This window comes from Dendrobates tinctorius, unplaced genomic scaffold (genome assembly GCF_039654945.1).
Source record: "Dendrobates tinctorius isolate UK_male_01 unplaced genomic scaffold, ASM3965494v1 ptg000292l, whole genome shotgun sequence".
Classification (NCBI taxonomy): Eukaryota; Metazoa; Chordata; class Amphibia; order Anura; family Dendrobatidae; genus Dendrobates; species Dendrobates tinctorius.
In genome coordinates this window covers 3,546,950-3,835,307 of record NW_027361959.1, presented here as the reverse complement: position 1 = coordinate 3,835,307, position 288,358 = coordinate 3,546,950, and the positions used below count along the sequence as shown (strand labels likewise).

At 44.4% G+C, this 288,358-nt stretch overlaps 1 protein-coding gene across 5 annotated transcripts; it reads left to right on the top strand.

Annotated features, from left to right (window-relative positions):
• Nucleotides 1-61,139: 61,139 nt before the first annotated feature.
• Nucleotides 61,140-237,756, top strand: USP54 (ubiquitin specific peptidase 54). 5 transcript variants are annotated; one of them, XM_073560035.1, is made up of 24 exons: nt 61,141-61,402; nt 126,654-126,758; nt 128,755-130,064; nt 173,255-173,347; nt 191,238-191,372; nt 191,839-191,952; nt 192,281-192,363; nt 192,941-193,046; nt 193,164-193,310; nt 193,643-193,792; nt 196,550-196,718; nt 196,920-197,090; nt 199,174-199,290; nt 199,424-199,804; nt 209,977-210,214; nt 211,923-212,062; nt 212,827-213,000; nt 215,576-215,695; nt 220,453-220,642; nt 222,129-223,537; nt 226,893-227,011; nt 232,030-232,170; nt 233,735-233,903; nt 235,816-237,756. In XM_073560035.1, exons 3-24 carry the CDS (start codon nt 129,915-129,917, stop codon nt 236,448-236,450), a joined length of 5,151 nt encoding a protein of 1,716 aa, XP_073416136.1. In that variant the 5' UTR covers nt 61,141-61,402; nt 126,654-126,758; nt 128,755-129,914; the 3' UTR covers nt 236,451-237,756. The 5 variants fall into 5 exon arrangements, with proteins under 5 accessions (XP_073416139.1, XP_073416136.1, XP_073416134.1 ...); XM_073560033.1 differs by having other exon boundaries at nt 61,142-61,402; nt 199,174-199,305; XM_073560038.1 differs by lacking the exon at nt 232,030-232,170 and having other exon boundaries at nt 61,140-61,402; nt 199,174-199,305.
• Nucleotides 237,757-288,358: the final 50,602 nt, after the last annotated feature.

Sequence of the window (288,358 nt, the reverse complement as noted above, 5' to 3'; positions counted from 1 at the left end):
CCCAGGAGGCCATGGACCCATATTTCAATGGATTTCATCTCTGATATGCCGGTCTCTCAAAGAATGACTGTTATTTGGGTGATTTGTGATAGGTTCTCTAAGATGGTTCATCTTGTACCACTCCCTAAGTTGCCATCTTCCTCTGAGTTGGTGCCCCTGTTTTTGCAACAGGTTGTTCGCTTGCACGGAATTCCTGAGAACATTGTATCTAACAGAGGAGTTCAGTTTGTGTCTAGATTTTGGAGGACTTTCTGTTCCAAGCTGGGAATTCAGTTGTCCTTCTCCTCTGCTTTTCACCCTCAGACCAATGGGCAGACAGAGAGAACAAACCAGACCTTGGAGTCGTATTTGAGATGTTTTATTTCCGCTGATCAGGACGATTGGGTTTCATTTTTGCCCTTGGCCGAATTTGCTTTAAATAATAGAGCTAGTTCTGCCACTTTGATGTCACCTTTATTTTGTAACTTTGGGTTTCATCCTCGATTTTCTTCAGGGCAGGTGGAGCCTTCTGCCTGCCCAGGTGTTGACACTGTGGTGGAGAGAATGCACCAGATCTGGGACCAAGTGGTGGATAAGTTATCTCTCTCCCAGGAAAAGGCCCAGCGGTTTTCCAATCGACATAGGACCATTGGTCCCCAGTTTAAGATTGGTGATATGGTGTGGTTATCTTCAAAAAATATTGCTATGAAGGTGGCTTCTCCTAAGTTTAAGTCTAGATTTATTGGACCTTACAAGATTTTGGAGATTATTAATCCGGTCTCTTTTCGTTTGGCTCTTCCTGTCACATTTAAAATCCATAATGTGTTCCATAAGTCCTTGTTGAAGAGGTTTGTTGAACCAGTTGTTCCTGGGGTGGCACCTCCAGACCCTGTATTGGTTGAAGGTAACATGGAATATGAGGTAGAGAAAATACTGGATTCCCGTCTGGCTAGACGGAGACTCCAGTATTTGGTTAAGTGGATGGGTTATGGTCAGGAGGATAATTCCTGGGTCTCTGCCTCTGATATTCATGCCAAAAGATTGGTGCGTGCCTTTCATCGGGCTCACCCTGATCGCCCTGGTGGCGTGGTTGAGGGTTCGGTGACCCCTCCTCAAGGGGGAGGTACTGTTGTGAGTTCATTTTCCCCTTCGTCACTGAGGTCTGGTGAACTCCCTATTCTGGTAAAGGAAGGTAATGAGCCTGATTATCAGGCACCTGAGTCTAATGAGGATGACTGGCTGAGTGGAGTCACTGACTGGATATAAGGCTGCCGACGCCCTTCTGCCCTGCGGGTGAATTCTCTGTGGACTTCTAGGACACCAGTCTGATTCCTGCTTCCCTAAAGCTAAGTTTCTGCTTTGCCTGTTTGCATTTATGTTTTGTGTTTGTTTTCCTTGCTTTTCTGGATTCTGCCATTCCCTGCTGGGATGAGCTGAATCTCCTTTTGCAGGTTGCTCTGTCTTCAGAATATTCCTGAGTACTGACATAGCTTTTTTGAAGCCTAGCGTCTTCAGGGCCTTTTTCACTGTCAGTCTGTTGGCTCTTATTTTCATAGGGTTTTTCACGGATTGCAGACAGCAGCCTTCCTGTCCTTTCCTATCTAGGTAGTTTGGGCCCCGTCTTTGCTCAGTCTATCTTTCTGTCTGTGTTAGTGTTTTCATCTTGCTTCTCCGCCATTATATGTTGGGGGCTGCCTATTGCTTTGGGGTCTGCTCTGGGGCAGTTTAGATTTCCCCTTTCTTTCTTTAGGCCTATTTAATTCTCCGGCTGTGATCGAGGGGTCTAGGGCATCGTAGGAACCCCCCATGGCTACTGTTAGTTGTTGTGATAGGATCAGGGGTCTGCAATCCGATAGCTGCCAACCTCTCTGGTTTTCTGGACTTAGATAGCATTTTTGTTTTTGCCTCCTACGGTGACTCAATCATAACATTCCTGTCTTTTGGTACCTTGTCTAGCATTTCCCTGTCCGCCTGCCAGGAGGCAGAATATCCTGGCCCTTGAGTCTTGTTCCCAGTGCCTTGTCTGTTCTCTGTCCGCCTGCCAGGAGGCAGAATATCCTGGTCCTTGTGTCTTTGTTCCTGTGTCTCTTTCTGAACTCAGTCTTATGTCTGTCTCTTTGTCTGTGGTTCCTTCTCTGCTGTGTCTCTCCTTGTGTCCTCCCTATCTGTGTGTCTGCACCCTAGCCGCTCTGCCTGCACGGTTCCTTAGCCGCTCTGCCTGCAGGGCTCCTTAGCCGCTCTGCCTGCACGGCTCCCTAGCCGTTCTGCCTGCACGGCTCCCTAGCCACTCTGCCTGCTCGGCTCCCTAACCGCTCTGCCTGCTCGGCTCCCTAACCGCTCTGCCTGCTCGGCTCCCTAGCCGCTGTGCCTGCTCAGCTCCCTAGCCGCTATACCTGCTCGACTCCCTAGCCGCTCTGCCTGCTCGGCTCCTTAGCCGCTCTGCTTGCTCGGCTCCTTAGCCGCCCAGCCTACTCCACACTCCTGCCTATATCCATACCTGCACCTCCTGTGTGAACAGGTCCAAATCCTGTTCCATCATGCACCACTCCCTCCTGCCTACACCTGCTGTGTGAACAGGTCCCTACCTGCCCCTTCTCATATCATGCCAGTCTGTCCTGTGTCTCCAAGCCGTGCCCGCCTGTCCTGTGTCTCCAAGCCATGCCCGCCTGTCCTGTGTCTCCAAGCCGTGCCCGCCTGTCCTGTGTCTCCAAGCCATGCCCACCTGTCCTGTGTCTCCAAGCCGTGCCCGCCTGTCCTGTGTCTCCAAGCCGTGCCCGCCTGTCCTGTGTCTCCAAGCCGTGCCAGCCTGTCCTGTGTCTCAGCCTGCTTGTTACTCGCACCTGTCCAGGTGTCCTGTTCCCGAGTGGGATCAGCAGCCACAGCTAGACACCACCCTGGAGTGGCACCCGGCAGCTACCTGCCGCACAAGCCTGACCTCACCATCAGAGGCTCCAGTGAAGACCAAGGTAGCTGCCGTAGTTACGCTCCTTCCAGGGTAGTCTGGTTTGTGGCACAGTGGAGCCACAACCCCCCGGCTCACGCCATTCAGCCAAGGCGCGAGCGTGACAGTTTGCACAGGCCATGGTCCCCGCTGAGTCCCATGTCCTTCTGCTTGCAGAGCATGAGGGACTTTCTCTCTGCCAGTATGAGCATCTGGAAGAATTTGTTCCGCCCTGTGTGGTTCCGATTGTTGAGACTTCTGAACCCATCATTGTCTCCAATGCCATCTACAACCAGCTCCTGGCTTATGAGAGGCTTGACCCTGAAGATCCTCCAAGGTTCTATGGAGATCCCAAGGAGTGCCAAGGGTTCCTGGAGCAGTGCCTGCGGTACATTGAGTGGAATTCAGCCTGTTTCCCCTCTGATTGGGTCAAATTGGGACATATAATGTCCTACTTAGCAGGAGAAGCTTTGATGTGGATCTGTCCCCTCTGGGAAGCAGGGGATCCTATCATCACGGACCTAGAGGCCTTCCTAGTGGCCTTCCGTAAAGCCTTTGAAGTACCCAGTCCAGCTACGACTGCCAAGTCTTCCCTTTCCAGATCTGAGAGGTGCGCCAGACGGGCGAAACCAGTGAAGAAACCGCCTCGTCATACCGCAACCGCCGTCCAAAACCCTCTTGTTCCTCCACCTGTTAAAGCAGCTACTCGAGTTGAACCCAAGAAGACTGTTAAGAGTGGGCTGGCAAAGCAGCAGCCTGAAACCAGTCGTAAGATGGGCATACAGTATTGCTGTGGTTGTGTGGAACACCCGGATGGCTTCTGTCCGAAGGAGCGCAAGCTCCAAAACCTTGGGTCAGTGGGAGAAGCTGCCCTTGGTAAGAGTCCCTCCTCTTCACTAAGATCGGTGACTGTTCGTGTGCCTTGTGGGAGCTTCGGCCCTGCAGATGTGTTAAAGCTGCAAGCCAGACGGAGTCTGTGTAGGGTTCCTGTTCCACAGCTCCAGAATCCGGTGACGGTGTTTGGTGATGGTCCTGCCCTACTTATGAACAGTCGAGTGTCGAAGGGACAACTACAGCGCCAAATCGGAGCATTATATTTGGAGAAGTTCATTTTACACTTGATGACCAGTTTGCCCATCGGTCCTTCCGAGCCGGATACTCTACTGCCCGTTCCGGTCCGAAGACCCAGCGTGGTGCAGCACTTGGAGCTACCTAGACACCAAAGGTATCTAGTTCCAATGTTACAAGGTCAGGCTACAGTGTTACCTTCCCCATCTGTTCTGCTGGCTATTGGGTCATGGTGTGCTGATGTCACTGAAGAAAAGGAAGCAGTGACGCCCTCTCCACACACCTCCTGTGACCAGTTCCCAGAAGCATCCCTGTCGCTTGAAAATTTTTCTTTAGGCCATGGGCAGAAGATGGATCCTGTACGGATGCCTTTAGATTCCATGTGGCAGGTGGATGAAGAAGTTGGAGCAGAAGCTCTTGTACGTCTGCTTTTTACCAACCCAGAGGAAACAGGTCCAGTTCTCTTCTGATAATGGGCGAAGGATGGATCCAGTGTGGGTACCCTCAACTTCTAGTTGGCCGGCTAATGAAGATACTAAGGAGGAGGTCCAATTTACTTGGGATATCGGGCTGAAATTGGACTTAGTGAAGGTCTCTTCTGTTTCCAGCTGGCCGGCTGATGTAGGGGTCAAGTCTGAGGCTTCCAGGTCCCTGCTTTCTGCCACCCAGGAGAAAGAAATCCAAGTCCTTATACCCTCTGTGTTGGAAGCTGACTCCATCGGGCACCAAGAAGCTTGGCACTCCGGGATTCCTGATGGCACACATATTCCACCCTACCTGAAGGATGTCGTGTCAACCTGCACTGTGTGTGGTCCCATACTCCTTCAGGTCATTCTGGCAGGCTTGAGGAAGAGGGGCCGTAAAGGGGGGGTACTGTAACAACCCTGCTGGCATCACTGCATGGCCTCCCATCCCCCGCACACCAACTTACTTTCTGCTTCAAGCCATGCTGTGAATTCTGTCTGTTGCCAGCTCTGTGCCTCTGCTCTCCATGTTTCCAGACTGTGTGTATAGGGGGGCGGCGCCTGAACTCTCTGGTTCTTATGCAGTCAGGGTGCACCTGGGTAATATGTCCCTTACCAATCACCTAGAGCCCTTGACTATTTAGTTTCGCCACTCCCACTGAAACATTGCCTGTGCAATGTCTAAACTCAGTTAGCTCCTTGCTGCTGAGCTAGCCAGGCCCTGTCCTATGTCTTGCCTTCTCTGAAGGCTCTTAATCCGTATTCCTGTCTTTAGGTACCTTGTCTAGCATTTCCCTGTCCGCCTGCCAGGAGGCAGAATATCCTGGCCCTTGAGTCTTGTTCCCAGTGCCTTGTCTGTTCTCTGTCCGCCTGCCAGGAGGCAGAATATCCTGGTCCTTGTGTGTTTGTTCCTGTGTCTCTGTCTGAACTCAGTCTTATGTCTGTCTCTTTGTCTGTGGTTCCTTCTCTGCTGTGTCTCTCCTTGTGTCCTCCCTATCTGTGCGTCTGCACCCTAGCCGCTCTGCCTGCACGGCTCCTTAACCGCTCTGCCTGCACGGCTCCCTAGCCGCTCTGCCTGCTCAGCTCCCTAGCTGCTCTGCCTGCTCGGCTCCCTAGCCGCTCTGCCTGCTCGGCTCCCTAGCCGCTCTGCCTGCTCGGCTCCCTAGCAGCTCTGCCTGCTCGGCTCCCTAGCCGCTCTGCCTGCTCGGCTCTCTAGCCGCTCTGCCTGCTCGTGTTGTGAGTTCATTTTCCCCTTCGTCACTGAGGTCTGGTGAACTCCCTATTCTGGTAAAGGAAGGTAATGAGCCTGATTATCAGGCTCCTGAGCCTAATGAGGATGACTGGCTGAGTGGAGTCACGGACTGGATATAAGACTGCCGACGCCCTTCTGCCCTGCGGGTGATTTCTCTGTGGACTTCTAGGACACCAGTCTGATTCCTGCTCCTCTAAAGCTAAGTTTTCTGCTTTGCCTGTTAGCATTTGTGTTTTGTTTTTGTTTTCCTTGCTTTTCTGGATTCTGCCATTCCCTGCTGGGGTGAGCTGAATCTCCTTTTGCCTGTTGCTCTGTCTTCAGAATATTCCTGGGTACTGACATAGCTTTTTTTGAAGCCTAGTGTCTTCAGGGCCTTTTTCACTGTCAGTCTGTTGGCTCTTATTTTCATAGGGTTTTTCACAGATTGCAGACAGCAGCCTTCCTGTCCTTTCCTATCTAGTTAGCTTGGGCCCCGTCTTTGCTCAGTCTATCTTTCTGTCTGTGTTAGTGTTTTCATCTTGCTTCACCGTCATTAAATGTTGGGGGCTGCCTATTGCTTTGGGGTCTGCTCTGGGGCAGTTTAGATTTCCCCTTTCTTTCTTTAGGCCTATTTAATTCTCCGGCTGTGATCGAGGGGTCTAGGGCATCGTAGGAACCCCCCACGGCTACTGCTAGTTGTGTTGATAGTGATAGGTTCAGGGGTCTGCAATCCGATAGCTGCCAACTTCTCTGGTTTTTTGGACTTAGCTAGCATTTCTGTTTTTGACTCCTACTCCTCCTTTAGTCTCCCTAATAGCGCTGTGTGTGTGAAGCACTCCAGTCCTTAGTTACTCTGAAGTTCCTCCTGTCAAATGTTCCTAGACTTCCACTTGCACGGCAGACAGCTGTAGCCTCTCTCTCTGGGACTCCTCTCACTCTCCGAATCCCTGGCTCTCTATCCGTTTGCTGTTGTGCCTCAAGTCTTCTAGGGGAGCAGGGCATCTACAGCCTCCTACTCCTCGGGTATCTGTGGCAGGGCCGTTAGTACCCGTACCACCATGGAGACACGACTCCAGTTCTGTGCGCTCTCAAGCTGAGGGAGCTCGCCTGCTGCAGCTCAACCTCCAGCTTCGCATTCCCCGTCTGCACACTTCACCCTCCGCAGACTAACTCACTCTTCTTCCTCCTGGCCCTAAGGGATCACTCCTCCCCTCAATCCTGGGTCAGAGCTCCCCCTGCTGGTCAGGAGGGGAACTGTGTTGTATGCATGGATTGACTGTGAGAGAGTCCCATCATTGCCTCCAAGCCTGGCTTTACCCTCCCCTGGAGGAAGGCAAAGCCAGTCTGGTGACCGTACTCCTGGGGGCACCACACAGACAAGGTCATATTTCTGTCCAGACGCTAAATCAATGCCTCCACCTTGTGCTATTGATTTAACTGGTTGCCCATCCGATACAGAATACAATACAAACTTATCTTTCTCATCCACAAGGCCCTCCACACTTCTGCACCACACTACATCTCCTCAGGCTACTAAAGCATGGATTGAAAGTAAAGCCTCAAAAGTGTAATCTCTTCCGAACTCAGATCGAGTATTTGGGGCACATTGTCTCACCCGAAGGAGTGAGATCCTCTCAAGAAAAGATTGCTGCGGTGCACGAGTGACCTACCCCAAAAACCGTGAAGGATGTACGAGCATTCCTGGGACTCACAGGATACTTCCAACGCTTCGTAAAAGACTTTACACGCATCGCAAATCACCTAGAAACAGGAACGTGCAGTGGAGTGAGCGCCAGGAAGAGGCATTCCTAGCCTTAGAGAAAGCTTTGACGTGCTAGCCTATGCTGACTTCACTCAACCATTCATCTTGCATACCGACAGGAGTCTGCATGGGCTTGGAGCAGTACTATCTCAGATATAGGATGGGAAAGAACGAGTCATAGCGTATGCGAGCCGTTCTATGCATGACTCTGAGAAGAACCCAGATAACTACAGTTCCTTCAAGCTGGAGTTGTTTGTGTTTTTAGAGAAATTTGCGGAGTACCTGGCCGGCTCTGAAGACCACGTGCGCACGGACAACAATCCGTTGGCCCATCTGGAGAAAGCAAAGCTCGGGGCACTAGAACAACACTGGGTAGCTCGAATGGCGAAATTTCAGTACAAGATCACCTATAAAAGAGGAGCAGAGAATACCTATGCTGATGCCCTTTCCTGAATAAACTACCATAGAATGAAGAGCTGGAGGCTGTGGAAGTCCCGGAGCTTGGAGGAACTGCCAGGTTGGTGGCGGCCACGCGGGAGCAAAGGCAGGAGATGTCTCATGTAAGTTTAATGGACCAACCCCGTGACGAGTGGGTCCGAGCACAGCAAGAGGATCAGAAGATAGTTCAGCTGAGGCGGTGGGTTGCAGCTGAACAAGTGCCCAGTCATCAGGAAAGGAGTGCTGTGTTACCCGAAATGCTGCAGATGTTACGGAAGTGGGAAAAACTTCAGCTATGGAACGGCATATTGTGTCGGAAGATATTCCTTCAGTCAGAACTCAGTGTTACTTGGCAGACAGTGGTTCCCTCATCCTTGTTATCTCAAATAGCTACGTAGGCTCATGAAAAAGGAGCTCCCTTCGGCCCCGAGAAGACCTGTTAACCCCTTTCTGACATCAGACGTACTATCCCGTCCATGGGACCCGGGCCCCTATGCCCATTGACGGGATAGTACGTCTAGCGCGATCAGCGTCCCTCACGTGGTGAGCGCCGCTGATAGCGGCCGGGTGTCAGCTGATTATCACAGCTGACACCCGGCACAATGTGTCAGGGGCGGTCACAGACCGTCCCCGACACGTTAACCCCTTGCACACCGCGATCAAACACGATCGCGGTGTACCGGGGGTTAAAGGGAAGCATCGGCAGGGAGGGGGCTCCCTCCGTGCTTCCCTGAGCCCCCCACAGCAGCGTAATGTGCAGCGCTGCTGCGGGGGGCTCCATCCCTGCTGGTCCCCGAATCCAAGATGATGACGGGGACCTGCAGGGAGCTGGCTTCTTCAGTGCCTGCAAAGCGGAGGCACGAGGAAGCCAAGTGCAGTGCCTGTGACAGATCGCTGATCTGTCACAGTGATCTGTGATGTGACAGATCAGCGATCTGTTACATGACAGTTATGTCCCCCCTGGGACAATGTAATAAAGTTAAAAAAAAGTGTAAAAATAATTTTAAAAAAATCGCTAAATAAATTAAAAAAAAAAAATACTCCCTAATAAATTCATTTTTTGGAAATAAAAACAAACAAACAATAAAAGTACACAAATTTGGTATCACCGCATCCGTAACGACCCGCCCTATAAAACTGTCCCATTAGCTAACCCCTTTAGCGAACCCCTTAATAAATAAAAATAAGAAACAAAGCAAAAAATAATGATTTATTATCATACCGCCGAACAAAAAGTGCAATAACGCGCGATCAAAAGACGCATATAAATATCCATGGTACCGCTGAAAACGTCATCTCGTCTCACAAAAAACGAGCTGCCATACAGCATCATCAGCAAAAAAATTAAAAAGTTATAGCTCGCAAAATAAAGCGATGCAAAAATAATTATTTTTTATATAAAATTGTTTTCATTGCATAAAAGCGCCAAAACATAAAAAAAGACCCAAATGAGGTATCTCTGTAACCGTACCGACCCGAAGAATAAAACCGTCTTATTAATTTCACCGCACGCGGAACGGTGTAAACGCATCCCCCAAAAGAAATTCATGAAATGATGATTTTCGTTCATTCTGCGTCACAAAAATCGGAATAAAAAGCGATCAAAAGATGTCACGTGCCCGAAAATGATAGCAATAAAAACCTCAACTCGTCCTGCAAAAAATAAGACCTCACATGACTCGGTGGGTCAAAATATGGAAAAATTATAGCTCTCAATATGTGGTGATGCAAAAACTATTTTTACAATAAAAAGCGTCTTTTAGCGTGCGACAGCTGCCAAACATAAAATCCGCCATAAATAGTAAATCAAACCCCCCGTTATCACCCCCTTAGTTAGGGAAAAATAATAAAATTAAAAGAAAATGTATTTATTTCCATTTTCCCATTAGGGCTAGGGTTAGGGTTAGGGCTAGGGTTAGGGCTAGGGCTAGAGTTAGGGCTGAGATTAGGGTTAGGGGTGTGTTGGGGTTAGGGTTGTAGTTATAATTGGGGGTTTCCACTGTTTGGGCACATCAGGTGCTCTCCAAATGCAACATGGCGTCTGATCTCAGTTCCAGCCAATTCTGCGTTGAAAAAGTCAAATGGTGCTCCTTCCCTTCCAAGCTCTGCCCAAACAGTGTTTTACCCCCAGGGTATCAGCCTACTCAGGACAAATTGGAAAACAACTTTTGGGGTCCAATTTCTCCTGTTACCCGTAGGAAAATAAAAAATTGGGGGCAAAAATATCATTTTTGTGGAAAAAAATGTTTTTTTTTTATTTTCACGCGTTATAAACTTCTGTGAAGCACTTGTGGGTTCAAAGTGCTCACCACACATCTAGATAAGTTCCTTGGGGGTTCTAGTTTCCAAAATGGGGTCACTTGTGGGGAGTTTCAATAGTTTAGGTATATCAGGGGCTCTCCAAACGCACATGACACCCGCAGAGCATTCCATCAAAGTCTGCATTCCAAAACATCACTACTTCCCTTCTGAGCCCCGACGTGTGCCCATACAGTAGTTTTCTCCCACATATGAGGTATCAGCATACTCAGGACAAATTGGAAAACAACTTTTGGGGGGTCCATTTTCTCCTGATACCCTTGGGAAAATAAAAAGTTAAATGTTCATTTTTTTTAAATATTCAAAAAATTCCTGTGACGCACCTGAAGGGTTAATAAACTTCTTGAATGTGGTTTTGAGCACCTTAAGGGGTGCAGTTTTTTGAATGGTGTCACTTTTGGGTATTTTCTATCATAAAAACCCCTCAAAGTGGCTTCAAATGTGATGTGGTCTGTAAAAATAAAATGGTGTTGCAAAAATGAGAAATCGTTGGTCAACTTTTAACCCTTATAACTTCCTAACAAAAAAAAATTTTAGTTCCAAAATTGTGCTGATGTAAAGTAAACATGTGGGAAATGTTACTGATTAAGTTTTTTGTGTGCCGTATCTTTGTGATTTAAGGGAATGAAAATTAAAACTTGGAAAATTGAAAAATTTTCAAAATTTTCGCCAAATTTCCATTTTTTTCACAAATAAACGCAAGTTATTTGAATTAAATTTTACCACTAACATGAAGTACAATATGTCACGAGAAAACATTGTCAGAATCAGTAGGATCCATGGAAGCGTTCCAGAGTTATTACCTCATAAAGGGACAGTGGTCAGAATTGTAAAAATTGGCCCGGTCATGAACATGCAAACCACCCTTGGGGGTGAAGGGGTTAATGGTTGCAGCGCCTGTTTTATCATCCAAATCTGAGAGGTGTGGTGGAGAAAGTCTGTCAGCAGTGCCAGAGCTATGAGCTGGCCAAACCATCCGAACAGCGGGCTCCCACACAGACGGTGAGGTCATCAGTCCCTTTAGAATTGCTAATGATAGACAATCTGATGATCGGGCCAGAGCATCAAGGCTATGAACACTGCTTGGTGATAGTGGACCACTTAACGAAGTTTGCGGTCATAACCCCAAAACGAGATCAGACTGCCGAATCCGCTGCTCACGCCATCTGCATATGCTTCATCCAGGTGTATGGATGTCCTAAGCATATCCACTCTGACCAGGGTGCCTGTTTCCTCAGCAGAGTGATGGAGGAGCTGAACCAGTTGTATAGGGTCGGGAAGTCTCGGACTACGCCTTATCATCCACAGGGGAACAGGGCTTGTGAGAGATTTAATCGTACCCTGATCCAGATGCTAAGAAGCCTGGAAGAAGAGAAAAAGGCACAATGGTCTGAATATGTCCTTGAGCTGGTATGGGTGTACAACAATCGTAAGCACAGCACCACTGGCTTCACACCCTACTCTCTTCTCTTCGGATGGCCCGGAAACGAGACTGACGGCCCAGCGGGAGGGACTCGATCCCCCGTTCCTCCTTTGCAGCCCGAGAAGAATGCTCCTTCTGATTTGCGACACTCCGAGCGTTCAACTTCCGGGGTACCCCCTGTCCGCTATTATCAAGATCAGTTTGTTTGGCAACAAATTATTCAGGGACTGGAAGACTGTCAATGGGAGCTGAAGAAGATCTCGCCCGTGGAATGGTGAGTGAAAAGAGAAGAAGAATGTAAGGGGGTGAAGAGAAGGAGGAACTTAAATGGGGCTAATTCTCCTGCTTCGTGTCTGGAACCACCTGGCCAGGCAGCAGCATTTCCAGGGGGAAGGTTATCAGACCTGGACAGACCCTTCCATGTGACGACGGGGGGCAGTGACCTGTTAGAAGGGGCTTCACACAGGAAGCAGAGCATGGTCAGGGCAGGAAAGTGCAGCACACAGGAGAGAGAGCTGTCAGCTGCACTCCATTCCTGGAGCGAGAGAGCCCTCCGGCTGTGGACTGATACAGACAGACAGTACGTGGTGAGCACCCTTTGTGTGAACGTGGACCCGCCAGCCTCCGTGACCAGAGGAGACTCCCCTGACATGTTAGAGACAGACGCTGGGGCGTGCAGGCCCGGCGTGCGCAGTGACAGACCTGAGCCCCTGAGAGAAGTAGCTGGACTGACCGAGGGGCGCGGCATCGTTCCTGCGGTGAAACGTTTTGAGAGTGAACTTGTGACTAAGAGGCGTGAGAACAGGACCTCCTCTCACCGCCCAGCATCCTGTTGTTTTCCCTAGAGGCCATTTCTTCATCATGGACAGAGACTTGAGAGTCTGCATATGCCGCTGTTGATGATGCCAACGTTGGAGATGTAGACCCTTTAATCAAGCCTTCTACAGACTGATAAGTTTATTCCTGCTTACGTTTATCTCTTTAAACACTCTATTACCATTTACTTCTTGAAATTATTCCCCCCTTGTTACCCCTCCCTGCCTGGAGTGAATATCCCTGTAAATTTACCTTTAACTCTTGGTCTGTCTCAGATCCGTGGCGACATCCTCCATACCTTCAGGTTATTACACAATCAGGATTCAAATTTGACACCACTGGCTTCACAGATATAGAATTTTTCAAAGTATTTTTCCCTGAGGACTTTGTAAACCTCATGGCGGGCCAAACAAATTTGTACGCCCAACAATTTTTGTCACAAAACAGTCCATTATCATTTTCTAACCGGACTCCTTTAGATGGAGTAGAAATGATGACATTTTGGGGTCTGGTTCTTCAAATGGGGCTACTGAAGAAGCCAGAATTTTGACAATATTGGAGTGTTGACGTTTTGTAGAACACTCCTGTGTTCCGAATAGCCATGACCTATAAATTCTTTGAGGCAATCCAAAAATTCTTGCATTATAATGCTAATGCATGGTGTCCTCCCAAAGATGACTCCAACTTTGACCGTCTTTCAAAAGTTCGGCCGGTCATTAAGCACTTCAGCAACAAGTTTGCTGATGTGTACGTGCCCCAAAGGGACATCTGCGTGGATGAGTCCCTAATCCATTTCAAGGGGAGGCTCAAATTCCGGCAATACCTGGCCTTATCAAGTGCAGAATTAAGCTTTTCAATCTGTGCAAGAGTACCTCAGGGTACACCCACAAGTTTAGGGTTTATGAAGGAAAGGGCTCCCGAATTGAACCGCCCTTGTCCTGGGAGTGAGTGGGAAAATTGTGTGGGATTTGGTGCACCCTCTACTGAATCAAGGTTTTCACGTCTATGTAGATAACTTTTATTGCAGCACTGCAGCACTGGAGCCCTGAGTTCAAATCCCACCAAGGACAACATCTGCAAGGAGTTTGTATGTTCTCCCTGTGTTTGCATGGGTTTCCTCCGGGTACTCCGATTTCTTCCCACATTCCAAAAACATACTGGCAATTTAGATTATGAGCCCCATTGGGACAGCGATGTTAATGTATGTAAAGCGCTGCAGAATATGTTAGTGCTATATAAAAATAATGATTATTATTGCTATTATTACCAGCATCCCATTGTTCAAGTCCATCTCTGTGCAAGCTACCGTAGCCAGCAGTACTGTCAGCAAAAATTAAAGAGAGATTTCAAAAACTGACCATCACATCCAAGCATAAGCATAGTGTGAACAGGTGCTGAACCTAGAGTCACCAACTCATATACATTCAAACAAAGAAGGACGCACATTGTAGCGCCATAACATGCAAACATGAAATATGAACCCTATCTATGCCAATCCTCACTTAGACTGAAGTCTTCATCTGAATGGGGACCTATGAAAATACTCTGTTTAGACTGAAGTCTATACCTCTGTGGAGGGGTAGTGGCCCTGCTTTAATTAAAAACGCCTGTGGCTAATAGGTGGAGTGCTCAGTCAGAAGGGTCAGAAGGTTGATGAATACAGATTTCAAAAACTGGCCGTCACATCCAAGCATGAGCATAGTGTGAACAGATGCTTAACCTAGAGTCACCAACTCATATACATTCAAACAAGGAATGAAGCACACTGTAGTGCCATAACATGCAAACATGCAATATGAAAAATGAATTGCATTACTGCATTGGAAGTAGGAAAAATTGAGAAAGTTTAGCGCATAAAATGGCCAATTTTATGTGTACCTGGAAGCCACGGTAAGGCATTTCTCGCTTTCCAGGACCCTATCTATGCCAATCCTCACTTAGACTGAAGTCTTCATCTGAATGGGGACCTATGCAAATCCTCTGTTTAGACTGAAGTCTATATCTCTGTGGAGGGGTAGTGGCCCTGCTTTAATTAAAAACGCCTGTGGCTAACAGGTGGAGTGCTCACTCAGAAAGTTGATGAATACAGATTTCAAAAATTGACCATCACATCCAAGCATAAGCATAGTGTGAACAGGTGCTTAACCTAGAGTCACCAACTCATATACATTCAAACAAAGAAGGAAGCACACTGTAGCGCCATAACATGCAAACATGAAATATGAAAAATGAATTGCATTACTGCATTGGAAGTATAATAATAATAAATAATAATAATAAATTTTATTTCTATAGCGCCGACATATTCCGCAGCACTTTACATTTCAGAGGGGACTTGTACAGACAATAGACATTACAGCATAACAATAATCACATAGATCATAACAGATACCAAGAGGAATGAGGACCCTGCTCGAAAGCTTACAATCTATGAGGAAAAAAGGGAGACACGAAAGGTGGGTGGTAACAGTTGCCCTGATTGTATGGACCAGCCATAATGTTAAGTGTGTAACAGTACAGATGCAGAGGGCTAATGGATGCATAAAGCATGTGGGAACATGATGCGGGGAACCTGGTTATGGTAAAAACTTTTAGCTGTGCCACATAGGGATAGATTAGGTTAATGTGTTGAGGCGGTAGGCCAGTCTGAATAAATGAGTTTTCAGGGCATGCGTAAAATTGTGGGGATTGGGGACTAATAGTATTGACCTTGGAAGTGCATTCCAAAGAATTGGCGCAGCACGTGTATAGTCTTGGAGAAGGGAGTGGGAGGTTCTGATTATTGAGGATGCTAACCTCAGGTCATCAGCAGAACGGAGGGCGCGGGTAGGATGGTATACTGAAACAAGGGAGGAGATGTATGGTGGTGCTGAACCATGAAGAGCTTTGTGGGTGAGGGTAACAAGTTTGTGCTGGATTCTGGAGTGGATGGGTAGCCAGTGTAATGACTGGCACAAGATAGAGGCATCGGTGTAACGATTGGCGAGGAATATGATCCTGGCAGCAGCATTCAAGACAGATTGGAGGGGGGAGAGTTTGGTAAGAGGGAGACCGATTAGAAGAGAGTTACAATAGTCGAGACGAGAATGAATAAGAGAAACAGTAAGAGTTTTTGCGGAGTCAAAAGTAAGAAAAGGTCGAATTCTAGAAATGTTTTTGAGGTGCAGATGACAAGAGCGAGCCAGTGATCGTATGTGGGGGACAAAGGAATGCTTGGAGTCAAGTATGACCCCAAGACACCGGGCATGTTGCTGCGGAGTAATAGTGGAACCACACACGGAAATGGCAATGTCGGGTATAGGTACATTAGTAGCGGGAGGAAACACAAGGAGTTCAGTCTTTGACAGGTTCAGTTTCAGATATAGTGAGGACATGATGTTAGACACAGTGTTTAGACAATCGCCAGTGTTTTCTAGAAAGGCTGGCGGGATGTCAGGAGAAGAAGCGTATAATTGGGTGTCGTCAGCATAGAGATGGTACTGGAAACCAAATCTACTGATTGTTTGACCAATAGGGGCAGTATACAAAGAGAAGAGGAGGGGGCCTGATCCTTGAGGAACCCCAACAGTAAGGGGAAGATGAGAGGAGGAGCCAGCAAAAGATACAGTAAAGGAGCGATCAGAGAGATAGGAGGAGAACCAGGAGAGAACGGTGTCCTTGAGGCCAATGGAATGTAGCATAGTGAGGAGGAGCTGATGATCCACAGTGTCGAATGCTGCAGAGAGATCCAAGAGAATTAGCATGGAGTAATGACCATTTGATTTAGCTGTTAGTAGATCATTAGAGACTTTAGTGAGGGCAGTTTCAGTAGAGTGTAAAGAGCGGAAACCGGATTGGAGAGGTTCAAGAAGAGAGTTATCAAAGAGATAGCGGATAAGACGGGAGTGGACCAGGCGTTCCAGGAGTTTAGAGATGAAGGGAAGATTAGAGACAGGTCTATAGTTAGGGGGACAGTTTTGGTCGAGGGATGGTTTTTTAAGTAGTGGATGTATGACAGCATGCTTAAATGAGGAGGGAAAGATACCAGAAGAGAGAGAGAGGTTAAATATTTTAGTTAGGTGAGGGATGACAGCAGGGGAAAGGGGCTGGAGTAGATGTGACGGAAATGGGTCACTGGTGCAAGTGGTTGGGCGAGAAGATGCAAGGAGCCTGCTTACTTCTTCTTCTGTGACTGGTTCAAAATCAGAGAGTGAGCTAGATGCAGTGGGGGAGGGAGGACAGTGCATGGTATGAGGTGATTGGGAGATAATTTCCTGTCGGATCTGGTAAGTTTTTTCTTTGAAGTAATTGGCCAGATCGTCAGCTAGAAGCTCCGTGGTTGGGGCCTGTACTCTTGGGTTGAGTAGAGAATGAAAAATGTCAAAGAGGCATTTAGGTTTATTGGACAGTGAGGTGATGAGGGTGTTGAAATAGGTTTGTTTTGAGAGGTGAAGGGCAGTGTTGTATGTTCGAAGCATAAACTTATAATGGATGAAATCTTCGGGTAGGTTGGATTTTCTCCACAGATGTTCGGCGCACCTGGAGCAGGGTGTGCCAGGGTTGTCGCCATCTGTGTTGTGGTGTTCTATGTATAGGAGGTGAAAATTCATCCAGGGCACTTTGAAGTGTTTCATTGTAATGCAGAATCAGGACATGAGAGGGAGGAGATAGGGGCCAATGAAGACTGCAAGTTCTTCATAAGTTTCTGGGTGTTAATGGCCTGTATGTTTCTATAAATATGGACAGTGAGGGTGACCTGAGCAGCCAGGCAGTTCTTGATAGAGAATGAAAGAAGGTTGTGGTCAGAGAGCGGGAGAGGGGAGTTTGCAAAATTATCCACTGCACAAAGCCGAGTGAAGACCAAGTCGAGTGAGCTTCAGTCTTCATGCGTTGGAGAATTAGTAAGCTGCAAAGGCCAAACAAGGAGGTTAGAGATAAGAGGTGAGTAGCAGATGGGGAGAGGGGAAGAGCAATGGGGATGTTGAAATCGCCCATGAAGAGGGTAGGGATGTCACAGGAGAGAAAATGTGGAAGCCAAGTTGCAAAATGATCCAGGAACTGATGGGAGGGGCCGGGAGGATGATATACCACCGCCAATCGCATGGAGAAGGGGGTGTGGAGTCTGACAGCATGGACCTCAAAAGAAGGGAAGACAAGTGAGGGTACTTGAGGGATAACCTGATAGGTACATTTTGGTGATAGGAGCAGACCAACGCCTCCACCTGCTCTATTGTCTAATCTTGGGGTATGGGAGAAGTGTAGTCCACCATATGAAAGAGCAGCAGCAGCGGTAGTGTCTGACTGCTGGATCCAGGTTTCAGTAAGAGCCAGAAGGTTAAGAGAATTAGAAAGGAAAAAGTCATGAATGAAGGAGAGTTTGTTACACACTGAGCGAGAATTCCAAAGGGCACAATTAAGAGAGACAGATGTCAGGCAGGGAATATTAATAAGATTAGAGGGGCTTCTGAGTGTAGCAGTTGGGGGTTTGACTTTCTATAACATGGGGGACCAGGGTTGGGAGCAATGTCTCCTGCGACTAGAAGGAGGATAGAAAGAGTGAGCAGATGGTTAAGTGATTTGTGAGAGCATCACAAGTATGAAAAATTGAGAGCGTTTTGCGTATAAAATGGCCAATTTTATGTGTACCTGGAAGCCACGGTAAGGCATTTCTCATTTTCCAGGACCCTATCTATGCCAATCCTCACTTAGACTGAAGTCTTCATCTGAATGGTGACCTATAGAAATCCTTTGTTTAGACTGAAGTCTATATCTCTGTGGAGGGGTAGTGGCCCTGCTTTAACTAAAAACGCCTGTGGCTAACAGATGGAGTGCTCACTCAGAAAGTTGATGAATACAGATTTCAAAAATTGACCATCATATCCAAGCATAAGCATAGTGTGAACAGGTGTTTAACCTAGAGTCACCAACTCATATACATTCAAACAAAGAAGGAAGCACACTGTAGTGCCATAATATGCAAACATGAAATATGGAAAATGAATTGCATTACTGCATTGGAAGTAGGAAAAATTGAGAAAGTTTAGCGCATAAAATGGCCAATTTTATGTGTACCTGGAAGCCAAGGTAAGGCATTTCTCATTTTCCAGGACCCTAGTGTGACGGACTCAGCTCCTGCTGAGTCCATTTTTTGAGTGGATCCTCTGGGTCGTGGCACCCACCCACCGAGGGCAAGCTAACCTAGTGAGAATCCACCCCCTATACAGGGAGTGTCAGGGGCAAGACCATGGGGGTGAGCCACCACCACTGCTGGGACCAGACGGCCGGCTCAGGGGACACTAGACGAGTGTCTGACGACAAGGACGAGCAGGAAGCAAGACGAGACAAGACGTAGGTGCAAGGTAACTTCATTAGAATAACTCAGGATCACATACAGTGTAAACAAGCAAAACGTGCAAGGTGCGCGCATGGGCACGCCAAGGTCCATAACATGGTACGTGCCAGGTGGCACGCCTAGGTACAGGTAATGGCATGATGGCATCGGACTCCGGACTGCTGGCAACGATCGACATCATCAAGGCATCAGGCTGCGGACATCAGCTCCGGAGGTCAGGCCGCAGTCATCCAGCTCGTGATCTCTGGCAGCGATCGACAGGTTCCGGGCATCCGGCAGGCAAACCAGGGTCCAGGCAAGGAGGCACGAAGATATCCAGGCAGGGCGCGTGTTAGGGAACACGCCAAGGTCCAAGGCTAGGTGCGTGTGTAGGGGACACACCAGGGGTCAAGGCAAGGTGCAAGGCAAGGTGCGTGCGTAGGGGACACGCCAGGGTTCAAGGCTAGGTGCAAGGCAAGGTGCGTGTGTAGGGGACACTCCAGGGTTCAAAGCGAGGTGCGTGTGTAGGGGACACGCCAAGGTTCACAAACGAGACAGGGTGCGTGTGTAGAGCCACGCCAAAGCACAGGATAAGACAGAGCGCGTGTAGAGACACGCCAAGGCACAAGACAGAGTGTGTGTAGAGACACGCCAGGGTCCAAGGTACAAGACAGAGTGCGTGTAGAGACACGCCAAGGTTCAAGGCAGGGTGCGTGCTAGGAGCGACGCCAGGGTTCAAGGCAGGGTGCGTGCTAGGAGCCACGCCAGGGCACAAGGAAGGGCTGCGTGCTAGGAGCCACGCAGGGGGCACGCCACACTGGCCAGTGCACACGGCTGTACACAAACACGTGGCACTTACAACGGCACAGGAGACGGCCAAGGGGAACCCACGCCGGGGTTCAATGCAAGGACAAGGCAGGGAACAAGGCAAGGAACAAGCAGAAACAGAGTCAGGTCAGAGCGAGGACAGAGTCTAGCAGCGCAGCATAGGCAGAAGCCCAGAACCAGGCCAAGGGAAGACCTTGGGACTAGACATAGAAACGAGCACTAAGGAGAGGAGAAATGGTGCGTGTGCCAGGGAGCACTACAGAGCACCATAGGAGAGAGCGAGGCAGAGCAAGCAAAGACTGAGACCATAGGGAGGAACACAAAGCAAGGAATAGCAAGGCAGAGAGCGCAGGGAAGACTACAAATCAAAGCATAGCAAAAGCAAGACAAGGCAAAACAGGTGAGGCAGAGAACACAGGAAGGACTGCAAGTCAAAGCATAGCTAAAGCAAGACAAGGCAAAACAGGCGAGGCAGAGAACACAGGAAGGACTACAAGTCAAAGCATGACAAAGACAAGACATGGCACTAGAGACAACACAAGACATGGCACAAGACAAGAGACGGAATACGAGCACGGAGCGTGTGCAGAGATGCACGACAGAGCAGAGTGCAAGGGCACAGAATAGAGGGAGCAACCCCACAGACCAAGCAGCCATGCAGGGAAGCCACACAATAATCAGGCCCTGAGCATAGGAAGGACCAGGGGAGCACTTCCAGGATTCTAGGCATGACGAGATGATAGCAGAACCAGACAGTGCAGGATCTTAGGAAACGTCACATGATCAGGGTTTCAGACATGACGAGATGATCAGCGAACCAGCCAGTGCAGGATCCTAGGAAGAATACATGATCCAGGACTCTAGACACGACGAGATGATTGCAGAACCAGACAGTGCAGGATCTTAAGAAACGTCACATGATCAAGGACTCCAGACATGACGAGAAGATCACAGAAGGCAGAACAGAAACGCAGGCATCCTGCAGCTCAGACATGAGGTGAGTGTGCTACACTGCTCTAGGGAACATGCAGGACAGCAGACAAAACATGCGCATGCACATCGCTCCAGGAGTTCTTGAGACAAACAGACATGGCGGACGTGACACCTAGCTATTCCAATCCTCACTTAGACTGAAGTCTTCATCTGAATGGGGACCTATGCAAATCCTCTGTTTAGACTGACGTCTATACCTCTGTGGAGGGGTAGTGGCCCTGCTTTAATTAAAACCGCCTGTGGCTAACAAGTGGAGTGCTCAGTCAGAAGGTTGATGAATTTTTCATACTTCCAATGCAGTAATGCAATTCATTTTTCATATTTTATGTTTGCATGTCATGGCGCTAGTGTGCGGTCAGTTTTTGAAATCTGTATTCATCAACCTTCTGACTGAGCACAAAATCTGTGATGCTTCAGCGATCTCGCTATGTGAGAAAGGGCCTTTAGGGTTAAAGAGAGTAATATATTCTACTCTAATCTTTTATTTATAGAGCAACATACACTCATTAGTGTTGTTCTGTTAAATTACATAATCCCTTAGATATGTCACTATCTCCAATGGGGCTCACAATCTAATCTCCCTATTGTCAGTTACAACATGCACTATGACCGACTTCTGTTGTGAACTCATTTTCTGGTTTACCTATGGCTTCTGGTGAGGGTGGTGGAGTTGGCTGTGTTGACAGAGGAGTCGTGAGATCTCCATCTGGCCTCCCTCTAGTGGTGACAGTAGGTAATGAAGCTGATCTAAATGGCAGAGACCTGCCACCTGAGGAGGAGGACTGTGAGTGGACATCAGGAGTCTCTGACTGGATTTAAGACAGCCGACTCCCTAATTTTGTGCTGGTGATTTTTCTGCTCTAAGGTTCTGGTTTCCAGTTCTGTTCCTGCCTTCTCAAGCTAAGTGTGCTCTGCTGTTTTTTCACATGAGATTTGGTCTGGTTTACTCAGTTTTTGTGGTCAGCCAGCCCCTGCTGGGGCTGTGCTGAATTTCCATTCTTATGTCTCTGTTTATGCCAGTTTGCTTTTTGTCCCTGATTAGATTGGTCTCATTTTGCTCTGTCTTCAGAATATACCAGAGTGCTGATATAGGGAATTGAAGTCTAGTGACTTCAGGGTTTTTGTTATCAGAAAGTGTTGGAAATTTTTTGGCAGGGTTTTGTGCGTGATTGCAGACAGCATCTTTCCTTTCCTGTCCTTTCTAATTAGTGTGGGCTCCATCGTTTGCTCAGCCTATTTTTCTATCTGTGTTTGTGATTTCATCTTGTCTCACCAACAATACATGTTTGGGGGCTGTCTATTGCTTTGGTATCTGCTCTGGGGCAGTTTAGATTTCCCCTTCTCTTGCTTTAGGCTTATTTAGTTCTCCGGCTGTGATGAGGCATCTAGGATCATCGTAGGTACGCTCCATGGCTACTGCTAGTTGTGTGGATAGGATCAGGGGTCTGCAATCCGCTTAGTTACCAACCTCTCTGGTTTTCTGTGGCTTAGCTTGTTTTTGTTTTTTCCTCCTCGGTGACTCATTCATAACAGACTTCATAGGAAGCCAAGCAACATATCAGTATAATGTTTTGGGTGTAGAAAGAAATTGGTGTAGCCCAGGAGAAACAAAACCCAAACATAGCTGGAATATATAAGCACTATGCAGATATTGATTCCATGATCCATATTTACACATTCATGAGACTACTTTGAGAATGGTCCAATCTTATTTTAACTAGAAAAAAATATGCACAATTTCTGTTCACTGCTGAGATACTAGCCCTTGTCCATGGGCTTGGCACTACATCTCTTGGCCATTTGAATGTTTTTTGTGCTGCCCCTCTTTTTTTGCTTACCAGCCTAATCATCAACTTTTTCTCCCGAACCATACCTGAATTATACCTCTTCTAGTCTCTGCTCTTTTATGCTGCTACTTACGAATGCAATTAAGTGGAAATGTTTGGAGTCATGAGGATGAGGAAGGTTAGCATTAGGTTTGCAGGGAGGGGTTTAGAGATAGGCTGTGGGAAAGGCCATGTTAGGATAAGGCAGTGATTATCCCATTTGTCAGTGCCAGGATACAAGAGTAATTGTTTGGACGCTAAAAAGCTAACAAGCCATCATCAAACGCTATCCATATATCTTTACCCATGAAACCTTGTGAGCATTTTGGCCAAATAGATTTTGTTTTCTGCTGTCTAAAAGCTTAAAACTAATGCTAATACTGCCACAATATAGTGTAAGTCTCTATTGTACATCTGTATGCCTCCATGCCCTGCTATGTAGGCTTGATGCACGTTGCTTGGCTGTGCACATGAGTAAAAAGTCTAGGTGGACACTAGGATGCAAAATTATTTCCTTGCAGTTAGCATTCCCTAACTTTACCAAAATACATGTTTTCCTATAGGGTTACAAAGACAGCTGTTGCTGTAAATTAATAAGCATTAATAAGCAAAACTGAAATATCACATAGTCATAAGTATTCAGACCCTTTGCTCAGACACTCATATTTAAGTCACATGCTGTCCATTTCCTTGTGATCCTCCTTGAGATGGCTCTACTCATTTATTGGAGTCCAGCTGTTTAATTAAACTGATAGAACTTGATTTGTAAAGGCACACACCTGTCTATATAAGACCTGATGTTAGGAACGGTGGAACGCATTAAATAAAAATAAATAATAATGTGCGTTCACCGATCGGGGGCCACCGTGCAGTAGGTGTTACACCGCTGCTAGGTAATGACAGACAAGCAATATGGCGGTTCAACTTCACCCGAAGTGTGCAGAGCGGGCTCTGTTCACACACAGAGGCGCCGCAACATAAACATACAAAAACGCTGAGCCTGTTAGTGTCACAGGCCTCAGGTAAATGCACACATGGTATCTGGTCACAGGAGCAGGACCTAAGACAGAGGAGCTGCGTCCGTCTAGACCTACTGTGTGTGCGGCGTCGCTACTGTGAGCGCCAAGAAGGTTTGCAACTGCAGTGCGGCATAGGACACTGCCGCTCGACGACAAAGCTAGAAAGCAAGTGCAATGTCGGACGCTAGCGTAGAGATGCGGTGTGCACAGTGGCCTAAGGTTTGCCACTGATTGGCGCTGACTGCTGAACTAATTCCCTATCCACATGCATAATATCAGAGGGAAGGGGTTTCAAATGAGTCAGTCACCAGAATCATACATCCGTCACCATTCACACATCTAGCAATTATAGCCTATACTAGCATATGGCCGATCGGTCATGCGCGCTTTTTATAGCCGTGCGGGACCTTCCAGATCTCCGAGATGGACCAATGAGATCAGAAACAGGACCTGAGCATATGACTCCCGATCTCCAATGGGAGATCGCCTCGTGAGCATGCCCAGTAGGAGCACAGAGGGACTTAGTCTCTGGAGCGGTCTGCTGCAAAGTAATCTCCTCTGCAGTAGATAGACAGGAGGAGACCACAGAATGTGAGACTCTGGATTCCTGCAGAGCAGACGCAGAAACCCGACGCCTAACACCTGACAGCTCACAGTGCATGTTAGACCACATGAGAATCATGAGGTCAAAGGAACAGGCCAAAGAGCTCAGAGACAGAATTGTGGCAAGGCGCAGATCTGGCCAAGGTTATAAAAGAATTTCTGCAATACTCAAGGTTCCTAAGAGCACAGTGGCCTCCTTAATCCTTAAATGAAAGACGCTTCAGACCACCAGAAGTCTTCCTAGACCTGGCCATGCAGCCAAACTGAGCAATCGTGGGAGAAGAGCCTTGGTAAGAGAGGTAAAGAAGAACCACAAGATCACTGTGGCTGAGCTCCACAGATGCACTAGGGAGATGGGAGAAGGTTCTACAAAGTCAACTATCCCTGCAGCCATCAGTCGGCCCTTTATGGCAGAGTGGCCAGATGGAAGCCTCTCCTCAGTGCAAGATATATGAAAGCCTACATAGAGTTTGCTAAAAAAACACATTAAGGACTCCGAGACTATGAGAAATAAGATTCTCGGGTCTGATGAGACGAAAATAGAACTTTTTGGTGATAATTCTAAGAGGTATGTGAGGAGAAAACCAGGCACTGCTCATCACCTGCCCAATACAATCCCAACAGTGAAACATGGTGGTGGCAGCATCATGCTATGGGGGTGTTTTTCAGCTGCAGGGACAGGACGACTAGTTGCAATTGAAGGAAACATGAATGCCGCCAAGTACAGAGATATCCTGGATGAAAACCTCTTCCAGAGTGCTCTGGACCTCAGACTTGGCCGAAGGTTCACCTTCCAACAAGACATTGATGACTCTAAGCACACAGCTAAAATAACAAAGGAGTGGCTTCAGAACAACTCTGTGACCATTTTTGACAGAGCCCTGACCTAAACCCAATTGGGCATCTCTGGAGAGACCTGAAAATAGCTGTCCATCAACATTCACCATCCAACCTGACTGAACTGTAGAGGATCTGCAAGGAAGAATGGCAGAAGATCCCCAAATCCAGATGTGAAAAACTTGTTGCATCATTCTCAAGAAGACTCATGGCTGTACTAGCTCAAAAGGGTGTTTCTACTCAATACTGAGCAAAGGGTCTGAATACTTATGACCATGTGATATTTCAGTTTTTCTTTTTTTAATAAATTTGCAAAAATTTCTACATTTCTGGGTTTTTTTCAGTCAAGATGGGGTGCAGAGTGCACATTATTAAAAAAAAATGTACTTTTTTGAATTTACCAAATGACTGCAATGAAACAAAGAGTGAAAAATTTAAAGGGGCCTGAAAACTTTCCATACCCCCTGTATCTACCCTATCCTTAACAGTCATCTCCGGTGCTCCTATTGAGAAAAAATAGAGAGAAGGTGCTCCATCCAGACGGGGCTCTTTAGAGCCTTGAGCTCAGGATCGGTGGTGATCTTTTTGGAATTTATAGATAGGGAATAACTTCCAAACTTGGCACAATCCCTTTAAGGGTCAAACCCTCTTTCCTGTATCCACCATAAGCATTCATGGTTTGTGTATTTTTCGAGAGGCATATTCAATATGAATGATCAGATATGACAGATCACTTTAGGTGCAGTTTATCTCCGAAGGAGAACAGAGGACCTGCATGTAAAAGCCAAAATAACCACAACAGTCTTTCTCTAACTTGCCACCTTGATAGTTTGGTGGCCCACATACGTTGGGTCTGGCCGATTTTCTCTGTGAACGACCAGCTGAACTTTACTTGGTTTCGCACTGTTCTAACACAATTGCACATATGAATGTACTGACACATATGTATAGAGGCAGGAACAATGGCAATGATTGACTTGATTTACCACTGAAGCCTTTTTGTCTAGTATCAGCATTCTTTTCCCATTGTTTCACCTAACAGTAGTAGGACGTGACTTTTTCCTGAATGCTGTGGGAATTAAGATGAAGTATTTAAAGTTCTTTGACTTTTCTTTTTAAAAGAATTCCAGCAGAAGTAATGAAACATTACACAGTCCAGATACCATCGTACAGTGGAGGCCACAAACATTGTCACCCAGCCTCCACAGAAACAATATAGCTTAGATATGTGGAGAAAAATGGAGCAATAGTTAACAAAAGCACCTAATTATATATATGACTATTTTGTATTCGCTTGCTGAACATTTCTTCTCTCCCTCAGCCCAGACAGCCCAGAAATGTCGCCAACTGTGGTTAAAGATGTATACAGCTGTATCACACACCGGAGGAGTTATCCTTATTTTCCTGGAGGGTGTGCTGGAGCGGTGATTCTAAAAACAAGAAAGTTTACAATTTTCTATTTGTTAAAATATGTGCCTAATCTCCAGATATCTTTCTTTTTCTCTTTTATTGTTTACTGCTAGTTGGCAAGGAGACCAGCCACCACTGCTGTATAGGTGCAGTAGAAAATTAGATTCATTAAAGGTATTTTCCATTATTATTACACTGATGACCTATCGTAAAAGCTACATTATAAAAGTGCAAGTGCCGGGGCCCTGAGAAAGCGGGGGGACACCGGCGCACTATTGGGGCCTGGTGCCTGTGCCAGAGCCCACGAGTGGGCTTCCCCGCCTGCACTTGCGATACTTACCTCTCCCTGCTCCCCCACCGCAACGTCATCCGCGTCCTTTGACTGTGACGTTCAGGTCAGAGGGCACAATGACGTCACGTATGTGTGTCCTCTGCCTGAGCAGTCACAGTGCAGAGAGCCGGAAGACTGCAACGCGGTGGAACAGGGAGAGCCAGGATCAGAGCAGCGGCCAGCAAGGAGAGGTATTTTTTTATGCTTGGAGCAATATGTGGGGTCCTTTATACACTGGAGCTTCATACATGGGCCCATCATACACTAGAGCATCATATATGGGGCCCATCATACACTGGAGCATCATATATGGGCCCATTATACACACTGGAGAGGGTTGAACTGGGACAAAAAAGCAACCTTGCCACACAAACTCCACCAGCCCACATACTATAACACTCCCCACCCCCGATCAGTGGATTTTGCTATACTTTGTCGTGCCCCATAACACTACACTTAAAGGCGTTATTTGAAGAGCCACATGTGAATGGCGCCGCAGTGCGCATAATTGAACACAAGTCCATTTACATGGTGATCGTTAGCGATCCGGTTCTCGCGATCATGGGGGTCCCAGTGGTCTTTCCCCCAGCTATTGGACATTTCTCGGGATAGGGGATTACTTGGGATAATCCATTTCAACAGGATTTTCATTTTTTTCCCTAGGAATACTGAAAATAATGAATGAATATTAACCCTCCCAAAGCTCAATGTCGCCTCTCCCACAACAGGACAGGAGTGGTACTGTGCGGGTTATATATACAGGACAGGAGGAGTGGTACAGTGCAGAGTATAATATACAGGACAGGAGAAGTGGTACTGTGCAGTCTATATATACAGGACAGGAGAAGTGGTACTGTGCAGTGTATATATACAGGATAGGAGGAGTGGTACTGTGCAGTGGTACTGTGCAGTGTATATACAGGACAGGAGGAGTGGTACTGTGCAGTGTATATATACAAGACAGAAGGAGTGGTGCTGTGCAGTGTATATTAGGGTGACCGCAAATAATCGATGTCGGAATTTTGTCCGTCTGGACCCCACAAAACGATTCCCCTTTCCAGATATTGAGATAGCCAAAATTTGAGCTCGAACAAACGATGTTAACCCGTGCCGCTCGTCGCTCAAAGTTTGAAAAAATCCAAATTGAGGTATTTTAAGATTTAGGTATTTTGCATAGTCTGTTAGACTATAAAGAATGTGACAACAACATTGCAGAAATAGCCCTGACCAAATTTTCGAACCATTTGTGGTATTTGAATGCAGAGTTGGTGGGATTATCATTTTTTGATCCCACCATTACATACAATGAAAAGTTGTTAATGGCTAATAAATTGCTCAGTAGCACAGATGAACCATCAGAGCACGCTAGGGTTGTAAATCCAAAAGTTAGGAAAGAAAAATTAAAAGAGGTAGGAAGTAACCGACTTTAACGACCTTCTGACAAAAGATGAAGAACAAAAGCAATATGTCCTGCAAGTTGTAAGCAAATGCCGAGCATTATATTCTGACGTTTCAAAAACTACTTTAACAAAAGCTCTAGAATAGATTAGATAACTATGTAAAATTATCAACTCATGTAGGTTAGCGTGCTCTGATGGTTCATCTGTGCTACTGAACAATTTATTAGCCATTAACAACTTTTCATTGTCTGTAATGGTGGGATCAAAAAACGATAATCCCACCAACTCTGCATTCAAATACCACAAATGGTTCGAAAATTTGGTCAGGGCTATTTCTGCAATGTTGTTGTCACATTCTTTATAGTCTAACAGACTATGCAAAATACCTAAATCTTAAAATAACTCAATTTGGATTTTTTCAAACTTTGAGCGACGAGCGGCACGGGTTAACATCGTTTGATCGAGCTCAAATTTTGGCTATCTCAATATCTGGAAAGGGGAATCGTTTTGTGGGGTCCAGACGGACAAAATTCCGACAACGATTTTTTGCGGTCACCCTAATATACACTGCACAGCACCACTCCTTCTGTCTTGTATATATACACTGCACAGTACCGCTCCTCCCGTCCTGTATATAGCGGCTGCACAGTACCACTCCTCCTGTCCTGTATATATACACTGCACAGCACCACTCCTCCTGTCTATATACACTGCACAGATATATACACTGCACAGCACCACTCCTCCTGTCTATATACACTGCACAGAACCACTCCTCCTGTATATATACACTGCACAGTACCACTCCTCCTGTCCTGTATACTGTATATACACTGCACAGTACCACTCCTCCTATCCTGTATATATAGACTGCACAGTTCCACTCCTCCTGTCCTGTATATATATACTGCACAGTACCACTCCTCCTATCCTGAATATATACACTGCACTGTACCGCTCCTCCTGTCTTGTATATACACACTGCACAGTACCACTCCTCCTGTCCTGTTTATATACCTTGCACAGTACCACTCCTCCTGTATGTATATATACAGGAGGAGTGGTACTGTGCAAGGTATATAAACAGGACAGGAGGAGTGGTACTGTGCAGTGTGTATATACAGGACAGGAGGAGCGGTACTGTGCAGTGTATATATTCAGGATAGGAGGAGTGGTACTGTGCAGTCTATATATACAGGATAGGAGGAGTGGTACTGTGCAGTGTATATACAGTATACAGGACAGGAGGAGTGGTACTGTGCAGTGTATATATACAGGAGGTGTGGTTCTGTGCAGTGTATACATACAAGACAGAAGGAGTGGTGCTGTGCAGTGTACATATACAGGAGGAGAGGTACTGTGCAAGGTATATAAACAGGACAGGAGGAGTGGTACTGTGCAGTGTGTATATACAGGACAGGAGGAGCGGTACTGTGCAGTGTATATATTCAGGATAGGAGGAGTGGTACTGTGCAGTGTATATATACAGGACAGGAGGAGTGGAACTGTGCAGTCTATATATACAGGGTAGGAGGAGTGGTACTGTGCAGTGTATATACAGTATACAGGACAGGAGGAGTGGTACTGTGCAGTGTATATATACAGGAGGAGTGGTTCTGTGCAGTGTATATAGACAGGAGGAGTGGTACTGTGCAGTCGCTATATACAGGACAGGAGGAGTGGTACTGTGCAGTGTATATATACAGGGCAGGAGGAGTGGTACTGTGCAGTCTCTATATACAGGACAGGAGGAGTGGTACTGTGCAGTCTTTATATACAGAACAGGATAAGTGGTACTGTGCTGTGTATATATACAGGATAGGAGTGGCACTGTGCAGTCTCTATATACAGCACAGGAGGAGTGGTACTGAGCTGTGTATATATACAGGACAGGAGAGGTGGTACTGTGCAGTGTATATACAACCCCTTAAATGTTCAGCCCCGATAAAATACTAAAGCCTATACTCACTTCTCGTGCCGGCGCCGTTCCCACAGTGATGGGCGGGTTGCCAGATGAGAGAGCACCACCGGCCCTCAGTACACTATGCATGGCCATATCGCAGTCCAGAAGTAAATTGCCCGGTTGAGTAGATTATCGATCTGGGCCTGCTGGAGCATCATACTATACATGGGTCTATTATACAATGGAGCATCATATATGGGCCCATAATAAACTGGAGCATCATATATGGGGCCCATTATATATGGAGCATTATATGGGCCCATCATACACTGGAGCATCATATATGGAGGTCATCATGCACTGGAGCATCATAAGGGTCCCATTATATATGGAGCATCCTATGGGACCCATTATCTCTGGAGCATCCTATGGGGCCCTTTTATATCTGGAGCATTATATGGGGCTTATTCTGTATGGAGAATTATATGGGGCCATTCTGTATGAAGCAATATATGGGGCCCATCATATACTTATGGAGCATTTTATGGGATTCATTATACTGTACGCAGCAGTATATGTGGCTCATTATACTCTATGAGCCCATCCTATACTGTATGGAGCATTATATGAGGCCCATTATATATGGAGCAATATATGGGGCCCATCATATACTGGAGCATTATATGGAGCCCATCATATACTGTAAGGAACATTATATAGGACCAATTATGTATGAAGCAATACATGGTGCTGATTCTTTATGAAGCAATATATGGGGCCCATTATACAGTTTGTAGCAATATATGGGGCTCATTATACTCTGGAGCAATATATGGTGCCTATTATATACTTTATGGAGCAATATATGGGGCACATTATACAGTAAGGAGCAATATATGGGACTCATTATACTGTATGGAACAATATATGGGGCCTATTATATACTGTATGGAACAATATATGAAGCTCATTATTCTTTATGAAGCAATATACGTGGCTCATTATTCTGTATGGAGCAATGTATGGAGCCCATTACTCTGTATGGAGAACTATACTGTCTGACCTATTGTAGAATGTACAATAGATATCACTCATGTAATGTAAGAAGTAAGTGAAATCTTTGGCATTGTGCTATTCCTGTATTTCTCTGCCATATCAGTGCATCTTGAATTATGGTATATGTTAAATAGGTGACTCTTTAACCCAGGGCCCAGGAAAACCTGGCGCCAACCCTGTATGGGGCACCTACCTCAGCCCAACAGATGATAGAAAAATCCCAAACGGCACTCCAGTGTGGATAGATGATGTGCCTGAGTAGGGTTCCAATCCACCCAAGTAGTACTAGTAAGACTCAGCACTCAACAAAATATGTTGTAAAATAGGGTGGACCACCTTATTTTGCTACATATCCTTTGAGTCTTATTCTTACTACAACCCAACACATGATGTCAGGGATGAGAATGATCCAGTCTGTTAAATTTCAATGTTTGATCCTTCCGCTTAGCACAGAGTTATTTAGCTGGAGTCGGGAGACATAGTTGTCAGACTAACAATGATCTGTTGTTACCACCTTCACCATACAATTCTGGGATGTATTAACTGATTCATACAGTCTAGATCACGTGAAGGCATTATTGCCCTCTACTCTCGTCTTTGGTCAAACCTCATCTGGAATACTGTGTCCAGTTGTGCACCACATTTTAAAAAACACATCAACAAAGTGGAGCAAGTTCAGAGAAGAGCGACCAGAATGGTGACCAGTCTGCAAACCATGTCCTATGAGGAATGGTTACGCAAAAAAGAAGACTGAGAGTTGACTTAATAGCTGTCTACAAATATCTCAAGGGCTGTCACATTGTAGAAGGATCATCTTTATTCTCATTTGTACAAGAAAAGACTGGAAGCAATGGGATGAAACTGAATGGGAGGAGACACAGATTAGATAATAGAAAAAACTTTTTGACAGAGTGATCAATGAGTGGAACAGGCTGCCATGAGAGGTAGTGATTTCTCCTTCATTGGAAGTCTTCAAACAGAGGCTGGACAGACATTTGTCTGGGATGATTTAGTGAATCCTGCTTTGATCAGGGGGTTGGACCAGATGACCCAGGAGGTCCCTTCCAACTCTACCGTTCTATGATTCTACCAGCAGCCAAATGTATACCATGTATGAAGCAGACCCAACTCAGTTCCTATTCAAATAAATTGAATCAGATCTGTAATACTGGATAGGGGCCACTAAACAGTATACGGAGCTGCAATACTCTTAATGTGTTCAATGCTTACTTTCAGCCATTGCCAATCATTACCGCCAGTCAGAGAACTGCGGTTCCCACACAGTAAAAAGGTTACAGCCGGTCACAGGCGTCGGGTGATGAGAGAATACTACTCTCATCAGCCTTCGCCTGCTGTCACTGATAACAGCGAGAGCATGTGCGGCTGGTTGGAGTATTCAATGACATGGGGTCTCTTCTATTTTTGATAACCAGAGCATGCTAAACTGACAGCTGCGGACTGCAACCCTCAGCTGTCAGCTTTACCATGGCTGGATATCAAGAATAGACCTTGAACTTTACTGTTCTGGTTCGGCCATCTTTAGTCAGCAGGTCTATTTTATATTTACCTCATATTGTGAGGCACCTTTTTAATTATTGTGTTTAGTAATTTGTATATTTTGTATTTTTCAATAAAAGATATTTTTGATATTTATAATTCTGAGTGTCCAATTTGCTTGCCTGGCTACATGAACATCGCAGTCTAGGCATCCTTATGTTTTGTAAAAAAATATGGTCTATGTTTTTTTCAGTGCTGGATCCATTTTTGGTGAGTGTGTTAATTTTTACAATCCTTGTTTCATGTTTTTTGTATGAAGGAAAAAATACTTAGCTTCTTTTACCCCCATTTGGCTAGGTTCACATTTGCATTTGAGTCCACAGCGCATCATCCACATGCGCAAACACATGCAAAAACGCATGCAAGTGCATGCATACACAGCGTTTTTTATCCGCATCATCTTGCGAATGACAGCAAAAAACGTTGAGTGTGCATGCGCTTGCTTGCGCTTTGGCATGCGTTTGCGTTATTTATGCACATGCGTTCGATATTTCCAATGTTTTGCAGTAACTTTTCCTTGACATCAGACACCTAGTTGGTGTGCCTCATGGGATTTCTATATATATAGACACACTGCACTGAGTAAATCCTTGTCTTTGGCTGCTGTATCCAGCTGCAAGATGGATCTCGACATGGAGAGCAAAAAATCGATCAATCATTTGAGCCACCCCGCCACGCCAAGGCAATCTCATATGGGGCAGTCCTACTCTACGTTTTTTATATTCGCTTGTGCCATTGCGGCCTCCTAAATGTATTAAAAGCAAGACCATATTAAATGCACACTGTACCTGAAGCGTTTCTGAATCACTCCCATGAAGCCAGAGAAGGTGAGCGCAGATAATGGCCAACCAGGTCCAGACAGACATTTCAGGTTTAACCTCCACACTCTCCTGACCAGCAATCACAGATGAAGGGCAATACGGGCCCAGATACAGGTGCACAATTAAATAGAGCCCTGGGCAGGGCTGGGCTGCTGTGTGTGCACAGCAGTCTAATCAATCACATTAAGGCTGTGTGCCCACGTAGCGATTTTTAAGCGTTTTTGCCGCGATTTTCGGCGCGAAAACACTGCGAAAACATTTAAAAATCGTGTACAGAACGCCTCCCATGTATTCCTATGGCATTCCGCACATGCTGTGCTAATGCTGCGCTTTTTTCCGCAGCGGAATCGCATCGCGGAAAAAATCTGAGCATGCTCATTCTTTTGTGCGGAATCGCAAAGAATTGCCGCGATTCCGCACCCATAGGAATGCATGAGAATCGCTTACTTCCCGCATGTGGCTGTGCCCACCATGCGGGAAGTTAAGCGTCTCATGTGCGGTTGGTACCCATGGTGTGGAGGAGAGGAGACTGTCCTCCAGGCCCTGGGTACCATACCCCTGTAAAAAAAAGAATAAAAAATCGGGGTATATTTACCTTCCGGCGTCCCGCACTGCATTCCCGGCCTCAGCGTTCCCAGTAATGCCTTGCGAGACCTGTGATGACGTAGTCTCGTGTGACTCTAGCGATCTCGTCATCTCAGGTCTCGCAAGGCATTACTGGGAACGCTGAGGCCCGGGAAGGCAGCGCGGGACGCCGGAAGGTAAATATACCCCGATTTTTTTTAATTTTTTTTAGCATTTTAACATTCTATCTTTTACTATTGAGGCCGCATAGGCGGCCTCAATAGTAAAAACCTGGTCACACTTGTCAAACACTATGTTTGACGAGTGTGACCAACCTGTCAATCACTTTCCAAGCGATGCTTCAAATCGCTTGGAAAGTGCTTGAATATCGCACGCGAAAATCGCAGCAAAATCGCGATCATAATCGCGCGGGAAAAAAAACGTGCGATTTCTGGGAAGGAGTCCGGTTCTCTGTGTGCGTTTTAACACGCAACGTGGGCACATAGCCTGAATACAGAAAAAATGGGAAACATGACCCAGCGCGCACGGCAACCGTGGTGGTCAGCCACAAACCAACATCAAGTAAAAAAAGGGGGAGAAGCCAGCGCTGCTTGTGGTCAGAACGCAATACATAAAGTGCATATGCACATATTAATTTCTAACTGTATTTCAAAATGAGACATTTAGCAAAAAATTGATCAATGAAAAATCAAAAAATTGATGTATAATGGCTACAGTATATACTTATATACATTTATCTACCAGCTAAGGCCAGATACACACAATCACACACCCACAGCATCCTATGGGTCCAAACTGCATCTCCATGTGTCCATAAAGAAAATTTAGACTAGCTATATAACGTGGCATACCATATACACTCGAGTATAAGCCGACCCAAGTATAAGCCGAGGCACCTAATTTTACCATAAAAACCGGGAAAACTTATTGACTCGAGTTTAAGCCTGGTATGCATTGCCCCCTCATCCTTATCCTGGTATGCACGGCCCCCCTCATCCCTATCCTGGTATGCATGGCCTCCTCATCCCTATCCTGGTATGCACGGCCTCAACATCCCCATCCTCGTATGCACAGGCTCCTTGTCCCTATCCTGGCATGCATGGCCCCTCATCTCTATCCTTGTATTCATGGCTCCTCTTCCCTATCCTGGTATGCATGGCTCCTCATCCCTATCCTGGTATGCATTGTCCCCTCATCCATATCCTGGTATGCATGGCTTCTCATCTCTTTCCTTGTCAGCATGGCTCCTCGTCCCTATCTGTTACCACGGCTGGTGGAGCCATGGAGAAAGCCCGTTTTAGGGTCTGAAAGGCCTCCTCCGCCTCAGTAGTCCAAGAATTGGGAGCTGTCCCCTTACGAGTGAGGGCGGAAATTGGTTTGGTTATAGCGGAAAAGTGAGAAATGAATTGCCTGTAATAATTGGCAAATTCGAGAAACCGTTGTATCGCTCTTACTCCAACGGGGCGAAGCCACTTGAGAATGGCAGTCAGTTTCTCGGGATCCTTCCTTAATCCAGTGTCTGAGATTATGTATCCCAGAAGCGGCAGAGAGGTTTGCTCAAACAGACATTTCTCAATCTTGGTGTACAGGCGATTCTCCCGAAGACGCTGTAACGCTAGGCGAACACTCTGTGGGATGCGAGATCCGGAAAGAAGACAAGAATGTCATCTAAGTACACGACCACACAGGAGTACAAGAGGTCCCGGAAGATCTCGTTGACAAACTCTTGAAACACCGCAGGAGCATTGCAGAGACCAAAGGGCATGACCAGGTACTCGTAATGGCCGTCTCGGGTGTTGAAAGCTGTCTTCCACTCGTCACCTGCGCGGATACGGACCAGATTATAAGCTCCCCTAAGGTCTAGCTTGGAGAAGACCCAAGCACCTCTGAGGCAGTCAAACAGCTCCAGAATGAGTGGAAGAGGATACCTGCTCTTGATGGTGATCTCATTCAAGCCCCTATAGTCAATGCACGGCCGTAGAGATCCGTCCTTTTTCTTGACGAAGAAAAACCCGGCTCCCGTGGGCGAAGAGGACTACCGTATAAAACCTTTGGCGAGGTTCTCCTGGACGTACTCGGACATGGCTAAGGTCTCTGCGGGAGACAGAGGCTATATTCTGCCCCTAGGAGGGGTCGAACCAGGGATTAGTTCAATTGGGCAGTCAAAAGACCGGTGTGGAGACATCGGCGTAGGAACTGTAGGCTGAAGGAAGGCCCGCAAGGTCAGGAGGTGGGCAAGGAGCGGCCGCAAGACGGACTGGAGTCAGGCAGCGAGCTTGGCACGGTGGCCCCAGCGGAGTACCTCCCCTGAAGACCAGTCTAGGACAGGCTGATGAGTCCTTAACCAAGGGAGACCGAGTAGAATCGCATGGGAGAACTTGGGCAAATAGTAAAAAGGATATCTTCTCTCGATGTAAGGCTCAGACTGGTAACTCCACTTCCTCAGTGACCAAGGTGACAGTCTCCTGTAGCGATTTGCCATCCACTGCGGCAATCAGGCGAGGATTACATAGGGTAACCACTGGAATTTGGTACTTGTCCACCTCTTCACGCCGGATTAAGTTACCTGCCGAGCCTGAATCCACGTAGGCCACCTCGGACCAACGTCTCTGCCCTGAAACCACAAGAACAGAAATGGTAAGAGGTTGAGAGGAATCATCACCTAGGGAGGCCTCTCTTACCTGACCTAGGTGGAGAAGTTTCCCGGTTTCTCAGGACAGGTGCGGACAAAATGAGACGAACCCCCCACAAGTAGAGGCATAAGCCTTGAGCCCGTCTCTCCCTCCGACGCAACTCTGGCAACTTGAGGCGATCCATCTGCATGGGTTCGACCGAGGAGGGAGAAAGGGACACGGCAGGATGGGGACTAGCGGACCGGTTGGAAACGGAAGGCGGTCTAGTAGACCTCCTGTCACTCCCTGATTCCCGGGAGCGCTCCTGGAAGCGCAGGTCGATGCGGGTGGCCAGTGAGATAAGGTCCTCTAGGGTGGTCGGGGTATCCCGACCTGCGAGTTCATCCTTTATTCTACCCGAAAGACCGCGCCAGAATGCCCCCACCAATGCCGCATTATTCCAACCCAGTTCAGAGGAGAGAGTGCGAAAGCGGATCGCATACTGCCCGACCGTGAAGGAACCCTGATGAAGGTTAAAAAGAGTTTCGGTAAGGGAGGCTAACCAACCCGGATCATCGAAAACCCTGCGAAAAGTATCCAAAAAGACCGGAAGACTCGAGACAATGGGGTCGTCCTGTTCCCAGAGGGGGTTCAGCCAGGACAGGGACTCTCCCTCCAGGTGGGACATAATGAAGGCCTCTTTGGCCCGGTCAGAGGGATATTGCTGAGGCAACCATTCAAAACGGAGGCTACGCTGATTTAAGAATCCCCTGCAGAGCTTGGGATCGCCACTAAACCGAGGCGGCTTGGCGAGGCGGGGCGTCAGGAGAGCTGTAGGCATGGAAGGCGGAGTCGGGGTCGTGGCAGCAGACGGAAGGACCAACAAACGGCTATCAAAGGAGGCTATATAACTCAAAATATGGGCTTGAGTCTCCCGTTGCTGGCCCAGCTCCTGTTGAAGATTGGCTAGTTGAGTGGCATTTCCAGGATCAGCCACCTGCAGGGCCGACAAACGGGTGTCCATAGACTTCATGACAGACATGATGCGTCCCTGATTCTCCCGTAAAAAGAGCAACTCCATTTGGGTAGCAGCAGAAGTACCGGCGGAGTCCATGGCCTGATCGTACTGTTACCACGGCTGGTCGGGTGAGGATAATCTCCAGGAGTGGACCCTCTGGATCGTGGCACCGAGGGGCCCTGAGCTAGCTGCCAAGTGGAGCTGACCCCTATACAGGGATCGTTAGGAGCAGGCCCAGGGGTTCGGGTACCACGATAGCCGGTACCGAGAGGGGTGTGTTGTGAGTTCATTTTCCGGTCCACCAGTTGTGAGTTCTCCTTCCAGGCTCCCTCTGGTGGTAACTGGAGGTAGTGAGGCTGATTTAATCAGTAGTGATCTGCCACCTGATAATGAGGATGACGATTGGACCTCAGGAATCTCAGACTGGATTTAAGACAGCCGACGCCCTAGTCTGGTGCTGGTGATTCCTTCTGGCTTGTCAGGTCTTTGTTTTCAGCTCTGTTCCAGTCATCTAAAGCTAAGTTTTTCTGCTAATGTTCACACTTGACTTTGTTGGTCTATTCTGTTTTTTGTGTGGTCAGCCAGCCCCGGCTGGGGCTGCGCTAAATTTCCACTCTTATTTATCTGTATTTGCCAATTTGCTTTTTGTCCCTTATTAGATTGGCCTCTATTTGCTCTGTCTCAGAATATTTCAGAGTGCTGATATAGTGGGAGAAGTCTAGTGACTTCAGGGTTAATTTTGCTATCAGAAGTGTTGGACTTTATTTTTGTAGGGTTTTTTGCAGATTGCAGGCAGTGTCATTCCTTTCCTATCCTTTCTAGTTAGTTTGGGCCCCATCTGTAGTGAGTTCATTTTTCCCTTCACCATTGAGGTCTGATGAACTCCCTCCTCTGGTGAAGGAAGGTAGTGAGGCTGATTACCAAACACCTGGGCAGCTAGATGATGACTGGGTGGCTGGAATTGAGGACTGGATATAAGGCTGCCGACGCCCTTCTTCCTGGCTGGTGATTTTCCTGATGGATTCTTGGAGACCAGTCTGATTCCTGCATCTCAAAGCTAAGTTTTTCTGCTCTTCTTTGTACTCTTCAGTTTTGTTTTTGTTTTGCCTTGTTTTTTGGGAGTTCTGCCATCCCCAGCCGGGGCGGTCCTTACTACCTGGAATGATGGTGCCTTGGCAGCCCTCTTTCGGAAGGGTTTGTCAGAAACTGTAAAAGATACTATGGTGGGATTTCCTGTTCCCTCTGGTCTTGACGATTCTATGTCATTAGCCATTCAGGTGGATCGGCGATTAACGGGAACGCAAAACTACACAAGAGATGTTACCACCTGTTGAACAAATGTCTGAACCTATGCAATGTGATAGAGTTTTGTCTAGGGCGGAACGTCAGGAGTTCAGAAGGCGTAATAAGCTGTGTTTTTTTTGTGGAGATGCCTCGCATATTATTTCTGTCTGCCCTAAACGAGAGAAACGTTGTGCACACACGTTTTCTGTGGGTGGTGTTCAACCTAAGTTTCTTCTGGCAATTACTCTGATCTGCTCCCTGTCCACATTTTCCGCCAAGGCTTTTGTAGATTCAGGAGCAGCTCTGAACCTGATGGACTTGGATTTTGCTAAACGTTGTGGATTTCCTATGACACCTCTGTGGACGCCTATCCCTTTGAGGGGTATTGATGCTACTCCTTTGGCGAAGAATAAACCTCAGTTTTGGACCCAGGTGGTAATGCGGGTCGCCCCAGACCATCAAGAAAATTGCAGATTTTTGGTGTTGCATAATTTGCATGATACCATTGTTCTGGGGTTTCCCTGGTTGCAAATCCATAATCCAGTTCTGGATTGGAAATCTTTGTCTGTGGTGAGTTGGGGTTGTCGGTGTGCCCTTAGTGATGCTCCTGTTTTCTCCACCTCTCCCCAGTCGCATGATGTTCCTGACTATTTGGCTGACTTTTATGATGTATTTAGTGAGAATGAGTCTGCGTCTTTGCCTCCTCATAGGAGTTATGACTGTGCAATTGAGCTGAACCCAGGGTGTAAATTCCCCAAGGGTCGGCTTTTCAATTTATGTGTACCCAAGCACGAGGCTATGCGATGCTATATTAAGGAGGCATTGGAAAAGGGTCATATTAGACCATCCTCTTCACCCTTAGATGCTGGGTTTTTTTTCGTGGCTAAAAAGGATGGTTCATTAAGGCCTTGTATTGACTATCGTGCCCTCAACAAAATTACTGTTAAATATCAGTATCCGTTACCCCTGATTTCTGATCTATTCTCCAGAGTTAAAGGTGCTTGCTGGTTTACCAAGCTTGACCTCAGGGGGGCGTCTAATATTATTCGCATTAAGCAGGGGGATGAATGGAAGACGGCGTTTAATACTCCGGAGGGACATTTTGAGTACCTGGTGATGCCTTTTGGGCTCACTAATGCCCCTTCTGTCTTCCAGTGCTTCATGAACGATATATTCCGAGACTTTGTGGATAAATTTTTGATTATCTATCTGGATGATATTTTGATCTTCTCCAAGAATTGGGACTCTCATGTGGAACATGTTCGGACTGTGTTCCGGATTTTGAGGGAGAATTCCCTGTGTGTCTAGGGATCGAAATGCCTTTTTGGGGTACAGAGGATTTCATTTTTGGGATTTATTTTGTCTCCGTCAACTATTGAAATGGACCCGGCCAAGGTACAGGCCATTTATGACTGGGTTCAGCCCACTTCTTTGAAGGCCCTTCAGAAGTTTTTGGGTTTTGCTAATTTTTATCGGAAATTTATAGCTAATTTTTCTGGTATTGCCAAGCCATTGACGGATTTGACTAGGAAGGGTGCTGATGTGCTGAATTGGTCTCCGGAGGCTGTTCCTTCCTTTCAGGAGCTGAAGCGAAGATTCACTTCTGCTCCGATTTTGCGGCAACCTGATGTCTTACTTCCGTTTCAGGTGGAGGTGGACGCTTCTGAGATTGGTGCAGGAGCGGTGTTGTCCCAAAAAGATCCTGTGACATCTAAAATGAATCCTTGTGCTTTCTTTTCTCGAAAGTTCTCCCCATCTGAACGAAACTATGACGTGGGGAATCGGGAATTGTTGGCCATGAAATAGGCATTTAAGGAGTGGAGACATTGGTTGGAGGGAGCTAGACATCAAGTTGTAGTCCTCACCGATCGCAAAAATTTGATTTATATGGAGTCGGCCAAACGCTTGAATCCTAGGCAGGCTAGATGGGCCTTGTTTTTAACGCGTTTTAATTTTGTGGTCCTGTAACGCAGGATAATCTTAATAGTTGAAAATATTAAGATTATCCCGCGTTAAAGCAGCACTCTGACCATTTGATTACTGGCGTTATCAGTGAATAACATAAAAAGCGCCCTCCTTCAAGCTACTTTCAAACATACTAGCACGTAACTGATGAAGGTCTATATTGACTGAAACGTTTTCTGGTACTACAATAAACTGCCTCACCAAGCATTAAGTTGAGGGCCAGGTTTTCATTTTATCATATATAGTTTGGGAACCTAACTTGGCACCACTACAGTAGTACACACGGTGTTTTCTACCAGACCAATGGACAGACTGAGAGAACAAACCAGACCTTGGAGTCTTATTTAAGATGTTTTATATCTGCTGATCAGGATGATTGGGTCTCATTTTTGCCCTTGGCCAAATTCGCACGGAACAATAGAGCTAGTTCTGCCACTTTGATGTCACCCTTTTTCTGTAATTTTGGGTTTCATCCTCGATTCTCTTCAGGGCAAGTGGAATCTTCGTCTTGCCCAGGTGTGGACACTGTGGTTAAGAGAATGCAGCAGATATGGGACCAAGTGGTGGATAAGTTGTCACTCTCTCAGGAAAAGGCCCAGCGATTTTCCAACCGGCATAGGACCATTGGTCCCCGGTTTAAAGTGGGTGATATGGTTTGGTTGTCGTCTAAGAATATTCCTATGAAGGTTGCATCTCCAAAATTTAAGCCAAGATTTATTGGACTTTATAAGATTTTGGAGATTCTTAATCCTGTTTCTTTTCAATTGGCTCTTCCAGTTACGTTCAAGATCCATAATGTATTTCACAAGTCTCAGTTGAAGAGGTTTGTTGAGCCAGTGGTTCCTATGGGAGCACCTCCTGACCCTGTGTTGGTTGAAGGCAATATGGAATATGAGGTAGAGAAAATTTTGGATTCTCGTTTGGTTAGACGGAGACTCCAGTATTTGGTCAAATGGAAGGGTTATGGCCAGGAGGATAATTCTTGGGTCTCTGCCTCTGATATTCATGCCAATAGATTGGTTCGTGCTTTTCACCGGGCCCATCCTGATCGGCCTGGTGGTGTGGATGAGTGTTCGGTGACCCCTCCTCAAGGCTGGGGTACTGTTGTGAGTTCATTTTCCGGTCCACCAGTTGTGAGTTTACCTTCCAGGCTCCCTCTGGTGGTAACTGGAGGTAGTGAGGCTGATTTAATCAGTAGTGATCTGCCACCTGATAATGAGAATGACGATTGGACCTCAGGAATCTCAGACTGGATTTAAGACAGCCGACGCCCTAGTCTGGTGCTGGTGATTCCGTCTGGCTTGTCAGGTCTTTGTTTTCAGCTCTGTTCCAGTCATCTAAAGCTAAGTTTTTCTGCTAATGTTCACACTTGATTTTGTTGGTCTATTCAGTTTTTTGTGTGGTCAGCCTGCCCCGGCTGGGGCTGCGCTAAATTTCCACTCTTATTTATCTGTATTTGATTTGCCAATTTGCTTTTTGTCCCTTATTAGATTGGCCTCTATTTGCTCTGTCTCAGAATATTTCAGAGTGCTGATATAGTGGGAGAAGTCTAGTGACTTCAGGGTTAATTTTGCTATCAGAAGTGTTGGACTTTATTTTTGTAGGGTTTTTTGCAGATTGCAGACAGTGTCATTCCTTTCCTATCCTTTCTAGTTAGTTTGGGCTCCTTCGTTTACTCAGCCTATTTTCCTGCCTGTGTTTGTGCTTTCATCTTGTTTCACCGTCAATACATGTGTGGGGGCTGTCTTTCCTTTGGGGTCTGCTCTGGGGCAGTTAGTTTTCCCCTTTTATTGCTTCAGGCTTAATTAGTCCTCCGGCTGTGACGAAGCGTCTAGGACCATCGTAGGTACGCTCCACGGCTGCTGTTAGTTGTGTGTTTAGGATCAGGGATCTGCAATCTGCATAGTTACCAACCTCTCTGGTTTTCTGTTACTTAGCTTGTTTTGTTTTTTTCTCCTCGGTGACCCATTCATAACAGGGGCGGCTCAAAATGGACTGGAGTAGGAGCACAAGACTGTAGGAGATAGGACCAGAGTGGGGTTGTGGGACTGGAGTATAGACAGCAGGACGGAGCAGGATAACTGGAGACAGGACCGGAATAGGACTGCGGAACTGGAGCCTAGACAGCAGGACGGAGCAGGAACATGGGAGGCAGGATCGGAGTAGGACTGCAGGGCTGGAGCTTAGATAGCAGGACGGAGCAGGAACATGGGTGGCAGGACTGGAGTAGGATTGCAGGGTTGGAGCATAGATAGCAGGACGAAGCAGGAACACGGGAGTACAGGACTATGAGACTGCGGCAGGAACCACGGAGTACAGGACTGAGACTGCGGCAGGAACACGAGGAAGCAGGACCTAGTGTGCTAGCAAACACAACAATCAGGCACCTCCCTCAAAGGAGGACGGCCTGATATGCCCCTGACTGAACTGCCATTGGTCCGGTGGTGCTTCCGGGTCAGGGCATTGCCGGAGCATAAGTGACAGGATGGAGGCACGGCCGCGGCCTATGGCGCATGCGCATTGCATGCAGAGACGCCGTCAGCCACGGACCTGTCAGAAGGGACCGCCGTGGATGTCGGACGGCAGAGGGCTGCGGCGCGGGAGCAGAGGCCGGGTGAGTATACAGTGGCGGTGTGACAGTATCCTTGTCTGCATGGCTCCTCATCCCTATCCTTGTCTGCATGGCTCCTGATCTCTATCCTGGTATGATTGCCCCCCATCCCTATCCTTGTATGCATGGCCATATCCCTATCCTTGTATTCATGGCCGCATCCCTATCCTTGAATGCATGGCTCCATCCCTATCCTTGAATGCATGGCTCCGGCCCTATCTTTGTATACATAGTTCCATCCCTATCCTTGTTTGTATGGCCCCATCCCTAATCATGTATGCATGGCTCCATGCCTATCCTTGTATGCATGGCCCCATCCTTATCTTTGAATTCACGGCTCCATCCCTATCCTTGAATGCACAGCTCCATCCCTATTCTTGTATGCATGGCTCCATCCCTATTCTTGTATGCATGGCTCCATCCATATCCTTGTATGCATGACCCCATCCTTATCCTGGCATGATTGGCCCCAATCAAAAAACATAAAAAATAAACCATTACACTTACCTTCCTGCGCTCCTTAACGTCTTGTTCCGGTGCCAGCAGCTGCTTTATACTGGTAAGAAGCGCATGGCAGGGATGTCATGTCCTGCTCACAAGCAGTGCACAGCTTCCAGAATACTCACCGGTCCCCACGCCAGAACTATGTGCATGGAGGGCAGTGAGTATTAAGTAGCACGCACAGTGTCAGCTGTCAGGTGGCCACGTGTGCCACTATTTAAGAGAAATGAATATTCACCTCTCTCCACTGCCATGGGCGTGGAGAGAGGTGAATATTCATTTCACTTACGTAGCGGCACAAGTGTCCGCCCAGCAGCTGCAGGAGCCGGCTACTGCGACTGTGCGATTTATTACAGAGAAATGAATATTCATTGCCAGTGCAGTGAAAATACATTTCTCTTTAGCAGCGGGCACAGGAATTAGCCGCAGCAGCCAGCTCCTGTGACCTGCTGCTCCGCTGGTGCCCCTCTCCCTCCATGTTCTGGACACCTCACTCGAGTATAAGCCGAGGGGGGCGTTTTTAGCACAAAAAAAGTGCTGAAAAAATTGGCTTATACTCGAATATATACGGTATTTTGAACGTTTTCTTACTTACAAATATTGTCAATAGACAAAAATACAAAAGAGGGATTCACACAGTCGTGTAACAGGAGTCCGATAAGTCCAGGTGCAAAAGTTGGACCTGGGCCCTCACCTGTATGTAGCGTTCTAGACCCTATAGACATATGTGTTCGCCTTCCCATGTAATAATGTCTCTATTCCTGCCTCCTTCTTGTAATAATCTACCCCATTCTGGGCCCCTTACAGTAATAATGACCTTCATCCTGGGTCCCAGGGCCATAGTCACCACCCGGGCACACTAAGGGGCCCGTGAAGCTGGGGGGCCCGCTGCATCCTTTATACTGTATGGAGTAATATATGGGACCCATTATACTGTATGGAGTAATACATGTGGTCCATTATACTGTGAGCAATAATATATGGGGCCCATTATAGTGTATGAAAAATATATGGAGCCCATTATACTGTATGGAGTAATATATATGGCCCATTATACTGCATGGAGCGTTAAATGGGACCCATTATACTGTATCGAGCAATATATGGGGCCCATTAAGCAGTATGAAGCATTATATTGGGGCCATTATTATGTATGGAGCACTATGTGGTGCCCATAAAACAGTATGGAGAACTATGTGGTGCCTATAATAATGTATGGAGTACTATCTGGTACCCACAATACTGTATGGAGGACTATATGGTGCCTATAATACTATATGGAGGACTATGTGGTGCCCATAATACTTTATGGAGGACTATGTGGTGGCTATAATACTGTATGGAGAACTATTGGGTGCCCATAATACTGTATGAAGGACAATACAGTATTGTCCGATTTAAAATGATGTCTGCAGTTACTCTGTCTGTCTGGTATGTCAAGCTGTGTGTCTGGTTGTTTGTCTGGTTAGTGTAAAACCCCCCCGTCACACTAAGCGAGATCGCTGCTGAGTCACAAGTTTTGTGACGCAACAGCGACCTCAGCAGCGATCTCACTGTGTGTGACACCTATCAGCGACCGGCCCTACGCCGGGTATCGCTGATCATGCAGGAGTGTACTGGGCCTTTTTTTGATCGTTGGTCTACCACTGGCCAGCACGCATCGCTGCGTGTGGCAGCAGGAGACCATCGATCAGCGAGCTCCCAGCGCTGTAAGCAGACGCTGGGAGCTGGTATCCAAGGTAAACAGCGGGTAACTAAGCGCCGTGCTCGCTTAGTTACTCGCTGTTTACCTTGGATACCAGCTCCCAGCGCGAGCACGCTGGTATCCAGGGTACACAGCGGGTAACTAAGCGACGCGCGCGTTTAGTTACCCGCGTCCTCACTGGTCCTGATCTCTGGTGAGTCTGCCTGTTTGACAGCTCTCCAGCGATCATGTAGCGACACATCAGTGATCCTGACCAGGTCATATCATTGTCGGGATCGCTGGTGCTTCGCTATGTGTAACGGGAACCTAATCCTATACACTTTGTCCTCATACCATCCTAGGTGGGGGAGGTAACAAATAAGGGTAAGTCAGGGTCATAGCAAGGCACGAGTCCCCGGTGTCTCCACCTTTTGTGGTAATCCGGGGACAGGGATAGACTAGAGCACCACTTCGTGTGAGGTATAGGGAAGGAGCCCCTTTTCCAGAGAAATTCTACAACAGTACCGTGACATTATCACTTGCCTTACCTTTTTGGATCCATAATGTACACTCCGACTACTCTGGCAGGACAACTACAACAACTCAGCCCGGAGATGGCAGACTTGCGCCCATTCACTTCAGGCTTAGGGCCCACAGCTACCAAGCAACCCCTAGTAGAGCCCAAGATCGCTCTACCGGATAGGTTCTCTGTGGATCGGGATGTTTGTTGTTTTCAGGGAGGCCTGTAAACTCTATTTTAGGTTACGTTCTCACTACTCAGGTACCGAGGAGAACAGGTGTGGATGGTAATTTCTCTCCTCCAGGGTGACCCCCAAATTTGGGCATTTTCTATCCCATCTCTCAGTCGCTTCGGACAGTTGAGGAAATTTTTCAGGCTCTGTGTCATATCCATGACGATCCGGACAGCGACTGGCCATGTCTAAATTACATCAGCTTCAGCATGGAGAACGGCCAGAGGAGGAGTATTGCTCTGAATTCCTTAGGTGTTCTAAGGATACTAAGTGGAATGACCCCACACTCCGAAGTCAGTTTTGTCAGGGGTTTTCTGTGAGATTAAACTATGCCTTTGCCCTGTATGACACCCTAGTTTGTCTGAAGGCGTCCATGTCTCTGGCTACTCGTGTGGACTGCAGTCTTTATCAGAGACATAAAGAGACGCCTCAATTTTCAGAGGGTCTGGGGTCAAGAGAACCTAGGGCAATATCAACTGAAGGACCCATGCAGTTGGGGTGGGACAACTCATTTTATTGCTCTTCCTCCAGTTCGGCCCAAAGAGGGAGTGTGCTTTTTCTGTGGTGTGAAGGGATATTTTGAGGGTGCTTGTCCATCCATATGTAGCTATAAACAGCCGCCGTAAAACTAAGCAGCATGGGTGTACATATTTCCTCTGTGGGTAGATCACAATTTTTTGTCTACCAGCCGAGATCCATTTTGACAAAAGGAAGGTGGTTATTTCAGCCTTTTTGGACAGTAGGGCATAGTTTAATCTGATTGACACTAAGATCATCCAGGACCGGGGTCTCAATTCACATAAACTTTCTAGACCAAAACTCATAATCACTATAGATTCTGCACCCTGGAGCCAGGGGTATTTTATTCAGCTTGTTCCAGAGATATATCTGCAGGTAAGGGCCATGCACTCAGACTCAATTGATTGTTATTTGATAGAGGGCTTGCCCTCTCCTGCATTTCTTGGCTTATGTTTCACAATTCTGTAGCAGACTGGCAGACGTAGGAGGAAGCAATGTGGAGCGAGTACTGTCAAGAACACTGCTTGGGCACCCGGTTAGCCAAAGTTGATGCTAAGCAGCTACCTTGGTGTTCACTGGAGCCTCTAGTGGTGAAGTCTGGCTTGTGCGACAGGTAGCTGCCAGGTACCACTCCAGGGGGGTGTCTGGCAGTAGCAGCTAACCCCACAGGGGGACAGGACACTAACGACAGGTGCAGGAGAGAGCTGTAGATAGCTGATCTTTAGACTGGCAAGTGCTGGCGGGCACGGATGACGTACAGGCAGGCATGGCTGGCACTCTGGCAGGAACGGCTGGCACTCTGGCTGGCGTGCAGGACTGGCATTCTGGCAAGCAGGCACGGCTGGCAGGCACAGTTGAGACTGGAGGAACAAGAACTGTTGCGGTAATGGCAGGAGCACTGGCAGGTACGAGTGGGATATGAGAACAGGTAGGAACCAGTGCAGACTGGAGGCAATTTCTGGAAGAACTGGGACAAAGGCAGGTACGAGTGGGATCGAGTAGAAACCAGTACAGTAATTAACAAAAAACACATGCAAAGGCTTCTTAAGTGTTCAAAAAGGTCCCTTAGTCTGTTTCAGTAGGTTCCACAATCATGGGGAAGACTGCTGACTTGACAGATGTCCAGAAAGAAGTCATTGACACACTCCATAAGCAGGGTAAGCCACCAAAGGTCAGTGCTAAAGAAGGTGGCTGTTCACAGAGTGACGTATCCAAGCATATTAATGGAAAGTTGAGTGGAAGGAAAAAGTGTGGTAGAAAAAGGTGCACAAGCTACCGGGATAACCACAGCCTTGAAAGTATTGTTAAGAAAAGACCATTCAAAAATCGGGGTGGAGATTCTCAAGAAGTGGACTGCTGCTGGAGTCATTGCTTCAAGAGTCACCACACACATCCAGGACATGGGCTACCAGTGTTGCATTCCATGTGTCAAGCAATTCATGACCAATAGACAACACCAAAAGCATCTTACCTGAGCCAAGGAGAAAATGAACTGGACTGTTGCTCAGTGGTCCAAGGTGTTGCTTTCAGATAAAAGTAAATTTTGAATTTAATTTGGAAATCAAGGTCCCAGAGTTTGGAGGAAGAGTGGAGAGGCACACAATCCAAGCTGCTTGAGATCTAGTGTGAAGTTTCCAAAATTAATGATGGGTTCGGGAGCTATGTCATCTGCTGGCGTACGTCCACTGTGTTTTATCAACCAAAGTCAGCACAGCCGTCTACCAGGAAATTTTAGAGCACTTCATGCTTCCCTCTATAGACAAGCTTTTTGGAGATGGAAATGTCATTCTCCAGCAGGACTTGGCACCTGTCAACACTGCCAAAAGTGCCAATACCTGGTTTAAAAACAACAGTATCACTGTGCTTGATTGACCAGCAAACTCGTCTGACCTTAACCCCATAGAGAATCTATGGGGTTTTGTCAAAAGGAAGATGTGACACAAGACCCAACAATGCAGATGAGCTGTAGGCCGATATCAAAGCACCATGGGCTTCCATAACACCTCAGCAGTGCTACAGGCTGATCGCCTCCATGCCACGCCGCATTGATGCAGTAATTGATACCAAAGGAGCCCCCACCAAGTATTGAGTGCATTTACTGAACATACATTTCAGTAAGGCAACGTCTCAGATTTTAAAATCATTTTTCAAGCTGGTGTTATAAAGTATTCTAATTTACTGAGATAATGACTTTTGTGTTTTCATTGGCTGTAAGTCAAAATCATCAAGATTAACAGAAATAAACACTTGAATTACATCACTTTGTTTGTAATGACTCTAACTGATATATGAGTTTTGTATTGAAGAACTGAAATAAATTAACTTTTTGATGATATTCTAATTTTGTGAGAGGCACCTGTGAATACTGAGTCTTGATGCCAAAACTGCATGATGTGCATCTCTAAGGGCCCTAAAGCACAAGAAAAGTCAGCTCCAATTCTACTCAAAAAATATTAACAAGCCACAAGTTTTGAGATTCTGTTCAGTGTTGTGATGAAACACAACTGAAACTTTTCAGGCCTATGCATCAGCAGTATGATTGGAGGAGATAGAATGAAGTATACACTAAAAATAACATTCTGCCTACAGTGAAGCATGATGGTGGCGCAGTTATCCCTATATTGAAGCATACCTGTGACTCGGTGATGCTCTAGCTTTATTTTGCATCTTCTAGCACTGAGAACCTGCAGCATGTGGAGGGCATGATTGATTCAATGAAGTGTCAAGAAATCCTAGGAGAAAAAATCATGCCTTCTGTGAGGAAGGTTATGCTTGGCATTACTGGACCATCCAAAAGAACAATTATTGGTGCTTTCTAGATGGTTAGTGCTACATGCAAACCCAAGAATATTAGTGAACTGAAGGCCATTGAGGAGTGATGGGTTAACATTCCTCAGGAACACTGACAGAAGCTGATGTGTAAATATGTATTACTTTTGCTACAGGTCATAACAGCCAAAAAGGCTGCTCTACTAAATGCAGACAAAAACTAATCATGAAGTGTTTTAATAATTCTGTGATTGCAGAACATAGCAAAAGTGTCATTTTGTGTTATGAAACAGAAAGATTGTAAGTTCTGTTAATAAACCTAGTTTGCAAAAGGGTTTGAACAATTTTGATAAAACTGCAGGTCACTTATTACCTTTGTCTGGGAGGAACATATTTCCTCTGTTCGAGAGCTAAGGTCAGTATACATTACATTACATCATTCCAAATGGATGCTTGGCATTGAGACTGACAATCTTAGGGTATGTGTCCACGTTCAGGAATTGCTGTGCTTTGGACGCAGCGGATACCTGCTCTGCCCAAAGTGCCGCCCCCTGTTGTACGCACAATGATTCCGCATGTGTTCATTGAACACATGCGGAATCACTGCATCCTATTCATAGAACAGTGCTATTTATTTTGCGGCGACCGTGTGTCTCAGCAAGATAAATAGACATGCTGCGGTCTAGGAAGACGCACCGCATGTGGGTATATGCAGAGATGCTGGAGGCATCCCTGCATGCATAGTGGAGATGGGATTTCACAAAATCCCCCCCACTATGCAGTAACATCGGGACGCTGCGGATTGGACGCTGAGGCTGTACGCAGTGTCCAATCCGCAGCAAATCCTGACCGTGGAAACATACCCTGAGTCTTGTAGGCATATCTTTAAACAGTTCATGGCTGATGACACTTCCAGATGCAGTTTTGAACTCAGCACTAAGGAATGAAAGATAGAATGGACAATGTCAAAGGTGCGACGTTTGAAGTCATCTTCAGTACGACCCATACTGTTACTCTGGAGATTACACTGATGTGTGTTGGGCTTTATACACCTGTTTCAACAGTATGGATGATAATTAAAAGTTATCTATATATATAATTGCTTTAAATTGTCCGTCATCCACTTCCGTCTGGATGTCCCCGAATCCCACAATCCACTGCGCCAACTGGAAGTACGCCGACTGCCATATTGAAATACCCCAGTGATGGGTGTTCCAATATGGCGCCCACTGGTGGTACCAGGACCACCAGCGGGACACCGACGGGACCCCCCCCCGTCGCCGGACCCCTCCGCTGCCGGACCCGCCGCCGATGGACCCCCCCGCCTCTGCCTGCCCAAACACCTCCGTGCACAGGCCGCAAGCCGCGGTCTTTCCTGCTGGCTGCCGCCAGGACCCCCCGCCAGACCTGCCGCTAACCTCCCACCCACCTCCGTCATAGCCGGCAGGAAAGCCGCTGGCTGACCGCTGCCAGGACCTGCCGCCGTTGAACCCCCCACCGCCGCCTGTACTCACATACACACACACACATATTCACATTCACACACACACACGTATTCACATACACACACACTCACATACACACACGTATTCACATACACACACTCACATACACACACGTACTCATACACACACACGTACATGTACTCACTGTTAGGAACGGCGGAACGCACTAAATAAATAAATAATAAAGTGCGTTCGCCGCTCGGGGTCCACCGTGCAGAAGGTGATATCACTGCTGCTGAGTAATGGCAGATGCGCTATATGGCGGTATAACGTGCACGGGTTAAACGCCACCCGATGTGCGCTGAGCGGACTCTGTTAGCTCACAGAGGCGCTGTAACATAAACAAAAACGCCGAGCCTGTTAGCCTCACAGGTCTCAGCTAAATTGCACGCGCGGTATATGGTCACAGGACATGGACCCAAGGCTGAGGTCGGTGTCCGTCTAGACCTACCGTGCGTGCGGCGTCGCTACCGCGGACGCCGGTAAGTGCTGCTGACTGCAGCGCAGCGGTAACCACAGCCACTATACGATAGTGCCGTGAGACGTGACACAATCGGACGCTAGTGTAGAGGTGCGGTGTGCACAGTGGCCTATGGCTTGCCACTGACTGGCGCTGACTCTCTCTACTTCCCTATCCACATGCGTAATATCAGAGGGAGGGGAATCATAACAAGTCAGTCACCAGAGTCATACATTCATCACCATTCACACATCTAGCAAGTAAAGTCTATACTAGTGCATGGCCGAACGGTCATGCACGCTTTTTATAGCCGGGACCTTCCAGAAGCTTCCAGATCTCCGAGATGGACCAATGTGATCTGGAGCAGGACCTGGGCATGACTCCCGATCTCCAATGGGAGATCGTCTTGTGAGCATGCCCAGTAGGAGAACAGAGGGACTTAGTCTCTGGAGTGATCTGCTGCAAAGCAATCTCGCCTGCGGTAGATAGACAGCAGGTGACCGCAGAATGTGAGGCTCTGGATTCCTGCAGAGCAGATGCAGAAACCTGACGCCTAACATTACCCCCCCCCTCCTAGGGCCCCCTCTCCTCTGAGCTTTCCAATCCACCACCTTGTGCCCATCAGAGGCATAGGCCTCAGACTTGTCCGAAGGCAAGTCTGATGTCCCGGCAGGTGACACGGAAAACCATTACACATGGAAGGTATCAGAGGCGGCAAGATCACCAGGTTTAAGAAGGGACAAGTGAGAGACAACGGGAGCGGATAAATTGCCAGGAGCAGAAGTAGTAGTGGAACGCCGCAGTGTGTCGGCGGGCGTCATCACTCTCGGTTTAAGGAGGGTATTCCGAGCACAAGAGGCACATGCCCGAATATATTTTTTAGTGTCCTGAGCCCTGTGCGGCCACCAATAAGACCCTGCCAGGAGTTTTGTGGTCTGCATGTAGCCACAGTGACCACCCGCCCTGGACGCGTGTGCCCACGCGAGAACCTTCGGCAGAAGGCGAGGGGGGACAAAGGTCTTGCCCGGCGGCACAGAGTTTGGCCATTGCGGGGCCCTGTTATCCTGGGGAACAGAGTGCTGACAGTGGTAACCGCGAGTGGGACTTAGTGCCGGATGCGCCTCGAGGCTGGCGCGAGACACCTCCATGGGCTCTGGGAGTGAACACTCTGGCTCAGGTAATTACAGAGGTTCAAAAAGGTTGGGAGCCGAAGCAACCTTCTGTCTGGTTTGAGCACGCTCCAGTCCGCGCTACGAAAAACGGAGATCAATGCGGGTGGCAATGGTAATCAGCTCCTCCAGACTTACCGGAACCTCTCTGGTAGACAGAGCATCCTTAACATGCTCCGCTAAACCTCTCCAAAACACAGGGATGAGGGCTTTATCAGACCACTCCAGCTCAGAAGCCAGTGTCCGAAAACGAATGGCATACTGGCTAACCGAGAGATACCTAAGTTAATGCAAGTAGCTGAAGAGAGGTATCGTGCGTGACCCGTGGTCCCAGGAAGACCTGCTTGATAGATGGTAAGAACTGAGCAGCGGTCTGAGCCTCTGGGTCACCACGCTCCCATAGTAGCGTGATCCACTCCAACGCCCTGCTCGACAGTAGGGAAACAATAAACCCCACCTTGCCACTGACTGGCGCTGACTATCTCTCTAGTTCCCTATCCACATGCGTAATATCAGAGGGAAGGGAATCATAATAAGTCAGTCACCAGAGTCATACATCCATCACCATTCACACATCTAGCAAGTAAAGTCTATACTAGCGCATGGCCGAACGGTCATGCGCGCTTTTTATAGCCGGGACCTTCGGGAAGCTTCCAGATCTCCAAGATGGACCAATGAGATCTGGAGCAGGACCTGGGCACATGACTCCCGATCTCCAATGGGAGATCGTCTTGTGAGCATGCCCAGTAGGAGAACAGAGGGACTTAGTCTCTGGAGTGATCTTCTGCAAAGCAATCTCGTCTGCGGTAGATAGACAGCAGGAGACCGCAGAATGTGAGGCTCTGGATTCCTGCAGAGCAGATGCAGAAACCTGACGCCTATCACTCACATACACACACGTATTCACATACACACACACGTACTCACATACACACACGTGTTCACATACACACATGTATTCACATACACACACACGTACACACACGTATTCACATACACACACACACACGTATTCACATACACACACACACTCACATACACGTATACACATACACACATGTACTCACACCCACATGTACTTACACACACACGTACACACACTTCCCTCCCAATGCGATAGCATCGGGCACACCTCTAGTTTATTAATAATCAATAAAAGGTTTTGTCTGGTGAAAAGAAGTTATCATCTACCCACAGGATCAGTGATAATGGATTGGTAGTGTCTGTGTCGGCCTCCACTATGCCGGGGTGTAATTGCGGCCAACGATCATGGTGGTCTCTCTGCCCTGTAGGTCGTCCTCAGTAGAATAAAAAGGGAAAAGTTGTGGAAGGGATGCTGAATCAGCTTGTCTCAATAAGCGATGTCCAGACCTCAGGTGCAACGGAAAAAAAAAATTGCTTTTACTGGAGCAGTTGATGATGATTACAGCTTTCCACAGTTAAGCATTACACTGAGCCAAAAGCCCTTCATGGTGTGATGAGCCCAGCTCTGATCTAACAATGTGTAGTAGCTCTCACTCACTGATCTCACGTTAGTAGCACTAAAACCTCTCCTCTCAGCTTGGACTTTGGCATCCATGGCACCTCAGGCTTACAGGAAAGTCCCTCAGCTCTCTTCCCACAGCTGGCAACTAAGGATCAAGACATCACTCCTCTGGTCCCTGACGTCTGGCAGTTGGGCACTTTTTGAACCGCGCATGACACTGTGTTATGCAGCTGCACAGATTTTATAGGAGTCCAGTGACCACTGCAAAGGCACTGGCTGGCCTCCTTGATCTTCAGCACCATTCAATCCTAGAGGTGCAAGATTGCTTTCCCCTGTGCTTGGTAGTTTTCCTGTGGGGAGTTGCTACCCACCAGACTTCACAATAGCGCTTACACTAATTACATTTGTGTGTGTAAAAATGGCTAAAGAGCTGGCTTCTCACACCATCAGAATTCACAAACATGTGAGATGCCTGATTTTGCAGGGCGCCACAGCTGGGGCGGACATACCGCATGTGCAGCCGGTGCGGCTGCATCGGGGAAGGGGGCCCCTTCAGGATGGCTAATGAGGGCAATCTGGCCTGTTTATCTGGCCCCGAGGGGGCCCCTGGCCAGATTGCCCTTATGTGGGGCTCCGCTGCCTGCAAGAGAAAATGGCAGTGGAGCAGAGCTGCAGTGATCCGTACTGCTCACTGCCCGCGCTTCCTGTCACTCAGTCAGCAGCGCGGCTGGATGACGTCATCATTCAGCGCCGTGGCAGAGAAGCTGCCGGCGATGGTGATACGGCGGGAGAGCGTGCAGAAAGGTGCTGTGTGTGTGTCGCTGCGGGGAACGTGCAGAGAGGTGAAAGGTGTTGTGTGTAGATGGATGAGAGGGCAGTGATAGGGGAGAGGGCAATGATGGGGGCGGTGGGGGAGAAAGCAATGATGGCGATAGTTGAAAGGACAATGATGGGGTGGTGGGGGAGAAGGCAATGATGATGGTAGTGTAAAGGACAATGTCGGGGTGGTGGAGGTGAAGGAAATGATGGTGGAAGTTGAAAGGACAATGATGGGGGTGGTGGGGGAGAAGACAATGATGGAGGTGATGGAGAAGGCAATGATGAGGGTGGTGGTGGAGAAAGCCATGATGGAGGAAGTGGGGGAGAAGGCAATGATGGTGGCAGTGGAAAAGACAATTGTGGGGGTGGTGGTGAAGGAGGTAGTGATGAAAGTTGTGGAAAGGGCAATGATGGGTGTTGCTAATTCACTTTCTGGCCTACCTCTGGTTGCTGGTGAAGGTAGTGGAGATGGTTGTATTGACAGAGGGGTCGCGAGTTCTCTTTCCGGGCTCCCTCTGATGGTTACAGGAGTTAATGGAGCTGATCTAATTGACAGAGACCTGCCACCTGATAATGAGGACGATTGGACACTGGGAGTTTCTGACTGGATTTAAGACATCCGACTCCCCCTATCCCTGCTGGTGATTTTTTCCTGCCTCCTGAGGTCTTAGTTTCCAGCTCAGTCCCTGCATGCTCAAGCTAAGTGTTCTTTTGCTATTGTTCACATTTGATTTGGTTTTGTCTATTCCAGTTTTGTGTGGTCAGCCAGCCCCGGCTGGGGCTGTGCTGAATTTCCATCCTTATGTTACAGTTTGTGCCAGTTTGTTTTTGTCCCTTATTAGATTGGCCTCTCTTTGCTCTGTTTTCAGAATATACCAGAGTGCTGATATAGTGGGCGAAGTCTATTGACTAGTTAGTTTGGGCCCCATCGTTTGCTCAGCCTATTTTCCTACCTGCGTTTGTGTTTTCATCTTGTCTCACCGACAATATATGTTTGGGGGCTATCTATTCCTTTGGGGTCTGCTCTGGGGCATTTTAGATTTCCCCTTTCTTGCAATTCCTCAGACAGTTCTTTGGTCTTCTTTCTTTTCTCCATGCTCAATGTGGTACACACAAGGACACAGGACAGAGGTTGAGTCAACTTTAATCCATGTCAGCTGGCTGCAAGTGTGATTTAGTTATTGCCAACACCTGTTAGGAGCCACAGGTAAGTTACAGGTGCTATTAACTACACAAATTAGAGAAGCATCACATGATTTTTCGAACAGTGCCAATACTTTGTCCACCCTCTTTTTCATGTTTGGTGTGGAATTATATCCAATTTGGCTTTAGGACAATTCTTTTTGTGTTTTTTCATTTAAGGCAAATTAAATGAAGATAATAATACCAAAGAATTTGTGTTTGCAATCATTTTCAGGAAGAAACTGAGTATTATCTGACAGAATTGCAGGGGTGTCAATATTTTTGGCCACAACTATATATATATATATCTTTGTCACCTTTAGGAGAGGGGCAGGGGCCCACATTTCTCGCATGGGAGCCCCAAGCTGTTAGTGTCTGCCCCTGCGCCACAGTATTAGTCTGACAGCTGGCACCACTCCGCCGATGAAGGTATTTTTATCCTCGATAGGGCACTTTTCTTCGTTAGAATGAGGTTGTGCGTCAGATGCCTGACTACTGCTAAATTCATTGTCTATGGTGCTGTCAAAAAAACAAGCAAAACGCTTGGTAGCCCCCATAGTGTGTGGAATGGCAGTTGGGAATGCACACTGCTGCGCCACATTAATCGCAGATCAGTGCAGGCCCCAGATGTCAGACCCCCCAACAATAAACTGAGTTATCATCTATCCTGAAGATAGTTCATAGCTTGTTTTCACCAGACAACCAACCCCTTTAAGGATTCAGGAGTTATGCACAAGGTGTGAGCCACAGACACTTCATGTGTCAACTCTGTATGGCTCCAATTCCTGGAAAAATTTCTTGTCCTGTGAGCGGACAGAGTCCGTCCTCCCGCAGGTCCTGTGAGGGGACAGAGCCCGTCCTCCCGCAGGTCCTGTGAGGGGACAGAGCCCGTCCTCCCGCTGGTCCTGTGAGGGGACAGAGCCCGTCCTCCCGCTGGTCCTGTGAGGGGACAGAGCCCGTCCTCCCGCTGGTCCTGTGAGGGGACAGAGCCCGTCCTCTTGCAGGTCCTGTGAGGGGACATAGCATGTCCTCCCGTTGGTCCTATGAGGGGATATAGCCCGTCCTCCCGCAGGTCCTGAGGGGACATAGGACATCCTCCTGCAGGGTTTGTGAGGGGACATAGCCCGCCCTCCCGCAGGGCCTGTGAGGGGACATAGGCCATTCTCTTGCAGGTTCTGTAAGGGGACATAGCCTGTCCCCCCGCTGGTCCTATGAGGGGATATAGCCTGTCCTCCCTCAGGGCCTGTATGGTAATATAGCCCGTCCTTTGCAGGTCCTGTGAGGGGACATAGCCCGTCCTCCCGCAGGGCCTGTGAGGGGACATAGCCCGTCCTCCCGCAGGGCCTGTGAGGGGACATAGCCCGTCCTCCCGCAGGGCCTGTGAGGGGACATAGCCCGTCCTCCCGCAGGGCCTGTGAGGGGACATAGCCCGTCCTCCCGCAGGGCCTGTAAGGTAATATAGCCCGTCCTCCCGCTGGTCCTGTGAGGGGACACAGCCCGTCCTCCCGCTGGTCCTGTGAGGGGACACAGCCCGTCCTCCCGCTGGTCCTGTGAGGGGACACAGCCCGTCCTCCCGCTGGTCCTGTGAGGGGACACAGCCCGTCCTCCCGCTGGTCCTGTGAGGAGACACAGCCCGTCCTCCCGCTGGTCCTGTGAGGGGACACAGCCCGTCCTCCCGCAGGTCCTGTGAGGGGACACAGCCCGTCCTCCCGCAGGTCCTGTGAGGGGACACAGCCCGTCCTCCCGCAGGTCCTGTGAGGGGACACAGCCCGTCCTCCCGCAGGTCCTGTGAGGGGACACAGCCCGTCCTCCCGCTGGTCCTGTGAGGGGACACAGCCCGTCCTCCCGCTGGTCCTGTGAGGGGACACAGCCCGTCCTCCCGCTGGTCCTGTGAGGGGACACAGCCCGTCCTCCCGCTGGTCCTGTGAGGGGACACAGCCCGTCCTCCCGCAGGTCCTGTGAGGGGACACAGCCCGTCCTCCCGCAGGTCCTGTGAGGGGACACAGCCCGTCCTCCCGCAGGTCCTGTGAGGGGACACAGCCCGTCCTCCCGCAGGTCCTGTGAGGGGACATAGCCCGTCCTCCCGCAGGTCCTGTGAGGGGACATAGCCCGTCCTCCCGCTGGTTCTGTGAGGGGACATAGCCCGTCCTCAGTCAGGTCCTGTGAGGGGACATAGCCCATCCTCCTGCTGATTCTGTGAGGGGACATACCCCGTCCTCCCGCTGGTCCTGTGAGGGGACACAGCCCGTCCTCCCGCTGGTCCTGTGAGGGGACACAGCCCGTCCTCCCGCTGGTCCTGTGAGGGGACACAGCCCGTCCTCCCGCTGGTCCTGTGAGGGGACATAGCCCGTCCTCCCGCTGGTCCTGTGAGGGGACACAGCCCGTCCTCCCGCTGGTCCTGTGAGGGGACACAGCCCGTCCTCCCGCTGGTCCTGTGAGGGGACACAGCCCGTCCTCCCGCTGGTCCTGTGAGGGGACACAGCCCGTCCTCCCGCAGGTCCTGTGAGGGGACACAGCCCGTCCTCCCGCTGGTCCTGTGAGGGGACACAGCCCGTCCTCCCGCTGGTCCTGTGAGGGGACATAGCCCGTCCTCCCGCAGGTCCTGTGAGGGGACATAGCCCGTCCTCCCGCTGGTTCTGTGAGGGGACATAGCCCGTCCTCCCGCTGGTCCTGTGAGGGGACATAGCCCGTCCTCCCGCTGGTCCTGTGAGGGGACATAGCCCGTCCTCCCGCTGGTCCTGTGAGGGGACATAGCCCATCCTCCTGCTGCTTCTGTGAGGGGACATACCCCGTCCTCAGGCAGGTCCTGTGAGGGGACATAGCCCGTCCTCCCGCTGGTCCTGTGAGGGGACATAGCCCGTCCTCCTGCTGGTCCTGTGAGGGACACAGCCCATCCTCCCGCTGGTCCTGTGAGGGGACATAGCCCGTCCTCCCGCTGGTCCTGTGAGGGGACATAGCCCATCTTCCTGCTGCTTCTGTGAGGGGACATACCCCGTCCTCAGGCAGGTCCTGTGAGGGGACATAGCCCGTCCTCCCGCTGGTCCTGTGAGGGGACATAGCCCGTCCTCCTGCTGGTCCTGTGAGGGACACAGCCCGTCCTCCCGCTGGTCCTGTGAGGGGACATAGCCCGTCCTCCCGCTGGTCCTGTGAGGGGACATAGCCCATCCTCCTGCTGCTTCTGTGAGGGGACATACCCCGTCCTCAGGCAGGTCCTGTGAGGGGACATAGCCCGTCCTCCCGCTGGTCCTGTGAGGGGACATAGCCCGTCCTCCTGCTGGTCCTGTGAGGGACACAGCCCATCCTCCCGCTGGTCCTGTGAGGGGACATAGCCCGTCCTCCCGCTGGTCCTGTGAGGGGACATAGCCCGTCCTCCCGCTGGTCCTGTGAGGGGACATAGCCCGTCCTCCCGCTGGTCCTGTGAGGGGACATAGCCCATCCTCCTGCTGCTTCTGTGAGGGGACATACCCCGTCCTCAGGCAGGTCCTGTGAGGGGACATAGCCCGTCCTCCCGCTGGTCCTGTGAGGGGACATAGCCCGTCCTCCTGCTGGTCCTGTGAGGGACACAGCCCATCCTCCCGCTGGTCCTGTGAGGGGACATAGCCCGTCCTCCCGCTGGTCCTGTGAGGGGACATAGCCCATCTTCCTGCTGCTTCTGTGAGGGGACATACCCCGTCCTCAGGCAGGTCCTGTGAGGGGACATAGCCCGTCCTCCCGCTGGTCCTGTGAGGGGACATAGCCCGTCCTCCTGCTGGTCCTGTGAGGGACACAGCCCGTCCTCCCGCTGGTCCTGTGAGGGGACATAGCCCGTCCTCCCGCTGGTCCTGTGAGGGGACATAGCCCATCCTCCTGCTGCTTCTGTGAGGGGACATACCCCGTCCTCAGGCAGGTCCTGTGAGGGGACATAGCCCGTCCTCCCGCTGGTCCTGTGAGGGGACATAGCCCGTCCTCCTGCTGGTCCTGTGAGGGACACAGCCCATCCTCCCGCTGGTCCTGTGAGGGGACATAGCCCGTCCTCCCGCTGGTCCTGTGAGGGGACATAGCCCGTCCTCCCGCAGGACCAGTGAGGGGACATAGCCCGTCCTCCCGCTGGTCCTGTGAGGGGACATAGCCCGTCCTCCCGCAGGACCAGTGAGGGGACATAGCCCGTCCTCCCGCTGGTCCTGTGAGGGGACATAGCCCGTCCTCCCGCAGGACCAGTTAGGGTACATAGCCCGTCCTCCCGCTGGTCCTGTGAGGGGACATAGCCCGTCCTCCCGCTGGTCCTGTGAGGGGACATAGCCCGTCCTCCCGCTGGTCCTGTGAGGGGACATAGCCCGTCCTCCCGCAGGACCAGTGAGGGGACATAGCCCGTCCTCCCGCAGGACCAGTGAGGGGACATAGCCCGTCCTCCCGCTGGTCCTGTGAGGGGACATAGCCCGTCCTCCCGCAGGACCAGTGAGGGGACATAGCCCGTCCTCCCGCTGGTCCTGTGAGGGGACATAGCCCGTCCTCCCGCTGGTCCTGTGAGGGGACACAGCCCGTCCTCCCGCTGGTCCTGTGAGGGGACATAGCCCGTCCTCCCGCTGGTCCTGTGAGGGGACATAGCCCGTCCTCCCGCAGGACCAGTGAGGGGACATAGCCCGTCCTCCCGCTGGTCCTGTGAGGGGACATAGCCCGTCCTCCCGCTGGTCCTGTGAGGGGACACAGCCCGTCCTCCCGCTGGTCCTGTGAGGGGACATAGCCCGTCCTCCCGCAGGACCAGTGAGGGGACATAGCCCGTCCTCTCGCTGGTCCTGTGAGGGGACATAGGCCGTCCTCCCGCCTGCAGCAGCAGCGCCCCCTCCCTCCTCTCGTAGAACTGCTCGCTCTGTCCTGCACGCTCAGCCTCACTGTCCCCGCCGAGCTGCGGCACAGAGGACGCTCTCCCGCTCACCCAGTGGTCGGATCTGCAGCCCCTTTAAGAAGCACAATGACCTGTGTGTGGGAGGAGGGGCCGCGTCCTGACAATCAGGTGCACGGCTGAAGAAAGGATGATGTCATCTCTGTAACGAGAGAGACCTGCCCGGGAGGAGGAGGAGGAAGGCCGGAGAAGACGGAGCAGAGCGGGAGGTCTCCCTAATTGCAGCCTCCGGATGGGAGGATGAGGAGCCGCTCCGAGTCGGTGACGGTGAGTTCCCGCCTTTGCTCGTGCCTCATGAAGGTGACACACAACTTCTTATATAAGGACTGCAGGCCGCACAGCGCAGCCCCGGAGCCGGCACTGGCACTGCCCTCCGGGCCCAGCGCTGCCTGACCCGCCGCAGCCTGTCTGCAGCCGGACACGGAGATGCCCAGCGAGTTGCCATGCTGCTGGTCACTTCTGCCATATATATAGCCATGTTACTAGGCGGCGCTGAGAGGAGGAGGAAGAGGAGGAGGGCTGCCTCCCTGCTGTACCAGGGCATGTACAGATGGAGGAGAAGGCCCTGCTGTGCCCATGTGCAACTTGTGGCTCTCCTGAATGCTGGGACTAGTAGTACTACATCAGCTGTACATATCTGGAGGGGGTATCTTGTAATGTGCTCTTGTAGAAAATGACAATTCCTGCTTTCCATCCTCAGCCCTGTCAGCTGTGATATCTGTATCTGGGAAAGCTGAGTGACACCGATATGGCCACCATTACTGTGGTAAGGACGGTGTCACTTGGCTTACCCGGCAGGACTACCTGATTACACAGCCGTATGGGATATGCCATGCATCGCTGCTGCAACACAAGGCATCCCTTCCATTCAGGACTTGAGGAAAGCTGGGTGATGTAAGGACCTTTCCAGCACTCAGGGTGCTGTCTGCCATCTGTTCCTGATCAGTGGCTGCTCCATATTTCCATTTCGCCAGCAATTTTTAAGCTGTGTTGACCCAGAGATGGGTAACATACCATAGCCTCGTGCGATGCGCCTTTGGAGCCGGGTAGTTTTCGGTCTTATCATCCCCTTCACTTTTTCTTAATTTTCCATTGATTTATCCGTATGAAGGCCATTCATGTCAGCAGTGGCGTAACTACAAAGTTATGGGCCCTGGTGCTATCTTTCATATGGGGGCCCCCCATGCCAAAATACACGCACATCTCCGTACACCTCGTACACACGCTGCTCCACTCGGTACACCCCGCGCGCACACGCGGATCTGCTCCGTCCACACTGTAAACCCCTCCTGACCCCACACAGAAACTTACCTCATCCAGCACCATGACAACCAGCACAGCAGAGTCCTGCAGACATGGAGGCTCCTGATCATGTGACCACTGACTCCTCCCCTCCTGTGACCTCATCACAGGTCTTGTGCCACAGAAGAGTACAGAGCCTAGCAACGTTATTGCAGGCTGTAAGGGGCTTTGGTGGGTGCATATGGGGGGGGCGTGGCGGCTCAGTGCAGTGCAGGAAGAATAGACTCCCTGGCGGGGGTCAAAAACGAGAATCAGGACGGTTGGGAAGGAGATATGGTCTGACCTGCCGGGCCTCTGACTTCCCCCGGTCGCAGTGGCGACTGCTGTGACCGTAGGAGTTACGCCCCTTCATGTCAGCATATAATGTGCTGAAAACAGGAAATGTGTTGGGTTTTGCTTTTATGGGGCTCATTGTGCTGTAAATAATTATAGTGGATAAAAAACAGAACATTAGTTTTTTGTTTTTTTTTTTGGTTTTTTTTATATGTCACCATTTTCTGAGATCCATAACCTTTATTATTTTTCCATCCCTGTTGCTGGATTAAGACTGGTGTTTTTTGTTTGAGAATTAGATTTTACTAGCTTGGCCCATGCAAAATTTTCGCACATTGGTCGTCGGGGGCGCAGGCAACTTCAGCAAATGCCAGCTGGACAAATGTAAATGTATTTCACAAGCTGATGAACACAGACAGGTGTGTATATATATATATATATATATATATATATATATATATATTGGTAATACAATAAATTGTTTTGATAAGTAGAGGCCAGAGAATGTTTTCCGGCAGGTTTATGGAAATGAATGTTTGAGCTGACCCTCTCTTTCTAAAATTTAGGACTATATCTAGGAACAGATATAAGTACTACATATTATATGGAACCCTGAGAGCATACCATCTATTATGTTTCCAATCTATAAATTTTCCTTATTCTATTCCAGGCTTTGTATTCTCTCTCCTCAAAAATGCACATTGTTCTTCCATCCTAATAATCCACCATACATTTGGCAGCGGTGCTACTTGGGTTTCGTGTATGTCAGTATGTATCTGTGTGTCGCTGCTTCTGTTGCAGCAGATGTCTTCAGATACTGCAGATGATCCCCGAACGTGGTGGACTGCGGTAGGGAATTGCTATTTTGTACTGCTTTTCACATTTGTGTAATAACGATAAGAGATAAATTCTCCGAAGCAGATGAACAATTTAGATTCCAAAACTGGATTCCAACCATGAAAAGTTACCATATGTTCTAATAAGGTAAATTTATCCTCCAGACTAAACACATGAAAAAGATCCAGAAGACACAGATGACTTTTCTCTTAACAGGAAGCCATTGTAGCAATTGTGTATCAAAGGAATACGATGCGTCGTCTTTTCTAAAATCAATTCCTCTTACCCAGGGAAATTGAACTGTATAAACCGATGAATGCCACCTTACTCGGTGGCTTCCAACCTGTGACTCTGGTCGCTCGGAGCATGCTGGGAGATGTAGTGTCGTCAGGCACAGGTATAAGACGATCACTTTGTGGGTTATACATAATTTAGTGCTAAAAATGCAAAATTGGTGAATATTTAAATTTTATGGACCCAAGTCGTTTTTTTTTCTTTTTTTTTTTTCTCAACCTATGCAAGTATGTAAAGCCTTTTAAAGACCCAAAGGGCTCATTATGAAGCGCTTATCCCATTGTTATTAAAGGGAATCTGTCACCTATTTTTTTTCGACTATAAGGCTATGTGCACACGCTGCGGATTTTTCCGTGCGGATCCACAGGTAAAACCGCAAGTAAAGTGACCAGCGGTTTTCCCCTGCGGTTTGACACGTGGACAATGGAATAGGTGTCAAACCGCAGCGGAATCCGCAGAAAGAATTGACATGTTAATTCTTTCTGCGGATTTAAAACCGTAGCTTTTCCGCAGTGAAAAAACCGCAGCATGTGCACTGCGGATTGTAAATCCTATAGACTTAGATGGTCTTACATGTAAAGCGCCATGGAATAAATGGTGCTATAACAATAAATAATAATACTGTACACTGTGGAACTGCTGCAGATCCGCAGAGGCCAAATCCGCTGCGGATCCGCAGCAGAATCCGCAGCGTGTCCACATACCCTAAAATGCGGCCACTGCCATCAGGGGCTTATCTACAGCATTCTGTAATGCTGTTGTTAAGCCCCTGATGTAACCTGAAAGAGAAGAAAAGCGAGTTATATTATACTCGCCCAGGGGTGGTCCGGGTCCGATGGGTGTCGCGGTCCGGCGCCTTCATCTAGCGATTGACGTCCTCTTCTTTGCTTCCTGTCGCTGCTCCGGCGCACTGCTCTGCCCTGTTGAGGGCAGAGAAAGTACTGCAGTGCACAGGCGCCGGGAAAGGTCAGAGAGATCCGGCGCCTGCGCACTGCAGTACTTTACTCTGCCCTCAACACTGATGGCAGTGTCCGCATCTTATATACAAAAAAAATAGGTGACAGATTCCCATTAAGAAACTGCTATAAGTTTCTTCAGCTTTTGCTAGACAGTGTTTGTCGCTCATCATTCAGAAGGACTTGGAAAACGCGTTAATTCAAAAGTTGTAGGTAATGGAAACCTGCACCATATTCTTCAGATAGCTGAATGCTTTTTTCGTATTTAGCTACTCTGTCTGATCCCAGTACACACAGATACTCCGCTTCAGCCTGTATCCTCAATAGGGAGAGAGGAATAAGTCTGCTCGTATATCTCGTGGTGGTGGTGGCTTTTTCCCCTTAAGAACTAAGCATCAAAATAAACATGCCCTGACGTCAACTAACATGGAACGCCATGTTTATTAATCTGCAAGATTTTCTAAATACACTTTCACCCAATCCCCCATAGATGCATGGAGTCTTCATCTCTTAGATTCTCTTACATCTTTGCTGAAATGTATAAATGGGGTAACAGTCTTGTTGGTTTCCATTGCAGCAAAAGCAGTAGATGAATTGTCTGCTGCATCAAGCAGTGCCCACCCCATAGCCAAAGGCTTGTATGTCTAAGCCCCAGCCCAAGCTATTCACCATTGCCTTACACACCATGCAGCACATGTAGTGTCTGTGTGAGCTACACTTCTAGGACACACTACTTCTGTGTTATACAGATACATATTGTGGCTCAAGTGGAAATCCAAGTTGTTCAACATCTGCTATTAATGGAGAAATAGGACACCAACATAAACATCAGGCATTTGGTTGGTCCTCCTGAAATTGGCTATCGTTCTTCTAAGATGTGTGGAGCAGTCTTTGCAGGTTGTTGTATTTTTAATGAAAATTATGATTGAAAAAGCATTATTTTCATTTCACACTATAGATGAAGAATCTCTAAACTCATAATATTTTTTTTTTCATAATCGTATTCAGCATTGATGGTTATGACACTTTCACGTGGTATGCACTGCAAAGTGGCCTCCAAACTCTGCCTGCCTTCTCTTTTTCTCTTTACCGACTCATTGTCCATGCTCCCTTTTTGTATGAATTCTGGCTGTGGCGGGTGGGCACTTTCAGTGTGTGCCGGCTCCTAGTTGGGTACTGTGGACGCATGACTTTCCCAAAGTATTGCTGTTGGGGCCCTGGCTCCTGTGTTGTGAGGTAGTGCCCTGTCCTTCTGCTGCACGCCTGCTCTCAGAGTTGTAGTGCTTGTAATGTGACCACTGTACTTCTCAAGGGAGCGGGCACACTACTAAAGTGCTGACCACTACACAGCCAGAATCTGTGCTCCAAGTGCATACAAACAGAGTAGGCAGGCAATTATTACACTGGGCAAAAGCAGCAGCTTGGCAGCTACCTAGATGTGATTTCATTAGAAAAATGAAGCCAAATCTCCTATTGAAGTGCACTGCAAAGTGTCAGAATCTTCAACACTGGACACAATAATGAAAGAATAATTAGTTTAGTTCCTCTTTCAAGGGAGTTTGTTTTTTCAGAAAATCCCTGTCCCCATGCGCATTTTGTTTTACAAAAAAACGAATATTACTTGCCCTCCTCAGATTCGGCACTGAGCCTCCGCTGCGGCTCCCGGTGTCTATTGCTGTCTCCAGTGCTGACTTCACATTGATATTGCTGCAGTCAGTAAGCTCAGCATCTCGTGCTGAGCAGTGCCCAATTGCTGTCTACTATGGTAGACAGGATTTTTTTTTTTTTGGCAAACAGTATACTAAAGATCTGATCTAAATCTCTGATGATGGGACACACAAACGTCTCAAGATTGAGCCCCTCATGCTCCCCTGTCAGTGACGGTGAAGTCCATGCACGACTTTCAACATTGATTTGTATGGAAATTCTGAAAATTATCAAGCGTGTTCCTATTGTTTGGAGTCAATTTATTATACATTTATGGTCCCAAGGTCCCCAATCTTTCTGACCTTGGAGCCACATCCAGCTCCCGCCTCCCTCACAGTTTTGGCAATCAAAGCCCCCCTATTCCTCATTACGGGTATTATGATGACCAAGGCTTTTCCACTGAAATCACCCCGAAGCAGTATACCAAGTTCCAAGGGTTCCCACAATACCCCCATTCAGTGTGCTCCCAACTCTGTCCCATCCAGTGTACCGTACTTAGTGCCTTGCGACAGTATTCGGCCCCCTGGAACTTTTCAACCTTTTCACATATCATGCTTCAAACATAAAGATACCAAATGCAAATTTTTGGTGAAGAATCAACAAGTGGGACACAATTGTGAAGTTGAATGAAATTTATTGGTTATTTTAAATTTTTGTGAAAAGTCAAAAACTGAAAAGTGGGGCGTGCGATATTATTGGGCACCTTTAACTTAATACTTTGTTGCGCCACCTTCTGCTGCGATTACAGCTGCAAGTCGCTTGAGGTATGTTTCTATCAGTTTTGTACATGGAGAAACTGAAATTCTTGCCTGTTCTTCCTTGGCAAACAGCTTGAGCTCAGTGAGGGTTGATGGAGATCGTTTGTGAACAGCAGTTTTCAGCTCTTTCCACAGATTCTCGATTGGATTCAGGTCTGGACTTTGACTTGGCCATTCTAACCCCTGGATATGTTTATTTGTGAACCATTCCATTGTAGATTTAGCTTTATGTTTGGGATCATTGTCTTGTTGGAAGACAAATCTCCGTCCCAGTCTCAGGTTTTTTGCAGACTCCAACAGGTTTTCTTCAAGAATAGTCCTGTATTTGGCTCCATCCATCTTCCCTGTCCCTGCTGAAGAAAAGCAGGCCAAAACCATGATGCTGCCACCACCATGTTTGACAGTGGGGATGGTGTGTTCAGGGTGATGAGCTGTGTTGCCTTTACACCAAACATATCGTTCGATTTTGGTTTCATCTGACCAGAGCACCTTCTTCCACATGTTTGGTGTGTCTCCCAGGTGGCTTGTTGCAAACTTTAAAAGACACTTTTTATGGATATCTTTGAGAAATGGCTTTCTTCTTGCCACTCTTCCATAAAGGCCAGATTTGTGCAGTGTACGACTGATTGTTATCCTATGGACAGACTGTCCCACCTCAGCTGTTGATCTCTGCAGTTCATCCAGGGTGATCATGGGCCTCTTGACTGCATATCTGATCAGTCTTCTCCTTGTTTGAGGTGAAAGTTTAGAACAGTGGTTCCCAAACTCCAGTCCTCGTGGACCCCAACAGGTCATGTTTTCAGGATTTCCTTAGTATTTCACAAGTGATGGAAGTATCATCAAGGCATCAGGAATTCTCTCACATGTGTAACACTATGGAAAGCCTGAAAACATGACCTGTTGGGGTCCACAAGGACTGGAGTTTGGGAATCACTGGTTCAGAAGGATGGCCGGGTCTTGGTAGATTTGCAGTGGTATGATACTCCTTCCATTTCAATATGATCGCTTGCACAGTGCTCCATGGGATGTTTAAAGTTTTGGAAATCATTTTGCATCCAAATCCAGCTTTAAACTTCTCTACAACAGTATCATGGACCTGTCTGTTGTGTTCCTTGGTCTTCATGATGCTCTCTGTGCTTCAAACAGAGCCCTGAGACTATCACAGAGCAGGTGCACTTATACGGAGACTTGATTACACACAGGTGGATTATATTTATCATCATTAGTCATCTAGGACAACATTGGATCATTCAGAGATCCACAATGAACTTCTGGAGTGAGTTTGCTGCACTGAAAGTAAAGGGGCTGAATAATATTGCATGCCCCACTTTTCAGTTTTTGAATTTCCACAAAAAATTTAAATAGCCAATAAATTTAATTAAACTTCACAATTGTCTCATTTGTTGTTGATTCTTCACCAAAAATTTACATTTGGTTTTTTTATGTTTGAAGCATGATATGTGGGAAAAGGTTGAAAAGTTCCAGGGGGCCAAATACTTTTGCAAGACACTGAAAATTAATTCTAAACCCCTAAGACCGGTATACATGCACCCAGATCTGTTTTCCTGTGCAGGGCTACTCACAAAATTCACCATCTGGATATCTGCGCTTCCTATATGTTTGCTGGACCTGGAGCAAATGCACCAAGCTGGCAGACAGCCGCGAGCCACAATTCATGGGACCGCGAGCCACATGTGGCTCCTGAGCTATAGGTTGGGGACCCCTGCTGTGGAAATACAATAACTTTATACAGTGGGGATGACTGCTTAAGTTTATATTCTTTCTCCCCTCTGTAGCCTAGTTATTAAGAGAGTAGGACACACACCACTAGTCATAGATGGCCATACACATCAGGTAATTGTTGGCTGACAGCTATCTCTCCCATACTCGGCGTAATAAAAATGTTGCTGACTCCCTCCCCCTTCATCCACATGTGATATAAATAAGATAATCTGAATTATTTTATTTTTATAGTCACATTTCTTAAGACCGCATATTTCCAAATCAGTTACATCACATGGCAGCACCTTGTGTTCCCGGAACTGAGGAAAAAAACCTCAAATCTTGTGGTTAGCATTCATTGATAAACAAGGTTTTGGAGGAGCTCAGTGAGTAGGTGTCTATCCAGATGGAAATGTGATGTGAATGTTCCCATTGGATCAGGTACAAGAGAGCTATAGGATTCATACCTAACCACATTCCCATGAGCGGCAGCCTACAGGAAGTTTTATCTGGCAGGGGTGAGTGGAAAATGTTTTGATACAGTTTTTCTATTCTCGGTCATGGTGTAAAAATAGAATATGATAACACCAATACACTGCACCAAGGAAAAATAATGCATGTTTATTAATAGGCAAGGTTCTCTTCAAACTGTTGCCCCAAACCACCCTGGGAAATGGGGGTTCTTCATCTTTGGATTCTCTTAAATCTTTGTTGAAATGGCCAAAGAGGGGCACAGACTTTTTCATTGCAGCCAAGGCTGTAGGTCAACGATCTGTTGCATCCAGGTGACTTTCAGCCAGAGGCCTGGAATCATTTACATAAGCAGATAATTGGCAAACACGCATTCGTAGGAGTGCTGGTTCCTGACTATTGTCTCACCCACATAGGCTGGAAATCGCCTGGTGAACAAGCCAAATTCTTCCTAGTCAGGTGCAATGATTTTTATGCCGGCAAAAAATCGTCACAATCAGCATCACATCGCCCCCAGTAGATGCGCTTCTGATAGCATGATATTCTATGTGCAGAGAACTGTTGGTGACCTCTCTGAACAGGTCAGTATAAGACCACCAATCAGTTTGTATATAGCTTTTGGGCAGTCGTTTAATGGCCTGGATCAACCTTTTTAAAGGGGCTGGTTTGACAGATGTGTGAATACTTGGACCGATCACCAGGTCTCTCGACCAGAGCTAAGTGCTTCATAGGCACATAAGTAGCCGTTAGCTCAGGTCAGAACATGACTTCCGATGCCCAACCTTCACTTCACTATATATGGAGGCAATATGTATAGAGCCATAGGCACTTCTGGTGGTGTCGGCGAGTATTATTACCTTGATGGATTACTTCCACATTAAAGTATGGGCACGTAACTGGCTTGTGTTGTACAGATCATAAACTGGCTTATTCAAACTGAGAGCTTCCCAACAATCAGTCATTTTTGGTTAAGCATGGGAACAGCCTTCGGTGTGTTTTTTATTTTTAGAAGGCGTCTTCTATGGTAATTGAACCAATTCTTCTTACATAATTGCTTAACAAATGAAATAATGTCAACATGACTGTAATAGGGTGAAATGTGTCATTGGATACAGCAAAGTCATGAACATCAATAAGGGATAACGCTTGAAGCCTTTGCAGGCAGTGGTGTGACTAGAGTCCGGTGGGTTCCTGGGCAAATTTAGGGCAGGCACTGCTCCTCTACTCTCAGTATGAGGACATTCATATACCCGCTTCAATTATGTATCACTTACAGTGACTCACAAATGATGTCTTCTCTGATATTTGAAATTGTATTTTTTCTCCTCCTTTTCTGTCCTTCCTAGACAGCGTTAACAACCTCCCCTGAGGGAAAATCCTTATCCCTCACCACTGCAGTGATCGGCACAGTCTGTGACAACACAGATAAATTTGGACCCCAGATTAGATCCCTTTACAAATTAAGATAATGAAAAATGTTGACCCCCCCCCCCCCCCAGACCATATGTTTTCCTCCATGACTCTCAAGCTCCTCTTCAGCTCTTGACACTACCTCATATATAATATTTTTACGCAGACACCCTGCATGTAAAGAGGTGCCTTAAAGCAAGGATAGTATGTGTTATTTGCACACTTCCCATCACTCCCTTCTTCATCCACATATCGGATGTGACCCCAATGCCTACAGGTGCATGAAGCCACAGGCTTTCTTTGCTGGTGCATGTTAGCTTTGCTTTTAGGATCGATTACTCCCTAATTATACGATGGACCCATAACTCGCCTCTGTGCTGTACAGATCCATCATACTGCGATCTCTTCCTCCCATCTGTCCTTTTTCATCAAGAACAAGAGCCAATCTCTGCACAAAGGAAATGGGAAATGTTGAGTGTTGTCTTTTTATTCCAGGCACCCTTCCTGTATTGGGTGAATGACAGACAGGATAATGCAGCCTCATAAAAACGTGTCCCGAAAAGGCTTTCCTAGAAGGCCTTTTGTGTAGTCATCAAGCCATTTCCTCCTATTTTACATGGCTTGACATTAACAGGGTAAAATATTTTTGATATGTATCATTTGGGCCTACGCACAGTTAATTTACAGAAAAAATAATGTGCAAAAAATATTGTCTTGTTTCATTGCTAATATTTCTTCCGGGAAAAAGGTAAAATCCAGAATTCTGGTGTGAAATCTTGCAGGCCTGACTGGTGGAGCCTGTTGTGCAGAAGCCTGTGCGACTCCGTCACGTGGTTCTAAGCCCTCTCCAATATTCCCATTTGGTGACCCACTTACTGCAAAGCTTTAGGCGGCACTGTGTCTCTAACTTCAGCTGCCTGCATGGGTGAAACAGCTAATCCATTGCTGTATAAAGCTGCCATGATCAGAACGACTATGGTTAATACTCCAGGAGGGAGGGAAGAAGGGGCGGCCTCCTATTGGCGGACTATTTTAGGTAATAGCGGCTATTGCTCGCTGTGATGCTGATAATACTTTGAATAGAGATTCCCGTGGAGGATGCTACACTGTGTTCTAGATCAGAGAAGGCAAGCGATGTAATCAGATATTGTGTCTCTCTGTACAATGTAATGCACAGGTAAATAGAATTCTTCACGTATGTAACGTTTGCTTGTATAATTGCAGATACATGCAGTGTGCTCTTTTTTTCATTCTCCCCCCCCCCCCCCCGAGTGTAATTCCAGCTACGTTGCTGCAGTCTGCTGTAGCAGAAAATAAAAGGAACAGGTGTAAGCATGTCCGCTCTCATTGATGTCGGTACAGAGGAGCTGGTTTGTGTGTCTGTCAGCTCGTGGGATATCAGCGTTATCATTAGCATAGCTGTCAGTCGCTTCAGCCTCGGGGACTGCAGTCCTGGGCTGGAGCGCCGCTCTCTGAAGCTCTTTATTTAGCCTGCTTTTCCCTAGCAGAATAATCTTTATGGCAAATCAGTAGGCCTCACCATCCAATCCGAGTGCAGAGATTTGGGAACGGTCGTAAGTTGTCATGAAAACACAGAATTTGCTTCAGCCTTGATATGCTAATGTACAGGCTTTGACTTGTTCTGCCAACTCATATGCAGCTGATCCTGGAAAACTTTGTATTTATTGACGTCTATGATGTGGTTTTATTTTTAGGAGATGTATCGATATATGTATATTCCATAATCCCAATCTGTGTATGGTATCTGTATACTAGTGTTGTGATGCAATATTATGTAAATGCCTGTCTTTTTCTGGTTCGCTCATGCAATGATGGTCCCGATTTTATTGATTGTTCAGTTCCGTTTCAGTTGAAACAATCAATAAAGGCAATCTGATGAGCTGAGCTTGAGATTCATCTCGTGAACTATCGCAGAACGCGAACACACAAATGCTTGCTGGCTGCTGTCCTGCATTGCCAGGTAAGGCTTGCTTCACATCAAGGGGGAAAGAAGTATCCTAAACATACTTTAAAAAAACAAACAAACAAAAAAAAACCCATAAACATTGTGGGTTTACACTTGACCTATAACTACTATACACTTTACCTATGGGTAAATGTATAGCAATTTTAGGTTACGCACACACACACAAAATTATATTGTCTTTACATGTGTAATGATGCATAGAAAAACAAAAAAGGAAATTACTTTTTATATGTGTGTAATCATACACTAAAATGTGTGTGTCTGTGTTTATAGTCTCTCTTTTTTTTTTTTTTTTTTTTTTCTTTTTTTCCTCTCCATGTATCATTAGATAAGTTCATAAGTTTTTGGGAGGGATTCCAAGACTTTGGGGACGTGTAATTGGTATCAGTAAGGAACGACTTCAGATTCTTATTCTAACTAAGAGGACCCTTCACCATTCCTGACATGTCGATTTTAAGAAATGCTTGTATACCCTATGAAATGACAATTCGGAAGCGCTTTCTGTTATTTCACATGGAAAGGTACTTGTCAGTAGTTGACAGCTGACATCAGATTGTTACTAATGTGAACAGTAACACCCAACTGTCAATTAATTTCCATTAGAGGAAGGACACATGCAGGGTTCTAATTAATAAAGAAGAAAGAAGTAAAGGAGTATTCAGAGAAGAGTACATGGGATGGCAGCTGATTCTTTTAAGTAAAACATTGTTTAAAATCAGGCAGTGAAATGCTTTATCTCACACACAAAATCGACTGTGATCCCATACTGTAATGTCTGTATACTCCTTTTCTTCATTGCCTGGCCAGGAGATGTGATACGATTATGGTAAGACACAGCCATTACACAGAGTACACAGCAGAGGCACATTTATTATCGGCACAGGAACATTTTATTTAAACCTATTCAATTGTGGAAATTATTATTCCCAGATCTATTGATTTAAAATCAAATTTTGTTCGTGGGAAAAGCCCTTTAAATTTCTTTCTGTTGTGGGAAACCCATTTCCATTTTCACATATTTTATGCCCATTAGCTTGTGTTAGGGAAAATGGTATAATCGCTTATTTACCCTGTGCAGGTCCATCTTTGGTGTCTAGCGGCAGCAGTGGTGTCATGCCTACAGCCTTCTAATTGGCTGCAGCAGTCACGTGCACTTTAGTAAGATGTCACCGCTGCCGGCTGTTAAAGGTTGAGGGGCAGTGGCAGAGACAATGGACCTGCACACGGTAACTAACTCTGATTTTAATTTATCACAAGTTAATAAGCATAAAAACAAAATTGGAAAACCCCTTTGGGCATCTGATGTTCTCGGCGTGGATGGATTTGTTGTCATGAATTGGATGATCCTAGAAACATTGAGATCCTAATATGTATTAAATTGTAAAAGGAAATGGAGTAAATAGAAGTCCTAATTTTTGGATAATTGCAGAAAAGTAATTACAAACTCTGCTTGAGTAACTGCTTCAGCAAAACACCATAGTGGCACGATATTCCAGCAGCGAGAAAACTGTGAACCCAATGGATTAAAAACACATGTGACATGCACACATATGAACAAGTCGGTAGGACAATCTTCACACCACCCACTGACTCAAACACAAACAGAGAGCACAGAATAATTGTCAATACGTTTTTTTGCAAAAAAATGTATACCAAGCTGCTCCACCGCGTCAAGGTAACCCCCATTGAAACAGTCCCTATCTAATGTATTTAAAACCTGAACATGTGAACAGTGTCTAAATGAACAGGATGAAGACAGGCACTTCCCAGTATGGGCACGTGGTGCAAGCCAGCTCTTTATGTGCATGTCACACGAGAGGGGTGGGGTCTCTCAAATCATGCATAGGCACGGAAAAAACTGGATTAAAAACACGTGACATGCACACATATGAACAAGCGTGAGGACAATGTTCACACCACCCACTGACTCAAACACAAACAGAGCACAGAAGTGCCTGTCTTCATCCTGTTCATTTAGACACTGTTCACATGTTCAGGTTTTAAATATATTAGATAGGGACTGCTTCAATGGGGGTTACCTTGACGCGGTGGAGCAGCTTGGTATACATTTATTTGCAAAAAAAGTATTGAATAAATACCCTGTATTTGTTATCTTTTTATCAACACTTGCTGACTACTGTTATATGTTTTACTGCAGGATATTTCTGCACAATTGTCATTCTGTGCTCTCTGTTTGTGTGTGAACCCAACAGAGTAGACATTTCACTGAGACCCCGTTAGCTAGACACACAATGTAAAATGTTATAAATCTGTCTCTGCAAGATCATATTTGCACATTGCAGTACATTAGTCTAGGTTTACATTTATCCTTTGCTCTACACTGAGCACTGCATCTGAGTCTCTGTCTTGATTCCAGAAAAAGTTCCTTCCAGACGGAACCCTGAATGCGCTGCATTTGGCATCTTTTCTGGCATGGTCTGTGTTGGTGTGACGGCTATTCCTGTATGCACACTGACGCAGGAATGGTGACACTCAATGACTAGGACTGCCCCCTTCATTCCTGCCCTCAGAATAAGCAGGAATCAATTGTATAAAATACAGATTTTTTTTTTTTTTGGTTTGTTCACAAACCTATATATCAATCTGTTTTTGCTGTATATCCTGCTGCCGTTAGGTTGCACATTTCCAAGCTGACTGGTTCCCTTTACCTCCTTCCCGACAGAGGGTGTAATGGTATATCGTATGTTGGGTACCTGTATATGGCGCAGGCTTAAGAGCTAAGCCTTCATCTGACCTGTGCAATGTCAGCTGTATTACAAAGCCACTGTCTGCCTGGAGCAGCTTTAATCTTTAACCCCTTCACCCCCAAGGGTGGTTTGCACGTTCATGACCGGGCCAATTTTTACAATTCTGACCACTGTACCTTTTATGAGGTCATAACTCTGGAATGCTTCCATGGATCCCAGTGATTCTGACATTGTTTTCTCTTGACATATTGTACTTCATGTTAGTGGTAAAATTTCATTCAAATAACTTGCGTTTATTTGTGAGAAAAATGGAAATTTGGCGAAAATTTTGACAATTTCGCAATTTTCCAACTTTGAATTTTTATGCCCTTAAATCACAGAGATACAGCACACAAAAAACTTGATAACTAACATTTCCCACATGTTTACTTTACATCAGCACAATTTTGGAACCAAAATTTTTTTTTTTTTGTTAGGAAGTTATAAGGGTTAAAAGTTGACTAGCGATTTCTCATTTTTACAACACCATTTTATTTTTAGGACCACATCACATTTGAGGTCACTTTGAGAGGTCTATATGATAGAAAATACCCAAAAGTGACACCATTCTAAAAACTGCACCCCTTAAGGTGCTCAAAACCACATTCAAGAAGCTTATTAACCCTTTAGGTGCGTCACAGGAATTTTTTTGAATATTTAAAAAAAAAAATGAACATCTAACTTTTTTTCACAAAAAAAATACTTCAGGTTCAATTTTTTTTTTTATTTTACCAAGGGTAACAGGAGAAATTGGACTGCAAAAGTTATTGTGCAATTTGTCCTGAGTACGCTGATAGCTGATATGTGGGGGGGGAACGACTGTTTCGGCGCATGGCAGAGCTCAGAAGGGAAGGAGCGCCGTTTGACTTTTTCAATGCAAAATTGGCTGGAATTCAGATCGGACGCCATGTCACGTTTGGAGAGTCCCTGATGTACCTAAACAGTGGAAACCCCCTACAAGTGACCCCATTTTGGAAACTAGACCCCCCAAGGAACTTATCTAGATATGTGGTGAGAACTTTGAACCCACAAGGGCTTTACAGAAGTTTATAACGTACAGCGGTACAATTAAAAAATCATATTTTTTCCACAAAAATGATCTTTTCACCCCAATTTTTATTTTCCCAAGGGTAACAGGACCCTAAAAGTTATTGTGCAATTTGTCCTGAGTACGCTGATACCCCACATGTGGGGGTAAACCACTATTTGGGCGCATGGCAGAGCTCGGAAGGGAAGCAGCGCCATTTGACGTTTTTGGCTGGAATTGAGATCGGACATCATGTCGCGATTGGAAAACCCCTGATATACCTAAACAGTGGAAACCCCCCACAAATGACACCATTTTGTAAACTAGACCCCCCAAGGAACTTATCTAGATGTGTGGTGAGCACTTTGAACCTCCCAGTGCTTCACAGAAGTTTATAATGCCAGGGCATGAAAATAAAAAAATCGTATTTTTTCCACAAACATGATCAATTAGTCCCCAATTTTTTCATTTTCCCAAGGGTAACAGGAGAAATTGGACCCCAAAAGTTGTTGTCCAATTTGTCATGAGTACGCTGACACCCCATATGTGGGAGAAAACTACTGTATGGACACACGTCAGGGCTCGGAAGGGAAGTAGTGACGTTTTGGAATGCAGACTTTGATGGAATGGTCTGCGGGTGTCATGTTGCCTTTGGAGAGCCCCTAATGTACCTAAACAGTGGAAACCCCCACAAATGACCCCATTTTGGAAACGAGACCCCCCCCAAGGAACTTATCTAGATGTGTGGTGAGCACTTTGAACCCCCAAGGGCTTCACAGAAGTTTATAATGCCCGGGCATGAAAATAAAAAAATCGTATTTTTTCCACAAACATGATCAATTAGTCCACAATTTTTTTATTTTCCCAAGGGTAACAGGAGAAATTGGACCCCAAAAGTTGTTTTCCAATTTGTCATGAGTACGCTGACACCCTATATGTGGGAGAAAACTACTGTATGGACACACGTCGGGGCTCGGAAGGGAAGCAGTGACATTTTGGAATGCAGACTTTGATGGAATGGTCTGCGGGTGTCATGTGCGTTTGGAGAGCCCCTGATGTACCTAAACTATTGAAACTCCCCACAAGTGACCCTGTTTTCGACACTAGGCCCCCCACGGAACTTATCTAGATGTGTGGTGAGCACTTTGAACCCCCAAGTTCTTCACAGAAGTTTATAACGCTCGGGCGTGAAAATAAAAAAATCATTTTTTGCCCCCAAAATATTTTTGCCCCCAATTTTTTATTTTCCTAAGGGTAACAGGAGAAATTGGACCCCAAAAATTGTTTTGCAATTTGACCTGAGTAGGCTGATACCCTACATGTGGGGGTAAATCACTGTTTGGGCGCATGGCAGAGCTTGGAAGGGAAGGAGCACCATTTGACTTTTTCAACTCAGAATTGGCTGGAATTGAGATCAGACGCCATGTTGCATTTGGAGAGCCCCTGATGTGCCCAAACAGTGGAAACCCCCAATTCTAACTCCAACCCGAACCCCAACACACCCCTAACCCTAGCCCTAACCCTAATGGAAAAATGGAAATAAATACATTTTTTTTATTATTTTTCCCTAACTAAGGGGGTGATAACGGGGGGTTTGATTTACTATTTATGGTGGTTTTTATGTTTGGCGGCTGTCGCACGCTAAAAGACGCTTTTTATTGTAAAAATAGTTTTTGCATCACCACATATTGAGAGCTCTAATTTTTCCGTATTTTGACCCACCGAGTCATGTGAGGTCTTATTTTTTGCGGGACGAGTTGACGTTTTTATTCGTACCATTTTCGGGCACGTGACATTTTTTGATCGCTTTTTATTCCGATTTTTGGGACGCAGAATGAACAAAAACCAGCGTTTCATGAATTTCTTTTGGGGGGGTGCGTTTACACCGTTCCGCGTGCGATAAAAAAGCGGTTTTATTCTTCGGGTCAGTACGGTTACAGCGATACCTCATTTAGGTCGTTTTTTTTATGTTTTGGCGCTTTTATGCAATGAAAACTATTTTATATAAAAAATAATTATTTTTGCATCGCTTTATTCTGCGAGCTATAACTTTTTTTTTATTTTTTTTGCGGATGATGCTGTGTGGCAGCTCGTTTTTTGCGGGACAAGATGACGTTTTCAGCGGTACCATGGATATTTATATGCGTCTTTTTGATCGCGCGTTATTACACTTTTTGTTTGGCGGTATGATAATAAATCATTATTTTTTGCTTCGTTTTTTGTTTTTTAAGGGGTTCGCTAAAGGGGTTAACTAATGGGACAGTTTCATAGGGCGGGTCGTTACGGACGCGGCGATACCTAATGTGTTCTTTTATTATATTTTTTTTTATTTCTAAAAAATGGATTTATTTGGGGGAATATATAATTTTTTTTTTTTCTAATTTATTTGGCTTTTTTTTTTTTTTTTTTTTTTTTTTTTTTTTTTTTTTTTTTTTTTTTTTTATTACTTTATTAAATAGTCCCAGGTGGGACATCACTGTCCTGTGACAGATCGCTGATCTGTCACATCACAGATCACTGTGACAGATCAGCAATCTGTCACAGGCACTGCAGAAGGCTTCCTCATGCCTGCGCTTTGCAGGCACTGAGGAAGCCAGCTTCCTGCAGGCCCCCGAAGACCCCCGTCGCCATATTGGATTCGGGGGCCTGCAGGAAAGGAGCCCCCGGCAGTAGCGCTGCACATTGCGCTGCCGTGGGGGGCTCAGGGAAGCACGGAGGGAGCCCCCTCCCTGCCGATGCTTCCCTATAACCCCCGGTACACCGCGATCATGTTTGATCACGGTGTGCAAGGGGCTAACGTGTCGGGGGCGGTCCGTGACCGCCCCTGACACATTGTGCCGGGTGTCAGCTGTGATAATCAGCTGATACCCGGCCGCGATCAGCGGCGCTCACCAAGTGGGCGCCGCTGATCGCGGTAGACGTACTATCCCGTCCATGGGCATAGGGGCCCGGGTCCCATGGACGGGATAGTACGTCTCATGTCAGGAATGGGTTAATCTCTTTTTAACTTTTTTTTTTATTTTTATATACCGCTAACATATTCCACAGCGCTTTACAGTTTTGCCGACATTATCACAACTGAGGTCTGATCACTGCTGTTAACCCCTTAAATGCTGCTGTTAATCACTGGCACTGATATTTAATGCACGGGGTGCCAATGGGTTGTCACTCCTTGAGAAAGCCACCAGGTGAAATGTATGTTGGAATCACAATAGCCATTGGGTATGGACGGCTGGTAAATGTAACTTCCTCTACTTTTTTTTTTTTTTTTTTTTTTTTCCTTTTGTGATTTGTGTGCCTACTTTAGCATGTGAATACTTATGTTTCTCCATACATGTGTATGCACCTCTTTACAAGTATTTTGGCCATATGCCAGATGTTTGGAAGTCCTCATGTTGTCACTATACCCACTGCTTTTTTTTTTTTTTTGCTGCAGTGGTTTCCCCTTATATAACTTGTTTTCCCATCTGTTTTATTGCCTATTATATCTTAATATGTTTTATTGATTTACTCCTTGGTTTATTCACTTTTTTGAGGAGGTATATCCATTTTTGTTTGGTCAATACTGGCATTAATGAATTGATCTATTTTATTAGTGATTCTGTTCACCTTGTTGCATAATGCTGTAATCATACTGACCTAGAGAATCCTGTTACTGGAAAAAAAAATGTCTGCGAGGGTAGGATTTAACCCCTTCCCGACATTTGAAGTATAGACACGTCATGGACGGTAAGGACTCGTGGCCACAGGGGTTGGCGCCGCCCTCCGCACCTATGATTGCTGTGATAGGCTGTTCAATTATAGACAGCCTATCAGCGATTTCAGTGTTACCGGGCAGTGAAATAGGCTGGACATCAGTGTTTCAGCCAATGATCTGCGCTGTAACAGCATCGATCATAGGCTTGAGCCTAGTTCTTACAAATAGTAACACAGTTTTGAAGGCTGAAGGAAGACCTTATGTCCATCTAGTTCAGCCTATTTTTAGTGCAGCAGTTCTGCATTGTTGATCCTGGGGAAGGCAAAAAACCCACAGAATAGAAGCCAATTTTCTCCATAGGGAAAAAGAATCATAATTCTGCAGCTTTGACGTAAAACAGTCATCAATGCAGAAAATCCTAATACAACTAACAAGAAGCTAAAACGGACATAGTTATAGTCAATGTACATATAAATATAATCAGGGCCCGCGCTGATTGGTGCGATTGGACAATGATGACGACCGCACCAATCAGAGTGCACTGTGGCGATCTAACCTCAGAATGACCGCCCTGCACATCCTCATTCTAGCTTCAAAAGTGTAGTAGAGTATGGTCATTCTTCTGTTCTGTGCTGGGCCTTGTGTTGCCACAGATATTTTTTTTTTTTTTTTTAAATGCCTGTGCCATCACTGCTGGTGGTGCTGCTGTTGAAGAAAGATGTTCCTGATCTTCCCTAATCCACCCTCCCTTCTGCCACCGAGTTCTCATCTGTACTTGATCGTTCAATTTTTGTCAGGTTTTTTTTTTTTTTTTTTTGTACGTGCATCCTGCTCCTGCTGAGTGCTTATCAGTGATTTAAGGCTGTGCGCCCACATAAGCGTTTTTTCACGTTTTTGAAGTGTTTGTCCCGGTCAAAACGCTTCAAAAATGCATACAAGAAGCATCCCATTCATTTTAAATGAATTTCGCACTTTTTTGCACATTGATGCGTTTTTTTTCCGCGAAAAAAACGCTTTGCGGTAAAAAATGCAGCATGCTCATTAATTTTGCAGCAAAGTCCGCGTTTTAGCTATTTTATATGTCAGAAGACGAGCGGAAAAAAAAAACACATCAAAACCGCGCGTTTTCTGGGAAGGAGTCAGGTTTTGAAGCAGAAATTTTCTGCATACGTGGGCACATAACCTAAAGTCACCCATGCTCGTTGTTTACCAAGACACTTTTTGTCCCTGTGTTTTTTTTTTTTTTTTTTTTTTGTTTTGTTTTTTTGTTAAAAAAAAAAATATATTTTTTTAATTTGACTAGATTAGGGACAGTAAGGCTATGTGCCCACGTTGCGTTTATGCCGCAGCGGAAACTCTTAAAAACCGCTAATAAAACGCACCCCCATGCAATCCTATGGGATCCCACAGTTGCTGTGCCCATGCTGCGGATTTTACCGGTGCGGAATCGCATAGCGGTTAAATCTGCAGCATGTTCATTATTTCTGTGGAATTGAGGCTATTCCGCCGCCATAGGATTGCATTGAAACGCTCACTTTACGCATGTGGCTATGCCTACCATGCGTAAAGTGAGCGCTTCATGTGAGTATGGTACCCAGGGTCAGGAGGAGAGGAGACTCTCCTCCGTGCCCTGGGTACCATATCTCTGAAAAAATAGAATTAAAATAAAAAAATTGGGATATACTACCTTCTATCAGCCCCCGGAGTCCTTCCCACCTATCAGCCACGCTGCCAGCATCTTCCGTTCCCAGGGATGCATTGCGCAAATAACCTCTGACGTAGCGGTCTCGCGTGATGGTACATCATCAGACGTCATTGTCGCAAGGCATCCCTGGGAACGGAAGATGCTGGCAGCGTTGCTGAGGGGCAGGACGACTCCCGTGGCCGCCAGAAGGTGAGTATATCCCTATTTTTTTTTTATTTTTTTTTTATTATTTTTAACATTCTATCAAAAGTTGGTCACACTTGTCAAGCACTATGCTTGACAAGTGTGACCAACCTGTCAATCACTTTTCCAAGCGATGCTTCAAATTGCTTAGAAAGCGCAAGCATTCTGCAAGCTAAAAAGCCTTGCAAAACGCTTGTGTTTTGCAGGAAAACGCATGCGAATTCCGCATGCGTTTTACCCGCGGCAGGGAGTTGCGGAAATGCTGCGGACATTTCTGCAACGTGGGCACTTAGGCTAAGTGCCCACGTACTTCTTTGTCCTGCGGATTTCTTCCTTTTTTATTGCGATTTTTGTGTGGTTTTTGCACTGCGGTTTTCCCCCTGCGTATTTGGAGAATAGAAGTGACATGCTGCTTTTTTTTTTTGTACCGCACGGAAAAAACCGCAGTGTCTGCACAGCGTTTTTTTTTTTTTTTTGCATTGATTTACATGCTACTGTAAATCACACTGCGGAGCCGCAGGAAATATGCATCGTGTGCACATGGCCTCAGCCTTGAAATATACCATAGTAATCTGTATTTACTACATTTTTTTTTTATTTGCTGAATTTTGTCAGGGTTGGTGTCAGTTGCAGGAGTTCAGTATTTATTTATTTTTTTTTAACTGACATCCAATTAGTACGTATGTTTAGAAATTTGGTAAAATAAAAAACAAACATTTGAGTTTGATAAAAAAAAAAAAAAAAAAAGTGATTTTTATTTTGACGGCTCAACGTTCTAAATTTCTGTGAAGCACCTGGGGTTTCTGGCTGCTGACCACATATCTAGATACATTCTTTGAGGGGTCTAGTTTTCAGTATGGGGTCACTTGTGGGCAGTTTCCACTCTTTGGGTATGTCTTTACGTGGCATATTGGCAGCGCTTTGGACGCAACTCCACCCAAAGCGCTGCCCCCTTTTGTGGTGATTTTTGTTCATTGAACACATGCGGAATCACCGCATCCTGTACATAGGACAGTGATATTTATCTTGCGGAGACTGAGCGTCTCCACAAGATAAATAGACATGCTGCGGTCTAGAAAGACGCGCTGTGTGTGCGTTAATACGGGTCTGCCACCTGTGTCTTTGAACACATAATGGAGATGAGATTTAATAAAATCCCCTCCACTATGCTGTAATATCTGGCTGCTGCGGACTGGACGCTGCGGCTGCACGATGGACGACATGGCATCTGTTCTCAATTCCAGCCAATTTTGTGTTCAAAAATATAAATTGTGATCCTTCCCTTCCGAACTCTGTCATGTGCCCAAACAGTAGTTTTCTCCCTCATATAGGATTACAGCGTACTCAGGAGAAATTGCACAACAAATTTTGGGGTCCATTTTCTCCTGTTAACCTTGTGAAAATAAAAACAAACTTAAATGCTCATTTTTTTTTTTTTTTCCATTCCATGTTTCAGTTCCTTTGAAGCACCTGAAGGGTTAAGTTCTTGAATGTGGTTTTGAGCACCTTGAGGTGTGCAGTTATTAGAATGGTGTCACTTTTGGGTATTTTCTGTCATGTACACCCCTGAAAGTGACTTTAAATGTAAAGTGGTCCCAAAAAAAAATATTTGTTAGTAAAATTAGGAAATGGCTGGTCAACTCTTAGGCCTGTTTCACACTTCAGTTTTTTTGTGTCAGTTAAAATCCGCCAAAATGGCGGAAAGCGGATCCGTTGGTAAGTGATGCGAACGGATGCCACCAGAGCGTTTTTTTGATGGATCCGATGAATTTTAAAGGAACCGCTGCCGAGAGAGAGAGAGAGAGAGAGAATTTTTTTCTTTCAGGCAGAAATGGTTTCAGGATTAAATTTCCAGCTGATTTGATTCGTCCGGGCCTGCGCACTATAAAAATGCGGATCCTGCAGCAAAAAAAAGGTTGCATGGTCCGTCCAGGCATCTCGGCGGACGCAAAAAAATTGACGGATCCGCAAAAAAACGGATCCAACAGATGGCCATCCTTCAAGATCCGCCGCTAATGCAAATCAATGGGGAAAAAAACGGATCTGCCCAAAAAAAATGGCGGATCCGTTTTTTTGCAAAAAACGGCGGATTTTGACAGATGGTCAAAAACGTAAGTGTGAAACAGGCCTTAACCCTTCTAACTTCCAAAAAAAAAAAAAAAAAAATTGTGCTGATGTAAAGTAGTCATGTGGGAAATGTTATTTATTAACTATTTTGTGTGACACGACTCTCTGGTTTAAGGGAATAAAAATTAAAAGTTTGAAAATTGTGAAAATTTTCAACATTTTTACCAAATTTACAATATTTTCACAAATAAACTCAAGTCATCTTGAGCGCAAATGTTACCACTATTATGAACTACAATATGTCATGAAAAAAAGTCTCAATTACTAGAATCCGTTGAAGCGTTCCAGAGTTATTACCTCATGTCGTGACACTGGTCAGAATTTTAAAAATTGGCCTGGTCATGAAGGTGAAAAGAGGCTCTGGGGTGAATGGGGTTAAAGACCATCAAATGTATAAGCATAATGTCCACTAAGACAAGCTATATAAAGCTCTACTGCCATCACCTAGCCGAGCGTTTCCTCGCCAACTGGCGCATGCCGTCTAGCCTGCAGTCTTCCGCCTTCAGCTCCACAAGGTTCTGCAGACATGTTTTTCTGCCTACCTAATATTTCATGACGCTGTAATGTTAACATATGCTAGGAATAGTGATAGACAAAATAGTCTTGCTTGAAGGGGGGAGGCTGTAGATGATATTCGTATCTGGATATTATGTGCTGGCGTGAGAATGCTGCGTAGGCCGAATATGTGGCATGTTTTATCATGAAAAACACCATAAAATCTCATATTTGGAATATTTTCACTGAAGAATTTCATCATAACCTTCCCTTATAGATCAATAGTAATACGGTATTTCATGCATTTCACCATCTGTTTTAAGGTGTTAGTCATTTAGGAGTACATCTAAAGTTGTTGTTTTTGTTATCAAGTACAAACTATTTACCATATTAGCTATTAGTAATTTTATAGATGCCCCGGCGTCCAGATACCAGCAGGCCTGGTCAATGTCTGCTCCACTTCTGGCTGGCAGCACATCACCAGTGGTGCCTGTGAAAGATCCTTGCTGATCTTGATGATAAAACCAGTCCCCACTGTCACTTTGCACAGGGGAGGAGGCTGGCTCAGCCACTGAAATGGCCACATGCCTGTCACAGGAATCGCTCCATTCTATAGAACCAATTGAAGACGGCTCTCGTTAGTAAGTTTCATATACAAGTTTTTTTTATTCCTCCATGTAATAACAGCAGCAATGTTTAGACCCGTGTGATCATTTCCAAGCTAACAAATATATTGTGTACAGTCAGTTTAAATAATTAACCAATCACAATTGAGACACACTCAAATTGCAAGATATACAATACATGTTACTAACAAAAATGGAGCAAAAAAAATCTACATATTGAGAAATAAATGACTTGCTTTAGTGCAATTCAAATATAGAGCATATACACACGGTCAAAATTGTTGGTACCCCTCGTTTAATGACAGAAAAACCCACAATAGTGACAGAAATGGCTTGAATCTGACAAAAGTATTTTCCGGCGTATAAGACGGCCCCCCCCCCCCAACTTTTCCAGTTAAAATATAAAATCTTAAGGCTGTGTACCCACGTAAGCGGGGTTTTTTTTCACGTTTTTTAGGCGTTTTTACCTGCAAAAATGCTTAAAATCGCTTAAAAGAAGCATCCCATTCATTTTAATGCATTTTGCACTTTTTGTGCCTATTGATGCGTTTTTTTTCTGCGGAAAAAACGCATCATGGTAAACGCAGCAGGCTCATTAATTTTGCGGAAAAGTCAGCGTTTTTAGCTATTTTCTATGTGACTGGGGACGCACGGAAAAAAACGCGTAAAAACGTGCGTTTTTTGCGCAAAAAACACGCAAAAAAGCACGTTTTCTGGGAAGGAGTCCAGTTTTCATGCAGGAATTTTCTGCATACGTGGGCACGTAGCATGAAAGTCGGGGGTCTTATACTCCGGGTGTCTTTATAGGGTAGGTGCGGACCAATCTGCATATGGTGGGGGGGAGTGGTCCCGATGACGAACGGAGGGGGTGTCTCTCAGATGATAGTACCCCTGAAAATAATGTGACAAAAGGGACATGCTAATTAACATCACAGGTGTCTACAATCTTGGAATCTGTGACTGGGCCTGTATAGAAGGCTACAGATACAGGGTGGGCATTTATATGGATAAACCTAAATGGAATGGCTGGTGATATCTACTTCCTGTTTGTGGCACATTAGTATATAGGAGGGAGGAAACTTTTCAAGATGTGTGGTGACCATGGCGGCCATTTTGAAGTCTGCCATTTTGGATCCAACTTTATTTGTTCCAATGCTAAGAGGGTCATGTGACTCATCAGACTTATTGAGAACTTCACAAGAAAAACAATGGTGTGCTTGGTTTTTACGTAACTTTATTCTTTCGTGAGTTAATTACAAGTTTACGGCCACTTATAAAATGTGTTCAAAGGGCTGCCCATTATGTTGGATTGTCAATGCAACCCTCTTTTCCCACGTTTGACACACTGATCGTGTTAGCTAGGAGGGATAGCTAACACTGAAGAAGACAAAGGATTCAGAAGGACCTGGATAAGCTTAAACAATGGGCAGTAACTAATAGAATGGTATTTAACAGAGAGAAATGCAAGATTCTAAATCTGGGCAGGAAAACTGAAAATTGCACCTACAGGATGGGAGGAATAGAACTAAGTAACAGCATGTGTGAAAAAGACTTGGGTATAGTAATAGATCAGACTCCACATGAGTAAACAGAGTGATGCAGCAGCTAAAAAAGCAAACACAGTACTAGGATGTATTAAGTGAAGTATAGATTACGTGGCGTTATCATCCCCCTCTACTTCTCCTTGGTCAGGCCACATCTGGAATACTGTGTCAAGTTCTGGACACCACATTTTAAAAAAGATATTGAAAACTGGAACAGGTTCAGATAAGAGTTACCAGAATGGGATGGTGAGCTGACTTCAAAGTATGTCCAATGGTGAATGGCTAAAGGATCTGGGAATGTTTAGCTTGCAAAATAGATGGCTAAGAGTAGACTTAATAGCTGTCTACAAATATCTGATGGGATGTCGCAGTGTAGAGGGATCATCATTATTCTCATTTGCACATGGAAACACAATAAGCAAAGGAATGAAACTGAAAGGGAGAAGATTCAGATTAGATATTACAAAAAACTTTGACAGTGAGGGTGAGCAATGAGTGAAACAGGTTGCCATGAGAGGTTGTGAGTTCTCCTTCAATAGAAGTCTTCAAATAAAGGCTGGACAGAAATCTGCCAGAGATGGCTTAGTGAATCCTGCATTGAGCTGGGGGTTGGACATGACCCTGGAGGCTGGAGGTTCCTTCCAACTCTAATATTTTATGATTCTGTGTGAAGGACGCCTTATTTGATGCAGCTATGTGAGTCCTGCGGGCACAGGGTATTCTCACCTGATATCAGTGTCCTAACCAGGGCCGGACTGGGACTAAAATTCAGCCCTGGCATTTGAAGTTACACAGGCCCACTAGTCACATGGTGACTATATAATATCTTTGTACACTTGTAGTTTACAAGAAGTGAGAGGAGATTAACACGACTATATAACATGTAGTCACAGCTGTGCCCAGTATTTCAGCTCAGTCCTATTTATTGCTTTTAGGTACAGTACTCCTCCCAAATCTCTGTCCCCTTTTGTATGCATGATTACAGAATTCCTGGCAGAACTGCTCTCTATTGGGCAACCAGACCCCCTGGTCATAGCCGCCCCTATCATACCTCCCAACTTATGAAGAAGGGAAAGATGGACAAAGACTGCGGCGCGTGCGCCGCTGCAAATTTTGGCCACGCCCAGCCACACCCATTTCACAACTAGTCACACCCATGTCCACACCTAATCGCACCCATTTAGCACTGCTGATCACACTGACTGGTACTGAGGGCACAGTGGCTGGCATTATGGGCACACTGACTGGCACTAAGGAAGAGAGAAAACAGAGAGAGAGAGAGAAAAAAGAAAACAGAGAGAGCGAGAAAGAAAGGGGAAAGAAAGAAAGAACAGTGAGAGACAAAGAAAGAACAGAGAGAGAAAGAAAGAGGGGAAAGAAAGAAAGAACAGAGAGAGAAAGAAAGAAGTAAAAGAAAGAAAGAACAGAGAGAAAGAGAGGAAAGAAAAAGAAAGAAAGAGGGGAAGAAAGAACAGAGAGAGAAAAAAGAAAGATTAGAGAGAGAATGAAAGAACAGAGAGAAAATGAGGGAAAGACAGAACAGAGAATGAAAGAACAGAGAAAGAAAGAAAAAGAGAGAAAGATTCTACAAAGATACTATAGCAGCCCGGCTCCCATTGTAGTGCCCACCTGAGCCTCCCGATGCAGGACCTATCATGATCCGCTCACATGGCCGGCATCCCCGATTCCAAGGCGATCCTGCTGTCTGCGCTGTCGGAGGAGGACACGGTGATGGATCTGAAACATTCCTGGTTCCGTCACAATCTCCTCAAGAAATTATCTCATTTCCGGTCAGCTTCCAGCACATCACTTCCGGTGGAACGTCATGTGTGTGTTTTAAAATGCTCCTCGGGGCTCTGCCGTGTACTCCTGTGTCCGTGGGAAAAGCCTGCTTTGTATGCTTCGTACACACTTGGCTCCGCTCCGTACATCCCGTACACATATGGCTCCACTCCATACACGCGCGGCTCCTCTCCGTACACCTCGTACACGCGCGGCTCCTCTCCGTACACCTCGTACACGCGTGGCTCCTCTCCGTACACCTCGTACACGCGCGGCTCCGCTCCGTACACCTCGTACACACGGCTCCGCTCCGTACACGCGTGGCTCCGCTCCGTACACCTCGTACACACGGCTCCGCTCCGTACACCTCGTACACACACGGCTCCGCTCCGTACACCTCGTACACACACGGCTCCTCTCCGTACACCTCGTACAAACGGCTCCGCTCCGTACACCTCGTACACACACGGCTCCGCTCCGTACACCTCGTACACACACGGCTCCTCTCCGTACACCTCGTACACACACGGCTCCTCTCCGTACACCTCGTACACACACGGCTCCTCTCCGTACACCTCGTACACACACGGCTCCACTCCGTACACACGGCTCCGCTCCGTACACCTCGTACACACACGGCTCCTCTCCGTACACCTCGTACACGCGCGGCTCCGCTCCGTACACCTCGTACACGCGCGGCTCCGCTCCGTACACCTCGTACACGCGCGGCTCCGCTCCGTACACCTCGTACACGCGCGGCTCCGCTCCGTACACCTCGTACACGCGCGGCTCCGCTCCGTACACCTCGTACACGCGCGGCTCCGCTCCGTACACCTCGTACACGCGCGGCTCCGCTCCGTACACCTCGTACACGCGCGGCTCCTCTCCGTACACCTCGTACACGCGCGGCTCCGCTCCGTACACCTCGTACACACGCGGCTCCGCTCCGTACACCTCGTACACACACGGCTCCGCTCCGTACACCTCGTACACACACGGCTCCGCTCCGTACACCTCGTACACACACGGCTCCGCTCCGTACACCTCGTACACACACGGCTCCGCTCCGTACACCTCGTACACACACGGCTCCGCTCCGTACACCTCGTACACACACGGCTCTGCTACATCCACACTGTAAATCCTGACCCCACACATACATACCTCAACCAGCACCATGACAACAGCAAAGCAGAGTCTTGCAGACGGTAGAGGCAAGGCTGAGCGCACAGGACCTGTGATGAGGTCACAGGAGGGGCGGAGTCAGGGGTGACATGTTGGGGGGTCTGGACAAAGGCTCCTGATCATGTGACCCCCTGACTCCTCCCCTCCTGTGACCTCATCACAGGTCCTGCGAACAGAGCGAGCAGGCAAGCAAGTGCGACGCTGTGAGTGGCTGCGGGGGAGGGGGTCTTATGCTAAGGCGAGGATGGGGTGCATGGGGGGGGGGCGTGGCGGTTTATCTCCCTGCAGTGCGGGAGGAACTTGAAACTATCACCGCCGTGCCCGCAGAGGGCCGGCGGCAGGAGCAACAGTGGCCGCAGCAGCTGGCAAGCGGCCAGATGATCGGGCGCTGCCGCCTGCGGCCCACGTGACAGCGGCCCAGCGGGAAAATGCCCGGTTGGTTATATTGCCAATCCGGGCCTGGTCCTAACGGCCCAACTCTTGCCATGGAGGATCACTACCTCCCACTATATGCTATGTATTCAGCAAAACAGATCTGGCTCCTCCCCGTGAACAGAGGTGAGAATTCTCCCATAGCAATATCTACAACTCTATCCAGTTACACCCGACCATGGAATTGGGTCATGCATTGAGTCACTGCGCACAGCAAATACAGGCTGCACATCTGACCACCTACTATGCAAAAACTGGACAGCTAGCTCTCATTAACTCCAACACTATCCAATCGTCAAAATAATTACTGGGGCAATGAGTTGCCAGCAGCACATTACAGGCAATGCCTAGATCATATTACAAGTTCTGTCCCCCAATCCATCCCTATATAAGAGACTTGACCTAGGAGATACCCCTCGATGCAATCACATGATGGTCAGTCCTAAGCTAAACAGCCATGGATGCGCTAGCTTTCTTATGGTTGCAGCGTGGCTCAGTGGCTAGCACTGTTGCTTTGCTGTGCTGGGATCCTTGGTTGAAATCCCACCAAGGTCAACATAGTTTGTATGTTCTCCTCATGTTTGCGTGGGTTTCCTCCCGCACTCCAAAGACATGCTGATTATGAATTTAGATTGTTAGCCCCAAAGGCGGGGGCAGTGATGATGATGTCTGTAAAGTGCCGTGGAATATGATGGCGTTACATAAGAAATGCATAATAATAATAATGGCCATTTTTAAAAACCTTTCTAGGTTCCCCATGAACATAGATATGGAGTAACAATCTGCATTCAAATAATGTCAATTGGTGCCTACAGTTATGCATAAAGTAGTAAAAAAAACCAAAAACTTCCCATATATTTGTGCTGCAGACATTCTTATTTGTAATGCTTCACTCCATGCTATAAACAGAGGTTTTCTAATAACCACAACATATATAACTGTGACTTCCCACAGCGTTTCATTTGACACTGGCACTACCATTGGTTGTTGTACGGTACAATCACAGGTGCTCTTATGGGCTCATTCAGATCCAGTTTATTATGTACAAGAAAGATTCATGTTTTCACAGGTAAATCTCATATCTGTTGTGGTCTATAGAGCTGTTCTCACATCTGTGTATTTTTACGGACTCAATGGTCCGCACTGTCAGTTAAGAGCCGGGGGACTCGCACAAAGATCCCATCGCTGCCCAAAGTATATCAAGAACCAGTACTCTGCTGCTTCCAATCATCAGGACAATTACGCAAATGACTGAAGATTCATGCATGAGGCGACCACTCCTTTCCTTACTAGGCAGGTTATTATGTGCTTCCCAGTGAACGTATAGTATATACTGTCCGATTGCAACACATGAGATATATATTCTCTATAATCATACACACTTCAGTACGGTCACCTCATTCTCCGCCATAACCCAAGAGAATTATCTGCTGCCGCCAGTCGTTTATACAGGCTGATTGGACACCCATTTCTGGTACCATCTGACCTCACTGGACTTCAGTGATGTGGATTAGGCTACTTTCACACTTCAGGTTTTCGGCGTCAGGCGCGATCCGGCGTCGTGCCGGAACGCCGGATCCGGCAAATGTTTAGTAAAACCGGATGTGACGGATCCGGTTTTCTGCCGGATCCGTCTTTTTCTTGACAGACAAAACCGGATCCGTCTCATCCGGTTCATCCGTTTTTCGACGGATTACGCCGGATCCGGTTTTTAAAATTGACCCTTGTGGCCTTACGAACGGGATTGGCTACTGGAAAACTATATATAGCATGTTCCTACAGCCCTTCTTTGACAGGTTGTAGAGGAGAAAGTGCAGGTTGGAGAGAAGAGCAAGTTACTGGCGAAGATGGATGTTGTCATTGGAAATATTTTGAAGAATTTGGCGGATTTTATAGCGGAGGCGAATCGTTTGAGGGTGATTGTTCTGGAGAAGGAGAGAGCGAGACAGCAGCGCATCAGGCATCGTAGACGACGTTTGTGGATGCACCCCATCACAGCCAAGAGAATGACGCGTGGGGTCTATTCTACACTCTGCATGGACCTTCGACGAAACCCGGATAAATTTTTTGGATATGTTAGGATGAAAATGGAGAATTTTGATTACTTGGTGGAGCGCATTGCACACCTCATAAGAAAAGCGGACACCTATTGCCGCTTCTCTGTTTCACCCACAGAGCGTCTGATGGTGACTTTAAGGTAAGCCACATTTATTGGATGTGATCGCATCAGAGCACACTTTCACTGCAATCTTGTTGGTGGTAGTTTGTATCTCCAAGTGTTATAGCTCAGTTTTGGTATGTAATGCTGTGATTTAAAACTAATTTATTGTTTTTTAATTCCCCACAGATTTCTTGCAACTGGAGAATCCCTTTCGTCGCTGCATTTCCAGTACAGACTCGGGATTTCCACCATATCTGGAATAGTGAAGTACACATGCCGTGCACTGTGGGACTCCTTAGCTGAAGAGTTTTTACCAGAGCCCACAACAGAGAGGTGGATTGAAATTGCTGACAAGTTTCAACAGATATGTCAGTTTCCCAACTGCTTGGGCGCTGTGGACGGGAAACATATCCGCATTGTAAAGCCAGCTGGATCGGGATCGGAATATTTCAATTACAAGAAATATTTTTCAATTGTCCTCATGGCCATCGCTGACGCGGAATACAAATTTATTGCGGTTGATATTGGGGCCTATGGCCGCTCCAATGACTCTCAAGTTTTCAAACTGTCTGCCATGGGGCGTAAACTGTATGGAAACACCTTCCAGTTCCCACCACCTAGACCGCTGCCGCAAACATCTGGTCCACCTATGCCATTTGTCTGTGTAGGGGATGAAGCCTTCCAGCTGTCAGAACACCTTTTGAAACCGTACTCTAGCAGAGGATTGACAAGACCAAAACGCACTTTTAATTACCGCCTCACAAGAGCAAGAAGAATGGTTGAATGTACCTTTGGTATTCTGACAGCCAAATGGCGGGTCCTATTGACTGCGATCAACCTCAAGACAGAAACTGTGGACGAGGTGATCAAAGCGTGCGTGGTACTCCACAATTTTGTTATATGCAAGGAACCCATTTCCATTGAGGACACCTCTGAAGAAACCACCTTGCAAGATTACCATGACATTACCACTAGAAGTTCTGTGACGGTTTCAGTAATGAGGGACAATTTTGCACTATACTTTATGTCACCTCAAGGCAGAGTACACTGGCAGGATGACAGAGTGTGAAACATTTGTGCCCAACCAAACTTGTGTACCTTCTGTACCAACAGTATATACCTTTGCCAACCAAAGTTGGCTATCTTGTCATGATCTCTATTTTTAGCTTTAGGCCACAGGTGTGTACCTGGTTGTGTTTTATGCAAAGTATTTCACCTTTTAACAAAAGTTGTGTACATTGTTATGAAATCACCAACAATAAACACAACTTTTTAGGTGAAATACTTTGCTTCAAACACAACCAGGAACACAACTGTGGCAAAAAGCTAAAATTTACCCACAGTTATATACCTAGTTTTGAATACCATTTCACCTTTTAAATACCCTGTATTTAACCTTTTTCGCCGAAGAAAGAAATGACAGACAACCAGTGTAAAATAATTTAACTTTTATTGAAAAATGTTTTTTTTAGTAAACTTTTTTAACATTTTAATAAACTTGTTTAATAAAGCTTTGAAACCATAAAACTGGTCATTTTTATTTAAATACACACATTATAAATCTGTGTAGTGTGTGGTGGAAATACTGCTGTAGGGGCTGCGGGACACTTCGACACTGGGAGTGTGGAGAGAGGACTGGGATCGTGGTGGGGAAGGAACAGTTAGAGGTGAAGGTGTGGAAAAAAACTACAGAATGGGTGGACATGTGGGAAGCAGAAGAGGTGGTGGGTAGTGGAGTGGAGGGTTGGGCAGGGACTGTAGGAGCAGATGATGTTGATGGCAAGTTGTATGGGGAAGGAGTTTGGTACGGGGCAGGTCGCTGGAAGTGGGGAGATGTCTGGTACGGGGCAGGTTGCTGGAAGTGGGGAGATGTCTGGTACGGGGCAGGTTGCTGGTACTGGGGAGGTTGCTGGTACTGGGGAGGTTGCTGGTGCTGGGGAGGTTGCTGGTGCTGGGGAGGTTGCTGGTGCTGGGGAGGTTGCTGGTGCTGGGGAGGTTGCTGGTATGTAATAGGAGGGGGAGGATGGAAAGTGGCTGGAGGGGGTGTAGATGTAATAGGAGGGGGAGGATGGAAAGTGGCTGGAGGGGGTGTAGATGTAATAGGAGGGGGAGGATGGAAAGTGGCTGGAGGGGGTGCAGGTGGAGGAACTACTGTGGTGGGAGGAGGAGGTTGGGAGGTAACTTGCTGGAGAGCAGCGTGGCATGAATGCATTACATGCATCTGCTGGGCAGGAGAGAGCGTTTCCATGCGCTCCACAACAGACCTGAAAAAGGTGTGGTTTGGCGAAGATCTTGCTTCTGAATGCATGGTTTGCAGAAGTGTCTTCACCTCCAGAATGCTGGAGTTGATCTGCTGATAGCCTGCGGAGATTTGCTCTGACAAGACTTTTAGACAGTTCTGGAAAGATGCATTCAGATGCAAGAACTCTGGCGCATAAGTCTTTTCCTGACCCCTCTGCCGCTGCCGCCCAGTACCCGCAGGTGTACTAGAGGTGGCAGGGGCAGAAGGGTGGGGTAAAGGGAAAGCGATCTCCTCACCAGCAGCTTCATGTAATGTAGTCGGCCACGATGCTCCTGTGCTGGTGGATGGGACAGATGGGTCGAATGTGTGGGAAGGCTGGGAAGGTGCAGATGTACCGGGGCGGTCGAAGTGTCCCTCGGTGCCGGTCTCCTCAGGGATCGCCTCAGAAGGGTCCAATCGTGCAGGCTCCCGAGTGCTGCTCACCGTGCTGTGGAATAAAGAGAAAAAAAAACAATTAAAATAGTGACATGGTATGGCCCTGGCTGAAAAAAAAAAGTTACATCTAAACATTTTTTTGTCACATGTGGTGTGTAATATTTACCTTCTGGTGAGCATTGTCTCCCGGAGGAACGACAGGGCTCGTGCGTACTTGTACTTGCTCCTGCGTCCTCCAGATCCACTCGGGGCCCGCATCTCTTTATTGAATTCCTTCTTGAAACGATCCCTCACAGACCGCCACCGCTTCACTATTCTCTCCCCTGAAACGAGAAAGGACAAAGTGGTTAGTATACAACATCAGTGTTTCCCAAACTCCAGTCCTCATGGTCCCCAGGGGTCATGTTTTCAGGATTTCCAAAGTAAATAGAAATCCTGAACACATGATCCGTGGGGACCACGAGGACTGGAGTTCGGGAAACACTGGTTTAAATCAAGCAACCGGTACTGTATATACTTACGCTCTTTAATCTGGGCCCGAGCTTCGAGGTCCTCCCAGCGGTCCACAAGGAGCGAACAGATTTCCTCCCAGAGTCGTCGGGTAACGATCAGGTCAGCGTGGCGTCGGTCAGCCATATTCCAGAGCGGCTCCCTTTCTCTGACGAGATCGATGAGGCGGTCCACATCAATCCCTCCATCCTCACCGTCGGAGTCAGGAGCACGCTGTGAAGGCTGTTAAAGAAAAAGACAAGAATAACCTAATTAGCCTCCACAAAAGAAATGAAATAAAAAGTGCAAAAAAAACAAAGCAAAAATATTTATACTTACACGCTGGTGACCGCCGCGTTGCTGTCGCCGACGACCCTGGGAGGCACTGCGAGGACCTCTTGGCCGAGCACCAGATTGGGAAGACTAGAGAAGAAAACAAAAAATGTTATGTCTTTGGATGTAGGCATTTGTTTGCTGTGTGTGGTCTGCAGAACTTTGTTTTCTATGTGTTGTGTGTAGTGTGATGTTGTGTTTCTGCGTTTGATGCAAAAAACTTACCAATTGTGAGCCCACTCCAAGTGTCTGTCCACCCCTTCCTTCTTCTGGGAGCTCCTCTTCATCTTGTGATTCCTGTTTTGCAATGAATACACATATATTACAGAGATGATGGATTTTGGAAATAAAAACTTACCGTCAAACGCTGACGATGCGAGGGAGGGCTCCCAGAAGATGTGCTGTCTTCCTCATGGCCAGACTCCATGGCTGTGGGTGGTGTTTCTGCTGCTGCCATTGCTGCTGCTGCTGCTGCATCTATTGGGCGGCTGTTGAATAAAGAGAAACAAAGGGCCAATGAATATCTTGATATTCCATAGCCCTAGTTTGGAGGAATGGGGGATTTGATAATTACCGTCTCTCATCTGCTGCTGGACTCCCCTCCCGTTGTTCAGCATGCTGCTCCATTTGGGGTGGTGCTGATGGTGCTGCTGCTGCAGATGTCTGCTGCCTTCTCCTGCTCCTGGTTCTTGGCTTGGGTGGCATGTTGGGTGTGGCTGAGGGTCCCATTGTCTTGCTTTTATATATGTCCTGTGGGCAGAGCTACTGAGCATGCTCAGACCAAAGAAACCGGATCCGGCGCATTGCGGCGCTCATAGGCTTTCATTGTATGAAAAAGCCGGACACGCCGGATCCGGCGTGTCCGGCTTTTTCGACGGATACAAAAAACGTTACAGTCACCGTTTTTTCCAGACGCCGGATCGCGTCACATTGCCGGATCCGGCGAAAATCGGATGAAACGCATGGCCATCCGGCTCGATCCGGCTCTAATGCAAGTCAATGGGGGGGAAACCGGATCCGGCATTGCATTTCGACGGATCCGGTTTTAGTCAAAAGCGCCGGATCGCGCCTGAAGCAGAAAACCTGATGTGTGAAAGAGGCCTTATAGAGCAAGAGGAACAAAGCTATAACATTTTATATATTCTGAAAATAAGGCAGTGTTTATAAAAATATACAAATGATATTACAAAATGGGACAAAACAATACAGTATATACAATCACTTAAAGGGATAACAAAAAAGACTAGATCTGATGTCATAGAAATTCTGCAGATCTTAGCAGAAGGGAGTGCTGCAATTGGAAAATGGGGCAGTGCAACAGCAAACTGTATCTCCTAGCACTTAACATTGACAATAATTCATAATCTAATTTCATCAAATGTCACTTCCACATACCTCCTCTTGGTGACGTCGGATGGGATTGGTCAATGGAATGTGACTTGGGTCCCCAAAAATCTAGGAGATTGCCCCCCCCCCCCCAACATTCAGGATACCTGCTTCTCTGGAGGTCCCAGGTGGGAGATATTAGCTACATATTTCTCATCATGATTTTAGCTTTCGATGGATTGGAAACATGCCATATCTAACTTTTTCCATCTGGCCGATATTAATTTGGGGCTGATGTGCAGACAGTAAGTAAATGTCTTGCATTCGCCACTTCAGCATATTAATTTGGGGCTGATGTGCAGACAGTAAGTAAATGTCTTGCATTCGCCACTTCAGCACGATGCCAAAAATATGGCTTCCATAACTATAGGACCTATGCCTGTCACAAAAAAACAAAACAATATACATAACAGGACATCGGTGCCAGAGCGTTTGACATTCTTGGCCAAATGTGGCTTGCAAGAGAGCTAGCTTATTTCCACAGGTGAGAAAAGGCACGCCTCCCAGCCTCTTGTACAGACAGATTTTGGCATGATTTGGTCTGCTCTCCATCAGATAACTGACTTCCATTACCTGTTCACAGCAGAGGGTCATAGGGCAATCAGTACCAAACTCAAACCATGGATGGGTGTGGCACTGTTTGTGGAAGAGAACAACCTTATTACCTGTAACTTCCTACTTTTATACAACCCATTACCAGAGTGGTTGATAATTCAGCAAGCGTAGGTAAACTCCGTACTGACCGCATGTGATGACATTTGATGGTGGTAGAGTAATGTATTACAACACATTACAAGTAGGTCTTATTTTAGTCATTTAAAGTGCAGATATGGCTGCTGCGGCTCCGTCATCAATTTGACATAAATAGCTTTTAATTAGCTGGAGCGTTTAGAGCATGATCAGACAATAACCCAATAATTCTGGTAGTTAATTATAGACTAACAGCATGACGCAATCAAGGCTGAGTATTCTTACATTTCGTGTCTGTATCAAAGCCAATATAAAGGTTTTCCTACTTGAGACATCTATGGTACGATCACGGATTATGTCATACATTTATGATTAACGCTGATACATTACAACATCTGGCTTTCCTCCATTAACTCTTCCATTCCATGTAACTGACTTACTGAATTGGGGTGAGGACTTTGCTTGGGTTTCCTGGTGCTCAATGTTGCATTTATTTTTGATGCCCTCTTGTATGATTTACTGTATATTTAAAAGCTACAAATATAATGTGTGAAATGTCAGTTTAAAAGAGAATCTGTCAGCAGGATTTCACCCCCATCCCCCAAACTATTTATAAGCGCATGTAGTTCTTTCAAAGAGGAGTCCATCAATACTTTTACATGGCCAAGCCGTTCCTCCGTTACTGAGAAATAAACATTTGAATTAATATATAAACGAGGCTGAAGGTCTATGGTAGATCTGAAGCCTCTGTCACTTCAGCTCTATTCCCCGCTCGGTGCCACGTCCTCCTACTTGACTCTCTGCTCATTTGCCTGAAGTCACACATCATGAAGACTGTTGGTCAAGCAGGAGGCGGCGGTTCTGGGCAGGGAATAGAGCTGGAGTGACTGAGGCATCAGATCTATACTAGCTCTTCAGCCTCCTTAGTGTTTGAATTGATGTGCTGATTTCTCAGTAACAGAGGATCGGACTGGCCATGTAAAGATATTGTTGGATTTGTCTTTGAAAAACTTACATTCTCATAAAAATAAGTAGTGGGGTTAAATTCTGCTGACAGATTCCCTTTAATGATTGGCACTTATCGCTGTTTGCACTCTTAGGCATTGGGAGGACTAAGTATAGAATGAGCAAGGATTTAAACAGAAGTACACATTATTCTGAATAATTTCCCATGAAACTATACTGCTGAGCCGCACACTTTCTGTAACTTGCTTCCTCCAGATCAGACACCATTTGCAACATGGCAAGTCCCCTTTAAGAGCTAATTGAAGAGACCCTACTGCGGCCATATTTTCTCATCTTTATTACGGCTGCAAGTCCTGGCCTGATTGTGGGTCTCTTGAGTCCTCAGATCACGGTGGAAAAATGACAGCTTCTGTAGCTTCATGCGAGTTAGCTCTAAAGGCTGTGTGCACCTTTGTATCCATTTTTCTGCATTTAGTGTTCACCTTGCAGAATAACCTTGTCCTTAAAATCCAAGCAGAAAATCTGCAGCGTTCTAGCTGTTTGTGAACCTGACCAAAGTGTTCAGATTCAGTGTAAAATATATATTGTATAGCAAACGTTAGTGCCCTTACCTCTATGTACTATCAAGTGCTAGTCCTAAGTGGCAGGACAACCCTCCTTGTTTATTACAGGGAGCTGGTTGACGGTGAGAAGCAGGGCCCGATACAGATTAGGAATAAGCTAGAACCAATGGATTCACTCTTCTAGTGTAACTATCTGTAGAAAATGTCAGTTGACTGCCTGGTCTGATATGAAATCGTAACTACTATGTGCCTGTAACCATCAGGGGTACGGCTAAGGCCCCAATACTCTGTGACATAGTGCTATGAAGTCATTCTCTTACTGCACACTATCCACTCCAATTTTTTGCCTTTACAATAGCTTTTCATGTTTATTATAAATACCATTTTTTTTTTACATATTCTATGGTTCCATTCTCCATTATTTTTAAGAACTCTGCCTGTTGTCAATGAATTGTAAACCGCTTGTTTCCTTGTAAAAGCAACTATAGCTCCAGTGCTGAGATGGCGGCAGTCGCTCTGAATCGTATACATGACACTTTCCTGAGATATTTGTGTGTGTCCCTGAGCAGATGTCTGATGGCACAGACATGGATGCTTAAAGTTGTTTGCAGTTGGTGCTTCAAGGGAAACGGAAACTCAAATGAAGTTGCAGCCATTACAACTTGGGGAGGGGAGAGGAGGTGATAGGAGACATTACTGGGGGGCCTAGAGTGAGCACGATCATTGGATGTATTAGATGTTTCTCTAGGCTTATGATATTGATGACCTGTCATTAGGATTAGGCTATATCAGACTGGGTAATAGTGATTCTGACCCTGTAGCTTGGGAGCCACATGTGGGTCGCGGTCCCATGAATTGTGGCTCGCTACTGTCTGCCAGCTTGGTGCATTAGGTCCAGATCTAGCAAACAGGTATGAAGAGTACATATCATAATGGTGAATTTTGTGAGTAGCCCTGCACAGAAGAGCAGATCTGGATGCACATACTGGTCTTAGGGGTTTAGAGATGTTTTAGGTATGGTATGCTGGAGGATGGTACTACCTGTCAGAGGAGGTGCTCAAAGCTTGATGGGAGAATACTGAATGGGGGTTATTGTGGGAACCCCTGGATCTCGGTGTACTGCTTTGGAGTGATTTCTGTGGAAAAGCTTTGGTTATGATTATACCCGTAATGGGGGCTATGGTTGACACTACTTTTAGGGGGGTGGGAGCTAGATGTGGCTTGCTCCCCTCTCTGTGCTGATTCTGGCTCACGACCCTCTCTCTAAGCTGAACGTGGCTCTCGAGGTCAGAACAGTTGGAGACCACTGTGTGTATCCTCACCGATCAGCTGTGTTTAGCTCCTGCCGCAGCGACGTAGACAGTGTTTGCAGTTGAGTCAGAACAGCCCTGTTCTGTCTCGTTGCTGCAGTGTCGCTCCTATTCACATGAACAGGACATGTGCTACCATTCTCTACCGGAGCTAGTACACCATGCTTTTCCAGAACCGTGCACTGTTTACAGTTCACTGCTAGAGCTGCAAAGTGGATCGGTAGGGGTGTTAGCCCCCCTACAATCTGAGATTAATGACGTATCCATTAGCTAACTTGGCATTATTGTATATCTAGGCAGCCCTTTAATGTGTGGTGTCTAATTAGTGTTAGGTTGAGTAAAAGCAGCACCTACAAATATATCAAATAAATCTGTACTGTAGCACCTGAATTCTATATTAAAAGAAGTTGGGTGTTTGTCCCTTCATTCTTGCATATTTTTTTATTTTATTTTTGCCTGTGAGGATAATAGGGTGGGGGACATATGTTTTGGAGCTCGTACCCTAGACCAGGGTTTCCCAACTCCAGTCCTCAAGGCACACCAACAGATCATGTTTTCAGGATTTCCTTTGTATTGCACAGGTGAAGCAATTATCACCTGAGCAATACTAAGGAAATCCTGAAAACATGATCTGTTGGTGTGCCTTGAGGACTGGAGTTGGGAAACCCTGCTCTAGACTATAGCAACGGGAGCAGGACTACGCTACCTCATCTATTTTTTTTTTTTTTTTTTTTTTATTTCTAATCCCCTTCCTGGCCTTTACGCAAGAACTTCATCTAAGGCTAGATTCACACATCCTTTGGATTTACAAACCAAGACAAACGAAATTTATTTTTCTCAGGTGTCATCCTAGTTTCTTTCGATTTTTTTTTTTTTTTTTTTTTTTTTTTTTTTTTCCCTCATTGACTTTTCACAAATTTGTTAAAAGTGGATGAAGCTCTGATGGAAAACTGAAGCACAAAGTCTGTCTTCCTACTTCCATTCAAGTCCCTTTAATGGCTGATGCTGATCCACAAAATCTGATGAGAATAGGACCTGGTCTGATTGTTGTGGATAATTTTAAAACTGAACTGTGTATTGCTCAATGACACTCTTTGGGTCAGTGTAGTGTTCGAGAGAAAAACAGCACTAGGACGTGTTACACAGGTGTAAATGTAGCCTAAGCTGCACAAATGATTCCAGCCTTTGCCTGCTCGCAGCATATTGATTACCTCTCCAGAAGTGCTGATCTGCAATACTTTGACACTACATATTGAATTGAGCAGTGCTGTAGAGCTTCCGCTGAAGCCAATGTGTAACAGTTATAGTGGAACACTCAGCAACCTCTTGGCTTGAGACAAATGAGTCAACTGAACAAGAGTACAGTACCAAGTCTATATTAATGTAGGTGACGCAAGTGACCAACAGTTCAAGATCGAACAGCAAGCAGGGAGATGCTAGAAGTAGAACATATGCAACACTGCTGCAAGTAAAGTCTCTTGGGAGATGCACACACTACAGAATGCTGATAATAAGAGACAGTTCACAACAGGGCAGGCAGTCTCTGCATGAGTCCTGAAAACAGTGAGAGCTGTGATCCTCTCAGGAAGTCCAAAACAGGCTATGTGCACACGTTGCGGTTTTTGTTAAGGATCCGCAGCGGTTTTGGACTCGTGGAATTGCATCAAATCCGCAACGCGTGCACATACCCTAAAATATACTGCCACTGCATACAAATAAAATTAGCTGAAGCAGGCCAAGCTTACGTGTCTTAAGCGGGCAGATGCAGAGAACACACATTCACAGGAAGTGGTGATGGCCAACTCACTGAATGAATTTAAGAAAGGAATGGATGCTTTTCTTGTGAGTAACAGTATAGAAGGTTACGAATAACAGAAAGTTATAGGTAGATGGTTGACCCAGCTTAGGGGATGGAATTTTTTTCCCTATGGAGAAAATTGTCTTCTACTCTGTGGGTTTTTTGCCTTCCCCAGGATCAACAATGCAGAACAGCTGCACTAAAAATAGGCTGAACTAGATGGACATAAGGTCTTCCTTCAGCCTTCAAAACTGTTACTATGTTACAGCTTTTTGCAGGTGCAACACTGAGAGCTGGAGAGGTTTTCTGGAAGAACTGCGGATCTTCTGGAGTGGAACAGTCTCTTGCAGCACAGAGCCAGGGATTCAAGCAGGATACACGGACTGGAAGGCACACCACTGATTGACAGCTTTCTGTGTACACTGTGCAGAGGCAGAAAACTGCCAGTAAGTGGTGGGGGCGGGTTATACAAAGCTCATACCGTAAATATGGAGAACTACATGGTAGTGGCTTTTCTTGATATCTTATGATGATCTGGTGGTAAATCAGGGATTTTATAAAATCTACACTTGGCAGCTCAATAAGTGGTACATCGATGGAATCTGTCTTCTGGTCACCAATTCCTATTAAAGGCGTAGTCCAGGTTTAGCAGGAGAGTCTGCAGTTACTCTTGTGAATCCTCGTTATGACACAATTCGGTGTGAGATAGATAGGTGTGTGTGTGTGTGTGTGTGTGTGTGTGTGTATATATATATATATATATATATATATATATAATTACATACTATATAATCGTCTTAGCCGGTCTGTCTGTAACCGAAATCCCGCGTCGCGGGTGGCCGCAACCAATCAGCGACAGGCGTAGCTGTTTGTATCAGTAAGCTGTGCCTGTCGCCAATTGGTCGTGGCCACAACCAATCAGGGACAGGTGCAGTCGGGCGCAGCGCTGATTGTGTGGATTGGGGGCCGTCAGAAGGTGAGAATATGTAAAAAATAGAATTAAAGTAAAAAATAGTTATATACTCACCTTCCGATGGCCCCTGATCTCCGCTCCACGCGCCCGGCACCTTCCGGTCCCAGTAATGCTTTGCGCGAAGGGCCGTAAATGACGTCACTCTTGCGAGAGCGTGACGTCATCAGCGGTGTTTCGTGCAAACCATTACTGGGACCGGAAGGTGCCGGGCGCGTGGAGCGGAGATCGGGGGCCATCGGAAGGTGAGTATATACTGTAACTATTTTTTATTTTAACAGAGACTCTAGAATACCAGATGCGATAGAATCGGGCCACCATCTAGTATGTGTGTGTGTGTGTGTGTGTGTGTATATGTATGTATATAATTTTGTGAGTATACTATATCTCAGCAAGAGATTATCACTGCCAGATAAGTTGTCTGCGTTCCTCTGTGTCCTGTCATGTCCCCAGCACTGAGTAGTAGCTTACTGTCAATATACAATGTACATAGAAAGCTGCTAATTAGTAGTGTTGGCGAATGTGCGTCCATTAGCAATTATTCTGTTTTGCCAGCATAAATGATAGTCGCTCAACAATCAAACAATCTGATCGCTGATATTTTGCACACGGCCGATAATCGAGAATAATCTTTCCTAAGATTGCTCATTGCCCTCTAAATGCCCCCTTCCTTTTTTAGCCCCTCCTGTGTGCTTAGCTCTGCAAGATTGATAGATTTACTATAAAATGTGCACTCCCCAGCTATAAGTTTCCATATTGTGAAACCCTTGATGACTAACACTTATGACTTCGGTTTGTTTTCCTTGGTTGTGAGTTTTCATTGTCATCCTCCCTGTCACTTACATCATTGCATTAGTTATTTATAACCAGGGGGATTTGTAGGGCGTTATGTAATAGAACAGGTTGATGTATTTGTGAGATTTTTTTTTTTCATTTACAGTACTGCCCTCTTTGCAGCTTGTCATGAAACGATAGATAATCACTGGGCAGTGGTCTTTGTAGAATCTCTCCCCCCCCCCCCCCTTTCTTTTCTTTCTTTGTTGTTGCAGCAATGAATCCTTTGTATTTTCCTCCATAGGACCCTTTACTTAGTGTCTTGAAACATATTGTTTAGTTTTCTTACTGGCAATGATTCTCCTGGTTTTATTGTGGTATCTTAATAAACCTAGTTGTATGACTCTGAACTTTAACCCCTTAATGACCACCAACACGTCTTTTTACTGACCTGAGATGTAAGAGACTAGCATCCCCATACAGGTGACAATCCAGCAGCTGTACACTATAGCTGACAACTTGCTTCATCAGCCACGATCAGTGTTGCCATCCACCTTGGCTGTTTAACCCATTAAATGCTGCTTTCAATAGTGACTACAGTACCTAAAAGGTTAACAGCTTCTTCTTCAACTACATTATCACCCTAAGATTATGATTGTGTGGTCTTGATGTTTACCATGGAAGTTCACGGCCAAGTAGCGGCCATGTAGTCTGCCGGCTGTAGTAACCTGTTCAGAAGTTAGCGGCATTTAGGTGGTAAAAATAAACTTTTTCATTCTTTTTATGTCACTTTGCATTAATTTCTGAAAAGAACATGAAGGGTTAATGAACTACCTGAAAGCAATTTTGAACATGTTAAGGGGTGCGGTTTTTAAAATGTTATCCCTTTTTTGGGGACTTTCCAATATATAGGACCCCCAAAGTCAATTCAAAACTGAATCGTTTCCTACTAAAATAAGTTTTGTACATTTATTTGAAAAAAATGAATATTGCCTGCTACATTTTTTAAACCTTCTAAAATGCTAACAAAATAAGACATTTTGCAAATGGTGCTGATGTAAAGCCGACATGAGGGGAATGTTACTTATTAATGTTTTTCTGTGGTTAGACTATCTAGATTAAGGCTATGTGCCCACGTTGCGTGTTAAAACGCACACTGAAAACAGGACTCCTTCCCATAAATCGTGCATTTTTACCGCGATTCTGTTCACGATTTTGCCGCGATTTTTCTCAAGCACTTTCCAAGCGATTTGAAGCATCGCTTGGAAAGTGATTGACAGGTTGGTCACACTCGTCAAACAGTGTTTGACAAGTGTGAGCAGCTTTTTACTGTTGACGCCGCCTATGCGGCCTCAATAGTAAAAGATAAAATGTTAAAAATGATAAAAAAAAATAAAAAATCGGGGTATATTTACCTTCCGACGTCTCTCGCTGCCATCCTGGGCCTCAGCGTTCCCAGTAATGCCTTACGAGACCTGTGATGACGTTGGTCTCGCGTTACTATAGCGATCTCGCAAGACCACGTCATCACAGGACCTTGCCGCAAGGCATTACTGGGAACGCTTAGGCCGGGAATGCAGCGCGGGACGTCGGAAGGTAAATATACCCCGATTTTTTTTACACTTTTTTTTTTTTTTTTTTTTTTACAGGTGTATGGTACCCAGGGCCTGGGGGACAGTCTCCTCTCCTCCACACTGTGGGTACCAACCGCACATGAGACGCTTAACTTCCCGCATGGTGGGCATAGCCACATGCGGGAAGTAAGCGATTCTCATGCATTCCTATGGGTGCGGAATCGCGGCAATTCTTTGCGATTCCGCACAAAAGAATGAGCATGCTGCAATTTTTTTTTCCGCGATGCGATTCCGCCTCGGAAAAAAGCGCAGCATTAGCACAGCATGTGCGGAATGCCATAGGAATGCATGGGGTGCGTTCTGTTCACTATTTTTAAACGTTTTCGCGCCGAAAATCGCGGCAAAAACGCTTAAAAATCGCATCGTGGGCACACAGCCTAAAGGGATAATCATTCAAAGTTTGAAAATTATTTTGTCAGAATTTTTTTTTGTCAAATTTCTGATATTTTTATAAAATAAAGCAAAACATATCAACCTAAATTGACCATTATCATAAAGTATAATGTGTCACGAAAAGCAGTCTCAAAATCAATGGGATATGTTGAAGCATTCCAGAGTTATTACCACATAAGGTGACACTGGTCAGATTTAAAAAAAAAAAAAGACCCTGTTACTAAGGGGTTAACCTTTTTAGATAATGCAGAAAATGTAATTCGTTATGTATCATCGTCTTGTGTAAAGAGCCTGGTTTCGTGTACCATGCCCTCTTTGATGTTCAGAAAGTTTCGGGTAGTGTTCCCTTTTAACAAATTATGGTGAAGGAGATTCAGTGATGATCCCCTGGATTGGGCATGTTGTGTCTCATGGAGATAAACTGTTGCCAGGGGCTGGGGCTGCTGATTTTTTTCTGTCTAGGCTAATAAATATGGATGCTCTATTGATTGGAGCATTTATGTATTTATTTATTTAGTGCCATTAATTCCACAGCGCTTTACAGACATTATCGGCACTGTCCCTGATGGGGATCACAATCTACATTTCCTATCAGTATGTCTTTGGCATGTGGGAGAAAACAGGCGTACCTGGAGGAGACCCACACAGACACGGGGAGAACATACAAACTCCTTGCAGGTGTTGTCCTTGGTGGGTTTTGAACCCAGGACTCCAGCGCTGCAAAGGACAGAGCTGACCACTGAGCCACCGTGCCGCCCTAGCATTCATGCTGTTGAGGAGTCTCGCAAATGGGCTGATGAGCAGCATCTTATAAGTAATGTACAAATTGTCTTTCATAAGGCGTTACATTCATGGGACATCCACTGGATATGCCAAAATTGGTATAGACTCTGTCCCATCTATCTCCAGAATGGGCGTTCTTTGTTCCAATTGGTGGCCAACGCCATTGACAGGTAGTCCCATGTGACCAGTGCTCCCCATCCGCTATAGTGGGGTTTACAAATTCAACAGACAAAGTGCACTTCTGGTACTCAAAACGCTGATATCAATGAATGGAGAGTGTGGTGCATGTGCAACAACCACCTCTCCTGTCACTGCTGCAGGGGATCGGGGACCACAGTTATGAAGATACAAGTGTTTAATAGGTGCGACTCTAACACATCCTGTGTGATATTACATAAATGTCTGTTGTGAGATGTGTTTAACATTAATAGATTATAATATGCAGTATTTGCATCTGTATGCAGTCAAGGTACATTGTGTCGCTTAAGCCTAAAGCAAAAAGATCCCAGCAGCTGATGGCAAGTAAGCCTTTTCAAACTTTCAACTTTTTTTTTTTTTTTTTTATATCTTCCCTGGTTTCCATTTTGAAAAATAAATCTGCCCCTTGAACTCTTTAAAATAGATCAGATAAAAAGGGCCATTAAAGGGGTTGTCCAGATAAAACCAGTTACCTATCCGCATGATGGGAAAGAACTTGCTCATCAGTGGGTATCCCACTGCTGTGACGTTTACCAAGTGGCAGATGAAGGCATTTTTATCCTTGATGGGGAGCTTTGATCTCCATTGCAAAATGAAGCAACATGTCGGATGCCACAATGCCTCTCCATTCATTCTCAATGGAGAATGCTACTAGAAAAACCTGAGTGCATTGCTTAGCAGCCCCATTGGGAATGAATGCTTTTCCGTTCTAGCGGTTATAAAAGTTCCCCCGCTCTGCCAGTCAGTGTGGGCGCCAATGGTCATACTCCCACAGATCAGCAAGTTTTCACCAAACAACCCCTTTAAGTATTCGTAACCTCTACTTGGGCAGTCCAGGCTCATTTTATGTTTTAAAAGGTCAGCCATTCATTCCTGGGGTAGTCTTGTTTGCCTGAGTGATACCTTCTGTGGAGTTCAGGAGGTACACTCATTGTAGTCGGCACATTTTTAAGCTTAAACTTAGGTGAGGCTGTATAAATCTAGTCTTGAGTTGGTTTGACCTGCTGACTTGTGGAGTTATTGCACATGCTGAAAATGCATATTGTAATATCAGGCTGGGTGCACAGGATAAAGACGTGTCAGTCTATTGAACGCAGGTAAATCATCTGTGTTCACTGAACTGTGCGGATTCACCACATCAAATACATTATTATTGATGTCATTTCTCTCGCAGAGACTAGCGTCATCGCAAGTGAAATTGGCATGCGGCGGTCTGGAAAGACGCACGTGCCGCATGTCAGCTTCTGTGGATGCATAGTGGACATGGGATTTCTGTAAATCCCATCCACCATGCTGTAACGTCTGGCCACGGAGGGTTTGACGCTGCAGAAGTACACAGCGTTCAACCTGCAGCATTTACTGATCGTGGGTACATACTCTTAAGAATAAAACAAGCAAGGCAGTGGTCAACATAATTACTACGGCAACATTGTTAATGTCCGTACAGACTTAAAATGCCAAAAGCCATGTCTGGATCCTCTGCAGCTAGTAAGGATGGCAATTAAAGCTTGGAAACAAGTGAACATGGATTTTTCACTGACAAAAGTCCTAGGTCAGTGTTGGGGCTCAGGCACTTCTGTTTTCTAGACACGGACATGTGAACAGCCCTATAGACTGAGTACGTGTTCTATTCATGGAAATTACAGCTTGAACATGTACTCTAAAGATGGACGTCTGAGTGGGGCTTAAGGGTATTTAGAAACTGAAGTATGAAGGAGTAAGTCTTTAATCTCTCATAAAACCTTGAGCAATGAGGCTCCCATTTACTAAGCAAAATGGGCGTAAACCTTTTTGTACAGTAAATGATTTCCAACAGAAATGAGCTAACATTTGATTCTTTTCTTGTTGCATTGATTACAAAAGTGCATGTGGTCACGACGGAGATTAAGCCTTCGACAATCTTTTTGAGAAGAACTTGCACATGTAGATTGATTTTTCTGACCGATCACCTTTTCTGAACGTTTTCTGAATGTTTCTAATAGCTATTCAGCAAATGAACTTGGTGCAAAAGTTCACTGTTTTTTTCACTAACTTTAAGCTGTAAGGAGGATTGTAAAATGTAACAGGCAGGTGTGATGTCATAAGTGTTTGAGAAAAAAATGATGGCTAATGGGAATAATTGTCTCTTTAATGGGCAACCTTTGACCATTTAAGAACAAAAAGGTCTACAGGTCAACAACCGCTTTTATTACAATTGTCCGTCTTTGTCGTATGTATGGTTCTCCATTCATAATTATTATTTTTTTTTAAACTCCTAACGGCTACCTTTTGTTATAAGTAATAAACAGAGCCCTACCTCTCTACCCCACCCTACCCCAGGTTTTAGTGATGCCGCTCTGCTGCTACAGCCTTAGCACTTTGTTGGGCTCAGATATGATGTATAAGGCTATGTACCCACGTATGCAGAAAATTCCTGACTGAAAGCCGGACTCCTTCCCAGGAAAACGTGCGTTTTTTTCTGCGCATTTTTTGCGCAAAAAACGCGTGTTTTTTTTCCAGAGTGTCCCCAGTCTCATAGAAAATAGCTAGACATGTGGAATTTTCAGCGAAATTAATGAGCATGCTGCGTTTTTTACCGCGATGCGTTTTTTCACAGCATTCTCATCAATATGCACAAAAAGTGCGGAATTCATTAAAATGAATGGGATGCTTCTTTTAAGCGTTTTATTTGGTAAAAACGCAAAAAAAAAAAAACGCTTACGTGTGCACATACCCTAAGTTGGTATGCATGCAAAACAGGAGCATGTTCACATTGGCCACTAAACAGACAAAACCTAAGTCAAAAACAAAATAAACAAATACCCTGCTGTAAGAAAATAAGTGAAAGCAATAGGGTACTTGGTAAACACCATTTTTGATTAAAAAAAGAGCGTAAAAGCCATCTAACAAGCGTTGGTGTACCACAATCGGGAAGGTGAATAAAGGCAGAGCAGGACATTTTGCATGCTTACCAACTTTTTTTGGTTAAGTTTCAGATTTCTGCATCTAGTGCAGGTAAGGCCTGTTTCACACTTCCGTTTTTGACCATCAGTCAAAATCCGCCGTGTTTGCAAAAAACCGGATCCGCCATTTTTTTTTGGCGGATCCATTTTTTTCCCCATTGATTTGCATTACCGGCGGATCTTGACGGATGGCCATCCGTTGGATCCGTTTTTTTGCGGATCCGTCAATTTTTTTGCGTCCGCCGAGATGCCTGGACGGACCATGTAACGTTTTTTTGTGCTGCAGGATCCGCACTTTTATAGTGCGCATGCCCGGAGGAATGAAGTCAGGCAGAAATTTAACCCTGAAATCATTTCTGGCGGACAGAAAAAATTCTCGCTCGCTCGTTCCTTTAAAATTCTTAATTCGGCGGATCCGTAAAAAAAAAAAACGGTCTGGTGGCATCCGTTCGCATCAGTTAACAACAGATCCGCTTTCCGCCGTTTTGGCGGATTTTAACTGACACAAAAAAAAATAATGTGTGAAACAGACCTAAGGATGTGGCCTCCCTTTTTTTGAGCTGGGCATAATGTTTTTATATAGCTTTCCATTTGCTGTGTGTCCATTCGGGACCCTGTCCTGCTCTGCCCTCATTCACATTGTCACTCTGATACATGGTAAGGTTTTCATACTAGAGGTTAGGACTATCCTGTATTGTCGTACACTTTGACGCTGGAGTGCTGGCTTTTACACTTCTTATCTTTTATCAAAAACAGTGTTTAAGTACCTTATGTTATTTATATGCGTTATTACTTTTAATTACAGCAGGTTATATTTTAATTGTTTGAGTTTTGTTAATTTTAAGAAAACAAATGGATCTTTAGGCTAAGTGCACACGTTGCGGAACTCCCGTGGAAGTTACCTCGGGAATTCCATTCCGTGGGAAAACTGCATTTTAAATTCCCGCGATTTTCCCTCGGAAAAACTAGCGATTTGCAAGCGTAATTAGCTTGCAGATGCTAGCGTTTTCTAAGCGATCTGTAGCATTGCTTGGAGAACTGATTGTTTGACGAGTGTGACCAACCTGTCATAGTGTTTGACTAGTGTGACCTACTTTTTACTATTGAGGCGGCCTATGCAGCATCAGTAGTAAAAAGATCTAATGCTAAAAAAAAATTAAAAATCGTGTTTTTCTCACCTTCCGACGTCCCGCGCAGCGTTCCCGATCATCGGGATGCTCACGTTCCCAGTAATGCCTTGCGAGACCTTTGATGACGTAGCGGTCTTACGAGACCACTACGTCATCACAGGTCCTTGCCGCAAGGCATTACTGGGAAATGGGAGTTGGGAGCATTGGTAAGGCTGCGCGGGAAGCCAGAAGGTGAATATAACCCGATTTTATTTATTTTTTTTTTAATTTTTTTTTTTAAATTATTTTAATTCTATTTTTTACAGGGATATGGTACCCACAGCCTGGAGGAGAGTCTCCTCTCCTCCACCCCCTGGGTACCATCCGCAAATGCTCTGCTTACTTTTCGCATGGTGGGCACAGCCACATGCGGAAAGTAAGCAGAACAATGCATGCCTATGTGGGCGGAATCGCCGCGATTCCGCAAAATAATGAGCATGCTGCGTATTTTTCCGTGATGCGATTCCGCCGCGGGAAAATCCGCAGCATTAGCACAGCATTGCGGAATCCCATAGGATTGCATGGGATGCTGTTTTTTTGCATCTTCGCGGCAAAATCGCGCGTTAAAAACTGCCACGAAAACGCGAACAAAACGCAACGTGTGAGCGCAGCCTTAGGCCTCTTTCACACATCCGGTTTTCAGCATCAGGCGCGAAAAGTGTAAAAACCGGATCCGGCGCCGGTTGCCACCGGATCCGGTTTTTCCCCCATTCAGTTTCATTATTGCCGCATCGCGCCGGATACCTATGCGGCGTATCCGGTTTTTGCCTGATCCGGCAAAAACAGCCTGTCCGGCGTCTGGAAAAAACGTTCCATGTAACGTTTTTTTGCAGCGCCGGACCGGCTTTTTCCACAGCGCATGCCCGGACTCTGTGAATGTTAACCCCACAAGTGCCCGGCGAGAGAGAGCGAGATCTCTCTCTGTCACCCGGACACTTGTGAGAGATCTCTCTCGCCGGGCACTTGTGGGGTTAACACTCACAGTGTCTGGGTGAGAGAGAGAGATCTCTCTGTGGGGTTAACCCCACAAGTGCCCAGCAAGAGAGAGAGATTCTCTTGCCTGGACACTAATGTTAACCCCCCATGTCTCTCTCTCTCCACCCCCCTCCCCTCTCCTCCCCTCCCCTCTCCTATCCTCTCCTCCCCTCACCTCCCTTTCAGCAGCTGTCTCATTGGCTGCCTCTGTCCTGCGGCTCCTTTAATAATGTCCGAGCCGTATCATCTCGCCGCACACACATCCGGTGTCACGGCTGCAGGCCGGATCCGGCGGCCCGTCTTTTCGCCGCACGCCGCCGGACCCCACACACCGGATGCGTGAAAGTAGCCTTACTCGCGTTCCCTGGTCCAACTTCGACTCTTCACCCCTGGTGTCTTACCATTGGCTGCAGTTCTACAGCACTGCAACCAACAACTCGCGAGACACAGAAGCTCTGCCCCGGTAGAAGGCACAAGCCTCTGAGCTCAGCTATTGACTGCAGCGCTGCCTAAGTGATGTAAGCACTGCAGACAATAGCTGACGCAGGGACACCGCGGTGAAAGTGGGAAGGGTCAGTAAAGCATAGTGGTTGTGTTTTTTATTTATATCAAAAAAAAAAAGCACACTGCATCCAGGAGATGGGGGGACTTCTAAAACTCCTTTTAAGAAAAAACAGCCAATTTGAAAGCGTATAAATGAAAAACTTATTTTTCATGTTAAGACGAAGTGATAATGGACACTTCTATCGTTGTTTTTGTTTTGCAGGTTATGGTCTAGACCAGTTGCCTAAACCTGTGGCTTTCCAGCAGTTGTGAGCTGTGCTGCCCTTCAACAACTGGGCAGTCCACGGGTTGGAGTACATTCATTTGCACCAAATATCCAAGTAATTTATTCATATTTAACAACTAAATGTTTAAATGCTGGATATGTTGGCTTATTTCAAAGGAGTCTTGTTGCCATCCAAAGGGAACATGTCAGGTCCCCTGACTGTTCAAGTAGCTAATATACAGTACCTCCATGCATGAGATACCTGTATTTTGGAAAGATATTTAATTGGGAATTACTAGACTTTAGATAAATATGTACCTAGGTCTTAGGGTATATTCAATCAACGTTTTTTTTTCAGGTGGGTTTTTGAGTGGAGCCATGCCAAAATTCGCCTGGAAAGGTTGCGCAAAAACTTAGAAATGATTAGAAAGATTTTCAGTTTTTATGTATAAATGACTTGAAGCTCATATGCTCAGGTTTTTGAATATTTTTTAGCTCCATCAGGTTTCCAAATGCACAAAGCTGCTCAAAAGTGAACAGACCATTTTTGGGCATTTTCAACGCTCTATACTTTACAGTCGAAGTCAAACGAAGGCTAAAACGCGCACACGCGCACACACACCACCTGAAGAAGGTGTCACATGTTCATGCTCTTACCCTGCAGCCTCGTATATGCTAATGAGGCAGGACTAGCCCAGTGAGGGTGTTTCTTCTCCGGGACAATTCCTGCCTCAGTTCTTAATTCACTAAAATCACAGGCCTCTGGGAATGACTGATCTCTGTTCTACCTTAACGAGCATTGCATACAGGCTTTCAATCACTCTACAGGTTGGAGTGATTGACAGGAAATCTGTGACAGGACTAGTTCTAGGATGAGATACCCTGTCAGAGTATTACTGCCCCATTAGGATATAAAATGCTACAGGTAAAGGTGCATTCTTTTCATAGATTTTAGTGTTAGGAAGCACCATTAAATACCTTAATATAATATCTCCTATATATCAAAGTGAATGTGTGTGTGTCACCATCCAATCAGGAAGCATCTTTCATTTCACCAGAGCTGTTTAAAAGAAGCTGAGCTGTGTTTGGTTGCTATGAGCAACAGTTTTCCTTGCAACTAATCATCTTTCATTTCACCAGAGCTCTTTAATAGAAGCTGAGCTGTGATAACACTTCAGCAGACACTGACATGGTGAGAGAAATCTAGCATCCCCGGAAACATAAGCTCCCAGCCATTGTCTGCACCCCAGAAAGGAGCACAGCGCACATGACAGAAATGAATCCCCCTCCATCCCATAGGCACATCTTCCCTCTTAAAGGGATTTGCGGTATGGAAGTTAGGTAAAATCCCTCAGTGCTCTGATACTGTCCCCAGGCCTCTCTTAAAGGGATCATTGGTATGGAAGTCAGGGCAAACCCATCCAGCGCTTTAGTTTGACCCCAGGCCTCTCTTAAAGGGATCCCCGGTATGGAAGTTATGACCGTTCCACGAAGCGCTCTGGTTCTGACCCCAGGGTCTTTTAAAGGGATCATCAGTATGGAAGTTGGGGCAATTCCTCTAAGCGATCTGGTTCTGACCCCAGGGTCTTTTAAAGGGATCATTAGTATGGAAGTTGGGGCAATTCCTCCTAAGCGATCTGGTTCTGACCCCAGGCCTCTCTTAAAGGGATCTCCGGTATGGAAGTTAGGACCATTCCACTCAGCCATTCTGGTTCTGACCCCAGGCTCTCTTAAAGGGATCAGGGCAATTGCCTTCAAATGCTCTGGTACTGACCCCAGGTCTCTATTAAAGGGATCATTGGTATGGAAGTGAGGGCAAATCCATTCTGCGCTCTGATTCTGACCCCAGGCCCCTCTTAAAGGGATCCCTGGTATGGAAGTTAGGGTAAGGCCGGGGTCACACTGGCGAGGAATACGGACGAGTGAGAGGCATTAAAAGCACGCATTACACACGGACCAATGATTCTCTATGGGGCAGCTCCCATCAGCCGTATATTTCTCGTCTGTATTCTACGGTCCGTGCCAATCGCTGCGATAGTCAGCGTACTGCGCCCGTAGTACGCCAATAAAAGTCTATGGGTGCGCTAAAAATACGCATTACACACGGACCAGATGTGTGACTTGCGAGAAATACGCACCCAGTGTCCTTTAGAAAAGCCGGCAATTCAGTGCGCGATACAGTAAAATCACACTGACAGGTTTTATAACGCAAACGAAAGAATAGATAGACACATAGATAATATAAATATATATCATTGAGAGATATAGATATATATATTTCATTCTTCATAGCAGAATAGCCGCTAATTCAATTGCCGGCTTTTGTGAAATCATTCCCCAACCCGACATGAAATGACACATGGTTTACATACAGTAAAGCATTTCATGTTTTGTTTTGTTTTGTATGTCTTTCATTAGTAATTAGATGAGGGTTGATGTGTAAAATTTGGGAGGTGTAGGTGTTAATTTAAGGGGTTAATTCGTTGTAAAAAAATGAGTGGGCTCCCGCATTGACAAATTACCGCGGGAGCCCAAACATTTTTTTTTTTTTTTATAACGAATTAACACCTACACCTCCCAAATGTTACACATCAACCCTCATCTATTACTAATGAAAGACATACAGTAAACCATTTCATTTCTTGTTTTGTATGTAAACCATGTGTCATTTCAAGTCGGGTTGAGGAATGATTTAACAAAATATATATTATGTATATGTGTCTCAATGACGTGTGTGTGTGTGTGTGTGTGTGTGTGTGTGTGTGTGTGTGTGTGTATATATATATATATATATATATATATATATATATATATATATACACTCACTGGCCACTTTATTAGGTACACCATGCTAGTAAGGGGTTGGACCCCCTTTTGCCTTCAGAACTGCCTCAATTCTTCGTGGCAGAGATTCAACAAGGTGCTGGAAGCATTCCTCAGAGATTTTGGACCATATTGACATGATGGCATCACACAGTTGGCGCAGATTTGTCGGCTGCACATCCCTGATGCGAATCTCCCGTTCCACCACATCCCAAAGATGCTCTATTGGATTGAGATCTGGTGACTGAGGAGGCCATTTGAGTACAGTAAACTCATTGTCATGTTCAAGAAACCAATCTGAGATGATTCGAGCTTTATGACATGGCGCATTATCCTGCTGAAAGTAGCCATCAGATGTTGGGTACATTGTGGTCATAAAGGGATGGACATGGTCAGCAACAATACTCAGGTAGGCTGTGGCGTTGCAACGATGCTCAATTGGTACCAAGGGGCCCAAAGAGTGCCCAGAAAAAATTCCCCACACCATGACACCACCACCACCAGCCTGAACCGTTGATACAAGGCAGGATGGATCCATGCTTTCATGTTGTTTACGCCAAATTCTGACCCTACCATCCGAATGTCGCAGCAGAAATCGAGACTCATCAGACCAGGCAACGTTTTTCCAATCTTCTACTGTCCAATTTCGATGAGCTTGTGCAAATTGTAGCCTCAGTTTCCTGTTCTTAGCTGAGAGGAGTGGTACCCAGTGTGGTCTTCTGCTGCTGTAGCCCATCTGCCTCAAAGTTCGACGCACTGTGCGTTCAGAGATGCTCTTCTGCCTACCTTGGTTGTAACGGGTGGCAATTTGAGTCACTGTTGCCTTTCTATCAGCTCGAACCAGTCTGCCCATTCTCCTCTGACCTCTGGCATCAACATGGCATTTCCGGCCACAGAACTGCCGCTCACTGGATTTTTTTTCTTTTTCGGACCATTCTCTGTAAACCCTAGAGATGGTTGTGCGTGAAAATCCCAGTAGATCAGCAGTTTCTGAAATTCTCAGACCAGCCCTTCTGGCACCAACAATCATGCCACGTTCAAAGGCACTCAAATCACCTTTCTTCCCCATACTGATGCTCGGTTTGAACTGATTGTCTTGACCATGTCTACATGCCTAAATGCACTGAGTTGCCGCCATGTGATTGGCTGATTAGAAATTAAGTCTTAACACACAGTTGGACAGGTGTACCTAATAAAGTGGCCAGTGAGTGTATATATATATATATATATATATATATATATATATATATATATATATATATATATATATATATATATATATATATAAAATTAGTGTCTATATTCTTTCGTTTGTGTTATAAAGCCTGTCATAGGGCTCCATTATATGTCCATTTTGCAAGCCGGCGAGAAAATCTCAGCATACGGATGCTTACATGCGCAAAATACGCGACCACACCTTGCTTACAGATGACATACGGAGCACTATTTAGGGGTCATTCATCCGTATTACGCATGTAAACTACGGACCGTATTTTGCGTCGGTTAGTGTGACCCCGGCCTAAATCCCTCAGCGCCCTGATTCTCATCCCAGGCTTCTATTAAAGGGATCATTGGTATGGAAGTCAGGGCAAATCCACTCAACGCTCTGGTTCTGACACCAGGCCTCTCTTAAAGGGATCCCTAGTATGGAAGTTAGGGCCATTCCACTCAGCGCTCTGGTTCTGACCCCAGGCTGACGGGATGATGTGGGATATTAGGGGTAGTAGTCCGGTGGCTCTGGCTGACGAGATGATGTGGGATATTATAGTGAATGTGGCTGTGCGGAGTGGGCGGGGCTATTCACTCAGCTTTATATATAATCATTATAATTTGTTATAACTAACCGTATTTAGTTACTATGCCCGGGCAGCGCCGGGCTCTTCAGCTAGTACAATATAATTTGTCCCTTGATAGGATGTGCAAATCTCTATTGAGGAAGGGGAATAATTTGCCAGCAGCATCTTATTTCCTGTGAGAGAAGGCATCTGATGTTAAATCCTACATGGCTGATTCATCTTTCCACTTGATATGTGCAGTGGGGGGGTTGGTAGGAGATGGGCTATAGTAGATGGTTAGGAAAGAAGGAGCTATATATGTCAATGCCATAGAAAAATAAGGCTACATTGCTCTCCTCCCATCCGTGCCTTGTCATAGAAAGATAGGGCTACATTGCTCTCCTACCGTCCATGCCTTGTCATAGAAAGATAGGGCTACATTGCTCTCCTCCGGCCTTGTCATAGAAAGATAGGGCTACATTGCTCTCCTCCCGTCCGTGCCTTGTCATAGAAAGATAGGGCTACATTGCTCTCCTCCCGCCTTGTCATAGAAAGATAGGGCTACATTACTCTCCTCCCGTCTGTGCCTTGTCATAGAAAGATAGGGCTACATTGCTCTCCTCCCATCTGTGCCTTGTCATAGAAAGATAGGGCTACGTTACTCTCCTCCCGTCCCTGCCTTGTAGATAGGGCTACATTACTCTCCTCCCGTCCCAGCCTTGTCATAGAAAGATAGGGCTACATTACTCTCCTCCCGTCTGTGGCTTGTCATAGAAAGATAGGGCTACATTACTCTCCTCCCGTCTGTGGCTTGTCATAGAAAGATAGGGCTACGTTGCTCTTCTCCAGTCTGTGCCTTGTCATAGAAAGATAGGGTTACGTTACTCTCCTCCCGTCCCTGCCTGTAGATAGGGCTACATTACTCTCCTCCCGTCCCTGCCTTGTCATAGAAAGATAAGGCTAAGTTGCTCTCCTCCCGTCTATGCCTTGTCATAGAAAGATAGGGCTACATTACTCTCCTCCCGTCCCTGCCTTGTAGATAAGGCTACATTACTCTCCTCTCGTCCGTGCCTTGTAGATAGGGCTACATTACTCTCCTCTCGTCCGTGCCTTGTAGATAGGGCTACATTACTCTCCTCCTGTCCCTGCCTTGTAGATAGGGCTACATTACTCTCCTCCTGTCTGTGCACTTGTCACCGAGAGAAAACTCGACCCTTGGCCTGTTGATTGGTTTGGGTCCCAGCTGTTACACCTACTGCAATCTAAAAGTTATCTGCTGCCCAGTAGATAGATGTTCATTTTAAGGGGTTAATATAAAATGTACTTATGATGCTAATTATTATTTTCCGTCTCATAGAAGAACATATTTTCTTAGACTATTTATGTAGATGGCAGTGTTGAGTTTTTACTTCCGTAATCTTGGGAGGAGGTTGATGGCCAGGGTGTGATTGCCCAGATCTTGTACTGTATTCTGGTTTTTCGAAGTTCTTTGCAATGACACAACTCCTCTCCATGCCGTACAGAGTGTCTTTATTACGCAAGTTCTGTTTTACAAGCCTGCCACAGCGTGAACAAGTCCTGGAGCGTGTACCATGCTCTGCACAGCTCTGCACTGAGCACACAGACTTCTTTGTATTCAGAGACTCGGGCACCTGCTGTTTGCAGTTCTCAAACTTTGTTGATGTAACAACACGGCATTCTCCTTCTCAGTGTCTCTGTTGTATCATCCGCTTCACATTCTGGATGTACAATCTGTTACATTAAGAGAAATCGGAGAAATGATAGTCCTAAGGTGCAGTAGAATTTCTAGAAATAAAACTTTAGTGAACATGGTAGCAAAAACCAAGGGGACAAAATGGTAAGGGGCAAGTGACACAAGGTGTCAGCACTGCATCCTTTGTTTGGTCTTGGCCTCCTGAACTATATTCTGTATTTCATTCATCTTTTGCTACTTCTCCGTCTTCTCCTCGCCTGTGCCACGATTCGTTATCCGAGACAAGTGGATCACACTATGGTGACACTGAGATCAAAGTCTAATCATTGGAATAATCAACTTGATTCCCTCAGAGGAGAAAATCTGCAGTCGTGTGACCTTGGCCTTAGATTGTTAGCTGATTTCAACAAAATCTGGGGATTTGGCAAAGATTTGCACTTTGCTTATAGTGAGTTTAAAAAAGCAACCCTTAAGCACATTTTTACATATGGAAGTAATGTTATTATAGGCACTTATCTAAAAATAAAAATGGCACTTTTTGTTTTGTACACATCCCATGAGCCAATCTTGAGAAATCTAACATAGTTGCCGTATGCAAATCAGGCTGGAAGTGCACTGGGGTGTGTAAGTGCTGTTTAAAGCACCACTCCAGCGTTTTTTTTGTTAATACACTGCTGGAGTGGTGCTTTAAATGTACTTACCCCATCTTATACTCACTTGCTGCCACTTTCATCCAGTGTCGCTCCAGTCGGTCTACAGCAAAAAGTGACCTGCCAGCAGTTCCAATGTTTCATGCAGCGGCGCGGAGGTCACTTTTCAATATATCTCTATGAAAGCCTCGTTCTGGCTCTCATTGACTTGCATTGAGCTCTTGTGATGTAGCTTCTGACTTGCGGCCAGTCAGATGTTGTGGGCACAAGATGGCACCGCAGGACTGGAGTAGTGTCGGTCCAAGATGAAGCCACTGGAAGGTGAGTGTAAGAACTGGGGAAGGAGGCTTACCTTTAAAGCGCCACTCCAGCTCTGAAAAAAAAAAATGCTGAAGTGGTGCTTTAAAAAAAAAAAGTGCCTATATAGCCACAAAACGACTTTCACATGTTAACTTTTGTATAGTTCCTCTGATTTGTTGGTTATGATAAACTTTGTACTTTTCTTTGCACAGGGTAATATACTTTAGATGGCAGTTGGTCAAACTCTCATTGCTGACTCTTTCCCCAAACAAGTGCCTTCTAGAGAGTATAAAATGACTGGGCAGCCGCCCTTACATTACATGGTTGGCCAATCCCAGCAAAATTCAAAGCTTCTTCTGACTTTAATTTCAATAAGGGCTTGTGTTGTATGAAAAGAGACTTTCCCACCCCTGACAATTTTTCAGTGATATTATGACACATTTGCAGAGCATTTTGGTGGAGCAGCAGTGAGATTAGAAAGGGAGTATCTAGGCCAGCTGACGAGACTTGTCATAATATTTAGGCCTTAGATTCACTGACTAGCTATCTCTAGTTGTCTGTTTAGATATTCATCCATGAGCATAGGAAATAAAGGCAGATGTATGTGTTATGGGTAAGGTTCTGCATTTCTCTGTAACTGCAGCCACTGAGATCTTATAGGATCAAATATTAACACAGAGTTCTGTGTATGCTTTGCATCGCTTTTACCTGTCATCTAAGGCTTTTCCTGCCGGATCCGATAGAAATGGACGACATTGGATGCCGCATTAACGAATCCATTGACTTAAACGTTAAGGGATCCAGCAGAGATCAGTTAGTGAAAACGGACTAAACAGTTGTTGGCACATATTTTTTTCCTAAAAGATTTCTGCTGGATCCATTTTAACTGGTAATTACTGGACATGTGAACGTAGCCTGGGTTGGCTTGCAGTATCTGACTGACGGGTGTATATTCTCCCTGTGTTTGTGCAGCCTTTCTCTGGGTAACCAGGTAAATGGATATTGACCTCTCTAAATGAGACTGAGAAATATTGATCAGTCTATCATTTCATTTTAAGTTCCCAGAGTTTGTCCCAAATTCTCACCTAGCTGGCTAGCCTGTCATGGACTATCTCCTGCTGGATCACTGTGACTGATCTGCCAGACCTTGTTGTGTAGGTTAATGGTCCTGGCTGTAGTTCCTGATGCCATCATATTAGCGATTAATAAGGTTAGGAAGGAAAAGTTACTTGTGATACTTGGAGAGCAAATATTATCTTATAGCCGGTTTACCCAAACCAGGAGTTGGATCCAATACACAGAAGACATACTTCTCTTTCCAATACACTTTTCCATTGTTTGGAATCAATTCCTGGTTTTGGTTTACAAGTACAAATGCATAATACTAACCTATAAAGCTAGTTTTAGAGTTTTGGCAGTTCTGCTTTTTTTTTTTCCTATTCTTAATATTTAACCTCTTAATGACCGGAGCTTTTTAGAATTTTCGTTTTCCGCTCCCCTTCTTTCCAGAGCCATAACTTTTTTTTTTTTTTTTTTTTTTTTCAATATGGCCATGTGAGGGCTTATTTTTTTTGCTGGACGAGTTGTACTTTTGAATGACACCATTGGTTTTACCATGTCGTGTACTCGAAAACGGGAAAAAAATTTCAAGTTCGGTGAAATTGCAAAAAAAAGTGCAATCCCACACTTGTTTTTTTGTTTAGCTTTTTTGCTAGGTTCACTAAATGCTAAAACTGACCTGCCATTATGATTCTCCAGGTCATTACAAATTCATAGACACCAAACATGTCTAGGTTCTCTTTTACCTAAGTGGTGGAAAAAAAATTCCAAAGTTTGCTTAAAAACAGAAAAAAAAAGTGCAATTTTCCGAGACCCGTAGCGTCTTTTACTTTCGTGATCTGGAGTCAGGTGAGGGCTTATTTTTTGCGGGCCGAGCTGACGCTTTTAATGATGCCACTTTTGTGCACATAAGTTCTTTTGCTCGCCCGTTATTGCATTTTAATGCAGTGACACGGCGACCAAAAAAAACGTAATTCTGTCATTTTTAATTTTTCTCGCTACGCCGTTTAGCGATCTGATTAATCCTTTTATTTATTTTTTTTTTTTATTTTTTTTTTACTGCTCGGGCGACTCTGAATGCGGCGATACCAAATATGTGTAGGTTTGATTTTTTTTTTTTTTTTTTCATTGTTTTAGTTTGAATGGGACGAAAGGGTGGTGATTTTAAACTTTTAGGTTTGATTTTTTTTTTTTTAACTTTTAAACACTTTTCCTTTTTTATTTAACTTTTGGCATGATTCAATAGCCTCCATGAGAGGCTAGAAGCATGCCATACTTGATCGGCTCTGCTACATATAGGCGATGCTCAGATCGCCTATATGTTGCAGAAATACAGCATTGCTATGAGCGCCAACCACAGGGTGGCGCTCAGCAATGTGCCTGCAACAACCATAGAGGTCTCTGACACCTCTGGTTGTCAAGGCAATGCGTCGCTGACCCCCAATCACGTGACTGGGTTCAGCGATGCGCTCCTTTCCAGCCCGGCAGCCGGAAGCGCTAGTTAAATGCCCGCTGTCGGCGTTTGACAGCGGGATTTAACTAGTTAATAGGCGCAGGTGGATCGTGATTCCGCTCTCGCCTATTGCAGGCACATGTCAGCTGTTCATAACAGCTGACATGTCGTGGCTTTGAGGTGGGCTCACCGCCGTAGCCAACCTCAAAGCAGTGTACACCGACCGCTAGCGCAATAGTACGTCAGCGGTCGTAAAGGAGTTAAACACTCACTGAGACTTAAAACCTTGTGAATTACATGTTCTATGACATTTTCAGGGAGTACAAAAATAAATTTAGTCCCAGAAATGTTTTGTTCTGAAAAAGGCAAGTGATGCCATACTGTGTGACTAAGGCCGGTTTCACATTAGCGCATTTTCAGCGCGCACGGCCGGGGGTAGCTCCGCCCCCGAGCCGGCTCTCTGCCCGGCGTGCCCGCCCCTTCCTTGTAGCGCCGCCTCCTAGCGGACAGCGGCGCCTGCGATCGGCGCACCCTATCTTTAGCATAGGGTGCGCCGATCGTGCGCAGGCCGTGCGCTAGTTGCGCTTTGACCTGCGCTGCGCACTTTTGACGGTGCGCCGTGCGCGCCAAAATCCGAAAAGTTTGATTTTGGCGCGCACGGCGCACCGTCAAAAGTGCGCAGCGCAGGTCAAAGCGCAACTAGCGCACGGCCTGCGCACGATCGGCGCACCCTATGCTAAAGATAGGGTGCGCCGATCGCAGGCGCCGCTGTCCGCTAGGAGGCGGCGCTACAAGGAAGGGGCGGGCACGCCGGGCAGAGAGCCAGATCGGGGGCGGAGCTACCCCCGGCCGTGCGCGCGCTGAAAATGCGCTAATGTGAAACCGGCCTAAGAATTCCTGATACTACATTGGTTTATAATAATGCCCCTAATTAGAAATATATGTAATACAGTTATGGCTGAAAGTGTTGGCACCCTTGAAATTGATCCAGAAAATGAAGTATCGTATTTCTCTCAGAAAATTTTTACACTTAGAAATGTTTTGTTATACACGTTTATTTCCTTTGTGTGTATTGGAACAACACAAAAAAAAAACCAAAGAAACCAAGGCAAATAATTTCCACAAATCTCCAAAAATGGGCCTGACAAAATTGTTGGCACCCTCAATGTTAATTGGTTTTACACCCTTTTGAAATAACTGCAATCAATCGCTTTCTATAACCATCAGCAAGCTTCTTACACCTCTTAACTGAAATTTTGGACCACTTTTCTTTTGCAAACTGCTCCAGGTCTCTCATATTTAAAGGCACCCTCTACCAACAGCAATTTTAAGATCTCTCCATAGGTGTTCAATAGGATTTAGATCCGTACTCACAGCTGTCCACTTCAGAACTCTCCAACGCTTTGTTTCCATCCATTTCTGGATACTTCTTGAAGTATGATTGGGGTCATTTTCCTGCTGGAAGACCCCTGACCTAGGATGCAAACCCAGCTTTCTGACGCTGGGCACTACATTGTGACCAAAATCCTTTAGAAATCTTCAGATTTCATGATGCCTTGCACACAGTCAAGGTGCCAGAGGCAGCAAAGCATCCCAAAATAACTTTGAACCTCCACCATATTTGACTGTAGGTACTGTTCTTTTGTTTGTAGGCCTCATTCCGTTTTCAGTAAACAGAATAATGTGCTTTACCAAAAAGCTCTATCTTGGTCTAATCTGTTCACAAGATGCTTCCCCAGAAGAATTTTGGCTTGTTTTGGGAAAACTGCTGTCTAGCTTTTGTTTGTCTGTGTCAGCAGTGGGTCCTCCTGGGTCTCCTGCAATAGCATTTTATTCAGAGGTCGACAGTTTGCACTGACACTGATGCACCTTGAGCCTGCAGGACAGCTTGAATTTCTTTGGAACTTGAGTGGGGCTGCTTATCTGCCATCTGAACTATAATGCATTGCAACCTTTCATCAATTTTTCTCTGCCTTCCATGTCCAGGGAGATAAGCTACAGTGCCATGGGTTGTAAACTTCATGATTATGTTGCACACCGTGGACAAAGAAACATCAAGAGCTCTGGAAATGGCCTTGTAATCTTGAGATTGTTGAAATTGTTAAACAATTTTGGTTCTCAAGTCCTCAGACAGTTCTCTTCTCTTTCTGTTTTTCCAAGCTTAATGTGGCACACACAGACACAATGAATGATTGAATGAACTGCCCCCCCCTTGTTTTTAATCTGGTTTCAGGTGTGATTTTCATATTTCCCACATCTGTTACTTGCCACAGGTGAGTTTGGAGGAGCATCCCATGCTTGAAGCAGAGTTTTTGACCCACAATTTTGGAAAGGTGCCAACAATTTTGTCTGTTCTTTTTTTTTTTTTTTTTTGTGAAATTATGTCCAAATTCCTTTTTCTTTTTAAATTTATTTTCCTTCCTCTCTTCATTTATTTATTTTATTTTTTGTGTTCCAATACACACAAAGGTAATGAACGTGTGTATAACATGTGTAATTGCAATAATTTTCTGGGAAAAATACTTAATTGTTTGGGACAATTTCAAAGGTGCCAACACTTTCGGACATGTGTACATAGACCTTAAAACTTCAGCCTTTGCACGATGTGTTATTTTCTTGAAGGACATCTCTGTCCGTATTTGTCACTGGTTATAGAACTAAAAGTTTGTAACGCTATCTCAAAGTGGTGCTGTAAAAGCCAAGCCATAGCATAGTGTGAATAGCGCATTGTTGAGGGTTTTTTTCCTGCTTGATTTGTAATGAAGTTAATAGTGTGCTATGATTTTCTGTCCTTGCATATATTGGCACTTGTTGGGGTTCTTGTCTTTTACCAATCTGATGGGTGATTTCCATGTCATGTGTATTGACTAGGTTCACAGTTGAATGCCTGAGAAACAATGGCCCCAATTCATTGATTCCAGGGATTTTGAGGTTTTCTCTTTTTCTGCTTCCCCACCTACCCCGCCAGTCTTGATGAATGGATGTGGTGGAATTGATTTGTGAAAACCTTCATGCCTTTATTAGCATCTGACAAGTGGTGTGTGCATCTGTGCACCACACCCAAAATGGAGTAATAGGTGGCATAAGTAACGCTGCAGTTCATCGTCGTGCCCCGCCGCACACACATTTCACCTCAATTCTGCCCATTTTGACAGCTGGGAGAGACTGGCATGAAAACCCCAAAGGTTGCAAAATTTTTACACAACTCTGAGATGCACAAAACTTTTGCAACGTTTCAAAGCAATTTACACGAGAAATGTGGCAAAATTGCTTTGATGAATCGGTAGCAATATTGTTCTTCTTTGGCTGCTTTGTCTTGTCCTACTATTAATAACACATTTATTGTAGAGATCATATAGAAAAACGGTTTGCTGTTTACTTGAGCTCAAAATTATACATTTATTAACGTAGGATTGTACCACAAATTGGTGTCAAAAATGTATACAAACGAGCTTGTTCAGCTAATGGGCGGTTTTTTTTTTTTTTTCTTTGTGCAGATGTATAATCACTTTCACCAAAACCAGGACTCTGCATAGTGATACTCTGTTCACTGCAGAACAACCATTGTTGCCCGGGAAGAGCAGAACATCTGAAGCAGCATGGTTGGTTGTATATCTGTTTAACTTTAGCTTCCAGAGGTGGAAGGAGATTGATTCTGTCTAGTAGAAAAGAAAAGGCAAAACACAGGGTGCTCCATAGTGCAGAACTGTAACTAAAACGATGTGTTACATGTATGTGGACAAACTGGGTGCTAGAGGCAGTATGCTCATATGTACGAGACGTGCTACTTTCAGGCACAACTCTTTTTCAATACTGTGAGATATGGAGGAATCAGCAGCAAGTCATCCTGTCTAACCTGTCAGCTGATGGATGCTGTCGTGGAATCCAGTGATAATAAAAAAAATATATAAAAGAACAGGAATAACAGTGTTGCTGAAGAATACGAAGTGAGCGGAGTATCCTTTCAAAGCATTTATTTGCGATTTCTATAAAACAGGGCTAAGTAATTTCTGCACTGAATTGGTACCTCCCTATCCTTCGGCAGTTCTGTTACTCCCGCTCTTTTTATTTTTATTTTTTCTATTTTATTCAGAGCCATTCTATATGCTGGAAAATTTACAGAGTACAATACCTTAAAGAGCTATTTAAAGGGATTTTCCAGGGACAGAAAAAAATAAATAACTAAAGGTAGTGTCATCTAAAAAAAAAAATTCCTGAATACACTTAATTATCGAATCATGCTAACTTTGTCTAGGTAGGTAATCGGTGTAGTACATTAAAATGCCCACAGTCTGGTTACACTGCCAGAAACCTCTCCTAGAATGTTAATAGGACAGGTGCCTGAGAGCATGTGCGGCAGGAAGCTCTGCTGCTGTGACCTGCAGATGGCTCCGTACATGGTGTCGGCATCTCCGGGTCACAGCAGCTGCTCAGTATTCAGAAGGACAGCAGTCTTTGTAAATGCTTCAGTACCCCAATGATCTCCAGTATCCGATCGGAGTATAACATCTTCCTATGTGTGAAGGGGAGTGGAGGCGTTTTAGTGCACATGCTCACCTGTCCTATTCTGAGCAGGTTTCTGTCATTTTAACTATTTAGAAATTACCTTCCTATACAAAATAAGTGTGATTTGCTATTTAAAGGCATTTAGGAACTTGCAAATACTGGTAATCACATTTACATGAATCTTATTTTTTTCATTCCCGGAGAACCTCCCTTTAAAGGGAACCTGTCACCAGGTTTGTCCCTTACGAGATAAGACCAGTACCTTTCAGCCCTGATATACGGGGCGCTCAGGTCCGATGGGCATGGCTGGTTTTGACTCGGCGCCTCCTCTCTTGTTACGATGCCGTCCTCCTTCAGTGCTTCATGTGGATGACGCGTCCAATGTCATCCACACAATGTCCAACATTGCACTCCTGCGCAGGCGTATGTCTCTGCCCTGACCAGGGTTTGTAAAGTGATGTAGTGCGCATGCGCCGGGGCTATTTGCCCGTTTCCTGCGCATGTGCATGCAGTACTTTGACCTGTCCTCGACAGGACAGAGAGAAATACGCCTTTGCAGGACTGCGATGCTGGACTCTGTGGATGACGTAGGGACGCTCCATCCATCCGAAGCACCGTTATGCCCCAGAAGAGGCCAGTACATCGGTGACACGACTCTGGCTGTTGTGAGCTGTATGGGTCACCACGCTGATTTTATAGAAGATGCTCAGATTTTGAATGTATATAATAAAACTTGTCAAGACTTGTGGACTCAAATATTAATTTTTTTAAATTATTTTATTATTTTATGAATCTGAATTTTAGAACACTGGACACTTTTTATTGTCACTGATTCCTGTCATTGGTTTACTGTGGGGAAAATACGGGCAGGGATTGCTTGAATGTATGCACTATATTTTATGAGGGAATTATGATTTCGAGGTGGGGTTACATTCTATTTCTTATACTTTTCAATAATTGCAGATTCTCTGAGAGAGAGAGAATTGATACGAGCACGACTTATGTAACACAGGGTGTAGTCAAAACGTAAGTTGAAAAACACGTTTCCTCATATTAAGAACGTCATCATTTTGTTTTTTTTCTGTTTACTAGGTGCCTGACGTTTGGAAGATGCTCTCTAAAACGTGGAGACTTTGCAAAATCACTTTATCTATGGAACAGCTTGCTATTTTGGACGTCAAGTCTGTGCTTTAAGGGCACGTGTTCACCAGTGGGAAGGAGCCTTGAAATTCATGGAGATCTTTCAAGAACATGTCACATTACACCAGCCATCAACTTCAGTAAAGTGATCACCGTGGTGGATTATTCGAGCTGCAAAAAGTATGATCGAGAGCTGAATGCATTGGGTGTAGTGGAATTAAAGCTGAGGATGTCCTCCTGCCCGCCGTTAACCAACCCAGATATTATTTTGTTTTTAAAGCATTTACAGTCTTCCTTGTCACTTTTTTTCCTCCTGACATCTTCTCCAAAGGCTGCTGTTTACTGTGGGAGGTGAGGTTTGCCAGACTTGGCAGTTCACCACAAAACAATGCAGCTCAGTGATTAAGTGACGCAACCCTTTACATTTTTTTTCCTTCTCTCCTATAAACCTCTCAGCTGCTTGGGATTTCCATTTATAAAAGAGCCAGGCTGGGATGAGCATCTCCTAGAGCTTGGATTTCTAAAATCTTTTATTATGAGTGTCTTGGAACTGGAAAAGAAAAGCAGAACAAACAAAAGATTCCTTTAGTATCGTGCTGCAACCTGCTGGAGTGAAGTTTTCGTCTACTCCCCCTCATACTACACAGGGGGCACCTAGTCATGGGAGGATTTGGTGCTCTGTTTCAGTAGGAGTTGCTTCCAGCTTTTTTTTTTTTTTTTTTTTTTTTTAACGTTTCTGTTCTGCTTCACCCTTTAGAGAGAATTAAGACACATCCATTTGCTGCACTGAGCACCACTGGACACTTTACCCTGGACAACTAACAGAAAATCAGCAAATTATTTCCTATTGTTTTTTCCCTGGAGAACCTTCTTTATTAAGTGATTCCCGCCTATCAAGTTTTTCCGTGATTTCAGCAAATTCTGTGTACTCCAGCATCCGTATTGCTTGTATATTTGGCTCTTTCTTATGGGTGGAACTGAAAGGAACATTTCTCTATTTATTTGTTCCTTCTGACTTGTTTCAGATTTTTAATCCCTGTGGATCTCAGGTGGTTTAGAACCCCCCCCCGTTGGCTTTTATTTATTTGCATTTATTTTTGCACTGAACCCCTATGATGTCTTGGAAGAGAAATTATTTTTCTACGGGTCGAGGCGGAGTACAAGAGATGTTCACACCACGCAATTCCATATCTATTGCCCCAAGCAAGGGCCTGATCAATGAACCAGGACAAAATAGCTGCTTCCTCAACAGTGCGCTGCAGGTAAGGAGATGCAAGGCTTCTCTTACACAAAGTGCTTTTCACAACTTCCAGGTTGTACATGAGATTGTGAACAAGCGATACCTCTAGCTATAGTGATATGTACAGTAATGTGGGTTTATTATCTCATTCCATGCTTAATGTGGAAGTGATATTTCCATAGAAACTAGTTTTTTTTTTTTTTTTTTTTTTTTCCCCTTGCTTTAATATAGATAAACATACAGCATACTGTATTAACTGTTTACTTATTTGCTTAACTGTAAAAATCTTGATCTGCAAGAAACTGTCAACATTCCCAAGGAGAAGTGGCCAAAAAGCAACAAAAGTGAATGACTATTTGAGTAGAGGAGCGTAATTTTGTTCCAGGATTGGTTGCTTTTTCTGTAGCTTTAAACTATATTCAGTTTTTATTTTACATGTAGGTAGACTGAAAAAATTAAAATTAGTAAATCCTTGCATCCAAAGATTATACCTACTGTATGCTCCCTCTTCTAACTCCCTACTTCAGAAGGACTTGTAATCGGTCAACAGCACAGGAAGTGTCTGACTATGACCGCTTGGACATGGTCACTATGACGACTCTCAACATTTTGGTAGCTGTAAAAAGGCACTGGCATTACTGTAGAGGAAAGGATAACATGGCATGCTATGAAAAGCAAAAGACTATGGCGCTCCAATAATCTTAACTTCACGAGTCCACAGGATAGATGATCAGTTTTTGAGAACTCTGGGTCTGACCTCTGGGAGCCACACCAATCACGAGTACAAAGGTCTCCAATTCCTCTGTGTGCATAGAGCGGTCGTGCACATGATTGACCACCGCTACATTAACGGTCTATTGGACTGATAGTAATAGCTGAGTACAGCCTAGTAAGTGAGGTAGTGGTCATAATAAGGGTATTTGCACACATTAAGTATTTGGTGCAGTATTTGGTAAAATATGCTCGTTTTTTCCATGATTTTAGGTACGTTTATGGTACAGATTTTTCCTTGCTCAGTGTGTGTGAAATCCGTAGCAAAAAGCTGAAAGATTTGACAGCTGTAATGCCGTGGTCTCCAGGAAAATGGCAGCCGGAGGCGATGCATGCGTAGAATGAGATCTCGGGAGACGACATCTCAATCTACACGTGCGCCGCCGGTGGCCATTTTCCTGGAGACCAACACGTTACAACAATGGAAGTGCGGGGGCACTGGGCTTTCACAAAATGTCGGCAGAGACCACACATCCATCCCAGATTTGGAGATGCTCGGTGGTGTGGGGGCTCTGCCGACATTTTGTGAAAGCCCAGTACCACCGAACATCTCCAAATCTGGGATGGATGTGTGGGGGCTCCGGGATTTCATAAAATGTCGGCGGAGCCCCTGCACCATCGAGCATCTGTGAAACTGCTGTGCATCAGCCTGGGATGAGACTCCTGGTAAGTACATCCGGACTATAAGACGTAACCCCGTTCTCCTCCAATCTTTTTTGGGAAAAAAATGTGCTCTATAGTCCAAAAGATACGGTAAGTATATTGTGCACATAGTGGGGTAAATGCGTAAAATAGAGGGACATGGTGATAAGTTATTGTTCAGATAACTACCACATTTTTGGACACACTTGATTAGACAATAGAAAAAAAATGTAGGACTAGATTTCCTTGAAATTTTAAGGTATCAGAGGGTTGAATGTTATTAGCTATGGTGGTCTTGACCTTACATGCCATATAGCTGAGTGTGCATGCGCTGTGCGTATGGTGTGCTTCTAATAGGCAGCATAGACCCTAGATTTGGAGTTACTCTGCTTTTAAACCACATCCTGACCCAAGTGTAGCTCCTAAAACATATATGTGAAAAGTTATCAATAAATGAATTGTATCGGGTCGACGGTATCACCGAGATCCCTATAAACTTGGTGTTGAAAAATACATATTCTATACATGGGTTGTACGGCTTTTCCAATGGTCTTGTATGACCAGGATCATTTATGTACCACAGTAACAGCTAGCTTATAATAAAGAAATACTTGTGCAGTCTTAAGGGATAATCACATAAGTGTTCAGTAATCTGTTCTGTGAAGCTCATAATTGCCAAAGATTGTCAGTGGTACTTACTGTACCTGATATACCAGTAATAGACGGCCCGATTTATTGAGTACAATTGTCCTTCTGTTAACTACCTTCATCAGCAGGATTGTTCTGATATGTGTAAAATGTGTGTGCTCCCGAGAGACCAGGACAGCAGATCCATAGAGGAGAGGACCAGAGCAGGTCACAACTGTGTGGGGGACTGGTCATGATTGTGGTGGGAGGGTGGATGGAGGAGGTCAGGTTCAAGCCACCAAATGATGTGACAAGGCAAGCTTTCGAGAAATCTCGGGTCTCTTCTTCAGGCATGGTATAACAAAGTATCTGAAGAAACACAAATATATACAAATATATTTCCTGTGTGCATATATTTGTGTTTCTTCAGAAACTTTATTATACCATGCCTGAGGAAGGGACCTAAGAAATTTGGAAAACTTGCTTTGTTACCTCATTTATTGTATTTTTGTTAACCATTAGAAGGTATCAGAACTACAAGATTTTTCTTGGTTTTTGCCACTGACTGAGAACCACTGGTCTACACAATGCTGCGTGTGGAGAGGTCTTTGTGCTTTTTTGACATGTTGTTTGTGGCTTTTTTTTTTTTTGTCCTCTGGTTGGTGAGCATGTATCGCTGATGTGAGAATGCTCTTTTGTCACATGGGGATAGGTCAGCAAGGCCTGTTGGGTTTTTGAGGAAACGGCATGGCTGTGATGCCATGAGCAGCTTCACCAGAGGGAGATCGTTATTTTACTAGAGGTAAAGATATTGTGATCTGGATGAGGCCAATGGTGGTGACGTGGATCCCTCCTTCACTGCCGTTTTTAAGTGGAATAGGGCATTGTTCCTCAACTTTATTCCTCATGGCCCACAAACGGAGCATGTTTTCAGGATTTTCTTATAATTGCACATTTGATCATTCCATCACCCATACCATACTAAGGAAATCAACCTTTGAAATACTAAGCTAATCTTGAAATGTGATTTGGTGGGTCTTGAGGACTGGAGTTATAGCGCACTGGGTTAGGAGGCATCCCTTGTTCCAGTTTATCGGCTTAGCAGTGACCTTGAGATGCTGCTCGCAGTTCAAAAAGGGTCAGTGATGTTTTGGGACACCATGGCACTTCAAGCATGAAGGTGCCACAAGTGTGTGAAGCCGAGCCCAAAGATCCACCACATTCGGCACTCCAGCTGTTGTGGAACTACAATTTCTAGCATTCCCTAAAAGTTTCAAGCTGTTAAACTACTGACAGGGCATGTCAGGTGTAGTTTCACAGCAGCTGGAGAGCCGAAGGTTGCTGATCCCAGGTCCATATGTGTCTTGTTTGCTCAAGCATTGAAAGGGGAGAAATGCCAGTGAAGGTCATAGTGAATGCTGTACTTCCGTAACCAGTATTTGTCTTGATCTCCATTAAATATCATTTTTCTATTGGATAGGTTGGCAGATTTGTAAGCTCTGGTGCAGAGGGCTTGTCAGGTTGTCCTGAGGAAGCTAAACTCTGCTAGGCTAGCTGAATCTTGCATACCGGCATATCCATTTGTCTGGTGTTCTGTTGGAGATGGTGCAGATATTGGTCTTTGTACAAGGAAACTAGTGTCTTTGGTTATGGTGTATATTTTATAAGTGCTGTGCATCACAGGGTAATTGTTTGTGTTGTGGTGGTCTGAAATACTCCTGCATCTTTATTAAATTGTTTATCATAATGGCTAAAATGGACATTATCTTCTGATTTGGGAAGCTGCTTTCTTTCCCCTTCTATTGCCTTTCTTGTGCTACTTGTTCCTGAGCTGTTTTAAGTTAAATGGAAGGATGACTGCAAAGCATCTGCTCAAGGTCCAGAATATTATTGCTAATTAATAGTCTCCATTCCAGTAGGACAGATTGTTTGTTGGCATGAGAAATCCCTTTGGATAGTGTGTACACATTGTATATTGGCTCAAAGCGGACTTATCGGGTCTCTAGACTGTCCTTATTTAAAGTATAACGTTGTGCTTGGGGATTTCTATATTGTGATCATGTTTCAGGTAGTGCCTCGTTTTACTGTTATGTAGACTGTCAATCACTCTTAGGCAGGCGCTGAATAGAAGATGTAAGGTAGAAGAGACTCCCCACCGGTCTAGTCCTGACATATCTGCACAAGGGACTCTGCAAGACTGTTCAATCACAGCAGCATTAGTATAATCATAAAACACCTGATCAGAATCCAGAAATTCCCATTCATAAGACTAATTTAAGGTTGGGTCAGTGACAGTCTCCCTTTAGCAGGAGAAGTGAGCAAAATTGGTAAAGGGGTCCACCATGGATATTTAGAGACCGGTCAATCTACAGTAAGTGGGGATAAAAAAAACTACTCAATGTGCTAAGTGTTCTGTGATACATTGTTAGAAGATATTTGAATGTTCTTTATAATGTTTACTAGATTATGGCCCGATGCTATCGCATTGGGAGGATGCGATAGCGTCACACCTCTTGCCATGTTAACCCTCAACACACACTCCTCAACCCACACTCCTCTCACCTTTCACCATCTCCAATCACTCTTTCACTCCACATACGACCCCTTCTCTCACTCCGTCTCTCATACTCACGCCGTCATCGCCGCTGCTCCACGATCCCCGACATCATCTTCCGCCGGCGCCATCCTGGATCCAGACGTTGTCCACGCCGGCGACATGTTCTTGCGGCGACGCCATCTTGAGTATCGTGAAATCCCGCGATAGTCAAGATAGCGTCGCCGGAAGAACATGTCGCCGGCGTGGACGACGTCGGGATCCAAAATGGCGTCGGCGAAATCTCGCGAGTTTTCGCCGACGCCATTTTGGATCCCGACGTCGTCCTCGCCGGCGACATGTTCTTGCGGCGACGCCATCTTGACTATCGCGGGATTTCGCTGATCCAAAATCTCGCGAGATTTCGCCGACGCCATCTTTTTGGATCCCGAGTCGTCCACGCCAGCGACATGTTCTTGCGGCGACGCCATCTTGAATCTCGCGGGATTTCACGAAATCCAAGATGGCGTCGCCGCAAGAACATGTCGGCGGCCTGGAGAACGTCTGGATCCAGGATCGCGGCGGCGGAGGAAGATGTCGGGGCAGCGACGATGACGGTGTGAGTATGAGAAACGGAGTGAGAGAAAGGAATGTATGTGGAGTGAAAGAGTGAGTGGAGGTGAAAGGTGAGAGGAGTGTGTGTTGAGGCGGTGTGGTGTGTTGAGGGTTAACGTGCGTGTGTGTGTGGTGACGTCACCGGTTACAACTGGACGGAAGTTGTTACAACCGGAAGCAGGTTAGGGCATTTATTATTATAGATGATGAGGAAGAAGCCGTCTGTTGTTGGCGGTGATGGCGTGTAGAGGCTTCTTCAGCCAATGTAATAGATTTAGAGTTAGGGGATTCGTGTGTGAGACGACGGCGTTTATAAGCCTTAATCTTGTCAAGTCGATGCTGTTTTTCCTCAGGAGTCTCATTAGCACGGCGTTGTTTTTGTCGTAGTGCTAAAGCTGCTTTCCTTTCACTGGCATTGGCATACTGTGCATCGGTATTGAATGGTGGTATTGATAGAGCAGAAACAGATTGCTGATTAGTTATGTCAGTGAACGGCATATGGGATGAAGTGTAGCAGTAAATTGTTCCACATGCTGATGTGGAAGCATCCTGTTGTGAGTCTAATAATAATGATGAGGAAGAGGCCGTCTGTTGTCGGCGGTGACGGCGTGCAGAGGCTTCTTCAGCCAATCTTATGGATTTAGAGTTAGGGGATTCGTGTGTGAGGCGACGGCGTTTATAAGCCTTAATCTTCTCAAGACGATGGTGTTTTTCCTCAGGAGTCTCATTAGCACGGCGTTGTTTTTGTCGTAGTGCTAAAGCTGCTTTCCTTTCACTGGCATTGGCATACTTTTTGTTATGACTCATGTTGGCACAGGTAAAGGAGTCTATTTGGCAGTTATCTGGCAGTGAAGAAGGCGTCCTGGAGTATTGTAGAGTAAACAGATACTAATTGACCCTGTAATTGCCCAGCAGTAGTTATGAAGTGGTAGTGGCAAATTGGCCCTGTAGTTAGACACCGGCAGAGGAGCAAGGCAGCAGTAGTTATGGCGGTAGAGGCAAATTGGCCCCGTAATTAGACACAGGCAGTGAACAGTCAGAGGAGCAAGGCAGCAGTAGTTATGGCGGTAGAGGCAAATTGGCCCTGTAAATTAGACACCAGCAGAGGAGCAATGCAGCAGTAGTTATGGCGGTAGAGGCAAATTGATCCTGTAATTAGACACCGGCAGAGGAGCAATGCAGCAGTAGTTATGGCGGTAGAGGCAAATTGGCCCTGTAATTAGACACCGGCAGAGGAGCAAGGCAGCAGTAGTTATGGCAGTAGAGGCAAATTGGCCTTGTAATTAGACACCGGCAGTAAACAGGCAGATGACCAAAGCAGCAGTAGTTATGGCAATAGAGGCAAATTGGCCCTGTAATTAGACACTGGCAGAGGACAAAGGCAGCAGTAGTTATGGCAGTATAGGCAAATTGGCCCTGTAATTAGACACCGGCAGAGGACAAAGGCAGTAGTTATGGCGGTATAGGCAAATTGGTCCTGTAATTAGACACCGGCAGAGGAGCAAGGCAGCAGTAGTTATGGCGGTACAGGCAAATTGGTCCAGTAATTAGACACCGGCAGTAAACAGGCATAGGACCAAGGCAGCAGTAGTTATGGTGGTACAGGCAATGCCAAGCGTCCGCACAGCAAGTCGGCGTGAGGTAAATGACGCAATTTCACGAATGCAAGATGGCGTCGGCGGACGTCGTTAACACCTCTTGCCATGTTAACCCTCAACACACCACACCGCCTCAACACACACTCCTCTCACCTTTCACCTCCACTCATGTCCACTCACTCTTTCACTCCACATACGTTCCTTTCTCTCACTCCGTTTCTCATACTCACACCGTCATCGTCGCTGCCCCGACATCTTCCTCCGCCGCCGCGATCCAGGATCCAGACGTTCTCCAGGCCGCCGACATGTTCTTGCGGGACGCCATCTTGGATTTCGTGAAATCCCGCGATATTCAAGATAGCGTCGCCGCAACAACATGTCGCTGGCGTGGACGACATCGGGATCCAAAAAGATGGCGTCGGCGAAATCTCGCGAGATTACGCCGACGCCATTTTGGATCCCGATGTCGCCCACGCCAGCGACATATTCTTGCGGGACGCCATCTTGGATGTCGTGAAGTCCCGCGATATTCAAGATGGCATCGCCGCAACAACATGTCGCTGGCATGGGCGACATCGGGATCCAAAATGGCGTCGGCGTAATCTCGCGAGATTTCGCCGACGCCATCTTTTTGGATCCCGATGTCGTCCACGCCAGCGACATATTGTTGCGGTGACGCCATCTTGAATCTCGCGGGATTTCACGACATCCAAGATGGCGTCCTGCAAGAACATGTCGGCGGCCTGGAGAACGTCTGGATCCTGGATCGCGGCGGCGGAGAAAGATGTCGGGGCAGCGACGATGACGGTGTGAGTATGAGAAACTGAGTGAGAGAAAGGAACGTATGTGGAGTGAAAGAGTGAGTGGACATGAGTGGAGGTGAAAGGTGAGAGGAGTGTGTGTTGAGGCAGTGTGGTGTGTTGAGGGTTAATATGTGCGTGTGTGTGTGTGGTGACGTCACCGGTTACAACTGGACGGAAGTTGTTACAACCGGAAGCTGGTTAGGGCATTTATTACTATAGATTTGCCTCTTTGCTTCCCCACTCAGCCTGATCACAGATGCTTTTCTTGGAAGCGAGAATAGCCGTCCACAAATCCTTCTAAAAACATAACAATGGAAAAGAATTATAAAATCAACTTGTTGGATGTGAGAGATTTAGGAAATTCTCTCGCTTGTATAATTTATTTCAGATAACCGTAGTTTATAAAGGAATGGATTGCTGTTTAAAACGGGTTTGCCAATAGGCATGGAGTTGAAAAACATAATACTTCTACCCAAAATGATAATATTTTAGGGAATAATTAATCGTTGTTCACTTAACCAATGTAATACACAGATGTTTTGTGCCTTTCCTGTTCTCATCTGGACACCACATGTTTATTTTGTGTTCTAGTGAACCATAGACATTTTATTGGACCTGAATAAGGCTTGACCACACAGACCTAGTATATGGTTGTTCATTATTTCTAACTTCTATGGAAAACTACAATTCCCTCCAAAGCCATAAGTTTCCTGCCAATAATGGCTGGTTTTCATGCTGAACCCACTTTGATCAGCTGTCAGGAGTCTTTAGTGTAAAAATAGAGGCTACGTTGATGGGACCTCTTTATTATCCACTCAGCAGAGCCCTTTTCTTTGTGAATATATAATGTGTTGCTAAGATTTGGAAGAACCCTTTATTACATTCACAGCATTACATTGACATTGATGTGCATTGGATTATAAATGATATCAGAAAAAGTAACAAGAAAAGCAGCGCTCACCCGATCCTTCTTTCAAGATGTGGTTTTAATCCATAAAATTGGTTACATAAATTTTTGCGGAAGTGCAGGTGTCAGGGGAGTTATTTCATGAACGGTGAGACCAGCCAGACTATAGCCGTTTCACGCCTTTCTGGCGCTTCTACGGATTATAAATGATTCATATTTTACAGTGGAGCCATGACACCTGAAAAACCATATTTTCAGCCATTACCTCGCCGGATCCTCTAATATATATATATATATATATATATATATATATATATATATATATATATATATATATATATATATATATAGGTTTTCAACAATTATCAGCGCCGTTCTAACAATTTAAAATGCAAAGGCTTTTTTGTTTGCATAACAGGAATCTGTAACAAGGACAGACCACAATTACCGTATGTGAGGGGGTTAGGTTTCAGAATAATAATTTATTATACATCTTGCACCTTGTTCAGAAGTCAGCGAAGCCAAGAATACACAGGTTATATACTCAACGTTGAAAATTCAACATCGGGAAGGAAAAGTTATGGAATCCACAGAATGGATAAACTTGATAATGATATGCAAATGATGCAACATTGGAAACCATATTTTCAAAACCTCTCAATTTATTGGGTATTGAGTATGAGCGCCATGTTCAGAATTCCCTGCAGTTACAGCCTTGGCTGCTATAAGGTTATTAGTGGTTGTCTGAGGAATGCACTTGGGCACGTAAGTCAACAAGATCGCTGCTGGCAGCTCCCTGTGATTTGCTCATCAATAACGTCCCAAATGTGCTCAATAAGGGACAAGTCTGGAGACTATACAGACCATGGTAGCACATTTAGGCGACGCAGGTTGCCATGTTAAAAAAAATAAAATATATAAATAAATTAAAAAAAAAAAATAAATTAAAAAAAAAAAAATAAATAAATATATATATATATATATATATATATATATATATATATATATATATATATATATATATATATATATATATATGCACATTTGAGACAAATGGCCACACCTTTGATTTCACGACTAAACCAATGTAATACTCGGCTATTAATGTACCTGGAATGAAAGTGAAGGGGATCCAGCAACTATACATTATGCTACCCCCACACCATAATTTGGAGTGATGCTCCCTCGTGGAGGCACATTCATGGCATTGCCCACAAGGCCTCCATGCCATTCTCCTATTCTCCTGCTATCATTTAATTCAAGGCAAGAGTGGAACTCATCGCTAACCATGATTTCCATTCCAACCTCCCTTTTCTCCTTTCCAGCTTTCATCCGGAGACCCTCTGGGGAATGTCATGAAGAGGCCACACCCACAGTTCTCCTACTATATCTTGTTGTGGAGTGGAATAATGCACGGTAACCATATCCCTCTAGGTTGGATTCCAGGTGCACTACCAACTCTGCATTACACTGATTTGGTGGTGGAACCAGTGGTACGTTTTTTTCTGAAGTGTCCCAAGAGCGATTTATTATTTTTTTTTTTTTTAACACCACACCAGGCCGCAGTTTGCTCATGCTGTGATCAGCTTGCTTGGCCTAAATATGCTACCTTGGATGCAGCTTCTCTGCACTTGTATTCTGTTGAGCACATCTGGGACGTCATTGGTGGGCAACTGCAGAGGGAGCTGCCAGCAGCAGATCTTGATGATTTAACCAAGTGCATTCAGCGTGGCAGCACATTCCTCAGAGAAAAATGTATAACTTCATATCCGCTTCTTACTGAATAAATCAAGTAGTTGAAAAAAATAGATTTTTTTTTAAATTATTTGCATATCATTGAGATGCCTTTCCTGTAATTTCCATAATTGCATGACTGGTGTTGCAATTTCCTTGTAGAGGAGCATCTGGATCTGAATGTACATGGAAGCAAAGTGAAAACTGTGGTTTGTCCTTTAGTTACACATTCCTTTAAAATGCCAGAACCTGTATTAGGCTAAGTGCACACGGTGCGGATCCTCCCTCGGATTTTAAGAAATCCGCAGGTCAAATGACCTGCATTTTTCCTGCGGATTTCTTCCTGTTTTTGTGCGGTTTTCCACTGCGGTTTTCCCCCTGCGGATTTGGAGAATGGAGCAGGTGGAAAACCGCACAAAAGAAGTGACATGCATTTCTTGCAAATCCGCACTGATTTTTCTGCACTATCTGCACAGCTTTTTTTTTTTTTTTCCATTGATTTACATTGTACTGTAAATCACAGTGCGGATCTGCAGCGTTTCTGCGCGGAAAAATCCGCTGCAGATCCGCAGGAAATCTGCACCGTGTGCACATAGCCTTACTGTCTCCAAAGCTCAGCATCACACTTGGATCTACCACATTCACAAAGTGCAATAAACGCTGCACATTATATGGCTTTGGCAACTTGTGACAAACCTTGGATGTTCTTTCATACCGATTTTTCTCTAATTTGTTATGATTCTCATTTTGTCAAAAGAAGAACAACTAGTAAATGTATCACATTTTCTGCTATCTGACCGTGACCTGACTCGATTTTGTATACTGATTTTAAAGGGAATCTGTCAGGAACATTTAGTCCTCCAAACCGCCGCCAACTTGTTCTCCATTACTTCTACAGGTTGGTAGTGGTGTCCTTCTGTATTCAGGCCAATGCAGCATAAGTTAGAGAAAAGGTGACTGAAAACTGTGCTATATTTTATTAACCTGTAAGGAGTCCTAGAGGAGGAGCTGTTCTTCTGAATAGTTAAGCTGCTCCAACCACATGACTCCTTTTTGAGGTAATTTACAATTTAGCCCATGATAACCCTCTCCTCGTTCTGCTTTGGAGGCCTGAAGTACTGAGCGTTTCTCTTTCAAAATACTTTTCTAGTTTCTAAGCAGACATTTTTCATATAACTACTTTGCTACTTAGCGTGTTTCTTGTATTTTTGTAGATGCTTCTCAAGCACTTGACTCACTGTCAAGGAATCTTGGATCATTGGGCTGTGCCGAGGTTACCGCGCTAATTCTTAATGTCACTGCTATTTTAATAACCTAAGATAATTTCCTTCAAGCCGTCAACTGGGGTGTTCCCTTTGTGGTTATCTGACTAACACAGTAATTATAAAGTCTGTGATGTTGTTTGCATAGCTTTAAGCTTTAGTGAGTTGGAGGGGAGGCTCAGCTGGCCACTTAAATACTTCCCTACTCGGAGGGTAACCTTGGAGAAAGGCGCGCTTCTTGGACACATGCTGTTCTCGTTACACTCCCTGCAATAAAACAATATTGTTCCAGCTCGTGGGAATCCGCTTACCTAGGAGCGCAGCGTGGTCAGCGCGAGGCTTATTCCAAGTCAAATATTTGCGGTAGTTTGGCCGTCGTAAGGTTCCTGGTCCCTTCATATCACTTCACATTAGTTGGGAAAAATGTATTGTATTTTTTGAGAAAACAGAGACCTTTCTTTCTTGCCCTTTTAACAATGGGGTGTTTTGTGTTTTGAATATTTCTGTATTATACACCTTTTTCTCTAAAAACAATTTAAGTCAATTTCTTTAAGTGGCGTCAGGTTGTTGTCAGACGACATAGGATAACATGTTCTTCAAGTTCCTTATGTCTATTCCTCTCCTGCCTTTGGTGGCTGTGGCTTCCAGGGCATGTAGCAGGGTGTCATGCCCTTTACAGAGGGAGCGCCATTGCCAACTGCTAATAATAAGGGGCGATGATATCAGTGGCAATAACAAAATAAAAGATCAGCCAGAAACACAAAGTGCTTCTCCAAGGCAATACAACATGGCTGAAATACTGTAACCGAGGAGAACAAATTCACTCCTCCTGTACGTCTTAATATGGGTAATCCAGCTGCTTAACTTTTCAGCCATCCACACTTGTGCGGTACATACTGACGTCACTGAGGCGTGTTTTTGGCTCCATCAGGCACATGCTGGTACAGCAGATCATTGCTCCTAGGACCACTGGAGTTTATGCCAGGCGACATCAGGAGTATTCATAGGAGAATATGGAGTTTTAAAATACTTGGAAAACTATTTTAAATGGGTGTGTACTAATGGGCACCCAACAGAATGTATAGCAGTTGTGGAGCATAACAAGGAGAATCTTGACCTTTACCAGATAGACGAAAGCAACTCATGGGTCTTGCCATGTGTGGTTGAATGCCAAGCCAAAATCAAACTTCTGCTTTAATGAAAGTGGTCCCCAAGTTCTTTCATGCATATCACATAACGGAGCAGAGAAGCCAGCGCAGGACCCATGGAGGGAAAGTTCCTGCTCAGTTTGCTGTTTTACATGTATGTAAGCTTTTGGGGACAACTTTTGTTAAACAAATAATCCTTTTAATGCCCCCTTACTCATTAGATGAAAATTGTCTAAACCTGTCAATTTCTGTGGAGTTAGTTGACCTCTCAACCGTCTCTGACCTCATGTGTCATCATGGAGCTTAATGCCCCCTCCATGTGGTATCAGCGGAGCTAATTCAGGACCACAGATGTCTATTGTTTCCCTGTTGAGAACGCAAAGCATCAACCACAAAGAGTGCTGAGTGCTCCTGTGTATGGGGGGGTTGGGAGAGAGAGAGACGAACTTTGGTTCTTATGTGTATGGCATCCATGGTGATCTAAGACACTGAAAAGATGTCAATATTCCTGGTGGTCTAGGACAGTCAGCTAGTTAGTTCTTTTGTAGTCTTGGACAGTAACAGTGTTAGCATAAGTTCCCTGGTGGTGTAGGACAGTCAACTGGTTATATTAAACTCCCTGGTGGAGGGCAGTGGAGCTGTTGGTATATCATACCTGGAGTCAATTGATTACTCGTCTCTCCATGTCCCTATGTTTTGCTGACTGTTACCGGATGCTGAACACTGATACTTCAGCTTTGTTTCTTCCCTGCACTGAAGAATATTTAGACTTGAGAGTCCTTAGTGGTTGATTCGTTTTAATGGCTAACTGAAAAGATGGTAACAAATTGCAAGCTTTCGAGACTACTCAGGTCTCTTCATCAGGCTAGACTAATACAACATCTGAAGAATCACATATTTATACACAAGACACCACAGAAATAACGCAATAGATAAGACAAGTGATGTGCAGTAGAATTGTCATTATGGGAGAGGGTTAAATATAAATATTGGAGCAGTTCATAGATAAGGAGCCTGAAAGTTTTATTGCCCTCTGATGGGGTCTAGTTCTGTGTTGTGATGACCCCGGAAGGTCTGAAGAGCAAATTCCTTTTTACATCAATTAAGGAATTTGCTCTTCAGACCTTCCGGGGTCATCACAACACAGAACTAGACCCCATCATAGGGCAATAAAACCTTCAGGCTCCTTATCTATGAACTGCTCCAATATTTATGTTCAACCCTCTCCCATAAGACAAGTGATGTGAAGCAGAATTGTCATTATCTATTGTGTTATTTCAGTGCTGTGTTGTGTATAAATATGTGATTCTTCAGATGTTGTATTAGTCCAGCCTGATGAAGAGACCTGCGTAGTCTCGAAAGCTTGCAATTTGTTACCATCTTTTCTTTAGCCATTAAAACGTATCAACCACTGAGGACTCTCAATTCTAAATATTCTTCTATCTACTGGCTAGCACGGTACAAAGATATATACAGTGCCTACAAGTAGTATTCAACCCCCTGCACATTTAGCAGGTTTGATAAGATGCAAATAAGTTAGAGCCTTCAAACTTCACACAAGAGCAGGATTTATTAACAGATGCATAAATCTTACAAACCAAAAAGTTATGTTGCTCAGTTAAATTTTAATAAATTTTAAACATACAAGTGTGGGTCAATTATTATTCAACCCCTAGGTTTAATATTTTTTGGAATAACCCTTGTTTGCAATTACAGCTAATAATCGTCTTTTATAAGACCTGATCAGGCCGGCACAGGTCTCTGGAGTTATCTTGGCCCACTCCTCCATGCAGATCTTCTCCAAGTTATCTAGGTTCTTTGGGTGTCTCATGTGGACTTTAATCTTGAGCTCCTTCCACAAGTTTTCAATTGGGTTAAGGTCAGGAGACTGACTAGGCCACTCCAACACCTTGATTTTTTGCCTCTTGAACCAGGCCTTGGTTTTCTTGGCTGTGTGCTTTGGGTCGTTGTCTTGTTGGAAGATGAAATGACGACCCATCTTAAGATCCTTGATGGAGGAGCGGAGGTTCTTGGTCAAAATCTCCAGGTAGGCCGTGCTATCCATCTTCCCATGGATGCGGACCAGATGGCCAGGCCCCTTGGCTGAGAAACAGCCCCACAGCATGATGCTGCCACCACCATGCTTGACTGCACGGATGGTATTCTTGGGGTCGTATGCAGTGCCATCCAGTCTCCAAACGTCACGTGTGTGGTTGGCACCAAAGATCTCGATCTTGGTCTCATCAGACCAGAGAACCTTGAACCAGTCTGTCTCAGAGTCCTCCAAGTGAGCATGAGCAAACTGTAGACGAGCCTTGACATGACGCTTTGAAAGTAAAGGTACCTTACGGGCTCGTCTGGAACGGAGACCATTGCGGTGGAGTACGTTACTTATGGTATTGACTGAAACCAATGTCCCCACTGCCATGAGATCTTCCCGGAGCTCCTTCCTTGTTGTCCTTGGGTTAGCCTTGACTCTTCGGACAAGCCTGGCCTCGGCACGGGAGGAAACTTTCAAAGGTTGTCCAGGCCGTGGAAGGCTAACAGTAGTTCCATAAGCCTTCCACTTCCGGATGATGCTCCCAACAGTGGAGACAGGTAGGCCCAACTCCTTGGAAAGGGTTTTGTACCCCTTGCCAGCCTTGTGACCCTCCACGATCTTGTCTCTGATGGCCTTGGAATGCTCCTTTGTCTTTCCCATGTTGACCATGTATGAGTGCTGTTCACAAGTTTGGGGAGGGTCTTAATTAGTCAGAAAAGGCTGGAAAAAGAGATAATTAATCCAAACATGTGAAGCTCATTGTTCTTTGTGCCTGAAATACTTCTTAATACTTTAGGGGAACCAAACAGAATTCTGGTGGTTTGAGGGGTTGAATAATAAATGACCCTCTGAATAAACTTTTCACAATTTAAAAAAAAATTAAACAAAGAAATAACATTCTTTTTTGCTGCAGTGCATTTCACACTTCCAGGCTGATCTACAGTCCAAATGTCACAATGCCAAGTTAATTCCGAATGTGTAAACCTGCTAAATCTGCAGGGGGTTGAATACTACTTGTAGGCACTGTATCTTTCCCATTCCCTGCACTGATCATTAATATGATATTAATATGATTGCAAAGAGGGGAGTACAGGACAACGAAGCTGTAATCGTCACTGCTGTTTTCTCTGTGATCAAACTGAGCGATTCAGGAGCACTCTGCCCAATTGTTAGTGGTAGGTATGCGCAGAAATTCAGACTTTCCCTGAGCCGAGATGCTTTCCAAGCTGCAATGTCTCATCGCTAAGGCGAAATGGTGCGTCCCAGAGCTCTAATTACTGGTCCTATTAGGAATATGTTAGTTCTTGAAAATCGTTTAGACACGTACCCTCTTAAAGTGGATTTTTTTTTTTTTTTTTCTTTTGCATTTGCAGTTCTGGTTTGTTTCTTTTTAAACCCCAGAATCATGAGTATCAGAATTTAATACACTCAGTCTTTCAAAACACCCTTTTTTCTGTGGTATTTGTAATGTAATCTCTGCTTTTTGGCCATGTTTCAAAACATGGGAAATGAGTATTACATTAATTTTTTTTTTTTAACCCATTTTGAGTTGTAAAAATATATCAATGGATTTCTGCTGTCTGCTTGTCAATCAAAATAAATGGAATTCTGGAGATTTCCAGTAAATTAAAGATGTAATAATGTTAGGAAAGTCTTGTATATACACTGCTCAAAAAAATAAAGGGAACGCTTAAACAACAAAATGTAACTCCAAGTAAGTCACACTTCTGTGAAATCAACCTGTCCAATTGTGAAGCAACACTAATTGTGAATCAATTTCTCCTGCTTTTGTGCAAAAGGAACAGACAACAGATAGAAATGATAGGTAATCAGCAAGACACAACCCCTATAAAAGAGAGGTTCTGCAGGGGATGACCACAGACCATTTTTCTGTTCTTGTCCTTTTCTGCTGTTTTGGTCACTTTTGCATTTTGTCATTGCGCTCACCCCTAGAGGTATAGTAGCATGAGACGTCTACAAACCACAGACACTGCTCAGATTTTGAAGCTCATCCAGGATGGCACATCAATGCGAGCTGTGGCAAGAAGGGTAGCTGTATCTGTCAGCACAGTGTTCAGAGCATGGAGCAGATACCAGGAGACAAGCTAGTACACAGGAGATGTGGAGGGGCTGTAGGAGGGCAACAACTAAGTATCGGGACCACTGCCTCCTGCAAGACAAAACAGGAGCGTTGGAGCCCCACAAAATGACCTCCAGCAGGCCACTAACATCCATGTGTCTGCTCAAACTGTCAGAAACAGACTCCATGAGGGTGCAAACGTACACAAGTGGGTGTTTTGCTTACATCCCAACATTGTGCAGGGCGAATGTCCTTTGCCAGAAAACACCAAGATTGGCAGATTCGACATTGGCGCCCTGTGCTCTTCATGCATGATGGCAGGTTCACACTGAGCACATGTGATAGTCTGGAGACGCCGTGGAGAACGTTCTGCTGCAATATCCTCTACAATGACCGCTTTGTCAATGGGTCAGTAATGATGTGGGGAGACATTTCTTTGGAAAGCTGCCTAGCCCTCCATGTGCTAACCAGAGGTACTCTGACTGCTATTGGGTGGAATGAGATCCTCAGACCCATTGTGAGATCATATGCAGTGGGCCCTGGGTTCTTTCTGATGCAGGACAATGCTAGACCTCATGTGGCTTAAGTGTGTCAGCAGTTCCTGCATGATGAAGGCATTAATGATATGGACTGGCCCGCCCGTTCCCCAGACCTTAATCCAATTGAGCATATCTGAGACATCATGTCTCGTTCCATCCACAAGCGCCACATTGCATCACAGACTGTACAAGAGTTGACTGATGCTTTAATCACTTCAACCCGGTTCTGTTATCATCTTCATGACTGGATCAAATTTCATAATTATGACCACTGTCACTTTTGAGGTAATAACTGAAACGCTTCAAGAGATCCCACTGATTCTGAGTTTTTATTTTTTCGTGACATATTGTACTTCAAAATTGTTGGTGCCCCTCGTTTAATGACAGAAAAACCCACAATGGTCACTGAAATAACTTGAATCTGACAAAAGTAATAATAAATCAATAATCTATGAAAATGAGTAAGACATTGTTTTTCATCCATGCTTCCACAGAATTTAAAAAAAAAAAAAACTCATGAAATAGGCCTGTACAGAAATGATGGTACCCCTGAAAATAATGTGACAGAAGGGACATGTTAAATTGCGGTGTGTCCACGAATTAGCATCACAGGTGTCTACAATCCTTGGAATCAGTGAGTGGGCCTGTATGGAGGGCTACAGATACTCACTGTGCTGTTTGGTGACATGGTGTGTACCACACTCAACATGGACCAGACGAAGTGAAGGAAAGAGTTGTCTCAGGAGATTAGAAAGAAAATTTATAGACAAACATGTTAAAGGTAAAAGTTATAAGACCATCTCCAAGCAGCTTGATGTTCCTGTGACTACAGTTGCACATGTTGTTCAGAAATTTAAGCTCCATGGGACTGTAGCCAACCTCCCTGGACATGGCCGCAGGAGGAAAATTGATGACAAATCAAAAAAAGATAATACAAATGGTAACAAAAGAGCCCAGAAAAACCTCTAACCAGACTAAAGGTGAACTTCAAGCTCAGATTGCACCATCTGTCGTTGTATGAGCCAAAGTGGACTTAATGGGAGACGACCAAGGAGGACACTATTGTTGAAAAAAAAAATCAGAAAAAAAGCCAGACTGAAATTTGCCAAACTACATGTTGACAAGCCACAAAGCTTCTGTGAAAATTTCCTATGGACAGATGAGGCAAACTTTTGGGCATGGCACATCAGCTCTATGTTCACAGATGGAAAAATGAAGCATATCAAGAAAAGAACACTGCCCCTACTGTGAAACATGGCAGAGGCTCTGTTATGTTTTAGGGCTGTTTTGCTGCATCTGGCACAGGGTGTCTAGAATCTGTGCAGGGTACAATGAAATCTCAAGACTATCAAGGGATTCTAGAGAGAAATGTCCAGTGTCAGAAAGCTTGGTCTCAGTCGCAGGTCAGGGGTCTTGCAACATGATAATGACCCAAAACACACAGCTAAAACACCCAAGAATGGCTAAGAGGAAAACATTGGACTATTCTGAAGTGGCCTTCTATGAGCCCTGACCTAAATCCTATTGAGCATCTTGGGAAAGAGCTGAAACATGCCCTCTGGAAAAGACAACCTTCAAACATGAGACAGCTGGAGCAGTTTTGCTCTTGAGGAGTGGGCCAAAATACCTGTCGATAGGTGCAGAAGTCTCATTGATAATTACAGGAATCGTTTGATTGCAGTGATTGCTTCAAAAGGTTGTGCAATGAAATATTAAGTTAAGGGGACCATCATTTCTGCCCAGGCGAATTTCATGAGGGTTTTTTTTTTTTTTTTTAATTCTGTGGAAGCATGGTTGAAAAGCAATGTCTGACTTTCATTTGTTAATTTTCATAAATTTATGATTTATTATTCCTTTTGTCCAATTCAAGTTTGTCACCATTGTGGGTTTTTCTGTCATTAAACGAGGGGTACCAACAATTTTGACCACGTGTGTAGTAAAGTTTCTTCAATATGACTTGCAGTCATTTGTGAACATAGCAAATTTGATGAAAATTTGGATAATTTGGCAATTTTCAAACTTTGAATTCTTATGCCCTTAAATCAGAGAGTTGCGTCACACAAATTAACACTAATTAACATTTCGCACATGTCTACTTTACATCACCACAATTTTTTAAACATAATTTTTTTTTAATAGGAAGTTGCAAGGGCTTGACTTTGACCAGCGACTTCTCATTTTTCCAACCAAAATTTACAAAACTATTTTTAGGGACCATATGACATTTGAAGTGACACCATTCTAAAAACTCCACCCGTCAAGGTGCTCAAAACCACATTCAATAAGTTTATTAACCCTTCAGGTGCTTGACACAGGAATTAATGGAACGTGAAAGGAAAAAATGAACATTTAACTTTTTTTTTCAATAAAATTTTACTTTAGACTTTTTTTTTTTTTTTATTTTAACAAGGGTAACTGTAAAAAATAGAACCCAAAAGTTGTTGTGGAATTTGTTGTGAACATGCCAATTGACCCCATATGTGGGGGGGGGGGGGGGGGGGGGTTGGGGGGGAAAACCACTTTTTGTGCGCACGGCAGAGCTCAGAAGGGAAGGGGAGCTATTTACTTTTTTAATGCAAAATTTGCTGAAATAATTAGTGTATACCATGTCGCATTTGGAGAGCCCCTGAAGTGCCTAAACAGTGGAAACCCCCCGCAAGTGACTCCATTTTTGAAACTACATCCCCAAAGGAACTTATCTAGATGTGACCTTGAAACCCCAGGTGCTGTACAGAAGTGAAATTAATTTTTTTTCCCAAAAATCATCTTTTAACCCCAATTTTTTATTTTCCCAAGGGTAACAGTTCTCCTGGACCCCCAAATCTGTGCAAGTTCTTTGAAGTATGTTGAATACCCCATATGAGGAGGAAAACCACTGTTTGGGCATATGGCAGGGCTCGGAAGGGAGGAAAGAGTGATGTTTTGGAAGGCAGACTTTGATGAAATGGTCTGCGGGCATCATGTCGTGTTTGGAGAGCCCCTGATGCACCTAAACGGTGGAACCACCCCCACTAGTGATCCTGTATTGTAATTGATCTAGTGTCTTCCTGGTATGTGAATTTTGTGGTGGCATATGTGTAGTGTACGTCAGGTTGGCGTACATGAGTAGTGTAGAGTGCATTAGGTTTCCATGAGTTGTGTAGTGTACATCATGTTGGCATATGTGAGTTGTGTAAGTGAAATACATTTATTAATCCATGGAAAGTGGTAGACTCTGAAACAGTCTTTCTTACACAGGCCAAGTTGTCGGGGCAGGTGTCACACTGATAAATGGTGTCCTTTCATATCCCCCTTCTGTAACACACTTCATGTATACTTCCTCTCTGCAGTTTGAGGGACCTCACCAGGGAAATGTTGGCCTGTTACAACACAGGCACTTTCAGTTCCGGAAGTACTGGGACCCGCTCCTTCCGGACTGCCAAACATTAGGGCCTTGATCACTACCTCCTGGAACTGAAGGAAGGTCCACGTCTGGCCTGCACATCCTGATGGCACGAAAACATTGTACATTGCCATATGTACAATGTGCATGGCCAGCTTATTGTGCCACACCTTAGCTTTTCTCATCACACTGGCTGGAGGACTTGATCAGAGTGCTCAACTCCCCCCCCCCCCCCCCCCCCCCAACACACCGCAGCTGTGGCAGTGATAAGCTGTTCAGCCGACCCAATCCAGGAAGCCGGGTTCCCGCTGTAGCTTATATGGCAAACGCTATCGCTTGCCGAATAAGTGGGGAGCCGAAGATATTCGCTCAACTTTACTAGGGAGGCCTCTCTGATGTTTGTGGACAGTAAGTACCACAGGCTGCAGTAGCTCACGCAGAGTTTGACTTGAACTGAACAGTGGGACGCTGGTATAAAAGTTATTTGCATAGAGATGATAACCTTGATCCAGCAGTGAGTTCACCAAGAGGAGGAGAAGTAGGAAAAAATAAAGGAAGGTGAGATCCTCTCCCTTGTGTCAGAGGCAAGGAAAGCGTATGCCTCCTTCACTGAATACCGGGTTTTGGACGACCAGGATGACCACTTTTTTTTTTTTTTTTTTTTGTGTATGTGCACAAAATTGTGCAATTTGTGCATGCCAAATTTTATTCAGGTGTGTTTGAGTGCTTGGTGTAAAACTTTTTCTTATTTAGAAGACCAAAAATTAATAATATAGAAAGAAAAGTATAAAAATTTGGTAAAAATAAAAAACTTACTAAATGGATGTCAAATTAAAACAAATTACTGAGTGCCGGCAACTGACACTAAACCTGATTCAATACAGTAAAAATTACTGTAGTCATCAACGATTACTACGGCATATTTTACTGTACCTAATCTAAATTGTTTTTTGGTTCTTTTTTTTCCCACACTGACACTAGAGGCCCCGTCACACTATACGATGCACCAGCGATCCCGACAATGATACGACCTTGTCAGGATCGCTGGTGCCTCGCTACATGATCGCTGGTGACCTGTCAAACAGGCAGCTTCACCAGCAATCAGGACCAGCGAGGACGCTGGTATCCAAGGTAAATATCAGGTAACTAAGCGAGCACGCCACTTAGTTACCCGCTGTGTACCTTAGATACCTGTGTGCTGGCGCTGGGAGCTGGTATCTAAGGTACACAGCGGGTAACTAAGCGTGCACGTCACTTAGTTACTCGCCGTGTACCTTGGTTACCAGCTCCCTGCACGAGCACGCAGGTATCTAAGGTACACAGCGGGTAACTAAGTGACGGAGCGCGCTTAGTTACCCGATATTTATCTTAGATACCAGCTCCCAGTGTCTGCTTACAGCGTTGGGAGCACGCTGATCGTTGCTCTCCCGCTGCCAAACGCAGCGATGCGTGCTGGGCAGCGGGAGACTAACAATCAAAAAACGGCCCAGGACATTTGTGCACGATCAGCGATACCCGGCGAGGGGGCCGGTCGCTGATGCGTGTCACACACAGAGAGATCGCTGATGCATCACAAAATCAGCGATCTCGCTGTGTGTGACGGGGCCTTAACGCAATTCAGCAAATATACCGTAGTAGACAACAATTACTACGGTATATTTTTACTGTCCCTAATCTAATCCTATCAACTAATCTAAATTTTTTGTTTCTCTTTTCTGACACTAACTCAATTCACGTAAACATACTGTAGTAGATGACGATTACTACAGTATATTTTTATTCTCCCTAACTAATTTAATCCTATCAAATAATTTTTTTACTTGATTCTTTTGCCCCCCCCCCAAAAAAAAAATAAACATTCGGAGGCCTGGCAGTGAAGTTAGTCACCAACCAGCGCTCAATGGCTGTAGAATGCACACACAGATGTGGTGCATAAAAGAGATTAAAAAAAATTAGAGGGGGTCCTTGCCAAAAACTAGTATGGATGCTAATCCGTGGTATACAATTGATCAGTGGCTGTAAGACACACACACTGAGTGGCACAAAGGGGTAAAGAGTGAAAGGCTGAGTTCACACGTAGCTTTTTTTTGCGTTTCCGCCGCAGTTTTAAACGCGCGATTTTGTCGCGAAAACGCAAAAAATAAGCATCCCATGCATTCCTATGGGATTCCGCAAAGCTGTGCTAATGCGTTCTTTTCCGCGGCGGAATCGCTTTGCGGTAAAAAACGCAGCATGCTCATTAATTTGGCGGAATCGCGGTGATCCCGCACCCATAGGAATGCATTGTTCTTCTTACTTTCCGCATGTGGCTGTGCACACCGTGTGAAAAGTAAGCAGAACATTTGCGGATGGTACCCACGGTCTGGAGGAGAGGAGACTGTCCTCCGGGCTTTGGGTACCATATCTCTGTAAATAGAATTTAAAATAAAAAATATTGCTAGTCTTACCTTCCGGCGTCCTGCGTAGCCTTCCCGCCTCTCTCCACGCTCCCGGTCCCAGTAATCCTTTGCGAGAATGACCGCGATGGCGTCCGTTCTCACGGGATCGCGACGTCTGAGCTGGCTGTTACTGATGTCCAGCATAGGATCAGTGCTGTGTTTCAGGCAATCTGCCTGAAACTCTGAAAAATGCTGCAATTGGCTGTTCAGGATTGAACATCCAATCACAGCATCATAGTTGACGATGGAACTGTGCGATTAGTTGCGTTTGTTGCATTATTGACATGACATTTATATACTGCATCAGTCGGGAAGGGGTTAATCCAGGTCTGAGAGGCGATCGCTCAAGATGACATCCACCGCCTCATCAGGAGCATGCCCAGGCATTGTAGAGAGGTCATACAGGCACGTGGAGGCCACACACTAAGCACCTTTTTCTTGTCTTAAGGCATTTCCACTGAAGTTGAATCAGCTTGTAATTTGATTATCCACTTTGTTTTTAAGCATCATTCCAAATTCAGACCTCCTTGGGATATTCATTTTGATTCACATTTATAATTTTTATGTTTTATTGTTTTTAACCCATTCCACTATGTAATGAATAAAGATTTGCAACCAACTGAAATATTTAATTCATTGATATCTAGGATATGGTATTTGAGGACTGGAGTTAAGAAACATTGCTCTACAGTGTAAACAATTAGGTGTCAAGTCCTTTATTGGCCACACATATAAATGCCTTAGCATGTCATGCAGGCATCGAACCACATAGTGGCTGTGTGTGTGTATATATATATATATATATATATATATATATATATATATATATATATATATATATATATATATATATATATATATATATATATATATATGTGTGTGTGTGTGTGTATATGTACACACATACACAGTTGTGGCCAAAAGTATTGACACCCCTGCAGTTCCGTCAGATAATACTCAGTTTCTTCCTGAAAGTGATTGCAAACACAAATTCTTTGGTATTATATTCATTTAATTTGTCTTAAATGATAAAACACAAAGGAGAATGAAGCAAAACATTGATCATTTCACACAAAACTCCAAAAATGGGCCAGACAAAAGTATTGGCACCCTCAGCCTAATACTTGGTTGCACAACCTTTAGCCAAAATAACTGCGACCAACCGCTTCCGGTAACCAGCAATGAGTTTCTTACAATGCTCTGCTGGAATTTTAGACCATTCTTCTTTGGCAAACTGCTCCAGGTCCCTGATATTTGAAGGGTGCCTTCTCCAAACTGCCATTTTTAGATCTCTCCACAGGTGTTCTATGGGATTCAGGTCTGGACTCATTGCTGGCCACCTTAGAAGTCTCCAGTGCTTTCTCTCAAACCATTTTCTAGTGCTTTTTGAAGTGTTTTGGGTCATTGTCCTGCTGGAAGACCCATGACCTCTGAGGGAGACCCAGCTTTCTCACACTGGGCCCTACATTATGCTGCAAAATTTGTTGGTAGACTTCAGACTTCATATGCCATGCACACGGTCAAACAGTCCAGTGCCAGAGGCAGCAAAGCAACCCCAAAACATCTGGGAACCTCTGCCATGTTTGACTGTAGGGACCGTGTTCTTTTCTTTGAATGCCTCTTTTTTTTTCTCCTAATAAAACTCTATGTTGATGCCTTTGCCCAAAAAGCTCTACTTTTGTCTCATCTGACCAGAGAACATTCTTCCAAAACGTTTTTGGCTTTTTCAGGTAAGTTTTGGCAAACTCCAGCCTGGCTTTTTTTATGTCTCGGGGTAAGAAGTGGGGTCTTCCTGGGTCTTCTACCATACAGTCCCTTTTCATTCAGATGCCGACGGATAGTACGGGTTGACACTGTTGTACCCTCGGACTGCAGGGCAGCTTGAACTTGTTTGGATGTTAGTCGAGGTTCTTTATCCAACATCCGCACAATCTTGCGTTGAAATCTCTTGTCAATTTTTCTTTTCCGTCCACATCTAGAGAGGTTAGCCACAGTGCCATGGGCTTTAAACTTCTTGATGACACTGCGCACGGTAGACACAGGAACATTCAGGTCTTTGGAGATGGACTTGTAGCCTTGAGATTGCTCATGCTTCCTCACAATTTGGTTTCTCAAGTCCTCAGACAGTTCTTTGGTCTTCTTTCTTTTTTCTCCATGCTCAATGTGGTGCACACAGGACAGAGGTTGAGTCAACTATAATCCATGTCAACTGGCTGCAAGTGTGATTTAGTTATTGCCAACACCTGTTAGGTGCCACAGGTAAGTTACAGGTGCTGTTAATTACACAAATTAGAGAAGCATCACATGATTTTTCGAACAGTGCCAATACTTTTGTCCACCCTCTTTTTATGTTTGGTGTGGAATGATATCCAATTTGGCTTTAGTACAATTCTTTTTGTGTTTTTTCATTTAAGACAAATTAAGTGAAGATAATAATACCAAAGAATTTGTGTTTGAAATCATTTTCAGGAAGAAACTGAGTGTTATCTGACAGAATTGCAGGGGTGTCAATACTTTTGGCCACAACGGCATATATATGTATATGTATGTGGCTTTTACTAAAAGGAGCATGGGATGCAGGAGGAGGCTGTGTAAAAAGCAGAAGCACGAGGTTCATCAATACTTGGGTAATCATTTAGTAAATCTGTAGTGTTGAATATATGATGTGAAATGTTTTTATGTGCAATATTCATTATAATTTGTTATAGCTAACCACAGTAAGTTACTATGCCCAGGCAACGTCGGGCTCTTCAGCTAGTGTAATATATTCTCGATCTTCTGCGATTAGAATACCCAGAAGTAAAGACTTATAGTTTGAATATGTTTTGGTTACAATTATTTTATATATAATGGCTATATTCACTCTTTTTATCGAGTATCTGTTAGTTGGTAACATGCAGTAGAATGGCAGGCCATTACAAAAACTGTGTAGTGACAGTCTTCTAGAAACTATCTATCTATCTATCTGAATGTATGTATGTGTGTATCACCAACCAATCACGAAGCATCTTTCATTTCACCAGAGCTTTTCAAAAGAAGCTGAGCTGCGATTGGTTGCTATGAGCAACAGTTTTTCTTGCAACCAATCACTAAGCATCTCTCATTTCACCAGAGCTGGTTAAAAGAAGATGAGTTGTGATTGGTTGCTATGAGCAAGTTTTCCCACTTAACAACACCTCAGCAGACACTGACCTGGTGGGAGAAATCTAGCATCCCTGGGAACATAAGCTCCCAGCCATTGTCTGCCCCCCAAAAAGGAGCAGAGAGCAGATGACAGAAATGAATCCCCCCTCCCGTGCCCATATACATATCACACATCCTCCATCCTATAGGCAAATCTTCCCTCTTAAAGGGATCATTGGTAGAGTTGAGCGACTTTTGGTTTTTTAGGGTCGAGTTTCGTTTCGTGAAACCCGACTTTTCCAAAAGTCGGGTCGAGCAAGATCGTCCGATTATAGGGAAAAGTCGGGGTCGTCCCGAAACACGAAACCCAATGTAAGTCAATGGGGAATAAAAGTCGGCAGTGAGAGGAGGACAGAAAACACACCTACAGTGCCCATTTGAATGCCAAAAGCATCAATTCTTCTTACTTAAGCTTGTCAACCTTAATTAACTTCATAATACAAGTTACGCACTGAAAAATGGGGGTTATTTGGCTAAAGTTGTGGGGGGGGGGGGAGGGCTGGCTCCAGGTTTTCATGTGCCCTGGGTGAAAGAGCGCCCCTTTAACACATACCACAACTCATCATGCTCCGATACGGCAGAGAAATAGCGGTATAGTACAATGAAAAATACCTCACTTTTTACATCTCATGACGAGGCCCATCTATTTCTCCATACAGAATCATTGGTCCCATATAATGTTTGAAACAGTATATGATGAGCTCCACATAATGCTACAGTATATGTTGGTCCCCATGGATGAAGCTCCACTGTGTTATGGGCCCAAATAATGCTCCAAACATAATGGGCCCCATTTCTAATGCTCTAGTGTATAATGGGCCCTGTAAATGCTGCTCCAGTGTCTGATGTCCACCTTTGGAATGTTCCAGTGTATGGTGGGCCCCATCTATCATTCTCCAGAGTATAGTGCTCCCCAAAAATTGCTGTCCCAACATTGAAAACAATCAAATAAGTCTCCTCGCTAGGGAATCCCTGTACTAGTCTGGACTCCTCGTCGTCCCCATCTTCCATCTCGCTGCACAGTATTTCAACCTTGCAAGTGCTGTGATCCTGAGCAAGCAGGGGGGGCCCACTCGTTGGCGACGGCACTGGCACAGGGCCCCTGATAGTACGGTGGTGTGTCTCTTTGTCACCGTGTAAGATGGAACTGTATATGGGAAGGGTAACCTGAGTTTCATCAGGGTCAGATTCAGACCGTGTAGCGTGCGAGGGGAATGTAGTGGTCTGGGTCAATGTACCAGCAGATTCATCGAGCAGTGGCTGGGCATCAGTGCACTTGTGTCGACCCCAGGAGTACGGTCACCACAGTGGCATTACCTTCCTCCTAGGGAGTGTGATGTCATGCTTGGGAGCAACGAAGGATCTCTCTAGCAGGTTAACTGATTGGGCGGCGTTATTCCCACGAGTCATGACCCTCCAAACAGCGTTCATGAAGGCAAAGTGTTTGTTTTACGTGGGCAGTATGGTTGCAAAGCTGAACCTTGAAGGAATGTCCAGAAGGGCACCACCAGGAGTGGAGCCTACGGTTTAATTCGACTCCACCTGGGAAACCTCAACCATGCAAGCTACAGAAAAGATGCACAGATTGCAAGCTTAATTCCGTTAACAAACGAAACTCCGTCATGCCCCGCGGTCCGAGTCCGGCTTACTAGAGGGACACGTGAGGCTCTGGCACATGAGATTGGCCAATAACTGGTGTGTCATGCCCTTACATGTCCGTGGCTGCATGTGCGCTACACTGAAAAGGCCAGCGTTTGTCGCTTACAGGTGAAGATAACCCGCTGAACAACGTTAGTGATGGGGATCTGTGATTACAATTATTACCCGCGAACGCTGATTTCCCAGTAAGTGCAGGTCAACCGCAGTTCCGGAATTAGGCCTAACCGTCATTCCTGAAAAAATGAAAAACTTACGTGTGCAAACCACAGGTGCTGTAGCTTGCTTAGCAGCTCTCCAGCCGTTCTCAGGCCCAATATGGAATACACGTGATTGCACAAAGGTGAGAAAGGGTAGCGTATCCCCGGATAACATGTATGGATAGCGTACACATTCAAAATATGTCTATACATCAGGAGGCAGGCTCAGACGGTGTTAGGCCCAGTATGGCTTGCAGGTGATTGCACAAAGATGAGAAAGGGTACCGTATCCCCGGATAACAAGTAAGGATAGCGTACACATTCAAAATATGTCTATACATCAGGAGGCAGGCTCAGACGGTGTTAGGCCCAGTATGGCTTGCAGGTGATTGCACAAAGGTGAGAAAGGGTACCGTATCCCCGGATAACATGTATGGATAGCGTACACATTTAAAATATATGTCTATACATCAGGAGGCAGGCTCAGACGGTGTTAGGCCCAGTATGGCTTGCAGGTGATTGCACAAAGGTGAGAAAGGGTACCGTATCCCCGGATAACATGTATGGATAGCGTACACATTTAAAATATATGTCTATACATCAGGAGGCAGGCTCAGACGGTGTCAGGCACAGTATGGATTTGACGGCCCAGATTACACAGCGGAGGAGCAGGGAGAGGTAAAGATTGCAAATGCTGGGGCCCTGCCCAAGCAAGGGGGGCCCACTCGTGGGCGTCGGTACTGGCACTGGGCCCCTCATAGTACGGCGGTGTGTCTGAGGGCGGGTGTGCACCACCACCGTCAGAGACACTTGATTGCACTATGAGGGACCCTGTGCCAGTGCCCGCGCCCAAGAGTCGGCCTACCCACCTGTCCAGGGCAACGGCACTCGCACGGTGTCATGCGCTAGGTGGTGACCCCGGCCATGGGGGGGGGGGGAGGCAGCACAGTTAGGGAGTTTTAGAAAGTGGCATATGTTGATGTTGGACATTCAGCTGATGCAAAAGGTGAAATAGGTCAAGTCCCAGGAAGAGGTGGACCAAAGCAAGCCATTTTTCTGTCACCCTATGTGTCATCAGGGGAAGGTGGGACAAAATCCTTGGAAACCCATGCGTGGTTCATTTTAATGAAGGTTAGATCATCCACATTTTGGGTTGACAGACGGGTCCTTTTTTCTGTCAGGATTGATCCAGCTGCACTGAAGACTCTTTCCGATAGCACACTTGCAGCTGGGTAAGCGAGCTCCTGTAAGGCATATTGGGCCAATTCAGGCCAGGTGTCCAGTTTAGCGGCCCAATAGTCAAAGGGGAATGACCTGTGTGGGAGAACATCGATATGGGAGGAAAAGTAGTTTGTAACCATAGTTGACAACTGCTGTCTCCTGTCACTTTCCATCGATGCAGTATTACCAGTTGTGTGAGCGGTATTTGAAAAATCAGTCCACAACATTGTCATGAAACCCCCCTGTCTCCAACGCCACTTCTGCTGTGTGCACCACGAACACCTCTGCCAAGCTGCCCCCGGCCCGTACGGCTCGTGTGAGAACCATCACCGCTGCTGTGTGCTGGGAATGCCTCAACCAACTGGTTAACCAGAGTTGCTTATTTATTAGCCAATATTAGGTCAAGGTTCTCGTGTGGCATGATGTTTTGTAATTTGCCTTTATAGCGTGGATCCAGGATGCTGGCCAACCAGTAGTCGTCATCGTTCATCATTTTGGCAATGCGGGGGTCCCTTTTTAGGATCTGCAAGGCATAATCTGACATGTGGGCCAATGTTCCCGGTGTCAATGATGCACTGCGAGTGCTGGTTGGAGGAGCACTTTCTGGCAAATCCACATCCCTCCAGTCACGCACAAACCCTGTACCAGACCTTGCCACGCCAACATTTTCACTTGCCCCACGAGATGCATCCTCCTCCCCTAAGTAATCATCCCCATCATCCTCCTCCTCCTCCTCTTCTTCCTCCACCTCGTCCAGGAGAGGTCCCTGAGCAGACAATGGCTGAATGTCATCAAGGATTCCCTCCTCCTCTTCCTCCTCATCAACATTGGCTGCAGACGCCTGCTCCTTAAGGTGCGTCAAAGTTTGCATGAGCAGACGCATAAGTGGGATGCTCATGCTTAGGATGGCGTCGTTTGCGCTTACCAGCCGTGTGCATTCCTCAAAACACTGAAGGACTTTACAGAGGTCTTTCAGCTTCGACCACTGCACACCTGTCAACTCCATGTCTGATCTCAAAGTGCCTGGCTGTGTATCCTCCCACAAATGCATTATGGCCTGCCTCTGCTCGCACAGCCGCTCCACCATGTGCAGGGTGGAGTTCCACCTTGTTGCAATGTCGATAATGAGGCGGTGGTTGGGAAGGTGGAGCAATCGCTGCAGCTTCTGCATACGAACGGAGTGTACAGGCGACCGGCGGATGTGCGCGCACAGTCTTCGCACCTTCTGGAGCAGGGCTGTTAACTCCGGATAATTTTTGAGGAAGCACTGCACCACCAGGTTCAAGGTGTGAGCCAAGCAAGGTATGTGGCTGAGTTTTGAAAGGGCTATGGCTGCCACAAAATTACGGCCGTTATCACTAACTACCTTGCCTGCCTCAAGATGTACACTGCCCAGCCATGACTCAGTTTGTCGCTGAAAGTACTCGGCCAGCACCTCGGCGGTGTGTCTGTCGCCCAAACACATCATCTGCAACGCAGCCTGCTGACGCTTTCCACTAGCTGCTCGATAGGGGGACACCTCGTGTGCAACAGTGGCAGCTGCAGATGGAGTGCTCGTACGACTGCGCTCTGTGGACGAGCTTTCGCTTCTGGAGGAGGGTCGAACGTCTACAGCCAACTGTTTCCTATACCATGGGCTAGGCAGCACTGTCCCACCACCGCTGTCCCCTGTGGACCCTGCATCCACCACATTAACCCAGTGCGCAGTGATGGACACGTAACGGCCCTGGCCATGCCGACTGGACCATGCATCAGTTGTGAGGTGCACCTTTCCGCTCACTGACTGCTTGAGTGCATGGACAATGCGGTCTTTCACATGATGGTGGAGGGCTGGGATGGCTTTGCGAGAGAAGAAGTGGCGACTGGGTAGGTCATAGCGTGGTACTGCATAGGCCATGAGTTCGTGGAAAGCTGTGCTTTCCACCAACCGAAAGGGCATCATCTCAAACGAGATTAGTTTGGCAATGTGGGCGTTCAAACCCAGTGTACGCAGATGAGATCCTGAGTACTTTCTTGACCTACTCATAGTGTCTGGGAGGGTGAGCTGGACTTGAGAGCTGCATATGGTGGAAGTAGCGGTGGACAGGGCGGACTGAGAGAGGGTTGATGATGGTGATGGAGTTGGTGTTCTTTCTGATGGCCTAGATTCAGTATTTTGTTGATATAACAGTGGGATTCCCTGACTGCTGTGGCCTTGCAACGACACCTCAACATTTGCTGCTGTGCTAACCGGTGGGCTTACAGTGGGGGAAACAATGTAGCGTTGCTGACTACCTTCGTTGTGATCAGTTGCACATGTGGCACTTGAGGTTTGGTGTTGTGTCCACGCTTGCAAGTGCATGGTGGTTAAATGTCTAAGCATGCAACTGGTATTCAAATTTTTCAGATTTTTCCCTCGGCTAAAGGTCTTTGCGCACTTCTTACAGATAACCTTGGCCTGATCATGAGGATTTTGTTCAAAAAAGTGCCACACTGCACTCTTCCTACTTTGGCAGACATTTTGCGGCCTAGCACGCTGTGATCTTTTGACCCTCTGGACAAGCTGTCCAGCAACTCTTTTGATGTTTGGAACCTGTCTTTGGAGTGCTTCGGGCCTGCCAGATAACAGCTGTTGCGATGTCGATGTCTGCTGTGGATGCTCCTCATCTGAGCTATTGGAAGCAGCACCCTCTTCCCCCAATGGATGCCAATCTGGGTCAACAACTGGGTCATCCATCACCTCCTCTTCTATGTCATGTGCACCTTCCTCTGTGTCACCGTGTATGGTGGTATAGTGCGCGGGAAAGGGCACCTGAGTCTCATCAGGGTCAGAATCTGGCTCTGTACACTGCGAGGACAATGTAGTGCTCTGAGTGAATGTACCAGCAGAATCATCCATCAGCGGCTGTGCATCAGTGCACTCCATGTCAGATTCATCTTGGCCTGGGTAATTCACCATTTCACAGCTCCATGGAGTAATCAGTAGTATGGCCTGCATCATCCTTCAATCTTGGTTGGGGTGAAGGACACAAGGAAAGGTGTGGTTCATGAACATGAGCCTCCATTGACAACTCAGTGCTTTTACTTTTTACAACTGAAGAAGAGGAGGCGATAGAGCTGGAGGCTGAGTCAGCAATGTAAGACAAAACTTTTTCCTGATGCTCTGGCTTTAAAAGCGGTTTGCCAACTCCTAGAAAACTAAGCGTTCGAGGCCTTATGTAGCCAGACGATGACGCAGGCTCAACACCTCCTGCATTCGGTCCTATTTTGCTCTTGCCACTACCATCAGATCCACCACCAACACCATCATTACCAGCTGCCAACCCCCGCCCAATTCCACGGCCTCTTCCACCATACATCCTCATTTTTGGTAGCAATGTAGACAAAATCCAACAAACTATATAGTAATGTAAAACAAGGTACAAGGTGTCTATAGGACAGGGGAGATTTTGAATTTCTGCAGACACTTGTGGACACTGGACACTTTTGGATTGTGTGAGGCCCACTGAATATCTGAGCGCTCTGTCACAGGCTCGATGGCAGAGCTGTGACCAAAGTCACTAGAGGATAAGGGAGATTTTTAATTTCTGCACACACTTGTGGACACTGGACACTTATGGATTGTGTGAGGCCCACTGAATATCTGAGCGCTCTGTCACAGGCTCGATGGCAGAGCTGTGACTAAAGTCACTAGAGGATAAGGGAGATTTTTAATTTCTGCACACACTTGTGGACACTGGACACTTATGGATTGTGTGAGGCCCACTGAATATCTGAGCTCCATGTCACAGGCAGAAATTGGCTAGTGTATCACAAACTACAAGTTGTATGTAGAATTGGGCAGAATAGGAATCTCCCTAGAGTGCAGGTCTGTAAGAACGGAACATGTCCTCGACTTATACTCACAGAGTGACACACTGATAGCTTCACTGTGGCTGTGATAACAGCCGTTACACGGTACTGTGTGAGGAGCGTACACCGCTGTATGGTGTGAAAAAATGCACGCTCAGTACCTCAGCAGGACAAAAAAAAAAATTGGGATTGCTTTTAAAAAAGCAGTTTGCGGAGCAGTGGGTAAACAGCAATGCAGGAATGTCAGGAAGCCTTAGAAGGCAGCCCAACAACCAACACCACTGATACACCACTATATAGCCTCCCCTTGCACTGCACAGTGACTGGTGTGTTGTACAGGCAAAATCGCTAGCAACAGAAGCAGTTTTTGGTGTCTTCTTCCCTGCCTAACGCTCTCCCTACAAAATCAGCAGCAGCAGCTCTCTATTCTGAGATCAGCATGAGTAACATGGCGGTCGGCGTGCACGCCCTTTTATACCCCCTGTGACGCCCACCAAAGCAAGCCAATCACTTGCATGCCCTTCTGAAAGATGGTGGTGACCCGTGCCCATGTCATCACGTTGCCCACAGTGTCCGTGGATCCTGATTGGCTGAAAAAGAGCGCAAAACAAACTTTTGAAACGCGACTTTGGCGCGTAAGTCGCCGACCTCGTGGCCGACCTCATCCTAGGGTCGGGTTTCGTTTCATGAAACCCGACTTTGCCAAAAGTCGGCGACTTTTGAAATTTTTCGACCCGTTTCGCTCAACTCTAATCATTGGTATGGAAGGCAAAGCAAATCCATCCAGTGCTTTGGTTTTGAACCCAGGCCTCTCTTAAAGGGATCCCTGGTATGGAAGTTAGGACCGTTCCACTCAGCTCTGTGGTTCTGACCCCAGGGTCTCTTAAATGGATCATTGGTATGGAAGTTAGGGCAAATTCACTCTGCGATTTGGTACTGACCCCAGGCTCTCTTGAAGGGATTTCCGGTATGGAAGTTAGGGCAAATCCCTCAGCACTTTGATTCTCACCCCAGGCTTCTATTAAAGGGATCATTGGTATGGAAATCAGGGCAAATCCACTCAGCGCTCTGGTTTTGACGCCAGGCCTCTCTTAAAGGGATCCCTGGTATGGAAGTTAGGACCGTTCCACTCAGCGCTCTGGTTCTGACCCCAGGCTGATGGGATGATGTGGGATATTAGGGGTAGTAGTCCGGTGGCTCTGGCTGACGGGATGATGTGGGATATTAGGGGTAGTAGTCCGGTGGCTCTGGCTGACGGGATGATGTGGGATATTAGGGGTAGTAGTTTGGTGGCTCTGGCTGACGGGATGATGTGGGATATTAGGGGTAGTAGCCCGGTGGCTCTGGCTGACGGGATGATGTGGGATATTAGGGGTAGTAGTTTGGTGGCTCTGGCTGACGGGATGATGTGGGATATTAGGGGTAGTAGCCCGGCGGCTGTGACGGGATGATGTGGGATCTTAGGGGTTGTAGTCCGGTAGCTCTGGCTGACTGGATGATGTGGGATATTATAGTGAATGTGGCTATGCGGAGTGGGCAGGGCTCTACACTAATATATTACACCTTATATTGTTAAAATCCCATATCCACCACCAATAAATGGCTGAAAGAGAGGCATAGAATAAAATTACAACAATGTTATAACATAATAATTTTCACAAAATTCATATTCAACAAGGTAAGTACACAAATTAGCGCCATGGGTACATATAAAGAAACACTGTGAGGACAAAATTGAATACAGGACTAATACCAATAATTTCTCAATGAGATTGGAAAAATTGGAACAAAAAACTTCATAGCTATTAAATTAGCACCACAAAATATCAGATGCATATTATCAAGAGATTGTTTCTGTGAATCCACACTAGATCTAAAACATTTTTTTTTTCAATTCCAATCTCCACATAATGAGAATTAATTGTATCCACAGCATTACAAGCTCTAGTACCAAAAGCAATGTTTCAGATCATGTGTATTTAATTGCTGCGATACAGAAGAAGCACATAATGCAAGTCCAGAAAGGTGAGGGGAATTTCCATTACTGCAGTACACTTGCTAGCCACCACATTAAAAAAAAAAAAAAAAAAAAAAGAAGTCCTTCACTTACATGTGCAATGCCTCTTAGATAAGCGCCCACAGCCACCCCTGACAGCGCCATTTCGCCAAATAGGCTTCCTCAATGAGGGGCATGTGTGTTCTCTGCAATGCCCGGCTTTAAATACACCTCCCTACAGCTGATCGCAATGTTAGCCTCACAGGCTTCACATTGCGCATGTGCCGGCTCCCTGACTTCCTCCATACAAGAGACTTCCTGCTCACCGCGCTGGGAACGCCGGTGTAAACACTGTACGTTACCATGGAGAGCGGGGCAGAAAGTCCTGAGGTTGTCATGACCCACACAATGGCTACAGCCCAGCGCTGAAATCGCTACAATGAGCACTAATTGCAAACAAAAAAAAAGGCTCCATAGAGTGGCCAGTGAATGATAAAATCACACATACTGTGAGCTAAAGGGATAATGTGACTACAAATAATATACATACATCTCAATGCAATATAACCCCTCAACGACCGCCGATACGCCTTTTAACGGCGGTAATTAAGGGTACTAAAACCACAGCGCCGTTAATTCACTGCGCTGTGATTTAAGTGAATAGCGCCCCCCAGTGTCGGATTTTCTCCGGGGTCTCGGCTGCCAGGGGTAGCCGAGACCACAGAGAACATGAATCGGTCGGTTTTTACCGACCCCCACTTTTGCGATCGCCGTTATTAACCCTATAACGGCGACCGCAAAAAAAAAGCCGCGATTTTACATTTAATTTCTCTCTCCTCTGATGTGATCGCACATCAGAGGAGAGAGAAATAGGGTCTCCGATCCCCCCCCGGTACCTCTCCGTGGCCCTCCGTCCCCTCCTGGTGGTCCCACGTCCCACCGGCATCCTCCGATGGGCGCCGCCTTCTTGAAAATGGCGGGCGCATGCGCAGTGTGCCCGCCGGGAATCTGCCGGCTCCGGCTGGCAGATTCCATTCAATATTTTGATCACTATGATAAACGATCATAGTGATCAAAATAAAAAAAATAGTACATAACCCCCCCCCGTTTATCACTCCCTTATATAGGCCAATATAATGAAATAAAGAAAATATTTTTTTTTCAGTTTTCAATTAGGGCTAGGGTTAGGGTTAGGGCTAGGGTTAGGGTTGGGCTAGGGTTAGGGTTGGGCTAGGGTTTGGGTTGGGTTAGGGCTAGGGTTAGGGTTGTGCTAGGGCTGGGCTAGGGTTAGGGATCGGGTCACGACTAGGGTTAGAATTAGGGTTAGGGTGAACTAGAATTAGGGTTAGGATTAGGGATTAGGGTTGGGATTAGGGTTAGGGTTGGGATTAGGGTTAGGGGTGTGTTGGGGTTAGGGTTGGAGCAAGAATTGAGGGGTTTCCACTATTTGCCAACTTTGGGGGTCTAAAAATTGGGGTCTAAAAAATCACTTTTGTGGAAATAAAAAAAGACTTTTTATTTTCACGGCTCTACGTTATAAACTTCTGTGAAGCACTTGAAGGTTCAAAGTGCTCACCACACATCTAGATAAGTTCCTTAATGGGTCTAGTTTCCAAAATGGGGTCACTTGTTGGGGGTTTCCACTGTTTAGGCCCATCAGGGGCTCTGCAAGCGCAACATGATGCCCGCAGACCATTCCATCAAAGTCTGCATTCCAAAATGGCACTCCTTCCCTTCCGAGCTCTCCCATGCGCCCAAACAGTGGTTCCCCCCCACATATGGGGTATTGGCGTACTCAGGACAAATCGCATAACAACTGTGCGGGTATGATTTCCCCTGTTACCCTTGTAAAAAATAAAAATTTGGGGGCGAAAAGTCATTTTTGTGGAAAAAAAAATAGATTTCTTATTTTCACGGCTCTACGTTATAAACTTCTGTGAAGCCCTTGGGGGTTCAAAGTGCTCACCACACATCTAGATAAGTTCATTAATGGGTCTAGTTTCCAAAATGGGGTCACTTGATGGAGGTTTCAACTGTTTAGGCACATTAAGGGCTCTCCGAACGCAACATGGCATCCGATCTCAATTCCAGCCAATTCTGCGTTGAAAAAGTCAAACGGCGCTCCATCCCTTGCGAGCTCTGCCATGTGCTGAAAAAGTGGTTTACCCCCCCCTTATAGGGTATCAGCGTATTCAGGAGAAATTGTACAACAAATTTTGTGGTTGATTTTCTCTTTTAACACTTGTGAAAATAAAAAAAATTGGTTCTGAAGTAAATTTTTTGCAAAAAAAAGTTAAATGTTAATTTTTTCCTTCCACATTGCTTTAGTTCCTGTGAAGCACTTAAAGGGTTAATAAACTTCTTGAATGTGGTTTTGAGCACCTTGAGGGGTCTAGTGTTTAGAATGGTGCCACTTTTGGGTATTTTCTGTCATGTACACCCCTCAAAATGACTTTAAATATGATGTGGTCCCTAAAAAAAAATGGTTTTGTAAATTTTGTTGTAAAAATGAGAAATCGCTGGTCAACTTTTAACCCTTATAACTTCCTAACAAAAAAAAATTTTGCTTCCAAAATTGTGCTGATGTAAAGTAGACATGTGGGAAATGTTATTTATTAAGAAATTTGTGTGACACATCTCTCTGATTTGAGGGCATAAAAATTTAAAGTTTTAAAATTGCAAAATTTTCAAAATTTTCGCCATATTTCCGTTTTTTTCATAAATAAACACAAGACTTATCGAAGAAATTTTACAACTAACATGAAGTACAATATGTCACGTAAAAACAATCTTAGAATCAGCGGGATCCATTAAAGCGTTCCAGAGTTATAACCTCATAAAGGGACAGGGGTCAGAATTGTAAAAATTGGCCTGGTCATTAAGCTGCAAACTGGCTCTGTTGCTAAGGGGATAAGAAATTAGCAATATCATATAAATATACATAATGCCATTAGCAATATCATATAACTATAAATATACATACTACCATTAAGATATGTATAGCCATATTATAGCCATAATGTATCATATGTTTTTAATTACAAGATGTCATATATAACGTGAATTTATAACACCTAAAATACCAAATTATGCACAAAATTGCATTAATATTAATCAATGTGACATACTATAACAAGAATTACATATACAAAAAATTGATACCAAAAGTGCCAAAAAACGCCAAATATACTATCCCAGCGCCCCATTATGTTAATTCAGAGACCAAGCAGTTATTCAACTATTATGCAAATGAGTCAAAATTGAGAAGTCTTGTCGAACTCCAGAAAATTCAATGATGATGGACCTATCTTCCATAGAATAATTTGCCGGAAGAATGCAGCATGCTGATGTTATTCTCTAGGCTGAATGTAATGAAATTTTTTTTTATAAAATTATTAACAAAACACACAGCTAAAAACAGGATCCATAAAAATGGATGATTCGAAAATTGGACTAATTCATCTATAAAAACGCACTGAAGCCCATAGTTTCATTGAAACCCTGCAGAGTCATGGTACCCAGTAAATAGATCCATCGGCTCTTTTTGTGCAAGGATCTTGCCGAGATTCCCTCCCTTGCTATCTAAACATACTTGGTCAATAGCTTTGATCTTAAGACCTGAGGGGTCACACTTGTGATATCGTTTGAAGTGTCTAGGGAGAGTTTTTAACCCTTCCAAGTCATCAATAGTCGCCGCCTTCTCGATATCTCTTACACGTTCCCTGGTTCTGAGTTTTAATTCCCGTGTGGTTAATCCTATGTATATTTTCCCACAAGGGCAACGAGCATGGTAGATTACCCCCTTAGTGGTGCATGTCAACATCTTGCGAATGTCAAATTCCCTGGATCCGTCTTGATTTTCAAAGGTCCTACTCCTTACATGGTTACCACACGCCTTACAAGAATTGCAAGGAAAAAAACCTTTCAACTCAGAACCCGAGGAACCACCCGAAGCACCAGAATAATGACTATGCACTAGAAAGTCCTTGAGATTTTTTGATCTTCTAGGTACCATAGAAGGGTGCTTTGGCAACAACTTTATTAACACGGGATCAGATAGCAAAACTCCCCAATGTTTACGTATAATATGCGTCAGCTCAGACCATTGTTATTATACCCAGTAATAAATCTAATTTGATGTTCCCTGGGCTTCTTATTCTTCTTTCCACTACTGTAAAGCAATTCATTCCTTGTTTTATTTTGTGCTTTTTTGAAACCTCTTTTGATCTGTTGCTTGCTATGTACACTATCAGTAAACCTGTGAACCAAATCCAAAACTTGATCTTCATAGTCCTTACTTTGTGTACAAATTCTCTTGACCCGCATAAATTGGCCTGTTGGAATACCTTTTAAAGTTGGTCTATAATGGGCAGAAGTGGCATGCAGAAAAGTATTTGTTGCTGTTGGCTTTCTGAACACATTGGTAGTTATTTTTCCATCAGATTAAACTTCAATGTTCAAATCCAGAAATTCCACTTTTCTGCCAAAATTAGAGGTCAACTTAATGTTGTAATTATTACAATTCAATCTCTCCATCTGGGATACAAGATCAGTTGTGGTGTTCTCCCAAATGAAGATCACGTCGTCAATATAACGACACCAGCCATGTATGGCTTCAATCCCAGGAATTCCATCACTCTGAAAGATAATTCTCTCCTAGTACCCCATAAATAAATTTGCATACGCAGGGGCACAAGTGGCTCCCATCGCTGTCCCCTGCCGTTGCAAATAAATGTCCTTATTGAATGTAAATTCATTGCGCTCAAGGACAAATTTTAATAGGGTCAAAATCAACTCATTCAACAATGGGTTCAAATTACTCTCATATAGGTAGTGGGAAACGGCAGCCAGACCATCCTCATGTTTAATTGAAGAATACAGAGCTTCCACGTAGGCTGTGACAAGAATTGCATCCCCCTCCAATTGTAATAAATCCAACCTCTGCAACATCATAGTTGTATCTCTGATATATGAGGGTAATGTCAAAACTAGTGGCTGTAGGTAGTAGTCAATCACCTTGCATACTATTTCACCTAAACCACCAAGCCCAGAAACTATTGGCCTCCCTGGTGGGTCCAACGGATCTTTATGCAATTTTGGTTGTAATTTACTAACCACCTCCACCATCTTTTTTTAGGCATAATCCCATCTTCGTATGCAGTTTCCAAAATGCCTATTAGTTCAAGCTGAAATTTCGTTAGGGGATTATATTGTAGTTTTTTATAGCATTTTACATTTCCCAAAATCTTTTCAGCCTGCCTCTTGTATAATGCACTGGGCCACAGGACCGTATTACCCCCTTTATCAGTCTGTCTTATTACTATACCCTCCAAGGCCTGCAACTCCTTTAATGCCTTCCTTTCCTCATGATTTAGATTGGATTTCCAATTTGGAATTGGGGGCAGATTTTCAACCTCTTCTGTCACCATTTTGGTGAAAATTTCCACCGCAGCACAGGTATTCAAACTAGGGAATTTACTGGATTTACCCATCAAGTGAATAGGGAACTTACCCTCCTTATCATCATCTCCTTCCCCCAAAAGCTCCTCCAGATCCCGTAGAGCTTCTTTTTCTACCAAGGTAGGAAACATTGCATCCATACTACTCCCATAATGTACTTTTTGCAAAATGATTTTACGTGCAAATAGATGCAAGTCCTTCACTACTTGAAATTTATCTAAAGGTGAGGAAGGGGAAAAAGTCAAACCATTTTCATGCAAGCTGATTTGTGCAGTTGTTAAGACAAAATCAGACAAATTAATTACCTTAGATTTATTGTTTTGTCGTCTATTCATTTTCCTCTGATGAAAAATGTCGGGGTATTTCCTATTTTCTCGACTGCTGTTTCTTGTATTGACACAGTAGTCACTAGTACTTTCGGCCTCACTACATGAAGTACTGCTTTCAGCTTGAGCCACCTGATCTTGTCCTGAGCTGTTAGGCTGTGTGCACACGCTGCGGATTCCGCTGCGTTTCCGCAGCGGTTTTGGCCGCTGCGGACACGCAGCAGTTTTAGCTGCGGTGTACAGTACCATTCATTTGAATAGAAAAAATACGCTGTGCCGACGCTGCGGAAAAAACCGCGCGGATTTGCTGCGGTTTTGAATCCGCAGAAAGAATTGCATGTCAATTCTTTCTGCGGAAACCGCTGCGGGTTCCTATCTCCACCATTGTGGAGATAGTGAATCCGCAGGACCAAACCGCAGGCAAAACCGCAGATAATCCGCAGGTCTTTGGACCTGCGGATTATCTGCGGTTTTTGCAAAATCCGTGCGGATTAATCCGCAGCGGATTCCGCAGCGTGTGCACGTACCCTTAGATCTACCAGCGGTAATCATGATCTTTTTTCTTAGGGAGTTGCCACCTAAAAATCTTATTAGTTTCAAAATCAGCAGAATCTCACATATTTTTTCATTTTTAATTCACTGATTTCGTTCTCCCATTTGTCAATATCTTTATCCAATATTTTGACAGTTTTCCAATTTGTCTACCGCCAATTGTTTTTTCAAATTTTTGTGTATCTCTTCAATTTCATTGTCCAGGACGTTCATACTAGCTGTATTCTTATCAATGATTATTTTAATAAATTCTAATGAACATGATATAGCTGCCTTTTTCCACCTCTGGATCAAATCAGAACCTTCTAATTCAAAGGAAGGGTACACCTGCACCCTAAGACCCCTGGGAACGATATTTTGAGCCAAATAATTCTCTAATGTAGTCTTGTTCCACCATAACTTAATGTTTCTAAGAACCGCATTTCGATATCTTAATGATAAGTCCTTATTTTCCACCGTTAATTCCTGTAATCCTGGTGTACTCCCTTGTTTAAATAAGTCAGAAGCTTTGGACCGCCAAGTGGTCTCCCTGGCTTTCAGGACCATCCTAAATAAAGCGGACAATCTGCTAGCAAACCAACCCACAATATTATACTTGTCAAGCAAATGTCCTGAATATTTTTTTTCACCACCTCCATGATTATGAAAATCCCATATCCACCACCAATAAATGGGAGAAAGAGAGGCATAGAATAAAACTACGACAATGTTTATTACATAACAATTTTCAAAAAATTCATATTCAACAAGGTAAGTGCACATAAATTAGCGCCATGGGTATTACATATAAAGAAACACTGTGAGGACAAAATTGTATACAGGAATAATACCAATAATTTCTCAATGAGATTGGAAAAATTGAACAAAAAACTTCATAGCTATTAGATTAGCACCACAAAATATCAGATGCATATTATCAAGAGATTATTTCTGTGAATCCACACATTTTTTTTTCAACTGGTCCAGTCTCCACATAATGAGAATTAATTGTATCTACAGCACTACAAGCTCTAGTACCAAAAGCAATGTTTCAGATCATGTGTATTTAATTGCTGCGATACAAAAGAAGCAATTAATGCAAGTCCAGAAAGTGCTAAGTGATTGATGAAGGCCCTGTACAATCCCCTCTGTTTATCTGTTTAAGAAAAATGGCTGAAGTAGAAAGTGCTAAAAGTAGTCCTGTTTATATAAAGGGGTTTTCCGGTTTCAGAGACGCCCTGTCGCCAGGCTCAGTTTTCTTTTTTAAAAATAAACTTTTTCTTTACGCACCCTCCCCAGGTCCAACTCTGAGTCTCCGCCATTGCTCCCGGTTATTGTCTGCAGTGCTGACATGTCGACGGTCCTAAAGCCAATCCGTGAGCTCAGTGACTCTGCCAGAATATAGAGCTGAGCTCAATGACTGGCTATGGTGCTGTCGACATGACCTCAGCGCTACAAACGCAAGAAGCGGTGACTGAGGCTCGGTGCAGAACCTGGGGAGGGTGCGTAAAACATTGTCAATATAATTTATTGTTCTTAATCTCAGCTCATCGTGAGATTAGCAGTCCATTTGGTGGTCCAGCTCAATGATTAATGGCCTTCCCTGTGTGTGTTCTGATGCCTCCATTTACAGTTGCTATGTTAGTCTTTCTTTACATTGTTACCCTAAATGTGATCTTTCTTCACAGGTTTTGTGGCACCTTGATATTTTCCGCCGGAGCTTCCGCCAGTTAACCACTCACAAATGTATGGGTGACTCCTGCATATTCTGTGCGCTCAAGGTAGGTGATAATGTGCCGTAAATGTATTTCTTAGAGAACTTTACCTTTTACGCTTATATACAATTAAAATATATTATGTGTATGCAGATGGGTTTGAGTGTAGCTAGTGTATTCATGTGAAGATTTTACACTTTATGGTATTGTCACATCAGATACCAGTAATGATATAGACTGCGTAAAATTATAAAATCCAAAACTGCTCTTGTGACATAAAGGCATTGAGCACTGATTACGGTAATCCTGCCATTCCAGTCTGTCAATATTATCTGACCGATAGTGGACACATCCACACCATGTTTATTGTCGCCTCACTGTCAGATTAGATATTCCCTGTCTTTTTGGTGTCTTTATTAACTTACTATGTCCTTATTAGGCTGGGGCTACATGTACTGTTTGGCCATGACACCTGTCGCTTGGCCAAAGCTTGCTAGGTGTCACTGCTGCATCGCAGCACAATACAAATCAGTGGGTTGTATTGTTACCCGAAGAGTGCTCTGAAAGCGACAAGCAAAATGTCCAGCCGTGTGGGATTTTTTTTTTACCACTTGCTTGTCCCGGTACCTCCAAGGTTGCAATGCGACCACATTCACTTGTATGACTATATATAGCAGAGACATCTAGCAGACTTTGAGTGCGTGACCAGTGCTGTGGCCAGCGTCGCTGTGTTGCACCAGTCTTAGTGTGTGCCCATCCAGCTGGGTTTGTGTCTAACACATTTTAGGATGGAACCTGTATACAGGCATGTGCACACAGAATTTTCTTGAGGAAGTCAAAATCAATGTGTTTTCTATTAGCAACCTCTTTAGGAAACTCTCCTTATCGGGAATATATTCCAGGGATGATATTGGGACAGGACGGGCTGGTCGGGGATGGAACAAACTCCCACTAGAGTCCACATTTGGTATCACCAATTCTGCAATATAAAACTGACTAACTTGTTTCTTATACCCCAAAAGGAGAGCTGTTGAAAAGAAGAAAAAAGTGAAAAATTATGCTAGAATTGCTGTTTCCCTTCTTCCTGCCCACAAATATATAAAAACCTTCCAAAAAGTTGTGTTCCCAATAAAAACTACTTCATTACACAGAGAAAAATGTAAAAGTTGTAGCGCTCAGAATACAGCCACTAAAATAGTGTTTTTATTTATTTTTGTAACCCTTTATTGACCTAGGTTGCTAGGGATAATATGAAGCTGGCTCAAGAGCTGAGCCAGCTTCATAATAGAGAGATGTTGGCGTTGTTACATAGCCGCCATCTGCCTGTAACTGCGGCAATCAGAGCTGGCTCTGATCGCTGCACTTCAACCCCTGTATATGCCGCTGTCCACCTCTAAAAGCAGCATTGATGTGATGTTCTTTCTGGTGCGTGTGAGCACTGACTCTCATTGGCTGCTCACAGTATGATTGTGGGGAACTGATGGTTTACCGTCACAGCCCAGGGCCTAATGAAAGCCCCCTTAACTGCCACCTTGGTTGTCTCAGGATGTTCCTCCTCTGCACTCTGGACAGCGATTTACCGCCGATCTCTTGACATCAACATGTGGCAGGAGATGGTTGGGAGGGAGCATCACATGACTGCTGCAGCTAATCGGAGGCCACTTAGGCCTCTTTTACATTTCAGTCTTTTGACGTCAGTTCCAATCCGTCAGAGTGTGAAAAAACGGATCCGTTGCATATTTGCAAAAACCTGATGCATCAGATCTGTTTTTTGGACAGATCCGTTGCAGCATCCAGTGTATGAAATGTAAAGGAATAGAACTCTGGAAAAGGAGAGAGAAAGGAAAAGAGAGAGAGAGATGTGCGCCAGAACGGCTTTTGGGGTTAAATTACATGAATGGAAATACTTCCAGGCATGCTCAGTTTAAAAAAGCGGAATCCATTGCCAGATTCCGTCATTTGACGGATTGCAACGAATCTGCCACTCATAGGCTTCCCGTCTAGCCAACGCAGACAAAAAACGTTACAAAGTCCGTCTACTCCAGACGGCGGACGCTGATATTCCGACGGATCCGTCATAAAACAGATGCAACGGACGACCATCCGTCACAATCCGCCGCTAATGCAAGTCTATGAGAAAAAGCGGATTCCGCCAAAAAATAAGAGTGTGTAGTAGCAGTGCTGGTCCTATAGCCAGGTCCTATAGGCAGATGCAGTTTAGTGTGTGTGTTTTTATTTAATTACAGACGTATTGGGTTTAAAGATTGACTGACTGACTGACTGACTGACTGACTGACTGACTGACTGAACTCTTAGCTTTGTTAATAATTTTGTCCAGGATGGTAAGTTATAAAACTTAGTAAATTCCTTTTATTAGAGGATTTGTCTTCATTCCTATACAAAAAAAATGCGTGTAAGGGGCTGCCAGGTCCCTACTATTCTCAAGTTTCTTTCCCAGGCTTTAGCTGCACTAATATCAGAACATACTCATTTGGAGTACAGATGATGGCAGTGATGGGTCAGCTCAGCACCCGTGTCTCAATAACTCTAGGAATAAGGGCTCTGTCACACATAGCGATGCACTGGCGATCCCGACAACAATATCACCTTGTCAGGATCGCTGGTGTGTCGCTACGTGATCGCTGGTGAGCTGTGAAACAGGCAGCTTCACCAGCGATTAGGACCAGCGACACGCGGGTAACAAGCGACGCACGTCGCTTATTTACCCGCAGTATCTTAGTTACCAGCGCGCTGATGCAGGCATTTAAACAGCGATCAGCGATACCCGGCAGGGGGGCCGGTCGCTGATAGCTGTCACACACAGCGATCTCGCTGGTGAGATCGCTGTTGCGTCACAAATCTTGTGACTCAGCAGTGATCTCGCTAGCGAGATCGCTGTGTGTGATGGGGGCTTAAGATGCTGCAGGAGATTGTTCTGATAAGCAGAACCCTCAGAGGAGGAGACAGGTGTTGAGCTGACCTTGCCACTGCCATCATCGGTACTCCAAATGACTACATTCTGATATGCAAACAGACTGGGGAGAAGCCATTGCTGCTCGGATCACACTAACCTATTAAATGTTTCACAGTACAGGTCCCCAATGATATTGGAATATGTGATAGAAGGCTACAGGAGCAGATGATGTCTCCACCAGTTCTCCTAATCTAAAGATAGGAGGTGGAGACCGGTCATTAGATGTGACTGATGAGGCGATTACTTGCTGAGTGCGTTCCTTTCATATAGATGGGCTCTGCTTTTAATATTAATAATACATTGTGTTGTCCTGACCTACTTCTTTCAATCTGATTGCAACAGGAATTAATAATCAAGTAACCTTAACATTACTGAGGTTTGCGGAAGGAATCTGATATTAGGTGACCTAAAAATGAAAACCTATTGTCAAATGGTGAATAGGTTTGATCAGGTGTCGGTCATGGCCTTGAATCCATGGCCTAAATGTGAATAAAAGCTGTACCTGTCTGACTAATCAAAAGTACAAAGCAGCGCGTGTATAATGATATGATAATGAAGACATTATGCTTAAAATGCGGCCAGGCTGGATGCTGGAATGTCAGACTAGTTATAAAAGAAACTTATGTAAATTAAAGATAATTGTACTGTAACTTGTTCGGCAGCTACATCATAATTACACGTCTTCAGGATGTTTTTTTTTTTCTTGTAACCTATAGATTTAAAGAGACATTCTTAAAATGCATGGTCATATTTCAGGTTATTTCTATAATGTCTAGATCGTGATTGTAGAAATATTTTTATGGAAAACTCAATTATAATGTGAAATAGTTAAGTAATCTTTGTTTCCTTCATGACTTGAAAAGAGCAAAAGAAAACTCAAACATCGCAAAAACTGTGGAATGTATCCCCTGTACTGCCCAGTGAGCTATGGAATGTATCCCCTGTACTGCCCAGTGAACTATGGAATGTATCCCCTGTACTGCCCAGTGAGCTATGGAATGTATCCTGTTATGAATGGATCACCGAGGAGAAAAATAAAACAAAACAAGCTAAGCCACAGAAAACCAGAGAAGTTGGTAACTATGCAGATTGCAGATCCCTGATCTTACCACACAACTAGCAGTAGCTGTGGAGCTACGATGTTCCTAGACGCCTTGTCACGGCCGGAGGACTACATAAGCCTAAAGCAAGAAAAGGGAAAACTAACTGCCCCAGAGCAGACCCCAAAGGAATAGATAGCCCCCCACACATGTATTGACGGTGAAACAAGATGAAGGCACAAACACAGGCAGGAAAATAGGCTGAGCAAATGATGGGTCCCAAACTAACTAGACAGGAAAGGAAAGGCAGTCACTGTCTGCAACCTGCAAAAAACCATACAAAAATAATGTCCATCACTTCTGGTAGCAAAATTAACCCTGAAGTCACTAGACTTCTCCCACTATATCAGCACTCTGGAATATTCTGAGACAGCAAAAAGAGACCGAACTAGTAAGGGACAAAAGGCCAATAGGCAAAATACTGATATATGAGTGGAAATTCAGCTCAACCCCCAGCCGGGGATGGCAGACCACACAAAAAACTGAATAGACCAACAAAATCAAGTGTGAACACTAGCCGAAAAACTTAGCTTTAGATGACTAGAACAGAGCTGAAAGCCAAGAGCTGACAAGCCAGAAGGAATCACCAGCAACTGAATAGGGCGTCGGCTGTCTTAAATCCAATCTGAGAATCCCGAGATCCAATCATCATCCTCATCCTCAGGTGGCAGATCTCCACCGATCAAACCAGCCGCACCACCTCCCGACACCACTAGAGGGAGTTCAGAAGGGGAACCCGAGAATGAACTCACAACAGTACCCCCCCCCCCCTTGAGGAGGGGTCACCGAACCCTCATCCACGCCACCAGGCCGATCAGGATGGGCCCGGTGAAAAGCACGAACCAATCTATTGGCATGAATATCGGAGGCAGAGACCCAAGAATTATCCTCCTGACCATAACCCTTCCATTTGACTAAATACTGGAGTCTCCGTCTAACCAAACGAGAATCCAATATTTTCTCTACCTCATATTCCACATTGCCTTCGACCAACACAGGGTCAGGAGGTGCCGCCATAGGAACCACTGGCTCAACAAACCTCTTCAACAGAGATTTGTGAAATACGTTATGGATCTTGAACGTAACTGGAAGAGCCAATCGAAACGAAACAGGATTAAGAATTTCCAAAATCTTATAAGGACCAATAAATCTTGGCTTAAACTTAGGAGATGCAACCTTCATAGGAATATTCTTAGACGACAACCAAACCATATCACCCACTTTAAACCGGGGACCAATGGTCCTATGCCGGTTGGAAAATCGCTGGGCCTTTTCCTGAGAGAGTGACAAGTTATCCACCACTTGGTCCCATATCTGCTGCATTCTCTCAACCACAGTGTCCACATCTGGGCAGGACGAAGATTCCACTAGCCCTGAAGAGAATCGAGGATGAAACCCAAAATTACATAAAAAGGGTGACCTCAAAGTGGCAGAGCTCGCTCTATTCAGTGCGAATTCGGCCAAGGGCAAAAATGAGACCCAATCATCCTGATCAGCAGATATAAAACATCTCAAATAAGACTCCAAGGTCTGGTTTGTTCTCTCAGTCTGTCCATTGGTCTGGGGATGAAACGCGGAGGAGAAGGATAACTGAATTCCCAGATTGGAACAAAAGGCTTTCCAGAATCTGGAAACAAACTGGACTCCTCTGTCGGACACAATGTTCTCAGGAATCCCATGTAACCGAACCACCTGTTGTAAAAACACGGGCACCAACTCAGCGGAAGATGGCAACTTTGGGAGTGGTACAAGATGGACCATCTTCGAAAATCTATCACATATCACCCAGATAACAGTCATTCTCTGAGAGACAGGAAGATCAGAAATAAAATCCAATGAGATATGGGTCCATGGCCTCTTGGGCACCGGCAAGGGCATCAGCAACCCACTTGAACAAGAACAGGGTTTAGCCCGAGAACAAGTCCACAGGACTGTGCAAAATTCCTGACGTCACGAGATAAGGCAGGCCACCAAAAGGACCGACTCGCCAACTTTCTGGTGCCAAAAATACCTGGATGACCAGCCAATGCGGAGCAATGAATTTAAGACATCACTCTTTCTCCACTGGTCAGGAACATACAATTTTGCTATAGGGCAACGCTCAGGTTTATCCTCCTGAAATTCCTCCAAGGCGCATCTCAAATCGGGCGAAATGGCAGAAAGAACTACCCCTCACCTAGGATAGTAGTAGGCTCAGTCACACTAAGAGAATCGGCAAACTCCTAGAAAGGGCGTCTGCCTTAACATTCTTAGAGCCCGGAAGAAAAGAGACCACAAAATTAAAACGCGTGAAAAACAAGGCCCATCTAGCCTGTCTAGGATTCAAGCGTTTGGCCGACTCAAGATGAATCAAATTCTTGTGATCGGTGAGGACCACAACTTGATGTCTAGCTCCCTCCAACCAATGTCTCCACTCCTCAAATGCCCACTTCATGGCCAACAATTCCCGATTCCCCATGTCATAGTTGCGTTCAGATGGGGAGAACTTTCGAGAAAAGAAGGCACAGGGATTCATCTTAGAAGTCACAGGGTCTTTTTGGGACAAAACATCTCCTGCACCAATCTCAGAAGCATATACCTCCACCTGAAATGGAAGTGAGACATCAGGTTGCCGTAAAACTGGAGCTGAAGTAAATCTCTGCTTAAGCTCCTGAAATGCTGAGATAGCCTCAGGAGACCAGTTCAGCACATCAGCGCCCTTCTGGTCAGATCAGTCAGTGGTTTGACAATACCAGAAAAATTACGTATAAATTTACGATAGAAATTAGCAAAACCCAAAAACTTCTGGAGGGCCTTCAAAGAAGTAGGCTGAACCCAATTATAAATGGCCTGTACCTTGGCCGGGTCCATTTCAATAGTCGATGGAGATAAGATAAATCCCAAAAATGAAATCCTCTGTACAACAAAGAGGCATTTCGATCCCTTAACAAACAGGAAATTCTCCCTCAATATCCGGAACACAGTCCGGACGTGTTCCACATGAGAATCCCAATCACTAGAAAAGATCAAAATAGCATCCAGATAGATGATCAAAAACTTATTCACAAAGTCACGGAAAATATCGTTCATAAAGGACTGGAAGACAGAAGGGGCATTAGTGAGCCCAAAAGGCATCACCAGGTACTCAAAATGTCCCTCCGGAGTATTAAACACCGTCTTCCATTCATCCCCGTGCTTGATGCGAATAAGATTATACGCCCCCCTGAGGTCAAGCTTAGTAAACCAGCAGGTACTCTTAACTCTGGAGAATAAATCAGACATCAGAGGTAACGGGTACTGATATTTAACCGTCATCTTGTTAAGGGAACGATAATCAATACACGGTCTTAATGAACCATCTTTCTTGGCCACAAAAAAACAACCCAGCACCAAAAGGTGACGAGGGTGGTCTAATATGACCCTTCTCCAATGACTCCTTAATATAGTTAATATAGGATCGCATAGCATCATGTTCGGGTACTGATAAGTTGAAAAGCCGACCCTTGGGAAAGGGTCACCCAGGCATCAACTCAATTGCACAGTCATAACTCCTATGAGGAGGCAAAGACGCAGACTTGCTCTCACTAAATACATCAGAAAAATCGGCTAGATAATCAGGAATGTCATGAGACTGAGGAGAGGTTGAGAAAACAAGAGCGTCCCAAAGAACACACTGACAACCCCAACTCACCACAGACCCAGATTTCCAATCCAAAACTGGATTATGAGTTTGCAACCAAGGAAAACCCAGAACAATAGTATCATGCAAATTATGCAGCACCAGAAATTTTACAATTTTCTTGGTGGTCTGGGGCAACCCGCATCGTCACCTGGGTCCAAAACTGAAGTTTATTCTCTGCCAAAGGAGTAGCATCAATACCCCTCAAAGGAATAGGCATCCGCAGAAGCGTCATGGAAAAACCACAACGTTTAGCAAAGTCCAAATCCATCAGATTCAACGCTGCTCCTGAATCCACAAAAGCCTTCGTGGAAAATGTGGATAAGGAGCAGATCAGATTAATTGCCAAAAGAAACTTAGGTTGTATACTGCCCACAGCAAATGTGTGTGCAAAACGTTTCTCTCGTTTTGGACAGACCGAAATAGTATGAGAGACGTCTCCACAGAAAAAACACAGCTTATTACGCCTTCTAAACTCCTGACGTTGCGCCCTAGACAAAACTCTATCGCATTGCATAGGTTCAGACATTTGTCCAAAAGGTGGCAGCGCCTCTCGTGTAGTTTTGCGTTCACATAAACGCCGATCAATTTGAATCGCTAATGACATAGCATCGTCAAGACCAGAGGGAACAGGAAATCCCACCATTAGTATCTTTTACGGTTTCTGACAAACCCTTCCGAAAGAGAGCTTCCAAGGCACTATCATTCCATGTAGTAAGGACTGGCCACTTTCGGAATTTTTGACAGTATAACTCTGCAAAATCCTGAACCTGTTTCAATGCCAATAGGGCTTTCTCAGCCTGATCAATAGCATCAGGTTCATCATACAACAACCCCAAGGCCTGAAAAAATGCATCCACATTAGTCAGAATAGGATCTTCAGGTGTCAAAGAAAACGCCCAATCCTGGGGATCGCCGCACAGCAAAGAGAAGACAACTTTAACCTGCTGCGCAGAGCTCCCCGATGAGTTAGGCTTCAAGACAAGAAATAATTTACAATTATTCTTAAAACTCCAAAATTATACCGATTCCCAAAAAACACATCAGGAGTAGGGATCTTTGGTTCAGCAGCATGTGAATGAGCGAGATAGGCGGAAATTCCCCGCACTTCAGCAGTGAGCTGCTCCACACGATCAGACAATTGCTTAATCTCCATTAAGGAAAAAAAAAAAAATCCTCCTACGGCCCCAGAGAAAGAGGAAAAAATATACATAAAAAAAAAAAATTCTGACTTTTTTTTTTTTTTTTGCAATTCTTTCCTGCTTTTGAGTACCCTAGAATCTGCGGTATGGCTGGCGATTCTGTTATGAATGGGTCACCGAGGAGAAAAAAAAAAACAAAACAAGCTAAGCCACAGAAAACCAGAGAAGTTGGTAACTATGCAGATTGCAGATCCCTGATCTTACCACACAACTAGCAGTAGCCATGGAGTGTGCCTGCAACGTTCCTAGACGCCTCGTCATGGCCGGAGGACTACATAAGCCTAAAGCAAGAAAAGGGAAAACTAACTGCCCCAGAGCAGACCCCAAAGGAATAGATAGCCCCCACACATGTATTGACGATGAAACCAGATGAAGGCACAAACACAGGCAGGAAAATAGGCTGAGCAAATGATAGGGCCCAAACTAACTAGACAGGAAAGGAAAGGCAAGTCACTGTCTGCAACCTGCAAAAAACCCTACAAAAATAATGTCCAACACTTCTGATAGCAAAATTAACCCTGAAATCACTAGACTTCTCCCACTATATCAGCACTCTGGAATATTCTGAGACAGAGCACAAAGAGACCGAACTAGTAAGGGACAAAAAGCCAATTGGCAAAATATTGATAAATAAGAGTGGAAATTCAGCTCAGCCCCCAGCCGGGACTGGCAGACCACACAAAAAACTGAATAGACCAACAAAATCAAGTGTGAACATTAGCAGAAAAACTTAGCTTTAGATGACTGGAACAGAGCTGAAAGCCAAGAGCTGACAAGCCAGAAGGAATCACCAGCAACTGAATAGGGCATCGGCTGTCTTAAATCCAATCTGAGAATCCCGAGATCCAATTATCATCCTCATCCTCAGGTGGCAGATCTCCACCGATCAAACCAGCCGCACCACCTCCCGACACCACTAGAAGGGAGTTCAGAAGGGGAACCCGAGAATGAAATCACAACAGTATCCCTTGTACTACCCAGTGAGCTATGGCATGTATCCCCTGTACTGCCCAGTGAGCTATGGCATGTATCCCCTGTACTGCCCAGTGAACTATGGCATGTATCCCCTGTACTGCCCAGTGAACTATGGCATGTATCCCCTGTACTGCCCAGTGAGCTATGGCATGTATCCCCTGTACTGCCCAGTGAGCTATGGCATGTATCCCCTGTACTGCCCAGTGAACTATGGCATGTATCCCCTGTACTGCCTAATGAACTATGGAATGTATCCCCTGTACTGCATATTCTGCTATTTTAAATTGCAGGAAAACGCCTTTCTGTTTATTTTTTTACGTTTTAATTTTTTTTTAGATTTTAGTTAGTGGTTCTCAGGTGATTTGGGAAAAATATTTTTTTTTTTTAGTCCTATAAAAGATGAAAGATTTTGTAATTGTGAAAATAGGGTTAAAATGTTTCCCAAATGTGAAAATCTTTTAACCCTTTCCTGCAGTAGGATCTGAATGAAGATCCTAGGAAAAGGTCCACATATACCCTGTTTCCCCGAAAATAAGACACCGTCTTATATTAATTTTTGCTCCGAAAGATGCACCATGTCTTATTTTTTTTTTGGGGGGGGTTGTGTGTCTTATTTTCATGAGAAACATTCCAGCGCGCTCTACCCTTACATAAGGAACGTTCTGTAGCGTAAATACAGTAGTCAGACATATAGACCGTTCAGCAGAAAAGCAGACAACAAATCAAAGTAACACACTGCGGTACGGTACTGTAATTGCCTGACTCCCACACAGGGCCACAAAACAACATAAGGGCTCTAAAATGGCTCCCACACACTTTCTGGACACTGTACCGCTACCGTAACAATTACCCACAGCAGTTAATTTACAGTGGCAGCCCCATCATCATTTTGCAGCCCCAAATATTCCCATCATCCCATTGCAGTCCCCAATACAGCACCCCCATCATTCTATTACAGCCCCCATCATTCTACAGTACAGCGTTGCAGCCTCCCATCATCCCGGTATCCCACTGCAGCCTCCCATTATCACAGTATCCCACTGCAGCCTCCCATGTGTGTACCATATATATATATATATATATATATATATATATATATATATATATATATATATATATATATATACACACACACACACACACACACTTTCACTTTCTTACTGGTTTCCTCCGCGGTGCTGCTTTCAGTGCTTTGGTGGTGTAGGAGCCCTGGGCCAATCACAGCCTAGGAACAGTCAGAGGCTATGGATGACGTCAGCTGGCTCATGGTTCCTGCGCTGTGATTGGCGCAGGGCTCATAGGCGGAGATCGGCACACATCTCCGAAGCTGTGATTAACTCCTGTGAGCAGCGCGGCTGCTGTGGCGGGCACCGGACAGCGGGAGCGAGACACAACTGCATGCCCCATGCACAGAACAAGGCACAACTGCATGCCCCATGCACAGAACAAGGTATGCCTTATTTTCGGGGGGGTGCCTTATATTAGCAGGCACAGTGCTCCCCCTTGCATGCCTTACTTTCGGGGGGCGCCCTATTTACAGCGAAACAGGGTATGTGGATTGGGCTAAGGATCTGAGCTCCCTCCGGATGCTGCTCGAGTCAGCTATATTACATAACTGGTATCTGCCTCTAACAGCCGCAGTGGAGCCCAGGCTGCTGCTGTTCAACCATTTAGATGTCACAGCCACTCTCTAACAGTAGCATTTCAATGGAACACTTGCTGGTGCCCTCGTGCATCAGCTCCCATTGACCCCCTGGGATGGAATTATGGGAGACCGATGAGGCTACTATGGCAGCTAAAGGTCTGCTGAAAGCCCCTGTTTCTATTGTCTAGGTACTCCTACAGGGTTAAGCTACTTGCTGAACTCTATAAGAGACCTGTATTTCCATATTCTATTGCAGTACTGTGGTATTGAAGTATATGACACAATCAAATGGTCACAGGTTAAAGTCCCTTAAAGTTGTTATCCGAAACGATTTTATTTTTTTCTTACAGGTCTAAGCACTTACAGGCAGGTAATTGATAACTATCTGCCTGACGCTGATCTGTCAGCTCAGAGCGGTCACAGAATGCTGCTACCAGTGATTCCAAGGCTTCCAGTGACGTCATGTCGACAGAGCAGCTGCTTCTCTTCCACTCTGCTCTAATGACAGGGCGTTTCTGCCAATGTCATTCTAATTGACAGCCAGCTTCCCACTTCCTAATTGCAGGTAGTCAGCTTTCAATCATCACAACCTGATCAGTCACGCCTCATTGAGCAGAACGGGAGAGGGAGAGCTGCTCTGTTGACTTGAGGTCAAATTAAGCCACAAAATCACACGCAGGAGCGGTCCATGACTGCTCTGAGTCAGCGCCATATGCAAATAAAGTCCGTGGAGCCTCATTTAAGAGTCTCAAACACGGGACTAGCCAGATCTTCCTCCAGGGCAGGACCCAGCCAAGGGGTGGCTCCTTTCGGAAACCACCATTGCCACCATATTAAGTGGCCCTTTAAGTCAATATCCAGCTCTTTACGAGTTTACAGATATGACAAGGGAAATACCAAGGCCAGGTATCCATCCACAGACAGCTGTTTCGGGCTGTTGCCCCTCATCAGTGTGGAGTAGGATTCTGGCTAGGTGGGAGCAATGCCTAGTAGACCAACATCACGAAACAATCACTGACTGAGTCGGCACCAGGCAGAACAGTAAGGTAGTCCATTTTTAGCCCCATGAAAAAAAAAAATGTCACTGTACACATGTCTGGAAGGAAAGCTCAATACCCTCCTGGACTAAGCCCATTTAGAGGTTTTGCTTTGATTTGAATACAAAGCCTTAATTTAGCTTTTTTTCCCCCCACTATTCCTATTTTAAGACGTGTGGATATCTTTGATTGACACCTATTATTCTAGAATCTTGGCTCAAGTAAAAAGAGCTGTAGGGCCAATATTTTTGGATATGGGTGGCTCTTAGACAGTTTCATTTGGACTCAAATATTGGTAAGCCGTCACCATGAATGGTGCAATTGGTTGTGGATACTGGTATCACTGTTATGCCAAATTACTTGGATTTTTTTTTTTCATTATGGGTTTCTCACTTGTTTATAGCCCAATTCCCCTCCACGCTGTTACAATAAAGTTTAGAAGCGAGTATGAGTCTTCTATGGAAATCTTCCATGGAACCTTTTTGCTGTGTGTTAATTACAACGCGGTGACAGACTAATCCGGGCGTCTTTGTTCAGATCTAAAACAATAGCTGAAAGAATGTGTGCCATGTAGCCACTCATTTTCTAAATGGGTGTTTCTCACTCGTGAAGAGGTAAAGTGTGTAGCCATTAAAAAGGATTTATTCACTTGTAAGGCACATGTATCCCATCATTTTCATTTACAGTGTGCGAGTCTCTTAGACGTGTTAGATTTTCTGAGGTCATGTACTTTAGCTACACCTGTTTACACCATCAATGGTCTATAGTGTATATACGGTATATAGCATTTCTGTACTGAAAGTGGGAATCCAGGCTGGACAATGCTCTTTGTCCATGACTGATCATATGAACGTAATGGTAAAAACAAGGAAGAAAACTTTTAACTAGTGATGATTGCAAGTGCTCGCTACTGGAGTTTGCCTAGGGTGCTCGGGTATGCACCGAGTATCGCGGGTTCTCGAGAGACCTGTTCAAGACCCGTGCCCTCATGTTTCACGGCTGTTAGGTCGGGGTCACCCGGCACTTGGACCAGAGTGTGTGGCTGCATGTATTTCTATGCAGCCACACACTCCGGTCCGAAGGCAGTGCCGGGTATTGATGCGAGAGACTTGAATCACTCTCACAAGTGTGACCCCAGGCTTAGACAGACACAACATGCAGGGATTGCCTGACATATACGGGAACAAGCATTTGAGCTAATCACCATTTGTAACACAACATACATTACATACATTAACCCCCTTAATAGGAACTTCTGAACTCTAATATTGTTAATATCTTTCCACAGTCTGCTGTGTAGTTTTTACCTCCTTTTTCCATTTTGCCATGTTGTGTAGTATTTTTCTTCATGTATACACAACTTTTTCCAAGACCGTGAATTCAAAAATAAGAGTGTCAGTTTTTGTTTGTTTTTAAAGCCATGCCGATGTCACACCGGGCCATGTGGTGATTGGTTTAGAAACGTTACTCTGGTGAATTGATTGTGATTGAGCTGACATATCGGATACAAGCTGTGGTCTAGGGTAGTTGAGTTTTTGGAAGAAAACAGACAAATGTTTGTTTTTTTCTTTAATCCTAGTCAACCCCTTCATCACCTGGCCATTTTTTGTTTTTCCTCCCCTTCTTCCAAGAGCCATATACTTTTTATACTTCCATCCATACAGCCGTACGAGGGCTTGTTTTTTGCAGGATGAGTTGTACTTTTGAATGACACCATTTTTTTTTTTTTTTTTTTTTTTTTTTTATATATATAGTGTTCTGGAAACTGGGGGAAAAAATTACAAGTGCGGCGAAATTGCAAACAAAAGTGCAATTCCACAATTGTTTTTTATTTACCATGTTCACTAAATGGTAAAACTGAACTAGAAATAGGATTCCCCCATGTAAGTATAAGAACACATACCAAGCACGTATAATTTACTTTCATGTATAATTTTATTTTTTAGTTAAGTGGTGAAAAAAATTCTGAAATTTGTATGAAAAAAAGTTTTTGGTTATGTTGCCATTTTCCCAGGACCTGTAGCATTTTCATTTTTCGGGATCTGTGGCTGGATGGGGGCTTATTATTTGCGCCCTGAGCTGACGTTTTTATTGATACCATTTTGGGGAAGATACAATATTTTGATAGGCTTTTATTGCTATGTTGCTTTGACCCAAAAAACATAATTCTGGCATTTTGATTTTTTTTCTCTCATTACTCTTTTTACCAATCGAATTAATTTACCTTTTGACAGATCAGACATTTCTGAATGCAGCGATACCAAATGTTTTTTTTTTTTTGTTCAATAGCGCAAAAGGCGGATGATTTGAACTTTTCTGGGGTCTTTTTTTTACATGTTTTTAAAATTATTATTTTTTTTTTTAAATGTATTTAATAGACTTGAAGCTGCAATCATCCAATCGCCTGTGCTACACATAGCAGCACATCAATACTGCTATGTATAGCAGAAATCACGAATGGCTGGTATTCACTGGAGGATTGTAATGGCAGGCACAGGGGTTTTTTGCAGACCTCCAACTGTCATGACAGCATATTGGGGACCCGCGATCACATGACAGGTGCACCGATGGGACGGGATTTGTGATGCACTTAAGTTCAGCTGTTGAAGATTGACAATCGGATTTAAGTGGTTAACAGCCAAGGGTGGAGCTCTGATCCACCTGTGGCTTTTAAAGGCACACGATGGCTGATTTAATCGGCCATCATGAGCAGGCGAAGATGCAGGCTCAGCGGCTGAGCCCATATCAAAGTCAGGGACACAACATGTGACGTAAATATACATCATGTGTCATGAACGGGTTAAGGCAAATGAGAATTATAATACTGCACTTGTGAGCTGAAAAAGAATTTTTCACAATCAGGCTAAGATTTTATCAGAGATGACCAGAACATTTAGGCTGTGCGGCCACAATGAGAATTTGGTGAGTTTTTCACGCTGCATATTTTCACTGTATATAAAACGCAGCATCTTACACTTCCAGCAAAGTGGATGGGATTAGTATAAACTAATTGGCATAAGTGCGTGTTTCAAATTCCCAACATCTCATTTTCTCTTGTGTGTAAGCTGAGTTTTGCATGGAAATTTTTCCCATCGACTTGCATTAGAAAAGCACAATCGTATTTAGTGAGTTTCCGCAGCATTGAATACGGACGAGTGCTCTGCGATAACACATCGCATAGCACTCGGACCGCTGTTAATCTATGGGGCAGCTCCCATCAGCGGTTTTTTTTTTCGGCTGTATTATACGTGCGAGTGAAATCGCAGCATGCTCCAATTGTCACCGACACTCGGCCGAGTCTCGGCTCACTCGCACCCATATAAGCCTAAGGATGCGAGTGATACAGCGCACACATCACTCGGATATCATCCGAGCACAGTTGCATGACACTCGGTTCCCACTCGCAGCAGAGCAGAAGCCCGAGGGTCATTGGCATATCGCATCCGATGCCATACGCTAGTGTGACCCCGGCCTAATAGTAAAAACTGCTCCAGGCACATGGACCCTACAGGCAGTCCTAGTTTTTGGTTCGGTTTCTGTTAAAATGTAGGTCTCTGACGTAATTATTCCCTAAAGAGCATCCCACCCGTACATGTGCTGTCTTCTGGGAAGCCGCACCATAATGCTCCCAGTGTGTCCACGCAATACATTTCCTCTGCCAGCAATTGATGCAGATTTTGTTGCAAACTTTGCCGCAGAAATGCTGCTGTTTTAGTGCCATTTTCACCATTGACTTTACCATGGATGAAATCCGCCCTGATAATAACCTGCAGCGTACTTTGACAAGCCGCGGATGTCTCCGCACTGCTCAATTCACGCTGCAGGCGAGATTTAGTAAAATCTCATCCGCCATACTGGAAAGCTTTTTGGTCCCCGATACGCAGCGCGTGTGAATCCACATTTAGCCATTTATAGTGTTTTATAAAATAATAGAAAATATTGTCAAGAAGGCAGAAGTAGCCATTTTTATTTTCCCTAGCCAGGCAATACGAATTTTCATGGACCTGGAATTTGCTACAAGACTCTTTTCACCAATATCACGTAATGATTCCGATAAAGCCATAGGGTTAATGCAACGGAAAGTCTTAAATACAAATATATCTTCAGACAGAATGTATGCGAATGGCAATATGTAGTAAATTTCCAAAATATGTAGCGTATTACTGTATCTGAATATTATACAACCATATACCGCAAAGATCAAAGGTGGTAAAGTACGCTCTGATAACGTTCACACTGTTCCTTCATTGTACATTTGAGGATGGGAAGCAATTATTTTGATAAATGTAAATATGAAGTTCTGCATGGAAGATTTCTTCCGTTGCCTTATAATAAAGCATCTCTTGTAGTGGCAGGGGTCATGGTTGATATTGGTTTCAGCAGTGGGATGAAGGCTTCATTTGTTCTGCGAACAGAGCTGCCTTGTCCTGTAGCATGGGCCTCATCTGTGCCAAAATACACAGCAGATCATGCATGATGACCTACGCTTATGTCTGCCTGGGTTTTTCTGTTCAATTTTTCTATTTTTATTGAAACATTTTATTGCACACAGAAAAAAAAATAAATAAATAAACTAAACCTTTCCTTGGTCTGAGTGAAAGAAGAGGGCAAAATAGGGTTGAAATCCTACAATGTAAGCATTGCTTATAGATGCAAACAAGGCTCAGGTGTCTGATTTATCCGCCACAAATGGGCCATGTGTGTTCCACCAAAAATCCCTCCAAATGTCCGCAAGGAAAGAATCTAAGGCCGGGTCACCTGAGCAATGATTCTCTTGTGCAAGAGACTCTGCTTCATTATGACAGTGATGATAATATGTGCAAACTAAAGCGCTGCAAAATATGTTAGCGCTATATAAAAATAGATTATTATTATGCAAATGACACTGTCAGAGTTTGAGCTGAGTATCAGTTTACTTCTCGCACCAGAGAATCACAGCACAGTTATGAAGAAGATGGAGAACTTTATTCATCTTCTCAATAGTCTGTGTCCGCTGTGTAAATTGGACTGCACTCGGATGTCAGAGTGCAGTCTGATGTTTTACTTTAAACCCATAGACTTGAATGGATGATAAGTGCATGATCTGATTTGTGCCGCTGCTTGCAGCATGCTGCGATTTTTCTTTTCATGCCAAATCCATGAAAAAAAAAAATCAGATCTGCACTACCCCATGGTGTAGCATTGTGCCAAGTGCTATCCGATTAAACATCACCTAGCGCTCGCTTGATAGGTGCGCTCTCGCTGACGCCAGGTTGCTTAGCGTGTTGGCCTAAGGGCATCTGTGCAGTGAATTCTATGGAGTTTGAGCACTTTGTGTTTTAAGATATGTAACTTATTCATTGGCCAAAATCTGTTCTCTACACAGGGGATATTCAACCAGTTTCAGTGTAGCAGTGAGAAGGTGTTACCGTCGGACGCCCTCCGCAGTGCCCTTGCCAAGACCTTTCAAGATGAGCAACGTTTCCAACTTGGTATCATGGATGATGCAGCAGAATGTTTTGTAAGCTATATACCGTATATATATACACACGTACATAGAATTTCTTTTTCTTTTTTTTTTTGTATGTCAGCCTGTATTTACTGTATAATAAATATATAAATTTACCCCAGTAAATTGGCTGGTTTTATTTCTGGGAACATGAACACTAGCTCCCTATTTCGGGTTATGCTCTGAAGAGTTGTGGCTGGAGTCGAGTGGAAATACTTATTCTTTTATGCTGGTTTAAAATCTGCCACTTATAATATTGTAATATTCTACTATATTAATTGGTAATAAGCTCCATTTGGCTCCTGGCGCAGTTCCTTGCTCTCCAATGTCAGGTTATGGGGGGAATTGTCCATGGTTGTATTCTGAAGGCTTACTAATGTAAGTGTTGACCAAGTCTTCCTTTGTGTACGTTTCAGTAGTAGAGTTCTTGTAATATACCAATTCTTGCTCACCAGAAGAATAATTTTTCGGTTTGCAGGAAAATCTTCTGATTCGCCTCCACATTCACATCGCAGATGAATCCAAAGAAGATATCTGCACCGCCCAGCACTGCATTTCTCATCAAAAGTTTGCAATGACCTTATTTGAGCAGGTATATTGGTAATTTCTTTACCAGTTTCAGTTCCGTTACTTTACACAAACCTTTGTGGGCTTAGTGCGCTAACGGGTTTTGTGCCAAAAAAATGATGTGATCGGCTGCTGTGGCCAGTTTTAGTTTACCGCTTTGCTCACTGTCAAGCTCCTGGCGCAGTGCAGTTAGAGCTTTTATTCTTTTCATTAAACGCTCAGACACCCCATTAAATTCAGTGGGGGTCCATTGGGGTTTGCTGGTGGGAAATGTGATCTGCCAAGGCTCTGTTATCGGCTATTATGGTGTGTGCTCTGCGTTCATTGTTCAGCAATTTAATCTGCTTTTGCAGTGTGTTTGTACCAGCTGTGGTGCCACATCAGACCCTCTGCCTTTCATTCAGATGGTGCATTATATCTCTACTACAGCTCTCTGGTAAGGTTTTTTTTTCCATTTCTACTCAATCTTCTATTATATTAGTCAGTGACCGTTGTACCTAGAGCACACTCCCAACATGGTCCCATAGGAGGCATTGAGTTCTCTCCAGATTACAGGGTCCTCCTGTATGTTATAAACCATAGTGTTGCTATAGCCATAGAATAAAATGTTTCTATATTTTTTAAGTATATGATCCAACATTAAATACATCTAACACAGAACGTTGTGGTTTAGTTCTATGCAAACCTTGTCTTTTCCTTTGTTACCCATCCTAAATTTCAGAGCTTTCTATTTAATAGGGGTGATGTAATGATAACTAATGGATACAGACCTTGCAATTACGTTTTAATAAAAGAAGAACCGCCTCTTCCCTACTGGCATCCACAGCTCTTCTTTTGATTGCCTGGCCTGGCTCGACTCGCTGCAGTGATGTCACGCCAGGCCGTCTAATCAAAATAAGAGTTATGGATGCTGAGAGGTGTTATCATTTTTATATATTTTTGTTACTGCTCCTATTCCTCTGTGGCGCATTACCGTCTTAAATGACGCTATTATTTTCCTGCTTGCACTCTAGCAACCAGGCAATATGTATGTTGGAAAGGAGAGAAAAGCCAACCCCTGACATGTTTGGAGAATTACTGCAAAAAGCGAGTACAATGGGAGACTTGAGGAACTGTCCTGTGAGTACTCAATGTAGTGCTTTTTTTTAACCCTTTAACGCTTCCAATGGAATGGAAAATATACTTTATTGTTTCTGTACTTTGTATTCCGTTATAACAGCGACATTAACTTTACAGAGCAATTGTGGTGAGAAAATCCGCATCCGTCGAGTACTCATGAACTCCCCCCAGATCATAACGATAGGACTGGTGTGGGACTCTGACCACTCTGATCTTGCTGAGGATGTCATTCACAGTCTTGGGACCTGCCTGAAGCTCGGGGATGTGAGTGTCTCTATAGGTTGTTGAATTTCCAGACCAGACGATCGATATAGCCTCATTTCCGTTCTGTGATTCTAACAGCATCCCATAAAGGAGTAATAGCCTGTATAATTGCTCCATATAGTGTCCTTGTCCCATCCAACCTTGCTTCTGTAAAGTGCTCAGTTCTTTTGTTACATCCAATCCTTGACATTTTACGTTACTATAGAAATGATATCCTGATATTTCACTTACTCATTCTAAAATAAAAAAAAAAAAAACCTTGAATGTGGCTGCATTGCTGAGCACCATATTAACTCATACATGATAGATTTGTCGGCTTCTTTTCTTCTCAGCTATTCTATAGAGTGACAGATGACCGAGCGAAACACTCTGAGCTCTATTTGGTCGGGATGATCTGTTATTATGGCAAACATTATTCCACATTCTTCTTTCAAACCAAAATACGCAAGTGGATGTATTTCGATGATGCCCATGTAAAAGAGGTAATCAAAGTAATAAATCTACTGTATTTGACATTTACATGATTCACAGCAAATAATCAAAATGGTCTCTGACAGTATAGGAGGTTTGCGTTGTGGTCATGCCAGTCACTATGGATTTCACTGTGTGGGTTGTTTTTGGGAATGACCATATTGAATACAGTGTGACAGTAGTTAATCCCAGGATTGCCTGACCCTAAGATGCCATTCACATTGATCCCTAGGGATAGTGAGCAGCAGGGATTTGCTCATATAGGTCCTCATATTTATAGATGATTGTTGTTTCCCCTTTCCCTGACTATTAATTATGAATGGTTATATAATTTTTGCCCCCCACCTCCCTTGATTCATTATTTTGTTAGTGCAATTTTGCTGTTAGTACCTTTCTTTATTTGTACCTTATTTATTTAATTTGGCCCCTTAATTTAATTTTACTATCGTCTCACTATTTTTTTGGGCTGAAGAATTCAACGTTATGGGCGCAATTTTGGTTATCCTGATGTTTTAGCTTAATCGTAACAAGCACGGTTTTTACGATTTTGTGCAATTGTACTTTGTACCCTAGCAAAGTGAAAAAAAAAAAAAAAATTTTTAAAAGCACAACTGAAGGCTAAAGCCCCCATCACACATAGTGATCTCGCTAGCGAGATCGCTGCTGAGTCACAAGTTTTGTGATACAACAGCGATCTCACTGCTGGCCAGCACGCATCGCTGCATGTGACAGGCGGGAGACCAGCGATCAGTGCGCTGGTAACCAAGGTACACATCGGGTTTCTAAGGGGCGCGCGGCATGTCGCTGGTGCTGATCGCTGGTGAAGCTGCCTGTTTGGCAGCTCACCAGCGATCACATAGCGACTCACCAGCGATCCTGACAAGGTGATATCGTTGTTGGGATCGCTGGTAAGTCGCTATGTATGACGGGGCCCTTACATGCAATATTTTCAGGGATTGTGTGACTGCAGGAAGGTGCAAGAAAAAAAAATTGTAAAACTTTCATGCACCGTAGTGAAATTTTTGATGCCAAAATGTCGACAACAACAAATACCACAAGTCAAAAAAAGAATAGTCCCATAAAGTGCAAATGATGAATCTGCTGTCTTTCAGTTTGTAACTGGAGGAAAGCTCATTTGCTTATGTTTAGATGACAATTGGTTCTCCAAAATGTTTTTCGTTTGCATTGTCTCATATTGAGGCACGTTTTCACGTCCGGTCACGGGTAGTAGTGCATGTTAATTACAGTTTCCTACAAGTGGTACTGAAAGCTTACACTATACAAAAGGCAGGCAATGACTTGTAAAGGAACAATGAGGCAAACGAATTAATACTGTCTAATTTTTAGTAGAAGATTCATTTACCCTGAAAGATTACCGTGGGCAAGCATTTCTCCATGATCTTTCATTGTAAAGCGCCTTAAAATTGCCAAATGAACGAGTAAAATGCTTTTTCTTTGAGTGAAATTATTTTTTTAAGCAAGCTTTAAAAATCATCGCTCTTAGCAGCACATTGTTCTCTGCAGCCCAGGCCCTGTTTATACAGAACAGTCTAATACAGATGGTTCTGTGCGGTGTTCCTGTGTAAACATGCTCTTTACCGAGCACTGATAAGCTAACAAGTGGCTGAATGGTGGTCCTGAAGTACCGCACATCGACTAATCTAAGCAGAGCCTTAGGCCGGAGTCACACTAGCTATTAAATCGGACGAATGCAATGCGATAAAAAATCGCATTGCATTCGTCCCAATGTTATTCTATGGTGCTGCTCCCATCATGCGTTTTTTTATCGGATCCGTTCCTCGGACCGAGACAATCGCAGCATGCTGCGATTGTCACCGATTTTCGGATCGGATTCAACAATGCAAGTCTATGGATGCGATTAAAAATCGCATTGAAAACGCACCACACGTGTGACTTGCGATTAAATCGCAAGACTTCTCCAGGTCATCATGAAAGAGCATCAGGCATTGGCATTGGATGTCAATTTGATGCTTAGATGCGAATAAAATCTGTTCATCGCCGGAAAATGGGATGACAGACAGATCCCTGGACAAGAAATCTTTGTGCGATTTCGTACCGTTAAAACCGGACCGATTTTTTTTTTTTTTTTTATTCGTTGAGTATGACTCCAGCCTTAGACTGAAAATACACTAAAGACTTGATGACTGTGAGCCATCTTTTCTAGTGTAGTCTTAGGGTGTGTGCACACGCTGCGGATGCACAGCAGTTTTGGCCCTACGGATCCGCAGCAGTTTTTGCTGCGTTGTATAGTACCATTATAATCAATGCAAAACAAAAACCGCTGTGCACATGCTGCGGCTTTTTCTGCGCGGATTTGCTGCGATTTCAAATCCGCAGCATGTCAATTCTTTGTGCGGAATCCGCTGCGGTTTTACACCTGCTCCATTGTACAGATGTCAAACCGCAGGGGAAAACCGCAGGCTAATTCACAGATAAACCACAGGTCTTTTGACCTGCGGATTTTGCTAAATCCGTGCGGAAAAATCTGCAGACCAATCCGCAGCGTGTGCACATATCCTTAATCTACACCTTTTAGATAAAAATGTTAGCTTAATTTCTGCTACAAATTTGTGCTCCAATTTTTGTTTTTCTTCTTTGGTGCAAAAAGTGTCTCGAGCACAAATATGGTACAAGTCGTGAAAGATTAGTTTTCTGGTGCATTTAGCATAATTAATATTCCCGCCAATGTGTTTCCATTTATTTGCTAACATTTGTTATTTTAATATATATATATTTTTTTATTCTAGATTGGTCCAAAATGGAAAGATGTGGTTACAAAGTGCATAAAGGGGCACTATCAGCCATTGCTCCTTTTGTACGCTGATCCCAGAGGTACTCCAGTGTCTGTTCCAGATGTTTTGTCTCAGATGGATATTCGTCAGTACAGCAGAACATGTTATGACAGTGAAGACTCTGGTAATTGCACGCCTTTTTATCTAATGCTGCCTTTCCTTAAGGCAGTGCAGTAGGTATTGTGTAAGGGCTGAATGTGTGCAGAATTGTACTGGTGAATTATTAGCTTTATTTTAGTATCCGTCTTTGTTGGCTACACCGCTTCCTTATCTATACGCTGCCTGAATAGCATGTCACAGCTGTGAATTACTACTTGTACCGCAGGCAGGGAGCCCTCAATCTCCAGTGACACCAGGACGGACTCTTCCACCGACAGCTATCACTACAAACATTCCCATCATGAATCTGTGGTGAGCCACTTCTCCTCTGACTCCCAAGGCACCGTCATCTACAACTTGGAGAACGACGCGGCATCGCAGAGCAGTAGGGATACAGGTACCAGAACTCAATATGTCTCATTTGGAAATAATTCTGCCATCTCTCTTTCTATCTCTTTCTATTAAACCTACCAGGTATATATATAAAAAAACCATCCATAATTAAATTTGAACTTAACCCGAACAGCTTAAAAATAAAATAATTCCAGTTTAAACATTTAATCAAATTCTGGCTATAATTAATTTTGATCTACATTATCTTCTATATGTAAGCCTGGGATATAATTCCTTTTTATCTTGAATTTTAAAGTGCTGAGATAGTTGGGGCACCTTGATGTACCATGACATCACCATGATTGCACACAATCTGATGCTGTGCCCTTGTGATTGAGAGAGAGCCCTCTGATCTTGGCAGTTTAACACCTTAGATTGCATAGTCAATAGTATTTAAAGAGAATTCATCAGCAGGTTTTTTGCTATGAAATCTAATAGCAGCATGGCGTAAGGGCCTGCTTCCAGCAATGTCACTTTGCTGGGCTGCTTGGTGCCGTTTGGATAGAATCTCTGTTTTCTCTGCTGTAGTAGTTAGAATTGTGTGCTGGGTATAACCCTGCTACACTCCTGATTGGCAGCTTACTGTGTACATGGTCAGGAAGCTGCCAATCAGTGGTGGGGGCGTGGTTATACAGATTAGCATGATTTACTTGCACTTAAGACTTTGTCCTACTGTGATAATCTCCTGCTGATAAAACACTGTATTGAAACTTCAGCACGCAGCCTAATAAGTGACACATTTCTGGAATCTGGGTCTATGCCCCTAATTGTGCTGCTCTCAGATTAAACAGCAAAAAACTACTGACAGATTGGGATTAAAAAAAAAATAATTTTATATAAAAAGCTAGTCTTAAAAAAAAAAAAAATAAAAAAAAAAATAAATCTCAGAAGGAAGGAACAAAAAAAAACTTTCAGAAAAAGTGGTCTAATTTTTTTTTAGATTTCTTTTTTTTTTTTTTTTTTTTAAATCCATATACCTGATATGATATAGTTTCAATCCTAATAACCCTTAAGCTAAAGCTAACACTTTATGTAAAACATAATCTGGTATAGACATAATCGTTATAACGTATAGCAAGACGCCAATAGGTTATTTGTGCAAATGGACAAACGGTGTAGCTTTAAAACAGGAAAAAGTATGACAGATTTTTTTTTTTTTTTTTTTATTCCGCCCATAAAAATACTGTAATAATTGTCACTATATTTTATATTCCACACAATGGTAGCTTTGAACGATATAACAAAAACCAAGCCCCTATATAAACTATATTGACATAAAATATAGAAAGTTATTCAGCACACAACGAATAAAAAAAAAAAAAGCAAAATGTGGATGGCCCTTAAAACGTTTGCCTGGTACTTTTACATTGCTGGCCTATGCTTTGGATAGGTCATCAATACCAGATCGTGGGGAGGCACCACTGCCAGTCTGTGCCGGCGGTGACCCATTGTGATCAGTTGCCGAGCCGTTCCTATTTGACTGAATGGGGGTGGATCTGCAGAACACCATGGCGGGCGGCTGCTGTACAGTGGATCTAGCTGTGCTTTTCTACTACGCAGCGGATCTTCACATCGGTTATACTGTATTAGAATCACCGCCGGGGCCTAATGATTTAATGTGCGACAAGCAGAAGCGTCTGTTCATCTGCTCGTAAGCTCTGTGCCTATGTTCACGGATGCCCTAGAAGCACTATACATACAGCAGCTAATTTAACGTCTAAATAATATCCAGAAATTGATTATAGATTTAAGGTGGAATTTTCCTCCAAGGTGTTAATTGATTTACTGTATTTTACCTGGAATGGATGTAAATATTCTTCTTTTTCCTTTGATGTAACCAATAGAACCATTATCCTTTACCAAGCATTGTATTGCGTGCAAACCGATTCAGAGCTCAGCTGTTGTTATCGTCATGAGTCTCACATTTGTGGGAATTTATGCCTCAGTTACTCTGAAGAAAGCCAACGTGTGATATCACATTAGGTATTTCGCGGTTTCCATGGTATACATTATTATAAAGAGGTGTAAGGTTGCTGTGCAGGTATCCTCATTTTCTAGGGTTTTATGGTGTACTTTCTTGTATACAGGACACCTGACAGATAGTGAGTGTAGTCAGAGACATTTTTCAAGGAAGGGACCCTTAACTGACCGAAAACGAAGTTCCAGTCGGCCTCGGAGAAAAGGAGATGAGTCCCAATCTTCAGGTTATCACAGTGAAGGTCTGACCTGCACTTTTCCTAGTGGTCCTGCTTCATATCACTTTTTCCTTTCTTCAATGAGCTTTGCTTCTGTTTTTAACATGTGGCTTTCTCTTTGATTGCTTGTTCATTGTATTAGGTGAAACCTTAAAGGAGAAGCAGGCTCCCAGAGCAGGCCTGAAGCTGTCCAGCAGTTCCAGTAGGTTGAGAGACTTTAAAGCAACTGTTAGCAATATGATTCACAGTAGACCATCGCAAGCATCACAAACCACACCAAGCATACATCATGTTGGAAGTGCAGTGGATCAAGCCGAAATCAAGCCACCCTCAAGTTTAGCAGTAAGACCGAGGGACTGGGAAATGGACAATAACAGCAGTGAGATGAAATCTGGGTTATCCGGCAGGTATCGGCCCACTTGGCGTCCAACACGTGAGCCATTAAATGTTGATAGTGTTTTCAGAACTGAAAAGAGAAAAAATACAGGATACAGTCCACTCAGTCCCTTCTCAGAAGAAGCTGGTAAGATGATGTCCTCCTTAAGCATCTTATGCTCGTTTGCTCATCTTGAAGTCCTCTGGTCTCCGTGTCAGATCTTCTTTACACTTTGACGTCCATATTTGTCTCACTAAAGAGGAGAACGTTGTTTATAGTGAAACCTGGTTTTACATCAGGCACATTTACATTTTAGCTGTAATGGTTCTACCTAGGCATACTGAAGGATTCTGTAGTTTTAGCGAGGTGTGGTTTGTCCCATTTTCATTTTGAGTGAATGCATGTCAGGACTTGTTGCTTTATATGCTGCACCCTGATGTATATGTATTTCCCATGCATGTGCTTGTGTTCTTATAGACAAAGTTTCTGAAGGGAATCTGTCAGCAGGTTTTTATTGTGTAATCTTAGAGCAGCAGGATGAAGGGGCTGAGAGTGTGATTCCAGCGATGTATAACTTGACTATGTGTTGTTGTTTCGATAAAATAAATGTTTTCTCTGCTGCTAACCCAACCCACACCACTAATTAGTAGTGCTCAGCGTACATTGTATATTGATGGAAAGCGGTTAATCAATGGTGGGGGCGGGTTACACGGAGCCGTTTACTAAGAGGCGTAGACACCTAGTCTTGTAGTGATAATCCTGCTGATAAAACACTCATTTGTATCAAAGTGACAGTATGCAGACCAGCAAATGAGACATCACTAGAATCTGGGTCTATGCTATTAAAGGTATGGCTCAAGATTAGAAAAATATGGCTCCCTTCTTCTAAAATGGCATGACACCAGTACACAGGTTATATGTGGTACTCCTGCTCTACTCTACTAATTCCAGTAAAGCTAAGCAGCAGTAGCGGATCCAACCTGCCGCCAGGTGTTGTGATCTTTAACGCTGGTTTCACACATCTGTGCTTCTTCTGACCCGAATATGAGAAAATCATATAAAGTCATATGTTAAAGTTTGGGCACCCCTATTAATGTTAACCTTTTTTCTTTATAACAATTTTGGTTTTTGCAACAGCTATTTCAGTTTCATATATCTAATAACTGATGGACTCGGTTATATTTCTGGATTCAAATGAGGTTTATTGTGCTAACAGAAAATGTGCAATCTGCATTTAAACAAAAGTATGGGCACCCTTATCATTTTCTTGATTTGAACACTCCTAACTACTTTTTACTGACTTCCTGACGCACTAAATTGGTTTTGTAACCTCATTGAGCTTTGAACTTCATAGCCAGGTGTATCAAATCATGAGAAAAGGTATTTAAGGTGGCCACTTGCAAGTAGTTCTCCTATTTGATTCTCCTATGAAGAGTGGCATCATGGGCTCCTCAAAACCAGGGCTGTGGAGTCGGTAAGGCTACTTTCACACATCAGGTTTTCGGCGTCAGGCGCGATCCGGCGTCGTGCCGGAACGCCGGATCCGGCAAATGTTTAGTAAAACCGGATGTGACGGATCCGGTTTTCTGCCGGATCCGTCTTTTTCTTGACAGACAAAACCGGATCCGTCTCATCCGGTTCATCCGTTTTTCTATCCGTTTTTCGACGGATTACGCCGGATCCGGTTTTTAAAATTGACCCTTGTGGCCTTCCGAACGGGATTGGCTACTGGAAAACTATATATAGCATGTTCCTACAGCCCTTCTTTGACAGGTTGTAGAGGAGAAAGTGCAGGTTGGAGAGAAGAGCAAGTTTACTGGCGAAGATGGATGTTGTCATTGGAAATATTTTGAAGAATTTGGCGGATTTTACAGCGGAGGCAAATCGTTTGAGGGTGATTGTTCTGGAGAAGGAGAGAGCGAGACAGCAGCGCATCAGGCATCGTAGACGACGTTTGTGGATCCACCCCATCACAGCCAAGAGAATGACGCGTGGGGTCTATTCTACACTCTGCATGGACCTTAGACGAAACCCGGATAAATTTTTTGGATATGTTAGGATGAAAATGGAGAATTTTGATTACTTGGTGGAGCGCATTGCACACCTCATAAGAAAAGCGGACACCTATTGCCGCTTCTCCGTTTCACCCGCAGAGCGTCTGATGGTGACTTTAAGGTAAGCCACATTTATTGGATATGATCGCATCAGAGCACACTTTCACTGCAATCTTGTTGGTGGTAATTTGTATCTCCAAGTGTTAGGTCAGTTTTGGTATAATGCTGTGATTTAAAACTAATTTATTGTTTGTTAATTCCCCACAGATTTCTTGCAACTGGAGAATCACTTTCGTCACTGCATTTCCAGTATAGACTCGGGATTTCCACCATATCTGGAATTGTGAAGTACACATGCCGTGCACTGTGGGACTCCTTAGCTGAAGAGTTTTTACCAGAGCCCACAACAGAGAGGTGGATTGAAATTGCTGACAAGTTTCAACAGATATGTCAGTTTCCAAACTGCTTGGGCGCTGTGGACGGGAAACATATCCGCATTGTAAAGCCAGCTGGATCTGGATCGGAATATTTCAATTACAAGAAATATTTTTCAATTGTCCTCATGGCCATCGCTGACGCGGAATACAAATTTATTGCGGTTGATATTGGGGCCTATGGCCGCTCCAATGACTCTCAAGTTTTCAAACTGTCTGCCATGGGGCGTAAACTGTATGGAAACACCTTCCAGTTCCCACCACCTAGACCGCTGCCGCAAACATCTGGTCCACCTATGCCATTTGTCTGTGTAGGGGATGAAGCCTTCCAGCTGTCAGAACACCTTTTGAAACCGTACTCTAGCAGAGGATTGACAAGACCAAAACGCATTTTTAATTACCGCCTCACAAGAGCAAGAAGAATGGTTGAATGTACCTTTGGTATTCTGACAGCCAAATGGCGGGTCCTATTGACTGCGATCAACCTCAAGACAGAAACTGTGGACGAGGTGATCAAAGCGTGCGTGGTACTCCACAATTTTGTTATATGCAAGGAACCCATTTCCATTGAGGACACCTCTGAAGAAACCACCTTGCAAGATTACCATGACATTACCACTAGAAGTTCTGTGACGGTTTCAGTAATGAGGGACAATTTTGCCCTATACTTTATGTCACCTCAAGGCAGAGTACACTGGCAGGATGACAGAGTGTGAAAGATTTGTGCCCCAAACTTGTGTACCTTCTGTACCAACAGTATATACCTTTGCCAACCAAAGTTGGCTATCTTGTCATGGTCTCTATTTTTAGCTTTAGGCCACAGGTGTGTACCTGGTTGTGTTTTATGCAAAGTATTTCACCTTTTAACAAAAGTTGTGTACATTGTTAGGAAATCACCAACAATAAACACAACTTTTTAGGTGAAATACTTTGCTTCAAACACAACCAGGAACACAACTGTGGCAAAAAGCTAAAATTTACCCACAGTTATATACCTAGTTTTGAATACCATTTCGCCTTTTAAATACCCTGTATTTAACCTTTTTCGCCGCAGAAAGAAATGACAGACAACCAGTGTAAAATAATTTAACTTTTATTGAAAAATGTTTTTTTTAGTAAACTTTTTTAAAATTTTAATAAACATGTTTAATAAAAATTTGAAACTATAAAACTGAAACCATAAAACTGGTCATTTTTATTTAAAAACACACATTATAATTCTGTGTAGTGTGTGGTGGAAATACTGCTGTAGGGGCTGCGGGACACTTCGACACTGGGAGTGTGGAGAGAGGACTGGGATCGTTGTGGGGAAGGAACACTTAGAGGTGAAGGTGTGGAAAAAACTACAGAATGGGTGGACATGTGGGAAGCAGAAGAGGTGGTGGGTGGTGGAGTGGAGGGTTGGGCAGGGACTGTAGGAGCAGATGATGTTGATGGCAAGTTGTATGGGGAAGGAGTTTGGTACGGGGCAGGTTGCTGGAAGTGGGGAGATGTCTGGTACGGGGCAGGTTGCTGGAAGTGGGGAGATGTCTGGTACGGGGCAGGTTGCTGGAAGTGGGGAGATGTCTGGTACGAGGCAGGTTGCTGGAAGTGGGGAGATGTCTGGTACGGGGCAGGTTGCTGGAAGTGGGGAGATGTCTGGTACGGGGCAGGTTGCTGGAAGTGGGGAGATGTCTGGTACTGTGGAGTTTGCAGGTACTGTGGAGTTTGCAGGTACTGTGGAGTTTGCAGGTACTGTGGAGGTTGCTGGTGCTGGGGAGGTTGCTGGTGCTGGGGAGGTGGCTGGTGCTGGGGAGGTGGCTGGTGCTGGGGAGGTGGCTGGTGCTGGGGAGGTGGCTGGTGCTGGGGAGGTGGATGGTATGTAATAGGAGGGGGAGGATGGAAAGTGGCTGGAGGTGGATGGTATGTAATAGGAGGGGGAGGATGGAAAGTGGCTGGAGGGGGTGTAGATGTAATAGGAGGGGGAGGATGGAAAGTGGCTGGAGGGGGTGTAGATGTAATAGGAGGGGGAGGATGGAAAGTGGCTGGAGGGGGTGTAGATGTAATAGGAGGGGGAGGATGGAAAGTGGCTGGAGGGGGTGCAGGTGGAGAAACTACTGTGGTGGTGGGAGGAGGAGGAGGAGGTTGGGAGGTAACTTGCTGGAGAGCAGCGTGGCATGAATGCATTACATGCATCTGCTGGGCAGGAGAGAGCGTTTCCATGCGCTCCACAACAGACCTGAAAAAGGTGTGGTTTGGCGAAGATCTTGCTTCTGAATGCATGGTTTGCAGAAGTGTCTTCACCTCCAGAATGCTGGAGTTGATCTGCTGATAGCCTGCGGAGATTTGCTCTGACAAGACTTTTAGACAGTTCTGGAAAGATGCATTCAGATGCAAGAACTCTGGCGCATAAGTCTTTTCCTGACCCCTCTGCCGCTGCCGCCCAGTACCCGCAGGTGTACTAGAGGTGGCAGGGGCAGAAGGGTGGGGTAAAGGGAAAGCGATCTCCTCACCAGCAGCTTCATGTAATGTAGGCGGCCACGATGCTCCTGTGCTGGTGGATGGGACAGATGGGTCGAATGTGTGGGAAGGCTGGGAAGGTGCAGATGTACCGGGGCGGTCGAAGTGTCCCTCGGTGCCGGTCTCCTCAGGGATCGCCTCAGAAGGGTCCAATCGTGCAGGCTCCCGAGTGCTGCTCACCGTGCTGTGGAATAAAGAGAAAAAAAAACAATTAAAATACTGACATGGTATGGCCCTGGCTGAAAAAAAAATTTACATCTAACATTTTTTTTCACATGTGGTGTGTAATATTTACCTTCTGGTGACCATTGTTTCACGGAGGAACGACAGGGCTTCTGCGTACTTGTACTTGCTCCTGCGTCCTCCAGATCCACTCGGGGCCCGCATCTCTTTATTGAACTCCTTCTTGAAACGATCCCTCACAGACCGCCACCGATTCACAATTCTGTTCCCTGAAACGAGAAAGGAGTGGTTAGTATACAACATCAGTGTTTCCCAAACTCCAGTCCTCATGGTCCCCAGGGGTCATGTTTTCAGGATTTCCATAGTAAATAGAAATCCTGAACACATGATCCGTGGGGACCACGAGGACTGGAGTTCGGGAAACACTGGTTTACATCAAGCAACCGGTACTGTATATACTTACGCTCTGTAATCTGGGCCCGAACATCGAGGTCCTCCCAGCGGCCCACAAGGAGCGAACAGATTTCCTCCCAGAGTCGTCGGGTAACGATCAGGTCAGCGTGGCGGCGGTCAGCCATATTCCAGAGCGGCTCCCTTTCTCTGACAAGATCGATGAGGCGGTCCATATCAATCCCTCCATCCTCAACGTCAGAGTCGGGAGCACGCTGTGAAGGCTGTTAAAGAAAAAGACAAAAATAACATAATTAGCCTCCACAAAAGAAATGAAATAAAAAGTGCAAAAAAAACAAAGCAAAAATATTTATACTTACACGCTGGTGACCGCCGCGTTGCTGTCGCCGACGACCCTGGGAGGCACTGCGAGCACCTCTTGGCCAAGCACCAGATTGGGAAGACTAGAGAAGAAAACAAAAAAAGTTATGTCTTTGGATGTAGGCATTTGTTTGCTGTGTGTGGTCTGCAGAACTTTGTTTTCTATGTGTTGTGTGTAGTGTGATGTGTTTCTGCGTTTGATGCAAAAAACTTACCAATTGTGAGCCCACTCCAGGTGTCTGTCCACCCCTTCCTTCTTCTTCTGGGAGCTCCTCTTCATCTTGTGATTCCTGTTTTGAAATAAAAGGCCATGAATAGACATATATTACAGAGAAGATGGATTTTGGAAATAAAAACTTACCGTCAAACGCTGACGATGCGAGGGAGGGCTCCCAGAAGATGATGTGCTGTCTTCCTGGTGGCCATACTCCATGCCTGTGGGTGGTGTTGAAGCTGCTGCCATTGCTGCTGCTGCTGCATCTATTGGGCGGCTGTTGAATAAAGAGAAACAAAGGGCCAATGAATATCTTGATATTCAATAGCCCTAGTTTGGAGGAATGGGTTATTTGATAATTACCGTCTCTCCTCTGCTGCTGGCCTCCCCTCCTCAGCATGTTCTATTTGCTGCTCCATTTGGGGTGGTGGTGGTGCGGATGGTGCTGCAGTGGTCTCCTGCCTTCTCCTGCGCCTGGTTGCTGTCTTGGGTGGCATGTTGGGTGTGGCTGTGGGTCCCACTGTCTTGCTTTTATATATGTCTTGTGGGCAGAGCTACTGAGCATGCTCAGACCAAAAAACCGGATCTGGCCGCCGGATCAGGCTTTCGCCGGATCCGGCGCATTGCGGCGCTCATAGGCTTTCATTGTGTGAAAAAGCCGGACGCGCCGGATCCGGCGTGTCCGGCTTTTTCGCCGGAGACAAAAAAACGTTACAGTAGACGTTTTTTCCAGACGCCGGATCGCGACACATTGCGACACATTGCCGGATCCGGCGATAACCGGATGAAACGCATGGCCATCCGGCGCGATCCGGCGCAAATGCAAGTCAATGGGGGGGAAACCGGATCCGGCATTGCATTTCGCCGGATCCGGTTTCTGTCAAAAGCGCCGGATCGCGCCTGACGGCGAAAACCTGATGTGTGAAAGAGGCCTAAGCCAAACCTGTGACTCCGACTCCTCAATTTCCCTTACACCGACTCCGACTCCACGACTCCGACTCCCACACATATTGCTTATATTTAAGTGAAAAATTTATTGTAGTACAATGTGAACCTCAGACATTTAATCATTTTTATGATCCAATAATCAAGATATTTAGATAGAACAGAATATATATTGGTGTACTACCCGGTTTTCATTCTTTTTGGTACAGATACGATATGGATAGACAGATATGGATAAATGGATAGATAGAGCAGATTTCTAATCTGCTTTTGCTATTGAAAACATTATCTATGAGCTCAAAAACCTTTCAGGTGATGCAGTTTTTTAAAAAGATGATCAGCTTTTGCAGCTGATAAACGTATCCTCAAAAAACACAGGAAAAACGCTGTGTGTGAATGTAGCCTTAGATCAGGAATAGAACAGCCATTTATAGGACATTTCATAACTTTCCCAAACTGCTATGAAAAAATATTCAGCACATCCTGCATTGAATTACTGTACCCAATTTATTATATATTTTAGGAGTTGGAGTCGGTCCATTTTACACCGACTCCAACTCCGACTCCGACTCCACCAAAATGAGCACCGACTCCGACTCCACAGCCCTGCTCAAAACAACTCTCAAATGATCTGAAAACAAAGATTATTCAACATAGCTTTTCAGGGGAAGGATACAAAAAGTTGTCTCAGAGATTTAACCTGTCAGTTTCCACTGTGAGGAACATAGTAAGGAAATGGAAGAACACAGGTACAGTTCTTGTTAAGTCCAGAAGTGGCAGGCCAAGAAAAATATCAGAAAGGCAGAGAAGAAGAATGGTGAGAACAGTCAAGGACAATCCACAGACCACCTCCAAAGACCTGCAGCATCATCTTACTGCAGATGGTGTCACTGTGCATCGGTCAACAATACAGCGCACTTTGCACAAGGAGAAGCTGTATGGGAGAGTGATGCGAAAGAAGCCGTTTCTGCAAGCACGCCACAGAGTCGCCTGAGGTATGCAAAAGCACATTTGGACAAGCCAGTTACATTTTGGAAGAAGGTCCTGTGGACTGATGAAACAAAGATTGAGTTGTTTGGTCATACAAAAAGGCGTCATGCATGGAGGCTAAAAAACACAGCATTCCAAGAAAAACACTTTGCTACCCACAGTAAAATTTGGTGGAGGTTCCATCATGCTTTGGGGCTGTGTGGCTAATGCCGGCACCGGGAATCTTGTTAAAGTTGAGGGTCGCATGGATTCGACTCGGTATCAGCAGATTCTTGACAATAATGTGCTAGAATCAGTGACGAAGTTGAAGTTACGCAGGGGATAGATATTTCAGCAAGACAATGATCCAATACACTGCTCCAAATCTACTCAGGCATTCATGCAGAGGAACAATTACAATGTTCTGGAATGGCCATCCCAGTCCCCAGACCTGAATATCATTGAACATCTGTGTGATGATTTGAAGCGGGCTGTCCATGCTCGGCGACCATTAAACTTAACTGAACTGGAATTGTTTCGTAAACAGGAATGGTCACAAATGCCTTCATCCAGGATCCAGGAACTCATTAATAGCTACAGGAAGCGACTAGAGGCTGTTATTTTCGCAAAAGGAGGATCTACAAAATATTAATGTCACTTTTATGTTGAGGTGCCCATACTTTTGCACCGGTCAAATTTTGTTTAAATGCAGATTGCACATTTTCTGTTAGTACAATAAACCTCATTTGAATCCAGAAATATAACCAAGTCCATCAGTTATTAGATATATAAAACTGAAATAGCTGTTGCAAAAAACAAAATTGTTATAAAGAAAAAAGGTTAACATTAATAGGGGTGCCCAAACTTTAACATATGACTGTATGCCTAATGAGTTTGTCAAGTTGCCGATGTGTGAAACCTGCCTGAATGACGGAAAGCATATTTTTACTATGGTAGACAACCCTAAAGCAATAGTAAAAATGCTGCCCAGGGGGTTAAAAAAAAATAAAAAAAATGTCTTTTTTTTTTTTTTTTTTCTTTTGAAATATCGATGTTGTGATGAGTTGGCATCTATAATGAAAAATACTGTTATAAAGGAAAAATATAATCAGAAGATGACCTACTATTGAAATTATGTTTAGATTTTTGTTGTTGATTTTTTTTTTTTTTTTTTTTTTTTTTTTTTTTTTTGATAATGTGATAAAAATAATAAATTGGTATTCCTGCAGTTTTTCACACTGGACAACTGTAGGCTAATACATCCTGTTCTTTCAGGAAATAATCATTAGCTGCTATAGACTAACTCAGTTCCTGTCCTTTGTGCTGAAGCATCTAATGAGCGTGTGCAAAGATCAGGGGGGATTTACACTGAAAGATTGTCGCGCACGAGCATTAATTGTTTCACGTAAACAGGTTCCTCATTACTCGATGAATGAGCAGAATACTAGCTTATCGGTTGTTTAGTGTAGCCGTTCAGTCCGTGTGAACAAACTCATGGCGAAGGGACAGGAACTCTGAAGTCTCCTGTTGTGAATCCTATGTTATCAGCTTTGTACAGAGATGTTACCTGTGGGTGAAATATTGTCTGTGATAATAATGAGACTGCTGAAAAGTCCTCTATAAAGAACAGGAAGTAGGAGTCTTAAATAGCCCAAGTGATAAGTGTGAAGTTTTCATAAATGTAACTTAAAAACTGATTAAATGAAGGTCATTTTATGATGTATTCCCTTCAACATTAGCGTAGATATTAATGCTTGTAGGATATGTCATGAATAGAGTTGAGCGACTTTGGGCGGATCGAGTTTCGTGAAACCCGAATGAAACAAAATAAGTTTCAGATGAAACTCGTCCGACTAGAGCAAAAAAAGTCGGAGTTTCGTCCGACTTTTATTTCCCATTGACTTGCATTGGGGTCGGGTTTCGGACGAAACTCCGACTTTGTTTTGCTCTAGTCGGACGAGTTTCATCTGAAACTTATTTTGTTTCATTCGGGTTTCACGAAACCCGATCCGACCAAAGTCGCTCAACTCTAGTCATGAACCTTGTTTGCAGCTGTCCACATCCCTGATTGTGGTGTGATATACCATCCTTGTGACTTCACATCCATTAATCTAGCACACATGGACAGGGGCGAGTGGGCTTTTAAGGTTCAAAACTGTTATGTCTTCACCTTTGTCAGCTTCAGAATTTTTCAGGATTTCATAGAGTGAAATATAATGATAAATTTACTTTAATTGTTTTCTCTAAAAGCCAAGGAACTCTCAGTCAGTGATCGGAGGGAAACTGCCAATCCTGATACACAGGAGAAGCATCCATGTGTGAAATATAGAAGTTGGGGTGTTGGACGTGGGACTCCTCCTCATCTGGTGGATCAGCAGCAGCCTCGTCTTATTCAGAGGATGGAGTCTGGCTATGAAAGTAGTGAACGGAACAGCAACAGTCCCATCAGCATGGACTTGCCTTTATCAGAGAATTGTAGTGCTTTTCGGTAAACACGTTTGTATGATTATTTATTAAGAACACATATTTTACATAGCAGAACGTGTTTTGGAATAACCGTATGCATAGCATGGACAACATGGATTGTAAAGGGCACCCTGCCTGTCTAATATTTCTGTAATGCAGTCCATATTAATTGCTACAATAAACTATCAGGTGAGGTCAGGAATAATGTTACTAATTAGATACACACTGCACCCTTTCCCCAAGCCTACCTTTCCATTTCACAATGTCCATGCAGCTGTCCTCTGTGTGATTATAATTAATCAGTGTTGCTTAGGGTTACCCACACACAGCGGTAATGCACCACAGAGTGCCAGTGCACATTTTAAGATCTTACTCACGGTGCAGGAAAGCAGAGACCATCCAGCCCCTGAACGTGATGTCACTTGTAGGATTAGGGCTGGGACTGGTGTCTGCTTGGAGTGTAATCTCCTTACATTGTGCACTGACAGTTCGCTTTCTTGCTGCCTCGTCACTTTTCATGAGATCTGGTGAGGGAGCACACTATCACTATGCATTACAAAGTGAAACTGATCCTGTGGAGCATATGTCGGAATTGACAATCAACGTATACTCGGTAGAGCAGGGATTAGCCCAGCCCCTGAAATGGAGGTCACTGATGACACTTCGTTTCTGGGAGGGGACAGAGTCTGTAGCAAAGACCACAGCCTCTGCCCCCTGATAAAAGCCTGTGCCGCTGCTGTAATAGCGCACCATGCCAGCCACAGCTGCTGGCTTCCAGCACACATCCTACTCGCCTTCTGGTGTGCCCCAGCTGGCATTGCATCTTGTTCGTTCTGGCTCCAGCAGCTCATCTGGCCGAGCGATCACATGGTCCCGCTCATTAAGGTAATGAATATGCACGTCTCTCCACTCCCATAGGCGTGGAGGGAATATTCATTACCTTAATGAGCAGGGCCACGTGATCACTCGGCCGGAAGAGCTGCTGGCACTGGAACGAGATGCAGCGAGAGCGCGCAGGCAAGGTAAGTAGTTTTGTTTTTTTTTGTTTGTTTTTTTAGGAACCATGCATACAAGGATAGGGGATAAGGAGCCATGCATACAAGGATAGGGGATAATGCATACCCGGCTTATACTCGAGTCAATAAGTTTACCCAGTATTTTGTGGAAAAATTAGGTGCCATGGCTTATACTCGGGTCGGCTTATACTCAAGTATATGTAGCAGATTATTGCATTAATTAGACAGACCTTTAGGATTAAAATAAATGTTAGTTTCGGACAACCCCATTAATAAGAGATGAGAATATTTATTATCTTTAAATGCAAAATGAAAACAATAAGTATGCTGTAAATCATATTTTTACACTTTTATTTGTGGTTTAGCTGCCTAAAAGACAGAGTTTTTTTTTTTTTTTTTTGCTTTTTTTTTGTTAAAGCTGCTCGCATAGAAAGGATAATAATTGAAGTACAGCACTTTGCCTAAATTGATGTTGTTCATTTGAAAGCAGAAGGCCTAATTATAGAGGACCATTATTTCACTGGAGAACAGAGCAGAGCAATGTAATAAGTGATGAGTCACTACTTAAAAAAAAAAAAAATGTTGCATACACTATGCAAAAATGCTACTCTCTCTGTGAAGACAAAGAACCTTCTTGTTACTCGTGCAGAAAAGGCTTCTCACCCTGCTGTATATTTTACTGTGTAATTCTATTAATTATTTTTTTTCTAAAAGGGAATATCATTCAAGGAAAAGTCCCGGTACCGCTCCAGCCCCTACCTGGCGTAACATCCCAAAATCTCAGAGCAGCAGCGCGTTAGACATGGCAGATTCTGCCTCAAGTGTCTGGGTTAAGGTCCATCCCTCTCATGTTGGTAAGATCTACTGTCTGTTGTAAAATGGGTCCGGGGTTTTCATAGGCCGGCATCGTTGTCTGATTGTCTATTTATCCTTAAGTGAAGCAGCTCCAATAATTCTTTTTTTCCTTGTCATGTTCCTGTCCAATTAAAATTGGTGACATGCTTTATATGCCGAGAACCCCATAGCTCAGCTACAAATGTTTTCATGAAAATGTTGGTAATCCTTGGACGAAATAAAAGTTGCTGTGACATTGTCATCATTTTTTTTTAATTTAACGTATGTTTGAAAGAAAGTGAATCTGTTAGCAGGTTTTCACTATGTAGTCCGAGAGCAGTACATTGTAGCGACACATACCCTGATTCCAGTGATGTCATTTATTAGGCTGTGTTTAGCGGTTTAAATAAAATCAGTGTTTTATCAGCAAGAAACTATCACTGGAGGATTAGGGGGCTCGTGCCTCTTACTCCAACTCCACCCACACCACAGATTAGCAGCTTTTTCTCAATATACTTTATACACAAAGCTGCCAATCAGTGGTGAGGGCTGGGTTACACAGGGCTCAATACTTCGAGTTCTGCTAGATCTGCAGCAGAACAAACTGATTACATCACAGCTGCAGCAACCAGTAAACTGAGTGATACATCATTGGAATCAGTGTCTCTGTCCCTACATCAAACTGCTGTCTGATTACATAGCAAAAACCTACTGACAAATTCCCTTTAAGAAATAATTTTGTTTCTTGTGCTTATTAAGCATGTTTCTGTGTTTATAATTGTAGCAACCGAGAGTCCAGGACCTATGAAGAGTGAATTGGATGAACTTCAAGAGGAAGTATCGAGAAGAGCAAGGGAGCAGGAGTTGCGCTGGAAGCGCGAAAAAGAGATTGAGGCAGCCATGGGATTTAACCCACGACCTCGGCGGTTTTTAGATTTGGATGAGTTGCAGAACCAGGGTAATTTGATCTGATCACTTCTATATTTCATGCATATCCTAATCTGAAATCTTGCAGATTCCAAATGATCATGTAATATTTAGTTTCCTACTGTTCTAAAAGTTCTAAGCTGGTAATTTTCTGGGGAGTCGGTGCATTTCCCTACAGACATGCACAGAGGACCCCACTGTAGAACGGACATTAATTTTCTGAAATGAATTGCATGAATCCTGTAAGGTATCAGAACAGCGGGTGTTAGTGCAGAGAAGTCTGAAGATTGTGAATGCATGTTTGGTGGATAAGACTATCACCAACAACAATTACTGTACTTTTCGGACTATGAGACGCACCCCAAATTTTCAGTGATTTCAGTGTGTCTCCTTCACAGTACCCCAAACATGTACCCTAAAAATCATGCAGAGCTTTCGTAAGGTTGCCTCTGTGCCTCGTCCTGCCTTGTCCCCTACTGCCCCTGTAATTATGTTTTTCTCTGAAAGGCTGCAGCTTGAATTAGCAGATACATTCGCTTTAACCCATGAAGCTGACATTTGTAGGTTTATATCTTTTATCAAATGCCAGAATAATATAATTTTAATTGCAAAATCGAATAATAGAAAGTCTTACATACGCAGTTAACATGTTTTTTGGAAACTATTCCATACACTGTCCTATTCCATACTGTGGTGTCTGACAATATACAGTCATGGCCAAAAGTTTAGAGAATGACAAAAATATTAATTTTTACAAAGTCTACTGCTTCATTTTTTCTAATGGCAATTTGCATATACTCCAGAATGTTATAAAGAGTGATCAGCTTAACAGCAATTAATTGCAAAGTCAATATTTGCCTAGAAAATTAATTTTATCCCCCAAAACACATTTCAACATCATTGCAGGCCTGCCTTAAAAGGACCAGCTAACATCGTTTCAGTGATTGCTCCATTAACACAGGTGTGGGTGTTGATGAGGACAGGGCTGGAGATCAATCTGTCATGATTAAGTAAGAATTACACCACTGAACACTTTAAAAGGAGGCTGGTGCTTGGCATCCTTTTTTCTCTACTGTTAACCATGGTTATCTCTAAAGAAACACGTGCAGTCATCATTGCACTGCACAAAAATGGCCTAACAGGGAAGAGTATCGCAGCTAGAAAGATTGCACCTCAGTCAACAATCTATCGCATCATCAAGAACTTCAAGGAGAGAGGTTCCCTTGTTGCCAAAAAGGCTCCAGGGCGCCCAAGAAAGACCAGCAAGCGCCAGGACCGTCTCTTAAATGTGTTTCAGCTGCGGGATCGGGCTACCAGCAGTGCAGAGCTTGCTCAGGAATGGCAGCAGGCAGGTGTGAGTGCATCTGCACGCACTGTGAGGCGGAGACTCTTGGAGCAAGGCCTGGTCTCAAGGAGGGCAGCAAAGAAGCCACTTCTCTCCAGGAAAAACATCATGGACAGACTGATATTCTGCAAGAGGTACAGGGAGTGGACTGCTGAGGACTGGGGTAAAGTCATTTTCTCTGATGAATCCCCTTTTCGATTGTTTGGGACATCTGGAAAACGGCTTATTCGGAGAAGACCAGGTGAGCACTACCACCAGTCTTGTCTCATGCCAACTGTCAAGCATCCTGAAACCATTCATGTGTGGGGTTGCTTCTCAGCCCAGGGAATGGGCTCTCTCTGTCTTGCCTAAAAACACAGCCATGAATAAAGAATGGTACCAGAATGTCCTCCAAGAGCAACTTCTCCCAACCGTCCAAGAGCAGTTTGGCGATCAACAATGCCTTTTTCAACATGATGGAGCACCTTGCCATAAAGCAAAGGTGATAACTAAATGGCTCAGGGAACAAAACATAGAGATTTTGGGACCATGGCCTGGAAACTCCCCAGATCTTAATCCCATTGAGAACTTGTGGTCAATCATCAAGAGACGGGTGGACAAAAAAAACCCTTCAAATTCAGACAAAATAAAAGCATTGATTTTGCAAGAATGGACTGCTATCAGTCAGGATTTGATCCAGAAGTTGATTGAGAGCATGCCAGGGAGAATTGCTGAGGTCCTGAAGAAGAAGGGTCAACACTGCAAATATTGACTTGCTGCATTAACTCATTCTAACTGTCAATATAACCTTTTGCTACTCATAATATGATTGCAATTATATTTCTGCATGTGATAAAAAAATCTGACAAACACATAAAAACCAGAGGGCAGCAGATCATGTGAAAATATAATATTTGTGTCATTCTCTAAACTTTTGGCCATGACTGTACTTGGACAAAGCCAGTATTTTGAGATCTGGTGAGTGGATGTTCAGGGCTTTATAAGCCGCATTCACAACAACCATTTGTTTTATTTAATTGCTAAGACCACAATGGCGGGGTCAGTGCTACTTGGCAGGCGTTTTAATCTAATGTGACTGGCACAAGCTCCTCTGAAAACCTTCTCTTTACGTAATGCAGTTGCCAGGCAAGCAGTATGGGCAATGGTAGAAGCTCCTTGTGGTCCTAGCAACTATGAAAGAACTGATGGAAGGTGTTAGATTTTGATGTAAGCCATATAAGAAGCAATTAAGAAATGGAGAATGTCTGTGTGGCTCTTGCAGGGAGGAGTGACAGCTTTGAGCGATCCATGCAGGAGGCAGACTCTGTCTTTGAGCAATCAGTGAGGCTGGAGCAGAATGGAGATTACACTACAGCTTTGGCACTGTGTAATGAAGCTATGTGTAAGTAACTCCTAACCAATGCTTCTCTCTGCTTTCAGTTCTGTATCGTCTAACATGGCATGCCTAATATTGTGTGGCTCAGCTATTGGCTGTGGAAGGTGACCATTGTCTCTCTATTTCAACAGAATCTTGCAAATTGATGTTAACTCAAATAAAAAAAATACTTCATTGCTTTCTTCCAGCTTTTGTTGCTTTGCCCGCATTTCTACAAAAGAGACTTTGCAGTGTGGAAACAGTGCTCTTCGTTCCAATTTTTTTTTTTTTTTATGTATGTGACAAATATAACAAAGCATCTCTTTCATCTGCATGTAGCAAGGATCAGAATGGACACTTTAATTACTTTTCCTCCCAGTTGAAGGTCATGCATTGTTCAGTTTCTTGGCCAAATTCATCCGGATTTTGAGCCTAGAGTGACATTTATGCCCCTGGTATTAGGCAATGTAAAATGCTACGACATGTTGAAGCGTTACTCCCATGATTATGCCCTGAACATGCATGTTTCTTTCAATGGGTAGAGGGAAATAAGCCACTTTCAGGCTGTTCTGGTAGTAGTTAATCTCCACGGGAATGAATATGCCTGATCCCTGTTCTCAACAAACGGGAGGGTGGGGGGTACAGTTGGGTGTCCTCCATAGGGTCTATCAGGACTTTTAAATCAGATTCTTATTACAAATTATTTTTGTGTTTATTTCTATTTGACTTTCCACAAAACTTTGCTGTGTAGCATAGCAAAGTCATCTTGTTATCATTGGAGGGAGGTTCTGTAAGAGGCCGTTATACACAGATAAGGCGCTTATCCACTCACTGACACACAGGAGATGTCATTACTGATTGTAGCCATTCACATTCCTTTTCTTAGGCTATTTTTACTCTAGTGTATGGCAGAGCTGCGGAGGGATGCGGACTTCCTCCGTGAAGCTCCGCCCACGGCCGCACCTCCTCTGAAGCTCCGCCTCCGTCGGCATGCGGCCTTCGTACCCTATCTTTAGCATTAGGTACGCAGGCCATGCCAATGTATGCGGATGCCTCTGCATGCGTAGTTTTGACAGTGCGGAGACCTGTGCGGAACGCAATGTGTTGCATTTTGGTGCGGTCGCCACACCCTCAAAACAATGCATGCGGAGGCATCCACATACATCGGCACGGCCTGCGTACCTAGTGCTAAAGATAGGGTACGCAGGCCACATGTCGATGGAGGCGGAGCTGACCGGAGGAGGTGCGGCCATGGGCAGAGCTTCACTAGGGAAGTCTGCATCCCTCCACAGCTCCTCCATACGCTAGTGTAAAACTAGCCTAATCCATCTGACCGTTGACTTCTTGTAGTCCAGACTCTGGTCTACACAGACCAGTTTGACGCCCCACTTTTCTTCTACCCTCTCTGCCTTTTCTAAACTGGCTTCTTGTTGCTACTCCCAAATCTGTGCTTGTTGCTGCCTCTTGTAACACTATTACTACACCTCCTCTACAGCACAGCTCCTCCAAATATTGTACTTCTTAAATAATAATACCCTTCTATAATTACCCCATACGGCGCCCCTGAAACCAAAAGTGCCAAATAGATTCTGCCTCTAAAATTAATAATGCCGACAGATAATGCTCCATATTGCACCACAAATAGTAATAGTGCCGCATTGCTGTTTGTACCCTAACGGCAGTACCTTCTTTGTGCTTCTCTCAGAGTAATGCAGATCTTTTCAGTGTCGCCATACAGTAATAATGCCCCTTATATTGCCTTATTTGTCCTTCCATGCAGTAATAATGCCTCTTTTGTAGCCCACATAGTATTAAAGCCCTCTTTTAGCTATCTAGACAATAATAATGCACTCTAGAAAGTAATAATGCCCCTTTCGAAGGGCATAATGCCCTGGAAGTCTTTGTCAGATATAATGCCCACTAAGTGCCCCCTTAAAATTGATTAATGGCTACTGAGTGCCCAATATAGTAAAAAAAAATTGCTGCCTTTTTGTGCTCCGGTTAAAAAGAAAAATAATATTTGACGAGTGCAGGGATCTGTGTAGTTATCAACCCTTTGCAGGCCATGTGATGCCATGACTTCATTACAGCACTAAGAGATGGATAATAGTAGGTGAGGCTACCTATGGCCGGCCGGCTCCATACTGTAGCATGGATTTCTGCTGTTTACACAGGACACTGAGGGAGCTGAAAGTATAGATAATAATAATAATAATCTTTATTTTTATATAGCGCTAACATATTCCGCAGCGCTTTACAGTTTGCACACATTTTTTATCACTGTCCCCGATGGGGCTCACAATCTAAATTCCCTATCAGTATGTCTTTGGAGTGTGGGAGGAAACCGGAGTACCCGGAGGAAACCCACGCAAACACGGGGAGAACATACAAACTCCTTGCAGATGTTGTCCTTGGTGGGATTCGAACCCAGGACCCTCAGCTAACCACTGAGCCACCGTGCTGCTCTATAGATGCGTGTGCCGCGGATGTTGGGTGCTTTGTATGCATCTCTCTCGTTACCCTCTGGTTAATGGGGTATGTTTCATCAATCCCTGGAGATAACTACTATTTATTACTGCTTCCACAAAGCTCACGCATTGCTCTACTGTCTATACAATACAGTATATGGGTATATGCACATACCCAACCATGTGCTCCACCCTACCCCCTCCCTCCCCGGTCGAATATAAAAATAAGAAATACAGTAGCTAAATCATTATGATCATCTATCAACACAATATAATATAATTTAAAAAGTAGCAACACGTAGGTATACTAATAATATACATTATTATCTAATTCTCCATTACTGCGCCTTCTGATAATGATCTGCTGCAGTTTCTCCTATTACCTCCGCACATCCATTTTTTACAAAATCTTCAGTATTCTGAGTCCCTGTGAAGTGGGGTAATTTCTGTAGGACAGGTGATACCGCTGGCGTTGGAAGGTGTGCACTTGGATGAGCCTGTTCCTGCTGCCGGTCATTCATCCCAGTTTTGTTGACTCCGTTAACATGCTCAGGGCACATTGCTTACATACAGTGCCTACAAGTAGTATTCAACCCCCTGTAGATTTAGCAGGTGTACACATTCGGAATTAACTTGGCATTGTGACATTTGGACTGTAGATCAGCCTGGAAGTGTGAAATGCACTGCAGCAAAAAAGAATGTTATTTCTTTGTTTAATTTTTTTTTAAATTGTGAAAAGTTTATTCAGAGGGTCATTTATTATTCAACCCCTCAAACCACCAGAATTCTGTTTGGTTCCCCTAAAGAATTAAGAAGTATTTCAGGCACAAAGAACAATGAGCTTCACATGTTTGGATTAATTATCTTTTTCATGCCTTTTCTGACTATTTAAGACCCTCCCCAAACTTGTGAACAGCACTCATACATGGTCAACATGGGAAAGAAAAGGAGCATTCCAAGGCCATTAGAGACAAGATCGTGGAGGGTCACAAGGCTGGCAAGGGGTACAAAACCCTTTCCAAGGAGTTGGGCCTACCTGTCTCCACTGTTGGAGCATCATCCGGAAGTGGAAGGCTTATGGAACTACTGTTAGCCTTCCACGGCCTGGACAGCCTTTGAAAGTTTCCTCCCGTGCCGAGGCCAGGCTTGTCCGAAGAGTCAAGGCTAACCCAAGGACAACAAGGAAGGAGCTCCGGGAAGATCTCATGGCAGCGGGGACATTGGTTTCAGTCAATACCATAAGTAACGTACTCCACCGCAATGGTCTCTGTTCCAGACGAGCCCGTAAGGTACCTTTACTTTCAAAGCGTCATGTCAAGGCTCGTCTACAGTTTGCTCATGATCACTTGGAGGACTCTGAGACAGACTGGTTCAAGGTTCTCTGGTCTGATGAGACCAAGATCGAGATCTTTGGTGCCAACCACACACGTGACATTTGGAGACTGGATGGCACTGCATACGACCCCAAGAATACCATCCCTACAGTCAAGCAGGGTGGTGGCAGCATCATGCTGTGGGGCTGTTTCTCAGCCAAGGGGCCTGGCCATCTGGTCCGCATCCATGGGAAGATGGATAGCACGGCCTACCTGGAGATTTTGGCCAAGAACCTCCGCTCCTCCATCAAGGATCTTAAGATGGGTCGTCATTTCATCTTCCAACAAGACAACGACCCAAAGCACACAGCCAAGGAAACCAAGGCCTGGTTCAAGAGGCAAAAAATCAAGGTGTTGGAGTGGCCTAGTCAGTCTCCTGACCTTAACCCAATTGAAAACTTGTGGAAGGAGCTCAAGATTAAAGTCCACATGAGACACCCAAAGAACCTAGATAACTTGGAGAAGATCTGCAAGGAGGAGTGGGCCAAGATAACTCCAGAGACCTGTGCCGGCCTGATCAGGTCTTATAAAAGACGATTATTAGCTGTAATTGCAAACAAGGGTTATTCCACAAAATATTAAACCTAGGGGTTGAATAATAATTGACCCACACTTGTATGTTTAAAATTTATTAAAATTTAACTGAGCAACATAACTTTTTGGTTTGTAAGATTTATGCATCTGTTAATAAATCCTGCTCTTGTGTGAAGTTTGAAGGCTCTAACTTATTTGCATCTTATCAAACCTGCTAAATCTGCAGGGGGTTGAATACTACTTGTAGGCACTGTACATGTGCATTGTTGATAACTCTTAGGATGCATTCGGTTTTGTTTCCCCTTTGTATTGCATGACTCCATGTTATGCTCTTTTTGGCATCCTATTTTTTATTCTTTTGGTTTGTGTGCGTGCATTTGTTTCTGCTATGTTTTCTTTTGCATTTTAGCTAAATTCAGACTTGCCATGCATGATGCCAGATCTAGCACACACTGCAGAGCCCTAGCAGATAAGAAGTTGCAAATGTGTTTACGAAAGGCACGGACTCTTCAGGACCGCATGCTGCTGCCGGCAATTCCTCAACCGCTGCCACCAGCTTACCCCTCTCCACAAGGGGGAGCTATAAACCAATCTACAAGGTAGCTGCCATGAAACTTCCTTAACTAGGAATGAACTAGAGAACTGTTGCTCTTAACATGACTTAGACATCATTTAAAGGAATACTATAATATAAAATAAAAACTGATTGTATATTGATCAACATGGGGTCCTGTATTGGTGCCACCCTGCAAGCTGCCTACTCTTTAGTTATTAAAAAGCAGCAGGAAAGGATACTCTTAGTCCTTAGGCTGAGTTCACACACGCCGTAAATAGTCTGCTGCAAAAACCTCTAAATCCGCAAAAAATTAGCATCTGTTACATGCAAATTTGAACTTGATTTTCATTCTCTGCATTATTATGGATGAAATTCATTGCAAACTACAGAGTAACTGTACATGATGTGAACTTTGTCAAAATCCCTTTGATTTCTGTTGTCCGGTGGTTTAATGTGGAATACACCGTGTGTGAACTCAGTGTAAGATGAACTTCACATTTAAAGTGCAAAGACCAAGACTATGGACTCTGGGGAAATGAACCACTTTGCAAATGATCTTGATTGATAATGCCCTACTGTTTTGTGTTCTACTTCTCGATTGCAGATCTGTCAAACCCCCTATGTAAGCGGATCTCTTTTTCATCTGTCCTTACATCTTGCTAACATAGATAAACAAGCAGTAGAGGATAGATGGAGTATGGCTATGGCATCAGACTAACAGGGATTGGCAATTTCTTCATTGGAGTTGTAGATAAATTTGCAAAAATGCTTCATTTTTATTATGGATGCATTGGTTGAATAAAAAAAAAATAATGAACAAAACCATTTTCATTTCTCCCTGCTGCTCTGATCATTATACGCTAGTGTTTTATTTTGTTTTTGAGGTATAGTCTTCCTTTGAGATGAAACCTCTTGTTTGGACAGAAAAACACAAAAGTATAGATCTCCATACATAAACCATCTTTTCAGCAGTGTTATTTAGCCATTCCAAGTATTGAAATTAATTCATGTATAGAGAAAGTAAACATTCTATGCAAAGAGACCAGAAGCCTTCCAAGCTAATACATTGGAGAAGTTCATATTTGTTCTTCTGCATTGACTCCATTGCGGCTTAAACTTGCATTTGTTGATTTGTAAGTGCTTACCTGATTTTTACATTTGTGACGTACTGTCATTTCCAATTTTGAATCAAATGCACGCCTTACCTGTCTGAAATATGAAAAATATATATTTTGCAGACATTTTGGTACATTCTGCCAACACTTGTAGCACTAGATAGATAGATATATATATATATATATATATATATATATATATATATATATATATATATATATATATATATATATATCTCTATCATGTGTATTATACACATATCTCTTGTATGACTAAGGTACCAAAGAAAATATGAAGGTATTTTTTAGAGTTGGCAGATGCCTAGAATTTATATATTTTTCATAATTAGCTTAAATTTACTTTTAATTAATTTTCAAATAATTTGGCAAATGCTATATCTCGCCTCCTTGCAGTGACCAGGCTATCTCGGACAAAGTTTCAGTGAACCTTCAGGTAATGGCAGAGACGACCACAAAGGAGGACTTCACATCCACTCCATTACCACACCCGTTTGCTTCTTGCCATGACTTGCTTCCATCGTCTGCTGAGTCTTCCGGCTTATCAGCTTCTGAACATTGCCCATGTAGCAAAACATTTTCTAACTACCGTGCTCCTTCAGGTCCTAGTTCCCCAGAGAGTGCCTCAACTCCTACACAGAGCACAGTTGATAAAATTTTAAGAGTGGATAATTGTAGTCCAGACCTACAAATCAAAAACCCAAAAAGCAATCGAGCGACTGCTGGAAGCCCTAATAATGGTAAGGTGACTGAGGAGCATGAAGCTAAAGACGGTTCGCTACCTATTCGGAAGATGAAACTCTATGGCATTAAATCTGGTTCTTTGCCATCATTGTTGTTTCCCTGGGCACGTCGGACACAAGTACAATCTCCAGATAGAAACAACCAACCCAGCCATTGTAACAAATCTGTCAGTACAGAAATCCATACAAGTGAAGATAAGGTTGGTTCTTACATTGTCCTACCAGTCTCTCCAACTGTTACAAACAGTGTTAATGTCCATCCTGTTAACGTCTCCTCAAAAACTAACAGTCAGGACAATTTACTAGACAAACAATGTGACTTGAACATCTTTGAGACTAGCAAAGTTGAGGCGCCTAAGAGTAAAGGGTTGGTGCGTTCTCTCGCAGAACAGTTCCAGAGGCTACAGGGGGGTTCACCAAAGAGAAGCAGTTTTGGCGTGAATTTTACTGGAATAGACAACTCTGAACAGAAGTCTTCACCAGTGGGGCATATACATGATTCACTGAACCTTTTCGAAACCGAATCTGGTTCACAGCCTCAAGTCATGCAAGAGAATAAATCTGTCAGTACAGATCAAGCAAGTACTTCTCCAGATTCCGAAGATGGGTCATGTAATATAAATGGATCTAGTATTAACCATCTAAACAGCCATAATGCCATGTCAATTAAGGAAGTTCTACCAGAAGACATGGCTGACAGTGTTAACCGTGGCAAGTTTTATTGTAAACCTGAGAAAAAGGTGAAATTTGGAAGCACAGTGCATTTGCCAGCCTCTGTGCCCATGAACCAGTGGGTTGATAGTGTTAGCAGATATTATAATGCCCAAGTGGATGACACAGATATGGAACATCGTCTTCATCCAAGTTTCTCCTCGAATCGAAAGTCTGTAAGGTATGGCTTATCAAAGAGCTCAATTGATCTCCGGCAGGAGTGGAAGCAGGAATTTGAGCATGACGTTTCAGAATTGAATACCTTGTATAACACCAGCCTTCAGGCTCGTGCAGGCAGCAGGACTCTGCTGTGGAGACCTGAGAACCCCAGACAGACATTCGGAAAACCATGTAAGTTGCAATATTTATTAAGCACTTTGTGTTCAATCTATGAAATCCATTAGGCCCATCGCAGGTTGTTTTATGTGAGCCAAATTATCATTTTAAGTGTGCTAGCATTGCTTAATTCAGTATGTGAAATGGTGTTATATTGAAAGGGAACCAGTCACCCCCCCCCACCCCCCAGGCAATTTTAAGTAAAAGAGCCACCTTGTGCAGCACTAATGCTGCATTCTGTCAAGGTGGCTTTTATTTAGCGACCCCTTCCACTGCAGAAATAATCGTTTTTAAAATTGGTCAGACTTACCTGATATTTGACAGGGGGGCAGGTCTTTCCCACCTTGACACAGACGCCTCACATACGTCAGTCATGTCCGGCTTTTAAATTTGGCGCCACCTCCTCAGCGTATTTGCTGCCCTGCTCAGCTCCGCCCCTACGGGTCACATGGTGCTGACGTCATCACAGGTCCTGCTGCACCACTGCTCTGCAGAGCTCCGCCCCTACTGGTCACATGGTGCTGACGTCATCACAGGTCCTGCTGCACCATTGCTCTGGTGAGCGCCGCCCCTACTGGTCACATGGTGCTGACGTCATCACAGGTCCTGTTGCACCACTAAAAGAATATTACATCGCAGGCACGAGAAGAAGAAATGAACACTGAGGAGGCGGCGCCAAATTCAAAAGCTGGACAGGACTGACGTATGTGAGGCGTCTGTGGCCAGAGGGGAAAGACCTGCCCCCCTGTCAAATATCAGGTATGTCTGACCAATTTTAAAAACTATTATTTCTGCGGTGCAAGGTACCCTAAATAAAAGGGCCACCTTGACAGAATGCAGCATTAGTGCTGCACAAGGTGGCTCTTTTACTTAAAAACGCCTGGGAGGGGTGACAGGTTCCCTTGAAGTAAAACCCATTTATCCACACATGGCACCAGAAAACCCAAACCACATTCTACTATTTGGTATTGGGTGTTGCAAAAAAGCAAGTTCATGTAAGGCTTTAGTCCACAATGGAAATATGCTTACCGTACTTTCATGTTCATTTGCAGTCAGAGCTGCCACCAGGACTTTCAGGGCCCCATACTGGCAAAATTTTCAGGCCCCCTTCAGACTCCAACCCAGCTCCTCCTCCACCCCTGCCCTCCTTCCACCCCTCGAACCTTCCACAGTCCCACCACCCACTCTTGGAAAAATTCCACTTCTGCACCACGTCCTCACCAATCACACATTAGTAGTTCCCATCAAACACCAGTTCACATACATAGCCATCAGCTTTTGTTTTAGCCAAAAGATTTTTTTAAGCTGCCACCACGACAAGGTAGACTCTTTTGATTTTGCCCTACTCTACTCTAACCTATTAAACCTTTCTTAAAATATCCAATACTCTTTTTATGTATATTTTTCTTTTAAGGGAATCGGTCACATACATTTTTTAAAATCAACAATAATACCACATACCGATACACCATGACCAGACCACATATTGCCACTACATAGTGACCAAATACTACAATACTGATCATTAATAAAAAAACAATATAATTATTAATATACTGCATTTTTCAGACTATAAGACGCACCCCAAATTTTGGAGTGGAAAATAGCAGATTTTTATAAGATGTGGGTCCATCTTATTGTCCGAATTTAAGGTTTCGTACCTGAGGGCCGGCGGCAGCAGAGCTGGGTCACAGAATGCATTGTCCCTTCCTCAGGAAGCCGGCGGCAGCAAAAGTGGGGCAATGCTGCAGGTCCGGTGTCGGTGGTGAGGCAGAGTATGGAACAGGGTCCCTTCCTCAGGATGCCGGCGGCAGAAATGTGGCAACCCCGCGGCCCAGTGTCCACAGCGAGCAGAGCCAAGTGCATCACTGGTTTTTCAGTGGTCATCTTTCTGAGGCCTCGCATGTGCAGATTGAGATGTCGGCGGCCCTCGGCTTCAGGAAAATGGCCGTCGAGATCTCAGTCTGCACACGCGTTGCCTCCGGCGGCCATTCTCCTGAAGCCGAAGTCTGCAGAGATCTGAATCTGTGCACGCGCCGCCTTCAGCAGCCCACGGCTTCTGGAAGATGGCCGCAGGGAAACCGGTGATGCGCTCTGCTCGCTGTGGACACCGGGCCACGGCGTTGCCATATTTCTGCCGCTGGCATCCTGAGGAAGCGACCCTGCTCCGGTGCACTCCGCACCGCCGACACCGAGCCTCAGTATCGCCACACCTCTGCCACTGCTGGTTTTGCTGCTACACCACTGCCGCAACTCCCCGGTAAGCCTGCGTTCAGACTATAAGACGCACTCCCCATTTTCCTCCCAAATTTTTGGGGGAAAAAGTGCGTCTTATAGTCCAATATGGTAAGTGCCATTTAACACAGTAGCTTTGTACATAGTATACAGTGTATAGGTAATACAGTGATCCCCGCTGACATTGTACCCAGGATAGTGTACAGGTAATACAGTGTTCACCGGGTATATTATACACAGGAGCTCTGTATATAGTGTCAGTGTGCAGCTAATACCATGATCACCAGTGACACTATGCACAGGACCTCTGTATGTCTGTATATAGTGTAAATGTACAGGTAACACACTGACTCACCAGTTACCTCTCTAAGTCCTTCGTCTTTGGTTTTCCTCTTCATCCAGTACACTTCTTCCTGACTGGTCTTTTCTGCAGAAAATAAATTATCTAGAGCTCATTCCCCAATTTTCCCCAAACTTCTGCATTACGCCAGATGAAACCAAAGATCGACAATGTTGCATTGTACAGTAACATGACTCCCCCCCACAGAAAACAGTATCCTCAAAAATAAACTGTATCACAGGAGTAATAGTATCCCTTAGTTAGCCCCTACAGCAATAATGTTCCACATCCTTCTCTCATATGTACTCCATTCTGGACACCATGTGTCTTGTTCCTGGCCCAATGTGTTCTCCCATTCCTGACCCCTTGTATATCTATACTGTCCCCATAGTGTGGCTTTACAGAAAAAAAAAAGTTTCTCCTTACCTGGCCGCGGTCCAGCGGTGTCTGAGGCTCGGAGGCGACGAATGAGGACAATGTCATTCGCCGGCGACATACGTGCCTACGTCAGCTGCCGCCCTGTGATTGGCTGATGGCTGTTAACTATTACAGTCCATGCGGAAAGCTTTCCCGCACTGCAATAGATTTTAACTGAACATTGGTCCGAGGACGCACTTTCAGTTACTGAACTGGCAGAATCCTGTTGCGGAGTCCCGGTCCGAGCCCCATACGCCAGTAAAGAGAGTAGTGCCCTGATGGCGGCCCTGCTTGCAGGATTTGCTTTATATAGGCATAATTCTGAATAGTTTGATTTATTTATATTTTGATTTTTCTCAAAAAAAAAATTTCCAAAAGGTTTGGACAACACATCTACAAGAAAAATGCAGCATGCTGCCGGTAGAGGTTTGTCAAGAACACCGACAGCTGAGATAGAACGCAGTCTCTGTGGAACCACACATTCACCTGTGTCTAAGGTATGTAGGAAACAAACCTAATATTAGGCTTAGAGCGGCTCGATGTGCTTACTGTAGTGTCACTGAACATGTAAGGCTGCATTTACACCTCCGTGTCAGTGTTACCACTGAAGCAGGTAGACTGTCTGAACTTTTCTTTATTTTCTTTATGCAAGGACTCTTTGCAGTTGATTAGTTAAAAATGGAAGATCCTCTGTTGTAAAAGTGACGTACAAAGAATGTTTTCAGTATTTTATACAAATTCCCTTTAGACTTTAACAAACAAGTCTGATCCGCGAAACGTATGCGAATAGGACCTGCTCTGAGTATGACAGACTGGAGGCTCGGATACATTTTTGCTATCCATGATGAAAAATGGAGAGCACTAGATGTGTCACACGGATGTACAAATGCAGCCTTAGAGCTTTTTGGCATTAAAGGGAATCTGTCACCACATTTGACCTATGTAAACTGTTAACATGGGCATACAGGTTACAGACTGCAGAGGAGAGTGATTCCTGTGTCTCATTGATGCCTTGTTTCTGATAAATTATCTTTTCACTTTATGTAAATGACCTCTTCCAGGCTCTGGGCAGAATGTTGCCTGGAAGATAAATCTGCCTCCGGAGCTTATTTTAACACATTCACCCCAAGATGTTGTGTTTAAGTTTTTTCCACCCCTTCATCCCAGAGCCATAACTTTTTTATTTTTCCATTAATACAATCGTATGAGGGCTCTTTTTTCTGCAGGATGATTTGTACTTTGAATGACACCATTTATTTTACCACATAGCGTTCTGGAAGACTGGAAAAAAAATTCAAGTGCGGGCAAATTCCAGGAAAAGTACAATTCCACAATTGTTTTTTTTTTTTTATTTAATATGTTCACTATATGGTAAAACATATGATTCCTGGGTCAGCACAAGTATGCATATACCAAACATGTATAGGTTATTTTTTATTTAACTAGTGAAAAAAAATTCAGAACGTAGCGTTTCGGGATCTGGGACTAGGCGAGGGCTTATTTTTTGCCACCTGAGCTAACTTTTTTTATTGATAAAATTTTGGGGTAGATACAATGTTTTGATTGCGTTTTATTGCAATGTTGCGGCTAACAAAAAAATCCTTAATTTTGCTGTTTACGTTTTTTTTTTCTCGTTACATTGTTTACCGGTCAGATTATTTAACCTTATATTTTGATATTTTGGACATTTCTGAACTCAGAGATACCAAATATATGATGTTTTTTAAATTGTTCTTTTAAATTGCTCTGTTTTTAATGGGGCAAAAGGGGGGTGATTGAAACTGGTTTTTTTATTATATATTTTAAATGGGGCAATTACCAGTGGGAGGCAAGTAACTAGCTAACACAGAACAGAAGAAATTAAATTGGTGTTCTTGCAAACACACTTTTTGCAGCTCTTGAGCTCTGCTGAATTGCAACAATATTTCAGCCCTGTCTGCCAATGAGCTGGAAGCTGAAGCTGAGAGGAACCTGCAGATGTGTCAGGTATAATCACACACTACACTGGTAACCATTACACTCACACTCATGTAAAACAAGCTCAGGAGGCAGAGCTGCCCACAGCCTGGAAGAGGTCATTTATATAAGGTGATAAAAGGTGCTTTATCAACAAGGCATCTGATATGAGACACACAGGTATCGCTCTCCTCAGCAGTCTATAACCTGTATGCCCATATTAATAGGTTAGATAGGTCAAATGTCGTGACAGATTCTCTATAATTCATTAGGTTCACTCATGAAGTGCAGTCAAGTCATTAGTTCTGAAAAAAGCACTTCAAAACCACAATTTTTTTTATTTAATACATATAAGTGCAGTTAGGGGTGCCAGGTAGTGCTGGGGGAACATGGATAGACAACAATAAGTAAAGCATTTAGTACAAGCAATTTTATTATTGATCATATTGCTGCATGCGTCCAAAATAGTATAAAGCAAAGACCCTTATATAATACTACAGGGACCCCACTGCATGTGAATAAGGATATCTCCCAACACCATTCTTCTTAACGTAGCAACACAAAAAATCTCACAATGTACTGATAGTTTTCTTTCAATATTTATTTATTTTCTGAGGAAGGGGCTTATCTGTGAAACGTTGTATCAATATTGCGAGTAGAGCTATATGCTGAAAATCTTTGCTATATGCCGTCCTGTTAATTTGTGAAACTGGAAAAGGACTGTCCAAACTCTCTTTTGGGGTGAATGTAACATATTCTATTTAGTCACCTTCATGTGATGGATTGTTCTTTTATAAAAGAAAAGAATAGAACTCATTATTGAAAGAACAAAATAGGGAATTGTGATTATTTTTTTGTTATTGCTGCATGTGTGGAATCAAAATTAGACTGATTTGAGAACTGATAAAATATGAGCTGGTGGCGTATATGTATAGCTATGCCAAGATTGTCCTGTGTATACCTGGTCATTTCTCAATTAATGCACTAGAGCAAAGGAGGACAGTTTGGCGATTTGTGCTGGTAAAAGTGCTGTATACCTGAAAGATTGTGTACTATTTAAAGGGAATCTGTCAGCAGGTTTTTGCTATGTAAGCTAAAGTCAGCATGTTGTACGGATTAAAACACAGATCTCTGTGTTGATTGTTTTACCACCAGGAGCTTATCATTGCTTTTATACAGCCTCCTGGTCTGACACTCCCCCTCCTGTGATAGGCAGCTCATATGGACATTTGTATATATACAGAGACTGGTGTGGGTGGGGTTTGCTTTCTCAGCTCTGCTTCATTGCTAAATCTAAAACTCTGATTGTGTCAGACCGGCTGCACCCAGTAACCTAAGTGATACATCATTGGATTCAGCTAATCTTTGCCTACATCAGGCTTCTCTCAGATGAGGTAGCAAACACCTTCTGACAAATTCCTTTTAAGGGCCTTTCCAATATTGACACATTATTTTGCAAGTAAACATCATGATAAAAAAAATTTGAGGCCATTAACAGTTATTTAAAAAAAAAAAACCTCACCAAGCACAATTTCTCCCAGTTTTCGAGCCTTCATGTGGCCTTAAATCTGTGCCACCAAAATACAGATCATTTTGTATTTCACAGGGTAAGTAGATCCTTCAGACAAACCAGAGAGATGTCTTGCTGGTTGTTTTCCAGATTCTTCCTATCTTCTTCCGTGCTCGTTTCTACACTAATCAGTATAGAGAACATATTTGCTCTGTATACTGTACATACTGTTCTTGCTCTCTGCATAAATACTAACCCTTATTCCATTATGGACGGCATTCGCTGCTAAGTAATTGACTGTGCAACAAGTTGGCAGTTAAAAGATTTCCTTATGAAATAAACCTAAAATAAAGTGCTGCTCACTAAAAGAAGCATCTTCTGCCTCCCAGATGCCTTTTTAATGCTTATTTAACATAAGGAGTAAAAAGTAATGTTACTCGGACCTATTTGGAAATTCATGTCATACATCAGCAAGAACAGACTGTGACCATTTTGCTCTAAAAGGAATTTAGCCAGTAGGGACCAATTCCTTGATAATAGTCCTGTGTCACTTGTCAATATGCGGTAGTTTTCATAAACTCCGTTTATTGGCTGCATGGTGAGGCAAAACGCAATGCTCTCACCGCTGAATGACAGCTTTCTCCTGGTGCTGCTGATCAATATCAAGGACACCACAATTTGTCTACTAGCATGGAGGCACATAGGTGCAAAAAACAAACAAAAAAAGGAATATTTTTCTTTTGCAAAGTCTCTTCATTATAAATACATAGACCTAGCCAATAATAAGTCAGAGGCACGGTCACACAGATTGTGATCCGCTGATCATGTATAATGCATTGGATTAGTAAGTCTTATATGTGCCGTCATTGTCTGTCCATTGTCCCATATAGCAGTTTTACTCTAACTCACTTAAATGGGGGTGAGCTGTAGTGTCCGAATTGGACATGGCACTTTTCAGAACAAAATGCACATTTTCTAATCCTGGACAACCCCTTTAGGTGTGACAAATAGGCAATGAAGGAAGTAATCAGAAGGGTGTCAGATACTTACTGTATAGATTTATTTCACTTGTATAGCGCCATCATATTCCACAGTGCATTAGAGACATCGTCATTAGTGTACCCATTGGGACTCAGTCCAAATTCCCTATCATATGTCATTGCGTGAGTTTCTTCCCTCCACATTCCAAACTTCAGAATAACTCTGCACATAGGCTCCATATAGAGCATGCACAGAATAAGTGATAGGAGCCAAATAGATTATTAAAGAAGTTGTCCTCTGTTTTTATATTAATGGTCTATTCTGGAGGTCATCAATACAAGATGGATGGGGTTTGGTATCCCCACCGATTGGCTGTTATTACTTGCTGCGATGGCTCCGTGCACATCTTGTGGCTGCTGCTGTGGACACATCAGCTGTGGTGGTGCTGTACACCGTTTACATCCGGCTGCCAACAGAGGTGATAGTAGCTGATCAGGAAGGATGACAGGGGTCAGACCTTCACCAGCCTTATAATATTAACCAGTCATCTATGGAAATGTACTACCCCTTTTAAGGCTAAAACCTAAAATAATTACATTTCCATTGTTCCCTTTTTTTAATTTAAGGACAAATGTGTGTGGACATAAAGTTACCTTTTAGGAAGTATAGTAGTCCATATTGACAGACAGATTTCTACCCATAGTAGAATGGTATGGGGACAGAATAATGGGTCATCTGATCGGTCAGTCCCCATACATCATGCGTGTTGTCGGTAGCACGTCCTCTAGTTACTCAGGCAATGTGCACCAACAACGATATTTTGGAGGCATCGTAAATGATCCAATCAACTGCGGATGATTGAGATTGAGCACTCATTAATTGATACAATCATGATTGCTTGTAAATGGATCTTAACCCCAGGTAACCCATCATTTGGGATACTTTTTATGCCTTGAAAGATTACGGGCAAAGAGAATTTGACTAGGATAGCTACCGTAGGAGTATGTGGCAGTGTAATTGGTGCTATATATTATAAGCATTCCTGCCAAATTGTGTGTGCACCTGCAGGTCACTCATGGCAGGGACCAGAGCAGGAGGTCTGAGGAAGACGAGCTGTACAGTGCAGAGAACTTCCGGCGGCTGGCAAGGAGCCTCAGTGGGACTGTCATCTCTAGCAGGGAAGAGACTCTGGTCTCTTCTCACAGTTTTGTAAGTAGTAACCACTTGATTGACACGTTTGACAACATTAGTCGGAAATCCTATTTCTGTATCACAGACCACTAAGCCTAAACGGGTTTAAAATGTGGCACCTTGTAAAAAGTCCTGGATAGATCTTATGGCGATTACTAATTTATCTGCTTATCTAACCAGCATGTTCCTTACTTTCCTGCTACCTTCACTCTCGTTTGCTCATTATAACAATTTTTTCAAAGTTTCTTCTCTCAATTGTACAGGGTGTCCCTAAAGTCTGGACACACAGGAATTCTCATTAATGAGAATGAATGTGCAAAAATTGGCAGCAATGTGGATTTATTACATTGAGTTCACATGAAATCAACCTTTGCATTGCAAATGATGGAGAAATCTTATTGACGAAGTTATATAATATTACAATTGAATAAAATGTTAAATATTTTCAAGAACTGAAATTTATTATGTTTTTGCCTATGTGCCCAGACTTTAGGGACACCCTGTATTTTAGACCTTGTTGCCAATGATGTTTACACAATGTGATCAATTGGTTGTCAACACCAAACCATGCAACTTGCCAAATCCTAACTGTAACGTAGACGCCTTTTTGGATTCATCTCTGCTTGCCAGCACCAGTGATCATCACGTGACTACAAGTAGTATGCGAATTGCATATTTGCTTTCTCGTGCCGGTGAGAGTCTCAGCCGCATGTCACAATGTTTGTTTGAGCAAAGTGGCTGAGACTCTAGGATCACATGCAAATCGCATACTTGCAGTCACGTGATGATCGCTGGAACCAGCAAGCGGAGCCAAGACCTAGTGGTGTGTATGTTACACAGCGTTAGGATCTGGCAAGCTGCACAGCTTGCTGTATATTTACTCATCGATGGACAACTCCTTCAGTCATGGCACATTTCTTTCCTTTTACTTACATAATGCCAATCTATTTCCGTATATTATGTATTGTGTCACCACTAACGTATGTCACTGTCCTCTGAACCTAATTTTTGAAATGGACTAAGAGACCCCGGGAGGGCACACAGAGGGAACTCAGACCCCGGGAGAGCACACAGAGGGCACACAGACCCCGGGAGGGCACACAGACTGCATGCAGGTGTTAATGGCCTTATTCACGCTCCAGTGTTGCCAGCCAGCCATGCTTACTATGATGCCACCTTGCTGCCCCCATTACATAACTATTGGATCATGGTACTACATGGGTTGTTCATCTGCATCTGATATCACGTTTTCCTTTGTTCCTGAATGTCCATAAATGGTTGGATTTAAGGGGTCATTATGCTAAGTGCAACCTGAGCTAAGCAGTAAATGGCTTCTTTGTACCGGGTGTTGGACTGCCGTGGGTCACGTCTTAGGTCCTGCTCGTCGTATTGCCCCCACCTGTAATACTGCTTTTTCCTTGACAGTGTGTTAATATTGGTTTCTTGTTCGTACTGCTGGATGTTTAGCCACACGTTGTCCCAAGAAAGTATTTGGTCTCTGACAAAATGTTATCCTGTTTCACATTAACCATCTGGTTTATGGCTGTATTTATTTATTTTTTTCTGTTTCATTTGTTAAAAGGAGGCATCCAATGAGAGGAAAGCGCTTGTGGACAGCAGTCATCGCTCTCACAGCTCCTCCTCCTACCCTTACACCCACAATCCTTCTGTCTTATCCTATGAACCCCAGCACTACCCATCTCATGAGGTTCTGGCGCCCAGCATGGTGGGTGAGGCACACAGACCACCAGGTAACTGCACACAGCCCTCCTGCATGTTTTTTCTCTCTTGTATGCTACTGTTCTAGTTAATTGAAAGCCATTTATGCTTTCTGTTATGTCCTCTGTGCTGTCTTGTATTGGCTGCATTTAGTTCTGCTTTTTCTTTTTTCTTTCCCTTTATTTAATGAGAGGTATGCTTGGATGGTTTTATAGTAGTACATTACCCCCAATTTACAGCCTGTGTACACAATCATTTGAGTTTTTACTCAAGACCTCTCCCGATTGCCAACAAACGTTACTCCCTTCCATTTGTCCCCTTCTGTTCAGTTCATACATTTGGTAAGTTAGAAAGAAGGAACGCCCAGATGGAAGAGGGTCTGACTACAAGATAACCCAACACCAGTAATGTTTGTAGTCTGTCACCATGGAAACCCCCTGGCCTGTGTAAGAGCTGGGGACACAAAGCAGTAGTATATCTTAATCATGTCCAACACTTCCCACACATGGCTTTTGTTTTTATTCTAAGTACATTGCAGAAATTAAAAAAATATATGATTGCAAAGACATAGCCTTTAAAATACAACTACAAGTTATTTGTATATTTCTACAATGGCAGGAGCTGCACTTCAGCTCCTAATTTTGAAATTTTGCTTTACAGTTTCCTTGTATGTCCAGTTTTTTGATTTTAGTATGGAGTTTTACACCCTAATGGCATACAGCTGTGTTTGTGCAGCTATACTAATGGCAGCAAGGGCCACTTGGTGGCTGTGATTTCAAATGTCACTTTTTTCAAACTCTAAAAGGAACTTGCCACCTTCAGAAACGCCCTTTACCTGTGGATGTGTTGGTAATATGCAGGATAATATTATGTAAGCCCTGTGTAGCTGACTTACTGGAGCAACAGCTGCAGGGATCCAATTGGGATGGTGCAGGGAGCGATTACAGTCACCCCTCCTCCATACTGAGTGTACTGGAATTACTCCCCAGCACATTGTTAGACAGCCTGCCCTGCAAACACACACACACTGCCCACTCATGCTGTAGGGTAAGTGCTTAGTGCTGAGGAGGGATTACAGTGTGCTCACTGTGTACAATCCTGGTTCTGTAATATCAGCCTACACTGCCCGGATGACTGGAGGTGTAGCAGCTGCAGTGAGAATAAAGTTTTCATTTTCTCCCTGTAGCCGCTGTTCCAGTAAGCCTACTGGATATGATTTAGATATTATTTACTTGCAAATTTCCACTTTATCTTTAGGTAAATGGCATTTTTGGAGGAAATTTACAGGAATATTTTGAGTTAGACTATAGTAGGCATTTATTGCTAAACATTACACTTTAAAAAATTATCCAAATGCGTCACTCCATTTGACAGGGAACCTACTATTTATATGATTTCTGGTACCTGCACGAACATGTTCAGCTACCACACAGCCAATGTCAATCAATGTGAGTCGCTAATCCACATTCACAGCATGTCATGTAACTTGAATGCTGTGGATTTAAGACCTGCTTGGGTTTGTCTGCCCCAAGTGACCATACAACAAATGTTCCCCTATTGTGAATCTTTTTAGTAGAGAACAATAATTTGAGTGCCTCCATTTAACAAGTGACTGCATTTTTAAACAATACAAGGCTGTTTTTACACCATTTGCAACACAATTTGACTTTTTTGTGATTGGCGTCTACCATCCTTGTATACCCACTATGACTTTACTGATTTAACTACAGCCATTGGGTCATGTAAATATTCCTTTATACACTATTCAGCAGTAAGTTACAGTTTTATTTTTTGTTTAGATATGAAACATTTACATTTTAAAGCTTTGGATAGTGAACCACAGAGGAATGGTGTACTGTGTCTCTTGCCTTATTAGAGAACTAATGCAATCTATTTTAGTCTATAGAAGTAATGGATTATATGTACTTTTTGTTTTCACTTTAGGAGACCCAACTGTCCAAAAGCTTTTGGCTTTGCCTGACAGGAGTGAAAGTGTCAGAGTTACCGAGCACTCGGATATGGCAGTAAGCTATGCATCTGTCCCAAGGGCACCCAAGATCGGTTCAAATAAATACCCCTCACAGAGGTCTTCACCTGACTCTTGGCAACAACCAGGAGCCATGGAACATAGTATTCCAACCTACCACCAGTGGTCAGGTCACACAGTGCAGGCGAACGGACCCGACCAAAACATGGTAAATTTTAGCTCTCCAGGCAGAAGACTACAAAATGGTTTGTATCCGCAAGAATCGAGTTACAGGGGTTATGAGGCCTATAAGATGAACCACAGACCATCACCGTCTACAGAGTACTGCACCTTGAGTATGCCACGTAGCTCTTCCATGGGTAGAGGAGATGTGTTGTCAAAAGCTTTTGCTCCGCAGTCTCGAATGCAAGGTCCTAGGAGAGTAGACATGCCACCAGAGGAAGACTGGAGACAGAACAGTTTTGCCCCTCAAATGAGTGGATGGAGGCAGCAACCAGCATATTCTCCACATCGGACCTATTCGTCTGCCTCTGACATGTTCGGTACAGCCAGCTGGAGGGGTACATCGGCCTTGCCTAGAAATGGGAGGTAAATGTGTTTGTATAGCTGACCAGAATGCCTGCCTACAGAAGCTGCCAGATTTGCATCTTACACTTTTGATCCAAGTCTTGTAACGCAAAGGTTATTTGTTCGTAGTGTGATCGCCAGTTTTGTCTTAACACCTATAAGCCTGTGGAAAGTCCCTTTGTGCTAGATGTTTGGTCAAGATTTGGAATCGTAATTACTATTTTAGATTGCCCAACTGGTGCAGGAGAGCTTTGCAATGAAGTAACATCAGAGCTATCAGACGTCCATACTCTCCAAGCTCACATCTTCAGGTGTGGCAATTGCTGACAAATCATTCTTCCACTTAACAAACCGTGAGAACAACTGCTCATTTCCTACCTTGTCAGTATGGTGCTCATTTAGCAATAATATGCTTAAAAAGAGAGCATTGATGTGTACAGGGTGTTTATCAACTACTCAGTAAGGAGTAAAACCTGAGGGTAAGGCCACGCCGAGCCGACCGCAAGCACCAATGTGCGATTTACAAACTGATAATGGCCACAAATATTTGCAGATATACAGCAATTTTAAACCATAAGGACATTAACAATAAATTTGAAAGCTGCAGCAATTTGCAATAAAACCGTACGTCGGTGTGTGGTTTTCGGCTCCATCGTGGCTTCACCCCAAGTATTTTGGGAACCATTGCCTTTTGCTCTTTCAGACCCTGCTTCAGTTAGCAATAGTTATGTTGCAGTGGTGATCCTTAGAGTAAGCAGACCATTTTTTTTTGTTATGTGTTGGATTCCATTTGGCGTCTATGCGACCAAAGGACCATATCTGTTTAATTTACCCATGAACTGCAATTCTACAGGGTGTATAGTATAGTCGGTCCTTCCTTAAATTTACCTTAATAGCTTTTGCTGCCAGAAAAGGGATTTGTTAACCACTGGCAGAGAGATAACTGTGCTAAGACCCTGCGCTCAGGCAGTTAGTCTTACAGTGGCACGCTATACAAAAAAAAAACCCAGCGTGCAGTCACGGGACTGTAAGTATTAGTTGAAAAGCAAACCCAGCATTAACCATGCAGATAGTTAAGCACAAATCTTGACTACTGTAAGGGAGGTGGGAGAGGAGGGGGGCAATGCCACGGTTATTGAAGAACGCCCTGCCCACCCTTTTTCCTTCTCTCCAGTAATTGTAGCAAGTTCATAACAGATGACTGTTATCACTGCATGCTTAATCCCACTGATGTTAACAGCTAGAGTATAAATTAAATATTTTAGTGTCAAAACATTTGCTTTTGTAAGTATTTTTCAAATAAATATATAAAATAGTTCTATTAAAACGAATCTGATCTGTTTTTTCATTCTTTCATTCTATAACTTAGGAATATGGGTGTTTCTGTCTGAAAATGAGGTCTGACCCCCCAAAAATCTTATGTCTATTAAAGGAGATTTCAGTGGTAAATGGGTTGTGAGTGTGTTGTATCGTGACAGTGTGCATTGTACGGGTGAGCTCTGGTTGGTAAAGTGGCGCCCTCTGCATTCAAGTGACTCCAGCCGAGTCCTCATCTCCTAGGTCCTTTTAATATTTGAGCTAGTGTATCAAGTTTCTAAATATAAAATTAAGGGCAGCAAATGTCTCCCACCTTCTTTTTTTATCCGCTACTGATCTAGTGTAGTCACTTTGGCGGTCCAGCCGGTCTTGTCCTGTACTGCTGGTATCATGACTCAACACTGATGCCGGTAAAGTCTACAGATTGTTTACATGCTGCCAGTATGACTGCCTCCACCGAGGACCAGGAGGAGTGCCACAGTATTTGCATTCCACCATCAAGAGATGGCAAAGGTGAACTATGTAAACTTTTTGTTTTTACAGCATTTGCTGCTGTTTATTTTTAGAAACTGAGTAACATTTTAAATGGAGTCATGCAAGAACAGAAACAATGTGAAATGGATGAACAACACACAAATGGCACTTTTTTTTTTTTCCATTTGGTGTTAAGGTATTTTACACGAGTTTCATTCAGGTGGATTTTGGCACAAATTCCATATTGAAATACACATGAAAACACCCAAAAAACTCCTCCCATTATATTGACAGCAACCCAGAATTTCTGCTGCATATGACTGTATGATTTATCGTAGCAGCTACAGCACAGAAATTTTATTTGTGAAGTGTAAAGGAAACAATGCATGATTTTCTAAATATTTAAATATATATATGAAAATTGTGATGTGCATTTCTATTCATCCCTCTCTAGACTCCTACGACTGAATAAAATCCCAAGTGACCAATTGCATTCAGAAGTCACATAATTACTGTAGTAAAGTGAGTCCACCTGTGACTAAATTATTCTCCGTATAACTACAGCTGTTCCGTGAAGGTCTCAGATTTGTGAGACAACATTAGGGATCAAACAACATCATGAAAACCAAGGAACACGCCAATATGGATCAGGGCCAAAGTTGTAGGGAGGAGTAAAGCACTATATATATAGCAAAAGCTGAACACCTAATGGAGCATTGTTCAATTCATCATCCAAAAATGGAAGGTGTAAGGCATGACTGCAAACCTATCAAAATATGACTGTCCACCTAAACTGAAATGCCAAAGGAGAGCACTAATTGGACAAGCAATGAAGAGGTCCATCCATGGTCACTCTGGAGGAACTGCAGAGATCCACAGGTCTAGTGGGAGAATCGGTCCACAGGACAACTATTAGTCGTATATGCCACAAATTTGGCCTTTATGAAAAAGTTACAAGAAGAAATGGCTTGTTTTCAAAACTGCCTAAGTAGTCTCATTTGCAGTCTGCAAAAAGCCATGTAGGAGATACAGCTAGCATTTGAAAGAAGGTGCTTTGGCCAAATAAGACCAAAATAAAACTTTTTGAGCTATATACAAAACACTGTGTGGCCGAAAACTAACACCCTGAAGACATCAACCCCACCATCAAACGTGGTGGTGGCCACATCATACTGTAGGCTTGCTTTTCATCAGCAGGGACAGTGTAGCTGGGAAGATGGATGGAGCGAAATACAGGGCAATCATGGAGGACAACCTGTTCGGAACTGCAAAGACTTGAGACGGTTTTTCATAGGTTAACCTTCCAGTAGGAGAAAGACCCTAAACATATTGCGAGCGCTACAATAGAATGGCTTGGATAAAAACATATTCATGTGTGTATGAAATCACATCTAGAATCTGTGGCAAAACTTGAAAATTGCTGGTCACAGATGTTCTCCATCCAATCTCACTGTGCTAGAGCTACTTTGCAAAGAAGAATAGGCAAAAATGTCAGCCTCTAGATGCCAAAGCTGGTAGAGACATACCCCAAAAGATTTGTAACAGTGTTTTTTTTTTTTTTTTTTTGCATGCATTTTTCAGAAGAAGCCTATAGAGAGAAAAGTTCCCATGACCGCAGAGTTCAGCAGCGTCTTTAGGCGCACCCAGGATGGAGTTTTCATGGAATCGCATCCACTTTGCTTGGAAATTTAGACCGTGTTCACATGTACCATAAATGCTGCGTATTTTCTGCTGCTTTTTAATTTTTTTTTTTTTTTTTTTAATTCTGGTGCGTTTAACAGTGCAAGCAAAGTGATTTCATGAGAATTGTGCCCTTGGTGCATGTGAGAACACTGCTGTACTGTGCAGTTTTTTTTTTTTGGAGGCTTTTACGCGGAGCCTAAAAAAAAAATAACGTAAAAATGACTGCAGGTACTTTAAATGCAGAATTTAAAGCTTTGCTGTATTATAAAAAAAAATTAAAAATGCAGCTTCACGTCTGCACCAAAAAAGCATCAATTAAGGGGGGAAAGGCCTTAAAAATGCAGCAATAATCAGAGAAGATTGTTATTGTGTAGACAGTTGCGGGAAAACAAAAAACACAGTATTAATGCAACATGTGAACTCTGACTTACAGACAGAAAAATGCTGGAACAAAAAATAATCCACAGGTCCCAACTAGAGATGAGCAGGACAGAAGTATGATGTCGCACCAGCCCGGGCTAATCAAAAGCCAGACCGGAAGGTAAGCGATTCGATCAGCTCATCTCTACTCCCAACTGCCCCGGTTACCTCGGACAGTCCCATATTTGGGTCTACGCCCTGTAGTCTCGGGTGACTGCTGAATGCCTCACTGCCAGCGCCCCTCTGACATCTGCAGAGGAGAATGAAATGGTGAATGGGAGTGGATTGGGATGTGGCAAGGGGCCTAGCGAAGATGCTCTACGCGCGCCACAGAATTTCTCCCTCTTTCTGTTCTTCATAAGTTGGAAGGGGTAAGCAGGTAAAATGGGTGGAAGAAGAAACTGAGCAGAAATTTATCTGGATAGGATAGGATAGTGCTTCTTATCTGGAGTGAGGGACACTGAAGGAGGGACCTCTGCCTCTCCGCAAATGTAGTCTGTAGGATTGGTCTACTGTCATCCAGCGTTTATCATGGCCAACCAGTAGTATCCAACCACACATGGGGTATCTCCGTGTTCGGGACAAGTTGTGTAACAAATCATGGGGTCAATTTTCACCTATTACCTCTGAGTAAATGAAAAATTTGCAACTGATATAACATTACTGGTAAAAATGTTTTTTTTTCATTACCACAGCACTGTTATAAATGTTGTTATAAAGTTTTGTAATGCAGTTTGTTGAGTTAAAAATGCTTTTCCAAAATGAGGGCTTTTTGTCAGGATTTCTGTTTCTTGGCACTTCAGCGGCTCTGCAAATGCTAAATGGTGTCCAAATAGCAGTCTTATCTTTCTGAGCGCTGCCGTGTGTCCAGACATTAGCTTTTATCCACATATTGGATGATACTCTTTGAGAGTGATGGCGTCTATTTTCCCCTATTACCCATTGTGAAAATTACAAATTTGAAGCAACAATTTTTCATTTTCACAGTTAAATGTTCTAAAGTTTTGTGATGCACATTTGGGTTAAATATGCTCCTCACACTCGAATTTGAATTTCCTGATGGGTCTAGTATCTAAAATGGGATTGTGTGTGTTTTTAGAGGTTTCTGCTGTTTTTGCATGTCATTGGCTATAACCCAAATTAGAAAGTATGCAACCCAAATTAGAAAGTATGCAATCCACCATATATCGCATCACATTTATGGTATTTAGGATATATAAAAATAGCATGCGATAATAATAAGACAAGACTAGTAAAAAAGGAGGACACCTCTTATAAAAATAGAAAGACAAAAGTTGGTACACAGACTGATTTAATAAATAAAGCTTGGGTATATCACTTCAAAAAACAGTATATGGTTGAACATACATGATTCATATATACAGTGGGTACGGAAAGTATTAAGACCCCTTTAAATTTTTCACTTTGTTTCATTGCATCCATTTGGTAAATTCAAAAAAGTTAATTTTTTTTCTCATTAATGTACACTCTTCACCCCATCTTGACTGAAAAAAACAGAAATGTACAAATTTTTGCAAATTTATTAAAAAAGAAAAACTGAAATGTCACACGGTCATAAGTATTCAGACCTTTTGCTCAGACACTCGTATTTAACTCAATCTACTAAAACTCTTGTACATACCCTCATCATCTACCTTGACTACTGCAACTCCTCTGTGGCCTGCTAACTCTCTTGCACCCCTCCAGTCCATCCTTAACTCTGCTGCCCGACTAATGCACCTCTCTCCTCGCTACTCCCGTCTCCCCTCTGCAAATCCCTCCACTGGCTCCCAATTCCCCAACGAATCCAGTTCAAACTACTAAAACTGACCTTCAAAGCCATCCATAACCAGTCCCCTCCCTAGATCTCTGAACTAATCTCCCAATATCTTCCCTCACATAATCTTCGATCCTCCCAAGACCTCCTACTCTCCTCCACACTTATTCGTTCCTCACACAACCGCCTCCAAGATTTCTCCGAAATATCCCCCATCTGGAATTCCATGCCTCAACACATCCGATTATCCACCACCCTTGGATCCTTGAAATGGAACCTGAAAACCCATCTTTTCAGGAAAGCCTACAGACTGCAATAACCATGCTGCCGCCTCATCACCACCAGAGCTGCTGCATAACCATTCTGCCGCCTCACCATCGCCCGAGCTGCCGCCTCATCACCAGTAGAGCTGTTGCATCCCCGACCTTCTGTCTCTTTGCCACTATCCTGTAGAATTTAAAGTCCGCAAGGACAGGGTCCTCTCGCCTCTGCACCAGTCTGTCATTGTAAATTTGTTTACTGTTAACAATATCTATAACTTTGTATGTAACTCCCCCTTCTCATGTACAGCACCATGGAATTAATGGTGCTATATAAATAAATAAAAAAATTTAAGTCACATGCTGTCCATTTCCTTGTGATCATCCTTGAGATGGTTCTACGCCTTCATTGGAGTCCAGCTGTGTTTAATTAAACTGATAGGACTTGACTTGTAAAGGCACACACCTGTCTGAGACCTCACAGTGCATGTCAGACCAAATGAGAATCATGAGGTCAAAGGAACTGTCCAAGGAGCTCAGAGACAGAATTGTGGCAAGGCACAGATCTGGCCAAGGTTACAAAAGAATTTCTGCAGTACTCAAGGTTCCTAAGAGCGCAGTGATCTCCATAATCCTTAAATGAAAGAAGTTTGGGATCACCAGAAGTCTTCCTAGACCTGGCCGTCCTGCCAAACTGCGCAATCATGGGGGAAGAACCTTGGTGAGAGGGGTAAAGAAGAGCCCCAAGATCACTGTGGCTGAGCTCCACAGATGCTGTTGGGAGATGGGAGAAAGTTCTAAAAAGTTAACTATCACTGCAGCCCTCCACCAGTCAGGCCTTTGTGGCAGAGTGGCCCAACGGAAGCCTCTCCACAGTGCCAGACATATGAAAGCCCGCATAGAGTTTGCTAAAAAACACATTAAGGACTCCCAGACTATGAGAAATAAGATTCTCTGGTCTGATGAGACGAAGATAGAACTTTTTGGTGATAATTCTAAGTGGTAATTGTGGAGAAAACCAGGCACTGCTCATCACCTGCCCAATACAATCCCAACAGTGAAATGTGGTGGCAGCATCATGCTATGGGAGTGTTTTTCAGCTGCATGGACAAGACAGCTGGTTGCAATTGAAGGAAACATGAATGCGGCCAAGCACATATACTGTATATACTTCCAGAGTGCTCTGGACCTCACACTTGGCCAAAGGTTCACCTTCCAACAAGACAATGACCATAAGCACACAGCTAGAATAACAAAGGAGTGGCTTCAGAACAACTTTATGACCATTCTTGACTGGCCCAGCCAGAGACCTGACCTAAACCCAATTGGGCATCTCAGGAGAGACCGGAAAATTGCTGTCCACCAATCTGACGGAACTGGAGAGGAGATATGCAAGGTAAAATGGCAGAGGATCCCCAAAATCCAGGTGTGAAAAACTTGTTGCATCATTCCCAAGAAGACTCATGGCTGTACTAGCTCAAAAGGGTGCTTCTACTCAATACTGAGCTAAGGGTCTGAATACTTATGACCATGTGATATTTCAGTTTTCCTTTTTAATAAATTTGCACAAATTTCTACATTTTTTTCAGTCAAAATGGGGTGCAGAGTGTACATTAATGAGAAAAAAATGAACCTTTTTGAATTTATGAAATGGCTGCAATGAAACAGAGTAAAAAATGTAAAGGGGTCTGAATACTTTCCGTACCCACTGTATGTGCAAACGTGGATCTCAAAAATAGAATTTATGGCCTGAGCAGTTAACAGACTACTCATAATAAGCCATCTCTAGGAGATTACATGTATAGCAGGCAAGGAACATAAAAAAGTATAATACCCTTATATGTATGGCAGAATCAGTCAGAGAGATCAAAGACCAGGAGCACGTTTCACCTACAAATGCTTCGACCAGTAGTATGCATATAAGGATTGTGGCCAGTGGCTATGCAAAATAATGTCCACAATCTACTCTAGTCAAATTTGTGCTCCCAGAAAGAAATTGCGCTCTTTGTTTTCTGAATCCTGCTGTGTACCCAAATGTTAGTTTTTGACTATATTATTGGTATATGTATGTGGTCAAAATTGTTGGTACCCCTCGTTTAATGACAGAAAAACCCACAATGGTGACAGAATAAATAATATCTGATAAAAGTAATAATAAATCAAATCTATGAAAATGAACAAATGAAAGTCAGACATTGCTTTTCATCCATGCTTCCACATAACTTAAAAAATAAATAAAACTAATGAAATAGGCCTGGACAGAAATGATGATACCCTTAAATTAATATTTTGGTGCGCAACCTTTTGAGGCAGTTGCTGCAATCAAACGATTCCTGTGACTGTCAATGAGACTTCTGCACCTCTTGACAGGTATTTTGGCACACTCCTCACGAGCAAACTGCTCCAGTTGTCTCGTGTTTGAAGGTTGCCTTTTCCAGACGGCATGTTTCAGCTCTTTCCAAAGATGCTCAATAGGATTTAGGTCAGGGCTCATAGAAGACCACTTCAGAATAGTCCAATGTTTTCCTCTTAGCCATTCTTGGGTGTTTTTTTTAGCTAAGCTTTCTGACACTGGGCAGGACATTTCTTTCTAGAATCCCTTGATAGTCTTGAGATTTCATTGTACCTTGCACAGATTCTATACACCATGTGCCAGATGCAGCAAATCAGTCCCAGAACATAACAGAGCCTCCTCCATGATTCACAGTAGGGACCGTGTTCTTTTTTTATTTGCTTAATTTTTCCATCTGTGAACATAGAGCTGATGTCCCTTGGCAAAAAATTCCATTTTTGTCTCATCTGTCTATAGGACATTCTCCCAGAAGCTTTGTGGCTTGTCAATATGTAGGTTGGCAAATTCCAGTCTGGCTTTTTTATGATTTTTTTTTTTTCAACAATGGTGTCCTCCTTGGTTGTCTCCCATGAAGTCCACTTTGGCTCATACAACCACGGATGGTGTGATCTGACACTGATGTTCCTTGAGCTTGAAGTTCAATAATGGCAGGTCAGTTTTTGCATTTGATGAACATGGTTAAAAAACAATTGTGGAATTGCACTTTTTTTTGTAATTTCACCACACTTGGAATTTTTTTCCCGTTTTCCAGAACATTATATGGTAAAATCAATGGTGTAGTTAAAAAGTACAACTCGTCCCACAAAAAACAAGCCCTCAAATGGCCATATTGACAGAAAGCTAAAAAAAAGTTACACTTCTGGGAAGAAGGGGAGCAAAAAACAAATGCAGTAACGGAAAATGACCCGATGGTCATGGGGTTAATTCTTGGAGCGTTGAAGTTTCCAAAATGGGGTCATTTGAAAGGTTTCTGCTGTTTTGTCACCTCAAGTGATGTGCAAATACAACATGGCGTCCACGATTTATTCCAGCCATATTTGCGTTCCAAAAATCAAATAGCATTTCGTTCATTCCGATCCCTGCCGTGTGGCCAAATAGAAGTTTTTGACAAAATATGGTTTACTCCATTTCTCCTAAATATGGGTATAATACATTTAGGGCTAAATTTTCTCCTATTACCCTCTGTAAAAAATCAACATTTTAGTGGAAAAATTAAAATTTTCATTTTTTTTTTTTTTTTGTAAACTATTCCTTATTTCTTGGATGGTACCTGAAAGTTAATGCAAGTGCTTCTCAATAGATTAAAATTGGGGATGAGCGAGTAGTGAAATACTCGGACTCGCTGTACTCGTTACGAGTAGCTCCTAATACTCGGGTACTCGTAGCGAGTCCAATGTAATACTATGGGAATTGCGAGTAATGGGCAGAGAATGTGTGGGCGGAGACTATGTGCATGGAGAATGTGTGCGGGGGTCTGTGGGGCTGTGTGTGGGGCCTGTGCGGGCATCGTCCGATGGGACTACTTGTCCCATCCGGCTATGCCCACTACAGTGACAGCATTAGCAGATGATGGGAAAGTAGTATTCCCATCATCCGGCTAATGTGGTGAATGTGAAAAAAAAAAGACATACAGAACATACAACATATAACATACAGTACATACACATAACATACAACACATAACAGAGTACGTACTCACCGCACACACCTAATTCCCCGAAGCCATCAATCACCTGTAATAAACATAAAATAATAAAGCAACTTATACTCACCTTTCCGCCGTAATCCCATTAATAGCGAGGATCCCACTTTGATCTCCAGTGGAGAGCAGCCGCATCAGCTGATGCGACCGCTCTCCAGGGGCTCCAGCGATACAGTGATGCTGCACGGCCAGCAAATCACAGCAATGCCACAACAAAGAAGGCTGTGGCTTTATTGTGATTGGCTAACAAATGCCGGCGGGAGATCCGAATATTGCAAGGCGAGTAGTGAAATTTACTCGCTAGGATTCGAGTGCCGCGAGTACCTCTTTACTCGCCAAGTTCCGAATCCTAATGAGTATACTGGCTCATCTCTAATTAGAATATCATCAAAAAGTTAAAGTTTTCAGTTCTTCAATACAAAAAGTAAAACTCACATTATATAGAGTCGTTACACACAGAGTGATCTATTTCAAGTGTTTATTTCTGTTAATGCTGATGATTATGGCTTACAGCCAATGAAAACCCAAAAGTCATTATCTCATTAAATTAGAATACTTTATAACACCAGCTTGAAAAATGATTTTAAAATTCGAGATGTTGGCCTACTGAAATGTATATTCAGTAAATGCACTCAATACTTGATCGGGGCTCCTTTGGCATCAATTGCGGCATCAATGCGGCGTGGCATGGCGGTGATCAGCCTGTGGCACTGCTGAGGTGTTATGGAAGCCCAGGTTGCTTTAATAGCAGCCTTCAGCTCGTCTGCATTGTGGGGTCTAATGTCTCTCATTTAGAAAATGGTACTTGATCATCATGGATACAATTGGTCTCCTCACTAAATTGTTACACTCAAGACAGCCTCCAAAAGGGAATGGTTCTACAGATGGTGGCCACAGACAATTGTTCTTTGTACTTCCTGAATGATTCTTCTCTAGTTTTGCCAGTATCCTTGTTACTACTGGTAGCATGAGATAGTACCTGCAACGTACTGATGTTCCACAGATAATCCAGCAATTCTAGGATTGAACATCCATATATACAGTTACAAGATACAGATATGAGTACATTGACTTGTCCAAGAGTAAAGGGCCATATAGGTGCATCAAACTAGCAGCAGGACAAGTACAGTGGGGAAAAAAAGTATTTAGTCAGTCAGCAATAGTGCAAGTTCCACCACTTAAAAAGATGAGAGGCGTCTGTAATTTACATTATAGGTAGACCTCAACTATGGGAGACAAACTGAGAAAAAAAAATCCAGAAAATCACATTGTCTGTTTTTTTTTCATTTTATTTGCATATTATGGTGGAAAATAAGTATTTGGTCAGAAACAAAATTTCATCTCATTACTTTGTGATATATCCTTTGTTGGCAATGACAGAGGTCAAACGTTTTCTGTAAGTCTTCACAAGGTTGCCACACACTGTTGTTGGTATGTTGGCCCATTCCTCCATGCAGATCTCCTCTAGAGCAGTGATTTTTTTGGCTTTTCGCTTGGCAACACGGACTTTCAACTCCCTCCAAAGGTTTTCTATAGGGTTGAGATCTGGAGACTGGCTAGGCCACTCCAGGACCTTGAAATGCTTCTTATGAAGCCAATCCTTCTTTGCCCTGGCGGTGTGCTTTGGATCATTGTCATGTTGAAAGACCCAGCCACGTTTCATCTTCAATGCCCTTGCTGATGGAAGGAGGTTTTCACTCAAAATCTCACGATACATGGCCCCATTCATTCTTTCATGTACCCGGATCAGTCGTCTTGGCCCCTTTGCAGAGAAACAGCCCCATGATGTTTCCACCACCATGCTTTACCGTAGCTATGGTGTTTGATGGATGCAACTCAGTATTCTTTTTCCTCCAAACACGACAAGTTGTGTTTCTACCAAACAGTTCCAGTTTGGTTTCATCAGACCATAGGACATTCTCCCAAAACTCCTCTGGATCATCCAAATGCTCTCTAGCAAACTTCAGACGGGCCCGGACATGTACAGGCTTAAGCAGTGGGACACGTCTGGCACTGCAGGATCTGAGTCCATGGTGGCGTAGTGTGTTACTTATGGTAGGCCTTGTTACATTGGTCCCAGCTCTCTGCAGTTCATTCACTAGGTCCCCCCGCGTGGTTCTGGGATTTTTGCTCACCGTTCTTGTGATCATTCTGACCCCACGGGGTGGGATTTTGCGTTGAGCACCAGATCGAGGGAGATTATCAGTGGTCTTGTATGTCTTCCATTTTCTAATTATTGCTCCCACAGTTGATTTCTTCACTCCAAGCTGGTTGGCTATTGCAGATTCAGTCTTCCCAGCCTGGTGCAGGGCTACAATTTTGTTTCTGGTGTCCTTTGACAGCTCTTTGGTCTTCACCATAGTGGAGTTTGGAGTCAGACTGTTTGAGGATGTGCACAGGTGTCTTTTCATACTGATAACAAGTTTAAACAGGTGCCATTACTACAGGTAATGAGTGGAGGAAAGAGGAGACTCTTAAAGAAGAAGTTACAGGTCAGTGAGAGCCAGAAATCTTGATTGCTTGTTTCTGACCAAATACTTATTTTCCACCATAATATGCAAATAAAATGAAAAAAAAACAGACAATGTGATTTTCTGGATTTTTTTTTCTCAGTTTGTCTCCCATAGTTGAGGTCTACCTATGATGTAAATTACAGACGCCTCTCATCTTTTTAAGTGATGGAACTTGCACTATTGCTGACTGACTAAATACTTTTTTTCTCCACTGTATCTGCTAATTTGTACATGGAGGAACTGGAGGAGCAGTGTCAGACCTCTATCCAATGACCTCCAATGTGGTACTGGTGTGCATATTTGTGACCAAACTATCATAAACTGACTCCATGAGGGCTTGATGTCTTGTTGTAGGACCTGTGCCCATAGCCAAGCACCATGCAGCTTAATTGAAATCACCAGAAAGCATCAGAATTGGCAGGTCCTCCATTGGCTCCTGGTTATCTTAACAGATTAGTGCTGGTTCACACTGAGCACATGTGACAGATGTGAAGTATCAGGAGATGCCATGGTGAATGTTACGCTGCCTGAAACATCATTCAGTATGACTGGTTTTGTGGTGGACCAGTGTTGAAGGATATATGAGGCATATCCATGAAGGGTTAAACCTCCATATGATATAGTACCTTGAGTGTATTAGATACAGGGGCTGAAATCCTCACAGCCATTGTTAGACTTTATGCTGTGAAAGGTGATGTACCAGTATAAAGTTTTATTTTCCTCCTTGTGTAAAACAATGACTGTGAAGGCAATTCCAGGATGCCATTGACTGACTTTCACATTCCCCATATCCAATTGAGAAATTGTCATTTTTTATGTCTCAGTCCATATAACACCACCAAGTAGTTCCTTGGAATGTCTAGGAAATTTGCTGACACTGCAGCTGCTGTCAACAGTGTGCGTCACTACCACCACTCTAGCCGGTCATTGAGCTCAGTGTTCAGGCCCTGAACTCAGTGATTCCTTCCATGGTAATACACCATGACACCAATGTTGGATAGAGAAAAGGCCATGATGTCTATTAAGAGTAACGTATAAAATCCTTAATAAATAGCATTAATTGAATAAATAACCACCATTGTATCATAACCATAAAACCAAATCCACCCAGCCAGGCTGGGCGATTTTCCACATGCCACATCTCACAGATTCCCCCCCCCAAAAAAAAAAAAAAAAAGCCAATTCTCTATCATTGTTTGAAAAATTCAGGTTACAATATCAAGACCAATGTCCGGGAAGTGGACGCAGTACCTTCTATATACTGATAGGGAATTTACATTGGGAGACAGCAATGATAATGAGTGCAAAAAATGTAAAGCGCTGCAGAATGTTAGCGCTATGTAAAAATTAAAGATTATGGACGGCACGGTGTCTCAGTGGTTAGCACTGCAGCCTTGCAGCGCTGGGGTCCTCGATTTAAATCCCACCAAGGACAACATCTGCCATGTTTGTGTGGGTTTCCTCCAGGTGCTCCGGTTTCTTCCCACACTCCAAAGACATACTGATGGGGAATTTAGATTGTGAGCCCCATTGGGGACAGTGATGATAATGTCTGCAAAGCGCTGTGGAATTAATGGCGCTATATAAATGAGTAAAATAAATAAAAAATCTAGTATCCTGGTGTAAAACCCTCCAGATCGAGATGCCTAAACAAAAACCCTCTAATGAATGCATGAATTTTGACATTACTTTATTTATTTTCTTCCTTATCCAATCCATGAACAAAAGACTCGGATTACACTAGATCAACCGGGGAATGATTTAAAAAAAAAAAACAAAAAAACAACAAAATAACTGAAATGAAAACGACATTTCAACAATGAGAAGTCTCTCTTCATTAATGCCAACAAATCTAAAGTGCCCGCTTTACCCAAACCATTACAATCTAGATCAGCGTTTCCCAAACTCCAGTCCTCACGGCCCTCAACAAGTCATGTTTTCAGGATTTCCTTAGTATTTTACAGGTGATGGAAGTATCATCAAGGCATCAGGAATTCTCTCACATGTGTAACACTATGGAAATTCTGAAAACATGACCTGTTGGGGTCCACAAGGACTGGAGTTTGGGAACCACTGATCTACATGAACTATACCAAGATCAGGAACCGGCCAAATGACCGAAAAAATGTCCTAAGATCCACACAATGGACCTGAAATATGAATTTAAAAAGCATTAGTGAAACATTAGATCCGGTCTAGCATACAGCTTAAAGCATTTGGAATCCTATCTGCCAATCTTCATCATCTTATTGTCACACAAACCGATCCGCGCTGCTTCTGTTGCTGTGCCATTTCTAAAGGAATGTGAGGAGATTTTTTAATCCGATTTACCAAGCACAGCCAAACATTTCTTGAGAATAGAACTGAACTGAGATTTCGTAGCAGGTTCACCATTTAAATGAAGAAAAAGAGGGCCTTTTATAACTGGTCTAATCGGTTACCATTCCTTTAAATTACCCACCCGACAAATTCTAGAACCAGAATTTGCATAAAGCCTAGCTGAACATCCTCTACCTAATTGGTCAGTTGAGAAAGCCTGTGCAGTGCCTGTCAGATTGCTGATCAGAAACAGTGCACTGCAAAGTGTCAGAGCAGCGATCTGACACTTTATAGTAGTGTCCGCCCCCCCCCCCCCCCCCCCCCGGGACAATATAATAAAGTTAAAAAAAAAAAAAAGTGTAAAAATAATTTTTAAAAAATTCCTAAATAAAATAAAAAATATTCCCTAATAAATTCTTATTTTGTAAATAAAAAAAGTACACATATTTAGTATCGCCGCGTCCGTAACGACCCGCCCTATAAAATTGTCTCACTAGTGAACCCCTTTAGTGAACCACCTTCAAAAAATAAAAAAAAAGCAAAAAACAATGTTTGATTTTTTTATATAAATGTTTTTATTGTATAAAAGTGCCAAAACATAAAAAAGATATAATTGAGGTATCGCTGTAATCGTACTGACCCGAAGAATAAAACCGCCTTATCAATTTTACCACACGTGGAACGGTGTTAATGGCCCCCCCAGAGAAAATCTTGAAATGCTGTTTTTTGTTCATTCTCCATCCCAAAAATCGGAAAAGCAATCAGTCACGTGCCTGAAAGTGGTACCAATAAAAACGTCAACTTGTACCGCAAAAAATAAGACCTCACATGACTCTGTGGGTCAAAATATGGAAAAATTATAGCTACCAAACATAAAAACCCACCATAAATGGTAAAACAAACCCCCCTTTATCACCCCCCTTAGGCAAAAATAATAAAATTTAAAAAATTTATTTCCATTTTCCTGTTAGGGCTAGGGTTGGGATTAGGGTTAGGGGTGTGTTGGGGTTAGGGTTGGAGTTAGAATTGGGGGGTTTCCACTGTTTAGGCACATCAGTGACTCTCCAAACACAACATGGCATCTGATCTCAATTCCAGCTAATTCTTTGAAAAAATCAAACGGTGCTCATTCCCTTCCAAGCTCTGCCATGCGCCCAAACAGTGTTTTAGCCTGGTCATGTTAGTGACCTGGCTAAGGCTGGTTTCACATTTGCGTTTTTTAGCGCTGGAAAAAAACGCACACCTGCGCATGCGTTTTTTCCCCTATATTTAACATGGGTGCGCATACCTGCGCACTGGTCAGCGCATGTATGCGATTTTCATGCGCTGCGTTTTTTTGGGGTGTGCGATTGGATTTTCCAGACGCAGCATGTTGCATTTTTTGGCCCTGCAAAAAAGCGCATGCGCACATATGCGCACGTTTTGCGCTAAAAATGGCCATTATAGCCTATGGATGCGCATATGTGCGCACTGGCATGCTCATGTATGCGTTTTTTTGCATATGCGTTTTTTTTTTTAAACCATGGAATTTAGGGGTTTGGGTTAGAGTTAGGGTTAGTTAAGGGGGGTTAGGGTTATGGTCAGGGTTAGGGTCAGGGTTAGGGTTAAGTATGGTTTTGTTAAGGATTAGGGTCATGGTTAGGGTCAGGATTAGGGTTAAGTATGGTTTTGTTAAGGGTTAGGGTCAGGGTTAGGGTTAGGGTCAGGGTCAGGGTTAGGGTCAGGATTAGGGTTAAGTATGGTTTTGTTAAGGATTAGGGTCAGGGTTAGGGTCAGGATTAGGGTTAAGTATGGTTTTGTTAAGGGTTAGGGTCAGGGTTAGGGTTAGGGTCAGGGTTAGGGTTAGGGTCAGGGTTAGGGTCAGGATTAGGGTTAAGTATGGTTTTGTTAAGGATTAGGGTCAGGGTTAGGGTCAGGATTAGGGTTAAGTATGGTTTTGTTAAGGGTTAGGGTCAGGGTTAGGGTTAGGGTCAGGGTTAGGGTCAGGATTAGGGTTAAGTATGGTTTTGTTAAGGATTAGGGTCAGGGTTAGGGTCAGGATTAGGGTTAAGTATGGTTTTGTTAAGGGTTAGGGTCAGGGTTAGGGTCAGGGTTAGGGTTAGGTGTTAGGGTCAGGGTTAGGGTTAAGTATGGTTTTGTTAAGGGTTAGGGTCAGGGTTAGGGTTAGTAAAGTCATGGTTTGGGTAGTGTGAGGGGCCACCTAAAAATGTTGGAAAAAAACGCAAACGCGGTAAAAACGCGCTAAAAACGCATACAAACGCATAAAAACGCTGCGTTTTTTTCATGCATGCTCATAAAAATGCTTGAAAAAAACGCAGCAGTTGTATGCTTATGTATGCGTTTTTTCAATGCGTTTTTTTGCGGGAAAAACGCGCTGCAAAAAAAAGCAAGTGTGAAACTAGCCTAATTTTTAGAATTGTGACCACTATCCCTTTATGAGGCAATAACTCTGGAACGCTTCCATGGATCTTGTGATTCTGACATTGTTTTCTCGTGCAAATAAAGTCCGTGGAGCCTCATTTAAGAGTCTCAAACACGGGACTAGCCAGATCTTCCTCCAGGGAAGGACCCTGCCAAGGAGTGGCTCCTTTTGGAAACCACCATTACCACCATATTAAGTGGCCCTTTATGTCAATATCCAGCTCTTTACGAGTTTACAGATATGACAAGGGAAATACCAAGGCCAGGTATCCATCCACAGACAGCTGTTTCGGGCTGTTGCCCCTCATCAGTGTGGAGTAGGATTCTGCCTAGGTCGGAGCAATGCCTAGTAGACCAACATCACGAAACAATCACTGATCTCAGGGAGACCAGTCAAAGAAAACACTGCGGCATATCCTTGTCATATCTGTAAACTCGTAAAGAGCTGAATATTGACATAAAGGGCCACTTAATATGGTGGTAATGGTGGTTTCCAAAAGGAGACACTCCTTGACTGGGTCCTTCCCTGGAGGAAGATCTGGCTAGTCCCGTGTTTGAGACTCTTAAATGAGGCTCCACGGACTTCATTTGCATATTCATATTTCCCAGGGAGCAATGCACCTAGGATTTCACTGATTGAGCGCCTTTGCCGGCTGCCGCAGTGTTTTCTTTGACTGGTCTCCCTGAGCTCAGTGATTGTTTCGTGATTGTTTTCTCGTGACATATTGTACTTCATGTTAGTGGTAAAATTTCTTTGATATGACTTGCATTTATTTGTGGAAAAAAAACAGAAATTTGGCAAAAATTTTGAAAATTTTGCAATTTTTCAACTTTGAATTTTCATGCCCTTAAATCACACAGATATGTCACACAAAATACTAAATAAATAACATTTCCCACATGTTTACTTTACATCAGCACAATTTTAGAATCAAAATTTTTTTTTTTGTTAGGAAGTTATAAGGGTTAAAAGTTAAACAGCGATTTCTCATTTTTACAACACCATTTTATTTTTAGGGACCACATCACATTTGAAGTCACTTTGAGGGGTCTATATGATAGAAAATACCCAAAAGTGACACCATTCTAAAAGCTGCACCCCTCTAGGTACTCAAAACCACATTCAGGAAGTTTATTAACCCTTCAGGTGCTTCCCAGGAATTTTTGAAATGTTTAAAAAAAAAAAAAAAAATTTAACTTTTTTTCACAAAAAAAATTACTTCAGATTCAATTTTTTATTTTACCAAGGGTAACAGGAGAAATTAGACCGCAAAATTTGTGCAATTTCTCCTGAGTATGCTGATACCCCATATATGCAGATAAACCACTGTTTGGGCGCATGGCAGAGCTCAGAAGGGAAGGAGCGCCGTTTGACTTTTCAATGCAGAATTGGCTGGAATTGAGATCGGATGCCATGTTGCAATTGGAGAGTCCCTGATGTGCCTAAAAAGTGGAACCCCCCCACAAATGACACCATTTTTGAAAGTAGACCACCTAAGGAACTTATCTAGATGTGTGGTGAGCACTTTGAAACCCCCAAGTGCTTCACAGAAGTTTATAACCTAGAGCCGTAAAAATAAAAAATCATATTTTTTCCCCAAAAATGATCTTTTCGCCTCCAATTTTTTATTTTCCCAAGGGTAACAGGAGAAATTGGACCCCAAAAGTTGTTGTGCATTTTGTCCTGAGTATGCTGATACCTGATATGTGGGGGCAAACCACTGTTTGGGCGCATGGCAGACGCTTTTTATTGCAAAAAATAGTTTTTGCATCACCATATTTCGTGAGCTATAATTTTTCCATATTTTGGCCCACAGTCATGTGAGGTATTGTTTTTTGCGGGACGAGTTGATGTTTTTATTGGTACCATTTTCGCATTTTCGGGTACATAACATTTTTTGATCGCTTTTTATTCAGAGTTTTGTGAGGCAGAATAAAAAAAAAAAAAAACAATTCATGAATTTCTTTAGGGGAGGCGGCGTTTATACCGTTACACATCTGGTAAAATTGATAAAGTAGTTTTATTCTTCGGGTCAGTACGATTACCGCGATACCTCTTTTATATCTTTATGTTTTGACGCTTTTATACAATAAAACTTTTATATAAAAAAATTATTCTTGCATCGCTTTGATTTTTTTTTTTTTTTAATATTTTTACAATTATTTAAAACTTTTTATTTAATTCTAACTTTTACACTTTGTCCCACTATGGGACACTCATTTTTTGCAGGCTGATCGCTTCCATAGCATGCAGATGAAGCAGCATCTTCATGCTACAGAAGCTGTCAGCGCTGCACACTGACCTGAGAGACTTCCTGACATGCACTGCGCATGAGAGGAAGTTTCTCAGCTCTGGTAGCTCGGATATCGGACGACATCGGGTAACCATTGCGGCGATCGGGACCCCGTGTCACGCCGTGGGGTCTCCGATCCACAGGCAGAGGGGCTGTTAGCCCCTGTGCTGGCTCTGGAACGCTGAAATCATGTTTGATCGCAGTGTTCCGGAGGTTAAAGTGCCAGGTGTCAGCTGTGAGGATCAGCTGACACCTGGCCGTGAACGGCCACGCCCCCTCCCCCGTGAGCGCGGCTGACCGCCCATGACGTACTGTCCCATCCATCGAAATTAAGTCCCAGGGCACATGGATGGGATAGTACCTCCACTGTCAGAAAGGGGTTAAAATAATGACATGAAAGGGAGAATCCCATAGGCAACCACATGTCAAAATAAAATTCACCTTCAAAGAAAAAACCCAAAGAGTTAAAACCTGACGGGTTGCCAGGTAACAGTCTAAAAGCTGATTTTATATCTAATTTTGCTAGCAGAGAATTTTTACCCTGGGATCTAAGTAGATCAATTGCCATAACAAAAGAAGAATACTTAACGGAAGCACCTGATTTATCAATATCATCATTTAATGATGATACCTGGGGGCAGGACAAGTGATGAATTAATCTACATGATCCAGGATCTTTTTTTAGGAAATAGGCCTAAGGGATACACTCTAAAATTCACAAATGGAGGAGATGTAAAAGGGGCCAGCAATCCTGTTAGTTAATAATTCCTTCACAATTTTTTGTTTAGCTATATCTTTGACGGAAATAAAAACCTATTTAAAAAGCCTTCAATAATTAATTGGCTGCTCCGTTTGTCTGGGTACAAATTAAGCCATGGACGCCTGATTTCCAGTTTCACTGGCATCGATGCTCTTAAGAACTTGCTCCCTTGTGACAGGCTGATGTTGCATGTTTTGAGTATTTCACTTGAAGCATTTTGACATCGGGTGTGTTCCTCCACAGAAGGCACATTCATGTCGAAAACAACAATTAGTCATTCATTTCCAGGCACTTTCATTGAAGGCGAAACAGACACCTCTTTTATTGATAACTTCTAAACAAGTTGCAGGACCTATGTTCCCCTTTCAAATTTAGCCACAATCCGATGTCCTTAGAGCCCCATTTCATATTTGAATGAACTGAGAGCTTCTGTCTGAATGCCTCATCATATGAATACCACGTCATGCTTCCGATATTCCGGTAAGCCTCTAATATGGCATCCACATGCTGAAAAAGTCCACTACATAACTCCGGTGACTTCTCACGTAGTACGGCCGCATGGATTGAGAAAGATTGAATCCAGTTGTTAAAAGACCTAGGAGTGCCTTGTTTCTTTTCCTCCCTGTCAATTTTATCATCTCTTTTATCAAATCTATGAAGCTGTTCTTTAGATCCAGGCAAAAGTGTAAATAAATCAATATATTCTATCCAAATGCTTTCTTTGGTAGAGGTGCTCAAATGATAACACAGTGGGGAAAGCTTGCATACCAATGCCACTTTTTGGATATGACTCTGGCACCCTGAAGCTTTTTTCCAAGGAGACAGTCATGTTTCCTACAATTATGCATACTACTACAGTCACCACTACCTAAAACCTCAGATATGGCATTTTTGATTAAGGATTTAAAATCTGGGGGATGAGAGACAGGGGCACATTGACAATCTCCTGGAGCTGGGCAAGCATTGTTCAGCAGCTTCAGCATCGCCGGCGCTCAAGCCCCCACTAGGCGGCTAACACGGCTCCTCTGATAAATAAGATGTCAGGTAAAATTCATTTTCAGACCCCGGTCCCCTGTAACCAGGAGATTGCAGCGACTGAGGTGCTTGCAGGATTCTTCTCCACGGTGTCGCTGTAACTGCTGACTGGTGTACCATCTCTGGTCCCTGGGTCGCGGCTGTGCTTGTACGGCAGCACCGACTAGAGAAGCTTGCAGGAGCGCCGGACGTTGTGTCACTGTCGGTCACCCTGGAAAGACGTCGGTGGTCACATGATCGTTTCCGGGACTCGCGAGGAGGCAGTGCTGGCTTCCAGGTTGCGTCGGCATGCTGGATGGCGGCGGTGGTGAGTATAGGTCCCGGCTTTTTCTTTTCATCCGCAGGATCCTTGGAGAGTCAGCTTCAGCTGGCGAAGAGAAAAACGGTCTGTTTTCATAGCGCCTGTGATCTTCATCCACATTGTCCACTGATGTACCCAAGGCAAGGCACTTCTTCAGCCATTCAGCGCCTCCGTTCTCTTCAGCGCTCTTGGCAATCTCCTGAAGCAGGTTCTCCATGCTTCACTCTTTTGCAGGTTTAATGAACAGCTGACAGAAAACTGGGATATTCATAGACCAAAATCATCCCGCACTTTTTTAAGTTAAAGGGAATCTGTCACCCTATTTGTCACCCTATTTTTCGCCTATTAGCTGCGGCCATCGCCATCAGGGGCTTATCTACAGCATTCTGTAATGATGTAGATAAGCCCCCGATGTAACCTGAAAGGGAAGAAAAAGGAGATATAATAATAATAATAATAATTTTTATTTCTATAGCGCCAACATATTCCGCAGCACTTTACATTTCAGAGGGGACTTGTACATATTTGTTATGGGGAGCTTCCATTAATCTCAGCACAATGACTGGCTACAGTGGTGACTCAAGCTGTTGACATGTTAACGCTGCAGCCAAAACTCCAGTTCTGTAGCAGCGGTGGAGAGACTGTGTTGGACCTAGGGAGGGTGAGTACCTGATGAGTTTATCTTGTGTATTTTACATAGTTTGGGGTCCACTTTAGTCTTTAACCCCTTTCCTACATTGGACGTAATATTCCGTCCATGTGACCTGGGACCTAAGTCCCAAGGACGGAATATTACGTCACACGCGATCAGCGGCACTCACGGGGGGAGCGCAGCTGATTGCAGATCCAATATGGCTGCGGGGGCCTTCGGGGTCCTGCAGGGAGGCGTCTTCCTCACTGCCTGCTGAGAGCAGGCAGGAGGAAGCCTGCAGCAGCGCCTGTCAGATCGCTGATCTAACACAGAGCTGTTCTAAGTGTCAGGCGATCTGACAAAAGACAGTGATGTCCCCCCTGGGACAATATAATAAAGAAGAAAAAGTGTAAAAATAATTTTAAAAAATCACAAAATAATTTTTAAAAAAATATTCCCTAATAAATTCTTTTTTTTCTAAATAAAAAAAATAATAAAAGTACACATTTAGTATTGCCGCGTCCGTAACGACCCGCCCTATAATACTATCCCACTAGTTAACGCCTTTAGTGAACCCCTTAAAAAAACAGCAAAAAAAGAGCTTTTTTATCATATCGCCGAACAAAAAGTGCAATAACGCGCGATCAAAAAGACGAATATGAATAAACATGCTACCGCTGAAAACGTCATCTTGTCCCGCAAAAAATGAGCCACCATACAGCATCATCAGCAAAAAGTAAGAAAGTTATAGCTCGCAGAATAAAGCGATGCAAAAATTATTTTTTATATAAAATTGTTTTTATTGCATAAGTGACAAACCGTAAAAAAAACCTAAATGAGGTATCACTGTAATCGAACTGACCCAAAGAATAAAACCCGTTTATAAATTTTACCGCACGCAGAATGGTGTAAACGCACCCCCCCAAAAGAAATTCAAGAAATGCTGGTTTTTGTTCATTCTGCGTCCCAAAAATCGGAATAAAAAGCGATCAAAAAATGTCACATGCCCGAAAATAGTACCAATAAAAACGTCAACTCGTCCCGCAAAAAATAAGACCTCACATGACTCTGTGGTTCAAAATACGGAAAAATTATAGCTCTCAAAATGTGGTGATGCAAAAACTATTTTTACAATAAAAAGCGTCTTTTAGAGTACAACAGCTGCCAAACATAAAAACCTGTCATAAATAGTAAATCAAACCCCCCGTTATCACCCCCTTAGTTAGGGAAAAATAATAAAATTTAAAAAATGTATTTATTTCCATTTTCCCATTAGGGTTAGGGCCAGGGTTAGGGATAAGGTCTAGGGCTGAGATTAGGGTTAGGGGTGGGTTGGGGTTGGAGTCAGAATTGGGGGTTTCCACTGTTTGGGCACATTAGGGGCTCTCCAAACGCAACATGGCGCTTGATCTCAATTCCAGCCAAAAAAGTCAAATGGCGCTGCTTCCCTTCCGAGCACTGCCATACGTCCAAATAGTGGTTTACCCCCACATATGGGGTATCAGCGTACTCAGGACAAATTTCAAAATAACTTTTTGGGGTCCTGTTTCCCTTGAGAAAATAAAAATTGGGGGTGAAAAGATCATTTTTGTGGAAAAAATGTGATTTTTTAATTGTACGGCTGTACGTTATAAACTTCTGTGAAGCCCCAGGGGGCTCAAAGTTCTCACCACACATCTAGATAAGTTCCTTGGGGGGTCTAGTTTCCAAAATAGGGTCACTTGTGGGGGGTTTCCACTGTTTAGGTACATCAGGGGCTCTCCAAACGTGACATGGCACACGATCTCAATTCCAGCCAATTTTGCGTTGAAAAAGTCAAACGGCGCTCGTTCCCTTCCGAGCTCTGCCATGCGCCGAAACAGTAACTTTTGCAGTCCAATTTCTCCTGTTACCCTTGGTAAAATAAAAAAAATTGGACCTGAAGTAAATTGTTCTGTGAAAAAAAGTTAAATGTTCATTTTTTTTTTAATCATTCAAAAAATTCCTGTGAAGCACCTGAAGGGTTAATAACCTTCTTGAATGTGGTTTTGAGCACCTTGAGGGGTGCAGTTTTTAGAATGGTGTCACTTTTGGGTATTTTCTATCATATAGACCCCTCAAAGTGACTTCAAATGTGATGTGGTCTCTAAAAATAAAATGGTGTTGTAAAAAGGAGAAATCGCTGGTCAACTTTTAACCCTTATAACTTCCTAACAAAACAAAATTTGGGTTCCAAAATTGTGCTGATGTAAAGTAAACATGTGGGAAATGTTATTTATTAATTTTTTGAGTGCCGTATCTCTGTGATTTAAGGGCATAAAAATTCAAAGTTGGAAAATTGCGAAATTTCCGTTTTTTCAAAAATAAACGCAAGTTATATCAATTAAATTTTACCACTGTCATGAAGTACAATATGTCACGAGAAAACAATGTCAGAATCACCGGGATCCATGGAAGCGTTCCAGAGTTATAACCTCATAAAGGGACAGTAGTCAGAATTGTAAAAATTGGCCTGGGCATTAATGTGCAAACCACCCTTGGGAGTAAAGGGGTTAAGACAGGTGAAACAATTTCTTACTAAAGCCAAAAGCTTCTAACTGTAAAGCACCTATAATACATATATATTATATAATAACACATAGATGGATGCACAGTCTTCTGTTATAAGAGAGTAAAGCATATGGATATAGTAGAGATCATAAGCAAATCAATAAGAACTGATAAAAATTATGACAGAAGAATTTCTAAGAAATTTTCTTTACTTTTTAAGTAAATTGAATAAGCAAAGGACATCTTGCTTCAAAACAAGTCAACAAAATGTACAATTTGCTTTTATCTCTGCCATTAACAGACCATTACAGTTCATAGAATCATAGAATCGTAGAGTTGGAAGGGACCTCCTGGGCCATCTGGTCCAACCCCCTGCTCAAAGCAGGATTCGCTAAATCATCCCAGTCAGATGTCTGTCCAGCCTCAGTTTGAAGACTTCCATTGAAGGAGAACTCACCACTTCTCGTGGCAGCCTGTTCCACTCATTGATCACTCTAACTGTCAAAAAGTTTTTTCTAATATCTAATCTGTGTCTCTTCCCATTCAGTTTCATCCCATTGCTTCTAGTCTTTCCTTGTGCAAATGAGAATAAAGTTGATCCTTCTACAATGTGACAGCCCTTTAGATATTTGTAGACAGCTATTAAGTCTCCTCTCAGTCTTCTCTTTTGCAAACTAAACATTCCCAAATCCTGCAACCTTTCCTCATAAGACAGGGTTTGCAGACCGGTCACCATTCTGGTCGCTCTTTTCTGAACTTGCTCCAGTTTGTTGATGTCTTTTTTAAAATGTGGTGCCCAAAACTGGACACAATATTCCAGATGAGGTCTGACCAAAGAGGAGTAGAGGGAAATAATGACTTCACGTGATCTAGACTGTATGCTTCTGTTAATACATCCTAGAATTGCATTTGCCTTTTTTGCTGCTGCATCACACTGTTGACTCATATTCAGTCTGTGATCTATTAGTATACCCAAGTCTTTTTCACATGTGCTGTCACTTAGCCCTATTCCTCCCATTCTATATATGCTTTTTTCATTTTTATTGCCCAGATGTAGTACTTTGCATTTCTCCCTGTTAAAAACCATTCTGTTAGTTGCTGCCCACTTCTCCAGTTTATTTAAATCTTTTTGAATCCTCTCTCTCTCTTCTCTAGTATTAGCTATCCCTCCTAGCTTTGTGTCATCAGCAAATTTAATCAGTTTACCCTCAATTCCTTCATCTAAATCGTTGATAAAGATGTTGAACAATACAGGGCCCAGGACAGAGCCCTGTGGTACCCCACTTGAGACATTCTTCCAACTGGATGTGCAGCCATTTACGACCACTCTTTGGGTCCGATCACTAAGCCAGTTATGAATCCACCTAACAGTTGCCTTGTCCATTCCATACTTAGTCATTTTTTCAATAAGGATTGTATGAGAGACTTTGTCAAATGCTTTGCTGAAGTCAAGACATACTATATCTACAGCATTTCCTTGATCCACCCAATCAGTGATACCGTCATAGAAGGAAATTAAGTTAGTCTGACATGACTTATTAGTTAGAAACCCATGCTGACTCTGTTTAATCACTTCATTCTTATCCAGGTATTGACATACATGTTGTTTAATAATTTGTTCAAAGATCTTTCCTGGTATAGAAGTCAGACTCACCGGCCTATAGTTGCCTGGGTCCACCTTCTTCCCCTTTTTGAAGATAGGAACAACATTTGCTCTTCTCCAGTCTTCTGGCACTTCTCCTGTTCTCCAAGAATTTTCAAAGATTATGGAGAGGGGTTCAAAAATTTCTTCTGCTATCTCCTTCAGTACTCTGGGGTGTAATTCATCTGGACCTGGAGACTTGAATTCATTTAGGTTAGCTAAGTGTTTCCTCACTATCTTTCTGTTTATAGATATCCTGGATTCTTCTATTCCCTTAATAGTACAGTGAATAACAGTTGATGTTGCATTTCCTTTCTGAGAGAAAACAGATGCAAAATAGGAATTTAAAAGTTCAGCCTTCTCAACATCCTGTCTTACCATTTCATCATTTTCATCCTGTAAAAATCCTATAGCATCTTTGACTTTTCTTTTACTTTTGACATATCCCCAAAATCCTTTATTATTGCTTTTGACATCTCTTGCAAGCCTCAGTTCATTTTCAGCTTTAGATAATCTGATTTGTGCCCTGCAGGTTCTGCAGACAGCATTATATTCTTCTTTAGATATGCCTCCCTCTTTCCATTTTATAAACATTTTTTTCTTCCTTTTTAGCATGTGCTTAAGTTCTGTGTTCATCCATCCTGGTTTCCTTAAATGCTTCCTATTCTTCCCTCTTTTCAGAATTGTTAACAACTGTGCTTTGAGAATTTCATTTTTCAAGATTTCCCATCCTTCCTGGACATTTTTGTCTTTAAGGATATCCAGCCATTGGATCCCTCCAATTCTCTTTCTGAATCCCTTAAAATCTGCCTTTCTGAAATCTAACCTTGACGTCTGAGTCTTCACAGGTCTTCCACCTCTAGTAATCCAAAATTCTAAAATAGCATGGTCGCTACCTCCTAGGGTCCCAGCCACTTTTACCTCCTCAACCATTTCCTCCCTGTTTATAAGGATTAGATCCAAGGTAGCAGTTCCCCTTGTTTTCTCCCTTACCTTTTGGAAGATAAAGTTGTCAGCAAGAGAGGATAAGAATTTCCTTGACCTGTTAGTTTTGCCTGAGAGAGATTCCCAACAAATGTCTGGATAGTTGAAATCTCCCATGACAACTATGTCATATTTTTTGGAGAACTTGGCCATCTGATGCATAAAGAGTTCATCTATATCTTCGGCTTGCACAGGCGGCCTGTAGTAAATGCCTACAATGGTGTCCTTTCCATTGTTCTGTCCTTGTATTCTTACCCAAACAGTTTCCACAGAACTCCCATTCTCTGAAGCTTCAATCTCTGTGCAGATATACGCGTTTCGAACATACAATGCGACACCCCCTCCTCGTTTATCAAGTCTGTTTCTTGCAAATAAGTTGTATCCTTCTAGTCTTGTATTCCAATCATGTGTATTGTCCCACCAAGTTTCAGTGATTCCAATTACATCATATTTCTGTTCCTGTGTTAGTAGTTCCAATTCTCCTTGTTTGTTGCCCATGCTTTGTGCATTAGTATAGAAACATTTTAGTTTGTGATTGGTTTCTCTTTCTCCAATATTTTTAGTAATTAGATTCTTTCGTCTTTGTTCTTCCTTTCCATTCTAATAGCAGAGTTCTCAATAGCATTTGTCAGGTGTATGGCTTTTTCTGGTCTTTTGCTTCCCTTCCCATGTTGCTCTAGTTTAAAGCTCTCCTTACAAGTGTAGCAAGGCGACTTCCAAATACATGCTTTCCAGTCTTCGTAAGGTGCACCCCATCTCTAGCAAGTAGTCCATCGTATAAGTAGTTCACTCCGTGATCCAGAAATCCAAATCGTTGCTGACGGCACCATCGACGTAGCCAGTTGTTCACCTGCAGAATCTTATTCCACCTCCTTGTTCCATGGCCATCCACTGGGAGGATGGAAGAGAAGACCACCTGCGCTCCCAGTTCTTTCACTTTCTTGCCTAAGTCTTCAAAGTCTCTGCAGATGATTTCCAGGTCGTTTCTTGCGGTGTCATTTGTCCCCACATGTAGTAGCAGGAATGGGTAGTCATCTGTAGGTCTGAAGAGTCCTGATATCCTGTCAGACACATCTTTAATTTTTGCACCTGGAAGACAGCACATTTCTCTTGAAGTTATATCCGGTCTGCAGATAGCGGCCTCTGTTCCTCTCAGCAGGGAATCCCCCATGACCACCACTCTCCGTTTCTTCTTCACAACATTTTTCTTTCTCCATCCAGGAGGACTCTGAGGGCGTACAAGGTTGCTGTTTGTTGGCAAAGTCTTATCCTGATGTATTTCTTCATCGTTTTCCTGCGTGAGAGCCTGGTACTGGTTCCTGAGCAGTATGGGTGCTGACTGCCTCCTGATCCTCCTGCTTCTCTGGGTCACATGTCTCCATTCCTCTGTTTCTTCAGGTGCACTTCGAATTTCTTCTCTTTCTGTAACATGAAGAGATAATTCTGCTCTGTCCAAGAACTCTTCACCTTCCTTAATGATCTTCAACGTAGCTAACCTCTCTTCGAGATTTTGCAACTTTTCCTCCAACAGGGACACAAGCTTGCATTTGTGGCATGTGAAGTTTGGCTTTTCCACTGGTAAATCTGTGAACATGTAGCAAGAAATGCAGCTCACCAAATGGCTCCTGGCCTCTTCCATCTTGAGATTTCTTAAAAACGATGAAAGATGAGCCAAAGATGAGGTTTTTCCAATTTCCTCTTTTCAGCTGCAACGGCCAAAACCCAGTGATCGTTGAGCTCGCGGAGACTCTTCACTTATCCCAGAAGGCACTGGGAATATGCAAATGATCTCCTCAAGACTCTTCCCCTGGTTTTCCGATTTCCTCTTTTCAGCTGCAACGGCCAAAACCCAGTGATCGTTGAGCTTGCGGAGACTCTTCACTTATCCCAGAAGGCACTGGGAATATGCAAATGATCTCCTCAAGACTCTTCCCCTGGTTTTCCGATTTCCTCTTTTCAGCTGCAACGGCCAAAACCCAGTGATCGTTGAGCTCGCGGAGACTCTTCACTTATCCCAGAAGGCACTGGGAGTATGCAAATGATCTCCTCAAGACTCTTCCCCTGGTTTTCCGATTTCCTCTTTTCAGCTGCAACGGCCAAAACCCAGTGATCGTTGAGCTCGCGGAGACTCTTCACTTATCCCAGAAGGCACTGGGAATATGCAAATGATCTCCTCAAGACTCTTCCCCTGGTTTTCCGATTTCCTCTTTTCAGCTGCAACGGCCAAAACCCAGTGATCGTTGAGCTCGCGGAGACTCTTCACTTATCTCAGAAGGCACTGGGAATATGCAAATGATCTCCTCAAGACTCTTCCCCTGGTTTTCCGATTTCCTCTTTTCAGCTGCAATGGCCAAAACCCAGTGATCGTTGAGCTCGCGGAGACTCTTCACTTATCCCAGAAGGCACTGGGAATATGCAAATGATCTCCTCAAGACTCTTCCCCTGGTTTTCCGATTTCCTCTTTTCAGCTGCAACGGCCAAAACCCAGTGATCGTTGAGCTCGCGGAGACTCTTCACTTATCCCAGAAGGCACTGGGAATATGCAAATGATCTCCTCAAGACTCTTCCCCTGGTTTTCCGATTTCCTCTTTTCAGCTGCAACGGCCAAAACCCAGTGATCGTTGAGCTCGCGGAGACTCTTCACTTATCCCAGAAGGCACTGGGAATATGCAAATGATCTCCTCAAGACTTAAGTCTTAACTCCTCAAGTTTAATGATTTTAAATGGTAGCTATCATTTTTTAAAACTTTTTATATATTACAGGTGTTGCTTGTAGTTGCCATGATCAAGTCCTGAAAACCCCACTGATCACTTAAAAGTACACAGTTCCTGCATGACCGAGAGGACAGAGTTGGGTACATGCTCAATATTAACTCTATGGGTCTGTAAAATCTCCCTTACAGTGCTGATCCATAGACTTTCTAATAAGCCTATACACCATTCTGTGAGCATAGATCAGACAGGAGCTACGTGCTTAAGAGGGTTTTTTTTATGACCAATCATTAGGGGTCTCAGAACCCAGACCCCACTGACTGTCAACACTATGTAGAGCATAGAATATATAAAAATGATTTACATTTTAAGGCTGGAGACACACTAGAGCATCTGATGTGATATGCTAATGTCACTCGGCTCCAGCTCTGCTGTCACCGTGATTTCAGTGACAGTGTCTGTGCTCCTATCCTCTCGTATGAGAGAATAGCAGCACAGGTGCGGAGGAGATGGAGAAATTATTTTCTCCATTTCCTTCATTGCTGGTGTCAACGTGAATCGTAGTGCAGTGCGATGTTTCAAACGCACACATAGACTTGTATGAGTGAGTGTGATCCAAATGCAATCGCAGCATACTGCTTTTTTTTTTTACTCTGCTTTCAATCCAATCAGAGCTGAAAAAAAAACCCAGATAAGCACATAATCACAGAATAACTTTGGTCTGAGTGCAATCCAACTTTATTTTTATCAAATTGCATTTGTCCGGTTTATTCGCAAGTGTGAGCGAGCCATGTCATGGAACTGTAAATTTAAACTACTGCCAGTAGGTGGTGCAATAACTCTAAATCATGACATGAAACCAAAACATCTTTCACCACAAGTTAGAAAATATTTATGCGCTTTGTTCTAACTACTTCCATTTATCGCTTGCTGATTTTCAGCTCTCCGTCAATTTCTTCGCTATTCACATCTAAATTAAAATGTTTTTTCTTCTTTGTAATCTGTATAACGTTTAGAGATTTATGTGTCTTGGGCTTCTTTCACAGTCCTGATAATTCTCGTATTAGAAAAACCAGTACTGATGCTATCCGTGTCCTCCGCGTGCCCCATCAGTGTGACACATATCAGCGTCTGGGAAAAGCACTACAGTTAGCGCTGTTCCCAGGCGCAGGGTACAGGATCCAACTTTCATCCTCGTCACAATGTGTGGTGACGTCAGTAAGGTTAAAGCAGTTCACAGTCTGGCTCGTACAGAGCTTACTATGAGAACCTCTGCCTCTAACCTGCGGCAATCTTAATTACCTCACCGCTCGCCACTGCTGTCGCGCTCTCACGCTAAGCTCAATGTGTTCTGGCTGGCGTGGTGAGCAATTACATTAATCACATCACATTACTGATGTCACCGCTCACCACACCATCTAGATGTAGCAGAATTGGGGATCGTCATGGGACCTCTTCATTATGGCTCAACGGTGGACAGGTGAGGATTACTTTGATTTTTAAATTTAGGTTAATGGGTAAAAAAGGGTAATTGTTGTGGCGTGATTTGTATAAATAAAGGACTTTTTTCTGTGTGTGTCTTTATTAATTTTGACATTGGGGTTAGTGGACTCCTTTCCATTACTAACTCCTGGGCTTGAGGTCAGCAAACATAAAACAGCTGACATCAACCCCAAAACTATTAACCCACTTGCCAATGCACCAGTGCAAGTGGAAAGGGTGGAGGCTAAGAGCCAGAACTGGCAAATCTAATGAATGTTCCATTTCTGGGGCAGCTGAGAACTAGTATTCTTAGTCTGGGAGGGGACAAATATCCATAGCCCCTTCCCAGCCAATTAATATCAGCCCACAGCTGTCTGTTTAGCCTCTGCTGGTTAGTAAAAATAAGGGGATCCCATGTCATTTTTTCAGGGACTAAGCATGCAGCTTGGAGCTGTAATTAATAGGCTAGAGAACTTTATGGCTATTGGCCCCTTCCCAGAATAATAATAGCCCCCAGTTGTCTGCTTTCCCTCAACTGGTTAGAAAACAGAAGGGGAACCCCACGCCGCGTTTTTAAATTTTTTTATTTAATACAGGTGAAACACAGACGGCAGGGTGACAACTGTCAACAGTGTTGCCTGGTCTCGCTGATCGCAGGTGATCATGGTGATAATACTGGGGTGTCCGAGTATTTTGGCTTGCTCGGAGATTTAGATTTTGTCGTCTCATCTGTATGATTTGCGGCTGCTGAAAAGGCTGAATACATGTGTGGAATGCCTGTTTGTTAGGGAATTCCCACATGTATTCAGCCTGTCTACAAGTAAAATAAAATACTTGGAGAACACCCGAGCATGCTCGGGACAACCTGAGCAATGAGTATACTCGCTCATCACTAATAATGATGAGAGTTTGATTAAGCATCGGGTGCCTGGGAACACTTTCTTATATGCCGGCACATATCACACTGACACAGGGATGTTATCCATGTGTCTTCATTGTGCACGAGTGCCGGACATATTGCGGACCATGCTACCAACAAAAAAAAATATATATTGTGACAAACTCAACGGCAATGTAATAGAAGGGAGATGTGTCACTGCGCTTAATGGCATCAGTGATGTGAAACCAGAGTATTTTCTTCCAGTACGCTATGTGTTGGGAGGATTAAGTTAAAGTTGCATAATGGGCTGGTTTCATGTGGACCTTCATAGAGCGGGAGGTAGGAGGTTCACTTTATCTCCACCTGCAGAGCTGCCAGGACCAGGACCTGTGTGATGTCATGATCATGTGGTCAGTCACATGATAGAAAGAGTCACATTGTCTGGGGTTTAAATAAATAGGCTCTAAAGTCAATCAGAGTTCAGCTAGACTGGACAGAGACGTCTCCAGTGGTTTTTGTGTCCTGAAGAAAGACTGAACCTATATTGCTAAAAAGCGGGGTGCCACCCGCCTACGTTTGGACTGTGTTACAGTGTTTGTTTTTTCTGTTTTCTGTTTTAGCCGAAAAGGATGCATTTATTTTCCCTTCTTGTTGGTTTATGCCGCGACAAGGAGGTTGACCGATGAGATTAAAATAGAACTCTTTAGCCACCGTGATCAAATGTTTGTGTGGAGAAAAAATGGCACAGAATTTCTGGAAAAGAACATCTAGCCAACTATTAAGCATAGGGGTGGATCAATCATGCTTTGGGATTTTGTTGCAGTCAATGTCATGGGGAACATTTTCACAGGTAGAGGGAAGAGAAGAATGGACTCAATGAAATTTCAACACATTCTTGATGCAAACCTAACACCATCTGTAGAAAATCTGAAGCTGAAAAGAGGATGGCTTCTACAAATGGACAATGGTCCTAAACACACATCAACATCCACGATAGACTACCTCAAAAGGCGCAAGCTGAAGGTTTTATAATGGCAATCACAGTTCCCTAAAGTGAATATCATTGAATATCTGTGGTTAGACGTAAAAATAGCAGTGCATGCAAGACAAACCAGGAATCTCACATGTGGCGCCCCTGAGGGTTCAGTCACCACAGAGGTACTGCACCTCCTCCTGAGGTGTGGTACCCCACGATTCAGGTAAGGTGGAGACACCTGACCACACTCCAACACCTGCATCCCACACAACATAGTAGTGTAGCAAAGCACCCTTGGTGGCTCCCTGCTTGGAACACGAAGCGTGCTGGGAGGCGGGTGGAGTTTAGTTTGCACTAAAAAAGCGGGAAGACTGTAGGAATGAGTCAGTTAGTCACAGGAGTCTGACAAGGTCAGTCTGTGAAAGGAGATCCCCTGAGTGGGATGGATGAAGGAAGTGCTGCAGCCAACCTCAGTGATCTGGGTCCACTGGCACAGGAAAGGAGCATTAATAGAAAGCCTGACTCTCCATAAGAAGGAAAAAATTAGTACGGAACGTGAGGAGAAGAAGAGAACCAAGGATCAGGGTTAGAGGAGAACCCTTCCCAAGTTCTAAGCGCAAGGCCGGGGTCCGGTCCCCAAGGTTGTATGGATACTAATGGTCCTGCAGCTGACACCGGAGGAATAGAAGTTGTCACCACTTTATTTCCACACCAGACTTGGGGGCACAACAGCAATGTTTGTGAGCCGGGACTAGGTAGTAAGGAGTCCCCGAAGCAGGCTACAGCTGTCTACCGTACAAGTAGAGTTCATAGAAACATCTGACAGGAGGAACTCCAGTGTAACTCAGTACTGTGAGTACTTCACCAAAGGCGCTAAGAGGGAGACGTACAGAAAAGGCACATATGTTGGCGGAGTGTTGGAAAGGAGTACTTCATCTTGCCAGGAAGTTGGCTGAGCTCCTGACCCAGAGGACATGGCACGGATGCGGGCTCTGGTGCCACAACAGACTGTGAGTAAAGCTTTGGAACTATATGCCCCGGTGTCCTCCACTTATTCCTGCGTCAACCTGCCCAGCACTGCTACATCCCCTGCGCCCGACACTACATCATCTAAGTGTCACTTCACCTACTCTGCACTGGGACTACAGCCCTGCCTGTGGAGGGCTATAACATCATTGCTGCACCACACCATCTGTCCCAGAGGATCTGTCTGCAGCGTTGACTCAACATCTTCATTGCCGAACACCACAGGTGGCATCATGACTCATTCATTCATAAACTCTAATCATCATAAGCACACTGAACATTTTCCCCCTTTTACATTGGGCACCCAGGGGCCGGGTCCCAGCTGCCGTGACATCTCCCATTGAAGCTCATCGGGCCCGGTACCGAGTACCCCACAGCCCTGGGAGGGCGACCCAACTTGGCGTCACGAACAGGATGACGAAGCCCGGTGCCATCGGGTTCTGTGTGCCTGCGATTTATTGGACTTAAAAATTTGTGGAAATGTGCAAAAGACCCAATTTGATAGACTGTAAAATGAACGCTAAAAATGGCCGCTGGCGCGGAGAACAAGGGCGTGACAACATGGGTGGTCCTAAGAAAAGACCGCGAACTGTCCTGGGCCTCCCCTGCCTGAACTTCTATGCAACTGCAACATGGCCCACCCCCCGAGAGGTTCGGATACTGGCTTGGTATGGAGGAGGGCAACCCACAGAACTGCAATTATTTTCCAAGTAAGAATCAATGAAAATTCCTCAAACAAGAATTGAAAGACCCTTGGCTGGCTTCAAAAGCGTTTACAATCTGTGATTCTTGCAAAAGTGGGTGCTACTAGGTACTAGCCATGCAGGGCGGCCAAACTGTTGCATCAGCCTGTTTTCCTTTTTGTAATTTTTGTAATAAGATGAAAATATAAATATTTTTTGCCTAAAATACAAAGGAAATGTGTCATCTTTTAACTTTAAAAAATAGAGAAAGGGTGAGCGCACTAAGGCGGTAAAAGAGGGACACCAGCTTATTTAACAAAGGTAATCCACTCACCTGGTGTGGTTGTGAAGGGTCACAACCACGTATGGAAGTTTTGGCCGCTGCAGATCCCGGGATGCAGATAAATACAGTAGAGAAGAGAAAGGCCGGGGTTTATCCGCGCTAGACCACAAGGAACCAACCGAAGATGCAAGCAAACCTTTATTCACACTCAAGCCTTGGCTTATCAGATCTTTGAGACGGACTTGTTTTTTGCATTGTGAGCTATAGTTTTAAGGTACCATTTTTGGGTACATAATGTTTCATTTCTTTTTATAGCCTTTTGGGGGGGAGAAACAGTAACATGAAACATTACCTCTGGTGGTTCCATTTTTTTTCCTTTTGCAGTGTGAACCATATTGGTTAATTAATTGTATATTTTGATAGATATGAGTGTATGGACATGGTGACAGCAAATATATTTTTTATTCCTTTGTTTTCAGGTAGCAAAAAGAGGGGATATTTAAACTTGTATTTAACCCCTTGGTCATGATCCCAAGTTTTGAGGGTTCACAAGCAGACCTGGCTTCATCGTAAGTGGGTGTCATCGTGCTGCAACGGTTGCGATCAGTGTTCACACGCATGAAGACTTTAAATCCTAAGATGCCACTGTCAATAGTGACAAAATCATCTAGGTAGTTATTTGAAAGAGGGCGTCCCTTCTATAACCCCAATGGAAGCCTGTGATAGTGTGGTGCCTATTGTTTCCAAGATTGCCATCAATAGCCTCAGGGTCATCCAGCTAGGGTGGTTGGTTTAACAAGCCTCCATTCACATGATTGTGACTCGCCCCCGGAGGCCGTGGGGTACTCGGTACCAGGCCCGTTGATTTCAATGGGAGATGTCACACTGGCGGTGACCCGGTCCGTGGCCTCAGGCAGTCAATGTAAAAGTGATGGGGATAAAGTTATTGAGATGATTCGTGACGCCACCTGTGGTTTCTGGTCAGTTTGACCAGCGCTGCAGGGCTGCTTCTCTTGGACAGATGGTGTGGTGCAGCAATTATGTTGAAACTCCCCACAGGTGGAGCTGTAGTTAGTCCCAGGGCAGATGAAGATGGTTGGTAGATGGTGAAGTAGTGTTGGACGGAAGATGCAGCAGTGCGGGGGATGTGGCGCAGAAAGGAAGCAGAGGACACAGTGGGATGTAGTTCCAAGGCTTAACTAACAGTCTGTTGCACATACAGATGCCCACTTCGGTGCCGTGTCCTCCAGGTCAGGGGCTCAGCCAACTCCCAGGCAAGATAGAGTACACCTTTCCAGCACTCCTCCAACATATGTGGAGCGCTCTCACTCGCCAGGGCCGTGGGGTACTCGGTACCGGGCCGACTGATCTTCTCAACGGGAGTTGTCATGGCAGTAGTGACCCGGTCCGTGGCCCTGGGGCTCCATTGCAAAAGGGGTTGTTTCAGTGTGCTTATGGTGGTGAAAGTTTATAAGTGATTCGTGACGCCACCTGTGGTGTTCGGCAAGGAAGATGTTAAGCCAACGCTGCAGACAGATCCTCTGGGACAGACGGTGTAGTGCAGCAATGATGTTATAGCCCTCCACAGGCAGGGCTGTAGTCCCAGGGCAGTGTAGGTGAAGTGACACTTAGATGGTGTAGTGTCGGGAGCAGGAGGGATGTAGCGGTGTCGGGCAGGCTAGCGCAGGAATAAGTGGAGGACACCAGGGCATGTAGTTCCAAAGCTTTACTCACAGTCTGTTGTGGTACAGGTGCCCGCATCCGTGCCGTGTCCGCCGGGTCAGGAGCTCCGCCAACTTCCAGGCAAGATGAAGTACTCTTTTCCAACACTCCGCCAACATATGTGCCTTTTCTGAACATCTCCCTCTTAGCGCCTTTGAGTGAAGTACTCACAGTACTGAGTTACACTGGAGTTCCTCCTGTCAGATGTTCCTATGAACTCTACTTGTACGGTAGACAGCTGTAGCCTACTTCGGGGACTCCTTCTACCTAGTCCCGGCTCACACACGTTGCTGTTGTGCCCCTAAGTCTGGTGTGGGAATAAAGTGGTCACTACTTCTATTCCTCCGGTGTCTGCTGCAGGACCATTAGTATCCATACAACCTTGGGGACCGGACCCCGGCCTTGCGCTTAGAACTTGGGAAGGGTTCTCCTCTAACCCTGGTCCTTGTTCTCTTATTCTCCTCACGTTCCGTATCAATCCTTTCTTATGGAGAATCAGGCTTTCTATCAATGTTCCTTTCTTGTGCCAGCGGACCCAGATCACTGAGGTCGGCTGCAGCACTTCCTTCATCCATCCCACTCAGGGGATCTCCTTTCACAGACTGACCTCGTCAGACTCCTGTGACTAACTAACTAAATCCTATCCTCTTCACGCTCTTTTAGTGCAAACTAAACTCCACCCGCCTCCCAGCACGCTTCGTGTCCCAAGCAGGGAGACACCAAAGGGTGCTTTGCTACACTACTATGTTGTGTGGGATGCAGATGTTGGAGTGTGGTCAGGTGTCTCCACCTTACCTGGATAGTGGGACACCACACCTCAGGAGGAGGTGCAGTACCTCTGTGGCGACTGAATCCTCAGGGGCGCCACATATGCCTTTCCCGAACGTCTCCTCACTAGAACTTAAACTAAAGTACTTGTAGTTGTGAATTAAACTCAAGTTCCTCCTTCTAGATCAGGGGTCTCAAACTCGGCAGAGTAAATGGGCCGCACATGAAAAAAAATTTAAGCTGGCGGGCCGCATTCCTTTCAAACTTAATACAGTACAAAATTATTGTTAAACAATTGTTTATTTGAACTACTATAACAATTCTATATTACTGTACTATAATACTGCTAGGTTTAAACTTATTAAAAACATGTGACATGCACAAATGTGAACAAGTCGGTCGGACAGTGTTCACACCACCCACTGACTGAAACACAAAAAGAAAGCACAGAATAACAAATGTTCAAAAATACCCTGCAGTAAAAAATGACAATCAGCAAGTGCTGGTAAAAAGATGACAACAAATACCGGGTATTTAGTCGACTGCTCCATTAAGGGTTACCTTGACGAGGTGGAGTGGCTTGGTATACACTTTTTTGCAAAAAAAGTATCAACTAAATACCCTGTATTTGTTGTCATCTTTTTACCAGCACTTGCTGATTATTGTCATATTTTTTACTGCAGAGTATTTTTGCACATTTGCTATTCTGTGCTTTCTTTTTGTGCTTAGGTTTAAACTTATGTAGGGGCAGTTACAGCACAGGTATGGGGGCTGTGCACTTGTATGTAGGGGCAGTTAGAGTGTAGGTATGGGAGCAGTGCACCTGTATGTAGGGGCAGTTACAGCAAAGGTCTGGGGGAGTGCACCTGTATGTAGGGGCAGTTACAGTGTAGGTATGGGGGCAGAGCACCTGTATGTACGGGGCAGTTACAGCACAGGTATGGGGGCTCTGTACCTGTATGTACGGGGCAGTTACAGCACAGGTATGGGGACTCTGTACCTGTATGTAGGGGCAGTTACAGTGTAGGTATGGGAGCAGTGCACCTGTATGTAGGGGCAGTTACAGCAAAGGTCTGGGGGAGTGCACCTGTATGTAGGGGCAGTTACAGTGTAGGTATGGGGGCAGTGCACCTGTATGTACGGGGCAGATACAGCACAGGTATGGGGGCTGTACACCTGTATGTAGGGGCAGTTACAGCACAGGTATGGGGGCTGTACTTCGGTATGTAGGGGCAGTAACAGCACAGGTATGGGGGCTCTGTACCTTTCTGACCACAGCACACACATACACAATGCCGACAGACACCCCTGATCAGACAGTCGTCGCCTATAGAGTGGTGTGACAACCCCTGCAGTGAGCCTGCTGTGATGAGAGGCTGATTTGCTCCTGCTCCATCCACAGCCAGAACTTTACAACCAGTCACTAATCCAGACAGTGAGCGGCAGCACATGTGACACAGTGCAGCGTGGGTAACACAAGCGCACATTTATTAACCCCGCCCCCGCTGTATCACATGGAGCAGTCCACGGCCGACGCCAGCGCTGTATAAAATGTACCGGAGTCCTCTCACACACACACGCGCTTGGAGAAAGCTGCAAACTTCTCCCACAGGACCTGCAGTGATGACGGTCATGTGATCAGTCACATGGGAGGGAGGAGTCACGAGATGGGATGTTTACGTTGTGAAGAGGTTGTTCTAGTCTAGTCACAACGGAGTAGCACACTCCTCTCTAGCATGAAACGTGGGGCACCGCTGGCTGCAGATGCCTGCCTCAGGGGCCGCATGTGGCCCGTGGGCTGCGTGTTTGAGACCCCTGTTCTAGATGTAAGGCCTCTTTCACACTTCAGTTTTTTTGCATCAGTTCAAATCCGCCAAAAAGTCAGAAAAGCGGATCCGTTCTCAGCTAATGTGAACGGATGGCACAGGATCCGTTTTCAGACGGATCCGGAAAATGAGGAAATTTAAAGGAAGAGAGAGAGAGAGAGATTTTTTGTCCGGAACCCAGAAAGAATTTCGGGTTAAATTAGTGTCTGGAGGATCCGCCAGAGAAAAAAACGTTACAAGCTCTGTTTTGAAATCTTTGAGGATGGTGACGGACAGCAACTTTTGGCGGATCCTCAAAAAAAACGGATGCAGCGGACAGCAATCCGTCACAATCCGCCATTAATGGAAGTCAATGGGGAAAAAAAAGATCCTCAAAAGAAAATTGAGGATCCGTTTTTTTTCAAAACCTGGCGGATTGTGACTGATTGTAAAAAACTGAAGTGTGAAAGAGGCCTTACTTGGAACTCCACTCGTACGGCAGACAGCTGTAGCCTGCTTCGGGGACTTCTTGCTATCATGTCCCGGCTCTCACACGTTGCTGTTGTGCCCTCAAGTCTTAAATGGGAATAAAGTGGTGACAACTTGTATTCCTCCGGTTTCTGCTGCAGGAACATCAGTATCCATACAATCTCGAAGACCGGACTCCGGACCATGCGCCTTAAACTTGGGGAAGGGCTCTGCTCTCACCCTTGTACTCAGTTCTCTTCTCCTTACGTCCCGTACTAATCTCTCTTCCTTCTGAAGAATCAGGCTTTCTCTTGCTCTTTCCTGTGCCAACAGCTCCAAATCACAGGAGTCTGCTGCAGCACCTGCTTTCACTCCATCCCTCTCCTGGGATCTTCTCTCACTAACTGACCCTTTCCTAATCCTCTTCCGCTCTCTTGTGCAATCTAACCTCCACCCACTTGCCAGCCCTCTTTGTGTTCCAAGCAGGGAGCCACAAAGGGTGCTCTGCTACTCTAAAGTGTCTGTGCTGGATGTCAGTAGTGGAGTGTGGTCAGGTGTTACCATCTTACCTGGGGAGTGGGATACTACACCTCAGGAGGAGGTGCAGTACCTCTGTGGCGACTGAACCCTCAGGGGCGCCACAATTGTGAAGAAAAAACAACAGATTTTCATCAAGGAAAAAATGGACAATATTTAATCTGTATTTTCAGCCATAGGGTATTTGTTTTTATAAATTAGCAGTGAATAAAATTTACAAGAGCAAAACCATTATTTTATGTTAATAATAACAATGTATCTGTAAAAATCAGATGTATACTGATGATCCATATGGTGTACGAGTTTTGGCACACACATAGACTTGAATAGATGATTCTAGTGGTTTCTGAAATTTAAAAAAAAAAAAAAAAAAAAGATAATCTAAACAGCTCTAGGATCAATGATATTTCGGACCAAAAATATGGTTGCGTGAACCTAGCCCTACACTGATAGATCTAATACCCTACAATACACAAATATTGCAGGGTATTAGACCAGCAATTGGAGACGTGAATGTTGAAATCCTGTGCTAAGTAAAAAGGTAGAAAAAAAACCTCAAAATGTAAAGAAAAGAAAAAAACCCGAAAAAAAATAACGGAAAAAATCTTTCTCAGCTAAAAACATTTTTCTTATGGAAAAACCAAAGTTAATAATAAAGTAAACTTAATTATTGTCACCATGTCTGGAACGACCCGGTTTATAAAATTGTCCTACTATCTAACCTTTACAGTGAATACTGTGAAACAAAATGAATAAAAAAAACCCACAAAAATAGTTTTTTCATGATACTGGCACATATACAGTTGTGGCCAAAAGTATTGACACTCCTGCAATTCTGTCAGATAATACTCAGTTTCTTCCTGAAAATGATTGCAAACACAAATTCTTTGGTATTATTATCTTCATTTAATTTGTCTTAGGCCGGGGTCACACTAGAGAGGAATATGGACGAGTGAGAGGCGTTAAAAGCACGCATTACACACGGACCAATGATTCTCTATGGGGTAGCTCCCAACAGCCGTATATTTCTCGTCCGTATTCTATGGTCCGTGCCAATCGCAGCATGCTGCGATTGTCAGCGTACTGCGCCCGTAGTACGCCAATGCAAGTCTATGGGTGCGCAAAAAATGCGGAGTACACACGGAACACACGTGTGACTTGCGAGAAATATGCAGGTCTTTTGACAGGTGACAGGAAATGGGCCAATCCATCATCAGGAAGCTTAGACATGCAAATGAACTAAAAAAGCGCTCCAGACATCCAGGAAGTACGCCTCCACGGAGTACATCAGCGTCATGGCGCCATATTTCCTCAATGTGGAGATGCTTATTGTATTAGTGCAGGAGCGGCCAGAAATCTGGGACCAACGTGATGCCCATTATGCCAACCGGACAAGAAAGGCGTCATGGAGGTGCATATGTCGCCAGATGTTCCACGATTTTGGTGATCGGCCATGTGAGGAGCAGCAGCAACTCAGTAAGTACAACCCAAAAACTGTGTAAAATTACCTCACATCAAAAAATGCATAGAGAATCAGCCCCCCCCTTCCTGTGCTTCTCCTTTTTTACTCATGAGGCAGGTAGAATTTGATGTGACCCATGGTTTAACACTGCCATAATTTGTCCCAGGCCACAAGCTCCTCATCCTCCTAGCCTACCAAGTTAGTAAGTGTAGTTACTTGATACATAAACTACTGTGACCCTGTGTATCTGGCCTGGATGCCCCAATTATATATGCCACCCTGGGTAGAAAGCACACCCCAGAAGGCCACATGCCTAGGCTACTGTTAGCAAATGTGACATATCAAATATGTGAAATTGAGAATATTTCCTGTCACATTGCAGTGAAAGATGTGATGAGACGGTGGCGCAGCATCCGCGACCAATACAGGCGGGAACGTCAGCAGCGGTCCAGGAGTGGTGATGCGGGCCACCTAAAGCGGAAATACATTTATTAGGACCGCCTCTCCTTCCTCGCCCCTATTCTGGATCTGAGACCGTAAGTAGATACCTCACACCACATTACACAGATACTTTACAGGGCCAAAAATATTGATTATTTTTTGGCTGTGTTCTATTTCATAACAGATCTCACTCCAACCTTTCGGAGAGTGCAACTGGCTCAGATACAGAGCCCATCATTGATCCTGTAGGGGATGAGGTGGCTGGCCCATCTTCTCCCCCTACAAGATTCATGGGTGAAGAATCCTCGAAGAAAAACCCAGTGCCTGTGCCACAAACCCCACCACCAGGACCACATCCACAACCAGGACCATCTGCTGCTGCACCATCAGCCATACTGGAGGAGCAGGGCAACATGAGCAGCAGCCCAACTGGCCAGATCCGGGCTTCACCACAGCCTGCTGGACCATCCGGGCGAGGAAGAAGGCGGCACCAGATCCCTGCCCAGGATACACGTACAAATGTGGACACTGGGGTCCTCAACTATTTGGCTAGAGTCAATACTGATGATGGCGAGGAGGCATACTCGCGCAGCCTGACCCTTTACCTTCGTGCCCTTTCCCGTGAGGTGAGGATCCGTATTCGAGGATGTTTTCAGATCCTGCTTGATGCTTGCACAAACCCCAATACCCCATATGAATTATTTGAATATCTGGAGAGGTGGCAGCTTTCACCCAGAAATCTAATGTGCCTTAGACACCCCACACACATGCTTGCTCAAGCATGCTCTGAGGATCCTCAAATACGTGGGCCTACACCTCACCCCCTTCCTCCCCCTTCCCAACAGCAGCCACACATGTCTTCCTCTAGCCAACCTCACCTATATGGCCACTTGTTCCCACCCAGTGTTGGAGGCTGGTCCCAACCTGGTTGGGGACAACATGGATATATTGGTGGGTATGAGACACGGGCCTACCAGACCCAACAAGATGCCCCTCTTCAGTCTCACTATGGCCAGTACCCACAGCAATCCCAGGAGGCAGTACATTACCCACATCATGGGCAACAGTATGCCCCCACACAGGGCGATGTTGGGCAAAGTAGCCAGCAGCAACCACAGGCTGGTATTCCGCCTTCTCCTTCCCAAACTTTCCACAATTTATAATGCAGCCATTTTGGTATTGCATAATGTTTTGTTTTTATTTTTGTCTCTGTGTGCATATATTTTGAACAAATGTTGACATCTGCAAAAAGGCCAATTTGGCCCATTGCCACAGTTCTCATATGGCAATAATATGTTTGGCTTAAAAAAAAAAACAACCAAAAAAATAGGCAAAAGTAAACATTTGTCTATTACATTTATCGTCTCTGTGTCAATTATAGAAAACCATGTCAGCAGGCCCGGATTGGCAATATAACCAACCGGGCATTTTCCCGCTGGGCCGCTGTCACTTGGGCCGCGGGCGGCAGCGCCCGATCATCTGGCCGCTTGCCAGCTGCTGCGGCCACTGTTGCTCCTGCCACCGGCCCTCTGCGGGCACGGCGGTGATAGTTTCAAGTTCCTCCCGCACTGCAGGGAGATAAGCCGCCACCCCCCCCCCACGCACCCCATCCTCGCCTTAGCATGAGACCCCCTCCCCCCCGCAGCCACTCAGAGTGTCGCACTCGCTTGCCTGCTCTCTCTGTTCGCAGGACCTGTGATGAGGTCACAGGAGGGGAGGAGTCAGGGGTCAAATGATCAGGATCCTTTGTCCATACCCCTGACATGTCACCCCTGACTCTGCCCCTCCTGTGACCTCATCACAGGTCCTCTGCGCTCAGGCTTGCCTCTTGGTGTCTGCAAGACTCTGCTTTGCTGTTGTCATGGTGCTGGTTGAGGTAAGTATGTGTGGGGTCAGGATTTACAGTGTGGATGTAGCAGAGCCGTGTGTGTACGAAGTGTACGGAGCGGAGCCGTGTGTACGAGGTGTACGGAGCGAAGCCGTGTGTACGAGGTGTACGGAGCGAAGCCGTGTGTACGAGGTGTACGGAGCGAAGCCGTGTGTACGAGGTGTACGGAGCGGAGCCGCCCGCGTACGAGGTGTACGGAGAGGAGCCGCGCGCGTACGAGGTGTACGGAGAGGAGCCGCGCGCGTACGAGGTGTACGGAGAGGAGCCGCGCGCGTACGAGGTGTACGGAGAGGAGCCGCACATGTACGAGCTGTACGGAGAGGAGCCGCACATGTACGAGCTGTACGGAGAGGAGCCGCGCATGTATGAGGTGTACGGAGAGGAGCCGTGTGTACGAGGTGTACGGAGAGGAGCCGTGTGTACGAGGTGTACGGAGAGGAGCCACGTGCGTACAGAGAGGAGCCGTGTGTATGAGGTGTACGGAGCGGAGCGGAGCCGCGCATGTACGAGGTGTACGGAGAGGAGCCGTGTGTACGAGGTGTACGGAGCGGAGCCATGTGTACGAGGTGGAGCCGTGTGTACGAGGTGTACGGAGCGGAGCCGCGCGTGTACGAGGTGTACAGAGAGGAGCCGTGTGTATGAGGTGTACGGAGAGGAGTCACGCGTGTACGAGGTGTACGGAGTGGAGCCGCGTGTACGAGGTGTACGGAGCGGAGCCGTGTGTACGGAGAGGAGCCGCGCGTGTACGAGGTGTACGGAGAGGAGCCGCGCGTGTACGAGGTGTACGGAGAGGAGCCGCGCGTGTACGAGGTGTACGGAGAGGAGCCGCGCGTGTACGAGGTGTACGGAGAGGAGCCGCGCGTGTACGAGGTGTACGGAGAGGAGCCGCGCATGTACGAGGTGTACGGAGAGGAGCCACGCGTGTACGGAGAGGAGCCGTGTGTGTACGGAGTGCAGCCGTATGTGTACGGGATGTACGGAGCGGAGCCAAGTGTGTACAAAGCGGGCTTTTGCCACGGACACAGGAGTACACGCGGAGCCCCGAGGAGCATTTTAAAACACACACATGACGTTCCACCTGAAGTGATGTGCTGGAAGCTGACCGGAAATGAGATAATTTCTTGAGGAGATTGTGACGGAACCAGGAATGCTTCAGATCCATCACCGTGTCCTCCTCTGACAGCGCAGACAGCAGGATCACCTTGGAATCGGGGATGCCGGCCATGTGAGCAGATCATGATAGGTCCTGCACCGGGAGGCTCAGGTGGGCACTACAATGTGAGCCGGGCTGCTATAGTATCTTTATAGAATCTTTCTTTATTTCTTTCTTTCTCTGTTCTTTCTTTCTCATTCTCTGTTCTGTCTTTCCCTCATTTTCTTTCTCTCTCTGTTCTTTCTTTCTCTCTCTGTTCTTTCTTTCCCTCTCTAATCTTTCTTTTTTCTTTCTCTCTCTGTTCTTTGTTTCCCCTCTTTCTTTCTTTTTCTCTCCTCTCTCTCTTTTCTTTCTTTCTTTTCTTTACTACTTTCTTTCTCTCTCTGTTCTTTCTTTCTTTCCCCTCTTTCTTTCTCTCTCTGTTCTTTCTCTGTCTCTCACTGTTCTTTCTCTGTCTCTCACTGTTCTTTCTTTCTTTCCTCTCTGTTTTCTCTCTTCCTTAGTGCCAGTCAGTTTGCCCATAATGCCAGCCACTGTGCCCTCAGTACCAGTCAGTGTGATCAGCAGTGCTAAATGGGTGCGATTAGGTGTGGACATGGGTGTGACTAGTTGTGAAATGGGTGTGGCCGGGTGTGGCCAAAATTTGCAGGCCAAAATTGTCCATCTTTCCCTTCTTCAAAAGTTGGGAGGTATGATAGGGGCAGCTATGACCAGGGGGGTCTGGTTGCCCAATGGATAGCAGTTCTGCCAGGAATTCTGTAATTGTGCATACAAAAGGGGACAGATTTGGGAGGAGTACTGTACCTAAAAGCAATAAATAGGACTGAGCTGAAATACTGGGCACAGCTGTGACTACATGTTATATAGTCGTGTTAATCTCCTCTCACTTGTAAACTACAAGTGTACAAAGATATTATATAGTCACCATGTGACTAGTGGGCCTGTGTAACTTCAAATGCCAGGGCTGAATTTTAGTCCCAGTCCGGCCCTGCATGTCAGCATACTAACATACGCTTACCAATGCAAAAAAACACTCAAAGAATCATAAGGGGTAGAAATATATATATTTAGACACACATAAACCAAAAAATTATAACATAGACACAGCATGCTCTTGCCAAGAAGTTTCACCCTCAAGTGACAAAGTAATTTGTGAAAATATCACGCACTTTGAGCCGAGAGAGCGGTCTACGTTGAGGGTTGATAGGTGGTCTCACCCTACGCATATTGTCCAACCCACGCACAACAGCAGCAGAGGAGGAACAATCATGTATCCTGGTAAAGTTATGAAGAACCACACAGGCTTTAACTACTTCATTAACATTTTGCTCACTCAGCTGAATGGCAGACTGGAGTACACGCCATTTGGCACAAAGAGTGCCAAAGGAACACTCCACCAGTCGCCGAGCACGTGATAGGCGCAAGTTAAAAATTCTGCGCCGGTGGTCAAGGTTGCGCCGGGGATATGGCCTCATGACATTGCGCGTTAACTGAAACGCCTCATCTGCCATAAGGACATAATGGACAGATTCTTGAGTGGAGCCTGGTAGCTGGCGTGGTGGGGGTATATCCAACTGGTTGGTGACTAGCCGCCGAGCCATAAAGGAAGTATTGAAGACTCGAGAGTCTCCCGTCCTTCCATAGGCCCCAATGTCAACAATTATAAACTTGTATTGAGGGTCGACCAGAGCCAACAATACAACAGAAAAGTATTGCTTATAATTGAAGAATTGGGAGCCAGAGTTCGGCGGCTTACGCATCCGGATATGATTGCCATCAAGGGCCCCAATACAATTAGGAAAGTGGCATTCCTCCTCAAAGTCCCTTGATATCCTCAACCAGTCTTCCATCCTGAGCTCGCGCATAACGACTTGATGTAGTCTTGTCCAGATTTCAATACATGTTGACCTGACTATGCCAGAAATGGTAGATCTTCGAATCAGAAACTCATGGTGGAGGGCGGCATAAGACAGGCCAGTGGGCAGGAAGCTGAAGAACAACATAAAACGGACATTTTAGAACGCACAAATAAAACAAAAAACCAGTACATACATACCAAACTTGTTAGGATTTCAGATCTACTAACACACACATATTTGGTTGCACAATGACTAAGTGATATTCTGTACATATTACACATAACATTCTGGTCTGTAAATTTTAACATATCTGGAATAAGATGAGGGCCTTAAAATTAGTCCATGAAGCAATAAATACACACTTTGGGCAGCACATCATGGACATAGAGAATGTGGTTGTGTAGTACATACCGTAATGTGAGTAGAAGTCGCTCCTCTGCAGATATAGCTTTGCACATCCTTGTGTCCTGAAAGGTTATCCAGGGCGCACTGTCTCAAAGAGTCGATCAAATGTTGCAAGGCTCATGCGACAGTACTGGTAGAATTTTGCAGGATGCTCCCGCAGAGAAGAATAGAGGCAGTGAAAATGACCTCTTGTGAGTCGTTGCCTCAAAAGTGGATGTACCCACATGCGTCTCCTCCTCCGCGGATCCACTATCACTGGGTATGGTTGACCAAAGCGGCGTGACAAAAGCCAGTTGAAGAGAACCTGCTCAGTTGTGTTGAAAGTCAGACTGCCATGTTGCACATACAACAGCAACACACCTAGTGAAGGCAAGGTCACAAATGGACAGAATGGAGGCAGCCACCTGTTCCTGAGGCAATAAATATTATTATTATTATTATTATTTATTGTTATAGCGCCATTTATTCCATGGCGCTTTACATGTGAGGGGGGTATACATAAAAACAAGTACAATAATCTTAAACAATACAAGTCATAACTGGTACAGGAGGAGAGAGGACCCTGCCCGCGAGGGCTCACAATCTTCAAGGGATGGGTAAATAGGGTGCAGGCTAATGATTTAAATAGTTAGCAGGCCTCAAAACCGTTAAATGTCCATTTTGCAAGCCTGCGAGAAAATCTCGCAATACGGATTCCATACGGATTACATACGGAAGCTGACATGCGCAAAATACGCGACCACACCTTGCTTATGGATGACATACAGAGCACAATTTAGGGGTCATTCATGCGTATTACGCATGTAAACTACGGACGGTATTTTGCGTCGGTTAGTGTGACCCCGGCCTTAAATGAAAAAACACAAAAAGAATTGTCCTAAAGCCAAATTGGATATAATTCCACACCAAACATAAAAAAGAGGGTGGACAAAAGTATTGGCGCTGTTCGAAAAATCATGTGATGCTTCTCTAATTTGTGTAATTAACAGCACCTGTAACTTACCTGTGGCAACTAACAGGTGTTGGCAATAACTAAATCAACCTCTGTCCTGTGTCCTTGTGTGTACCACATTGAGCATGGAGAAATGAAAGAAGACCAAAGAACTGTCTGAGGACTTGAGAAACCAAATTGTGAGGAAGCATGAGCAATCTCAAGGCTACAAGTCCATCTCCAAAGACCTGAATGTTCCTGTGTCTACCGTGCGCAGTGTCATCAAGAAGTTTAAAGCCCATGGCACTGTGGCTAACCTCCCTAGATGTGGACGGAAAAGAAAAATTGACAAGAGATTTCAACGCAAGATTGCGCAGATGTTGGATAAAGAAACATCCAAACAAGTTCAAGCTGTCCTGCAGTCCGAGGGTACAACGGTGTCAACCCGTACTATCCGTCGGCGTCTGAATGAAAAGGGACTGTATGGTAGGAGACCCAGGAAGACCCCACTTTTTACCCCAAGACATAAAAAAGCCAGGCTGGAGTTTGCCAAAACTTACCTGAAAAAGCCTAAAACGTTTTGGAAGAATGTTCTCTGGTCAGATGAGACAAAAGTAGAGCTTTTTGGGCAAAGGCATCAACATAGAGTTTACAGGAGAAAAAAAGAGGCATTCAAAGAAAAGAACACGGTCCCTAGAGTCAAACATGGCGGAAGATCCCTGATGTTTTGGGGTTGCTTTGCGGCCTCTGGCACTGGACTGCTTGACCGTGTGCATGGCATTATGAAGTCTGAAGACTACCAACAAATTTTGCAGCATAATGTAGGGCCCAGTGTGAGAAAGCTGGGTCTCCCTCAGAGGTCATGGGTCTTCCAGCAGGACAATGACCCAAAACACACTTCAAAAAGCACTAGAAAATGGTTTGAGAGAAAGCACTGGAGACTTCTAAGGTGGCCAGCAATGAGTCCAGACCTGAATCCCATAGAACACCTGTGGAGAGATCTAAAAATGGCAGTTTGGAGAAGGCACCCTTCAAATATCAGGGACCTGGAGCAGTTTGCCAAAGAAGAATGGTCTAAAATTCCAGCAGAGCATTGTAAGAAACTAAGTGATGGTTACCGGAAGCGGTTGGTCGCAGTTATTTTGGCTAAAGGTTGTGCAACCAAGTATTAGGCTGAGGGTGCCAATACATTTGTATGGCCCATTTTTGGAGTTTTGTGTAAAATGATCAATGTCTTGCTTTTTGCTTCATTCTCTTTTGTGTTTTTTCATTTAAGACAAATTAAATGAATATAATAATACCAAAGAATTTGTGTTTGCAATCATTTTCAGGAAGAAACTGAGCATTATCTGACAGAATTGCAGGGGTGTCAATACTTTTGGCCACAACTGTAAATGATAAATAATAGTGAGAAAAATCTCATAAAAAATGGAATCAGTGAGAAAGTAATCTCATCCAGTTAAATGCAAACAGTTATAAGGCTCTGTTGGCAAAAATTAAATAAATAAAAGTTATAATTATCCACTGTAATCGTACTAGCCCAAAAAAATAAAATTGTTTTGTCACTTTTACTGCATGCTGAATGGCGCAAAGAATACCCAACCAATTAATGAATTGCTGTTTTTTATTTACACAGCCACCCAAAAATGAGGAAAAAGAAAGTGATCAAAACAATGTTAAAAAACAAGCCCCCATATACAGCTCTTTCAGTAGAAAAATAAAAGTTATACAGTCGTTTGCAAAAGTATTCAGCCGCTTGGCTTTTTACCTATTTTGTTTCATTTGGGGTGCCAGGGCAATTTTTTGCTGTGTTCTCAGTTGCCATTCTCAGGTCCCAGACCAGCTCCTTACTGTTTTGCTTTGTCCCCTGATACTAATACTTAGTGTTTTCTTCCAGTGTCGTTGTCCTGCTTGCCTACCCCTCCGCCTGTGGACCCCAGCGGTATACTCTGGACCATCTGGTTTCCCTGGACCCTCCCATTCCCTTCCTCTTTTGTTTTTCTAATCCTTTTGGGACTGATCCTCTGGTCTTGGACCTGTAATACTAGTGCTTTCTGGGTTGTTCTGGGACAGTCTCTGTTACGGGGTTCACTCACCAGTACTCCCCCGGAGGTATTCGGTACTTCGGTCCAGGGGGTTCTTCCCTGTGGGTTGTCCTGTTTGAAGTTCCAAATAAAGCCTTGCAATTTATCTGACGTCCTTGTCCAACTGGTTCCTAGGGTTCAGCTTCCACAGAGTTCTCTTTGGTCCAGTGGGTTCACTAACCTCTTTTCACCTGCCCTGGTGTGACAATCCAATTGAGAATCTGTGGTCAGACTTGAAGATTGCTGTTAAACAAGCAACCCACTCCCGACTCCAAGACTTCTCCCGCACTGCGCCAATCCTCTGGAATACTCTACCCCAAGAAATTAGGACTATCCACAATTTGCATAGTTTCAGGCGCTCCCTCAAAACACATATATTCAGAGCGGCCTATCATGTTCACTAATCACAGTCATTCTATGTGTAAGTGTGCATGTGTAGCCCATTCACTATCTCCATCCATCCCTCACTCCCTCAAGATGGCTGGACCATCATTGTAAATACACACCTGTACTTTGTATCTCCCCCACCTCATTGTAGATTGTATGCTCTCACGAGCAGGGTCGTCTTATTTTACTTTAATTATTGTATTGTTAACTGTTAAACTGTAAAGCACTGCGGAATATGTTGGCGCTATATAAATAAAGATGATTATATTGTTATTAAACAGAGGAAACCATCTACTGTAACTTGAAAGAGCTGGAGCAGTTTTGCCGTGAGGAATGGGCAAAGATTAACATGGCAAAATATGGAAAGTTCATAGAGATTTATCCAAAGCAACTTGCAGCTGTAATTGATGCAAAAGGAGGCTCTACAACGTACTGACTTTAGGGAGGTGAATAATTTTAAACACTGAAGTTTTCAGTTATTTTGTCCTATTTGTTTTTTGCTTCACAATAAAAAGAAAAACAAATGTTCACAGTTGTAGGCATGTTCTTTACATGAACTGATGCAA

Bases quoted from the DNA above. Each gene is read 5' to 3' on its own strand.
- USP54 (XM_073560034.1), top strand. From the start codon at position 129,915: ATGATGTCTTGGAAGAGAAATTATTTTTCTACGGGTCGAGGCGGAGTA. The intron at 193,047-193,163 runs GTGAGTACTCAA...TTAACTTTACAG, and splicing joins GAGACTTGAGGAACTGTCCT to AGCAATTGTGGTGAGAAAAT. The intron at 213,001-215,575 runs GTAATTTGATCT...TGGCTCTTGCAG, and splicing joins GGATGAGTTGCAGAACCAGG to GGAGGAGTGACAGCTTTGAG.